The 288,358-nt window shown below is 39.4% G+C and overlaps 5 protein-coding genes across 11 annotated transcripts; 3 read left to right on the forward strand and 2 right to left on the reverse strand.

Annotated features, from left to right (window-relative positions):
* Positions 1–3,598: 3,598 nt before the first annotated feature.
* FGD4 (FYVE, RhoGEF and PH domain containing 4) lies at positions 3,599–62,233 on the forward strand. 2 transcript variants are annotated; one of them, XM_051627310.1, is made up of 18 exons: positions 3,599–3,729; positions 18,050–18,214; positions 25,376–25,556; positions 28,495–28,981; positions 37,574–37,663; positions 39,580–39,725; positions 44,292–44,448; positions 45,577–45,715; positions 46,677–46,735; positions 47,696–47,842; positions 49,297–49,469; positions 52,015–52,045; positions 52,216–52,311; positions 52,743–52,868; positions 54,190–54,330; positions 55,904–56,044; positions 56,227–56,404; positions 58,528–62,233. In XM_051627310.1, exons 1-18 carry the CDS (start codon positions 3,714–3,716, stop codon positions 58,554–58,556), a joined length of 2,502 nt encoding a protein of 833 aa, XP_051483270.1. In that variant the 5' UTR covers positions 3,599–3,713; the 3' UTR covers positions 58,557–62,233. The 2 variants fall into 2 exon arrangements, with proteins under 2 accessions (XP_051483270.1, XP_051483259.1); XM_051627299.1 differs by having other exon boundaries at positions 56,227–62,233.
* Positions 62,234–70,826: 8,593 nt separating this feature from the next.
* Positions 70,827–114,294, forward strand: DNM1L (dynamin 1 like). 5 transcript variants are annotated; one of them, XM_051609000.1, is made up of 20 exons: positions 70,827–71,066; positions 81,757–81,904; positions 87,847–87,885; positions 89,074–89,120; positions 90,212–90,283; positions 90,834–90,920; positions 91,712–91,874; positions 93,795–93,915; positions 94,526–94,657; positions 94,954–95,160; positions 96,277–96,397; positions 98,427–98,582; positions 98,692–98,781; positions 99,759–99,851; positions 101,387–101,443; positions 102,601–102,678; positions 105,058–105,228; positions 105,866–105,975; positions 108,409–108,568; positions 110,387–114,294. In XM_051609000.1, the coding sequence occupies exons 1-20, from the start codon at positions 70,965–70,967 to the stop codon at positions 110,441–110,443; spliced, it is 2,211 nt and encodes a 736-aa protein (XP_051464960.1). In that variant the 5' UTR covers positions 70,827–70,964; the 3' UTR covers positions 110,444–114,294. The 5 variants fall into 5 exon arrangements, with proteins under 5 accessions (XP_051464960.1, XP_051464961.1, XP_051464964.1 ...); XM_051609001.1 differs by lacking the exon at positions 87,847–87,885 and having other exon boundaries at positions 70,839–71,066; XM_051609003.1 differs by lacking the exon at positions 102,601–102,678 and having other exon boundaries at positions 70,846–71,066.
* On the reverse strand, positions 106,578–121,158 carry YARS2 (tyrosyl-tRNA synthetase 2). 2 transcript variants are annotated; one of them, XR_007888454.1, is made up of 6 exons: positions 120,336–121,158; positions 119,166–119,333; positions 117,934–118,089; positions 117,439–117,609; positions 116,396–116,979; positions 106,578–107,056 (listed from the first exon to the last, which is right to left on the reverse strand). XR_007888454.1 is itself a non-coding variant. In XM_051609006.1 (5 exons), exons 1-5 carry the CDS (start codon positions 121,133–121,135, stop codon positions 116,820–116,822), a joined length of 1,455 nt encoding a protein of 484 aa, XP_051464966.1. In that variant the 5' UTR covers positions 121,136–121,158; the 3' UTR covers positions 114,924–116,819. The 2 variants fall into 2 exon arrangements, 1 of the variants encoding a protein (XP_051464966.1); XM_051609006.1 differs by lacking the exon at positions 106,578–107,056 and having other exon boundaries at positions 114,924–116,979.
* A 3,290-nt stretch (positions 121,159–124,448) lies between these two features.
* LOC127384554 (cytidine and dCMP deaminase domain-containing protein 1-like) lies at positions 124,449–150,291 on the forward strand. Its single transcript, XM_051619189.1, has 14 exons — positions 124,449–124,535; positions 131,500–131,686; positions 132,125–132,369; positions 137,577–137,624; positions 138,306–138,336; positions 138,843–138,872; positions 140,546–140,634; positions 141,707–141,893; positions 142,837–143,265; positions 144,856–144,902; positions 145,814–146,281; positions 147,133–147,253; positions 149,248–149,278; positions 149,892–150,291. Exons 1-11 carry the CDS (start codon positions 124,449–124,451, stop codon positions 145,937–145,939), a joined length of 1,506 nt encoding a protein of 501 aa, XP_051475149.1. The 3' UTR covers positions 145,940–146,281; positions 147,133–147,253; positions 149,248–149,278; positions 149,892–150,291.
* Positions 150,292–188,896: 38,605 nt separating this feature from the next.
* PKP2 (plakophilin 2) lies at positions 188,897–233,312 on the reverse strand. The gene is made up of 13 exons (XM_051608236.1): positions 233,084–233,312; positions 225,596–225,708; positions 222,463–223,157; positions 216,592–216,730; positions 212,739–212,946; positions 207,799–207,976; positions 199,266–199,383; positions 197,647–197,808; positions 196,624–196,797; positions 195,884–196,037; positions 193,479–193,668; positions 192,403–192,490; positions 188,897–190,841 (listed from the first exon to the last, which is right to left on the reverse strand). Exons 1-13 carry the CDS (start codon positions 233,295–233,297, stop codon positions 190,773–190,775), a joined length of 2,502 nt encoding a protein of 833 aa, XP_051464196.1. The 5' UTR covers positions 233,298–233,312; the 3' UTR covers positions 188,897–190,772.
* Between the last annotated feature and the right edge of the window lie 55,046 nt (positions 233,313–288,358).

The following is a 288,358-nucleotide window of genomic DNA, read 5'->3' on the forward strand; positions in this document are numbered from 1 at the left end:
GTGAAATACTGGTGTGTACAGGAGAGTGGAGAGGGATAGTGTTATAGTGTAATAATAATAGTGTGATTTAACCACACCCATTTTATGGTAGCCCTGTGAAAGGTGCTTATTAAGTTGTTGTGGTTTTACATCTCCCTTGGACTCAGTGAGATATCTAAAGATCATCTCTCACAGGGAACAAAAGTTGGGGGATGCTTTCAGTGTAGAGCACTAACACATTGAAGTTCAGAAGTATCTGTGCTGCGTTCTGTGCTAGGTCAACACATGGGTTACAATCTTTTGAATGGGACAAAAGTTCCTCTCCACCACCAGAATGAGAAAGTTGGTATCGTGTCCTGATGCAGCATCCTCAGCAAACCTCTGCAAACACTTGGTGCCTGAAGCGAGCCTGCAGTAAGGGGGAGCCAGCTGAAGACACCCCGACTGAACACTGGGCTGTGATTCACTGTCACATGAGCTGATTTGGTTTTGGGGGTGTGTCAGTGTGGCATGCTGGCCATGTAGCTCTGTAATACTCATTTCAGCTAACAGTTTCCTAACAGTACTCATGTGACTTCCTTCTCAACTCCAGCTTCATCACATTAAGAATATTCAAATGAGTCAGGAACATTATTTCAGTCTCCTTATCTTCAAAATAAAGTACTGAGTGAAAGTTTGTGACGTTGAGTTTGAAAAGTGCTTGGAAAACAAAGTAAGTGCTGTATTTTTTTTGCAAGATGCTTGTAAAACCCTTTTTTTTTTTTTTGTTGGAGTGATGAAGTCATACATAAGCCAGTAAATTTGATCTGAGGTAACATGGTTTCATTGAACTAGTCTGCAGTGCAAGTTTCTGGACTAAAAAACATCCTGGGTTTAGTTTGACTAGTTATGCCAAATTTCATCAACTACTTGTTTTTGTAGTATGATTTTAATTACCCACTAATGAGAATATTTTATTTAACTCGTTGTTCTCCGTGCCTCTTCATCTGCTTTTTAGAGAAATTTAGTAAAACTAACTTTATTTTTTAATTAACTGTTAAGTTCACATTCGTGGCCTGGTGATGGGTAAGGCATAGGTGCACCTCTTGCTACCTTTTCAACTATTACTTGCTAATAAAACTGCAGTTTGTACTTTGCATGTGTCTTTGAATAAACAGAGTTGGGTATAAAACTCATGTGACACCTGGGGAATAGGCTGATGAGATGTCCCCACTGTATCGGTTTTAACGTCTCCCAAATCCCCTTATCTGCCAACTAATCAAATAAAGATAAACCAATTTGTTACCTTTCTTTAAAAAGGAGGAGTTAAACGTGTGTATTGAAGTTGGGTTTGGAGACTCCTTTGCACCAGCATTAATGTTGCTCCTTCTGGAAATAACGTAACATCCGCAGTTTCCTTCATGTGTGTAAAATTCCTTCTCTCTCTTGGAGTGATGGCCAAGCTACAGTTAATCTCCATGGACTATTGGGAGCCAGAATGTTTCTTGCGACCAAGGGTGGGCCTTCTGGGGCTGGTCGGAGCTCTGACCTCCTGCCTGTTCTTTGCCTCCTCCCCTGTGACAGGGACAGAGGGAGCGCAGAGTCTGGCAGCTCAGATGTCATCCCGCCCACACGGGTCATGTTACAAAGCTTGTAACAGTTATATCCGTATCCCCAAAAGTGAGACTTGGTTTCCAGTCCTGCTCCTGCTTTTCCTTGTGTGACCCCTTTTCTTCTCTTTGCTTACAATGGTCAGTAACTAGCATTTCTGTAGCTGCTTATCTGAACTGTTTCTTGTGTTATTTTACAGCTATTTTTCATACGGTTTTCCTGCTTACTGTGTTGCTTGTGTGAAAATTGGAAACTTCATTGCTGAGCCCATCTGATTTTAAAATCTGTCACGTACTTGTATGACAGGTATTATCAGTGGTTTTACTGGGTTGGGAAGAGTGCACCAGACTGAAGAAAGGCTGACAAAGCCTCATTGGCAGGTGGACAAACTAGGCTGGTGGGGAAATGGATTTGTTTCAAATATGAGAAACTGAGCTGAAAATGTATCATCTCTGCAAAAGCTTATCTGGAGAGAGGTGTTTTGTTGTTTTTTGTAGATGTACATCATGTGGAAGCTTGAGCAAGAGGGCAAGCTTTGAACTCCTGGAGGTAAACTTCAAAATGTAACCTATGCACTGGAATTCTCTTAGTCTGGTTATGAAACTCAGCCACTGTTATTTTTTGTTCTAATGATATGTTGATGAACTGGGTGAATAAAATTTGTGTGTCTTTAAGGAGCCTCAGATTACTTGCTGGGAGTATTGAGGATGAGGAAATGAAACTTCCTAGCCCAGCATTTTAAAAATAAATGCTCACAACAAAATAAGATCAACTCCTGCAAATCTTGGTCAAAATGCTTAAAATGGGTTCCTTTGAGTTTTCAAATCCATATGCATGGAACTTGCATCTGCTCATCTGAAGAAGAAAAAAATCACCAACTGTTGAAATAACTGGGGGAAAACAGTTGTTTTTTACTGTTTTTGTCAATGCCCCCTCTGTTCAACATCTGTAATAGAAAGGAAATAATTAGCTGGCATATTCCAGAGGGCTATATCCTCAGTGAAAAACAGATATTCATAACAATGGATTGTTTTGCAAGTAACTCTTGCTACTTGTCCTTCAGAGCAGCTCTGTAGTGCTGTGCTTCTACACAGTCTTGAATGTGAGGACTACAAGCAGCTGGAGGTGGAAGGGGCTGTAGGGAGCTGTGGTTTGGACCAACGTGATGTTGTAGATGACCTCAGCTGCAGCGAATGACAAGCTGGCTGCTACATTCTGATTCATATTATCCGAATTGGCGAGGCTGGATTTAAATCCCGATTTCTTTCTCTTGCTGGGATGAAAGCGTGCCAGCCAGGGATCACATGGTGTGAGAGCTGTGAACAATAGAAGAAAGTTACTTGCAGTAACTTCCCTTTTCAGTTAATCCTTTCGCTTTTTAAAAAAGTGCATTTTCACAGCTCAGAATTTACTCTTATTTCTTTGTATTCTAACCTGGAGCACACTATCTTATTTATGTCATTTGAAAATAGTTTAAAAATTATTCTAGTGAATTGTAGTCTGTGCTGAGAAGGTTAATGTTTTCATCACAGTTCTTTAATGTAGACTTCTTTGATCACTGCTCCTATATCTTGTGTCTTGTATATACTTCATTCTAGGCATAAATGTAAATACACATTATGCAATAAAAAAGATTATTAGAAAGGAGCATTGTGAAGTATAAAGGGAGAACAAAGTACCAACAAGGGAAATGTACTAAATTGTCCCTTAACCTTGATAATGCTTGAATTTCAAAGAGCAATGCAATAATAGTGACAAAATGTTTGTAGTAGCTGAGGCATTAGACAAAACAACTTACGGTAGTCCCTCCTGCTCCTCCTTTCTCCAGCACTCTGTAGGTTACATAAGCTGATTTCTTTGTTTTTCCTCTTTAATGGTGAACAGACTTCACTCTTTTCTCTAAGCCGACGGGTTAGCATGCTTACGTTTTTCCTCTCAAAACAGGCTGGGTTTCAAAGAGGAGGAGCATAATGTAATTGAAAGACTCGGCATGTAAACTGTCGGCATATACTGAACATCTGGTGACAATTCCTTGCTGGCAACGTAGAGGTCTCGTAAATAGGATATATGTGAGCCTGTCCTAGGGTTATTACCTTTGAAAAAACAATTCCTCGTGCAGTGGTACTGGATTATATTTATAAACAATGTCTTCTGAACCAGGTAAGACTGAATGAGATGTTTCTGTCAAGCCTTCATCTCTTCAAGACTTGGGCTGTATTTGTGTCCAGAGACACAAAGAGTTAAACTTTCCAGTTTGAAGAAAACAAACCGGTGAACATCCAGCTGCCTTGTGATGCAATACAGCTGGAATGCTCTGGTGGCTTTTTCTTCCTATTCTCAGTAAATGAGCTTGCAGTCTCTTGAACGGCTTGCCTGATACATTTGTCACATTGAGAACTCTGCTAATTTTGGTTCATTTTCCTGCTGCTTTCACCAGCTTGGGACTTTCCTAAAAGCAAATTAGTTCTGTGATGTTTATAAGTTATTTCTGTTCCTGACTGATTTGCCAGATTCATCGAGCTCAGTTTATAGCTGCAAGGTTTCTGTAGGACACTTCTATAAATCAGCATTGGCTCTAAGAATTATTTCTCTCATTGTTTTAGGAAGTAGGTGTACAATTCTGACTTATGCTCAGCTTTTTGGATATAAAGTTGCAATAATCAATTTAACTAATACTTTTCATTTAATGTGCAGAACTGGCTTCCAGAATTAAGTACTGTTTTCCTTTATTGCACCATCCAGAGAAAGGCTTGGATTTTTTCCATTTCAAATATGCTTGTAACTGAATTTTAATACTACTATTGAAAATACTGCTTTGCTTGTAATTGAGTGTATATTTCAGTTCTGAGAAAAGTTCAGCTTAGAGTAAGTTAAATTAAAAGGCTTACCCAACCTTAAGAACTTAGTATCAGACAGTAAAGTTTCTGAATGAAGTTTTCCACAGAGAGATAGAAGAAGCAGATGTGTGGAAGGTTTGGGTTAAGAATGCCAGTGTGCCTCTGGAAAGCCCTCTGAGACTAAATAGAGAGGAGACAGTCACTGGCTTGCGAGATTTGCTATAGAAGCTTGAAGCAGATGTGTGCAAATAGCTCTACCCCAGCTTTCCTGATTTCAGTCCTTGTGGGCATCTGATTTTTCTTGGGTACCAAGAATACTTGTTTCAAAATAATTCTGCTGGTTTCTTGTTTGTTTTATGATAGTGTTTGAAATTGCCCTTTTTTCCTCTAGCTTTTGATAGTAATTTTTTTGTATCTTGAGCAGAAGCTACATGGGGATGTAGGAGACATTTTCCCTGACTGATCTAGCTCTCAAGAGCAGTTTTCTAGGATCTGTAATGCATATTCTTTTCCTGTAAATGTAACATTAAACCCTTACAGATTTTCAGGAAACTCAATGTAGTGCTGTAACTACTATTTTTGGTATTGCAACTCAGCTTCCCTCTTGCCCTTTGGCTTACTCCACATTGTTTCAGTTTGCAGAAGCCTACAGCATACTTATATACAACAGTGGCAGTCTGAATGTCAAATATATCGGTGAAGCTGTGGCCTTTGATTTTTTTGAAAGATCAGATATCTGAAGTAACAAATACATTTGTATGTGCTTCAAGGTGGCAGAGGTTATATACTATCATGGCATTTTTCAGGCAGTGTATTTCCCAGACTCTATTTAGAAATTCTATGGAAGCAGTTAATATAGGAACTATGGTGCAAATACCTGGCTTGAAGGGTGAGGAGCAGTGAGCTTCTGCCAGCCTGTGGAATACCATATAGGTACTTCCTAACATCACCTTCTCACTATGGTGTCAGGAGACCTATGGGTATAGACACTACACACAGAAAAGGTAACAGCAGGTAGTTCCAGTGGGGGGTGGGTTTGAAATCAAGTGCACAAATGTCCCTTGATACTTCTAAAGCACATCTGAAAAAAGTGCTGAGTCACTTGCTGAGGCACTGGCTGCCTCCAGTCCGAGATGGAAAGAAATCCTTCCAATACTGACTGCTGGGGCTGGGTGAGAGTGGGACAGCACAGCTAAAGGGACGGTGCCTATAGGAAGGTAGAAATTCACATGGCAGTTTATTCATTGGTATCACACGTGCAGTTGGGGGTGTGTTCAGGTGCCTGAGCCAAAGCAGTTTTTCCAAGTACTAAAGGCCAATAACCAATACAGGAAATATGTAGAATGTACCTTTTCTTTGATGTTTTTGAAATCTGGAACTTTATAGCAATTTTTATTTATTTATTTATTAAATTGTAGTATTTGCTCTAGGGTGAAAGCATCACTGAAAAACTGATTTAAAGCAATGTCATTTTGAAACATTCAATGATACTGTGACCCACAAGTAAACAGAGACTTGTTTTCATTAGTACCATCTCTATGCTTTGTTTTGTGTCTGCAGCACTCTGAGTTTTATGTTAATCTTTTATGTGTAGGTGCTATATAAATGGAGACAGACAGTCTAATGGTTTATGTCAATGCTTGAAAACTCAGTGAATTTGTTGAGTGTTTACTAAAAATTCAAAACAGCTGTGGAATGCTCCTCTTCTTCATCTCTTCCCCCTGTTCCGTGGGTTTATAGTTATTACATGACACAAGGATTAAATTCTTTAACGTTAAAAGTTTGAAAATTCAGCTCCTGGGTATTCCTTACTGTTTGAGAGGCAAAGCTTGACCTTGAGAAGGGCAGGTAGTTAAGAAACACAATCTTTCCTTTAGATTGTCACCAGATATTTAGCATATTGTTACTGCTCTTGCTTACTTGTGAAACAGCCCTTACAATCATACCCTGTTAGTAAAAAGAAAAGGAAGAGGGGACAGCAAATGGGTTAGGTGGAGAGGGACTGGAATATTGCCAGACCTTGTATTATAAAATAAATTAAATGTTTAGCCTTACATATTATTATAATTTAATATTTAATAGTTTTTAAATAGTTTTTATTTACTCTTTGTTTTGGAAAGCTTTCTTCCCTAACATGCAAGCCATCAGCTTTTTTTAATGAATATTTTGATACTCTTTCTTCTGATACCAAAAACTGAAGCTCTAAGGAAAACAGTAAAGACTGCAATGTAGCTGTCAGCAACATTTTGTGGAGCTGCAGTTGTGTGAACAGCTCAAGTGATCCTGTGGGCAGTTGCTGCCAGAAGGCTGCCCAGTCCCTCCCTGGGACTTTCCCAGACTTTTGGTCTCACCCACGAGCCAGTTCAGCTCACTCACACAGCACAAAACTCCTGTGATAAAACCAGTGTCCCCTTGCCAGCTGGCTGCAGGAGTTGCAAGGGCCTAGAGAGAAACCCAATGAGTGTCAGAGCTGGTAAGAAGTGAGCAGTGGGAGCTATGGGGATGAGAAGGATGGAGGGGATAAGACTTTCTCTTTTTGGCCTGGGGCGGCCTCGCTCTGTCTGGGGTAGCTGCTGTTTGAGTTTGAGCTGCCTTTTTTGATCTACCCTGGGGCCTTCAAACGTTTTATTTTTTAAATGCATCCTTCAGATGTGTTGGACAAAACTTGAGCTGTTACAAAACTGTTTCTCTTCCTGAAATGTTGTTGGGTTTAGTTTATTTTTACATTACATTACTTTTCTTAAAAAAAGCATTTCTGGTCCATTTGCACACTCAAAAAATATTCATATGACTACTAAGGTTTTTGGAAAAATATGTTAAATATTCAAGTCTGCATAAAAATTATATTAATTCTCCAATTGAAGTTTTATGAAATGACACTTTAAATTAATCATACAGTTATGGGGGGGTCTGAAAATGGGGGTGTGAAAAAGAAAGGCGAGAATACTAAATATTAGGGTATTCCAAATTTGTATCTCTCATTGTTGTATCTCATAGCATAAAATGTAAAGCTGCTTCAATGTGGATAACATTCAAGAGTCCAATGTACTGATGTGCAGGTCTGTTAGTCCTGAATGAATTCTGTATACAGCGTGAACAGTGGTCATCTCTGGCAATTTAGAGCTAAGGGATTTTATCCCTGTTTGGATTCCAGGCAACTTGTATTTGACTTCCTTCCATAAGGATGATTTTGAACTGATGAGTTAGTGTGAAACAGTAATGTCTCTTTGTTCCTTATGGACAAGTGACAGTATAAAAACTGGCATAGTTATGGTAGGCTGTAAAAAGACTGGACAAGGAGGTCCTTTCTCAATAACTTCACAGAAAGGCCTTAATTGTACTTAAATCAGGCTTTTTGTGGATATTCTTCCTCTCTTATTTTTTTCCAACCAGGTCAAAAGCAGGAAGAACTTGAATTCTTGTGAAGTGTCCAGCTTTGGGTTCTTTATATTTCTGGTTTGGTGCAGTGAGCATTCCCAGGGAGCTGCTTGTTTTTCTGTGTTTCGTAGATGATGGTGGTTAATTGCTTGGCAGGGAGACTGAAGTGCTTGGGGAGCCTGACAGCAGGGCTGCCTGCCCCTGGCTTGGGGGAGGAAAGACATTTGCCACTGAGCAGCTGAAGTGCCCCACAGCTGCACCCCTGGGGCTGCTGTAAGGGGTGAATGACTGCTTGCTCATCTCCACCCCCACTTTCTTCTTTACAAATTAATAATTTTATATTTAATTGTAATCTTTCCCTTGGAGCCTGTTGTGACATTATTGTGCAGTTAAAACCCTGCAGCCTGTTCTTTAATTAGGGCATATTACTTTAAATCTCAAGCCACATGTTTTTATAGGGGTTTTTTTGTGTTTGTTTTTTTTTCCTTCCCTACTCTTTGCTCCAACCCCATTGAGATGTGATTCAACAGAATTAACATTATCTAGTGGCTACTTCCTTCTGGAAAGTGGTGTCTTGTCTTCCTTTCCCCATCACTGGATTTGCAGCTTTGCCTGAGCTCCAGTGCATCTAAGGTGAACGAATGCATGAAACTGGCTGTTTGTCTTTTTTTGGTGAGGTTACGTTTCTGATGGCTTAACTTTCCCATACTGCATCCTGGGGCTACATGCATGCCAGCACTGATGCATAGAAAGTGGTGTGAGAAGGCAGCCAGGAGAGGGGGAGAGGAGTGGGTGAAACAACTGTGTTTATGACAGCTGGCTGCTGGATGGGCTTCAGGTTGTCAGATGCTGGCTGGACACACAAATGGCCTCAGCAGTTGGATGTGGGGAAGCAGTTTCCATCTAGCAGTGATAATTTTATAGAATAGTTAATTTCTGTTTGGATCTCTGTTCTGCATTTTAAATGTATTATGTTATGTATTTATATCTTTAAATTACTTGAATGCTACCAGTGTTTATATACAATGTTTATACAACTTGTGCTGAGATCTAAAATAATAGATCAGTTACATTTTCAGCCTTGTGTAATTAGGTTATTTTTTCCCCCTTTTAGTCTGTGGGCGTTATTTTCATTTGATTTTTGGGTTTCTTAGCATCCTGTTTCTAAAAAGGCTTTCTCTTAGCAGTCCTTCTATCAACCGATGTAGCTGCTTTCATGTCTCAAAGCATATGTATATTTTCTAAAATATCTCAAGTTGAGATGGATGTGAATAACTGCACAGACAACTTTGCACAGTAGAAGATGAAAATGTCAGTGACTGACTTGTTAGAGAAGCCCTCTGCAGTGGTGTATACTGAGCAAGATGGGGAAATTTGTAGTTATATCAAATTTACCAATGTTGCTTTGAAAGCCTGTTAGTATTTGTCTAAAAATCTAAACACAGTCGTTTCATAATGGCTTATCAATAATAGAAGGGGAGATCTTATGGTCTGAGTTATCACTGCACTTGTATTTTACATATGTGTTAATGTGTCATCTTGAATCATTCCAGTGGTTTATATGAAGTAGAATTGGCCGCATTTTTTTCTTCACGTGACCCAGTGGAGCAGGTGCTTTCCTTAATGTGAAGTTAGATTGTGCTGCCCAGCATGTTGTCATGCTGGTTGTCTTATCTAGGATAACAAGAAGAAAATAATCTTAAGGCTTGAGAAATAAAGCAAAAGAAACACAAAGGGTTTGGTTCCGCAGCCCTTGCTTGGAAAGGTGATTCTTTGATGATCAGTGAGTCTGCTTATATAAATGGGATGTCTTATTTATTAAATAGGGGCACAGAATGCTTAGAAAATTATTATAGCTCTCTGTGCAAAATATGCTGATGTCAATTGAAAACTTAGTGGGAAAAAAAAAATAGTGTTAAATAAAATAGTTGTTGAGGGGACGTTGCTTGCCTCACACAGCTCAGTTCAGAAAACTAGAATGTAAAAATAGTTTGTGGAAACCTTAGTGGAGGTGTGTTCTGTTCATCATCAAAATGGCTATTAATGCAGTAGGAGCTCAAGAAAGCCACACAGCTTCACTCAACCCCTTCCTTTGTCAAATGCGTAGGAAGCTGTAAAGAGCTATAAAGGGGTGTGGAGGGCAGGAAGTGACCCTCAGATACAAGGCTCACCATTTTTGCCATGGTCGTGATGGGGAAGAGGTTAAAATATGTAGTAAGAACACTCTCATGTCTTGGTGAAATGATTTTGACCTGAAAATTGCCATAGTGTGTTATGGCACTGGCAAAAGGCTGTGCTGACAAGGAGGGAGGAACTACCTGAAGTTACCTGGTGTGAACTGAGACAGTAATAGTTGGGTGGCTGACTTTGGTTATGGGATCAACCTGCCCTGCCTCATCCCAAGGCGATGAAGCTGTTGCTACTTACTGTACCCATTTTCTTTCTTGGTGTTTATTTTTGTGGTAACCTTGTGGTTCTTAACTATATAAGCTCATGGTGCAGGACTGGTAGGGTCAAGAACTATAGTCAACCTTCCGTCTTGTAGATGGACTTACAGAAAAGAAAGAAAAAATATTGTCCAAAGCTGCTGAAAATTATTCTGACATTATTTTATTAAAAAAAAGCTATGAAAATTCTCTAGAAGTGAAAGAACACTAATGCATATTTTCTTTTTAGATTTTGGGCTTGATAATATGTGAAAAGACTAAAGTGAAAGCAAAGGTTTCTGGGAATGTTATGTAACAGAGGCAGCAAGTATGTGAAAGAGCAGTCATTGGTTCTCATAAACTGAATTTCTCATGCTTGGAGCTCTCCGTTCAATATCATGGCTTTCTGGAGCGTGGCTTGAATGTATCTTGTCTCTGTTCATATAAGAAACACCCATTATTCTTTAAATGGTTGATGAACGACCACTATCAGCAAAAGCCATTGTCCCAGTGTGCATGAGTGTAAATGACTTGTAAGAACCTTAGTGTAGGAGATGCTGTGCTTTTGGCAGAGAACCTCAGTCATAAGCTGCTACTTTCAAACCACAAGCTGCCCATTGGCAGCCTATCCTAAATCAGTGACTTCCAGTCAAGGGAGATGCCAGCCTGTTTTAGCCGCTGCACTGGGCGGTTGTGCCTGCTCCCTCTAGCAGCCCTGCTCTCCTGTGGTGGGGGAGCAGCAGTGGCAGGTTTCTGGAGCTCCAGCAGGAGCAGCCACAAGGGCCAATGGCTTGCTGCCTCCCTTCCCTATGGTGGGGGAAGATGCAGGAGAAGGAAACCACAGCAGCAATGGCTGGGAGTAAGACTGTCACACATTACCTCCATGACTTGCAGCCTCCGCAACCTGACTCTGTAATTCCATCCCAACAGTCACCACTAAAGCCCCAGCTTGTCTAAGCCTAATGTGCCTCAGCATTGATTTGGCCACTGGGAGCCTCCAAAACCTGGGTGATTAGAGAGCAGTGGCACTGTTGGACTGTAGACAGCAGTATGAAAGCAGTGGTCTAGCAAGGGAAAGGTGACTGCAGGGGGACTTGTTCTCAGAAGGCTCAAAACTGTACCTTTTAAATACAGTTTTAAAAAGGTGTTTGCTGTTTCTTTTTTCTGTTTTATTTTACACAATTAGTTAACATTCTTAGTATATACCGCTTGGTCTTCTATCAAATTAACTTTGATTTTAAAGTCTCCACATATTTAAGGTTTGGGTTTTGTTTTTTACTTGCTTTGCATTCCCTTCCCTCACATTGCACATCCATATTCCAGAATGTGCTCTCTCTGTTGAGGAATGTACCATAATCTATGCATGTTGCATGGAGAAACCATAATTACTTCTAAGGAAATAGTTTTGGGTTTTTTTTTCACTCGGTCTGGGAAAAAGTCATTTGAAGTCTTGTACAGTCTCTTATGTTTTATGCGAACAGCTCCAGCAGTGCATGTTATATTATTGTGCTAATCCAAAATCTAGACAAATGTTGAAAGAGAATCCCATTAATTGTTGCCTTATTCATTTTACTAAAACTCCCAGCAGATGCATGGGTCTGCATGCATGGAAATGGCTGTTAGATCAGAGCCAAAAGAACAAAGATCGCAGCCAGACAGTACAACAGTCCAAGGCACACTGGGTCTGCCTGCTGTAGCCAGTGTTGGCAGGGCATCTGTAGGGATGTGAAATTCACTATTCTATCCTTTGCTTTGCATGGTGTGCAATATACTGAGACTGAGATCAGAAGATTATTGAAGTTTAATCTGATTTTGTTACTATTTCAATGCTTCCTGTTGAAGTTTGGACTTTTTAATCTTGCCGCAGGTAACCTATTGAAATCTGGTGGCATCTATAGCTGGTATTTTGGCCAACTGTAGATGTCTAGTAGCAGCTACTCTAAGCTCTATTTCAGTCTAAAAATAAAAGTTATTGTGGGAAGAATGCATGATTTCTTCCAACCAAAACAGCTGTAGAGCTTGACAAAACATAGGAGGGGCAACACTGAATGCCTGAGTCTTGGGAATGCCCACAAACCAAACCAGTGCAGTAATGTCTCATCTTAACCAAGCAGGTATAGGTACATACCTACTTTTAACTCGGTTCTCCCACTGATGTTCTGTGTAACCCACCTTAGTTTATTAGAAATGAAATTATTTCAAATGTCAAAGTTGTTTTTCTTCTGAGACTATCTTTTGTGTGTTGTGCACAGCTAAACTTCCTGAAGTTTGTTTCGGTTCTCCTTCTGTATTACTGCTCTTTGTGTTGTGTTTAAGTGGTTCACATACTTAGTCTTAGGAATACCACAATTTGGAAACCTCTGCTCTGTGTTTCTATGTAAGGTAGCAGATCTACCAAGAAGTTGAGTATTTTCTAGTTCTCAGCAAGTGCTTGGCCTGCCAGTTTTAAATTAAATTATTTCATTTGTTTAGCTTCACCATCAAATGTTGTGAGTGCATTCATAGAGGTTATTGAATTAAAAGAGTAGTATCAGTACACTAATTGCTGTCTACAGTTCTTACCCACCATATTTACTTGAAGATTTATTTACTCCATTCAATAAATGGTACAAAAGGGAGGATAATACTTGTTTAGTTGTCCTAGGAATGTTCCTATGCAGTGAGAAATAAGAGCCTTACATGCTTTACATCTTCATTATTCCCAGAAAATCATCTACCTACCTATGCTAAACTTAGAATAATTTTGCCTATGACTGTAAAATACTTTTGCAAGAAAAAACCCTCCATTTTGCTGGTGTATGTACCTGAACTAATCCTTTAATAGAACCTGGTCCTTTCTAAACCTTCTGATATTTGCCTTTTATTTTTTGACCAGCACATTCTTGCAGAAAGGAAACTATTTTTTTTCAGTGAGACAGCTCTCCTGAATTCAGCAGAAGTTATTTTTTTCTCTTTTTACATCATTGGGTTATCAACTGTTTGCAGCTTTCAGCAGTGGCTCACCACAGTTAAGGTTAGCCTGATGTGTAACCTTTAGAGCTCATCTGCACAGACCAGAATTTCAGTGTGAAGTTCTTGTACTGTTTTCCAGCTACAAAGCTTTCACAACTCTATCACCATTGGGGGACGATAAGACAGATCAAACCACAAATGTGTAATTAACTTGAGATGATAGCATTTAATATAATTTGTATAAAGTTAGATTAATTTTTCCTGAGAGAAACTTGGATCTCCGGTCTTCCTGCTCTCTTTGTCCATATTTCTGATTTTCAGATAGTTCAGGCTTAGTCCAGTTATTCTTAAAATCTGTTTGAGTATGCATCAGTAGTATAAGCTATTTAGCAACATTTTGGTTCCTCTCACAGAAAACGACAAACCTGTGAAGGGTAGGTACCAAGTTACTAGAAACTTAGTTTTGAGGGAGGTTTGGACACAACTGTGGGCAAAATCCATGACCTAATTTACTAGATTTCCTGCTCAGACCTCAATAAATCTGTTGTTTTAACTGTCTGGGCAAGAGGCCACTTTCTGCCTTCTTGTTTGTGCTCAGGAACCTGCTCACACTTGTCCTGGCCTTGCTACAGCTCCTGTAGGATTTGATGAGTAAGAGGAGTGTCAGTGCTACTTAATGCTCTTCTGAACTGTTCAGGAGATTGTATGACTTGGCTACTGTGGCTAAGCCAATGCTTTGGTCCATAGACAATTAGCTGAACCTCTGTATGTGTCCAGTAATGTGTAGGAAGGCTGAAGCTTTGCATTGATCTTGCATGAAAAGATCCAGTAGTAGAACATCAGGACCACAACCATTATGGCAACCGTTCTTGGGACTTAACACACTAGATATACATAGCCGTGTTATTTTTAAGACAAGTAATTTTCAAACTTCAGTTTTGCCTCCTGGCAGTCATGGAATCATAGAATAGTTTGGTTTGGAAGGGACCTTAAAGAGCATCTAGTTCCAACCCCCCTACATGGGCAGGGATAACTTGCACTAGACCAGGTTACTCAAAGTCCTGTCCAACCTGGCCTCCAGCACCTCCAGGTAAGGGGCATCCACAACTGCTCTGGGTAAACTGTTCCAATGTCTCACCATCCTCATAGTGAAGAATTTCTTCCTAATGTCTAATCTAAATCTACCCTCCTCTAGTTTAAAGCCATTCCCCCTTGTCCTATCATTACATACCGCTTGCAGAAAGTCCCTCCCAGCTTTCCTGTAGGCCGCCTTCAGATACTGGAAGGCCCCTAGGAGGTCTCCTGGACTCTTCTCCAGGCTGAACAACCCCAACTCTCTCAGCCTGTCTTCATAGGTTAGAGGTGCTCCAGCCATCTGATTATCTTTGTTCTCTGGACTCGCTTCAAGAGCTCCATGTCCTTCTTGTGCTGGTGACGCCAGAACTGGACACAGTACTTCTTTTTCCATAGGCTTTGGTTATGTCCAGAATTGCTCCATTTCTTCCATTCAGAATGTGTGATGAAGAATGAGATCTCAATGATAGTAAAAATTAAGACAGTGCTGGAACAATACAGATGTGCTATGTGCTCTATGTGGGAATTCAAATGAATATAACAGAAGACCTAATGTTGTTGAGATTGTCTTCCTTAAGCTTATGGAACTGCTGATGGAGGACCTATCCAATACTAAAACATTAGTTTAACCTTTTGTGAATATAAATAAGCACATTTTTTCATGTTACTGGCATTTCAAGCTGGCTGATTATATTTGTCTAAATGTTGATGGCTCCAAGTTACTTCTATACTGAATGCTCTGAAAAAGTATATAAGGCATTGCCTAGCTTCAAACATTCTTGCAGATGCAAGCATGTTTGCAAGCATTCCAGCTTCTCGTTTCCTTGCAGATGATAAGCAAAATAATTAAGTACTTATCCAATTAACAGTGTTTATTTCTCTGTTCTGTTAGTTATTACCTCCTCTTTCTTGCTTACATTCTTGCTTGCCCCTGTTTCTATTTTTTTGAAATCTTTCCCCAGCCATCTCTCATTTTCAATGTATTTGGGCATCCCTGATTTTAAGAGGTGGTATTAATCATGTACTAGTGAATGCAGTAACTGGCTGGTAGTATTTTGTTGTGCATTGCATTTCTGACTGCAAGTAAAATTTCTTAGTTATAGGAAGAGCAGTGGTATGCAAGCGTTTCTTTAATCAGGTCAGAAATAACCATAATGGGAATCTACTTGAGTGCAGTGAAAGCTGCAGGTTTCTGCAGCATGTCTGACTTTTTGCATTTATAAAGGGATTTTAAGTTGTACTTACAGGGCAGCAACTGTATTTCTAAAAGGTTTACTGTGTTACTGCTTACTTAAATGGACAGAATTGAGCAGCTCTGCCAAAATACGAGCTGCTGATTGTGGAACAAGTATTTGGTGTTTTTGTGTGCTGAAAACAACGTATAAAATTTTACTCCAGCTTTCACCTGGATCGTTTCTGCTGCTCATCTCACTGTATGGTTGAACAAGTGCTGGTGCTGGCATAGGGGAAGGTGCAAATGGTGACAAGGATGGGGGAGGAATGGCAGACCACAGAGCTGCCCTGTTCTCAGCAGCAGCTCTGCATTGGCCTTGGCTTAAAGTGATTGTGAATGGTAACCTTAAACAGGAATAGGTGCCTTGATAAAGTTTTGTGTGTAAAATAGTTCCTATTCTCAACCTGGTGGTATCTTGTTTTTTTTAGGAAATCCTTTTAATAAATAAGGTACCATTGTGGTGGAAATTTCCAGTCTTGGCCTGAGCAGTTAACTGCAGCAATGCCCCTTCCTGAGATGCAGTGGAGGAACTGGAGATTTGGAAGCATATTAGCTGTCAAATCTGCAGGCAAGAGAGTTTTCAGAAGGCTCTAAAACTTCACACTTTCACCCTCATTTCAAAGTTTAAAGAGTGCTCTGGATATAGATTTATAAATTATGTGCGGTTGCCAAAATGACTTGTGCATCGTACTGATCCTGCAGGAGTTACTCTTTCTTAAATTTGTTTCTGAACTGGAGGTTCCCCAATTGGAGTGTAAACTGCTGCAGTACAGTATGGGATTCTGAAGGAGAAATTCAGCCTGTTGGCTCTTTGATAGAGACAAGGAAGACTTGCTGGTACGACCCCCTGTACCATCGCCTTGTTCCAAGAGCTTTCAGTACTCCTACCTCCATAGGATAGGTGGAAACGGCACTTGAGGTGCCTTCTTGGCATTGAGGAACGATGTGGGACAGAGCTCCCACTGCTGCAGTATAAGGCAAGTTTTTGTGTATGGAGCAAGACCCAAGGAAACAGAGCTGAGGAATTTCTGACTACCATCACAAATGCCTGAGAAGCTTCCACATGTGGTGGGTCTCAATTATCTGCAGCGTTCTGCGACCAGCCACCTTTATGATCTAAGGATATCTCTTGCTAATTGAATGAAATGGAAGAGTGAAAGATGCCATGTTGCAACCATGTTGTGTCCTGCATGTGTTGTGATTCAAGTACTGGCTTTTTGGTAGGGTGAGTTATTGATCTTGGAATGGATCCCTGCGAGTCTCCATGTTTGTAGAGGCAGTTTCTTGCTGTATGGCTACTTCAGTATTAAAATGGAAAAAGAAAGCTTCTAAGAAATAAAGCATGAATACTTGAAAATATTATTGGAATCCACAAGACCTTGAAGAGTCTTTAAACTGTGTTGAGCAATGGCTATGGCGTCTCTTTCCACTGATGGTCTAAGAGCAGGCTTGGCTGTAGCCAGGAATGCCTTGTTATGAATTAGATCAGAGAATCAAGACCCTGCAGGCCAGTTGCTGTTCAAAAGACATGAGAAGATTGCCTTAGGAAATGGTTGACTGGGTTTTGGATTTGCTTTTTTGGAAACATGCAAACAAGCCCCCACTCTTGTTTGCATTTCTACTAGTACAAGCAAGCAAAGGTAAAATCATGGCAATTAATAACAATAAATTTGAGTGTTCAAACTCTACCCTAATACTTTTCTAAAAGGGAAAATAATTATGATGACACTGCAATAAATGATACATGGGTTTTCCTCCTTTCCCACGTTCCTTCCCACAAAAAAAAGTTGTATTTTTTTTAGGTTCAAAGATGAATGAATATTGATCTAAGTGAGATGTTGAGGTCTAAAATAGTATTTCAAGGTTTTTATTGTGTTTAAAAAGCAATTACTTCTGCACCCCAAAACAAAAGCCCACAGTTTAGGCTTGTGTGGGCATATTCTAATAAGTGCTTTTCTTAAAGTTTCCATTGTTTGGATATGTTTTGCTTTATTTTTTTTTTCCAGCTTTCTTACAAATAGTAGCATATTGATCCTCTTAATAAGAATAAATTGTGTTCTGCTAGGAAGAAAAGTAATAGCAGTGTCAACTGGTCTGTGCTTTGCTCTTTTTTTAAATACTTACAATAGGAGCCTTTTCCTACAAAAAAGTTGCAATATGTTTACCTAATTTTTGGATGCCACCTTCCATAATAAAAGAAACATTTTTAATTTGTAGCATTTTGTGAACACTTTGAATACAGAAATAGCATGGCTGAATAAAAATGCTTTTTTCTCTAGTTCTATTCAAGAATCCCATTGACAATTCAGATGTGAAAAAGTCAGGTAGACAAAAGCCTAGGCAAGTAATGGTAGAAATCTTTTGTTACATCCAGCTCTTCATGGTTTAAGCAACATAATAAACTTCAGTGGAAGGTGAAGCTTGTTTTTAAGATGAAGTTCTCTTCAGAGGAAAGACACATATTCTATTTTTCTGTATAGGGAAGTGTTCTCATGAAACAAGTATGTTTATGATCATTCTACCTTATATAATTAATCCTGTTTCTAACTCTTGGTTATTTGTACCTATTTATTTTTCAGGCAGCAGCATCTGTCCAAAGTCCTTAATATTGTCTAGATCTTGCCCAGCAAGTGCCACAACCAGGCTAGTTGAGCAGAATGTACACAATGAAGCAGCTCAGGGAATAAATGGAAGTGTGCCAGTCAAACAGTCCCCGCGTTCAGCTTCAAATCCAAAGCCACAAGGTAAGTTGTCTCCAGTATTTTGGTTATAGAAGTTTTCCATCATCTCAGACCTTAAGAGAGATAGAGTACCTTGAAATAACAGGGAAAAAAAAGTATTGGGGTGAAAGCTTGTTACTGAAATACAGGTGTTCTGTAAATGCTTTATGAATCTGTAATTTCTGATAATATTTTGCTGAAAGAGATTGTCAGAAGGAATGTTGGACTTACTAATATGTTAAAAAGTGCAGATATACCTATGTGCTTGTATCTTAAGTGTCTGGTAGTTTGCTGTGCACTTTCTGCCAGGCAGCAAGTGATAAATTCATTCTCTGCCCAAGAAGTATCTGGTAGGTAGAGGCAGGAGAACACATGTAAGCACCTTGCTTGTATTGAACTATTGTCTGGATTATTTTTCAAAAGGATTACTGTATTTGAGCTGGAAGACTGTGGTACTACTTTTTAATTAGATGGGAGGGTTTGGCAGGCTGGCTTCAAGGTGGAAGTGGAGGGGAAAATATTCTGGGCCTTTGAGGTTCTAGCTGAGCTCGAGAGGAGGCTTCCTGCAGGAGCGTGCATAAGGAGATGAGAACTTCATGTTTGTGCAGTAAGAGCTGACCAATACTGTCTGCAGAGTAGAAGTGGGTTTCCCTTCTTCCTGTGCAGAAACTGTATCTTTACTTTTAGAAGCTAAATAGGTTTCTAGCCTGCATGTTGACTTAATATATTTAAACCTCAAACTACTTTTTCTTGTGGTCTTCTCAGTAATACTGATGTTGATCACAACAAAGAGTCAATCTGTTCTGGAAATACTGTATTCAAAGCGAATCTGGACTGATGTATTTTAGGAATCTAATACAATAGGTACTTCATTCACCACAAGAGTTAGAAAAACAGTGTCTTTAGAAGTCTGATATCATGATCCAGCTCAGGGAGTTGGATTCTGAGACACAGTGCTGATATGACAGAACCCGGAATTACTTATAGAAAACTAGATCACATCTAAATCACATATTAAAACTAGAACCACAGAGAGTCGTCATGTTTAACATGTTGAACATTAAACAATCTGTATATCAATTAGTGGGAAAAATGCATCTTGAAGAATTTTGCATCTGTCCTGAGTTCATCTTAGAGTTAAGGAGGGAGGAAATGTATTGGGGTGTGAAGAAAGCTTTGTTCACTTAGGGGGATTTAAGAGCGAAATAAAGCTGTGTTTTTTGTATTGTTTGCTTTTATAGAACTTTTGCCAGTATTGTTCACTAAACTAAGATGTTTTTATCAGACATATGTAAACATTACTTATCTGAGTAGTCTTTCTGCACCAATTTCTAGATCTCTGAAACGTGTTCTCTGAAGCTAAGTTAACAAGAGAACATGTGTTCTTCCTAAGAAAAATATTTTAGGAATTTGTTAATTGATAAACAGAAATGGGCAATCAATAAAAAGATGTTCAGCCTTTCAAAAACAAAGGCAGTGCAATTATTATAAATTTTAGCTGTTAGACAAATTAGGAGTTGGCTATTACTGGACCCCATTCATTCAAGTATTTACGCAGCTGTTGTTGCTCTTTCCTAGCCATGACTTCTGTATGTGTCAAAATTGTTTTCTCCAAAATGTGGCATAGCCAGAAGTAGTGCTGTAGTCTAAGAAATGCAGCTGTGTAGATTATATTCAATAATACTGTTGTAAGCAGTGTTTTGTGCCTGCATTGTTCATGGGTCTGTGTCTTTCTCCATTTGCTTCTACTAAATATATGCATCATATTCAAGTGTTTTTTATTAAAGTGGCCTTTTTATTTAATTGAAGCAAAACAAAGTAGAATGAATGGGAGTCAAAATGGTACAAGGAAACTAAGCAGCTCTAGTTTATTGGTTTAAAATGTGATTGCTAGTTTTTAACTTATTTTTTTTTAATATATTTTTTTACAGCTTTTAATGCACAGGTACAGAAACATTTTTGGTTTATCAGAGCAAGAAATGTTATCCCAAATTGTTGTTCTAGCCATGCAAATACGAAGTGTCCTTTCATAGTGAAAGGAAATGTCAGACATGAATTGCAATGCCAGTGTATTTGGTTATTAATGAACTAACTGCAAAATTACTTTCATCTAATGTAAAAAAATGTATATAATTAAAAGGAGAGATAGAACAATGAGTTTGACATTACAAGTGAGGTACTTATTTTTAGTAAACTTAGCTTTAATAGATGAAATAGAGCTTTAGTATAGAGAAAAATGTCCAAAATCTTGCAAAATCCTGGACTCTGAGCCTATTTTGTCTGTACTTGGTCTCTGAGAAGTAGTTTAAATATTTGGAGAAAGATCACACAGGGTAACTAGATCAAGTGAATACAGTTCTGCTCCAAATCCAATATAAAATTCTTTCCTTCTGTTTTCATTTTTTCCCCCTGGCATTTCAAGGAGAAAATAAACTAGCTGTCTGATACACTGATAATACAGAAGCAACTTTTGTTCCCCAAGAATTCTTCCATCAACAATTTAGCAAGTCCTATGTCAGATTGAGTACAGTTTGATCCATGAAAGTCATTGCAAATTTGGAACAAAGCTTGAAACTGAAGGCTGTTGAGGAAGCTGAGCAAAGAAATTAGGACTGTGGAGAAAAGCAGTCACAGTCTGTACCAGCTGTGAAATGCAGTGCCCTGCCTTTACATCAGTGCTCTGCATTTGCTGATGAAGTGGAGTAATCCAGACTGGAGGGAGGTAGTGGAAACAGCAAAATACACTACTGAATTTCAGGGCAAATGGGATGCACTTGTAATGAAACAAAGTGTTAGATAAATTGAAATTTGCTTTACCTACAAATATTTGGGCAACGATCTGAACCTAATAGTAGCAGGATGCATGTAGACTGACGTGCACAAATTGACCAGGTTTTTCTAGTTTCTGCTATTCCCTGCTCTTTGAACCTCTCGCATGGGCTCTTTATGATGCCCAGTTACTAAATACTGGGCAATGAAAAACTTTTGTCTGTACCAGGCATTATCATTGTAGGATGGAAAATATGTTGAAATGTCAACACTTCTTCAAAGCAGTTAAGTGTCTTGTCAGTTCTAGAATGTGCATCAGTTGCTCATTTAAATTTTTCTAATGAGTGCTTGGGAATACTTGTGAATCTCCTGCTGAGGCTGAAGAGGCATTTTTGTTTGGGTTGGTGATGATTTTCCACTCTGGAAGGTGGCCTGATTTGTGCTACTGTGAAATGGTATGGACACAAAGTATTCAACACTTCAGCAGTGAGTTTCAGCTGACTGTCTACTGTGTAGCATCCATCCTGTCCTCCTTGCTTATACAATTATAATATAGTCTGTAGTTTTGAAGGTGTTCATTGACCTGGACCAAGAAAAGATTTAAGACCTCTTAAAGGTCTGGAATGTACACTGTACATACCTGGCAAATGAAACTTCTATAATTAAAGGTGAATTGAACTAAAATTGGGACCTGTTTCTAGCTAGGCTTCTCCAATCTCAGTTGCGCTTTAGAAACACGTAGAATGTTGCTTAATCAACAGAACTGCTAAGTCGCAAACATTATCTTCAGAAAGAAGACAAATGAGAGAACAAATCACACCTGCTAATTATTGATGATCTTAATATGTTATTGGAAGAGACTTGTTCTCATATGGTTTAAAAATCTGGAAATGCACATCCTAAAGAGATTATTTTTTCCCTTCCTCTGCTAAGTCTAGGTTACTAGTTATTTTGTACTGTTCTTGTGAGTGTAAATCTTTGGTATCTATTCAGCTGTGCTCATTTGATCTTGCTGAATGTGATGGAGCATGCGAGGAGGTGGTGAAGGATTGATCAGTCAGGAGAGCTGTAGTTGCTTACCACAGGAAACTTTAACTGTGTATTTTTATTAAATGAAAATGTCACAGCATTTTTAACCAGCAGGAGTAAAATGTATAGAGGAAGACCGCAAGAGATGAGATAAATGACCTTTGCTAATATGCTTTGGAGTCAGGAAAGGTGGTTGCACATTTTAAGCTATTTGAAGCTTTACCTCCCATTTTGTTGTGTATGTGTACAAAGTTGAATGCACAAATAGGCACTGCAGCTTAAATCTTGGTTGGATATTTTAGATAGGGATACACAGCAGCAGCTACCTGAGTAGACTGAGATGTTTTCTTCAGGCAGAATATTCAGTTCATATCTCCTAATGAGCTCCAAATTCTACAATATAGAGATGGGTATTTGTAGACTCGAACAGAGGTCTGTATTATGCAGGGTATTACAATGGGCCAGTCTGTTTTCCTTTTTCTTTTTTTCTTTAAGATCCTTGCTCTGTGCACATTGAAAAATAATCTGATTAAAACAAAACACTTCAGAAGTACATGGAGGGGAGAATTAATGGAATTTGTTGTCCCTAATCCCTGTTAACAAGGCTGACCTTACAGGAAGGTTTGCAATTGTGGGGTTTTTTTTTGTGGTTTTTTTTTTTACACTACTGATTATTTTATTTTCATTGATCTTGTGACATTCCTTTTCCCATTGCTCTATGTCTGAAGCCTACAGTAGCTACAGCAGCAGCTGTAGGCGAAGTGCTGTCTTTTTTAGATGGTAGTAGGGAGTAAAGAAATATCTTGCACTAGTGAATTGGCATTGCTGCTTGATTTGTGTCTCTTCTCTGAAGATGTTATAAGGTTTTTCAATATATTGTGATTTTCCAGTTTGACCAAAGGTTCCTTGTGCTTGCCTTACTGAAATGTTGCTATGCTGGGTTCCTGCAGGGTTTTTAAAATTCCTTTTCCTTCACACTAATAGCTGCAAAACTGTGCAACACCTTTACAGAATGTCCTAGAATTTGATTTTTGTCCCTAGTGGATCCAGTATAAAAATAGCTTCCAACTAATTCCTTCTGCTTTATCAGTAGAAATTAATTCCCTGAAGATTAGTAGCTTTAATATATCCTTGTGAGGATATTAACATTTTATGAGATGTACAAAAGAGCTGTATGGGTCCATTAAATAGAAGAATTCACAAGACTCTGAGTTATACAAAATCCATTGCAGGAGAAAGAAGTGTTTCTACAAACCAGCATAGTGCTGGTCAGTAAATCCACCCAGTGTCCCCTTTCCTTTCCATCTTCTGCCCAAGGAGATGGCAGTGCCCACGCTCAATTATGTGTCCTGCTTTTTCCCAGCACGCTTGTCTCGATTGTCTCAGCTGTCCCATCTCCTTTGTCAGCACAGCAAGTTATTCAGCACTTGGACAATTATCTGATGCTCGTTGGCCTAATTCTGCCAGACTTTCTCCCTGCTCCCTGAGAAGAGGGAATGGAGGGAAAGCTGCTCTTCTGTACTGCAGCTGCTGCTGAGAAATTCTGTGTGGCTTCTCAGGACGGGCTTTGGTTACCACACATGTGTAACAATCAGTTACACAATTTAATATTCAGTTTGTTTCAGGATTGCATTGTAACTATTTGAAAGTTGCAGTGTTCTAAGTCATCCTTTCTGCTCTGCATCCTTCCCCAAAGCTGCTTTTTTGCTTGTATTAATAACTATAAAATAAAGCTTGAAAAAGCCAAAGATACACACATATGCACACTAAAAGAATCTGATTTACAGTTATTTTCTTTCTTTCTCCCTCTGATTATTTAATTTGACGGTATTTGTAGTTGATATGAAGTCTAAAGCTTTTTGTGGTACATTTATTTCTTCATAAAGTCCCTCACAGTACTTTTCAGACTACACTGATCACTACAATCCCACTTAAGTGCCCTTAGGTTATTGGAAGCACAGATAATATTCCTATAAATTTAATGTAAGGTAGAGATAGCAAGTCACCCTTAATCAAGTATTCCTTCAAGTTTATCATTATCTGTGATGGTGCATTTGCAATAATTTTTTCAACAACACTTTCAAATGTTAGCAGATGGGATTTAAGCTAATTGCTGTGGTGGCAGGTTTTCCAGGGTCAGTTAGTAAGCTATTCTGGAGCCAGTGATGAGAGGAACACGGCTTTTTCACATCTCTCTGTTGTGTATCCCTGTACTAGTGCTTAATTTTTCTACCATGAGAGTTGCACGTGATTCCTAATTCCTATTCCTGTCCTCTTTCTATTCATGTTTTGTCCCTGGCAGGTCTTTGTAGTTAGCAGAGGGCTGTTGCCTGTGGCACTCTGGATCATGGTGCCTGTGGAGCAGCGGCCAAGACCCTGCGTCCACCAGTCCCTCTAGCAGGGCATTGCCTACTCCTGCTGAGTTATGGCTGCATTTTATAAAAGGGCAAATAGAGTCTTTATTTTTCCCTTACATGTGAAATGCTTTCACTTGTCCACACAGTATGTTTTGGGAGTGTGTGTGTGAATGAATGCAGTCATGTTCTTGGGAATTAAGGATCTTTCCATTAAGTCTTTTTGATAGAGCTGGAGGTGCATTGCTCTGATAGTGGAACACATTCAGGCCCCATCTGTCAAGTGCTTTTGCTGCTCACAAATGCAGCAGTGTAGCTGTTTAAAGGGGTAAAAATTAACTTAAAAGATCCCCAGCACTTGTGACTTTAGTTACTTCATGTGTCACTTTGTCTTTTGTGTTCTTGCCACTGCTGTCAACAGTGGCTGTTCATTAATAATCTAAGTAGAAGGACTTACAGTAGACATGGGGGAAAAACAAGAAGAAAAAAAATGTTTTCAGGAGGTCAGGTTTTGAGCAGTATAAACAGACAAAGGTTTAGTGCATGAAGGAAGCTCAAAGATGAAGACAAATACATTTTCCACTGACTATTATTATTGAGGTTCTGAGGGAGAAGGTGAAGAATTAGAGCACCAACATTTTGGGCCAGCAATTTCAGTCTCTCTCCTGAGCTGCACAGACAGATAGATCTTTTATTATGCTTAATTCTTTTTCATTATAAAACCTGCATTTTTGGAGGCCACCTGTGTGCTTACTACAAAACACTATGAAAAACAAAAAACTAATTTTCTACCTTGTTAAAGTAGTATATGGTTTGGCTTTTGTACAAGAAATAGAACAAGATACATGATACTAGACAGTGCATAAAAAAGCCACATGAAGTCTCTGTATTCATAAAGCAACTTTAAGGGTAAGTAAAGCCAAGTGCATCTTTTCTTCATCATCACTGTAGTAAGTTCTTATGCATAAATCTCATGTATGTTCTAGCACTTTAAAGAAACAGTTAATGAATGATTGATTATTGTTGTTTGCAGTGCCTCCAAAGCCAATTCATCTGCAGAAGGTGTCACCTGTCACATACCAAACCCCTAGGCATAAAGCTTTATCAAATCAGAAACCAAGAATGGAGGAAGAGACACCCACCCCTGTTTCTGGTGTCTCAAAGGAGAAGTCCAGCAAAGTGTCAGATCTCATCAATCGATTTGAGGGAGGCAGGTATGTAATAGAATTTGAATAGGTTTTTGACTTTGTTGTGTGTGGATTGTAGGAACTTGAACCTGCGAGGAATAATGTTGGTACCACACTAGTGTTCGAACTGATCCCTGCCAGAGGAGCTCATGGCAAAATGGCATTCCTTTTGAAATGGTGCAAGCCAATTGTTTATTTGGCCTGTACAATGTGTACTTTTTCATAAGGTGCTAAGTCTTAATTTTTCTTAAAAAAAGACCCCAACCAAACAATACAAACCTGTTGAATTTTTAAGACGTACTGAAGAATGTCAGCCATTGGAAGTAAGGGCTGATTTTAGAATTAAACATTGGTGCTACTCTTAAATTCTTTGGTTCTTGCAGAAAAAATACTTAATTTTGCAAGCAAAGAGAAAACCCTGAAATCCTGATTTTCCTTTTATACCAACTTAACTCTTCAGAGCACTCAGATGAAGAGGTTGAACAGTACAAGTGATATGACAAACATTCGCTAAACTGCTTTGTAGTACTTGGTGATTTTGGTGAAATATCATAATGTTTTTGAGTTTTGATACTACAGGAAACATTTGGAGCTTGAAGAAATATGAGGCACAGTGGACTCTGCTTTTATAAAATAGTGTTATTTGTGCATCTACAACTAGATGTACGTGACAAGCATTATAAGTTCTGAAAGCAGAAATTCAGAACATACATTCTGCTCTGTATAAAGGGATTGACCTTCCAGAAAGCCCATGAGAGAGGAGCAGTTCAAGAAACAGTCTAGTGATCAGTGACAGTTGAGCTTTGCAAGTTTTAGGATGTGCTTTCTTGTGTTTCCTTGAGATACTGATGTCCTGAAGAGATTCCCCCTGCAGGGATGGAATGAATGCATGAGGTACGACAGAGCATGTCCTTCTGAAGAGCCAGGGTATTAAGACTTCATGGAAAGATTTCCCCCTTCAACATAGGGGAAATTGAGTCCTTTGTACAGAAGCAGCTAAGCATGGCAAAAGTACATTTCTCTAGTGGATCAGAAATAATTTCAGAGCTTCATCTGCAGGAAACTTCTGTCATTAGGCAGGGGCTTAATTGCACTGCTTTCATGACAGCTGCCAAAAGATGGGAAAAAGAAATTACTGCAGCACTGGAAATCCTGTGAATTCTTAAGCTGAGGTCTGCAGTCTAAGTTTATTTCACAGTCTTCCTCCGAAATGGCATCCAAGCCCTTTTAACAGTCTAGTAACCTTAGTAAAACTATTTTATCCTTTCTGAAAGGAAACTCCTGAGGTTCATTGTGCTCTACACCTGTAAGCCCTACATTTTCCTCCTAGATATGCCTGCTGCTAGTTTGTACAGAAACTCTTTCAATGTTATGCAATTAAAGGAAGCTATAAAGAAAGCAATGAAAGCTTGCTTATTTGCAGACTTTTGACAATCATGATATTTTGGGGACTACAGGAAGCCAAGTTGCTTTTTGGCCCACATCATTCATTAAATACACCCAATACTATCTGTCCAATGATTAAACTCTCCTCAGCTTTATGATCTCTGCTTATGTGACACTTTCATAATTAGTATGCCAAATTCTGGAATATTCTCCTGTGGCTATGGATCAGTTCCCATTTTTTTAGAAGTTCTCAGCTCACAGATACATCTTCCATGAAGGGGAATTTCACGTGTAATTATTGGTCTTCAAATAATGAAGTAACATGTTAATGAACTGCAAACTGTGATTGTTAATTATTGTTATTAATTGTTAATTATTACGTATTTTCATTAGTCTGTACAGGTCACAAACATGCACAAATGGTAAAAAATTAATTAAATCTCTTTGCTGTGTGCATGCAATTGAAAAACATAAATTCTATCTTTACACAACTGAAGAAAAACTGATTTAAAGTTTTTTGTTATGTGATGGGAAAAGATGAAGCCAGTGTAAGATATTTTTGAGCTCTGTATACAAAAGTGCATAATATATTCACAATATTTGTGAAAACTAAGGAGTAAACATGCGGTTTATAAGCAGTCTTCATCTTTCCAGAAGATTAGTGGTCCATACTAGGAATAGCACGTTAGAAAGCAGTCATGGTATCATTTTGCAGGTTGAATATGGCTTGTTAAATGTACTTCAGACAAAAATGCACAGGTTTTATTTTGGTCCAAATATTTTTATTTTTTTTTTAACTATAATGAATCCAAGCACTTTTCCAGAGTAGGCTACTAATTTACATTAAAATTAATTTACATAAAATTAAAAATCTCAAAAATAAAACAGAGAAAGAGATAGAAATGGTGAAAGTTATGAACAAGGAATAGCATATGTTTAAAGCAGAGATAAAATATGGTGGGAAAAAAAACAAACAACCCTTCGGAAAAGATGCAGCATGACAAAAGGACACTGCTAAATAAGGAAACTAGAGGAAGATATGAACTAAGAAACTAAAGCTTTTCCTGTAATATGCTGAACTAAGGAAAGGGATGCTAAATATTCTTGGACATTTTTCATGCATTTTGTGTAATTAGACGGCAGTTAGGGAATAGGCTACTTGTTAGTTTAAGCATTGCTTGGGACTTGGGAGATCCCGAGTCTTTCTCCATGTCCCCCAATAATTTTCTGGGACACCTTGGGCAAGTTGATTCATGTATCAGTGTCCTTATCTATTACTGTAGCTGGTCATACTGCCTTTCATTTTACAAATGAGATTCAAGAGATATGAGGATGTACTGAATCAATATGGATGGCACTCTGGTTTTCCACTAAAAAATACGTTTGTGTGTGTTTCAATGGAATAATGCAGTTCAAGTCCTGATGTCCCAAACTTCATTGTACTAACACAATAAAAAATTGTTTGGGAGGAACTGGTTGTATGATACAACTCTCCTACTCCCCCTAAAAAGGATTTTCTATAACACCATATTTAACTTTTCTCTCATCTATGTTTCTTCTTCTGTTTGGTTTTTTTTAGCACGTTAAATCCAAATGATTTGAAGAAAGATTCCTCTGTTCTCCACATTTCTAAATCTCAAGGAAGATATGGATCAACACCATCACCTCAGCCAAAACTCCCCTCCCAGCACCCACTACAAAAACAGGGAAACAGTAATACTGACGACACTCAGGTTGCACAGCTACACACAGCCAACGGAGTAGTAGCACAAGACCAGACAGAAGATGAGGACAGGAGATTACCTGATCATGACTCTGCTGTGTCCACCAAGGTTCCAGATAATGCCATCAACAGCAGCTTGATAAATGGGGAAAGTGAAAGTACTTCCAGAGAGTCATTGCAAAGTGTGACTGCCTGTGATGAACAGATGCTTAACAGCTGCTACAGGACTCCAAGCAGTCATAAACTGCTCCCATCTGAAAATGAAACTCTAGAAATCAATACTAATATGAAGGAAGGACCAACTGAGGAAATCAGTAAGCAAGATCAACCTGTAGAAATGAAGGTAAAAAGAGAAATTGTTTTGTTCTTTCTATATTATTACTTTCTGTATTTTCTTTAGGGTTTTATTTACAAAAATAAGTTCCCTATTTCCTCCCTTTTTTTTTTCCCCATTAAGTATCTGAGGGTTAAAAGAAGGTGAAACTGAAATACAGGTACATGTTTAGCACTAAGCTTCAGCTGCGCCAGACTACAAGGGACCGATGTTAGCGGTGTATATAAAATAAAATTCCACATGTAGTAAACTGCAGTGACAGGTCTTCAGGCAAAAGGGTTGTGTGAATCCTTAACTTAGATGTAGTTGTCAAGTCAAAGCTGGAAAGGCAGTGGCAGTCTGCTAGCTATCAGATAGACACAAGGTTCAGAGTATACGAAATATATGCCTTGTAAGAAAGGGGGACTTACACCATGAACAATTTGAGTTTCCTTGTAAGAGAGGTTTTAAATCATTAAGGGAAATAAGTGGATGGAAGAAAACCTGTCTTGGGAAATTAATTGCTGAAATATTGTTCATATTTCCACTTCTTAAAGTTTGATTAGGCAGTTTGCCTTCTCATGCTGAAGCATTGGTGGCCAGTGAACATTATTAACAGTTCTGGTCCAGCCGTGCCATGTGCAAGTCATGGCAGAGGGGGCTGTGCTGGACCATCTCAACGTCCCTCTTCACCTCATAGCCAAACATCTGAGTGCCAATAAAGCTCATTACTGCTGGCAGGAGTACACCTGCACCAGTTAATTACAGATTTCTCCAAGCCCTTGGATTTGGTTAGCTACGGATCCTGTATGTACTAACCTGAGAGTAAGTTTTGTATGTAGGAAAGATGGGTCTCAAATTCTCATGTATTATAGGATAAAGCATCCTCTGTAATGACAAGAAGGCTCTGGCTTGTGTGGATTTTATTGTTTGTTTTGGGGGTGTTGTGGTTCAACCCCAGCTGGCAACTGGTTCATTCACTCTGCCCTGGTGTGGTGGGAAAGAGAATCAGAAGAGTGAAATTCAGAAAACTTGTGGTGGCGATAAAGACAGTTTAACAGGTAAAGCAAAAGCATGCCAGTAAAGCAAAACAATAGGTTTGTTCACTTCTTCCCATGGGCAGGCAAGTGTTCAGCCATCCCCAGGAAAGCAGGGCTCCATCACGGGTAACGGTTACTTGGGAAGACAAACACCATCACTTTGAACATGCTCCCCTTTCTATGATGAACATGAGGTCATATGGTGTGGAATACCCCTTGGGTCAGTTGGGGTAGGCTGTCCCTGCTGTGTCACCTCCTAGGTTCTTCTGCACCCACAGCCTCTGCAGGTTGGGGTGGTGTGAGGAGCAGAGAAGTCCTTGACTCTGTGTAAGCACTGCTCAGCAATAACTAAAATAACTCTGCATTATCAACACTGTTTTCAGCACAACTCCAAAACAAAGCCCCATACTAGCTATTGTGATGAAAATTGATTCTATCCCAGCCAAAACCAGCACTGGCGTTTGTTTTTGGCAGTAATGATTGAACATTATGATTCCCATCTAAACATAAGCCTGGTGAGGGTCCAAGGCACCTGTAACCTGCCACACCTCTCATTATGTTTCTGTCTCCTGTTCAGCACTGCCTGCTTCCCCGCTTTGTGCCAATAAAGTGCAGAATGCTCCCAGGGCAATGATGTTAATCTTGAATCCAAGTCACACAGTGAGGAGCTGGCAGCATTTTCAGGAAAAAGCAGAAATGGGAGCCAGTCCTGTTGTAAAGTTCAGGAAGGACCTGGGCAAATGCTAATGTCAGCAATCTCCTCAAAGTGTGCCTAGTTCACCAACATGTGCCCGATATTGACCAGGAGTCAAATGGTGAGGTGTAACATGACTGTTACTAGATGTATTGTTTGTTGGTGCTTGAAGGGTAAAAATGGAAACAAACCAAAGCCATGCACAGTCACCCTTGAGTCAGCATCAGTGGAGAACTGAATCTATAAAAGTGAACTGGGTCACAGCAGCACTTCCTGGGATACCAGCTCGCTTGTGATAAAAGGACATCCCCTTTAGTCTAGTGAGATTAAGAAGCACATCTACCACCGACTGATCTAAGGGCTGTACTTTGCAAAATCAAGCACTGATTTAGTTTGGATTAAAGCAGCCTACAGATTGAAATTAGCACCGTCAAGCTCTAAGTAGTTGCTGCCCATGCTCATCTGGAGTAGGGGGGCGGGTGGTGAGAAACAGGAAACGACTGGTAGGGCTCTAAGCTGTTACTGTGTCCAAGCAGTGGAAAGAAGCAAGAGCATTTAGGCAGTCTGTGATTTTGCAAAGCACCCACTTAGTACAGAATCTTAAAACTGGGATGCAGTCCAGTTGAAGTTGCACGGACTAACAGGACTCTACTGCCCTTTTAAATTAAGCAATTGTAGGTACAATTGAGTAAAAGCAACAGGAGCAGATGCAGCAGATGCATGTGAGTCATAGACAAGCTTTAAATTATGCATCTGATATATATATATTTTGATAATGGTGCAAAGTGTCGTCTTTGTGACCTGCATGCCATATATCCTAATTCAGGGAAGAGAAGGAAGTGGTGCTGTTCCATTGTAAAAGTGTATCTGTAAAGCAGAAATAAATGCTGGAAAGGATGACTTGAATTGGGGAACGGTGCAAAATCAAAGGAAAATAATTGCTTTTTGAACTTGGAGAAGAAACCTTATTTTGAAATAATGTTGCTTTTACATTATTTTTCTGTTCCTCATAGCTGCATATCTGACTAAAGTCAGATTCTTGCAGGTTCTGGAAAAGTTTAGACAAAGCTTATTAAATTTTGCAGTGTTCTGGAACATTTTCCCCAAATGACCAGAACAGACTATACTTTATTTCTCTTATTTACTGTATGAGTTTGAAAGTCACAAACGGCAAGTATTACAAACAAAAATAAAATTTAAAGTGACAAGTTTCCTGCCTTGCAGCAGAAGCACCTTCTGTCAGAAAATTTGGTTTGCCTAAAATGCGGAGGCTGAATAGTACAAGAACATCCCAATCAATTAACTGCCTGAGTAACATCTTGTGAGAAATCTGTTGCTCGAGCTAACCGAAGACAAGAAGACAAATGCTTTGGTATTTGTTGTGATACTGCTAGGAAACAGGCATATAGACTGCATGTGTGCATGCCACGGATGGTGAAGTTGTGCAACTTTATTGAAGTGCTTGCTCAAGCACCCTCTTTAATGGCAGTGTCAAGGGCTCTGATGTTTCAGATGTCAAACCTGCTGGAGATAATGCATTTCTAAATGTAAGGTGAAATTCTGATTTACATAGGGCAGAACTTGGTTGTTTAATTAACTTGCTGCCAAGAAATATTTTACTTTTGCAACGCTTGAGAGGTTCTGCTGGCTTCTTCTTGGTTCTATGTTTTTTTGGTCTTTTTTTAGCAACATTAATTAATTAAAAAAGCTGTATATCTTTAGCACCCAATGTAAATGTGTGAATCTGCTTGAGAAGAATCACTTATTTAGGGATGCCAGTATCTTTATTGCTTTTCTTGGTTGCTGTGCAAGAAACTTGCCCATCATTTGTGCAGTGGACTGTTGTGTAGAGTCAGCATGCCAGAAGATGATGGTAGCATTCAGGATTTTCATTGCAGGTCTTGCAAATTTTAGTGCATTCATTACAGAAACTGAGAAGTCAAGAGATTAAAGGAAATCATAAATTCTCCTGGAAATTTTCATTTATATTCCCAATACTGAGGGTAAAAAGCTTTGGATGATGAAGCAGCCATGTCATGAATGGTTTTAGAAAGGAAAACCCCGGTCTCTTACTTTAGACCAAATTCAGCATTACAAGCAAACACATGTTCACACTCTAAATTTTTTTACCCTGTCTCTGTGGCTTAATACATTATTGCAAAGCCCTTGGGCCAAAGCCTACACCTAAACCAAAGTAATTAATATACAGCATCACTATCATGTTGGTAGGTGCAGTTTTATTGAAGGAAGAATGGTTCCTGTTTGGTTTCGGTAATAAGTTATGGCTATATTGGGATTTAGTTGTATGTGAAGTCTGTTTGAAACTAGTGTAATTTTTGCAAATGCAGGACAATCAAAAAACAATGTTAGGGAATATTAACACAGAAGCAAAGAATTCATACACTCAGTAGCATTTTTCACACCTCATCATAACTTTAGACTTCAAGAACATTTTAGGTAAAAATTACTTGTTTTAATTGCTTAAGCATCCATAGTAATGCAATTATTCTAAGGATTTGCAAGTTGGTACTAAAGAATGTATAAGTAAGCCCAGGTGAAATACTTACTGTAATATAGAGAAATTTGCAGTCCTTCCTTTGCCAAATATTTGGATAGAATGGAAAGTAAGGTCTGACCAAGATTTTTAATTTTTTTAATACCTTAGCTAATAAATTATTCAACCAAAGAACAATCTGTTTTAGGTCATTAGAAATGATCGTAACTGTCTGAAGTTACTTTTGTATCTTGTATTTGCTAAGCAATAAGTTTGCTTCTTGTTTATATACCCATGTTTAGCATATGCACTATTTCACGGAAAGAAATAAAAAGTTAGAATATTTGGAATAGCTAGGCACCTTGTAAAATTTTATATGCTTATAGTTTAAAGATGTGTAACTAAATTTTTCTGAAAAGTAAATTTTTAAAGATTACTTTGTGCAATAGTAGAACCAAGAATTTGGTATAGCTGTAGTCACAGAAGGAACAGCAATGTATGATTCAACTTTTGCCTTTTATTTGGAAAAGAGTTAGAGGCTCATTCTTTGAAATTGCTTAAGTGCTTAAAAAAGCTGCCTAAACATTTTAATGTGGTTGCATTCTGCTCAGGAACATAATGTTGCCTCAGTCTTCTGATATTTCATTGTCAATGGAAATCCTGTATCTCTCCTGTGAGCTTTCTCTATATATCACACCAATCATTCCAGATTATTTTAATATACTGAGTTGCCATGCATTACAGATTGTCAAGAGGTTTGACAAGTTCCCTGATACATTGAGAAGTGTGCTTGAAGTGACAGAGTATGTCCAGGTATACCTTGCAGTAAATTTTTGTCTCACTATTTTTTGTTAACTGCCATGAACCCAACATTGATACTAATTTACTAAAAAAATGAAGACATTGTAGGAGGGAGATACAAAACTTTTCCAGAAAAAATATGTCCATATCTTCCTTTCTATTATCTTATTATTCTTCCATGAAGACAGATGTGTGAATTTATGGTTATGTTCCGTGGAAATAAAACTTAACTTGAAACTTAAAAAAGAATAAAAATTCCCTTTTACTGTGAATGATTAGATTTGATAGAGTAGTTCTTTGGGGAAGCATTTAAGTTATCAGAATTTTAATTCTAGCTTCATGTTTTCTGTAGTTTTTTTAAGTTTCTGCTTTTAAGAATTTTCCTCCATTACCTCTACAAGGATTTTCAGGGCTGTTTTGTTGAACAGCTCTAATAACAAATGACTCCATGTCATTCTCACTGTCACAAACATCATTCAGGATTTATTTTTAAATTATGTTGTAAGAGTTGCTTCCTGCTACTTGGAATAGCCAAATTGGACTCTGCAGAAGCATTTCAAGGTCTGCCTGTACTGAGCCCATAGCTTTGGCACTTCCTGTGTGCCCACTGCAGGGAGTGGTGGGTGGGCAGCTGGGGGTAAAGGTGCAGCACAGTCTGGTGTGTGCTGCTGCAGTGCTGGGGTGGCTGCAAATGAGTTTCCTGAAAGCAGGAAATGGAAGCAGGTGCTGGTGAGTCTGCACCTCAAATAAAGTGTTCAGTTTCATGCCCCTAACTATAAGGACATTGAGTTGCTGAAGCACATCCAAAGAAGGGCAACAAAGTTGGTGAAGGGTCTAGAGCACAAGTCATTTGAGGATCATCTAAGGGAACTGGGTTTGTTTAGCCTGGAGAAAGAGGCTGAGGGGACACCTTGTTGCTCTCTACAACTATCTGAAAGGATGGTATAGCAAGGTGGGCGTTGGTCTCTTTTCCCAAGTAACAAGTCATAGAACAAAAGGAAACGGCCTCAAGTTGCTGCAGGGGAGGTTTCGTTAGTATATTAGGAAAAAAATGTTCATTAAAAAGGTTTTCAGGTGCTGGAATAAGCTGCCCAGGGAGGTGGTTGAGTCACCATCCCTGGAGGTATTTAAAAGGTGTGGTGACATGGTGCTTAGGGATATTTTTTAGGGGTGGATTTGGCAGTGTTAGGTTAACAGTTGGACTTGGTCATCTTAAAAGTTCTTTTCCAACCACAATTATTCTATATACACACATCTACACCAGCTGCTGCACTGGCTTTGCACAATGGTGAGTCTTTCCACCAAATGTTCCTTGCTGTGTAGCATGCTGCTGCCAGCATGCATGTGTCCACCCATGTATCTGGTCCCACTTCACCCCATGTGCTCAGGATAAATGGCTGCCACTTCCATCAATAAAAGCTCTACAGGAGATGTATACCACTACTAGCAAAATAGCCTGTGGCCTGTTGTCTCCAACAGGAAGGAAGCTGGAGTGAGTGACCTCATGGACACAAGGTGCTTTTCTTGGACACAAGGATAGGATACTAGATAAGACACTGAAGTGGTGAATGAATAGGGAGGAGGATGGAACTAGTAGCAGAAAACACAGCTGGGACTTCACATAACATGTGGGCAAATACTGTGGTGGTGAGCTAGGAAAATGAGGACTTCCCTAACAGAAAAGTAGCAATACAATTTTGCATTATACTTGCACTAATCTGACAGTGTAGGTGGGCGTTCTTATGCTGGAATAAGAGCACACCACTGTGATTAAAATACAACTCGTCTGTGCTGTGCATTTTTTCCCATGTAGAAGATTCCTATCTTGGGTAATGTGATTCACGTAGGGAAGAGACTGAGGCTTAACATATATGAATATGTATGAGGTTGATACTGAGAGAATTGGGAAGCTGGGATTGGAGTAGAGTGGGAGAGTTAAAGGAGCCTCAGGAGTGATGATTAAATGCTTTTTTTCAATTGCTTATTTAGTGTGATATTTTCAAGTCTGCTATGCATGCTTTTCCCACTCTTAATTAGTTCAGATAATCAGTAATCTTCCGAAAATTGGTTCTGTAGCAGTGTTTCAGGGAGAACATGGGGGTTTGAGGAGAGAGAGAAAATAAAATTGCCAAGAAACAAGTAGCATCCACAGTTTTGTACTTCAAATACATATGTGAGATCCCTTGTAAATGGCTGCACCAAGAAGCACGCTGTAGCTGTAACAGCTAATCCGCCAGCTCCCTGCCATGTCTCTTGACAGCATTTAAAATGCTGTTCTGGAGGTGACTCTGGTTGCTATGCTGATTTAAACAGATTTAATGAACACCTTTGAAGTCACTAGTGAAAACCTGTATTTAGGGAGGAGGCTTGCCATGTAGCAGAGTCACTGTTAACGCTGCAGATTAGAATTGAAATGTGTTCAAGTTTGGAATACTTAGTGAGTCTTGAAAAGGGGGAAAAAAGCAACTGAAGTCCTTTAAGTGAAAAAACTGTGCTTCAGTATTCGGTATTCTGCAAGCCATCTTTATAAATGTACTTGCAAATGTTTATTGTACTCTTGTGGAAAGTAGCGTGCACTTTGAAATCAGAAATAATTCTTTCAAGCTTTCCTCTTTATTTTGTTATGAAGTCTTTCTATGGTTTGCCTAGAAAATTACTGCTTTCCCAAAAGCACCATGATAGGACTGCCATTTACTTAGGAAAGGCTCAGGTGTCATTAGATGGGAACATTTTTCAGCACTAGCACTAAGTCTGGAAGAAAAACCTTGTAATGGAACTGTCATTTTGTTGAATCTGACAGTTGTGAGCATGAGTTATTTCCTTAATGTGTTAATATTTTAGAAGGCTGTGTTTCATTGTTTGTTTTCAAGTAACTTCTCATAGCAACTCATTATTTTATGTACTAATGTATTTAATTTAATATTGAAATTGGAATGAGCATTTTAAGTTACCCCTCCACAGGAGAATGAAAAATATAGTTTGCAGAATGAAAGACTTTAAAGTGAAAACATGTCTTAAGATTTAAAAGTGACTTCCATAAAGACCTAGCAAACGAGCTAACTGCAGTCAACAATTACTCACCAATGAGTGTATGGATGAACATAAAACATTTTGTACAGTATTTTTTAATAAGTTTGTCATGCAAAGAACATGGAGTTCAAATAATTTTTGAAACGGGGGCGAACACCAACTAATTCCATCTGTTCCCTCTTATTCTGCAAGTAATTCCTTTCCAGCTCTGAAAGGTCAGTGGTACTTGGTTACCAGGATGTGAGCTGATCTGTTAAAGAGGGAGTTGGTGCTCTGGCAGAGATCCCCGTACAAACTGAGAAATACTAAATGTTTTAGGCCATGAGTTTTACTCAGAATGCCATTTGATTTTTATCCTCCTCTGACTTTTGTATTTGTTCATTAGACTGCTGGAAAGTTTGTATTTTTCAAAATCTGGTGTCTATTACTGAATGTGAATCTTGGATTTCAGTTGGTTTTTTGGACTGCAATCATATGTCTTTCCAAGTTTTTTTAGTATTAGGTTATGTTTTCTTTAGTTTTTCTTTAGTATCTTAAGATATCCTATTCTTACTTTCTCCCAGGAGACAGACGACCAGAAACGTCACAAAATTGCCAGTGAACTTCTGCAAACAGAAAAAGCCTACGTTAGCCGACTTGACCTCCTAGATGGGGTAGATTTTTCTTGAATTTGTTTTTCTTGCCTTGCCTTGAATTCACTTGGGTGACTATACATAAGTCTGTATATAAATTACATGAGAGGTGGTATGTTTTTCACATTTTGCTGACTGTTTCAGTCAGTCATTTGCTTTTGTCACACAACTTTCTGTTTAAAGAACCCTGTGTTTAAAAATATTGGAATTTTGTGGATATTAATGCAATAGACTCTGTGAGCACAGGTGCCCCCATAAACACTGGTAGTGCAAACCTCACAGGGGCAGCTAATCCAAGAAAGGGGATGGATAATGTTGTGTTCACTCATTTCCATGATACAGACAAGAAGGATATTATTTCCTAATACTGAAACCACCACCCCACTAGAAAATTACTAAATCTTTCAAATATGAGCCAGCTGAAAATAATTTTTCTTTAATGCCAAAGAACCTAGGATGATGCCCATTCTAAACTGTATTTTCCCTATTTTCCTGCTAAATGTTTGGACTAAGCCCTATTGAAGTGAACACAAATTACTCTTTTTGCAGGGAAAGGGTTGAATTCTTGTGCTCTGTAGGATCCAACTGAGTTTTCTTAAATGTGAAAGTCCCATTTTACCTGGATACCTATAGCTAGACATTGCCATGACACTTTCTTGGACATTGCTGCTTAAATTTCTCAGGTCTAATCTGTAAGTCTTGAGAAAGAGCTGATGAAAGGTAAAAAGTGTCAACTGGTGCATTAATTGTTCAGGCTGCTTGGGAATCTAAGTAATTGTCCTCATGAAAGTGGATTTACACATTGGCATGGATATATTGTGTGTTAAAAAATAAAGTACCAGGGTGGGGGGAACCAAACAAGCACCACCTTTGATGTAGAGAAGTTTAAACAAAAATTATGGAAAATGTTTACTTCAATCATAGGTTTTTCTGATGGGTAAGGTACAATTATTTTCCTTGATTTAACCCACAAGTGCATTACTCTTATGCCTGTTTTCCAAATATTAACTGGGCGGAGTTCTGAAAAACCAGTTTCAAGTGCAGCTGCTCAACTGGTACTAATGAGAGGAAAGCAGCAGACTGGGAAGGGACTGTTCTCTTTCTAAACTAGATTAAAGTTATATAATCTTCAAAGAAGTTTCTCAAAATTAACTAACTGTCCTCTTGGGGATGCAGCAAAGTCAGCATGTCTTAAAGTGTATGTGAAAGTGTACAGTTTTTTTCCCTTTTAAGACATGCTATCTCAGGTGGGATTACCACAGCTCCTGTCTTCAGACTCTTCTTTCCCAGACTTCTGAAGCCCTTTCTAGGGAGATGCACACTGTTGAAGCATAAGAGAGGAGGACAGAGGGACCATGGCTCCCCATAAGCATTCTTTCTGTGATGTGCACACCAACAGCTGCACGCATTTTGTGGCTGCATGACTACAATAGAGTCCAGCCAGAACTGGGACCCTTTTGTGCTTTAAATGGAATGCAGAGACTGTTAATCGTCTGCCAATTACTTTGATTTCAAAAGGACAAGGGGGTACAGCATGCAAGGAGCATGGTTGGGCTAATGGTGATCAGACATCATGCTAACTGAAAAAAAGCTGGAGTGGAATGGAAAATATGACAGGAAGACAGGGAAAGCTGAGATGATCTAGCTGTTAAAACAGACAGGATGCCTGGAGCTGATCCAAAATGGCACTACTTCAGTTTGGCTTTCCTTGTGTCTGCTCTGCCTGCAGTGCTTTCCTGGCTCAGGAAAAAAAAAGTGGGGTGTAAGGGGAGGAGAAGCTTTTAACTTCTGGTGAGAGAAGGACAACAGATGAGTTTGTTATTGCCTGTCCATACTATTGAAACATGAATCTTACCCCACTTGAAGGAGGGGGAGGGATAGGTCTTTAATAATTTATTAAAGATATTAGGCTCATGGGCTTGTATTTTGTATTGCAGGTGTTTTACTCCAGACTCCTCGAGGAAGCCAACAGAGGTTCATTTCCAGCTGAAGTGGTTAACAAAATCTTCTCTAATATTTCATCAATAAATGCCTTCCACAGTAAATTCTTACTTCCAGAACTTGAGAAAAGAATGCAAGAGTGGTAAGAGATGATCAACTGGTTAATATACTACTAAAACCATATCTGTAGAAACTCTGTCACAGCATTGAGGTGGGGAAGGTACCTTCATAATTAAATGCTCCAGGCTCAGCAAGTACTTTGTGTGGGAGAACATCTGCTCTTCCGCTCTTCATTGGGATCTGACTCAGCAGAGGATTTGCATCATTTGCTCAAAATAAAGGACACGTATCTCACTGAAGCCAGTGAGATTGTTCATGATTAAATGCCTCACTGAATTTGGGCTTCAGACTGAAATTTGTGTGGTACCTGAGATAAATAACGTGCGTGTGTTTTGTGTTATCCTTGAGACACAGTAACCTTTGCCATTATTTCCGTAGTAAGGTGGGATACATTCTTGTTTATTCACTGTTTTCTTTTCTGTTTGGAAGAAAACGAAATATATGTCAGGTGTATTTTGGAGCCATTTTCCCCCCAGCTTTCTTGACCTCTATTTGAAGCAATCAAGGATAGCTGAGGTGTAAATATACTCTGTAATGCTCATGTAAAGATAATGTAGTATCTTTAGTCCACCTTGGTGTATGCCACTCTGGAGATATGAAAGTATAGTCATGTATTTTTCACCTCTTTTATGCAGTTGTTAAATAAGAAAAGTCCCAAACCATTCCTGCTTCCCTTCCTTATTTGGGAAAAGGGGTCACCCCCTTAAAAAAAATAATTAAAAAAATTACAAATATTGTTCCATCCAGTTGTTTGACTTCAGCACCTGTTTAGCTCCTGCATATCATGTTATGTAGAGTTTATTATGCGGAATTCAAGTATTTGTTTGTGTATCATTTCCAGTTACTCTTTCATGTAACACCTTAATTGTAAAAAAAACTCACTATAAATCGAGAATTTTTTTGACATATGTGAAAATCTCAGACCACACAGAGGTGCATTAGACCACAGCTATATATCTCCTGACCCTGCAAGTTGATTCCCCTTTAAAATGATGATTGTTTAAAATAGAATAGTTACCCTACAGAAACACATGGTAGTTCAATGTAGTCTATAATGCAAGAAAATAACGCATAAGCAGCATGAAGTACAGGAAAGTTTACACCTTATGTTCCTTGCAGAATGACTGTGTAGGGTAAACCCACCCTTTTCTTCTAATCAATGGAAAAAATCTGGTAAGAAGGAGGAATATCTGGATTAAAATAGTGCATACTCATGGGATGTGGACTTTAACTTATGTAATGATGTTTCAAAAAGCAGCTTACACTACATTATGTCAGGGCTGTATGTATTTTACATGAAATTTGTGATGTGCTCTTAAAATTTTGCTCTAGACACTTTATAGAGCACAGAAAATGGGTTGCAGTACCTTCCATATTTGTAAAATATTAAATTACACACTAATAATATGTGTATAATTACATAGTTTCAAAGTGTATTTTAAGATGAGCTTTGACTCGTTAGTGCAAAACTAATCAATTGCATCATAAGGCTATTCTTTCCCACATTCCTTGGAAAGAACCTCTATGCTGTACCTGACACAGCCTATTTAAATGTCTTTGAAACATTATGCTTTTGAGAGGAGTCAGAAGGAAGGGTGCAGCTGAAGAGAAAAATTTCTGATCACTACTGAAAGAAAAATCTGGGATATTTTTCTCTCCCCATCACCAGTGTGAAACAACAGGTAGAGTTTACTTTCCTCAGCAGTTCCCATAATTAGACATGGAAAATACTTAAGTATGTTCTATCAGTAGGTTTATGCACTTCTGTTGTTCTAAAACTAGCTGGATAAGAATTTTTTACACTTTCCCTGAGTTGTTTTGAAAACTTAAAGCAAAAATGCTTTTTTTTTTTTTTTTTTTTTTTCCAAACTGGGAAAGCTGATCAGAAGCAGATTCTTCTTTCTTAGAAGGAAAGTCAGTGTGAATCTCAGTTTACTGGGTAGAAATGAAATTGTCTGGTAGTTGCATTTTGAGTAAGTTGAGCAACAGCTGGAGCTGAATCTCTGTTTTACAACATAAGTTTTGAAAACACTGGAAGCAGCCTTGTTGTAATTTATTTCCTGTGAAAAGAGCATAAGAAAGCATAGCATTGATCCTACATCAAACAAAACACCTATCTAACTCTGTCTCTTGTACCCAACAAATAGCAAATACCTGGGGAAGAATATAGGAACACAGTGTGATAGCCTTGGGGGGAGAAAGGGTGGTGGTGAAAAAATTATTTCACTCCCTCAACACAAACTTTTGGCATCTGTGGCAGTTACAGACAAGTACAGAGTAGACCTGCTCCTATGATTTGTTTTGCTTTGAGATCTCAATTTTCAATTTTGTTGAATGCCTGTTAGCTTGTACAGTGGGAGAGAAAGTAGTTGTGTTGTAGTTGCCGTCATTGTGCTCTGATTTTACATACCTTCGCTTAGTCTTCTTGTAGCCATGACAGTTTCAAATGAGATGCTAGAAATAATGATTAGTAAGTCAGCTATTTCATGTTTGAGTTTTTAGAATGCAAATGGGAATGCCATCGAGGTCTGATAACACAGAAATACAACGTGTTTCTGTACCTACATTACAATGTGAAGTCCACATAACGATGCTTTGTTTTTTTAGCGATAGTGCCGTGCTGATTTGGGTCCATGGTAATAGTTCTCTTTCTGATTTGTCTATCCAAGAGAACAGTAACTGTCCTGGACCTGATGGCATCTAGTACAACTTCATATTTTGGCTCATGGTGTGTAGTGTTTGAATATGAGATGAACTAATTATCTATAGTTTTAAGTCCATCAAGGAAGGATGCTGCTCTCAGCAGGTTCTGCTTTCTGTGACTTCATCTGCCCTTCCTAGTTTTCAAGAGCTCTTTGTGCCCTGTGGACCTTGGCTTTCTTACCTGAAGTGATGATGAACTTGTGTTTTTACAGCCTCACTCTTTGGACATAAAAGGGCCTTCCATGAAAAACAGTTGTGAAATTTGTCTTCAGAGACAATGACATTGCAGTGTATCCAAGGAGCAGGCATAGCAAACTGTTCCTAGTTCCTGCTTTATTAAAGTTTTAACATTTTCTTTTAATGTCTGTCTGGTAATAGTTTGGAAAAGTTAAATAGAAGTATTCTTTTTTGTCCCAGTTTCTTTAGATAAAAAGGGCTGCCACCGTCTTTTCTACTTACAGGTTTTTTGATTGCAAAATATAATAATTACTTATCTGTTAAATTTATCAGAAAACTTCAATGTCTGTTTTGTTTGTTTGTTTGTTTGTTTTCAGGTGACCTTTATAAACAGATCGATGTTTTCTTCAGTTCTGATGGAACTGGCATGATTTGTATTTTATTTTCAATGCTGCTACATTAAAGGGACAACTCAGGGAAACAGCATTCAGTGAATCAAAGGAATGTTTTTGGTTTAAATTGCTGGCTTGCCTTTGAAAGTGTGTCTTGTGGTTGGAAAAATATGTGAAGCTAATTAAGGGTGTAGAGCCCTGGTGCCTTCAGAGTCCAACTTCCCACCCTGTCTTGTCCCCTTCTCTAGTTGCCAGGCCCAACAATAACCAGGTTGTAGACAGGTACCTTCTGTCTCCTCCTGAGAGAGCTGGACCAGCCTTTGTCAGTCTTGGCAATATTTGTTATTCTAGAAATAGCTTTTCCTTTCTGCACAGCTTTTCTCTTGAAGAAGTGGTGTGTTAGAGCAGACTGCTGAAGTAACTGTGGTATAACACTATCACATTGATTTCTGGATCTGTCCTTGAAAATGAGAACAATCAGCCATTGGAATAATCTCCTTAGGGAAGTGATGGATTCTCTTAACACTGCACACTTTAAAGATTTGCTGGCAAGAGTCTTGTCTACACCAGGATTTTGCCAGGGAAGGTTGGACCAGATGATCCTTGAGATCCCTTTCAACCTGATATTCTATGATTCTAGGATTGATTCTATGAGATGTGAAATGTGTTTCGTAGTGTATTTCTTGGAGATGCACATGTGCCATTCTCTTTTCTCTGTGTGCATCCAGGGTGTAGCTGACTCTCTGACTCTCCATCAGTTTCTTTACTATTCTGTTTTATTTGAAGATACTATCAGTAATTGTGAAAGATGTGGGCAAATTCTCACAAAAGACTGGAATCCAAGGGATTCTCTGCACTTCATATGTTTTCTTAGATAAATAATGATTTTAAGAAGTTGTAAATGCATGTATTTATTTAAGGCAGAGAAGGGAAGCTTTGCAGTATGGATTTAATCCTCAAATAAAACCACAGGTTAGATATTTAGGGCATAAAGTATGGTCAAAAGAAGATAGATAATACAGTTTTAAGGAATTGCAAATAAAATAGGCCATGTTTTGTAAATAAAGCCTTTCAAGTTTTTAATTGTAGACAGCTTTTCTTTCTGTAGAGCTCTACATAAACTAAAATGCTTATACATGATCAAAGAGGATACAATCTTTCCATATGAACTCAGGCCAGTTTTAATGGTTATGTTGAAACTGTGTGAGGTGAGCCCAAACAGAAGGATTCTCTGAAACACTTGACTCTGTTTTATAGCCTTGTGTGACTTTTCTTCTTTCCTGTTTGCCCTGAGATTCCACCCTCTTACTTTGCAGGACCACCACCCCCAGAATTGGAGATATTCTGCAAAAGTTAGCTCCTTTCCTCAAGATGTATGGAGAGTATGTGAAGAATTTTGATAACGCAATGGAATTGGTGAAAACGTGGACCGAACGGTCACCTCAATTCAAATTCATTATTCAAGACATTCAGGTAATGGGGGGAGTAATGTAGATCTCAAAGTACTATAAGCATATATAGACATATGTAGCTTTGCAGGTGGAAAAAAAGGATTAAAGAGAAAATTAAATACCAAATCCCTTAGAATGAAGGGTTGTTGATTTTGTCTGATTCACACACAATTCTGTTTAACCTCCCTCTCCCTTCACATGTTCACAAGTACCCACATAAATCCATCCTTTCCAGCGCAACATAGAGGACCAAATAAAAAGGCTGAAATGTAATAAGTACAGAAAAATACTACATTTTGTCATAGATACCAAAAGTAAACACTGTTTCTCAGTGCAACTGCAGATCCTTGCACTGAATCCGTAAGTACTCTGTTGGCTCACACCAGTGCTGTTACACAGAGCACTGCACTTTGGAAGTAAGTGATCCTAAATCCTGAGCCACAAAGGGTAAAGAAAGCTTAACAGTTAAGCAATTCACCGTTCTTTTCAAAGGTGCTTTTAATACCCTCTAGTGCTCCCTGTAGGTTTCTCTCTGAAGTAGCAGGTGGGTGTCTTTCTACTGCAGACTGAGCAGCTAGAAGAAGGATAAGGTATTTCTGCTTAAATGGTACTGCTCGGTAGGGTCTTCTGATTCTAATCCAAGGAAGACAACTGTGTGTATTTTAATGAATTTTTAAAATTACATCTAAGATTATGCCAGTGCACAGGCATCTTAGAACTCTTCTGAGCAGAGTTACATTATGACTGAAACCTGAAACATTCCCTTCTCAGATAAATGGGCTACACAGTTCATGACCACTTATTAGAAAACAATTTTAACAGTTGTTCTTACGAATTCAGTTCTAATTATTTTTTTCTGAGTTACTGCAAAACTAAGATAAAGTATACTGGAGTCTGGAAGGTAGTTTGTTTTTCTTTTTCTAGGGCATTTGTGAATTCAACTGGATGGTTAGAAAACTCTTTTTACAATCATTTTTAGGAAAGAATTTCCAATTATTTGGTTCCATAAAGTAGTCCAGCTTTCTTTCAGAAGGTCTATCATGTATATTTCAAAATACATTATTTATGTTTGCTCAATCATAACTTTTATTTTACTATTTCCTAATAACATTTTTGCCTACTACATTGAAATATGTTTACAATTTTTTAGAAGGAAAAAGTATGTGGAAATTTGACATTGCAACATCACATGCTAGAACCTGTGCAACGCATTCCACGCTACGAGATGCTTCTAAAGGACTACCTAAGGAAATTGCCTCAGGATTCTCTAGACTGGAAAGATGCTGAAAGTAAATATCTTCTAGCCATTAAAAGAGCTGTAGTAAGATGTTAGTAAGAAGATACTGTAAATGAAAGATATTTTCAGGAAAAATAAATAGAACAAGCAAAGCCCCTCTGAAAAGAATGACACTTTCTTCAGTGGAATTGTAGGATTCTTTGAAAAAAGTATCTGTTTGAATAGTGTATGAAGTTAATATAAAAACTGTAAAGCCTTTAGTATTCTCCTGGAGCACATAACTTTTGCTTTAGTTTTGGAATAGCACATGGGTTTTTATTTGTTTGCTTTGTGGATGATCAGGGGTTGCGGCGTGTTTTCTTTGTGGGTTTTTTTGTTTGTTTGTTTGTGTTGGCATTTTGATTTGCTTTATGCACACTTGGAATATATGTCTTTTATTTGTAAAAAAGTGGAGTTAGACACATCATGGTATTTTTAAGCTCCTGTAGGAAAAAAAAAAACCCACACCAGCCCATTTTGAAATTTATTCCCCTCTGTATTTACACAAGAACAGTTCAAGTGTTCTTGTGTAAATCCAGTTCCATGGATTGTTCAGATAATTTATTTTTTTAAAATATTTCATTGTTACTATCATTACTGTAAATATTTGTAGTATGAGCTGTTTCAGCTAAAAAACATAGTTTGACATTTTGGACTACTTTGAGAAAAGAAGAGAGAGAATCATGACTGTTCATGTCACAGAAAATGTGATTAAGTGCTGAAGCTGTAAAGTAATCAGCAATAATGCTCTCATGATCCTTCCAGATTATTATTTATTTTTGTTAGCTGACTTTCTTATGCTTTCCACTTTACCTTTGTTACTTTTTACTCATAATTTAAGAAATATATTGTAGCTTGTAGTTTATATAAAAAAAATACAGTTTTGTAGAGTAAACTTTTTTTTTTTTCCTATGTAATATATTAATATGTAGAAATGCAGCTCTTTGATTTTACTTTATTTTTATTCTCTCTAGAATCCCTGGAAATTATATCCACCGCAGCAAGTCACTCAAATAGTGCAATAAGAAAAATGGTAAATTGTTCTGGTTTTCCTGTTCACTTTTTGAATAATGTTTGAGTATTTTGTGAACCTAGGAGTATGAATTGCAAATCTGCCCTAAAATGGCCAAAATGGGTTTCCTGTGTCCAAGTGATGGCTTCTTCTTAATGTATTTAAATAGCTCATGGGAATGATACACAAAATCTGGCATTGCACCTAATTCTCTCAAGTGGAAAATGGCACAGACTGGATATCTCCTGGCTCAAATAGCTGACACTGTGCCAGACTCTTAACCTTGTTTCATCTGGTTCTGACAGTGGGAAGATAATGTGTTTGTAAAGAGTAGTTACTGTTCCTCTACCCTAGGGGGCTGGCAGGATAGGTACTTCATTAAGTATGTGAGGTATTTTGGACATGAAATAATGTAGAGTCTATCATAGATACATAGAATGGTTTGAGTTGAAAGGAACCTTAGAGATCATCTAGTTCCAAACCTCCCTGCTTGGGCAGGGATACCTTCCGCTAGGTCAGGTTGCCCATCCAACCTGTCCTGAAACACTTCCAGGGATGGGGCTTCCACAACTTCTCTGGGCAACCTGCTCCAGTGTCTCACCACCCTCACACTAAATAGCTTCCTCCTAATGCCTAACCTACATCTCCCCTCTTCCAGTTTTGATCCATTAATTATGGATTAATTATTATTAAGTATGTATAATTATTAATTATACATATTTATGTTAATTATTATGTATAACTGCATTGTTAAAATTACCACGGAGAATAATATTTTGAAGAGTATTTGTTACTATATAAACTAACTTAATCAGTCTGTATGGGTGACCATACCTACTCTCAATATAAATACATATATATATATATATATATAAAAGCTAACACTCTCCAAACTTAGACAAACTCTCATCCTTTTACTTAAACATGCTTAAAGATCTGTGTTTTTAACTAATTTTTTATAACTGTATTTTCATTGTAAAGGAGAATCTAAAGAAATTGTTAGAAATATATGAGATGCTGGGAGAAGAGGAAGACATTGTGAACCCTTCAAATGAACTGATAAAAGAAGGACAGATCCTTAAACTCGCTGCTCGCAATACATCTGCTCAAGAACGGTATCTTTTCCTAGTAAGTATGGTGGCCTGTGTTTGCAGGAGTGGCTGTACACCTTTCTAAACTTAAAAGCACTACCAAAGAGAGAGAGAAGGAAATTCTCTCTAGATGATCTCAATGCCTTTCCACTAGTGATATCAGAGCATGAGAAAACCTTACACTGCTGACAGAAAGGCTTGCAAATGCCAGTTAGAACAGAATACGTGGGTTTAAATAAATGGAAACAGTGTCCAGTAACTCACTTTATGTAAGAGGTCGCTGATTTTAAATGCAGGTCCTAGAACATAAGAACTTGGACATTCTCATGAAGCTTAGTCCTGATGGATTGTGTATGTTGTGGTCCAGTAACTCTCATGGCCCTGTGGGAGCTTGTTATCAAGGCAGGTCATCCTCCTGTCAGATGCCTGTGTCCTGCCTTGGAACTGTCAAACTACAGTCGTGCTCCCTTATGACTCCCTTGGAAGAGGTTTGATGTAGTTCATTGCTTCCCATGCTTTAGAGATTGCTCATTCATTTTTTCGTATGAGCCTCTGACATTGCATGTCTTCTGATTAATAGAGACCAGTAACAGGTTGTTGAAAAACAATTCCTGCTTATCTGTGCTTCAAACAAAAGGAGAAATCACTGAACAGAAAGAATTGAAATGGGGCTAGACAGCTGATTAAAATTATGTGCGCCTCATATGAGAGGTGTAAAGTTCAAGTGTTCTGTATCTTGATACAGACTAGAGAATAGGCTAGACAGCATTTCTGTGAAATATGATTTAACTGAAGTGAGTTTCTCTTTTTAATAATTAATTGTGAGAGGAAAAAAGTGAGAAAATTGAACACTACAGATCTAGTAATGGTGCTTCTAAGTAGGGGCTTTAGACATTGAAAAATTATTTAAAGTTCAAGTTTTTAATAAAGGAATATATCTTTGTCCTGCTTTTGCATTATTTTATTCCTTGTGATATTGAGAGTTTCAGTGAATAAAAGCTGTAAGACAGAAATATTCTTCTGTCTTGGAGAAAAGACAAATAATGTCCTCAAATGATATTAGTTACAATTTCTACAAAACCAGTGTTTTTCATACAGGGTAAATATAAATGTGTACACTGAGGAAAAGAGTTCCTATTCTGCCATTTAGTTTTCTCAGAATTGAGGCAGAAGAATGTGGAGTTTTTTCTAGTGGAAGGTTTACAATGGTATGGAATATCAAGTCTGAGTATAGTTGGTAATAAATGCTATGAAGACTGCTGCCCACACAGAGCAGTTATTCTTAGATCCACTGTAGCTGTCCCTTAATCTGATTTCTAAACAAATAAGAAAAAGAAGTTGTCTTTCACGAGAGCTTTGGTCTTCTCGTATATCAACTAAGCAGGAAAGAACTTAGTCCAGCTTTGCAATATCATCTCAGATCTCTCTATCTGTGGTTTTCTTAACACAAAGCCATGTGCTTTTTGTTGTTTGTTTGTTTTTTTCGCCCAGTTTAACAATATGTTGCTCTACTGCGTCCCCAAATTCAGCTTGGTAGGATCAAAGTTCTCAGTTCGAACCAGAGTTGGCATAGATGGCATGAAGATTATAGAAACTCATAACGAAGAATATCCGCACACTTTTCAAGTGTCTGGAAAAGAGAGAACACTGGAGTTGCAGGCCAGGTAAGCGAAGTCTTTTTGTCTGATTTTTGGTGGATTAAGTATACACAGAAAGAGTGGACTTATAGATTTGGAGTAGAATGCAATGGGCTTCATCTTAATTTGAGTGTTTTGAAAATAGTCTAGGCTGCCAAAGCCATAAATTATCAATACAAGAATCTCTTGAAACAGGGGATGTGTCTACAATATATACTGAGTTGCCTTGCTTTGCAGAAGCACCTAAGAAAGCTGTGAATGGGCTGTGTGGAAAATTGAAAGCCCACATACCTGACTGGTACAAAGGCAATCAGTTTGACAGCGGTGTTTTGGGACACTGAGTGTTTTAAACTCTAAATAGTGCCGCTGGTACCTGAGCCACCTTGGCACAAATGGGTCTGTTCACCTTACGGCATGTCCACCCAACAAAATTCCCCAGCTTGGTGAGTTTACATCCACAGAACATCGTTTTCTACAGTGCTAGATGGGCACCTGCTTTCCTCCATTCCTCAGACCTGCTGTCAGTCTACTTATTTTCTTCCAGTCCCAGGTAGCAACCTCACCCTGAAAGGCGTGTACTCCTTTTAGTTCTAGCATCCTTCTCCTGCATTTGCACTCTTCTGACTGGTGATTTTCTGCTTTCCTTCTTAGTCCTCTTGTTGCTTTACCTTCCTGTTGCTGCGTTTTCCATACTCTAGACTAACCCTCCCCTGTCTAGGCTGCCCCACTTAAAGTAAAGTAGGGTGCTCCACCTCTCCTTTGGGACCTGTTCTATAACAGCATATAGAAATTTACCTACACTACCATTGAATTTGAAATGAAATATCTACTTTGAAAAATGACAGGAAAAACCTTTCCACTAAGGTGCAAGAATTCTGGGGCATGTTTTTAATTATCAATCACATCTACTACAAATTCCTGTGTGATGTCTTGCTCAGTATTTTGCAAGTTGTGATGCCATATAGCCATTTCAATGACAGATGGCATCCTGCTGTACTGTTTGAGAAGTATGTTGTAATTGGAAGAAAAATGATACAACAAAGTAAGCTTATTTTGTTAACTTCCCTGTATTACCAATAATTGAAAGTTTATTACATTAGTTTACTTTTAGGTGTAAGAAGAACATGCTTTTGTGTTCTGTGTTATGAACTTCTTTAGAATGTGTTGTCTGTACAAAATTGTGATGGAATAAGTACCACGCAAGATCATATTCAATTATATTAGAATACTCTTGATTGATGTATGAGTACTGTATGTACCCTATACCTTAAAGTCCTTAATTCATAAGCTTGTATTAACAGTGTTCTAATGTTATGCTACCCTTGGGGTTTTATTTACTAGTAGTCTTCTATGTTTTTTTCACAATACTATTTGAGTACATTTGGTTTTAAACAGCTGGTAGATTATTTCTTTGGGAGGTTGCTGACCTGGTGCAACATTTAATAGCTCAGCTTTCATTTTTTAATATAAGCAGGTAGGGAGAATTCTTTTGGCTGTTTAGACAGGTTTCCTCTGCCTTGTATTCAGATGGTAGGTGGGAAGGGGAAACACTTGTTGAGGATCATACTTGCTTAAAAGGTGTACTAATACTGAAAAAAATGTGAGGAGCCATTTTTATTGAGATGTTATAAAAGCTCTCTTCCACATGCTTCATGGAAATCCATAGAAAAATGAATTTTTGCATGGCTGATACTGTGTGACTACAGGGTTTTTTTCCACATCATTACCCATGGAGGAGGCCACTTTCAAAGAGCTTGTGATGTTACTTCTCATCGTTCTGACTTAGAGTTTGCAGACAAACTGTTTTCATTATTAGCACTAGTCAGTAGTTTTTAGTAATACTATTAGTTGTGATATAAGATGCTTTTACAAAGATTTGAATGTCAAAGTCCTGCTGGTATATTGCAAGGACAAGGCTTTCATACAAGATCTGAGTTGAATGTGCTTCTTCTCATCTCTGTCTTGTCTGTATATCTCATCTCTGCTTACTGCTAAGTCATCTGTATCTGCCCTAATGCATTAAAGAAAAACTTCTGCTGTTGGTTTATAATATTAAAAGATATTTTTCCTTTTGTTTAATTGGATACTCTTCTTGTTACTGTAGACAAATTTAAACAGCAGCAATAACAAAAGCATTTAGAAAATTACTTTTGTTGGTGAGGAAGATTTAAGAGATACACAGAAGAAATGTGTGTTAGTATGTGAACTTAGTAGTGCATGAAATGAGAGGAGGAATAAAAGACCTAAACTTTGCATTATCCTCTTTTCCTCTCCATCCTGTTCTCAAAAAACAAAACCAAACAAAAACATAACACAAAACGGAAAACAAAAGCATACTTCAGGCTTCACAAGTTTGCATCACTAAGCAGTAAATTCAAGTTAAAAGAAAAATGTAAAAGTAGTAATGGTATTTGCATTATTAGATTTTTTTATATATATATAAATGGCACAGTTAACAATTAGTATTGTTTAAACAATCACTTCAGAAGCTTGGCTTTTTCAAGAAGTTGTTGATAGTGAGATAATGTTTCCTTGACTTGTTTTGTACTAATGTATCAAATATTTATTTCAGTTCTGAACAAGATAAAGAAGAATGGATAAAGGTAAATTAATTTACATTCTTTATTTTCTAAACATTTCTTCACTAAAGTATTAAAAAAGTAGTATTACTGTTTTCTGGGTGAAGCTTCCCTCTGCTAATCAATAAGTTGTCAGAATGCAGAGTCCATTTCAAATGTAATATATTTGAGGAATTTCTCCATTGTTTCCTTAGGCACTTCAGAATACTATAGAAGCTTTTCAGCAGAGGAATGAAACTTTCAGAAATGCTATTGCTAAAGAATATGAAGACACGCCTGTTGAAGTTTCTGTAAGTTGCTGTTACTCCTTTGTAACCTTCTTAGTACCTACCTTTTCTTCAATAACTGGAAAAAGTTTGCAAGAAACTTGGTTTTCAAGGTCATGGTTCTTACAGCAAAAGGATCACAAAGCTCATCATTCTTAGAGCAGAGGGATTACAAAGTAGTCATCTTGTTGGTAATTGTTTTTCTTCATAATGACAGCTCTTATAAACAAGTCTCTTTTTTTCTTGAAATGCCTAACAGAGTACCCTTTCAGTGATGCATGATGCTTTTTGACTGGATTCTTTGTTATTTCTTGTATAGATCTCAAAATGCATCTTGAGCTGTGTTTTGCCATTTCCTTTCTAGAGGAAGAGAATAATTATTTTCTCTATTTAAAGTACTGTGAAACTTTTTATACTGGCTTTTTTTATTCTCCCATCTCCCTGCTGCCCTTCAGAATGCTGAGCTTGGGAAGAGAGCACCGAGGTGGATAAGAGACAACGAAGTAACCATGTGCATGAAATGCAAGGAGCCCTTTAATGCACTGACAAGGAGAAGGCACCACTGCAGAGCATGTGGGCATGTAAGTGCAAACCCCTTACTGGTGTAGCTGGTGAGCAGGCCTGGGGAATGGGTCTAAGCACCTAAAAGACTTTTCGTGGCTGCTTGTTTATGCATACCCTACCACAAAGGGTCCTCTGTCAGCTTTAGTTGGCATGGTAAATTTGGAAGTAATTTGGAGCGGTGCAAGATGTGCTTTTGTGTAAAATGTCCCAAGCCCCTGGACATACTCTGCTGTTACTCCTGAGTGGCCTCCACTTATCTCAAGTGTCAAGACCACGTGAAACTGGCACAAGCCAACATTATCCTGGGCAGCACGGGCTGCCTCCTCTTCCCATTCTGCTACCTTCTCTCTGCTCTTTGCAAGACCATGAAGCCCTGCAGTTAAAACCTTTCCATTGGGTTAACTAGGAGCAGTTTCCAGCTGAGTTCAGTGTGTAACTGTGTAAATATGTGGGAAGCATCAGGGAAGGAGAGAAGGTTAGGAAGATGAGACAGTATTATCTCTGCTTTCCATGTATAGGCACTACAGTAACTTATGGCACTTTAAAGTGATTATGAGACAATGGTGTGACTTGAGAGTTTTCAGAAAGTAATAAAAGATGAGCAAACATTTAATGCTTTTTCTTGCCGTCCAGCAGCTCTGCCTTTCTCCAGTAGGTGGTAGTGCAAGCCCAGGTTTAAATTTTGTTTTACAGGTTATCTTGTATGATTTCTTTCTAACGTTTTTACCTGGCATTGAAGGCTTATTGCATTCACAGCATGGCTTTTGTGCTTTGGAGGTCACTAGAGACGTTTTACAGAAGCTCTGAGTTACCAGTTGTCATTTGGGCTTTCCCCCTGATAGTTCTGTCTTAAAACTCCTCTATTGATCTTAAAATCACACCCTTCCTTTCCATCCCACCTTCCTCCAGCTTTTGTTTAGACTCCTAACTACTCTACTATATATTCTCTATTGTAGTTTTGTCACATCTCCTTGTACTTTAATTTAAAAACTGCAGTTTTTTTCCTACAGCATGGCTTGTGCTATAATCTGATTCTATTCCTGACTTTAACCTACAGATACAATTGAAAGCTTATTGTGATTTTTATACAAAATAAAAAGGTCCTACCAGATGAGCAATAAAAGGAACTTATAGTTAAAAAGCAGTGGCACAAATTTGGAAAATCATTCTTTTCATTAAAGTTATTGTTGGCATGTCATACAGCCATTGTGTTTCATGTTATGCATAATTAAACTATATATTACTGATTAGATAAAACAGTCTTTTAGATTAAATTGTTTTTATAAAGTGTTAGAAATACTCACATTTTATATGTACATTATCTTTTTTGTTTCTAAGGTGGTTTGCTGGAAATGTTCTGACTACAAGGCACATCTCGAATATGATGGCAATAAATTGAACAAAGTCTGTAAGGACTGCTATCATGTTATAACAGGTTGTACAGACAGTGAAGAAAAGAAGAGGAAAGGCATCTTGGAGGTATGTATTTTCAAAATACCATATGTGCACAGTTTCAAAGTGTTTTGGCTCATCGGTGAATGAAACACGGTAGCATTGTTATGGGACTGTTTTCTCTTTGAGAAATAAAAGGTGCATGGACTGAATCTATTCTAGCCAATGGATTTTGGTTTTCACCATTCATCTTTAACAATATTACTTGGTTTTGTTCAATTTGTTTTAAATTAGGAACTACGAACCTTAGAGCTTGTTTGCTTTTTTGCAGTTACATCAGCTAATGTGACAAAACATTACTTTTCCTGATAAATCATCAGTTTCCTTCTTCTGCACTTCAGCTGTTGTAGCAACAAAACCCACTGCTACTGCAATGATTCTTGAAAACATATACCCAAATTGAAAGAACTTGGGATGTAGGAAAACAAGGGAAAAATTTGGTATTCAGAGTCTGAGTAGTAAGATACTGTTTTGATCAGTGTATAAAACTATACTTTAAATTCATCAAGTTGCTCTCAGCTTTTGATATCTAAAAATTCAAGGTCTCAATCACACAATAAATACCCATGTTTATCTAATGAGCAGGGGGAGAAATAGGAATCTTACAATTGCAATTAAATTTACGTTTCTTAAATCCCCTTTATAAGCCCTTTTTAAATGCCTGAAATAAAGTAGGAGACTATCATCCTAACTTTTTCAAGACATATATTTATCTCGGGATGTAGTAGAGAAGGATTAACCCTTGAGCTGAATACCAACAGAAAAAAAAGGAAAAAATAAGATTAAAAAAAATATTCCATTTACAGTTCATAATCCATGTTAGCTTGACTACACGTCACTACATTTTCTTAAATGAGAGGGAGTGAGGTGCACAGGATTCACTAGCTTGCCTTATAGTCAAGAGACTGCTGTTTCTTGGCACGGTGGCTTTTGCAAGGTAGCTGAAAGTGCTATAGAATCTCTTAGAAATGTCCATGGTTGGCTACCATATTGCAGCATCCAGACAGCATCACTACTAGGAGAGGAAAAAAAATTGATGCAAGGAAATTTTAACACATAATTATTTTGTGTTCTTTCTGCTCTTCTCAGGATCACTGTTTAACCCAAATAGCATGTCACTCTGTCTTCAGATTTCAAGCAACCCATCTAATCTTTTCTCTAGGATTGGTGCTTGCATTTTTTTGTTATTCTTAGAAATGTGTTTGCATCTGATCCTGCCATAATATTTTGGCTGCCAAAACAGATTAGTTGTCATACTGGATAGTTAGTAGCTCTTGAATGCCTAACATGATGTTATTTTAAAAATCAGACATCGTTGTAGATACTAAGATACAAGTAAAGACCAGCTGTAGTGGCAAAGTGAGATTTAAAAAGAAGGAACACATTGCACATGTTGTGCTTGTATGTTTGTATCACACATATTGTCTCCATAAATTCAGTCCTTCATGATCTTAGTTGGGTGTTTGCTCAAGCTCTTTTGTAGATGCTCTGCAAGATTTTATATGAATGGTAATGTATTCCTGCATTTCTGTTCTGTGTTATTTTAGTCTTTATTTAAGGAAAGTTTCCTTTCCTTTTTATGCTTTTTACTACCTCCTAGATTGAATCTGCAGAAGTCTCTGGAAATAGTGTCATATGTAGCTTTCTTCAGTACACGGAAAAATCAAAGCCCTGGCAGAAAGCGTGGTGTGTTATACCTAAACAGGAAGCTCTTGTGCTGTACATGTATGGTGCTCCACAGGTATGTGCAGAGAAAATGGAAAAGATTTTGGTAAATATTGTTACTGATGTCTGAAGAAGAGAAGGCAAACAGCTTGGGAATGGAGGAAAAACCCAAGTGTTTTTACCAACTTGTATAGTAAAAGAGAGGTAGCCAGCAGATTAGTTGGCTGTTCTTAATCAGAAACTTCTCCTTTTTCCTAGGACGTTAAAGCTCTGGCTACAATTCCACTTCTGGGCTATACAGTAGATGACACTCCAAGAAGTGCTGACCTCCCACATAGCTTCAAACTGACCCAGTCTAAGTCTGTGCACAGCTTTGCTGCAGACAATGAGGAACTAAAACAGAAATGGCTAAAAGTTATCCATTTAGCTGTCAAAGGTGAGACACCAGAATGTCAAAATGAAGTGCCAGTGAATTTAGAAGAGCAACCTGAATCTTCTAAAACATCTGAATGATGAAGCTCAAGAACACAGGGCATTTTAAAAAGGTTTCAATTGAATTTGTGGTTAACTTTTGTGTTAACCTGTCCTTGCTCAGTAAAAAAAAAAAATAAATAAAAAAGAAAAAGAAACTTCCTACTACCATACACATCTTAGCACTTTATGTTTGGGAAAAATTCTGGTCTTTTTAGGGATCTTTTTCTTATATTTATGTTCTGCCAATGAAAGCAATGTACAGGTCCATTTCAGAGACTTTTTAAAAAATGTGAATGCTATAAACATACTTACTAACTTTACTGTACTACTTTTTTGTCGTGATGCAATTTTTTTTTTTTTTTCAAAATCCAGTTGCTCTTCAGTTAATGTTTGCGACTTTCAGTAAGAATGCAAATATTGAAGCTTCCTACTTACATGTTAGGACTTGCAACAGGATAAAAGATATACCTCCACATTGCCAAAATAGATCTGTAGCTAAATATGCAGGGACAGTTTGGTTTAATGTATGTAGTTTATAGATTGAATTCTATGGCTCTGTACATATGTTGTATTCACTTGTCTCTTTTTAATCAAAGCACTGCAAATTGTTTTCAGAGGTATATTGGCTTTTAAAGTTTAAATTTATCAAGGAAACAGTCTAATGATTTTCAATCTAGAAATGAATACCTAAAATATGAGAAAACAATATATAATATATGTACAGTATTGAAAATGTTCAAGATTTGATTTTTGCTTTGATTTCGTGATACTGGGTTCCTATCAGTGAATAATTTATTTAAAAAGCATGTTTTCTATTTGAAATTAAACACACTCCTAAATTTAAAATTACTGTTCAGTGATTTGTTTTAATAACTGGCAATGATATTTTTAAGCATTAAAAATAGCAGCAATTTGAGTGGTATGCAATGGACAAATACATCCCAGTTGTGCTTGAAAGAGTAGTCCCTTTTCTTCAATGTCCTGTCACTGTTAGTGCAGTAGTTTGTTGCGAAAATGCAGTATGTGGTTTGAGAAAAGCAACAGATTCTAGTAACCTTTCTGGGAACTTGTATTTTTGCTATTAAGGTTATTAGAACAAAGGACATTTTGAACTTAGATCTAATTTTTGCAGAAGATTTATTTATGCCACAGTCTTCAAGGATAATTGTCAAAGTGGAGCCAGCTTTATATGAACTCAGTATGAAGTATAAACCCCCAAATCTCAAGTTGCATTAACTGACTTTATTTGCATTCTGCATTGCTGGTGTTACAATATTAAGTCCCTTGTGAACTTCTGTTCCTGTTTAGTGTTTTTATACATAGAGGCACGTGACCTCCTTAAAATTTTTACTGTAACTTCCTTGGATGAAATATGACAAATTCAGAGGTAGCGGCTGACTATGAAGTAGATAATTTAAATCATTGCTATATTTCCTTTTCTCACCACTCAAAGGAAGGAAAATATTTAACTTCTGCAATCAACTTTTCATAAGAACATTGAGGAGTCTTACTTCTCAATATAACTGCATTCTGTATTTTAAATCATGTCAAGCTGAAGAGCTCAGGTTCAAGTCCAGTTTTGTTAGTAACAAAAGGGCAGATTTAAAGGGCTCCTTTTTATAATAGGATTTCCAGACAAAGTATCCACTGAACTACCATTCCCACTTTACTCTTTCTGCGACACTATGCGGGAAAAGAAACAATCTCATTTAGGACTTAACAAGGTATTGTTAAAGTAACCTCTGCTTTTAGTGTCAAGCACACGAGTACTCACTATCTATCATTCTTCAGTAAGAAGAATGTCATACATCTTAGTGGGCTGGATTTTGCTCTTGCCTGCACAATTCCAAACTCTACCATGGCCTTTATACTTAAAGCTTTACACTAGTGTTAGTAATTATCAGGACATGGCACTGTAGAGTACTAACTCTACAACTGACTTCATACATATCAGTTCTGAACCTTCCTTGGGTGCTCCATGTGTCCAGATTAACTTTAGTATTACTTTTATCTGATGCACAAGCTCTTCTGCAATTCCCTGAGAGATTTTAAGTGTCAGTTGTATTTATCTTTATTTATGGGCAGCTTTAGCACATTCTGATTCACATTGGTGAGTACCATCAAGTCTTCTCCTGGCTTTCCCTAACTAGTGCGTGTTGCCTTGTGTACGCCTTGGTGAGGGATGGGGGAGCAATTCAGGTAAGCAAAAAGAATTCTCCATGGCCAACTTCCTTTCATGGTCATCTCCTGAAAGTGGGTATCTTCTAAAAGAGTTAGAAGTGCAATTGTGGGTCATCTTAGCACATCCTAAAAACATTTTTCCCCATGTTCAGGTTGTTGAATGTAAGGGGAAAAGTTGCCTTAAAGGACCCCCCAGATAAGACAGACTATTCTGAAAGTAATGTAATGGTATAACTGTAATCGTGTAGTGCATTCAGTTTTCCAAGCTTCTGCAAACTTAACTCTGAGCCAAGCAGAAGACCTATTCCAGCTGAGTGACTGGAGAAATTACTAGAAGCAGCAATTTCTGAGCCCTGTTATTGTTATAGTGGTATTGAGTATCTGAAGCTGTTTGAATGATTTCAGTCTCTCCCAGATGAAATCCTGCATTTGGGCATAAACAATTTGAAGTTAGCATTGGAAGCTATTTATTTGGATGTTAGCCTCATGTTTGCTGTCAGCCATTTAAGTTTATATAGCATTTTATTTTATTTACCCTAATTAAGCCTATTTCAGGTTGTCATAATCAGTTGCTCTGTTAGAATTGTTCTGAGTCAGAATGTCTTGGCACTCAAATGTATGGATCTGTGTGTATTTTGTAGGAAAAGCATGTACCACCAATATTAAAGGAGATCAGAAGCTGGAGAAGTTGCTTCTAGGTTTAACCATGCTGTTTTATTCCATTCTCCACAGACAAGCCTCCCTTACAGCATCCAAAATTTTTTCTTTAACTTTAAATTGTAAATTATGGCCACAGAGGAACAAATGCAAAATTGTAACTGCTGTGGCTTAAGTGCCATGAACAAAGCAGTCAAATTAAAACCATCATTCCGACAAGGTATACGCTGTTCCCATTTGAGCTGTTCATTTTTTTTTAAGGCATTAAATATATTAGCACAAAGCTGTTTGTGTAAGGAATAAACTATAACTGAGCATTCATTCATAATACATGAATGTATGTGAATGGCTCTGCTGAATTATTTAAGCTTTGCAACTCTTGTGCTTGTTTCTCACTTCAAAACTGACCAGTCTTCTGTGCAATTTAAAGCAGATCAAGTTATTTTGTGCATTTTTACCTGTGTTCAACCAGAACAATGGCATAATTTTCTCATTATTACATTTGGAACATATTAATGTATTTTTCAAAATGATGTAGTATTTTTCTTCTGTCATGGAAAAATAGTTGTGTCATGACATCTGCATGTCTGCACCATTTTTTCAGATCCTTTAAAAATTGTTTTTTCGTAGCAGGTATTCCTGCTTGGTTGAAGAGCTGCTGTAAAATCTATAGCATCTAGTATTTTCAAATCCCTTTACATGGAGTAGTTTTGTTAATTACAAAATGTATTTAATTTTTATGTGCAAAATATTGAGAATACAAAATGTTCTTTTCTATTTTGAGTACAATATTAAACCACTTCAAATGCAGTTAATATATAGTGGAACCCTTTTATGCAAAAACATCTCAAAGTGCTTTATAAATAGCCTCAAATATTCTAAATCCTTTTCTTAGAAAAGAGGATTTTTGTTCTTATTTTTGAATTATGGATGAAGCCAAGGCACTGATTAAATGTAGAATAAATACACTACCACCTGAGGAAATTTTAGATGAGGTTATAGAAGCATGCTCTAAAGAGTTCCAAGTGCAGTCAAAAAAATAGTAATATATATATATATGTAAAAATAAGTGGGAAAGATGTGGAAACACTTGACAGGTTCTTTGAGTTTTGTTGTTGTTGGTTGTTTTGGTCTTTTATAAACCCACATCACCACGTAGCTGGTAGAAAAATAGGTCAGTTTTTCATTTCAAGACAAGATTAAATAAAATGAACAGAGGGCAATGGCCCCTTATAGTGAAGGAAAGGCTTTCAGGAAAGAAACATTCCATGTATAAATAATTCTAAGCAATAAAAAAGGAGCCTTCTCCATAAATCTATATAGAGATCTGGTGTAAACTAGTGTAGACCTGCTGAAGCTATTATGCCTTCAGTGATTTCAACTCATGTAGAATCTGCCTTACATTATACAAAGACATTGGTGAAAAATCAGGATTTCACCAGTTTGAGAGCTGCTGACTTACTATGTCTTATCTGGAAGCACAGTGTTCACTTGAACTTCAGGTAGGTTTCAACTGGAGATAACTGATGTAGGGGTGAATGTAAACAGCTGGAAATTAATATCCAAAAATAAATTATTGGAGAGGAGAAATATTTTTGTGGCAGAATTCACTGTCCTTAAGATAAATCCATTGGTGAAATGGGCATAATTCTTAGTTTGTGGTGTACTTACTTGAAATGTGAAATGAAATACATGGAGTTATATTTTTTTCTCCAGTCTGTGGCCCTGTTGGTATGAGGAATTGACCTAGCTGGTGCTGACTCTTTGGACTGTAGTGACGTATGTTCCTTGGATAGGAGTTTTAATCTGCTAGTCAGATTGTTTTCTAAATCCTTTTCCTTTACTAGAACAAAACATTAACTTAGTGATTGTATATGTGTGTGTATATATGCACACATCTGCATATGTATGTGTGTATATGTGTATATACGTGTATTTATATATTTGAGACTATTATTCAGATGACCTGTTTTCAAGCAGTATTGTACAATCAAAAATACACTGTGCTGCATTCAAAATATAATGTATATTAACTGTGTTTGGTTCAGTTTCAGAAGAAAAAAATGACAGAAGTAGATCTACTTCTGTGGCAGGTTTCCTATTTAAGCCTCATTTATTTTAAAAAATCCAAAAAGCCACACTGAATTCAGTAAGGCATTCAATCTGCTTCCTTTAATTCCTCATTATTAAATTTCTTCCCAGACTCAACCACGGCATTTTGCTTTCACCCTTCCTCTTCCTAGCACAAGTGAATGTAGAATGTGGATTTTCTCTACTAAAATCTTCAAGCAGATTTCTTTGAATAAAACATGTTTTCAGGCACTGCATTAACACCAGCCTGCTTCAGTTTGTAGGTCATCCTTGTAGATTCATTAACTATTGATAGTGAAAACGTTCAGAAAAGAGGGGAACTGTGTCAAAGCATTTTTGCATGTATCTGTCCTAGTATTTTGAAGAAAGAAGCCACATTTGTTGCATATAAGAAACAGTTTGCAATAGAAGTACTGGGGTTTTTTTTTATTAGCACGGTCTTTTCTGCAGCCCTCAAGGTGGATTAATACATTAATTTTAGTGGGAGCTAAATGTTTGATATCAGAATTATAGGCTGTTCATATAAATTCCCTTTCATCATGGAAACATTTCTGGTTTGAGAAAACACTTTTAAAAAAATACTAATATTTGGAAGAGGTGTAAATTTTGCAGTAAAGTGATGAATATTAAAAAGGTGAAATACAAATGCTGTTGTAAGTTGTGCAAATGTAAGTGGTCATTTTATGGTCAAGAAATATATGAATGTAAACATTTTGCAGATATTGTATATAGTTTCTGTAATATATGTATATTGGGTCATAAGGTGGGTGGAGAATTGTAAAAATTAAGCACTTTAATTCCTGTTGAGTACTTAAAAAGATGAGAAATTTGTATCCTGTAAAATAAAAGCATCATTAAATAAGTATTGCTGGTTGACTTTTTTTTGTTGTTTTAGTCCACCTACTGTTCACTTTGCTGATGAAATCTTTAAACTGCATTTCCAATTGTATGTGAGACTCCAAGGACCTACAGGCTTTGGAACACTGGTATCTAGTTTGCTGAAGTGCTGGATACTCAGAAGTACTGCTAAATTAGTAGAAGATACATAATGAATATGTAAAGGCTGTAGATAACACTGTGACATCTTAGGCTGGGAAGAGAATAGATGCAATCCTACACAGTTTAGATCCATATCTCTACAATGGGAATAATAAATGTTCTTTTGTGACCAGGACATGAAGAGAGTATTTTATAGACTTCTGAATTGTCACCCCCATGAAAACATGCAGAAAGAGAGGAAAGAGTCCAGTGCAGCACCATGGCTTTCTTACTATTACTCAAGCAGTGATCTGAACAAAAGGATGAAACAAAACATGGAGCAGCTGCTCAGCATACTCTCTTGTGCACTGAATGAAAGTGATGCTGCAAAGCAAAAATGATCAGCTCAGTAGCTGGATCAGATTCTAAACATACACAACTTTGATTCTTTAAATTCATTTGCTAGCTAAGCACACATTCAGTTGATGGAAGTGCCACTTAAGCTGCAGCTACTCCTCTTCTTAAGTGCCCTTTAACAGACAGAGCCATTTGCAGTAGCCTCCAGTTTCCATCATCTGTCCACAGGCAGCCTGATTTGATTGTATCTGATTTATTCTTGGTATATTTCTGTAGGTGGGCACAACATTACAGAAAAGACTTCCCCCAAAATATAGAAAGGAAAAACTACTGTATAACTTGTGAGTTCCTGTCTGGAAGGAGCTGTGTACAAGAATTTTGTTTAGTTTCTCCATTTTCTTCTCCTTGCAAATACAGTATACACATTTGAAGTAGTGATGAATCACGGAAAGTAGTGCTTCTCATCCTATTTACGTAATTTTTTCCACTAATTTTTTCTGATTTCCCCTCCCCCCCCCTCCCTGGTGATTAACTCTGTTCCAAAACCACTGTTTTCATCAGTGAACACAATGCAATGCCCTCTACATGGAGGCAAAAATAAAAGAACATAAAATGTGCTTTAATAAAAAACACAATTATAAAATTTGAACTGCCAGAAATTCCTAATTATAAAATTAAAACTACCGTAAATCCATAATCATAGCTCCTACTTAATTCCTTTTTATATCAGCAGGATTAATAAGCACTGATATTTGTACTCGGTAGCAAATTGCCCAGGAGCCCATCAGGTACAGGGTGGGTAAGGAAGTGGTAGGTGGTGTCTCCTCTGGCTCTCTGGAGGAGCCTGACTAATACTGCCTCGTTACCACAGAATTGTTCTTGGCATTGGATGGGCTTCCTGACATGAGAGAAATGGCATGCCTGCCTTTGGTAAATACAGCACTTGGAACTTGTTTGCTTTAATGAAGTCTCTTGGAGGGTCCTGTGGTGTCTCTAATGAATAAATGGAGGGGTCATTATGATTGTTGACCATTTTGTCTTGGAGCCTCTCACCCTCTGCCTCCTTGGTCCTATGCACTAGGCTGCTATGACAATATTAAGCCTCATCAGACCCTGTTGATGTGGTAAATTGGGATACACCTGGCTGAAGCTATTTGCTGGAGGTCTGCCCCATGTCTGTGTTGTTAGCTTTGGTTTCTATCTCAAAAACTTAATTCTCTGGTGTCATGAGCTGGATGTGCTACTTGCCCTCTATCACAAACTGTTTTATTTCTTTGTCTTATAGGAAATTTTTCAGAGTACCTTCCCTGATCTTAAGCCTTAAGTTTCCCAGTTGTTAGCTACATTCTCTGTAGTTGTTTGGTTTTTTCCTTATTTATTTATTTTTCAACTACTTCCTACCACTACTCAGAACTTACATAGCCTCCACCCATCAGGATCTTATAAAGAAAATTCAGTAAGTATTTCAACCACCAAATTTGAATATATTTTTGTTTTCTAAATTAAGGAAACCTCTGCTGCCAGATGCATCTTCTTACGGAACAGAGCCTTAGCTAAGAATCTAGGGTAAGACTTGGTGGGCTATGGATTTCTAGATGCCAAACCTTCTTTGCATTAGTTTTACTGAATACCATCCCACTTCACTTGAAGATTTCAGAGGTGCCTAGATTTCATTTTTGCATTTGCAATATTAAAATAGCTAATGTTTACAGAAATAGAAATTGTCTTGGGAGCAGAATCCAGGATTACCTCCTCTCCTTTCTTTGGCCTCTTAGAGCCTCATGTTCTCTTCTGTGCTCCTTCCTGCTACTCTATCAGAGCCAGGCAGCCATAGCACTCTTGCATGGGGAACATGTGGAGATGAATTCTCTCTTTGGTCCACTGCACACTGAATTGTATCTCTGACTTCATGAGCTTGTTTTCTAATGTAAGGCTGGATGTTTGTGCTCTTTTGAGCATGTTTTACATATTAAGCCACACTCATTTTTCCAAATTCTAGGTAAGGAACCCTGATTCCAGGAAATGGGGCTTGGACTCTGATTGCTACTGAACGGAGGGGCTTCCCACAATATGAAATGAAATTAATGACCTCATGATGGCAGAAGATGAGATTTAAACCATAATTCTGCTTAGACTTATTGCCTAGCTATGGAGAACTACCCTCTTTTCCTGTTCTTCCTTGCTTGGATGCTTCTTGGCTTGCAAAAGGGAATTCAAGGCTTTGGAACTCAGCATTTACAAAAGAACTACCTTACCTATGTTGCATTTTGGAATTTGATTTCAGACCAGCACTAAGCTGTTCCTATTAACTGAATGCTCTTTACTGGTTGAAGTGCATATTGTAGTTCTGTTTCACATTAGAAGACCTGTATCCGTGTGCTCCAAGACAACTCTATGATGCTGAGCAAAGCATGGTAGGTAAGACATCAAGTGTCCACTCTAAAACAGTAATTCTGACCTGATCTAAAAATCTTAAGATAGATGTATTTTAAGTATCCATTAGTCTTGCATGCAACCTGTGATGTTGTAAATTGCATATGCTTCAATGCTGTATTTCCAATTTAAACTTAAGATCATGCCAAAAGCAGCAGGCCCAAGAAAATGCATAATTAACATTAAAAATGCTCCTTTTGGCATACTATTCTATCTTAGAAAGACCACAGGAGATAGCCTTATGTAAAATATTAGATCCAGAAGTAGAAGATACAAGCTTAATTCCTCCTGAATACCAGCAAGTTTGCTGTCTGCTGCTTCCTACTTCCTTGGTTGGGGTAAGATTTTAGTTTTTATTTTCCAGTTTTATTGCCTCAGCTGCATGCTAACTTAAATGTGCATTTTGTTTTCCAATGAAGTTACTTTCTTGATAGCAGACGAGGTTATTGCCTGTATTTCCAAACTTGGTCCTTTAAAGTAAAAAGTCTTCACCTTCAAATTGGACTGCAAACTATTCCTTATGCAAGCAGCAACTATTTAATGTTTTCTGTCATTGCTCTTTGTTGGCATTGCTTTAAGAATATAACTCTCAGACTCCATGAGAAATTCCTCCAGTGGGTGTTTCCACATTTAAAATCACTCTTCAAGCTCTGTTAGGTAATAGGTTATTCATGAGATAGTTTGATTAAACTTTACACAAATTCTAGGGAGAAAAACCTTAGGTTTCACACCACTACCTGTTGATTCCTTGGATCAGTACCACTTGATATACAAAAGCAAAATACTTCTATCAAAAATACATAGTTACAATATCTACAATGATGTGGGGAAATACCAAGTGAAGATTTCTGCATTATCTACTCTAGATTGCATAATGAGGGTGAGAAACAGCTTATTTTTAATGTCTGTCCTTTGACTAATGAAGTCCTGTAGCAGATGTTGAGGTTGATTGTCGGTGAGCCCATTAAAATACACAAGGAAAACAGAAATCTGCTGGTTAGAAGTTAAGAGGTTACAGACTTGGTACTATACACTTGAACTTCACATCACCAGTCAAAGCTCAGCAGACAAATTCACTAATGCACCTCCACTGGAGAGGAAATTAACTGCTCAGCTGGGATAGATCTATCTAACTGTCCTGTTGCCACTGGAATGGTGAAACTTATTCACTGAAGCAACACAAAGCTATTGTGTTTGGTGTTCCAAGAAGTCTGACCACCCCAGCTGGGGGGAGGAGGTAGAAGGCACTGCTGAACAGCAGGTTCAGAATAATATAGAGACTATTTTCATCTCCAGCCACAGCTTTTACTTCTATTGGCCTTGTCAGAAATGCTGTTGTCTTACAAATGCAGAGTTCTTGGGCTTTGTTACTGATTGATGAACTTTGACTGCTGTGGTTGCCCTGTGGCTCTTACTCTCTGTGCCCTGCCCCTTCCTTAACTTGAAGCCTGCTTTCAGTTCTGCAAGCGTGCTTTATGAGAAGTTGTGTGACACCGCAAATATTCAATGAATTTAGCTACACAACTTCCCTGTGACTAGAGTGAGAGTATATAAATAAAGAACAGTCAGTTGCTTAGTCTGACACTTTGTTTGGAAAAGCTGCATCCCTGCCCTTGGATTATTTGGTTTTGTCAGAGACTGGGTTGACAGCACAGGTGATACGTAACTTTGGTTTGTATCAACATCATGACCTTCCCACAACCAGCCGAAGTGTGTAGGAGAGCTTGCTTTGCCAATTCAGCAGAATCCCTGGACTATGAATTTGAAACCTCTAATTTCTTCTAGAAGAAGAGCAAGGTTTAGAGCCAGTCAGCTGTGTAGAACATCCAAACGAACAGACATTTTGTCAAGGGATTTCAGGAATGTATTTATCTCAGCTTCTAGTGGAGTCTGCTGTGCAGATGTCTGGGGTAAGAGCTATGAAAAAGTGTTAAAGTTACATCTACAATGAGGTTGCTCTGGAGAATACAAAAACACCACTCAGTTTGACTTCACATGAAAATTGGGCTCTGCCAAACCAATATTTTTGCTCCATCACATGGTTCCAAAAGGTGACATTACCAAAGAATGATTTAGAGAAGTGCAAATGTATTGTTACATACTTTATACTTTTCAACATGATAATTAAATACTTCTTTCTCTACACAAATACAACGTGAAGGAAATACACTCTACTGAAGTCCTAGTTTGTGGTCTCCTTGTTTGGCATAAATGAATTAAGTGGCACATGACTTGTCCACTACAGTCAGTAGGTCCATATAAAGAGACTCCAGCAGTCTGAGCAAGAATGGAAGCAGATGATGATGCAAAACTAAAGAAAGTAATATCATGGAGAAGAAATCCTGGAAATTTTGTTTTCCTGACTTCAAACATAAAAACAAGGAGACTTACAAAGAAATTGGAAGATGACAAATTTAAAACTGACACCAAATTGATTTTTGCGCTATTCATAATTAGATAATGAAATTTACTCTCATAGGATGGAGCCAAGAATTTAGCGTGATGAGACAAAAAAGCTATTATATGGTAAATAAAACAATCTAGTTTCCAGTAACATAAAATGGAAGCAATATTGAACAGTCTACTTCAGCTCTTACAGCACTATAAACATTATCTTATGCACAGTTTTGGAATCAGAATTTTTATATTTTTATATTTATTTTTATATTTTTATATTTTTTTATATTTTCCCCAGAGGGCTGATGCTGAACAGTCTTAGAGATGAGATTCTGAGTTAGACTGGTATCAGGTCAGATTCCATGTGGCAGCTCCTGTTTCCTCATGTCAATTAGCTTGTGGTAAATAACCAGTCTGACTACTACTGCCTTTTATCAGATCTTTGAGTTTCTTGCTCACTACAATGTAAGTCTGCCATGGAAAGTTAAGAGTTAAAGCTACAGATTACAGTTGCTTGTTAAAACATTCCTTGCTGGGGCACACTCCTCAGCTCAGCTGAGGAAATTGCTGGATTTTGTTACATTGGTGCAGGACATGAAAGTTCAGAGGAGCAGCATTTCCAGCTCCTAAATTTTAGCCAGGAATATATGTGTTATACTTTACATTCTGATGGTTCCTCGTCGTAATTTTTTTTTTTTTTGTCCCTTCTTCTTCCATTCCTTCATTAATTCACATGATTCACCTGAGCTGTGCTTCTCCATTTTGGTATTGTGACCTTGACAGGCCTTTTGACATCTCTGCTGCACAGGCTAGGTTCTTTCAACTTGGTTCAGTAACTGAGATTTTCTCGTTGTGCTTCTTGAAATATTATACTGATAAAATTCCAAGAACTGGGACAGACTAAAGGGCAAGTACACACAGTGCTTTCGCATTATATTCTCCTAGCTTTTGACCACCGCCTGCTCAGAAACATCCAGAGCTAGATTTGGTTCCTACATAGCTATTTATTGACACTCAATACATTTATCTTCCTTAAACTTGTCCATGCACCATTTAAATTTTTTCTGTCTACAACATCCTTTGGCAAGGAGCTCAACAACCTGCCCAAGAGGGGCTTCTGTCTTTGCTTTGTTCTGGCTCCTTCTACCTTCATTAGATGCTCCCAAAACACTTGAGCTGGAAGGGAGAGTAAATAAAACTGATGCTTTTGGACCAACTCCAAGATGCTAATGATTACACAGAACTCTAATTCTCCCTACCCCTCACCATTACATTTGTAGAGTGAAGACTCCTAGCTTAAAGCTGTTCCACACCTTTCATCATCTTTGTTGTCCCTCTCTGACCCTTTTCCAGGCCTACATTCTTTCTGAGATGTCCCTGTTCTGGTCTAAATTAAAATATAAAACAAGTTGCATTTACTCCATTTCACAGCTGGTGTCCATGAGGCCATATGGCAAAATGAAAGTGGCAGAGGACAGAGTCACACAGATAAATAAACTGGTCTTATCTATCTACTTTAGGTACCAGCAGATTCTGTTCCTGTGTAACAGGGATGATTTGTTTGTTTGTTTCCTTCTTTCTTTTCCATATGAAACTCAGTGAAGGAGAGGAGATGAGGGTCCATGCTAGAAAAGGAACAGAAAACTCTTTAGAAAGACTATTTGCTGTGTCAGGAATACAATGCAGGGAACATTTACCCTGGAAGCAGGAGGGGCAGGTGCCAAATGGCATCCTGGTATTAATGATCTCTGAGAGCAATCAGCTCCACCACATCAAAAGCTAAGTGTGAAACTGCTGGATAATCATCCCTGTATGGCTATGACAAGGAACCCTCACCCAGAGGTCATGCAGGACCTTCTTAATAAATTTTTACATGTGTTAACTGCTTCTCTCTGTGCCCAATACCCTAATTTGCGAGTGTTTCAATCTGCTTAGCCAACTTTATTCTTTTATCACAAAATAGTAGTCCTCTGACAAGAAGTGTAAAATTTCTCCAGCAAGAATGAGAAACTCTGTTGTGAAGATAAATGAGTAAGAACATGTTGCCTCTGTATGTTCTTTCCTTCAAAATTTGAGGGTTTCAAGACATGAAGATGGGAAAAGACAAATTTGTATAGATTAAGAATATAAATTCTCATGCCATCCAGAAGCTGAACCTTTCAGAAGCATCTTTACCCTATTGGTTCACAAGAAAGGACAAAGCCAAAATTAATTTCAGTGCTAGCTTATTAATAATTTATCTTGCAGAAAATGCACTCAAGTGAAAGACATTTAAAGATCTGGCAGCTCACTTGTGCTCTCACATCACAAGTCATCCTCTGGTTTCACTCTTATCTTTTTTGTACACTACATCTGAGTATTATATCTCATGTAGTTTCCCACTTTCCAAACCATGACAGACACCTCATCCACTCTACTATTACACATCTGAGTTAGAATAATTTCAGATGCAGAGATTATCTGAGAGACTTGCAGCAAAACCAAAAATATCCACACAAAGAAGAAAGCAATAAAAACAGGCATTTTAAATGTGTCCGTTGTAACTCTCCATACGTGAACAGAAATAGGAGAATGTTCTTTTTGCTGCACTGCTTGTAGGAACAGCTCTTGTCCGGTTCTTTTCTCCCCTTGAAGAGATCTCCAGAATGCTTCCCCCCTGTCCCCAGCAGTTTTACTTCTCTGCTTTGTTGGCTTTGCGAGCCCACGTGCCGACGAGGTTCAGCAATTTTCATGGCTGCACTCAGGCAGAAGCGCTGCCACACCCGGTCAGGCAGCAGGTGTGCAGTGCAGGGGCCTACTTTTGCTTTTTCCCTGCTTTTCAAGCATTTTCAAAACAGTGCCTCGAAGAAGCACTGCCGCTCCCACGCTGCGTGCTGGAAACTACCTCACGCAATCACTCTGGGTGGTCACGAGGCCTGCCTGCCTCCCCCATACGGGCTGCCTGCGGCGACTCAACTCATGGGCTGCCACGGCTACTGGTGATCCCTAGAGGGGATCGGTTTTATCGTATGGAAAAGAGAATCACACCTGGGAACGGCTTGTAACACAAGACCACCGCGCCTAGGCTGCCTGATCTGCCAGCGCCTGCCTGATCTGCCAGCGCCTGCAGGCCTCGGGGCGCCCGCCCGGCACGCGGCGGGACGCGGCCGTTACCCGCCCTCAACGGCCGCCGCCCCAGGAGGCGCCCCCGCGCTCCGCCCCCGGGGCCCGCACTACAACTCCCATGATGCCCGGCGGCGGCGCAAGCGGCGGCCTTTGCGCCCGGCGGCCGCGCACAGCCTGCTGGGGGCCGTGCCGTGCGCGGGGGCTGGCGCCAATGGCGGCGGGCGGAGGGGGCGGCTGACGGGAGCTCGGACCCGTCGCGCCCATTCATCGCCAGCGCCTTCCCCGGCCCTCACCCGCCCGCCCTCCCCCTCCCCCCCGCCGCGATGGAGGCGTTGATCCCCGTGATTAACAAGCTGCAGGATGTCTTCAACACGGTGGGAGCCGACATCATCCAGCTGCCGCAGATCGTGGTGGTGGGCACGCAGGTGAGGCGAGGCGGGGCGGCGAGGCAAGGCGGGCCGGGCCGGGCCGGGCCGGGGGAGCGGTCGGCGCTGCCCCTCGCCGCTCTGAGGGCAAAGTCGAGGCGTTCACCGCGCCTCCGCTGCTGCTGACCCTCGGTTGCCTCCTCCAAGGGCACGGGGGGGCGCGGGCAGCTGAGGGCTGCCCGGACGGGCGAGACGCCCGCCCCGACCGTCCTCGGCTGCCCGCGTTTCCCCCCGTTCCCACCCCGGGTTTCTCTGCCTCCCCACCATTTGCGATGGGAGTACCTCTTCCACCGCCCTCGCTCCCCTTCGCGCCGCTCGGTAGCGGTTTGAACGGCCGAGGAGCTGTCGGGGGCCGCCCCGACTCTCCCGTGGCCCCGCGTCGGCCCCGCACGCCGGGAGGGGTGGGTGGCACCCCCGTCGCAGGGGACGGTTGCCGGCCCTGTGCTTCAGCGTGGCCGCCACGGCTTCCCTTCCCTGGCAGCCCTTCCCTGGCAGCCGCTCTGGGGTGGCGGCTGAATAAAAGGGATGTGGTAGCGGAACGGCATCTTGCAGGCGTGGGTCGTTTCCCCTCGCTGCGGGTTCTTCTGCCGGTTGAACCTCTTTTGTCTCGGCTGATGGTGGGGAGCGAAGGTGAGCGGCGAAGCCAGCCTTTCTTGGCTGTAGCAGTAACGGCGTGTGTGGGTCAGCCCGATAACGCTGCTGCTGGGCTCCGAGATAGCTCAGGCTCTTTCAGGTGTATTCAAATAGGATGCCGTTCTTCAGCAGAACTTGTGGCACATGTGTGACCAGAGCTGCAGCAGTTATCAAGAGTCAAAGTGAAACGTTCAACACAGCTAGATCTTGCAGTTTGTGTGATTCTACAAACTTCCAAGTTTCATCTGTATTTGACGCTTCATTTTCACTGTCCCTTACGAAAATAGAAGTTAATGAATCTTTCTTTTTGTGTGAAGTTAACAGTATTTATTGAATGTGTGACCTTACCTGACAATAGTGTGCCCACCCAAGACCAACTATGCAGTTAGGGTTTTCATTATTTGACTTAAACCACATGGGTTGTTTGTTTAAAGCTTGCCCATTGCTGAATAGGTTTGCTCAGAGCCAGCTATAGTATTGCACTGGTTGGGAGGCAATCAGCTGTAATTCCGTCTTACCAATATAAATCAGGTAGAATCATTGACACTATATTAGCCTCTTCATAAAGTACATCTAAAACACTTGAGTTGGGTGGGTGAGGCTTTGCAGTGGTAGGCTATATTAGGTACTTGCTATTTTTGTAGCTGACAGGAGTCCATCACTTTCTGAAGAGATTTAATCTCCTTCACATTAAAAATCATGCAAGCAAAGTGTTGGGTGGTTTTGTTTTTTAGATCTGCAACAGAAAGTGCAAGGCAGGGGTGTGGCATTTTTCTATGTAAAATTAATAACATCGTTTTTTCTGTTTCACTTTATTAAATTAATTGTAGTGGCACTTCTAAAATTATAATCCTTTTAAAAAGCTTTGTCCTAGTTAATTTTTAGAGTGTGCGGTAGGTGTGGAGAGTCAAGACAATATTGACATGGATTTGACTTCAACAGTCCACCCATGAGTGTTAATATCTATTCAGTGCTGTATTCAGTATATTGATAAAAACCCTTGAATTAGTATGATATTTCTTAGCATGTCAAAGCGAAGTCCTTTACAGTCTCCAGAAAAATACATAGCAAAACGTCTAGCAAGCCGCATCTTGTTTTTTTGTTTTGTTTTTAGTCAGGGTTGTTTGAAGTAGTAGTGGTCTTTGTTGACATGGTAATTCTGTAGATGTTTCTTTTATGCAATCAATCTTAAAATAATTTTTTTTATTCATTTGAAGTTAGTTCATTGTAGGCCGGATTTCTGGACATGTCTCAAATATAGCCTCAGAACTGATAGTTATACTGCTGATAGTTTGCTTCCATGTTTTCTTGAAATGTGCCTTGGAATAGTCTTGTTTCTTGAGATATTTTTGGTTAAGTGTTGTGTGGCCTTTAAGTTTGTTCAGAGAGTTGTGGTTTTGGTAGCCTAATGGCATATGCGGTCTTTACTCTTTCTTCTTTGAATAATATTCATAAGCAATTTGGAATTTTCTGTCTTACTTTTTTTCTTTATAGAAGACAAATGCTACCAGTTAAGATTTCTGTAATGCTCTGTTAATTTAATTATGCTTTTTTTCTTTTTTCCTTCTGGTTTGCCTGATGCATTTCTTGAATGACCTTTTAATGCATACAGGGAGAAAAATGGTCTTTAAGTAGTTTTTGCTTTTTATTTTTCTCATCTGTCTTTTGTATTACTGTGCTTTTATTGTTTTGTGCTTGTGTCTGTCTTAAGTTCTCATTTATTTCTACTTCTATACATCAAATAAGTTCTTTCTTTTCTAGAGAATGTAGAAATAGAAACAACTTATAACCCTTAATTTAACTTTAAATGTTTTCTGTTTCCCATGTCCCCTTTGTCCCTCCTCGATTTTATTTCCTACCATCCTGGTGTTCTGAGCAACTGAAGTCTCCTAATTTTTCCTCTTTCTGGATGAGTTTTGGTACTAATTACAAAATATTTGTGAATTTTACACTGCTAGATGGCTTCTTGCAACGTGTTGTTTCTGTGACTTGATCTTATGAGAACTCTTTCTCATTCTCCATGTAAATACTGTGTAAGTTATTTCTATATCCTAGTACAGGGTGTCAAGAAAATGAAGACTGCTGCTGATAGAACTTGGAGAACACCCTCAGACTGCCAACTTTTCCATCACTATTTCAGAGTTTTTTGCTATTCCCAGATAGGTGTTCTAAATTTTCCCCTATTCATTATTTCATTCCTGTTTTAGGAACTGTGTTACTGAAGGGCAAAATGAAAGTTCAGGCTGGGAATACTATATAAACAATGCTTGTTCAATAATACTGAAATACCCAACTTCCTGATGTGTTTTATACAAATGCTTCATGATCTGTACTTGTAAGGGATAACAAGGTGATATTGAAGTTCCTCAGCCAAACACTTTAGAACTATAATAAAAGGAAGCAAGGGGAAGAATTTTGGGTAGTTACGGTCTTTTGTATTTTAAGGGCACACAGATGCTGTCACAAATATGAAATGCCTACACTGCAAAAGTAGGCACGAATTTTAAAATGAATTTTTAGAAATACAACAAAATTTCTGCCTAGAGACTTTAAATCACTAATTCTTGGACTCTGTTTTATGTTTTTAGTAGTCATTGACCTAGTTATGTACCAGCTCTAGTGTCAGTTTTGAAGCAAAGTTCTTCCAATACTGACCTTATAAAAACAAGTTGTGGACTTACGAGGAAAGGCTGAGGGAGCTGGATCTGCTTAACTTGGAGAAAAGGAGACTGAGGGGTGACCTCATCAATGTTTACAAATACGTTAAGGGTGAGTGTCAGGATGATGGAGCCAAGCGTTTTTTAGTGATGACCAGTGATAGGACAAGGGGCAGTGGATGCAAACTGGAGCATAGGAGGTTCCATGTGAATATCAGGAAGAACTTTACTGTGAGAGTGACAGAGCACTGGAACAGGCTGCCCAGAGAGGTTGTGGAGTCTCCTTCACTGGAGACATTCAAAACCCGCCTGGATGCGTTCCTGTGTGATGTACTCTAGGTGACCCTGCTCTGGCAGGGGAGTTGGACTGGGTGATCTTTTGAGGTCCCTTCCAACCCCTAGGATTCTGTTATTCTGTGACTTTATTTGCCCTTGTGCAAACTACTGCTGGCTCTAGTAGAGACATCATGGTGAAATTGACCTAGCAACTAATGAAATTCACAATGAGATTTTTAAATCACCTTTGAGGTGTTCCTTTATATAGTACTTTTGCTCTTTTGGGACTTTAAATGAGCAGGTGTAGTTTACAGTATTTAACATAGTCTGTTCTTCTGGATTTTTCCATCCAAATGAGCTGTGATCTGCTCACAGATGAGCATTACTTTTTGTTTGGGTTTGTTTTTTTTTTCTGTTTGGAATAAGTATCATGTTTGGTATTTCAGCTCTAAACTAGTTTTTGTTGCCAAGTAGGAATGTTTCTTGATCTGAGATGACAAATAGCCTGAGCATTTGAATATGTGTAACTGTATATTCTGTTAGGCTGAACAGTGAGGACAGTAATTTGCCTGTTAGGAAGTTGACAGCAATGGGGAAACTAATATGGTCCTGGCTACTGCAATGAGGAGAAGAATCCAGTGGATTCTCTAGCAAACCATCTGGTTTAAGAGAGGTGTTGTGGTCTTAAACTTCTATGCTCAACATGCTCCGGAAAGATTCTATGACCTTTCTATGTCAGAGAAGGTCAAGGGAACAGAAATTTAAACCACTTCAGCTTATTAAGTTTATTCAATGTATCCTGCATTGTGTTGGCAAAAAGCCAATTTTAGGTGAAGGAAACTCCCAACTTGTAGCAAGCAACCAGGAAAACTCCATGCCAAGCTCAGCTCAGGGCTCTTTCCTGGGTTTTCAAGTAGATGCAAGAAGACATATCTACATTTGTAAAAGGAAATGTAAGTAGAGCAGACCTTCAGTGCTGGCTATGCTGGCTGGAGAGAGTTTGGTCTTTCTCCCAAAGGTTTTGCAAACTTACTAGTTTTTTTTGTTTTGATACCTGACATTCAGTGTGTCTGGGTTTGGGTGTAACTGTTTTCCTTTTTGCCATCCCTTCCTCCTTTCAAATCATATCCTGACTGTTCTGGTGCCTGTTGCAGACAAGCAGCAAAGTGAGGCTGACATTAATTAGTTATTTATGTTTGCTGAACATAAAATCTGTCACAGAGAAAATGCATTTACAACAGCCAGCAGTGCTTGCTCAAGTTGGGATCAGGCTATTAGCTCTTCTGCATCTTACTAGAATTTTAATTTTGTTTCAAATAGTGTCTCACAATATTCATCGGACCTGCTTATGACTTCAAAATTCTCTTTTGATTAGTAAATATGTTTTTAAATTTGTTGGCTGTTTAGAACCAGCCTAGCTTGGGGTGTCCCTGGCTCACATAGCAGAATGTTGCCACAATACCTATGCCAATCAAAACATCTTGTGGAACTTCTGAGTTGCACATGTGCTGGCCTTTTATTTCAGCATAATAAGTGTTTGTAAAACAAACAAAGAAAATAAAAATATTTAATTATAGCACACTGAATTCTCCCAGGATAGCTACAGCAAAGAACTTACCATCTATATGGGTAATTTTTCTGTGGATGAGATCCCAGCAAAAATGCATTATCTTGTATTTCCCAATAGTAGAATTACAATTTAGTAAACCACGTATGTGTTGCTAAGAGCATGATTTAGCCAGCAGGACTTTTATAATTCTTGTATGACATAAACTGCAAAATTGCCACCATTCTACCTTGGGTGTCAAAGTAGATGTGTTCCTTCACATCCTTCGATTCTTCAGGAATTATGTCCCACTGAGAAACCTTTCCTAGTTTGCAGTTCCTTACTGTCATTCTCAAATGCTTGTTATCATTGTGCCACTGAAGAAGACACAGGGAATACTAATATTACTGCCTCTTTACTTTCTTTTGCTGTCCAGCAGTAAATCTGTGTTGTGTTGCAGGAGTTCTTTGCAGTTTTTCCCTATTTGATCAGATAATCAAATGTATATCAGTTTCTGCTGTCTCATGCAATGAACAAAGTTTACACCCATTTCAACCAACTTTCTTGTTGGAAGTTCCCCAGTAGTTTATTGAACATGTTTCCTAAGAAGGGTTTTTTTCACAGATTTTTTTTTTTTACATTGGTATCACAAAGCAATTATGAAGTCTAAAGACAGACAGAAGGCAGCAGATTCTTGTAAGATGACTTGAAATCTGTTGCAGCTTATAAAAGTCCATTATAATTTTAATGAGAGTTGACATATGCAATAATCTGAGCAAGTGACTAAAAAAATCTCATGGTTCTTGTGCATCAGTGAGACTCTGTGTGAGTCTCGTTTATTGCCTTCTTGCTACATGGACTTCCTAAGAATAAGAGCAGACTTTGGCTTATTTACTGAACTAATTGATGGGATCCAGTGAGTAACAGGACAGTGAAGCTCAAGAGACCTGGCATTCTGTGAAGGACAGCCTCACTGTGGCACAGTACAGTAATCCATACAGATGCTGAGGAAAACAATTAGATGTGTAAGGAGAGCAGCGTGAAGGGAACTCATGACTGTCATGAGTGTCAATGCAGAAAACTTGTGCAGGAGGTAGAAGTGAGGACAAGTTCACTCAAGTGAACAAGTTGTGGAGTCTCCTTCTCTGGAGACATTCAAAACCCGCCTGGACGCCTTCCTGTGTGATGTACTCTAGGTGACCCTGCTCTGGCGGGGGGGTTGGACTAGATGATCTTTCGAGGTCCCTTCCAACCCCTGTGATTCTATGATTCTCTTCTATGATTCTATGATTCAAGGATGTAAAAATACTACCTCCATATGCAGAGACAGTATTAAGAAAGCCAGTATTCCACTAGAGTTGAAACTGGTAAGGGCCATCAAAGGCAACAGGAAGAACTTCCAGTAGTGCATCAGCAGTTAAGAAAAAAGAGAAAGAAAGAAAATAAAGGCTTGCTGCTGACTGCGACAGGTGATTTAGTGACAGTGAATATGGACAAGCCTGAGGGACTTGGTGGTTTCTTTCCCTTTGTCTTCTCCAGCAGGGCCTTCTAGGCTTTTGTACCTAGAGACAAAGCTCAAAGTGGAGGGTAAGTATCAATAGTGGAAGAGGATGGTGTCAGGGTTCTCTTGAATATGTAGAAGGTATCTTTGCATGCTTTTGGGTATAGAGCACAAGCCTTCTAAAATTAGAAATGCCAATTAGAACTTGGAAAAAGAATAAGAAAGCCAGTAAAGTAAAAGTTTGGGATGAATGTGAATGCTTGTTCATAGTGTTACTTCAGTGTTTCCAATACAAAGTCACTTCCAATTTGGCTTGTCAACAACCCTGAAGTGTTTTTGAAAGTAACGTATCTAGCTTTTAATGAGGCTGGGCAGTTACAGTGTCATGTACTGCTGACAGCTGCTTCTCAGTTCCTGAAAAATGTGATTAATAATACAGCAGGTTACAAACCAAATTTTCTCATAAAAATTAGTGTAATGGATAGGAACAAATGCCTTTTGGTACTTAAGAAGTGCATGCAGTTGAAATATGCAAGGACAAGTGAAGAAATGAAGTATAGCAAAGCAGAAGCAAGATCATTTGGACTGTTAAACAGTAGAGATGTTGGCTTTTTGGAGTTATTACAAATTTCAACTTTTTAATTTGTGAGAGTGAGTGCCCAAACACTTTTCTGTTATTCTGCCCTCCAGCCTTGATTGTTTTAGATTGATCTGAAGATGCTGAAGATGATGTTGATAATTATGAAAATGTAGCTGTTAAGGAGGCAGCGAGAAAGCTGATGAGCTTTATGTCATATATGCTGTCAGTGTGTATTGATACACAATATTTATGTTCATGTGTACATAATCTCTTCCTCTGTTAGTACTTATGGGAAAAAATGGTTTTACCATCCATCAAACTTGGGTGCCTATCTGTGAGACTGATGATAGTTAACAGAGCAGAATGTTAAACACTTAGCAATAGCAGTATTATACAATGGTTAAAAAAGCATCAGACAGCAAGATATTCCTTTAATTGCCTTTTTTTCTCAGAGCAATTTATATAAAGTTCCTTGAGATGTCATAGTTTATAGATACTTCAAATTAGGGTCAGGTATCAGGGTCGAGAGGAAGACCTGACTGATGTGCCACAAACAGTTAAAATTTGGTAATGCTTCTCTGGACCTGTCACGAAATGAGTTTGTGGATTTCAGTCTGTGCTTCAAATCATGATGAGTGTTCCAGTGAAATGGCAACACAAACATTATGCTGCTGCAGACTTATTCTGTGGTACCTTTGGTCACCAGTATTAGTCTCTGTCTGCATCTGTTGTATAAAGGACTGGCTAAACTGAATTTGTATTCTGAACAGACCCATATCCCTCATTTTGCTCCCACTGGCCAAATAAAGTCAGCTTTGTGTTTACTGCTTTCCTTACCATGTTCCCAGACAATTCCTAGTAATGGATGTGTATGGGGCCCAGATTAAGGAGTGCGTCATTTGATACTCTATTATGTTCCAAGAAGAGATTAGTTTAATAAGGGAATGTAATGCAATTGGAAACAAATTTCCTGATGTGTGGAGTAGTGTCTCATCTAATGTATGACTTCACATTTGCAAAGGATCCGGATTGTTCCTTCTGCATCCAAAGATAACTGTGAGAGTGGTATAGTTAGTTCCACACATTGTTTGTTGTGTGCCCGTCTTGGTTTTCTGCAAAACCTCCCTTTTGGAAGGATCAAACAATGAGCAGTAGTGTGCAGTAGCTTGTCCTGTAATTTATTTTTTTTTTTTTTTCTTGATGAGCTTCTTGGTAAGGACTTAAGCTGTTTATAACTATCCCTTCTCTACTTGGATTATATGTTCAGGAGAAGCCTCTTCATCTAAGTCTCACCTCCAGCCCTTTGAGACTGAGCTATCATTCTGTAAGAAGAGTTGCCATCTGCTCAAGAGATATTAAAAATATTTTTAATAAATAAAACCCTGCAGTTTTGTTATTTTTTTTTTCCCCCTGTGCAGCTGATGAACCTTTATCATGTCTCATCTTTTTGAGGAGGCATTCCACTTGTTGCAAATTAGGAAATTTGTTAAGAAGTGCTTTCTCAGTTGTCACACTGAAATTTATGGTTTTTCACATTCTGTGATAGCAGCAGTTCTTCAGAAGTGTGCTACAATGGGACCTCTCTCAGGGAGGCTTCCAGAACTAGTTTGTGCTTTGGCCAGATTGTTCTTCAGTTACTCTTTGGTAAGGTTTCAGTGCCTAATGTCCTGTCATAAGATTGTTGAATGGAAGATGCATTAAGTTGATTGGAAAACTTCAATTGAAGAAGAAAATTATTCATTACTTTCTGGGGAAGTCTTTTGAAGAAAAAAAATAAAAATCTTTAAAAGGCTCTATTTCTGTTGCCTGTGATCCTGTCCTTCTCCCTAGTCTTTTTAGACAGTTGACCTCACTACCGTCAAAGTTGACTTAGATTTTCTTTGAAAAATATATCCAGTGGGTTGTTGTTCACCTGTTGAGATGACAATGATGACATTGTTGATAAAAAGAGCATTTTTCTATGCCATAAAGCATTAGTTACTGAGTGAAGTGTTAGTAGAAAAGAAGGCTAACCCTATTTTAATAGGTTCTGATTCTCTCATGTAATATGTTCCTATCTTGTCTGATAGCACTAGTAGAAATATGCGATCTGATAGTGCTGTGTTACTTGGTCTCTGCTGATCTATTTTTCATTTTTAATAAAGTCACAAGAAATGTCACTAAATGTAAGATTTTGAAAAGATACTTGACACACTAATTTCTTATTATGCTAGGTTATGTACTCATTTTATGGTTTACTTCAAGTCTTAAATCTGTTCTTTCAGAACTGGCAAGCTGAATTAAAGTTGTGTAGCAGTAATGGACATTCTACCTGTCAGAAGTATCTGTTTGGTTGTTGTTTGATTGTAGGTGTTTTTTTGTTTTTTTAAGATAATTTTTTGGTAGTAGCGTTAATGTAGAAACATTTCCTTCCTGACACAATGATTGTCAGAGCAGGTTTTCTCATGGCATATCCATGTTGACTTCCCAGGTGCAGAAAACTGGAAGAATTTAATACAGTTCTATTAAAAAACCAAAATCTTATTGGTCAGATTTTCAAAATACTGTGCTAACATACCTGGGTCTATTGTTTAACACAGTAGTAGTCTTGAATCATTCTCAAAATCCACGTGTTCACAGCTGCTTATACGACCATGTAGCCCAATTCTGCATTTAATACAGAAGTGCTACTACAGGAGAATATTTTAAATGTAGACTGTCAAAGCAAATTTGTAGTTTCACAGCCTTTAAGTATTTCACAGCTTCTTAAAATTTGTCACTATGTAGATAGATACTTGTAATAATTCAATTTTAAATACTTATATATACACAGAATTGGAGATAGAAAATGTCTGTTTATATATTTAAAGCATAAAACAATATCTGCACTTATGAAGCTGAAATAATACATTATACTGAAAAAGCAAACTGGAAGAAATACAAGATTGTACAAGCTTAATGTACTCAAGTGTACAAAGTTAATAATTCTTTTGCATAATGCTCCTGTTAATATTAACGTGGCCAGCTCATGTTAATACTAACAGAAGGCTAAATTCCTTAGTCTACAGAGTGATGTGTTAGGCACTTCACAAGACATAGTAGGAAATTCTATGTTTTCTTCTGAATGTTATAAAGAAAATTTTTCTTTTTCCAGAAATGCATCTGAAGAGATGAAAATTTTGAGTAGAAAATATTAAACAGAATACTAATTTTTTTTCAGAACCTTAATATGTGTCTAATTTAGCCTTAAGAGAGAGAAAATGCATCTGTCTACTCAGCTTTTAAGTATCCCAAGCAGGTTTATACAGTTACTGGTTTATAGCAGAATTGTGTTATTTCGTGCCTATGCAGTGTGTTACCAGTGTTAGATGCAGTACAGCATGTATCAGATACTCTTTTGGGTGCTATATAGCAGAAGACAGAGCAGAACATTGTTTGCAGGAGTGATGAAGCTAAAACTAAAATGTTAAAGCATTTTTTTGTTTAAGAAAATAATGTAGCTGTATTCCAATTTTCAGAGCAGTGGAAAGAGTTCTGTGTTGGAAAGTCTTGTGGGGAGGGATCTGCTCCCACGAGGTACTGGAGTTGTCACACGGAGACCCCTTATTCTGCAGCTGGTGCATGTTTCCCCAGAGGATGGTCGGAAAACAGCTGGAGATGAAAATGGTAAGTGTGATTCAAGAGTATGTTTTGCATACTAGGAAAGAGACTTTTTAATATTTCTTGTTAATTTGACTGGAAAATCATTGTAAAATTAAAACCTGAGTGTGCTTTTTAAAATGTGCTTAGAAGAAAACAGTTGTTGTTGCATCTGTTCTGTCCATTTAGCAAATGTCACAAAGTCAAATCTTTTGAATATTCAAAATATTTTTAATGTTTTAAGCATTCCTGTTTGTTCTTAACAGGGCTAATAAAGTATTTCATGATAATGGTTGTCTAGACTGCAGATAACAATATCTTGTGTTTTTCTTCCCCTACTCATTTACTGTATTGATAAGGTCTAAATAAAGCAGAAGGAGGAGAAATGAAAACAAACTTGTAGTAGACAAATAAAACTTAGTAGTGACCTTCTGTAGCTTACAGATGCTGCCTTCCTGGGCTGCACTGAGATATTCCAAGCAAATAAAATAACACCACTTCAAATATTCTGAATCTGTCTAGTTTGAAGCTTGTGTCTTCTGTAGTGTTTTGTATGATCCTTCAGCAGATCAAGAAAGTAATCTGAGATGTCCTTTGGGAGTTTAAATGCTCATTCTATGCTAACTAGTGCTCTTGAACTTATGAAAGAGCAGCAGGGGCCTATTGACCTTCTGATTGTAAGGTAAATCTTAGCATTTTTTATGGGGACAGTAAAATATACACAGGATCTTGATGGCATGATCAACTCCGGGCTATAATTATTAATTCTCATTGTATTATAAGTTTTTGGAATTTATTTCTAGCAATAGTAAGTCAAGGCATTAGAAGTTCTTTACAGTGTTTGTTTTCATTTAATATTTATAGCCCTTGGTTTCTGAAGAATAGTTAATAATATGTGCAGTTTAAAAGGTTTAAGCTCCAATTTTCATTATGGCCCCAAGCCGAGAACACAGTTTGGGTTCAGGAAAATTGCAAACTTTTAGTTTGCAATCCAGGGTGTGCTAGATTGAGAGATTGTAGGACATTTCAGGTTGGAAATGATCTTGTGAGGTCTCTAGTCTGACCTCAAAAAAGGGCCATCTCTGAACTCAAGACCAGGTTGCTCAGGGCTTTATCCAGTTAAGTCTTGAAAACCTCCAAAGGTGAATAGTTCAGAGAGTCTCTGGACAACCTTTTAGAAGTTACACATTTGATCTCTTTAAATGTGGTTTTATGTTACTTGCATTTTGCAGTGTATAGTTTCTAATACTTTTCAGAATGTTTTGATTCTGAGTTCTATAGGATAAAATAGGATTTTGTCTTTCTCTGCAACTTCACAGATATAAAAGATGGTTTTGTAATTAGAATATTCTGAGTCAATGCAAAACCCTTCTGTTGTGTTTTGCATTTGATCTGGGACTTCATATTTTACATTTAAAATGGGATAATGATATAATTGCATAGGGATGTTTGGCTAAATATAAATTAATATTTATAAGTCTCATTTAGATCTTTGGGGAAAAAAAACAATCTGTAAGGTGGTCATGCTATAATCTTTTCTTGATGTTCCTTTGAGTGAGAAATGGGCTTGTTTGGTAAGAACAGACAAACCTTTACGATTTAAGAATTGCATTTAAAACACCTCTTTTTGTCTAAAATTCAGGCAAATTGCAGTCTAAATGTTTTTTTTTACTGATGTGGTTTAGCATATATAGATTGTGGTGTTACATCTGAGAAGGTGGGATCAAGTAGCTTGAAAAGAAAAAAAAGATGGCAATCTCTTATCGTGGCTGTGCTGTCTGACATTGTAGTAAGTCACTACGCTGTCAGAGGTCCTATTTCTGTTTCTCATGACATGGGTCGTGAGGTAAGGTTGAGTATGTGTTTGGAATTTCCCAGAGGAAAGTCTATCCATAGTCTTGCAGCAAACAATATTCTCCAGGTGACGGGTTTCTTTTTCACCAGTTGAATATTGGACAAGAGAATATCCGTGTCTTGGCATGCTGCTTTCTGAATGTGCTGATAATTAACTCTTTGTGTGCACCGATACTTTTATGCAACTGCCTCTTTGTTTTGTGTTCTCCGTTTTGTGATGTCACCTTTATCCATCCTAATGCTTGCTCTAGATCTGTACTAGTATTATGTAGAAATACATCCATTTAAAAATAGTACTAGTCTGTGGTTCTTAGAAGCTTGTCTTCTACCTCTGAGTGTTTGCATCCAGGAAGCTTCCCTGTTTTTTTAAAATGCATTTTGGATTTGTCTGGTATTTGTTTAAACATGGAGAATTACCTTGTCTTTATGACTGTGAAGGAAAGATTGTGCCTATCCAATAACTTGTGACATCTTTAGATGCATGTGAGCTACCAAAGAATATCAGTTCATATTAGTTTGGGGTTTTTGGTTGGTAGGTTTGGGTTTGTGGGTTTGTTGTTTGTTGTTTTTTTCTTGTGGTTTGTTTTTTTTTTTTAAGTTATTCTTTTTTTTTTATTTTATTAAAAAAAACCAAAACTCTTATTTGATTCTTGGGAGCACAATGGAAAAGATAGTTGGAAAGAATTGCAGCCAGACCTTTGAACTTCTGGTTTTCTAACATGCAACACTGAGGAACAGCAGAAATTATCTTTAAAGTCACTGAGTGATACGATTCCCTTGTACAGTCATCACTGCATTAAGTCAAGATAGGCAGGCAATAGCAGAGAATTGAATTTTCCATTAAATCTGAAGTGCTGTGTTTTCATGACATAATATTTCAGACTGATACATTCTACAGACGTGTGGTTTGGTATGGAGGAAATGTTCTCATCATATTTTTGCAGTTTATTGTTAGCCTCTAGTGATTCAGCACATACAGTGTGTTTGATGTGGTGGTACCACACTGTGGTTTTCTCTTATCAAATTGCAAGAGCAGGGGTGTCTATGAGAGAACTGTCCCTGGTCCTGTGAATTATTAAATTGACCTTGTAGCTAAGACATTTTCTGGTAGCTGGTCCATTTGTTAGGGAATGGAAAAGAAGGAACATGTGAATGGTCAATTACTAGACGTTTATAGATTCTTTTTTTTGTGGTCCAAGATAGGAAGCTGAACATTATTGAGATTCTGAATGACAGAATTGATATGGAACACAGGAATAATTAATACAGATTTGTTGCTTGCTATATCAACCCTGTTTTGTCAGCTCTTTGCTCTCTACTTAACATACAAATTTCTTGCCCCAGCTCTGAACCTGTGGGCTGCTTCTTTGTATGTAGCTTTGTAGAAGAAGAGGAAAAGAGCTTTCAGAAGAAAGAGCTTGCCATCTAGGTAGTGTCAAGGATGGAAAAAATAACACAACATACAGGAAGTTGTGCACATTTTTTTCACAACTTGGATTTTTTTTATTTAAAGAAAGAGAGCTAGGAAATGATGAGGTAATGGGAGGAAAAAAAGGTTTCCAATGGTAGTCCTCTGGGTCGAAGAACTGAAGTTAGAACTGAGAAGGAAACTCAAAAACTGGGAAAACAGGTAAAATTCTCAATGTGTTTGTTGCCATGCTGCAAGAAATCCCGTATGGTGGTAGCTTTTTATGACTCTGAAAAGCTTTGTAGCTCTGACATTGTGCATGAAGAACATTTCTACTGCTTTAGAAAAGAGGAAATGATACATGAATGGCTAGAGTCACTTAGCATTGTACTGCATTGAGCATTTTAAAGGAGCATTGCAGTTTAGGAGATAACAAGTAACAATTTGGTGGAGGGCAGATCAGAGAAAAATACTATGATTGTGTCTAGTTTTCTAGAATATTAATTAAAACTTTCAGGTCTTGCTCCAGGATGTGAAAAGCCAGAAAAGCAAACAGACTGTTGCTCTATTCAGAACATACTTTTTGAAAGGCAGGATGTTTGTTCTCAGTAGCCGCTGCTGTAATAATTTCTTAAAATCTGTAATACCTAATTTTTTAATTACCAAAATGTCGTTTCTACAGACTTTTATCTAGCATTGAATCTTGAATGCAATCAGGAGAATACCTCTCCTGAAAGTTTTGCCTGAAAAGCTTCCAGAAAGTAACATAACCAGCAGAAGACTGATTTACCTAGTGAAAGTAGTGATAAAAAAAAAAAAAGTTCTACATGTGAACCAGAGCATTGGGCTATTGAATGTAGGCTAATTAAAATACTTTTTCCTTGCCTTGAGCATCCTTGCATTATGAGTAATGCAGATATTTCCTCCTTTCCTAAAAAAAACCCTCTTTTGCATTAAATTAGAGCTATGGGGAAAATTTTCTCAAGTATTAAAGGTGTGTAAGTACAGACTTCCTCAGGGTGGAGCAGGAGTTTCCCTGCTATATAAAATGAAATTTCTAAAAGTTTATACTTCGACCAGATGAGATTTTTTTTCTGTACACTTCAGGAGTATTTATTCCTTAACTGTCTGGTTTCTTTCTTTTTTTACGTGCACCAAGGCTGAGGTTAAGACTAAGCCATTTATCATGGCTTCAATCTTCTCTTGTGTTATATTTAGCAAAGGAAACTTGAAGCTTGTAAAAGCTTAAAAAAAAAATTTGATTCTTTTTTGATCATTGATGTTAACAAGTTTAAACACAGTGGCTTTGACTTGAACGCACCTTTTTTTACATGTATTTTAAAAAGATAATAAAATGCACTGAAACAAAACATAAATTTATACATAGAACTAAGCCTAGTACCTAGCAGCAGATTCCTATGCCACCATAAAACCAGTAGTTTAAGACTAAACCAGTGTTCTAGGGAGACATGATCTTTGTAGGAGGGACATAACGGGAAAGTGTTTGGTCCATGGCTTTCAAATGTAATGGAGGCAGTGTCTTCCTGTATCTTTTTCTTCCTGGCTACATTCCTGTTTTTACTTTCTTAAATTCAGTTTTTAAGAGGATGAGCAATACGATTTTGAAGATATTGTAGTTCTTCCTGTATGTACATTTTGCTTTATTTCCTCTGAACTGTAAATAAACTAAACCTGCTTAATAACCTAGAATTAATGAGCCCTTTCCTTTTGCACTTATTTTGGAGACTGGTATGCAATTTTGCCTGTTTACCAACCAAGGCAAACAAAAGCTGCCTCCTAACAGTGGTTTCTTCATAGCTTATGTCCTGCAGAACAGTAAGGGTAAAGTAGTTTATTTTTTTTCCCAGTCCATTTAAGTTTGCATATTTCCAGGGATGGTCAAACTAACCCACCTGAGCAAGACATATAAATAACTCCTCAGATGTACTAGACTTTCCAAAGTGATGCATTGGTGGTTGCTGTGCTGCTTGGATTTTATGCCAAACAGGAATGTGCTGAAAATGTCTTCACCAATTTGTTTTGATTTTTGCATTTCTACGGTGTTTTACTGGCATCACAAAAATATAGAGTGTAAACTCATCAAACCTTCAAGAAAAAGTATTCTGTAATGGGTTTTCCATAAATATTTTGAGAAAATCAGAAATTGAGAAGGGTGATAGCTAATGATGTCTGTTCTTAAATCTGTCTCAGAACTGCCATAGTTGTTTGTTTTAAATTAGCATTAGAAAGATCTATGCCAACCTCAGATTTCCTTCCTGTACAGTAATATTCCTTTTAGTGACATGAAAAACATTTTCTTACAGTTTCTTGTTCTTGCCTTGAGTAAATAATGAGAAACATGTTGCCAAAGAAGTTCAGCTTTGCAGAACCTAATGGTGCTGTTTCTGTGCTCAGATATTGTGAGCTGTTGGAATCAGATGAACAGCAATAAAGCTATCATCAAGTAAACTTTGTTGTATAGAGTATCTGATTAATATGCATAATTTTTCAGTGTTTAGTTAAGATCTTACATCTGTGCATATTGTTAATATGTTACTCATTCTCATCAATTGTAGAATAGCATACACCTGTCTGCATGCATTTGTAATTTTTATAATACAGTCTGGTACAGAAAGTTAGTAAAATGCTATCTTAAATATGGTTAAATTTTTACACATCATTCAATGCTGTTTCTCTTTAACTGCAGACCCTGCTACATGGAAAAATCCAAGACACCTTTCTAAAGGTTGCCTTTATCCACTTGCTTTTTCTCCCTACGCATAAAGTGCATGCTTATGTACACTAACTGCATACATTTCATGCCACTTTATTGTTGATTACACTTTTCCTTTTACACTTGGCTACTGTGTTGATAGATTATTTTGCTGAGTCTTGTGATCTGGTTGATTTTTAGTTTTCCGACCTTATTGCATTAGAATGAGATGATTTTTTGCTTTTCTTTTGTTGCTGCTTCATAGAATTTCCTGCACTTTTAATTCCCAAATCCTTAAAAAAAATTTCTCTATTTATTGATATATTGAAATGCAACTTGAGCAGAAAAAAATGTTTTGAAAGATGACTTAATTGTTGGTAAGCAGTTTGTTTGCCAAATGGACAGATTTGTTGTAGACTATTCTTCTAGAACAGATTGCTGTATTTGGGAGCACATAGGAAATGACCACAAACTAAAAATTTCAAGTGGAAATTATTAGTGATTCTTGGAAACTTAGTTGTGGTAATGTATCTTGCAATGTCACTCAAACTGCTCCCTGCATTATGAAGCAGGAAAAACCTCCTTTGCTGTTTCTGGGACTGCTCTTCAGTAGCCCCCAGGTAATTCTGGACATTAGTGGGAGACTGACGGAGTTAAAGTGTTTGATCCTTAACAGATTTGGGAAGAGACAAGAGACATGTTCTCCTAAGACTTCACTGTTACGCAGAATTCTTACCTATTTTTTTTTTTTTTTGCTTGGTACTACAGGTTTTTCTAACTTTTTCTTTCAGCTGTGATTTGATCTCACTTGCATGGTAAAAGAAAATATGATAAAAGCTGTGTGGTTCTTTTTCAGATTTTTTTTTAAGCTGTTGTTAATAATTCTTTTGTTTTCTGTGGCAAGCTGATACTTAATGGACTTGGTAACTTCTAAAAATGGTGGACAGATGATTGACTCAGCCACAATTAAGAAGGTGGACCTTGTGTAAGAGAGACATTAAAAAGTAATGAGATGCTATGTTTAAATAAGCTGAATCATAAGCAGAATCTTTAATTTATCTGTATTGAGCTGTTTAACATAGAACAGTAGAAAGCAGACTAATTTTTCTATTGCTGCTTGAAAAACAGTGATAATCATGTAGTTTTCAACAACCAGGTTCTTGGAAAAATGTCATTGAAACATCTCCTTCCTCTTCCTCATGTCAATTCTTTGCTTTCCAGAGATAGATGCTGAAGAGTGGGGTAAATTTCTTCATACCAAAAATAAGGTACGTTTATTCTGATGATGGAGTTGCAGTGTCATAAATACGCTATCATATTTGTATCTAATTATGCATCTCTTCCCTTGACTTTCCCAAAAAGGAGATTATTCTACCTACTAGGCTATATGCAAGAGTATTGAAGATTTTCTGCTTTGCTTTTTATGAGTAGAAAACTTCTGGAAACTTTTTTTTTTTAATTTAAGATATAGACTTCCTGTTTGTGGTGGGGGTCATTGATTCTGACGAGTTATTTATCTTAATTCATGTGTTAATTAATTTTTCTTTTTTGTGCATTGGCAAAATTAAAATGGAAATTGCAAAGGCAAGGAAGATATAATCACAAACCATTTCAGTACATGTAAGAACTGGCTGCTTCTGAGATATATTAGAAAGCTATGAAGAGGAAGGAAGAGTAATGCTCATGAAGGGAGAGAAGCAGCAACTGAGATGACCGAGGGCTTCAACAAGAGAGTCAAAGTCATTCTCTGCTTGAAGACAGTAATCTTTTTGTTGGCAGATGAATTATTTGAATGTTCATTACTGACCTTCTAGGCAGTGCTAGAAATTGAAAGAAGTCTAGAGAGGAATACAGATAGAACCTGTGCAAGGGTAGCTCTGTGCTAAGTTATTTTGAATTGGTGGAAGGAGAATAGGTTTAACAGTAGTGGAAACATTTTGAAGTGAAACTGTCATTGTTCTTCATCCGCTTAGAGATGAGAAGGGATTCAGGCTACATGTTGTTTATTAGCTTCAAAGAATTGCAACTAGATTAAAAGTGGAATAAAGTGTTTGAAATTCTTTTTAGGTGAACACTATTTTATACCTTGTCTGATGGAGTTACAAGTGCTACTAACTGCCATCTCACAGTGTTAATCAACAGATGAAATACCAAGATTCTTATTTCTTTAATTTTTAGCACTGATGACTGCTTTTAAGCATTAGCTTACAGGCTAATAGAAATTCTTACTTTCTCTCACCTTCTATATACATAGTTAGTTTTTTCACTGTCTCTTGGAGAAGGTAGCATTATTTTTCAGTTAGGTGAATGTGTGCTGCCTAATTTTAAATAAAACATTTTTTATCCTTCCATACTTCAGATCTATACAGATTTTGATGAAATACGTCAGGAAATAGAAAACGAAACAGAGAGAATTTCAGGAAATAATAAGGTAAATGTTGCACTGTCCATCTTTGTCTTGCTGTAGATTCTCTTGCTGCTTAAACCTTTCTTAAACAGTTTTGGCAGCTAAAAGTGAAAAGCACTGAAGTATGATAAGGAAGAATGCAATAATGCAATTTTTTCACTGGGTTTTGGGATAAAGGACTTTAGGTTTCAGAAAACGCAGATAATTGTTGTTACTCTACTTCAAAGCTTCCATAATGATAGTGCAAGAAATAAACTGAGTTAAACTTTTTTTTGTTTTTCCACATACAAAGCTTTGTGTAATTATAAAATCAAGTGTTCTATTCTTGTGTATCTATGTAATTTCTGAAATATAAAAGCTTTTATCCATTATATTGAGAGGGAAACGGGCCTGCCTCCAAAGACCATGGAGTTGGTTGACATATGTGGCTGGCTTTTTTTTCATCACCAAGTAGTTGCAAGGTGTATGATGGAATATAGTTTTTCTCGTTTGAAACTATAGTTTTTGGCTTTCAAAGGGGTACATTTAAATAATCCAGTGCAGTGATTAATTTATGTTATTAACCTATTTCTAGGGGATCAGTCCAGAACCTATTCACCTTAAGATATTTTCTTCTAATGTTGTAAATCTGACTCTTGTGGATTTACCTGGAATGACAAAGGTAAGATGCAGAATGCTTCTCTTCTGACACATTGAGAGCAGTGTGTTTGGAATTACGGAGTGTATGTTCACTCTTTGGCATTATTCTGTATTCTTAGATAAACAGCTTTCCTCAGGTTAAGTAGCTGGTTAGACACATTTGAGATATCACCAACTTCTTGTGTAATATTTGGTGCTCTTCACTGTTTTAAGAGGTAGATCTATTTAAGTTCTTTCTCTTTCTATGTACAGCTGAAGGACTGGAAGCATTGTGTAGGCTTCATGTGCATTTCCATAGAAGAGGTAGCACTTTAAGTTTCAAAGTTGCACCTGCAGGTAGATAGGTAGTTTATAAGTTTGGAAGTGTTCTCTCCATTGCTTCTCCAGAAGTTGCTCTATGTATGTTGCGTAAGAAGTTGCAGGAAGTGAGAATACACTGGAAGAAATGTTTAGTTCCTCTTTGTTCAGGTTTTATCCTGAATAATTTTCTGTGGCATTAAGATGACCAGATTACTTCTTTCCATGCCTATGCACACATGCATACTCCACTGTGCCAGTTGTGCAGATGGTTCTTGGATGCCAGGTCTTCTAGACAAAAGTATCAAATAATTTAAATTGATTTGTATTTCTAAAAGAGTAGTTTTGACTTTGATGCTTTTCAAGATGTTCCGTTTCTTTTGTGTTTGTTCATGAAGGGGGAAGGACAGGGCTGGAAAACTATCCTGTGCTGTGGTATAGGGTATGAACTTCCAATGAGTGGTCTCGCACAAGCATAAATAGAAAATTTTGAACAGTTTTATTTTCTTTTCCTAGGTGCCTGTAGGTGATCAGCCTAAGGACATTGAACTTCAAATAAGAGAGCTAATCCTTCAGTTCATCAGCAACCCAAATTCAATCATTCTGGCAGTTACAGCTGCTAACACAGACATGGCCACTTCAGAAGCACTTAAAATTGCACGGGAGGTGGATCCAGATGGTAAGCAGCAAGAGAAACTGGATCTTGTAATTCAGCTTCTTTTTAAAATTAAATCCTAAAATAAAGCTGAACTTCGGGCAAAAAGTTGCAAGAAAAGCTAATGTCACTGAATTTCCTAGAAAACACAATTATTATATTTGCTTAAAGACTTCCTCCTGTAGTCTCTGCAACTCAGAGAATGCTGTGATGAACCAGTATCCAATAGATTTCTGACTTATGAACAGGCCAGATAACTGTTTTAGTAGTCATAGGAGTCCCTTCTAATTCCAGAGCAGCAAAATGGCATTATAGAGTCTTGGGAGGGGTTGAGATTTTTAGTAATTTATAGTGGTCTGTTAGGATGACATAATGCTTTATTGTTCAATGTTATCTCTTTTAGTAGAGAAAATATGCCATCCTGCAGCTAGTAATTGACTGTCCAGCCATTAGTTTGGTGACCTTTAGTAAGAACAAAATTAATATATACTGTCAGTATCCATTTTGGTGCCTTGTAGTTATGAGACAGACCTGACTGGTTTGATTTAATCTAAAAAGAGGTTTATCGTTTCATATTTACGTAATTATTTCGAAACAGATATGAAGCCTCTTGGTGCCTGCTCCTTGTTTATGGGAAGTCCTATCAGTAATAATTGGCAGTGTGTGATCTGGAAGCGTACACTTGGAAAATAAATATACTGAAATTAGACTAATATTTGGTGTCGATACGCTCTGCCCTCGAATTTTTCTTCCCATAAAGAGTAATGTTTCCTGATTGTTTTCAAATTTGCCTGCTTTGGTCTGTCTGTCTGAGCCTTTATGGGTTTCACAGACATATAACCTCGAGGGAGAACCTCTTTTCCTGGCAGGCTTCTGAGTCAAATTTTCCTGGTTCAAGGCAGCAGACCATTTTATTTTAATTTGCTCCTGTAAAAACGATCAGCTGTGACTTTTGGATGACTTCCCAAAATTCTAAAACTTAAAGATCCGTAGCGGCAGGTCATGTTGCAGATTCTGTAGGAATGAGAACTTGTATGAAATGAGAACTTGAAGTACTACAGTAGGTAAACTCTTTGCCTTGTGAAAGTTTCAGGACCTAAGAAACTACTGATTTTGCTGAGGTACTGGTTTATTTTCAGACTTGAAAAGTATGTTATGTGTTAAAGTTCTTGACATGTTCTTTTCAGACCCAGCATCCCAGAAGGTATTAAGGTCCCAGACAAATCCTGTGCATGTTAGCCTACCTGTTTAGATGTACAATATTTACATATTTAATGAATGTAGGTAACTTTTCCCTCCACGGTGTCCAATATGAAGCTTAGTTTTAATTCAGAAAACATTGTCACTTATTCAATAAGAATATATTTTACTAGCAAAATGAAATCACTAAGGCTTCTTCTGTAGGTGGATTTCAAGCTATTCAGTCCCTTGGGGCTTTCAGCTATGCATTTGCTCTCTGCTGGAATTTGGCCTGTTGCTTCCTAGAGCAGTTTCTCCAGTGGGTAGTGACAATCTGGTTGGAACTGTATTTTAAATACCATTACATCTGGTCCTACACATATGCTAGAAATAAGTTCAGTCCACTCATTCTTCTGAGTACCTTTACTCTTCTCCACAAGTGTTTAGTAACGTTTCTAACTTTATGTAGTATGCAGAAATGTTTGTTGTAATCAGTAATGACTGTAATTTCAGACTGCATGGTGCCTTGGTGCCTAAACCTTCTTCTTTAACCAGATCTGTGCGGGGAGCAGTCCCTGCCAAGTACTTTTTTATATTCGTGTTAATAAGGAGCTCCAGATAGACTAACACCATGTTCTTGCACTAGTCCTTGCTGCTTTGCAGTATTAAACTCCATGCAGTTGTCTGAAGAACTTTTTGAATTCCGAGCTTTAGCTACCCTGGTCAAGACAAAACATCCATGTGAGTGAATTTTCCTTTCGGTAGGTCGGAGAACCCTTGCTGTTATCACAAAGCTAGATCTCATGGATGCTGGCACTGATGCTATGGATGTGCTCATGGGAAGAGTGATTCCAGTCAAACTTGGCATCATTGGAGTAGTGAACAGGTCTGTCTGGGCACATAGATGCTGTTTTTAAAACCGTGTTAATATGAAGTAAGGCTTTCAACTTATTTTACCATGAATATGGTTTTAAGAGTAAGTGAGTTAATGTTGAAATAAACTTCTGAATAAGCAAGAAAGAAGCTTGTTGCTTACTTTTCTAGAGCCTATCTGTTCTTTGTCCACTCACTCAACTGCTAATTTAGAAAGGAATAGGGGCACTTCTAAAATAACTATAGTGTCACTTCTTTCTGCCATTGTTTTTTTAGCTTACGGGATGCTTCTGTTCACATTAGTACTGATCCAGTACAGATCTCATCTATCTTAGGGCTAACTGTGTATGTATAACTGTCACTTTTTTTTTTTTTTTTTGCATTAGCTGGGCCAAATCTCCATAGTATTCATAAAAGCACTGCTTAGCCTCTGTACAGATGCTACCCATACTGATTTGTTGAATACACTGCATGGAACAACAAATAAAACCCTTTATTGTCTAAGGAAGATGTTATGTGTGTCAAGCAAAATCCAGCTGTTAGACATCCTGTCCAGAAAAGTAGAAAACCAAATTGTTTTTACTTTACATCTATTAACAAGTGTTTAACTCTTTTAACTTCAGGAGTCAGTTAGATATTAACAATAAGAAGAGTGTAGCCGATTCCATTCGTGATGAGTATGGTTTTCTTCAAAAGAAGTATCCTTCCTTAGCCAATCGAAATGGAACCAAATATCTTGCCAGAACACTGAACAGGTATTACATATAACGTAAAATAAAATAAATGTGTCCTTTTAAAGATACTTTAAAATATAAATTGGTGTGTTGGAAATAAGTGTAAACATTTATTTTTACTTTTCCTTTCTCTTGTGGTGCTGTAGAGTGATACATTAAGGAAAACTGGTTGCAAATTCAGTTTCTGAATTGACTGTAATCATCCTGAGTAAATATTTTCCTTTGGTGATTATTTTCTGTTTCTTCTCTGTTTTGATAGAGATGATAAAGCTGAAACTTTTCTTCCCTTTTAATGAGGGACTGTTTTCTATTTTTAGACTTCTGATGCATCATATCAGGGATTGCTTGCCAGAACTGAAAACCAGAATCAATGTTTTAGCTGCTCAATACCAGTCTCTACTAAACAGCTATGGGGAACCTGTTGAGGATAAAAGTGCCACTTTATTGCAGCTTATTACCAAGTTTGCCACAGAATATTGTAACACTATTGAAGGAACAGCAAAGTACATAGAGACTTCAGAGCTGTAAGTACCAAATGGTTCTCTAGAATATTGAATGAGCAGTTAGAGCAGTGGCTCTTCCTGACTTTCATTTGCAGTAGTGCTACACTAGAGCATAACATACTCAAAAAGCATACAATTATAGGGGTTGGAAGGGACCTCTGAATCTCATCAAGTCCAACCCTCCTGCTGCAGCAGGAGCACTTAGGGCAGATCACACAGGAATGCATCCAGATGGGTCTTGAAAGTCTCCAGAGAAGGAGACTCCACAAACTCTCTGGGCAGCCTGTTCCAGTGCTCCATCACTCTCACAGTAAAGAAGTTTTTTCTCATGTTGAGGTGGAGCTTCCTGTGTTGTAGCTTGGCATCATTTCCCCTTGTCCTATCACAGGACACCACTGAAGAGAGACTGGCCCATTCTTGACATCCATCCTTCAGATATTTATAGACATTAATGAGGTCTCCTCTCAGTCTTTTTTTCTCAAGTCTAAACAGCCCCAGGTCTCTTAGCCTTTCCTCATAGGACAGGTGTTCCAGTCTCTTCTTAATCATTCCTGTAGCCCTCTGTTAGACTCTTTCTAGCATATCCCTGTCCCTCTTGAACTGGGGAGCCAAGAACTGGACACAATGCTCCTGATGTGGTCTTACTAGGGCAGAGTAGAAGAGAAGGAGAACCTCCTTTGACCTGCTGGCCACACTGTTCTTAATGCATCCCAGGATGCTATTGGTTCTCTTGGCCACAAGGGCACATTGCTGTCCCATGGATAACTTGTTGTCTAGCAAGACCCCAAGGTCCTTCTCCATGGGCCTGCTTTCTAGCAGGTCAACCCCTAATCTATATTGGTGCATGGTTTTTTTTTCTCCCCAGGTGCAGGACTCTATACTTACTCTTGCTGAACCTCATTAGGTTCATCTTTGCCCAGTTCTCCAGTCTGTCTATATCTTGCTGAATGGCTGCACAGCCTTCTGGTGTATCAGACAATCCTCCCAGCTTTGCATCATCAGCAAACTTGCTGAGGATACACTCTGCCCTTTCATCCAGGGGGGATGAGGGGATACGTTTGAATTCAAGTCACTGTAAAAAAATGCAATGACAGCTTTTTTCTTGTTTGTTACTTCAGTTACTATTTTGTTTTCCAGATGCGGTGGAGCCAGAATTTGTTACATTTTTCATGAGACCTTTGGAAGAACTTTAGAATCTGTTGACCCGCTGGGAGGCCTTAACACAATTGATATTCTCACTGCCATTAGAAATGCTACTGTGAGTGTTGTTCTGTACTTCTAAGTGTTGTTACAATATATTGGGTTCTGTGATCAATTTTTAACAAATTTGTTCTCCTTCAGTCTTGCAAACTAATTATCTCAGCTGAATGAGTTAACGTGAAGAGGCTAAATCCTGCCTTTGGTATTTTAACTGAAAAAACACAATATCCAAATGTGCAGCCATTTTAGAATGAGTTTAAGGTCAATGCTTACATCTCATTACTGTTAGTTACAGGCTGAAGTAAAGTTCAGGCCCAGCTTCGACAACCCTATACTGAAGCTATTACATATTATAGAAATTATGATAGAAGACTGCCTCTGCATTTATTTTGAATTAAGCACTTCTGAAGACTCAGTCTGAAGTGTATGGGCTAGGACATGCTCGGATATTGTTATTCTATATAAGGGACATAACTCTTCAGTGATTCCCTGTTTATGTGACAGGGCTTGTGAATATGGGAATTGGAGTTGCTAGGAATTAAGAGAGTAAGTTCACTCTTAAATTTTGCGGTATATAAAATCACAGAATGGTAGGGGTTGGAAAGGACCTCTGGAGGTCATTGAGTCCAACCCCCATGCCAGAGCAGGACGACCTAGGGCAGGTCACACAGAAATGCATCCAGACAGGTCTTGAAAATCTCTAGAGAAGGAGACTCCACAGCCTCTCTGGGCAGCTTGTTCCAATGCTCCTTGACTGTCAAATTAAAGAAGTTTTTCCTTATGTTGAGGTTGAACTTCCTGTGCTCTAGTATGCATCCATTGCCCCCTGTCCTATCACAGGACATGACTAAAAGAGATTGGCTCTTCCTTCTTGGCACCCATCCCTCAGATATTTGTTCACATTAATAAGATCCCCGCTCAGTCTTCTCTAGACTAAACAGCCCCAGGTCTCTTAGCCTTTCCTCATATGACAGATGTTCCAGTCCCTTAATCATCCTTCTACCCCTCCTTTGGACTCTCTCAAGTAAATCTCTGTCCCTCTTGAACTGGGGAGCCCAGAACTGGACACAGTACTCCAGATGTGGTCTCACTAGGGTAGAATAGAGGGGAAGGAGAACTTCCCTCCACCTCCTGGACACACTTTTCTTAATGCATCCCAGGATGCCACTGGCCTTATTTGCTGCAAGGGCACATTGCTGTCATGTGGATAACTTGTTGTCCACCAGGACTCCAAGCTCTTTTTCCATGGAGCTGCTTTCTAGCAGGTCAGCTCCTAATCTGTACTGTTAACTTCTTAGAGTTTGACTTTGAATGTCAAACATAGAAACATGCTTCTGCTCTGTTGGATGTGGAAACACAGATTTCTACATGCTCAGTTGCTCAAATTTGGAGGTATTCTATAGCAATGACCTGTGTGCATGTTCTTCTCCTTCTGTAAATGTAACATGTGAAACGGCATTTAATAACAGGAGACGTCTTGTTTTTGTGTGATATATCTCATCTTTGTGTTTCTAAAGCTCATTTTACTTTAAAAAAAAAAAAAAAGGAAATTTCATGTAGAAATGTGTTTCTCTATAGCACTGGTCTGTATGGTCATAAATAGAATTCTAAACGCTGTAAATCAATGACACTGTATTATGATTCTATTTAACAGAAAACCCACCTACTTTCCAGTAAGAATTGTATGCCCGAGACTGTGAAATAAAATGGTAACTCTTCTCTCTGAAGTTAGGAGAGAATATCTCTGCTTTTATAACAAATTTAATTTAAAGTTTGATCCACAAAGGTGAAAATAATTTTTTATAGTTGTATGCCTAGAGTGACATTAGTAGGTAGAAAGTTTTCAATATTCTATAAGGACACTGGTTAATAATTGTTTAACACAGTTTGTCTTAAAGGTAATAACTTCATATTTTATAGCTTTTAAATATTCTTGTAACATTTTACTTCTGAGACCTGTTCTGAGAGCTCTTTTGGGTGTGAGCACTGTGACCTGATTTATTCTGTACTTCATCAAATATTACTTCCTAGGAATGGATATTGTTTCAATACACAATTTAAGACCTTTTTGCCTTCTTTTGAACTAGGGTCCCCGTCCTGCCTTGTTTGTTCCTGAAGTTTCATTTGAATTGCTGGTAAAAAGGCAGATCAAACGTTTAGAAGAACCAAGCTTGCGCTGCGTGGAGCTGGTTCATGAAGAAATGCAGAGAATTATCCAGCATTGTAGCAATTACAGTACACAGGTAAAAATGCACAGTTTAGAATTAGGCTTGTAATTATTTGGCTTTTCCCCTCCCCCACTTCCCTAAATATTCTGGAAGTCTCATCAGTAAATGTTGGGTTTCTTTTTAGGAATTATTGAGGTTTCCTAAACTGCACGATGCCATAGTTGAAGTAGTAACCTGTCTTCTGCGTAGGAGACTTCCTGTCACAAATGAAATGGTAAACTTCCACCTATTATAATTCTGCTGGAAAAAGTGTGTTTTTCTGGAGTCTTTCTTGATGCTTCTCTTTGCACTGTAATGTCAGGAACCCCAACTATTGAAGGAATCTTAACTTGTATTTGTTAGATAGCTAGGTATTCAATATCTAGATAGTTTTAAATGTCTATATGAGAAGATAGTTACATAAAGAGTTAGGGGAAATCCTCTTCAGCTTATTGTCCCCCATGTTTTAATTTCCTAAGAAGACTTTTACTAAAATTTAGATTTAAAATTTTCTAGTCTTTCAGATGATGATTTACCTCTCTTGTAACACAAGCTGTGCATTTACTGTAGACTTTGGGATGCAATGATGAAAATGAAATTCTAGTCCATATTCTGTGTATTTTGGAGATAAAACCAGCATAAAAAGTTGGTTTTGCTTATATTGCTTTTTAGCTAGTGAGAACTAAAAATTCAACTTCTAGCTTTGAGTAAATATGATTTAATGTAAAAGTCTGCTTCAGGCTGCTTTTTTTGGGGGAAGCAAAGTGTTTCAGTTATTGACTTGGCATGTTTGATGTGAAAAGCAAAAGTTATTCAGTATGCTCACTATCCCCCATAGTGAGCCATCTTTCACCGTTTCACATGTGGCTTGTGGCTGTAGGTTGTCTATATAGCTCACTTCATTGCTACATAGCTTAAACTCATTAAGTTGCTGGACTTCGTTTATTCAGTGCTGGAGAGGCATTAGCTTGATGAAGCTAACAAGTTAAACTGGTGTAACATCCAAAATGGCTGAAGGTCTGATTGCACTGCAATGAATGAATGGATTCCCTTCTTGCCTTCTGCATCAGAACTTGATTGTCTTTGGGGTATTAAGAATGGTTTTTTGTATGGACTTATAGACTGTGCTTTTAAGCATAGTAGGTCATTGCTCTTTACTAGCATTACATTTACTCACTGAATTTTTGAACTGTGAATGATGATGTATTGCAGGTTCACAATCTAGTGGCCATTGAGTTAGCCTATATCAATACCAAACATCCAGACTTCGCTGATGCCTGTGGTTTAATGAATAACAACATAGAGGTAAGAAAATGCAGTCTCTTAAAAAGTCTTTTGACTCCTTTAAGTGAGGGCCTAAATAACTGGTAAAAGACCAAATGCTTTAATTGCTTTCATTGAAGCAGGGTTCTACATTTTGAAGTATAAAAATGTGATATATTGCAAATAAGCTGTATACTTTTATCTTATGATCTGTTGACTTGTTAGATTTATATTGCCTATTACATTCATGAACAGTGGTTGATATTTCACTAAAAACAATTCTGCTTGTATTTCTGTCTGGAAAATAAGGTGAGCACCTAGTTGAGTATTGGCTATTAAATACAATTTTTGAAAGAGAAACTTTTAAATAGATAGTTGTGAGATACTGTTTAATGCTGATGTAACTCCATTTTGTCTCTGACAATATATCAATATCTATGATGTTCCTGTCATTTCTGAAAGGATAATACAAGTGGTCTTTATCCAAATTCTAAATTGTGCTTCCTTCTGGCATTGTTTTTGTATCTGTTTTACCACGCTTCAGTCTCCCCAAGACAATTTTCTCCATCAGTCTCCCATAAGCCTTTTACCATTTCAGTGGTCTTTCTGTTTTTCAAACCCAGTTTTGATTGATAATACTTGTTGCTGTTATCATCCTGTAGTACCAGTTGCTCTACAACTGATGTATTCAATTCTTTCTTGCAATCTGATTTTGCTGCAGTACTTCCACCTGGCTAGGAGCTCGGTAATATTCTTGTGTTCCCCTGCTTATCCAATGCATTCTCTTTTATAGTAGTATTCTTTTCTTAAATGCTTATGTTATAATTTCTGCTCTTTAGTTCTAACCTTTTACTTCTATACATAAATTTTGTATTGACTGGGTATGCAGTTGAATTTGTCTTGGTAGACTGCTCTTGACTCTAGTTCAGAAACAACATGTGTGCAAACTGCTATGAGTACAACAACTAGGACTTCGCAAATTTGAACATAGGGATTATTGTATTATTGTATGTTACTTAAACTAGTTCTTTCCCAATGTTTTCTTGAACAGGACATTGAAATTTTTGAAGAAACAAAACATGTAAAACATCTTATCCTCATTCAGTGGACAATCAATTCTTAATTTTTAAGAAAAATCGGATCTTTGTTTGTCCTGATTGTTTCAAATTCTGTTTTGCTATAAAGTGAATTCTGCTGCCTCTTTCTTCCTTTTGGGCTAATCATAGTTAACCCTGCTGGCAACAGAATCAAATCCTTGTAGATTACTTTGAAGATTTAAAGTTTAATGAGGGTATCTATGCTGAGCCAAACTGTGTAGCTTTGATCTTGTTTTTTAAAGGCTCTGGTTTTGATTATGGAGTGTGTTGCAAAAAAAAATTATATAAAGAATTTACTTCTGATCAGGTAATCAGAGTAGTTTCATTCAAATAATTGAGGGTTTCATAGTATCATGGTATGAATACATAGTACTGGATAAGATGAAATTACTACTGTTTGTCTCTAAAATATAAGTAATCTGTAAAATGTATTGATACAGAGTAAAACATAATTGAGGTCTTGCTGGATTGTTTTTAAAGGAACAAAGGCGTAACAGGTTAGCCCGGGAATTGCCTTCTGCTGTGCCACGAGACAAGGTAAGTAAATGCTGATTTTTATTGGTTCATTTAAAATTTAATGCATTCTCCTTTGATTGAATCAAACCGATGGAAACTTTGATACGCTGCCCTAGTTAACAGTCTTGGGAGCTTCCAGGTGTTGACCTTTTTATTCCAGTTTTGTAAGATAGAAGTGGAATGGTAAGTTCTTCCAAAGATACAGTTTTTGGCAGGTTTTACAACTGATTTCTGAAGACTTACCTATAACTTTACATTAATATTACACTTAGTAGTTGAATGTCATCTGAGGTAAGGCTTAAAATGCTTGCAGATGTTAAAGATGGAGTCTGAACTTGCATTCTTAAATTTATGTCTGAGACACACTGATTTCCAAACATAACCAATATTCTGTGTGCCAACATAGTGACTTTTTAAGTCACTCTTAAAACTGCCATTTATTGCCATCTTGTTTTCTTTGGGACAAGATGATGGAGGTGCCACTTTCAGTTGATCATCATAATCCAGTAATGTATTCTGTCTCTGGAGCTTGCTTAGTTTTACCAGGTTTTGGGATTAGTTCAATGGCAAGTAAGTACATGGATGGAAGAACCAAGTGTTATGGAAAACACTCCCTAGCTGTAGAAATGACTAGTCTGACAATCAGCTGGAATTTTAGACAGGTATTTAGTATTATGTGAAATATTTATAATCCAAATATAAAGAATATAGTAAGCTCCTCACAGGTTGTAGCAACAGTTACTGCAGGTGATAGAAATAGATGCATTATGTTTGTTGGGACAAAAAGTGACACAGAGTCTCACAATGGATCTGATATTACTGCCTTTAATTAGTAGAAGGCAGCCAATGGATGAACTGAGAATTTAAGACAGCTATCTAGAGATTGCTTTCAGTGCTCTTTGATCCTTCCTTTTATTGACTTCATATTTATATAATGAGTGTAGGAGCTGAAATAGAGTTGAAGGCCAGATAAGCCAAAAGTATCAACTGTCTTGGAGATGCTTGGGGGTTTTTTTCCCTTCTGCTTATATTACTGTTTTGCTTCCAAATTTGAAATACTTTCTTTTCTTGATTTTTAAAGATGCTAGTAGGTAAAAGTGTGAAATTTGCTAGGCAGATTTGGTGGTCTTCAGTTGAATTATTTTTTTCCCCCTCCCTGCATTTTTTACCTTCCTTAGTCTACTAAAGCTCCAGGTGCATTGGCACCTGCTTCCCAGGAGACTGTTACTGCTGCTTCTGCTGAGGCTGATGGCAAGGTCTGTCTTGATTTTTCCTATAAGCACTGCATGTACGTTTCTGTTGTGGTGCACCGCAAATAACACAGAAAGCAGTTAGTATTTAGTGCTCTGTCACTGGCACAGTATTCCCTACAGTGCCGACTATTTGGCATTCCTGATTTTAGCACGTGCAGTGGCAGGTAAGGATGTGCCATTAGGTGGCAGAGTCACTGCTTTCTGTTTGAACTCTCGGTTGCATTACATTGTGGTGCAAGTCTGCAGCATAATTTGCCTCCAGCTGTAGTCAGTAGTTGTTTGGTGCAACAGTACTGTAATCAAAAGTGTTCAGCATGGTTGTTAAAATGCATGTTTTTAATGTGTTGACAGTTAAAAAGGAGGACAAAAGATAAGCTAAGTATGTGAGTTTCCTGCTTCCTGCAGGGAATCTTCATAGGCTCTGTACAAACTGAACCTCCTTTTTGTTGTTTCACATAATTGTTCAATCCCTCATTTACTTCCGTTTGTTAACTGTTCTGCAGTGGTTTCTCACACTACTGATGTGCTGTACCTCATATTAAAATAACAGCTCATTACTGTAATTTTTTGCTAATTGCTTTCACTTGGAGTCAGAAAAGCTGGGTAGTCACAAGTTTGTGTATCAGGAATACCAAGAGGACTTGGGCTTTCTGCTTCATTGCTTTCAGCTTCTAGTGCAAAGCTGCCATTTCTGCTGAACGAAGTAGTTGAAGTGAAAATCTAGTCAGTAGGAGAATTTTAACTATTATTTTAATCAGAGTTTTAGAGGTTCTGATATGCTTCAAACATTGAAAAGAAATTAAAAGCTACTGTGAGGATACTGTTATAACTTGTTAAGTAGCAGGAAGCTGCCCAACTTGGTTTAATTCGTGGTTTCCCACAAAACCTATTCTTTATTGCGTGCTACATACTCACCATGTTTTCCTGTGAAACAATGTAGCTTTGATTCTGGAACTATTTTGGAGATTGAGTAGCCTCCGCAGTAGAAGTGAATGAGAGTGGCATAGGAATTTTTGCCATTTTAAATAGTTCTTGCAATCAGAAATAATGTTGTGGAGCTTTCCTCATCAATTGTTCTGTTTTATTAGCAGAGATTGATTTGAATTCCTATAGTGTGTTTTTTTACAACACCTCTGAATAAGTGTGCAATTTTAATACTATTTCTGACATGCACAATTTAGGTGGCTTTCCTTAGGTGGCTAGTATGTAGCTGTTGGTATTCTTGCTGTGTTTTGTTTTTTACTCTTCCTTTATACTCAGAATCGGGCTGGAGTTGTTTTAATTGTAAACAAAATAGATAAATTTAGCTTATTTTCCCCTATATCTGAAACAAGGCATAAGTAGTAGTTCAGAGCCTTGAATATTTTTCAAACAGAAATTGATTTTGAAGCACAGTAGTAAATACAATAGACACCGAGCTTATGGAAAGGTACAAAGTAAAAATTACCACTGTTCCACGTTAAAAAATACAGTCTTTTTAAAAAATACTAATTTTACATGTGGTGGATATCACCAAGTAGTATTTCTTTTGTCCAGTGATTCCTAATGTTTAGTAGTTGGGTGTTACAGAATCATAGAAGCATTAAGGCTGGAAAAAACCTTCAAGATGATCAAGGCCAACTGTCAGGCCGACACCCCTGTGACCACTAAACCATATCTCAAAGCACCATGTCTACCCATTTTTTGAATGCCTCCAGGGACAGTGCCTCCACTACCTCCCTTCCATCCTTTTGTCAGGAGAACATTCTTTCTCTGAACTTCCCAGAAACTCTGATCTTCACTTCCAGAGGATGGAGATTTTTATTTTGTTACCAAAAAAAAAAACCTTCTGCAAATTGAGGTCTAGCAGCTCAAATATGTTCGTAGCTTTGCTACCTGGAAACATAAATGTGCATATTACTTAGCTGTTACTGTAAGAAACTTCAGATTCTATTTCAATAAAATACCAATTAATTTAAATTCAGGTTTTCAAAGAGCTGTGGTGACCTTCATACTTTCAGAATGATCCTGATAGTGTAGGTTGTATTGCTCCAAGTATGTATGGTAAAAGCCAAAGAATTTAGAAGACCGTTTCATATTTCAGAAATCATTTGTAGACCCTTAAAATGCTGGGGAACTTTTATGAGACATTTCACACCATTATTAGGAAGAATATGAGTTTTAGAAGCTTTTATTTTACTGGTATTTTGTGTAAGCTGTAAGCAGCAAAGGGATAACAAAGGTGGAGAACATGAAGAAGAGAATGAAGGGAATATACATACAAAAAATCTCATTTTTAGTAAGTCTTATCAATAGCCCAGTAACAGTAGATTTAATCAGATTCTGCTTTACAGTGCCAAAACTCTAACTCTCCAATGCTTCTTCATTGTGCTGTTTGTGCAGGCTGCTTCTGGAGTGGGAGATATGTCTCAGGAGTCTGGAACAGGCAACTGGAGAGGAATGCTGAAACCTTCTAAAGTGGAAGAGGTTTTGGCAGAGGAAAAATCCAAGCCAGCTGCAGCCCCCCTACCTGCTAGTCCTCAAAAAGGGCATGCTGTAAACCTATTAGATGTGGTGAGTTAAGAAAGACAATTACTACTTCTTTGAAGTTCAGGCTTAGAAAAGAAAACATCTGAATTCCAGGTCTTGTAACTTTACTACTAATATATGGTATCTTAGTAAATAATTGCCACTGTAGAGACATGGAGATCTACTTCGTCTCTTCTGCCTTCCTGCTTGCCCTGTCCCTTATCCTTCCCCATGCTGGTTTCAGCCTGTGAAAGTGAACTTCTTGTCTAGATTGCTCTTTCTTCAGAAGCAAATCTCAGCTCATGTCTCAGTAAAATAAATTCCTGCTCTTTTCTTATGAAGTTGGCATTTTTATATTACAAGAGAAGAGATTTAAGACAAAAACCACTTAAGTTAAAAAAGGTGGATATCCTTAAAGTGTTGAAGAGCTTAGTTCCTGAAGTGAGGTTTGTTGGTTTTTTTAAATGTAGTAATGGTGCCTTTTGAACGTTCTTTCACAAATCTGGATTTTGATGTATATCTCATTTTATTTTTGAAATATTAGAATTTGTTTCAAAGGTTACACTTATCAAACTATCAGACGAAAAGAGCAATAGTTTATTTTAGACTTCATAGTTAGAGTTTTATTTCCCTACACAAATGAGCAGAATTGGTAAACTGAGGTTTTTATTTTTTCACATAGCCTGTACCTGTTGCACGCAAACTTTCTGCCCGTGAGCAACGAGATTGTGAAGTGATTGAACGACTTATTAAATCTTACTTCCTTATTGTCAGGAAGAACATTCAGGACAGGTAAAACAAAGCTTCCTAGAAATGCTAAGCCATACAAATGTTGTGGTACCTCAAGAGTCATGTATACAATCATGTTATTTTATTATGCTATTATTTTTGTAAGCAGAAAGAAAATATTTTTGGAAGGCGCAGCAGCAATAAAACTTGACTCTTCACAGAATTAAGAAGGCTGAAGAAGCACTTGGTTTGAGTTCTGTATTATACTAAGTAAAAGGTTTAATTATTTAGGAGGTACCTGGTTTTCTAGAGGATACTGCAGTTCAGATGGATGATTTGCAGCAAATAACTCAAATGAACTCCTAGGTGCTGTGTAGCCCTGACAGTACTTACCTTTTCCATCCTGTAACTTCAAATGGGAAGGTAGAATAGGAACTACTGTGGCTAAGTTTTCCAGTACTTAGCTATAAGGATGGAAATAGCATGAAAGTAATGTTTCTGCTTTATGCAACTATGCTTTAAAATGGCCATTTTATTTTTTTATGAGTGATGTAAAACTTAACTTTGCATAAGTCTTTGTGGAAAGGCTAAACTTTATATATAATTTTTTTCTATGTAGCAAATTTTCAGAGAAATAGGGAAATGAAACCAGAGTTCAGAGCAGATTACTGAAATAATGTAATTTTTATTTTATCCAGTAAACTAATATTCTTCTCAGTATAATTTTTAGTATTCCATGGCAGGGAATTGCTTTGTTAATGTTAATTTTACTGCAGTGTTAATACTAGTAGTGTGTTACCTCCTTGTGTACTCTAAACAAACCCTTCACGTTCCTAGTAGTAAATATGCATATATAATGAAAAAGATAAATGCTATCTCAAGCATTTTATATATATTACATACTTCTCACCTAATTAAAAAATATTTGTAGGAAACAACCTCCCAAAGATGATACTTAGTCCATCCCATATCATACTTGCAGAACTAATTTGGGCTCTTACTTGGATGGTTTTGAATGGTATCTGTATCCACACAGGTTTGAAGCAGAGTTTTTGGGTTGCTGTCACTCTTAGCTGGGTGACTTCCAAAATATTCTAGACTTCTTTCTTAAGCTCTTCTTTTGGTAGAAATTGCAGCATATTGTCTGGAAAGGAGAATGTAAAGTGAATTACTTGAGTACTAATTGATCTAAATGATCTCACCATAATTTCCAAGAGTTTTTCCACAACTGGCTTAGTAAAGAACCATAAAGCAGCAGAATGTAGTGGGAAAATTCCCAGCCATATTTGGGAGTTTGATTCCAAAAGCTCAGACATGTTGATGGATCTTGGTTAATCTTGGATCTGGCTGTTTAGACTTGCATGGTCCTTGTCAAGTTAATTTTGCAGTGACAGGTGCAGCACTCTGGGAATGAGCAAAAACCTCCTGATCTACATTTATTTAAATTTAGGGCTATGGGCATGTGAGAAGAGTGATGTGGTCACTAATTAGTAAGTTAGTACTCATTATACTTCAACTCTCAGTGCACTATAGTTGCAAAAATACTGCTGCTAAGAATTGCACCAACAAGGCTGTCTAAACTAGCTTGTTTTATTTCTCGGCTAGGAAAAAACATCAGTATTTTTATTGTCAGTTACTGTCACTAATGAAATAACCTGAAGTGCACTAATTCAAGTTTTGATCCTGTGTGTATATCCCCAGATTTTGGTACTGAGTTAGTATGATGATTTGGTTTTGTTAGTACTCATTTAAATACTTTCACTATTTCAGAAGAGTGCTGCTACCCACTAAGTCCTAAAGAAAATCAGGTTCAGCCAGGTTCAATATTTGGAATTTTTTTCAGGAAGCTTAGTGGCATGGAAATCAGAGCTAAGACAGCAGTTTATTTCAGGTGTTTAGCTTCACATAGAGCTGAAAAATGTTGCTCTACACATTCTGTGGTGTCATTGTGATAGATTCTTCTTGATTCTTGTTGGTTACTACCTGCCTCTATTTGAGACATATTTTTCACATTTAAACTCCATTTGCAGTTTTAAATTGCCCTCTGGATACCAGAGATAATATGACCCAGTGTTCAAACAGTTATTCTGTTTTCAGTTAATCTCTAAGATTGCAAATATGAATTGTTTGTTTACCGCTTTCCCTTCTCATTCACACACTGAGACTGATTCCAAGGTTGAATACTTAGCTTTTTGTCACGCCTAGCACAGTGGAGGTGAGAAAAGTAATTTATTCTCATTTCATTTTTACACTATATATATTCACATCCTTTAAAAGGCAGGTACCCTATTTGGAAGACATTCATCACCTCTTAAATTGCACGAGATACTGCATTTACTTAAGACAGAGAGGTTTTTATTTATGGTTGTGGTAAATTCCTGGTACTTTGAGCCAAGGTGATGTGTAGCCATTTGCTCACACTGTGCATTCCTCAGTTTTGAACATACATGTTTCTGAATGATTCTTTCTAAAGAAGCAATCTTTATGTGCTTGCAGTGTGCCAAAGGCAGTGATGCATTTTCTGGTGAACCATGTGAAAGACACTCTGCAGAGCGAGCTGGTTGGCCAGCTGTATAAATCCCTCTTGTTGGATGACCTTCTGACAGAATCTGAGGACATGGCACAGCGCAGAAAAGAGGCAGCTGATATGCTAAAGGTATTCAAAAGATCAGGAGCTCAAAGGAGTGGTTAATTAATTTAAAACCATAGAAATGTGAGATTTTTGGAAGACTTGCCTTTCTTTTTTCTTAATTTTAGGAGTATGCCAGTATATTATTTCCCTCTGCTGGAGGAATTAAAAGCAGTGTGTGACCAGAAGGTGTTATGTAGCTTGAGTAGTTGGGAAGAGGTGACTTAAACTATACTTTGGGTGTAAAGCAGAGGCTCTAATGTGGTGTTCTTTTCAATTACATATTTGTCTTTAATAATGTGCTGTTACTTAACATTACAGTATTTTCACAGTTCTCTCTTGGAGGATTAAGCTTACAGTGTTTTAAGTGCCATTAAGTGCCTACTGGCTAATGACTGGTGTATCTAGACAGTACCCCATGTTAAAAGTGGGAATGTTGGGACTCATGATGACCTGTGCATACACCTGCATGACAGTGCATTTGTGACATGCCTGTGTTACAGAGCTCTGTCTGCATTGTTCAGTTACGGGGTGTATCAGAGTCTGCTATAGCTGCAGCAGAAATAGGCTGTTTTGGATTGACCTGCATAAAAAAGGGTTCTGCCAGTTCAGCTCACCAAAGAAAGTAGGAAGAGCTGCTTCTCTCATATGCAGTGTGGTCAGACAGTGTGCATTTGAGGTACCTGGATACCCTGACATACCACTTGTCCAAGACCACATTCAGCATGTTTAATCTTTGCTGTCATGTGATCAACATTTGAAGGAGGGCAACTGTCTATTAGAAATTTTTCAAAGTGTAAACTTTGTAGGGCCGAACTCATAGGTTTCTCCAAATTGGAGTAATACTTTAAATAATGTTAATATCAGTATTCCGAGCTTTTAAATTTGCAAAGTTTAGCAGTTTAGACTGAAGTGAATGCATCAGAATCGTAAAAGTGATATATCACTGGTGCCTGAAGCACCTCTGCTATGAAGACAGGCTGAGAGAGTTGGGGCTGTTCAGCCTAGAGAAGAGAAGGTTCAGGGGAGACCTTATAGCAGCCTTCCAGTACTTGAAAGGGGCCTACAGGAAAGCTGGGGAGGGGCTTTTCATCAGAGAAGATAGTGATAGGACAAGGAGTAATGGTTTTAAACTGAGAGAGAGAAGATTTAGGTTAGATATTAGGAAGAAATTCTTCACTATAAGGGTGGTGAGGAACTGGAATGAGTTGCCCAGGGAGGTTGTTGATGCCCCATCCCTGGAGGTTTTTAAGGCCAGGTTGGACAAGGTTTTGTGCAACCTGATCTACTGGTAGGGTTCCCTGCTCATGGCAGGGGGTTGGAACTTGATGATCTTTAAGGTCCGTTCCAACCTTAATGATTCTATGATTCTATGAAATAGGTACAGTTTCCCTTTTATTTTGAGGAGAGTTTAAAGCATTAAAACTGGTGAAAAAGTCTACCCTTCTTGAGAATTTACTTACAAATTGTTAAGACAAACATCAGTGTTATGAGGAACACTGTGTATGTAAAAGTTGCTCGAAACAATGACAGTGATCTCTCTTTGCTTCAAACTGGAACTTCTGTTCTCAATTTTGAATTCTTACCTCTCATTTAATTACACCTTTGCTAAGTTGTACCATTACCTTTTGCTTTGCAATATTTTCCACTTGCCTAACCTTTTGCAGATGGAAGGCTTCAGAATTGTTAGTCAATGTTGTTGCAGGTTGTTACCTCTCATTTCCTAATGAAAATCATTAGCTTTGATTTGTAACATCCTACTTCCTAGACTGCTGCTGTTACCTCTCTGAGAAATCTGTTAAGAAAAACAAAGTGACTCTGGCTTTTGTGTCCCCATGTGCACAGGCCCTGCAGCGAGCCAGTCAGATCATTGCAGAGATCCGTGAGACACATCTGTGGTGAAGACTGTGCCACCCACGCTATTTATATGCATTGGAGGTTACACTGACTTGACAATTGCTAGGCATGGTATACGGAGTAGAATTTTTATTTATGAACTCTTTCTGTGTACTGCAACTGTGTAAATCTGCTCTTGTAAAGACAGTTGGTTTGATTTGCAAACAAGCATATGCTGTATTTTGCAAAATAAGACATATTTAATCCATATAATAAATGGCTCTAGATGTTTCCTTACCAGCTTTCTGGTGCAAATTAAAGCAGACCAAGTCTACTGTCTCAGTGACAGCCTCATTTGAACTTTGGGAAAAAACATTAAAGTTCCAGTGCCTGACTTGCTAAACAGGTTGCCTGTGGTTAAGATGGACGGTGTAGTCACGTGGCATAGTTTTAAGCTGCTTTTACAATAGAAGTTTAAATACTGTGAAGAGAAGAGAGCACCGAGTATTTTCTTTCATGAATATATTGCATGCACTATGACAGACGGAGGTATCAATTTTATAGCACAGTAGAGATGTCTACCGTATTACTATGTGTGTGTATCCCTATTTTTTTCCCCAAATGTAAAACTGCAGACAAAACTTTGAACCTCATTTAGTGGAGTATCGTGTAGGAAGAATTAGCCTGGAGCTTGCGAACAATAACAGCCTACTAAAAAGTGGGTGTAGTTAACTCATGTGCACTGGAGCTTGTGTATAAATGTTGGGGGTTATAATCAGGTACAGGAACATCTTCCCCTTCCTCCACCCTGGGACCAAGCCCCTGGACCATCCAAGAGTAAACTTGTTCTGGCAGAACCGAAAAATAAAAATGGATTTCAAAACTGTTACAGGATAGTAAAGTGTTTCTTTTAAGAACAGATTAAGTTGGCCAGGGAGAAGGGGATCCCCACAACTTCTTCCAAGTTTTGGAATGTATGATGGTATGAAAGAAAGTCTGTGGGATTGGAATATTTATACCAGATTACAGATAGTTTTGAGGAAAATTTTACTGTGCTTGTAAGTAGTGCTTTTTTTTTTTTTTTTCTAAGGACAATCCTAAAATTAGGAAAATTTTGGTCAGAAAGTAAGTTGATGAGTTGTTTTCTTCTGATTATAATTCATACAGATAAATATCGATCACACTAGCCTTTAAAAAATAAACATTTTTATGTTTATGAATAAAACATTAGTTAAACTCCAGCTAGCACATTTGCATGTACTTTTCAAGCAGATTCACTTTTTTGTATAAAGTAAAAATGTTTATTACGGTGTTGCTCATATTTTATATCTTGACCACAACTTGCATGAAAAATAGGACACTACTGTTAACATCTACATCTTGCTTTTACAATATTGGGCCAATACAGTGAACTTTTTATTATATCCAGTTCCTTCCCCATTTCATCAGTTAATAGAAATTGAATTCTTTTTGTAAGCTGCTAAAGATTGAAAAGTTATAAACTGCAAAAACCTCAGTTTACAAGGTCTGTTTAAAAGTGTTTCTCATGGTGATTTTATTTTTGGCACCAATTTAAGCACAAGATGTTCAGTCTGACAGGTGCAACTTTTGTGTACTTTTATGCATCATCTGAAATAATTAATGCAGAATGCAGAACTAAATTATGTAGTTCTAAACAGCCTAAAATGTCATGATGTGTGCATTACATGTAATGAATACAAAGAAAGTAATTTTAACTTATTGCATAGTATCCAGGGATGGTAATTCTCAGATTTAAGAAGTGTGACTATAGTGAAGTGCAAGCCACTTCTAAAATGAATTTTTGTGAACAGCAAATGCTTTTAATAGCTCTGTCAATATGGTTACATTTCTGGTTGTAATTCACATGACACCTCTCTCCCTTTTACCTTTGACATGTAAGAATTATGTTTTCAACAAGTTAGAGCCGTCCATAACTGAACTGCTACCTAAGCTGTAACTCCCTAAGTTCACTCAACAATCTTTTGTGGAGAAGTATGTTGAATTGTGAAGTTTTGAAATGCTGCATAAAGCAAATGAATTCCATTTATTCAAGAAATTACTGCAAGTGGTAACTGGCTCTGTAATGTCATGTAAAGTTTCCACAGTGTTAATTTGTTTTTTGAAATGTTAAGACTTTAAGTTTCACAAAAAAAATCAGCTTGGTTATGTGTGAGTGCCAAGAAATGTGATTTTTAATACTTAATGCAAGACTTTAAAAATCCATGCTGTTAACAATCTGGTTATTAAATAAATAGATGACACACAAAATTATCCCAGAAGTAAAGTTTTGAACTGACTTGTAGTTCAGGTGCCAGAACTAACCTGCTCTTACAAGTTAGTAGTGTAACTACTTATATTTGCACAGCCTTACATGTTTGCACTTGCCCTTATGCAATTCTGCATTGTTGGTTCTTGTATAGTTGCATAAGTAACACTGTAGACAGACTGCTAGTGGTCATGAATGGTTTTTAAAACAGTTTGTTGTCTGGAATTGAACTAAAATAACCAAAATGCTAATATTACTGCTGCCATTAAAATAAATTAATGGGGAAGCTACTGAAAAAAGCTGAGAATGGGAAGGCAGCAACTGAAAAATTCCAAGATTAGACTGATGGTTTACAAGTGTCTTCTTGTTAACCTTAGTTTAAACTGGAAGTATTTTGGTCATCAATGCAGAAATTCCAACTAACAACTTGCTACCTAGTGACACACACAATCATGGGGGAGAAAAACCACTGTAGCTAAGTCTAGGTAAGTAAATGTTCAACATGAATACCAAATCTGTGTGTTGTACTACTGTAAATAAAACACAGTTATCCCTATGTGAACAGAGTTTGTCAATAAATTACTTGGGGTTTTTAGTAGTCAGTTTCAAATTTCACTTGGTGGAATAGATGGGTAGGTGGGCTGTCTGTGTGCTTCAAACTGTATTCTGAACTAAATGTAATAAAACTTACCTAAAACTTGCCTTTACCCTATGCTTTATGGAGGACTGACTTTGAAAGATGGTAGATTGGACATTCCAAACTTGAGTCCCTGCTTGAAAGATACAGCAGGGGAAACAACTTGCCAGTCTGTTGTGTCCCTGTTGGTAACTTGAGTTATCTCGAGCAGGTTTTTTTCCAGTTAAATCCTTTAGCTATGAGAGCAATTGCTAGCTAGTCTTTTCTGGAGATACTGAAGATCTCAAAGGCATCTGCTTTTTAACATGTTAACAGTTAAAATCTGTGCTTTGAGGTGAGCACTAGATGATTAATACTTCAAAATGTAAGAGAAAAACGTATCAGACAACCTGAATGTGGTTTTAGGCTTGGTGATGTGCTCCAGTAGGTCCTTTTTAGTTTACTTGCTGCATGCACCTTCAGCCTTTACCTCATCAGTGCTAGCAACTACAATGTTAAACTCTTAAGTCCTTGAGGTTTATTTCTGTCTCAGTGTGTTGGTGCTTTTTTTTAATATCTGGCCCAAATGATTACTTTTCTTGCACTTCCAAATCACACATTTGTAGAGATGTTAAATACTTTGTTACTACTTGTTTACACTGGAACAAGCTGTTTCTGATTACCTGACCATACCTATTTTAGGGTATATGAGAAACAAGACCAGGCTAAGAAAGAACACTTGGTTTTTTTGGACATCCTTGATTCACAGCCTCAGTGTTCAAATGTTCAGTTGCAATACCCTGTACAGTCATGAAAAGTAGTGCTTTAGTCCAGCTGGTTCTTTGGAAAGGGTCAGGGAAGAGTTTGGATTGCTAGGAGTTGGTCAGAAGGAAGCACAGACTAAATTTCTTGGCATTTATGGATCTTATTAAAATCTTGTATGCAAAGAATTTAATTCCCTATTTTATTTTGTATTTGTAAAAATAAATAAAAACCTTTGAATACTCGAACAAAGTGGGTACTAATGCTTTAAAAAAAAAAAAAGGCTGAAATTTGTGGATGTATGTGTATCTTCACCATTTGGAGATTAAGGAAAAAAGTAAGGAGGGAGACATGAAACATTACTTACTCTACTAGTTTATTTTCTGCAACTACAAAGTATCTGTCAAATCTGATCTGTTTTATGTGGAGGCCAACATGGGTGTGTACTGGTATGTTTGTTCCCAGGTGCATGTTTCTGTATTGCTTTAACATTTACGCCATTTATGGAACAATGCAACTATGTTAAGTGGATTAACATTACTTTTGTTTCCCACTTTATTTTTGTTTCCCTCTTTCAACCCTTCTCATATCAAAGCTGTGCTTTTTCCTCCTTATGCATTCTCTAGGATAGAGCTGATCATCACTGCAGCTTAAGGCAAAGTAACAAGCAACACAAAGTAGTCCTGAAAGCTAACAGGATCTTTAGAGCCTTTTTAAAGGTAGGAATGACTCAACTACTTTGTATTTTTCTTTATATAAGAGAGATTGAGAGATCTCATTATCAGGCAAGTAAGTGGGATCTAGAAACTGAAACTCCATGTGGTAAGCTACTGAAAGTGCTACCCTATTACAGTTGAATAATCTAAGGAAACTGTGATATGTAAGCAGCAAGCCACTATAATTTATTACTAATGAAACATTAACAGGCAAATCAAGCCAACATCAAGTTGATGAACATCAAATGAAATAAAAAAATCAAACCACCTACAGAAAAAAATTCCCCACACAACTATAAGATATCTAGATTCCTGAGTTTCCCCATTCTTCTTGTAGGCTGGGTAGTCTGAAAGCAGCTCTAATAACATGACTGACTTTAACAACCAAAGAGGTGGAGATGAGTTACCACACTCAGGCAGCCAAGTGGCCCCTTGTGGCTGCTGTGAGTGCAAAACTATTGTCCAGGAGTTTCATGGAATAGGAGATTATTCTCCTTGGCCCAAGAGTGAGGATTACCCTAAACAATGAAAACAGCACTGCATCCAAGCCCCAAAGTTACAGTAATCAATAAGCTCATAAAGGACTTCCTATGTATTTGCACTGGGACAGGGAGTATTCCTTAATAAACAAGTTCAGAGTCATCCAGCTACATTACTGTATTCCAAGTCACTGAATCAATTCTAAGTAATGCAGATATGGGCTTGTACTACAAATAATCTTGGTAACCACCTGGGTTTTGTTGTTCAGGTGACTTGGCTTTAAGTACTGTGGCACCTATACAATCCAATCCCAAACTGCATCATGGAAACAAACTTTACCAAGGTGGTGTACTCCATGCTTGGTTGATTCCAGCTGTAGTGGCAAGTAATAAAAATGGGTGGAGGTGTTTCAGAGCAATAAAGCAATCTACCTTTAAGTGTAGATGCTGCTATTCTACCAACTCAACATACATTTTCACTTTCCTGCTGTCTTTGCAAGAATGAGGAAGATATGATCCAAAATGTTGGCTAGGCTATCAGCAGTTAGATCATTTTCTGCTCTTTCATGAAGAAATGCAGCTTTTGCACATGGCCCTGACTGAAGGGTCTGAATTTTTTAATTGCAAAAGCACTATAGCTTCTGTCACGTTTCCTGGTCCAGATACCCTTGTGTTGCCTTTTCACCTTAAAAAAGCTTCCATGTACATGCTTCAAATCTTCTGATGTAATATACTACCTTGCAACTGACTAGAGAGCCCACAAAAGTAGGGCCAGAATATACCTTCAATAAAGACTCTAGATAGCACAGATGCAACCTTCTAGTTCACAGGACTGAAGAAGCATAATGAGTGTCACCCACATGTTAAGCCATGGTAAGCACACAGAAGGCACAAAAGGGATTAGTAAGGCTGATTCATAAGCTTTGAAAGACACTATTGAAAGATACTCTTTTACATTTCAAGAAGTGAATTTGCTCTGTATTATCACACAAAGGCTAGAAAGCATTTTTGCAACGTGGCCCAGTACATAACCAATAAGAAGCTTACATATTGGGGCTTAATCATTCAACTCATTTATTGTGAATCTCCTGTAGCTTCTTTCAAAGCAAACCTGTCCAGAAAAAAAAAAAAAGTTGGTTGTAGGTTGGTTGTCCTTACCCACTGATGCAGGTTTCTCTGTTAGCATGAAGTCAAACTGGACAGCAGTATGCATCCTCTGTAAGAAGTCCTGGTTTTGAGTCTGCTTTTGCTCATCTTGCTGTGCATTATGTTGTAAAGTACCTGGCTACTGTTCTGCAATGCAGAAGGTTGTTAAAGGAAGGGAAGAGCATCTCCATCTTTGGACTTCGAAATGAATTTCATCTTCTTATGCATATCCTCTTCTAAATGGTGCTTCAAATAAAGTAACGTTTCTAAAAATCTCTTCAGTGTTGTAACTTGGCTGCCTTTATTTGAACTCTGTTGGTATATTTAAGAATACACCTGTGAGCTGCGTAATAATGCACAGTGTAGAAACATCTTCAAGTACCTCTTCGAGCAACAGAGTCAAAAGGATATGTTGTTTTAGGGAGATGTTCTGTTGTCACAACTGCAGCCATTTTATGATGTAGTAATTTTTCTTTCCAATCCTAAGCAATGATACTCCATTCTTGAGAATATGCTGTCCGAGAATAAGAACAGTCTCAGGATTTGTTACTCGAATCCCATTTATTGAAACTCCACCATTTGTAATTTTCTGGTACCTTAAAAACAAACAAACAAACAAGAAAGACAACAAGTAGTAATTGTAAGAAGCAGCTATTTATTTCTGTTAAGAATTGAAAGTTCAGTTAGGGTTTTTTTGGTTGGATCCCTAATTGAGTAAGTTTTCATTCTCTTGCACTTTACTTTCAGTCCAGGTCAAGAGTGACTGAAATTAACCACCACTTCCATTCTTTCTGAGAGGTGTAAGAAAACTTGGGCTGTTGCCTTAGACTGTCCCTTCATCATGTGTAGATTTTAGAGCTAAGGTACATAAGACTGCACTATCCTACACTTCAAAATGGAATGAGGCTGCCTGCTCCCCTCCTCTTTAATGCTGGTATGTAGATTCTTAGCCTGTTTCTACTTGATTTGGTTGTCCTAATTGTTTAACTTCTGAAAGCATACCACTACAACCTGTTTACATGAGGTAATACTGAAGAGCACAGGTGATAACATACCCACTGGGTCCATCTGGAATGGCATTTGCTTTGCGACACAAGTCAAGAATACTCATTCCAGGTTCAAGCATCAATTCAGCTGAAGGAGCTTGTCTAAAAAGTTCCTGTAACTCCTCGTCAGACATAGCTTCGAGAGCTTCCAAGTTGCTGTAATAAAGGGCCTTGGTGCACCTGTGAGAAGAAAGATGATTCAAAATGCAGTGCAAGTCTCATCTTCAAACGAAGTGCTACTCAACTAATCAGATTTCCTTCCCCAGCTTCTTCTGAGGGTCCACACAGTAACAGAAGCATTTCAATTACACCCAATTTTTTTTACATAATCCACTGCAGTGCAATTTTTAAATATTCTTACTGTATTTTTAAGTCTACAGAATGACTGTATTTTTCTCTTTGAATAGCTGAGCAACAAACTAAGTGGAAATAGTCCCTGAAAAGCTATGGATAATTACCACTGAATAAATCTGAAAGAAAACTGCTCAACAAACCAAACTTCACCTCTTAGCAGATTCTAGCCCCTCTCTACCATGAACAAGCTTGGTTACTTCTGCAGCAAGTCGCTTCTGGGGGCCCCATTTCTCAGGTTCTCTAGCATGCATTTCCATGACGTGATCAATCTCCTCAAGAGGAAGGAAGGTGAAGAGTTTCAGGTATCTACAAGCAAGGAAAAGAGTATTTTGTCTCTATATCCATCCTTCCAGATTTCCTGCCTTTGTCATTGCAACTTCATTAACTACGTTAAAATGATTCTTAATCCATTTAAGAAATTGTTATTACAGATACTGTTCCAAACAACTCATTGCTTTTGCTCACATGCTTCAGTTTAACCAGGATGACTCACGTTATTTAATATCCCACTTAGGGTAATGTCTTCAGATACAAGATAGTGTCAAATGCTTTTATAAAGCTTTTATTTCCATCAACAACTTGGTTTCTCTTCAAGTATTTTTTTTACAGGATTTCAATTGTGTTATATTCTTAGTAGTTGCACAACATGCTGATGCAAAATGCCAGTGCCATTCTGTGGTCACAGAAATATGCTACACATTCTCAACAGGAACATTATTAGAATAATCAAAAATTAAAGGTGTGTCTAAGCATAGTTCATTTTAACAGGCTTGCAGCAGTATGATATTCAGTGTATTAAAAAGGTACCTGTACTGTTACAAAATCTGAACGCATGAGGCATTTTAATGTTAAGTACCCACACACTCTTCTTACCAGTCTGTAAAGTGTGGTGCAGAACTTAACTTTGAAATATCAGGACGTTATCCTTTGAGAGTGGTAACAAAGTTATGAGACAGGCCACAATATGAAAGGAAATTACCTGAGGTTTATGAAAACTGGGATTTGACAGTGATACTGGAGTTTAAAGAAAAGCAGATTGAAAAGAGAACATACAGCAGTTTATTAAGCTTAACATAATGCCCTGAATAAAGCTACGGTACTGTAAGTTTATACCTCATAAGATAAAGTCACCCCAGAATGCGCTGTGCTTTGCTTCTTTGTTCATCCACATTCTAATCTGATGATGCATGTACCACCATATGGAGACAGGCTCCTCTACCCTGTATACTTATGAACCAGTCGTGCATGTTTATTTTATGAACATGCAGTTTCCATTAATACAGCTGCCTACAAGGAACTCGTGTTGCACATATCCACACAAAACAGTTACGATCAGGTTCTATAAACAATGACAAAAAGCAAGACAAAGGAAAACTACTTACTTTTCAACTACGTTATCTTGTTGTCTGACAAAAAACTGATACAGCTCAAATGGAGAAGTTTTATCTCTGTTCAGCCAAACTGCATTGCCAGCAGTCTTTCCCAGTTTATCTCCCGTAGTGCTGGTAATAAGAGGTACAGTAATTCCAAACACATCTGTTCCTGTCATTCTGAGAAAGAAGAGTCACTGCATGTTAATGAAATTTTTTTTTTTAAAAAATTACAGCTTGGTAAAATTGAATGAAAATATAATCGTTCTGTAAACCCTGTCCTTGATTTATAGCATTTAAATAAGTCAGAATGGTGAGGGGCAAAAGATGCCAGAACACTTTTGTGAAGAGTGCTTTTGGGGGTTAAAAAACAGCCAACCTTGAACTTAAAAATGTTAAGTTTTTTTTGTGTGTAAAAAGTCTGCATACTTTAAATAAGTAGTTTCATGAGCAACAACACTAGCAAAGAGCATCCTGGTATATTTTGCCTGAAGTACTGCTGGAAGGTGCTTGTGTTGGTGGGACACCTGTAAGGCTTTTCTGTGCTGATTCTCTGAAGTCTTGTAATGGTCAAGCACATACTGAAGTAGAAGCCTTGCCACGTCCACACTGATTTGCTCACATACTTATGTGAATTTTCTAAGCCTCCTACCAAATTTGGTGGATAAGCAAAAGCTCACCACTGTGATGCTTTGTTATATTTCTAAGAAACGCAACGGCCTTTATCCAGATACCACAACCGCCTCTACTTTGGTGTGACTACACTGGAACGCATTCGCCAGCAGGAGACTTGTATCGATTTTGCCCCCCCGTTTCAGGACACCCGATGTCGGTTCTCGGGCAAAGGCTCACTGAAACAAGAACCCATCCCTTCCGTTAAAAACCTATTAATGTTTTGCGGCAAAGGCTTAAAGCCACGGCCGAAAGGCCTTTATGTGCCAGGCTCGTGGTCAGCACAATCACCTTCCCCTCCCCTATCCCGCAGTTTTGCCTAATGCCAGCTCTCCCACGGGTGACCCCAGCTCCCGCCGCGTTAGGCACCGCCGGCACCACGTCCCACGGCGTCAGGAACCCCACGCCCCGACCCCGAGCACCCCCGCCGCCGCCCGGGCGGGGCCCCGCGGGGCCGACCCACCCTCCGGCCCGCCCGGCCCGGCCCGGCCCGCCCCCGCCCCGCCGTACTTGGTGACGAGCTCGTAGCCAGACATGATGTTGCCCATCTGGTCGGCTCCCCCCACCTGGACGCGGCAGCCGTGGTGCTGGTGGAGGTGCAGGAAGTCGTAGGCCTGCAGCGCCGGGTACAGGAACTCGGCCAGGCTCATGCCCTCGGCGCTGCGCAGCCGGGCCTGGCAGCTCTGCCGGCTCAGCAGCGTGCCCATCCGCAGCCGCCCGCCCGCCCCGCCGAGGAACTCGAGCAGCGGCTGCCGGCCCAGCCAGCTGGCGTTGTCCAGCAGCAGGGCCCGGCCCAGCCTCCCGCCGCCCTCCCCGCCCCAGAACAGCTCCCGGTGGTTCCGGAACAGCCGCTCCAGCCCGCCCCGCAACCCCCGCGCGTGCGCCCGCACCCGCTCGGCCGGCGGCGGCTCCCGCGCGCGCTCCCGGCCGCTGGGGTCGCCCAGCCGCGCGGTGGCCCCGCCCACCACGGCGATGACGTCGTGCCCCGCGCGCTGGAAGTGGAGCAGCGCCATGAGCGGCAGCAGGTGCCCGACGTGCAGCGAGTCGGCCGAGGGGTCGAAGCCGCAGTAGGCGGCGAGGGGCGGGCGGCCCGGCTCCAGCAGCCCCGGCAGCTGCTCCTCCGCGCTCTGCTCCGGGAACACCTCCTGGAAGAGGCCGCGCTCGCACTGCGCCGCCAGCAGGCCTCCGGCGCCCCGGGCCCGCCGCGGCTGCTGGTGGGCTCGGCGCCGGAGCGGGAGCGGGAGCAGCGGGGCCCGGAGCAGGGCTCGGCGCAGGCCGCCGCACCGCCCGGCCAGCGCGGGCGCCGCCATCCTGCCTGCCGCGGGGCAGGCTGGGAGCGGGGCGGGGCGCCCGGTGACGGCGGGAAGGGGCGGGTTGTTGCTGCTACGTGCTCGGGGCCGAGGGGCTTTTGGTTGGGTTTGTCGTCGGAGAAGGATGGTTCGACACGCAAAGCGAGTCCCATCTTCACGCGGGGGGTTACTCAGCCCCTTCCCAAGCGGCTTCTGAGGGCCCGCAGAGTGACACAAGGACTTAGAGCACATCCCAAGATTTTTTTTATTGTTGGCCGCTGCGCTGCATTTTTTTATATAGTTACTGTATTTTTATTTCTTTTTTCTTTTTTTTTTTAATTATTTTTTATTCAGCAGCAAAGCAAGCCAACAGGATGCTGGGCTGCATCAACAAGGGCATCACCAGCAGAGATGAAGAAGTCACCATCCCGCTCTGCTCGGCATGTGTCAGGTCACACCTGGGATACTGTGTTCAGTTCTGATCTCTGCAGTACGAGAAAGATCCAGACAGACTGGAGAGGGTCCAGAGAAGGGCCACAAAGATGATCAAAGGACTGGGAAGCCATAGGAGGAAAGGCTGAGAAAACTGGGTTTGTTCAGACTTGAGAAAAGAAGGCTTAGGGGAGACCTTATCACTATGTTCCAGTACTTAAAGAGTGGCTACCAAGAAGTTGGAGAATCCCTTTTTACAAGGAGTCACATAGAAAAGAGGGGTAAAGGGTGCAAGTTACTCCTGAGGAGATCCTGACTGGGTCATTATGAAAAATCCATTTTTCAGTATGAGGACAGCTGGACACTGGAATAATCTGCCCAGGAAATAGTGGATTCCCCAACACTGGACGCTTTTAAGACTCAGTTTGGCAAGGAGTTGGGTCATCTCATCTAAACCATGTTCCTACCTTGAAAGGGTGGGCTAGATGATCCTTGAGTTCCCTTCCAATCTATCAGTCTATGATTAAGTCTACACAATTACTATATTTTTCTCTTTGAATAGCTGAGCAACAAACTAAGTGGAAATAGTACCTGAAAAGCTATGGATAATTACCACTGAATAAATCTGAAAGAAAACTGCTCAACAAATCAAACTTCACCTCTTAGCAGATTCTAGCCCCTCTCTATCATGAACAAGCTTGGTTACTTCTGCAGCAAGTCACTTCTGGGGGTCCCATTTCTCAGGTTCTCTAGCATGCATTTCCATGACGTGATTGATCTCCTCAAGAGGAAGGAAGGTGAAGAGTTTCAGGTATCTACAAGCAAGGAAAAGAGTATTTTGTCTCTATATCCATCCTTCCAGATTTCCTGCCTTTGTCATTCCAACTTCATTAACTACATTAAAATGATTCTTAATCCATTTAAGAAATTCTTATTACAGATACTGTTCCAAACAAGTCATTGCTTTTGCTCACATCCTTCGTTTTAACCAGGAAGACTCATATTATTTAATATCCCACTTAGGGTAATGTCTTCAGATACAAGATAGTGTCAAATGCTTTTATAAAGCTTGTATTTCCATCAGCAGCTTTTTTTCTCTTCAAATAGTTGCTTTACAGGGTTTATTGCACTTGCAATTGTGTGTCCTCTGTACACATAATTGAGTACACATAATTGAGGACAGAGACAGTAACATATGCCCTGGGCCTGCAGGAAGATTTCAGGCCAGCAGTAAAGCATCTGACCTGCATAATGTTATCAAAGCACGACTGCTTTGAATGGGGGCCTGTCTTAAATGCTTCTGTGTGAATGCACAGAGCATGGGGAATAAGCAGGAGGCATTGCAGATGTGTGTGTGCCTGCAGGGCTATGGTGCTGTTCGTATAGCTGAGACATGGTGAGATGACTCCTATGGCTGGAGTGTGGGGATGGTTGGGTATAAGCTCTTTAGGAAGGACAGGCACGGCAGAAGAGGAGGAGGTGTTGCCCTCTACATCAGTGACCAGCTGGAGTCTGTGGAGCTTCACCTGGGGGTGGAGGAGGAGCCGACTGAAACCTTAGGGATCATGGTTAAAGGGAAGACAGGGGTAGATGTCATAGTGGGGGTCTGCTACAGGTGACCAGACCAGGATGGCCAAGCAGATTAGGCCCTCTACAGGCAGATAGGAGCAGCCTTGCACTCACGGGCCCTCATGAGGGGTTTCAGCCACTCCGACATGTGCTGGAGGGACAACACAGCAAAGAACCAGTAATCCAGGAAGTTCCTGGAGTGCATTGAGGACAGCTGTCCTCCAAATGGTAGAAGAACGAAAATGAAAAGATGCTATCCTGGTCCTTGTTCTTACCGACAGAGATGGGCTGATTGGTGATGTAAAACTTAATGGGAGACTAGGATGTAGCAACCATGACATGGTTGAATTCAGGATCCTTAGGATGGCAAGGAAGGAGCAAAGCAAGCTCACTACCCTCAATTTCAAGAGAGCAGATTTTGGTCTTTTCAAGGATCTGCTTGGTAGGGTATCATGGGACAAAGCCCTGGAGGGGAGGGGAGCACAGAAAAGCTGGTCCATGTTCAGGAATCACTTCCTCCATGCCCAGCAGCTATGTGGCCCAATGAAGAGGAAGGCAGGCAGAGGAGTCAGGAAGCCTGAATGGATGAGCAAGGAGCTTCTAGACACAGTTAAATGTAAAAAGAAGGTATACAGAGAGTGGAAGCAGGGGGAGTACAGGCAAGTTGTCAGAGAAGCAAAGGAAGGCTAAAGCACAGATAGACTTGGACCTAGCCAGGGACAAGAAAAGTTTCTACAGGTATGTCAACGGTAAGGAAGATGAGGAAAAGTGTGGGCACACTTCAGAAGGAAACTGGAGACCTGGCCATGCAGGACATAAATAAGGCTGAGGTACTCAATGACTACTTTGCCTCAGTCTTTGCTGTCAAAGGTGCTGGTCACACCATCCAAGTTGGAGAAGGTGAAAGCATGGACTGTGAAAAGGAATATCTCCCCACTGTAGGAAAGAGTGGGTTCATGACCATCTGAAGGACCTGAAGGTGCACAAGTCCATGGGACCTGATGGGATTCATCCATGGCTCCTGAAGAAACTAGCTGACAAAGCTGCAAAGCCTCTGGCCATCATATTTGAAAAGTCTTGGCAGTCTGGAGAAGTTTTCACTGACTAGAAAAAAGGGAAACATAGCTCCCATTTTCAAGAAGGGAAAAAAGAAAGACCCAGGGACATATAAATCAGTCAGTCTCACCTCTGTGCCTGTCAATATCATGGAGCAAATCTTCCTGAAGTCTCTGCTAAGGCACGTGGAAAGCAAAGGGTGATTGGTGACAGCCAATACAGCTTCACCAAGGGCAAATCCCACCTGATTAATTTGGTGGCCTTCCATAATGGGGGCATGGCATCAATGGACAAAGAAAGGGTAACTGATGTCACCTACCTGGACCTGTGCAAAGCCTTCAGCACTGTCCCACATGACATCCCGGTATCAAAACTGAAACAGTATGGATCAAATCTGTACAGATTTGATGGATGGACCACTCATTGGGTAAGGAACTGGCTGGATGGTTGCACTCAGAGAGTGATGATCAATGGTTCAATGTCCAGTTGGAGACCTGTGATGAGTGGTGTTCCCCAAGGGTTGGTTCTGGGACCAATGCTGCTTAAGATCTTTGTTCGTGACATGGACAGTGGAATTGAGTGCACCCTCAGCAAGTTTGCTGATGACACCAAAGTGTGTGGTGAGGTCAACACACTGGAGGGAAGGCCTGCCATCCAGAGGGACCTTGACAGGCTTGAGAGGTGGGCTTGTGCAAACTGCATGAAGTTCAACAGGGCCAAGTGCAAAGTCCTGCACCTGGATCGGGGCAATCCCAAGCATAAATAGAGGCTGGGTGGAGAATGGATTGAAAACAATCTGGAGAGAAGAAGGACTTGGGAGTCATGGTAGATGAGAAACTCAACATGGGATGGCAATGTGTCCTGCAGCCCAGGACATGGTTGGCATTCTGGGCTGCACCAAAAGCAGCATGGCCAGCAGGTCAAGGGAGGTGATTCTGCCCCTTTACTCAGCTCTTGTGAGACCCTACCTGAAGTACTGCATCCAATTCTGGAGCCCCCAATATAAGAAGGACATGGAGCTCTCGGGGAAAGTCCAGAAGGGGGCCACAAAGATGATCAGGTGGCTGGAACACTTCTCCTACAAAGATAGGATGGGGCTGTTCAGCCAGGAGAAGAGTAGGCTCTGGGGAAACCTCATAGCAGCCTTCCAGTACTTGATGGGGCTACAGGAAAGCTGGGGAGGGACTTTTTTCAAGGGCTTGTAGTGAGAGGACAAGAGGTAATGGATCAAAACTTGAAGAGGGGAGATTTAGGGGTAGACATTAGGAGAAAATTCTTTAGTGTGAGGGTGGTGAGACACTGGAACAGGTCACCCAGGGAAACTGTGGATGCCCCATCCCTGGAAGTGTTCAAGGCCAGATTGGATGGTGTCTTAGAGCAACCTGATCTAGTGGGAGGTGCCCCTGCCCATGCAGGGGGGTTGGAACTAGGTGATCTTTAAGATTCCTTCCAAACCAAACCATTCTATGATTCTGTAATGATTATATGAACAAGCCTGGTTAGTTCTGCAGCAAGGTGGGGAGAGTGCTGTAGACCTGTTCCCTGGCTGGTGGTTGTCTGTTGGGATATTAAAGAAGATGCAGGCAGAAGTGTGGTGTGTTGACTCTTCCTTCAGTTTTCCCCAACCCAACATACTGGGACTCCAAGCTACTTTCAGGCTAAAATACTTGTGTTGGAGATAAAGCCTTCAGCTTTGAGTAGGGCATCTGGTAGATCTGGTACCAGACGCTCAAATTGGTAACATTGTGGCTTTAGAACTTACAAACTACAGAATTTGTAAACTTTATCAGCCTGACCCTGTTTAAAAGACTGTCTTGGTGGTATTTAATAGGATATTTGGTTCAGTGTCTTCACGTGTGTTTTACTTGCCCATGAACTTCCTTGTTCTTCCCAGCTGTGTTGTTAGTTGAAATAAATCACTTCTGCTGGCATGGCAGCACGGAAAGAGGACTTTACACAATCATTTGCCACTTTGAGGAACTGCCAATCCAGGAAAAACAACGTATTCATGGTGTTATTTTTCTAGCATTTTCCAGAACTGTTCACACCTCCTTTTGTCTGACTTTCTGCTTCAGTTTAACAAAACAAGGAGTCCACTTCTATTTAGTGAGAACAGTAAAAACTGCTGAAAAAAACATTGGAAATGACATATTTTTTGTATGTTTTGGTGCTTCCCCTAAAGCACTGTAGTAGTAGGAAGTCAGGAGTAGTTTAAAAAAAAAAGGAAAAAAGAAAAAGGTGTGAACTGTGTGTTCAAGTATGGAAAATGATAGTAAGTCTTTTAGAGAAATTATGTCATTTTTTTAACAAGCCCTTCCGATCCTGGACAGCCATGCTTTGTTTATTGATAGCATACAAAAATATTGGCAGACTATGTATTTTGGAGGTGAATGGACATCATAAAATAGGAGGTATTTAGATTGTCCCATTACTCATGAGTTCACACAGCCTGGAGAAGATGTTTCATTAGAGGTTTGAGCAGTGCTAAATAACAATACTGATACCATTCTTTCAATTTCTCAATTTAAGGTGGGGAGCAGTTGCATGGGTGTGGAGGTCATAGATCAATGTCTAGCTGTCCTGTTCAACTTCTCTAGTTCACCAAACTGATCCCCACATGGCATATAAACATTGTTAGGGTGGGTCCAAGGTGGCAGTCAAAGGTGGAACAGCATGTGTCTGACTCACAACAGAGAACGAAGATATAAAAGCATTAGTTTGTCACTTGACAGCTATTATCATTGAAGATTTCTTGCTGAAAGACCTGTAAGTGAAATACTTAATGGTTCTATCATATTGGGATGGATATAATGCAATAAAAACATATTTTGGTGGAAATAAGGAAAGAAGGGGGGAAAAAAGATTGGTGAGCTAATCCTAAAGTGAAGAGGTATCTGTCAGTAAGAAATACTATTGATGTTTTATAAGAAAAGGTGCTGTGAAGTACTTTGTCATTGGACTGGTAGCTGAATACTTTATGGGGATGGGACAAATTTGTTTTGATTTTCTGAAGACTTATTGTACTGGCACAAAATAAAGGGAATCAGCAATAAGAGATGTCAGCTTTTCCTTTAGGTCTTGTTCGTATGTATATGGAGTAAAGGATGTTGATTATTTCTAAACCATTAATAAAGACAAACAAGTTGAATGTTCGTGTGTATATATATATATATATATACAAACATATACATATGTATTCTCTTCACTACAGTGCTTTGTTTCAAAAGTAAATTAAAAGAAAGACTTTTTTTCCTTGGAAGATGAGTCCTTCTGGAGCTGAGGACACAAAGGATGGTTTGTATCTCTCTTCTCCGGTTAATCACCTCCACATAGTCAACTGAAACAGACACATTTCTTCAGCTTCAGGAAATAATAGAAAAACAAGGCATCTCAACTGAATTTTGGCTACTATTTTGTAGATAGAATAAGCAGCATGAGTTTAACCACATCCTAGAGCTTTGCTTTGAATATTAGTTTCTGTGGGGTTTATTAGAATTTTATTTGCATTATGATATTGCTTTATGGCCAATAAACAGCTCAGTGGTGCTTAGCAGTAAGTGGTACATTTCTTAGGCAACACCAGCACAAACTTCTTTCTGTTTCACCTTTCTTTTCTGACTGTTAATCTGTATGTGCAATATATTAAAAATTACTATAAATTTATTTGTTTTCCTTCACCCAAATGCTCTGCTTTCACTCCCCATATTACCAAAAGTTCAGCAACCAACAGTGTCTTTTCTGTAGCATGAACATATTTGAATTTGCCTACTAATTATGGCCTCCTTCTTTGGACCTGTTCAGAATATCTTCCATGGATACGCTTACAGAAGAGCGACTTGTATATGTTTCTAGCTCGTCATCTGGAGGATTCTCCAGAGTGTTGTGCTCCATCTGATGAGGTATGTAAGGAGTTGGCATTGCTGCTTGTTTTACTGAGAATTGTCCTTTAAAATATCTAGTGACATCCAACAAACAAAATATTTATAAAACTGTTGCACAATTGCCTGCTTTTGTGGGGGAGTGAAACTGCTGAGTTAGCTGGTCCATTCTAGTCTTATGTTTTAAAAGTTATTGGTAATAATCGATGCTGTTAAATTTTTCACTGTCATCTGGTAAACTTACATAAAAATACTGGATTTCTAAGTATAGATAAATATTCATTTGCTATTGCTATGTCATATCACTGAAGCATGCCAGCATGGCCGAACTGTTAACGAATCACACAATAAAATGGGAGGATATTGCCTTGGAAAAGTGGCACTGTCCTGTCTTTGCTTTCCCTACTTGAAAGATGGGGGTACAAATGATGTTCAGCCGACTACATAGAGAGATATTGTGAAGATTATTTTGTGTTTAGCTGTGGTTTTAAATAGTAAATCTTGTGAGGTGGTTGTTGGCCTCCCTCTGTCCTTCCTGTGGGTACTGAACCAGATTCAGTTCCTGTTTCTGATGATCCTGGTGAGGCATGTAGTTTCAGTCATGTGGCCAGAGCTGTCATTTCTTTTGGGAATGGCACGAATCAGGTGAAACCCAGGTAAAAGAATATTTGTATATTCAAATTTACAGCCTTTTCAGTAGCTCAAATGTTACTAGACAGAATGGATAGTCCTCCTTGGAGTTGTTATTAACTCAGGGAGCAAAATTCTTCACGTGAATGTCTCTGAAGACATTTTAATACTTCGTCTGTTTATATTGTGAGAGTAGAGTATATCACAGGTAGAAGCAAGCCCAGTATGCACCTCTGCCTTTTGTGTGCCAGACTTTTTCAGTGCTGTGAGTCTTTTGCAGATGCATCTCAACAGAGCTGTAGGCTGTGGACTCATTCACATAAGGGACAGTTTATGGATGCCATTTGGTAAACCAGAGAAAACAGAAAGCTTTCTCTGTGCTAAGCAGCAGTAACTTGTTGAGCAGAACTCCTTAGTCCTTTCTTTGCAGGGTGAGAGTAACAGACTTTGCAGTTCAAGCTTGTACATTGCTTTAATTATAGCTGAATCAATCCTTGAGACTGTAAGGGCCATTGTGCTTTTCTGAAAGAAATAACTGAAACTCCCACTTTGTAATTTATTTGTGTTCTCATTTCCACAGTTAGAATACACCTTAGCTTAATTTTAGTTGTGAATATTAAAAAAAAAATCTCCATCTCCACACACAGTTTTGCTTGTATAGGAAGCTTTTCCTACTCCAGGTTATGGTTGAGAATGTATGAGAATGGTTTGTAAAAATATGGATTGAATGCGACACAGTGATCAAGTTAGCAGATAATGGATAAAGTGACGGTTACACTTTTAAAAACTTTAAAAACTACTTCTGAAATATTACTTAATTTATGAACAGTTGATTTGATATGAGACCTAATCATAACTAACCACTTTGAATGTGAAACAGTGGAATCACAGAAATGAGCTGAAGTAATCTAATCCATTTTCTTTCAGTGAAGCAGGATTAAATCTGATTACATCACCCCACCGTTATCAGATACTTATGTAACCTGATTTTCAAACTTTGTTACAAGAGCAATTTCTCAAACTTCATACATCAAGCTTCAGTCTTTCTCCTAGAATTTTGTTGGTGTTTTTATTTTCTTTAAAACTCTGAGTTTCCTTCCCTGGATTCTCCAGTGTTATTGCCTTTTTCCTAGAGTAGGACCAAAACCTGATGCGAGACTCCTTCAGATTGAGTAACTACAGCTTTGTAATTCCTGGAAACATCTATTATATGAGGAGGTCAGCAGTAATATTGTGTTGGTCTGTTGAGCACTAGTTCACAATAGTCTTAAGACTCTTGTGGCCAGCAGATGTTTCTATTATTGTATTTGTCCAGTTTCTGTTTGCAAAGCAGGATCTTGCTTTGCTTGGTTCTAGTTTCATTTTGTTGGAGTGCAGCATTTTCTTTTTTCTTGTTTGCTCTTCCTTCCTGTTGTGTAATGTAACCATGCTTCCTTTGATTTTATTCCTAGAATTTCATATATACCCTTTTCTTTTTGCCTCTTTATCCCTTGCTAGTGGAAGTATCTGTATTTTTTCAGCAAATCAGTAAATTAGTTTTTCTCATACATGATTCTGTACTAATCCTTGATGTTCATTCTTCATATTGCCTTTACTTCCCTCCCCCCCCCCCCCCAATTCTGGCTTTGATTTTCAGACTACTAAAGATCTGTTGGTACAAGCAAAGTGGTCTTACGGTGTTACTGGCTTTTCTTTTATATCAGGGTATTTCAGTCCTGTTTCTCTTTTACTAAGTCAGATTCTTACAGTCCTTGGATTATTTTTCCAAGAGACTTCCTAACAGTTCCTTAAATTTGTCTTTCTGAAATCGTTATAACCATTCTGTTCTTAAAATATCCTTTCCTATGTATCACATCAACATTTTTATTGGAATTACTTTCCATTTTCAGATTATGGTTGTTTTTTCGGTGTTAGGATCAAATGTAAAATATCTGTTTTCTCATTCATTGCTGTAATAAAAATAGGCTACAGCATTTTTCCAGAGCTGCAGGTGTATCCTGAATGTATTACTTTTCTAGCTGATATCTCCAATAGTTATCAAATTACCTTTATCAGATGATGATTGCTTAAAGGAGTGGACATGTGTTCAGTGAGACACTTCTTGTAGAAGTTACTGAACTTCAGAACAGTTTAATCCATAGATGGTCACCTAGAATACATAATTCCAACTGCTTCTGTGACAGAGAAGACAAAATCCATCATCTAATTAAGAACTGAATAATCTGATCTAATTTTGAAGTTGGCCCTGCTTGGAGCAGGGAGGTGGATTAGGTAGCCTCCAGGGTTCCATTTCAAATCTTCACTACTCTTGTGATTCTGATTTGTTACCATGCAGCGCATCCACCAGTATAATTTACTTTATGAGCTATTGTAGCAGCAGTGAGCATTAGAATACCTGGCATTATGTGAATGTACGGAAGATTTGAAGAGCCTGGACATTCATTATTAACTTTAATACATTTTTTTTCCTATCATAGCTAATATAGTGTTTATAAAGAAGAAACTAATATTTCTGAGAGAGTTTTATAAATCTATAGTTTGATCTTTCTAACTGATTCCAGTTCTGGTTTCATGTGTCTCTTAATTGGAGCAGCACTGCATTTCTCAAGAACTAATGCACGGAAATGAGTTAATTAATACTAAATTTACATTAACTTTTCATAAAGAGAAGTTATGATCTAAAGATTGTGGGACTAAAGATCAGTTACATGTAATACAGTATCTCAAAACCTGTAGTGCGTTTTTTAACTTGTACAAAGCATGCATGCTTGCAAAATTAAATCTGCTGTGAAAAATAAGCGTTCTTTTATTTCTCTTCAGTTCAATAAAACCGGGATTGTAGTATGTGAATCAGACAAACTACAGAAAATAGTAGCTATGAGTTTCTCCAAATCTGGGTTGCATGCTGTGCAACAAATAATTCTGTATCTTCCCTCTTCTCTGCGTGGTTGCACTGTGTATTTGTCCCGGAAACCATGCACAACTTCTACCACATTCCTCATTCAAGGTATGTAATACATTTTTAATCAGTCTGTGTTAACTGCAGTTGTACGTGGATAACTTCATAAATGACCCCACTAAGCATCACGTCTAGAAAAATAATGTACATGACTCAGCTCAAGAAATTGCTCCTTAGTCGAGTAATCCTTTATGCTTCAGGTAGTCTCTTAGAACTGCTTGCTTGGGAAAGGATTGGCAAACTGCAGGAGGTCATTTATGAAAGTGAAGTAGCAGTTGTTGCAATATTTATATATTCAATTCAGATTCCACTGCAATGGGAATGGTTTAAGCTCTGTGGATGAATATATGGGCTTTGGACTCTGGTGTCCCCACAGAATTGCAATTCAAGAGGAAACTGGCCCACTGTTTTAAACAAAAAACATGTGAATTGAATGTCCTGCCTGACTGTATGACACTTTAAGTGACTTTCAGCATTTGTTTCTAGGCTCAGTTTCTTCAGTCTATTACTGGCCAGAAGATCCTGAAAAAAAGGGAGATGATTCAGTAGTTAAAGAAGATATTCAACAAGCTGACCATATGTTTCTTAGAAGTCATATAAGCAGTGGTGTGCTCTTACCTGTTACAAGCTTTGAAACTGTGAAAACGATTGCAAGAAAAATCAGTCGCAGAAAATCCCCACTGAACAGCAATTTTAAGTTGTCTGGTGATCAAACTGAAGACCTGTCACTGGTTAGCATACAGAGCTGCAAAGATACATGTGCCCAGCACATGCAAAATGCTTTGCGTTGCTATTATTATTTACTGGAATGTTCCCAACTTAAGATGAATGCACCTGAAGAAATTGTTCATCGACATGCACTGCAGCTTTGTTATTTTTTAGGAGCAAGATCTAGTAAGTTACGATGGGAGTATATAAACAATAGAAATAACACATAAAGACTAGAATCTGCTAGAGCGAAGAGTAATTATTTCACAACATATGTGGGGATCAGAGAAATTGGCACGCTTTGCTCACCTAAAGTGTTTTTCATTAATGCATTGACTACACTAATGTTGAATATTATTGTTTATAACGTTTGGTGCAACACTGAACATAAACCTAAAGCAGAAGATGGAAACTCATATTACAGAAATATAGAAAATAATATTTTACCACTTTGGGGGGAGGGAACAATATTTTTATTTTATATATTATTCTTTTTGTATATATACACACATATATATTTAATATATATCCACACAAACATATGTTTTTAAGTATGAAAAAAGTATGTTTTTTAAATGATGTGAAAATCTTTGTCTCTTCTAAAAGGTGATCCATATGAAGGTGTGGGGTGTACACTATACAGTGAGAATGGATATTTTGTGAGTAGATTGAATTCTCCAACACTTATAAAATTTCTATTCACTGCTCCAAGGAGTGTGGTTTATTTGACCTAATGTAGACCTCTGCAGCATAGATGCCTACTTCTGGCCCTGGCTCCTCCTTATAGTTGATAAAGGTATAGACTGTCATTCATCCCAATCCAGAGTCTGGAATAGGCCAGGTGGACCTGGTTTTCTCCTTTGAATATAAAGGGAGTCTATGGTGACTAGTTCAGGTGTAGACATGTAACGAAGTTAAGGGATGTGAATTTACTTCACGAACATATTTTTCCATAAATATGCTAATTGTAATGATAATATTTATAATATAACTTACAAAAATAATCCCTGACACTAGAAAGGAGTTTCTTGCAAAGGTAGAGAGACAAAAAAGATTGTGGTGAAATTAATGGGAAAAAAAATTACCTTACTGGATGCAAAGGCAAAAATACCTCTTGATTGTATTAAAAGCCATAGCCTGATGGGGTGGTAAGATGCTCATGGCAAACTTAAAGCTGATTAAAAGTCTGGTATAAATAGCTGTAAAACCTTAGAAGTTGTATGTGTCTAGAAATATGTAGACTGCTTATATTTATGTTCTGAAGCTGTATTAGTATATGGTAAAATGTCACTGAAGTTTGCAAGAGTCTGTTAGATTTTGATAATTTTATTTCATTTGGGTTTTTTTGGCAGTTTGGGGCAGGTTATAATGGATACCCTATTGGCACATTATATGCAAACTTGCCCATTGCTGGAAGAAGTTGCCGAAGGAATGGACCTTCAAAAGGGGAAGTTGTTCTCCATGCTGAAGCAAATGCTCTCCTCTTCAGGTTATTGTTGCAAATGTAGTAACAGAGTGACTTTACAGGCATTCCTTATGACAATAGATATGAATAGTGTGTAGTGTGAATAAGTGAGTGACTAGCCATGGATTTTCTCTTTAAACTTTCCATCTGTTCTTCACCTGTTAGTCCAGTTTCAAAGACTTAACATTTTACAGCTCTGAGCTTACAATCAACATGTTAATGTGAGTGTTTCCTCTCCTCCACCTCTGCAAAGTTGTAATAACACCTTGTATTCCTAAACTGTCAAAATAATCACCCAATCTCATTTTGATGAAGCTCTGAACAGGTTTTGTAAGACACGGTCTGCAGCATTCTACTTGACAATCTTTTTTGGTGGTCCTTAGGCTAGCAAGGGTAGTGTCAAGCTAGCCAGATCTGTTAGGTTTTTAGATGTCCATAGGTGGAGAATCATTAGTCTGTGAAAGCATATGGCTCAGAATGGTGGCACTTTTGCATACATAAAAGTAGAGGAAGCAAAAATGATCTGATATTTGAAGGGAAAATTGAAATGAAGTAAGAAACTTGGAGGAGGAGATAGCGAATAATCTAATTAGAAGTAATAGTCTTAAATTAAAATGCTAGATTTATTTTAAATAAATGTAGACATTGTGTTTTGTGTTAGCTTTGCAGAAAATTAATCAATTGTGCAAATACATTTATTTTTTCAGATCGAAGACCAAAATAGAAGAGACTGATGTTCTTTACTGCACCAAGCCTCCCTGTCCTGACTGTTGGAAACTTTTGAGCGAGTTGAAAATCAAGAAAATTCACTGTGTGAAAGACTTGTCCAAAAATAGTGAAGTATGCTTATGTAATATCATTTCTTTATTGTCATGATGTTATTATATGTTTGGGGGCAGGCGGTTCAGTTTATTTATCATTGACTTACAGACAAATTCATCAGACCTTACCCTTCTGTATAGGAGCCTATGAGGTGTTTCATTCTTCTCACCCATGTACAACTGGAATTTCATGGCTTTCTGTCTTGGAAATCTTTACACTCAGATGCTTCTGCAGTCAGGAAAGGAAAAAGTTATGTATTTTAAGATTTCACGTGAGGGAAGTCCAACCTAGTGTTGAGCTATATCTATATGGCAGAGCTACAGAGTGCTGTCTGATTTTGCATCTGAATGCTTAGTCTGTCTGTACCTGAACTTTTATGATGGTGAGACCTGGATATGTGTCTTGGTTGCTTGGAGGAAACCTGGGCGTAGATGCTGAGGGGAGCTGTGTTCATTAAGGCCTGCAATATGAAGGAGCGTCTCTGTCCTGCATTGCACACACTTCTAATCCCTCAGGATAAAAGCAGTAGCCTTCCTTCTGAGTCTCATATTTCCATATTTGAAGTGTCTGATGACCTTGGCTTTGCTTTTTGCAGGTCTGTGCCAAACAAGGTATTTTTGGCTCAATCACAAGATATAGCCCTCTGTTTAGTAGAAAGAAAAAGTATTTTCTGAGTTTGCAAAGTATTGTTCCTTTCAGGAAAGTTCCTTAAGTACTTAACAGGATGTACACAGATGTAATTTAAATACAATTATTTTTGTATGACTTTAGAAAAGTCCTTCTGAAGGAAAAGGTCTCAGTCTTGGTTCAGGCCAAAGTATCCTGTGAATGTCCATGTTCTAGATTAAATTCTTTCTCTATAAAGACAAATGTGAGCAAGGTATTCAAAGTCTTCTTTGCCTTGGTTTTTACTGCCAATATTTGCCCTCAGGAATCCCATCTCCCTGCGACCAGCAGGAAGATGTGGAGCAATAAAGGTTTAACCTCAGTAGAGTAGAATCTGGTTAGGGAATATTTAAAGAAGGTGTATGTATACAAGACCATGGGATCTGTCAAGAAAGTGACTGGGAGTAGTTAGCATGGATTTTGCCTGACTAACCTGACATCCTTTTATGATGAGTTGACCAGCATGGTGGATGAGTAGAAAGCAGTGGATGTTTTTCATCTTGACACTAACGAGACTTGCAACACTATCTCTAACAGCATCCTCATAGCCAAGCTAATGATGTGTGGACTAGATAAGTGGACAGTGAGGTGGATTGACAACCACCTGAGCTGCCAGACTCAGAGGGTTGTGATCAGCAGCATGAAGTCCAGCTTGAGTCTGGTCCCTAGCAGGATACCCCTGGGGTGAATGGTAGGACCAAAACTGTTTAATATTGTCATTAGTGAACTGGATAATGAGTAAGAGTGCCCACTTAGGAACTGTATAGATCATACAAAACTGAAAGGACTGGTTGGTACACCAGTTGGTTGATTTAGAGGGACCTTGACTGGTTGGAGAAATGGCAAAATAGGAATCTAATGAAGTTCAGCAAAGGGAAGTGCAAAGCCCATGCACCTGGGGAGGAATAACCCTATGCCCAGTACAGCCTGGGGCTGAATAACTGGAAAGCAGCTTTGCAGAAAAAGACTTGTAGGCCCCGGTGGGTAAGTTTACTAGGATACTTATTATCAAATACCATACTAAGCCCAAAATATCAATCATAATCTTTAGAGGATCTTACAGTCTTAATAATGAAGATTACTTAATGTTAAGTTTGCTAATAAAGACAGTGAATGAGTAATATTTCTCACCCTTGTCAGGCCACAGCTGGGTGTCCTTGGTCGGATTGCAATTCCTGAGTATCAGTCTCTCTGACAGACACCCCTAGCTAGAGGAGAGAAGGTCCAGAAACTTCCCAAGGAAAGTGTTCTGAGATCTCTCTGATCAAAAATGGGACCAAGCTTTTATAGAATAAAGTGGATTGACTGCTGTCATTTGACCATTAGCCATAACTCTGACATCTTTCATTAGAGAATAAAAGGGAAACAGTAGAAAAAACCATGCAGGCCCTGTTCTCACCAAGCAAACTCTGTTGTTTATCTGTCCATTATTACTTTTTCTCTGTTTCAGGCCTGGTTGTGGCTGGGCTGAGCTCTGTGCTCTTCAACACTGGAGAGCAGCTGGTGTTATGCACATCCACTTTGACCTCTGGTTATACCTTTCAAGGTTATTACCAGCTCAGAGTTTGCTAGGCTGTTTACTTTCTCATGGGAACCTTTCACTGCAGGCCAGGGCCTGCAAAAGGAGAGACAAAAAGCAGTTGAATCATAAAAGGGAACTGAGGCAGGCATATTGAGAGATGGAGTACCCTGCTACAGATGTGTCCTTGAGGCAAAGGTCAACTGCCTCCTGGGCTACTCAGCACTGGTGAGGCTGTGGTTGGATCATTGTGTCCAGTTCTGACCTCCCTGGTACAAGAGATGGACATATGAGACCAGTCCTGCTAACGGCCCTGAAGATGACTGAGCAATGTGAGCATTTCTTATATGAGGAGAGGCTGAGATACTTGGGACTGATCAGCCTAAAGAAGAGAAAGCTCAGGTGGGATCTTATCTCTGTGTATAAATGCCTGATGGGAGGGAGTAAAGTAGACAGTCTTTTCACAGGAGTGCCTGGTGAGAGGACAAGAAGTAATAGGCACAATTTGAAATGCAGGAAATTATACTAAGACATAACAAAAAACCTTTTTTGCTGTGAGAGTGATGAGCATTGGAACGTCTACAGGATGTAGAGCCGTCATCCTTGGAGATACTAAAAATCTGAGTGAACACAGCCCTAAGACCTCTGCTTTAGTTCACCCCGCCTTGACTAGAAACCTCCAGAGGTGGCTCCCAACCTCATGGATTCTGTGAGTGCCTGGTTTACTTTTTGCTAATAATTTTTGTTTTTTCTTTTAGGATAGAATATATTCAGACAATGAAGAGGATCCCATTTTCTATAAAGAGGTAGGTTTGTGTATTGAAGATTAGACTTAGAGTTGTATTACTAAAAAGTATTTTTGAACATTCTTTTAATAAGAGCATAGAATACTTTGCTTTGATATATGTCATCCTTCTTGTTTGCCTCACTTATTGTTGGGTTTTTTTCTGTTGTTTTTAAGAAGCATGTTTTCATTAGATGGAAAGTTCATTAAAATACATTGAATGCTCATGAGCCGTTTGATGATATGTAAATACGTATTAGCCTGAATGTACACTTCAGAACTTTTCACTCATTATTTTGAATTCCATCAATAGTTTCAGGAGGCAGTCATTCCTGGATGTCACAAAAAAATATTCAGCAGGTAGAAGGCATGTCAGAAGTGGAAGCAGATGGTGTAGAATAGTATTACTTTACTTCTCTGTGAAGTCTCTGAAGCAGTCTAAGTTGGAAAAAAAGCATACTGAGACATACAGGACTACTGATGAACTGGATAAATACTTAGGGGAGAGTAGGCTATGTAATTTATTTTTATCTTTCTCTGTAAAGCCAGAGTTTTAGAACTGAAATAGGCAAGAATGACTCTGAGGACCCACATGGTCCAAGGTTCTATTTGAGCAAACAATGTGTGGAAAGTACCACATAAATGTTCACTTATGCTTTCAATAAATTTATTTAGTTTTTGTTTGGTTGCTTTTTTTTTCCAGTGGGATCAGTCCAAGACTCAATTTATAGGAGGTATGGTTAAGATTAATTTTTTTTTTCTTTGATACTGTTCCATTTGATTTCTTTCGGTACTACTTGGTGTTTAAACTAAAAAGCACAGTATATTACTAAATATTTTTCTTTTAAACCCTTTTGCAGCACATAATAAATACGCCAAACTCTGGTTATAAATTGCATCTAATTACTGTAATTTTATTTGAGTTACCCTTGAAGTAGTTCTGCTCATTCCAACTTTACTTTGTGACTATACGTAACTGTCTGAACTCATCTGCAGATTTCACTTCTGCCACAATTCTGAATATGTACAAGACAGAAATGTTGCCTTTTAGTTCTGTAAATGGCCACACCCTGCAACCAGTTACAATTGAAAAGACAGAGGAATAACATTGCATGTTTATGGAGTTAATAGTTTCTGCTCTTTCTCTGAATAATTAATTTTTCAATTTGTCCAGATGACTAATCACCACCCTTCATGAAAGTTTTCTAATTTTAAGGCTTTTTTTGTTAATTTCTTCTAGCCTTAAATGGTTATATCCAAATCCTTGGAGGTACTGGGCTTGAATCTTCTCCCCATGTCACTGGCTTTATGATAATCTGTGTTATGCCAGTCAGGGAGTCAGAATACACAGAATAATGTCATTAATACAAAAAATTTTTTTTTCAACACTTTGAGAATACAAAAAATCTTGTATACTTCTTGCTTAGAACATTAAACTTAGAACATTAACATTTTGAAGTCTTAATGATTTGTAACCTGAAGCATCATTGACCATACTGGGGGAGAACAAAGATTTGAAATAAAATTAAGAATTGGAACAAAACTAAAATTGGAAACTCAAAAAAGTTCCTGACAACATCTTCATGGAGTGTGAAGATACAATAGAGAACTGAGTTGGGGAAAATTGTGTAACTGAAGAGGAGTAAGGGATAGTTTATTTTAAAATTTAGGAGAATGGTATGTATTTGCAGTAGAATGAAATCAAATTGATGGGAACAGTGAGAACCAAGATGATGACGTTCAAATAAGGAGGATGACAGGATGGTGAAAATGAACAAACAGGGACTCAGTATTGAAGATAAGAAGAGGCAGTCCTGAGTGTGAAGGCAAAAGGAGTAAGGAGACAGTGTGGGTATTGACTGTTCTGTATGTGAGAAAAGAATTATAGATTTGTGAAATTAAATGTGGAATTTAAAGTTAAAGTAACCCCAACAACAAGAAAAAACCCAACCCCCTTGTCACCACCACCACCACTGGGGAAGCATATTTATTTCTACACGAGATTCAGTTAACTTTTTTATAACTGGACAATTCCCTTTCACTTTAATATAGTTTCTTTTTGAATTAAAGTATTACACTTCAATGTTCTGACTGTCAGTCATTGTCCTAAACCAGCTGTGGCTTCTGAGATGCTGAGCTCACCGTGGATACTCTGTCAGTGTTGATAATAAGAAAATGAGTGCTGTTACACAGCTGCACTTCAAATACTCTCTTCTGTGAAATTCCTAATCAGAAATTTTTCTTTTCTGTCTTCCAGTAGCCAGTGATTCAGAAGACAATCAGGGAACAGAAGAAATTAATGATGAAGACAAAGTGAAATATGGTCAACTTGTCACTAGTCATCATAGTTTTTGTTTCCCTAATTTCATTTCCTTAAACAGAATTGAGTAAATGTGATTGTCCTGAAAGCAGTAAGGTGGATATTAGGCAGTACAGAGAGATGATACCCAAACTTCTGACACATCTCTCTGGCAGCATATTTGTCTTCATTTTAGTTTTATTTTAAGTAAAAGTAATTGTATACGTGGGTTTTTTTTTTTTTTCAGTCTTAACCAATGTTGTTGAAATCTTAACAGAAAATATAAAATAAAAGGGAAGGTTTTACACAATGATAGTTGAAGTATATACATTTTGAAGAAGAGTATGACATAGGGGAATAGATTGGCCATTAGGGCTTCTCTTCTCAGAAGTGTGGCAGGATCAATAGTCCAACCGAAGCGCATCCACACTGATGCATGCAATGGGCAACAAACAGGAGGAGCTGGAAGCCTCTGTGCAGCAGGAAAACTGATTTAGTTGTCATCACTAAAACATGGTGGGATGACTTACACAGATGGAGTGCTCAAATAGATAGCTACAAACTCTTCAGAAAGGATAGGCAAGGAAGGAGAGGATATTTCTCCAAGATTGATTTTATCTTTTCTTTCCATTGTTGCTTTCTAGGTTCTCCTATTCCTCATCTGATGAAAGAAGATGTGTGCATGTTCTTAGCACTACATATGGAAAATTTCCCAAGTGAACAAGAGAAACCTGTGAGTTAAGTCAATTCAAATATGTGTATTGTTATTAAGGCTAAAAAAGCTGTAGTACCCAATATGCTTTTGATTTAAAAATTACTGGCTGTGTGTTTGGGCAAACCAATCTCAATTTGGGGAATTTTTACTTAATTCTGTTTATTGCAAATAAATACAAACTTCCATTTGCTGAATTGGATATATATCAGAAATGGAACCATAAGGAGTTCAACAGCTTCCATCCATTTTTTCCACATTCATCTTAAGCCAGACACTTCTCCTTCCACCTTCCCAGTCTCAACTTCCCTTTTTTTCACCATAGGTTACTCCCAGTCAAGTCTCAATTCCTTCAATGAGGTGAAGGGTGGTGCAGGAGAGTGGGACTATGTGTGTGATGGTTTGTCTTCAGCTCCTCTATGTTTTTTCCCAGTTTTCCTCTGCACAACTGTGATTCCTGCTGACCTTGTCCTGGCAGGAGTTATATGCTGGCTGTGGTCCCTCAGGAGTGTCCCTGCCCCCATGTGGGCTTCTTGTGGGCCACAGTCTTGCAGTTGAGATTTTAATCTATTGTATGCTTAAACACTAATGATTTTTGATAAATTTATGCTGTTGTGTTTTTGAAGCTACATAGATGATGTTTGTTCCTGCTGTGAGTATCCTTTGAGTAGTGTTGGCATTTGTTTGAAACTGCACCCTGTCACTCCTTTCTCCTGTTTTGGTATTTGAATAGACCAGCTATTGGGATATTCATCTTCCTACTTGTTCCATGATTTTACAGAATTACAGACTTTTAAAACGTCTACCTCTTACCCCTTTCTGGACTCCAGTCAAAGTACTTGTGACATTGATCTAGAATGAAACAATTGAGTTGTGTGCTGTAGACACACCAGAAATGACTGAAAATCCCCAGGAATCAGCACATTTCTAGACTGCTTGATCCCTACCCTTTTGCAACAAATGCCATTCATTTTCAGTGGGAGCCTTTGCTTGCTATTACTTTACATATACATGATCTGGATGGACTCTCATTCACTGAATGGTTATAGATTCATTTGTGTATGTATGCATGCATTTGTATATGTATATGCAGGATTACAACACTGGAATTGTCATTTGTGAAGTGAGCAAGCCAAAAAGGATTATCGCCCTGGGCTGCTCCTCAAAGGACCTTCATGCTGTACCAAAAGTGCTGTTAAGGTTTCCTAACGCACTGAAAGGCTGTGAAGTTTACATGTCTCGGATGCCCTGCAATAAGTGTGCAACATTGCTGGTTCAGGGTAGGTATCAGAATGGAAATATCTCCTAGGCCAAGATTGCTCGTGACATCCTCACAGGCTGGAAAACTAGTCATGACAGGCATTTCTCTTCTTCTTAATTTTCTTCCATTCTGCTCACTGCATTTTCCCTCAGTTGGTTCTATATGAATCATTCAGTTCAGTATCAGAAGCTGATGTGGCTAAATATTTTACCAAATAGGCTGCTGTGATAATCAGAGAAATTTAAGATGTAATTCATAATGTCATTGTAGAAATCATTGATATTTACATGAATCATGAAGAGTGCAAGTCATTAAATGAAAACGGAGCCACCTGAGTTTGTAGGGATGTTTGTTAAATGAGAAAGAAAATTAAAGGAGTGGTCCCAAGGGATGTGAAATCCTGAAAAAGTGATGCATAGATATTTGACCTGATAAAATAAACAAAAAGCAAAGTAATTCTGTTTAAGCTATTTATCGGATGAAAAGTATACCTCAGGTATTAGTATTCAGAATAACAAGGGAAGTAGGTAGATTTTTTTGCAGACAAGTTCATGTATAATACTGCACAAATGATACTGTGCTACCTAAATATTGCATTTTTTATTTTTTAAGATGCCTAATTGATATGCATATTTTTCCTTTGCAATAATTTCAATAGCTTCTTGTTTCTTTTTAAAACAATCTTGTTGTTTTGGAAATTTTTACCATTTGGTAAATATAAGTAGAGAAAAAAGTTTAATCACCTGGAAAAAAGCAAAACCCTCATGATTTGTATATAAAGTTTCCCTTTTGACTGTGAAAATAATATGTTACTAAAAAATATTTATTTCTTATATTTATGATGCGAGGAAAATCTGCAGATGAATAAATATATACCATATCACTTTACATTTATTAATAGGGGGTGTGACCACTAGTGTATTTCATATTTGATATTAATCTTGCATATATCTTTTTTTCAGCACAAGTCTCACAAGTGTATTACTGGCCAGATTTGGACATCACAATGGATACAAATAACCCAAAGAATTATGATCCACTAGAACATGTTCATTCCATCTTTATAAACAGCTCCATTGCTGCAGCGGTGTATGTACCAACAATAGACAAGCAAAGACAGGTGCAAATACTTGGTTTTAATAGCAAAGTGTCTCAATTTTCATCTAATGGTGAAGAAGTTAAGTACAGGTATCTTAACTTGAAGCACCTGAAAGAAGGACGACTGAAGGAATACAAAAAAAATCTTGCTACAGCAAAGGAGTGTTTTCAAACTCTGACAAGTTGCAAAGATGAAAAAATAGTAATTTTAGAAGAGGAGGAATCTTGTGTAAATAATAATTCAAAATACACCCATGCCTTACAGCTCTGCGATTTATTAGCATCCAGAAGTGGTAAGTAAATTAATATTACTAGATTTAGCTCAGTAATTCATACAATGTAGAAAAATTCTGCATACTATATAGTCATATTCCTTGAGGTGCAATATCCTGAGAAAATCTTTAATTGATTCCATTGCATTCTGTTAGCTAATTCATTAAACTCTTCATATTTGCCAACTTTAGTATTGCAACTGTGTTATAACTGTGTTATAAAATGAATTCATGTTGTATCATTGTCTTACAAAACATATTCAGGATATCAGAGGCAGGCAATAGTAGTAACTGGGCAAAAAATCTCCTTAAGTAAAAAGAAAGTGTATTGTTACTACGAGCTGGAGATTTCTTTGCTGAAGGGACAGTTGCCCCAGCATGAGCCCCAGGGCTGGGTAAGACCCAAAGAAACACCGTGCAGAGATATTCAGCAGGGCTCTTTGTATACCACTAGGCAAACTGGTGGAAGAGGAGCAAAGTGCTTCTCCAGTCTTCCTGATCAGGTGGGAATTTCTAACTCCTTAGGCTGATGATAAGGGGCTCTGGTTGTTGCCAGTTTCTCCATGCTCTCAAATGGCAGGCGGTCAGTTGTGATACTGGTTTTTGTTGAGATTTCCTATTTTTTAATTAAGAAATTGCAAAACTGAAGGAGCATTGTGACGATAGGTAAAAAGAAAACAAATCCAAACATCATGTTCTGTTCCTTTTCCTCCTTGTCTGCCTGGCTGTGGTTGGTTACACCGAAGATAGTAAGTTGTGTTTTTTTGTTCAGTTGTTCCTGTGCAGCTTGAGAGTAAGCTTCACTCAGCAGCACAGCAGGAGTTTTCCACCATATCCCAAGTTCCTACTCCTATTTCCCAATGCTTTCCCTACTGTTAGCTAAATGCAGTTGGCTGCTTTACAGAATAGAAGGCATTGCAGGTTTTGACTACTTTTAATCATTTTAACAGTTGCTCATTGCTAACAAAATGGAGTCTTATGGTTCCCAGCCTTATCTCAGGACTCTTCATCAGTATCATGCCCACACCAGCTCCCCTGGGTCACCAGAAAGTGGAAAGCTTCTAGTTTTCCTTTCCCCATCTCACAAAAGACAGTTTTGGGGAGTTGTTTCTTCTTGCCAGGGGGAAGACGGAGGGAGGGAGAGAGATCCTGGGCAGGAGATGTCATTGCATGTACCTGTGCCCTGAGGAAGGCCTAACAGAACTTGCTGTTCAAGCAGAGAAAGCAGTTTTAAAACTCTTCCTGAGCTGCAGCAAATCAAGCACACTAGTTGCAGCAGTAAGGGAGGTCCATGGTTTGGGTACTTCAACACATGAGCTCTGGATAAGGCAATTGAGGTGGACTACAGGAGACAGACAGCTATGAGGACTGGAGGCAAGTGCGTTGATGAGCCTAACAGCTGGTTAGCCTTCTTGTCAGCAGTTTACCTGGTGCAATATTTTCTGGAGGCAGTCAAGCAAGGAACTGCAACTTTTGTCACAACAGGTGTGTCCTGCGTCTCTCTGGACGAGCATGCAAGAGTAAGAATGCCATACCTTGCAGCCAGCAGGTTTGTTTAACATCATAGTGTTGTATGAGTTTATAACTGATTTTATAACTGTTTATCCTCAGACAACATCAATGGAGTGGGGACGGTGATTTACAAGGAAGACAACATTGTAAGTAAATGTTTATGTGCTCTGGGAAATTGTGCTGCTCTTTTAAAAAAGTCTAGTTGTGATCTATTGTCATATGAAAATAATGCTTGTAAGATTGGAAAACATGACAATATTTTTAAAAGTCCATTTCTGCCCTACGAAATGCTCTTTAGATTTACTAGGCTACTGTTTATGCATGTAAATGAGGAAGTTAACTTGCATCATATAGGCTCTCCTAAAAAATGTGTTAGTGGAGTTGCAGTAATGAAGACAACTTTTTTTTTTCTTTTTTCTTTTTTCTTTTTTTTTTTCTTTTTTCTTTTTTCTTTTTTTTTTTTTTGTGAAAAAACCCACATGCTTGTATTCCCTAACTGTCCCAGAACATTAAGATTATGGATTATTTGATATCCAGTCAGCAGTTAGAAGAGGTGAAGTTCTGTATTTGCTATACTTTAAAGTAATGAGCTGATGTCCCTGATGACATTGTTACTATTACCACATTTAAATCCCATGCTTATTTTTATTTTATGTATTTCTCCAAAAAGGACATAACTAAGAAAATGTAGCTAACATTTTCCAAATCTTTTTGGTGACTTTGTGTTTAGCAGCTGCTTTTTTGTTTATTTTTTCTTCCTAATCAGCTTTTCCTGTGATGCATTTTATTTCATGTTCGTAGGAGAATGTATTTCTAGAAACAAAGACAAATTATCTTTTTTTGGAAAAAAATATTAATTTTCTGAAAGTTCACATATCATACAAATGTATGATGAGAATCCACAATTTTGAAATTTGCATAAACACTCCCAAAGAGCATCATATGAGGACTCTCACTGAAGTTATTAAAAGCTTTTAGGAGTTGGATTAGGCTGTAGATAACTGAAGGTCCCAGAACAACATTACTTTTTGTTTCTTTCTATGTTGTTTCTTTCTAGGTTGCTGTGGGCTACAGTGGCTATCCAAAAGGGGCAGTGAATAATTTATTTTGCAACAGGGACGATGTTGATTTTGACAAGCATGCAATTGTATGTGCAGAAGCTAATGCAATTATTATGAGGTAGGAACTCATTAATACCTTCATAGAATTAGGCAAAAGAAGGCTTGGTGTTGAGTCCTTCGTTAATGAATAAATAGCTCTTTGACTAATCTACCATAGGAGCTTCAAAATTGTAAAACAGAGAAGTAACATTACATAGCATGGAAAGGAATCAATCATAGAATCATAGAATTGTGGTTCGAGTTGGAAGAGACCTTAAAGGTCATCTAGTTCCAACCCCCCTGCAAGGGCAGGGACACCTTCCACTAGACCAAGTTGCACAAAGCCCTGTACAACCTCGCCTTGAACACGTTCAGGGAGGGGACATCCACAGCCTCTTTGGGCAAGCTGCCTCACCACCCTAACAGTAAGTAATTTTTTCCTAACTTCTCACCTAAATCTACCTTCTTCCAGTTTAAAACCATTACCCTTTGTCCTATCACTACAGACCCTGGCAAAAAGTCCCTCCACAAGAAATCAGTCTTATAAGGCACTGAGTGCAATTGTTTTTTAGAGAGATCAAGGTCCATGTGATCTTATATTCTAATACACCCAGCAAACTTATGTGACAGTCTCAGAGGTTCCTGCTAGTCCCCTGTCTCTGACCCCATGCAAGCCCAGTTCCTGTGGGCAGTCATGGGCAGGGGTCTTCACATGTGCTGAAGATGGGAGTAGCCAGTAGTAGAGCTGTTGCTTCTGTGTGGGCTCTGGTGTTACCTAGCCACTGGATCACAGCTGGGTGCTCAATTCGGACTGCCTCCATTGACATGTGCAAACTGAGTTTCATGAAGATTCACACCTTTGGGAAATTTCTCTGCAGACTGGCAGTGCTGGTGCAAATGCTTGTGCACATGTCCCTGGCTGATGGTCCCTCTTCTGCTTAGTGGGCAGTGTGCTGACTGAATGCTCTGTCATCTGCTGTCACATTCAGATGTTTATGGTTTGGTGATGAAATGATTCCTGCATAGGCAGTTCACAAACCGGAGTATCTGTCTTTACAGTGCTGAGTACACAAAGAGTAGGTAGATCCATTTCCTCAGCTGGCAAGCTCATGGTACACACTGCAACTATTTGCTTGTCATGGGTTGTATAACCCTTACTCACCTCCCTTGGCCAAAGGTAGAATAGAAAAGAGAAGAACCCATTCTAGATTCCAAGGTAAATAATTCCTCCTGTAAAGACCGCATTTGTAATTGTGACAATATTGCATTTTTTCAGTTCTGAGACAGACCTGCATGATGCTGAACTCATCACTACCTCTAAGCCCTGTGATGACTGTCTGAAACTGATCCGAGCAAAGAAAATAGCAAAAGTCATTTGGCCTGTGCGAGACAGAAATGTAAGTGATATTAGAGATGGTTAAAAGACGTGTCATGATTCAAAGTTTGCTGTTCCTCTGTCCCTTCCCTGAGGACATCTTCCTAAAAATCTTGTGCTGGGGAGCAATTGCACACTCTTCACCCTTTTAGGCTGGGCCTTCTTCTAGATTGCCAGTTTCTACCTTGTTTGCACTGTTGGAGGTAGACTGGGTGCCAAGGAAAGGATACATCTCATGGGGGTGTAGATGGTAGAGATGGCTGCTCCCACTCTGACAGGGAACGCTACAGGGATGAAAAGTAATGCTTGCAAGCTGTCCTTTTTCTCCTTCAGCAAGTGGGGAAGGTCCTGCCTACCAAGGCACCTAGCCTTTAGATGGAGCTTCATTGGGCCCACTCTACCATCCTGCTTACCAAGATAGGCTCTGCTCTACTGTCCACCTACATAGGGACATTTTGGCTGTAGCAGTTGCTCCCTCTTTATGAAGCCACATACTCTTTCTGAAGAGCTCATGCTTTGCTAAGGGAATGTGCATGGCTCCCTAGAAACCCAGGGTCTACACACTTGCCTGCCATGGCAACTGTTACCTTCCAGACAGTGGTAAGGACTTTATAAGCATTATTAAAATCCTTGTCATTCTGTCTTAGAAGTAATGAGTAGAGATGATAATACAACAGGGAGAACAATAGGAGAAAATACTGTACAGAATGACAAGAGTTTAGATTATTCACTATCCAAATAGTATGAACAAGAAGAGACTATCTAGCTGTTGCACATTAAACAAACAAACAAGCCATCGCCTTGTAAAGAGCCTGGTAATGTTCTCCTATGCACACTTTGTACACTCAGCTGAAGATGCTATTCTGTAGCACATTTAACTGTTAATAAAAGCAATGACTATGGGAAGTTGTTACTTGCTGTAGGTTCAGGTAAATGCCAAGTTGGAGTGGACTATTAGATCTCCTTGTGCTGGTAGGGGTCACTGACTTCAGATAATCCTTGCTCTTTTTCTCTCTTTGTTCATACTGTCTCTTCCCAAGTTAACTTCAAAAATTCACTCCAGTTTGCAACAGTATTGAACACATAGGCAATGACAAGTGTTTCCTGACTCGTCACCAAATCTAAGCTAAGAATAACATTTATTTGGCATATATATATATATATATAATATAAACTTTTCTTGAGGCTGGCTAGATCAGAAAAGGATTGAATGTAAAATACCCAGCATGACAGGTGTGTCATTGCAACAGAAGAAACCTTTTCTGTGTATTCACCCAAGACTGATGCTACCACCAAACAGGCAGTGCAAGGCAGGCAGTGTCACAGCTTGCACATTATTAATTTAGCAGAGGTTGAATTAATAATTTTCTAAAGCTGCAAAATTCTTACCAGTAACACAGGGTAGAGTCATGGTGGTCTGTGAGCCAAAAAGCATGAGAGCTTCTCCACAAAGTGGCATTCAACATTAAAACATGGAGATGTATTGCATTCAAGAACTTTATTTTCCGGTAAGAAAGTGATACTCTGTTTCAAGCAGTCAAACAGAGCTGCTGCAGGAAATCTAAGCTTGAATTTGTTTACATATCACTGGCAACAAACTGTGTCACAACTTTGATACTACATTAACACAGCTGTATTTGATAGAGTGCATTGGGACTACTACTGGTTTTGATTCTTGCAAAGAATTATCTCAGTGAATGTGTGCGCGCAGATCTCTGTAGAACTGAGACCATACAGTTCTATTGATATGAGATAGAATTAGCCAAGTTATTTTTCACTTTATCAAAATGTAGCTCAAGCTCACTAAAACAAATTGGGTTTAATTATCTTCACTTTTACAGGCCTTTTACACTGTTAATGTACATCCTAGATGATTTTGTTTCTTTTAAAAAAAGCCTGTCAGAGAATATAAAAATAGAAATATGAACAAAAAAATTATATGTTTTAAAAAGTCTTTCTTATGGTTTAATGGTGTTATAGGTTTGTCACTCACTGTGTGTTTTCTTCCCTTATTAGAAATCCAGAGGATCAACTGAAGATCCTGTAGGTAATGACATCCAAATAAAATAATAGCAAATATGAAAAGGACAAACCATATTAATTTTTTCTCTACAATTATGTTTGGCTCTGACAAATGACCATGTCAGAGGAAGAAACTAAACTAAGTGAGGTTATGACGTGCTAAATATTGAGACCAAAAAATGAGTATTTTGATTATGTAGGTGGTGAGGAAAGTTCTGCTGGAACAGGGACAGCTCACATCAAGTTGAAAGCAGAAAAGCTACAATGATTGCATAGAATCATAGAATATGCTGAGTTGGAAGGGACCCGTCAGGATCATCGAGTCCAACTCCTGTCCCTGTGTAGGGCACCTGAAGAATCACACTATGTGCCTGAGAGCATCATCCAAACATTTCTTGAACTCATGCAGACTTGGTGCTGTGACCACTTCCTTGGGGAGCTTGTTCCAATGCTCAACCACCCTCTGGGTGAAAAACCTTTTCCTGATATATTGCATCAAATGACTTCTTAGAAATCTCTGAGATAGTGTATCTTGCAATCATCCCTCCCTTCGCAATCCACTAATTAATTCAGTTACAGAGCTCATTTTTGCCAGTTATCCCTTATTCATGTTTCCTGTATTTCTGCTTCCATTTCAGAGGGGTGTTCTGTGGGTGCCTACAGGTGGTGAACCAGCGTAAAGCTCCAGAACATCAACATGTGCTTTAGGATCCAACACCCCGAGCCACTCCAGCATATTCAGTGGAACCTTGTGACTGCAGCTGCTGTATTTGTACTCATTCCCTTCCAGAAGCACATCTCATAGCGATCCCCCTGCCACCTCTTGCCTTGTAATCATTTCTGCTGTGCTCTACAGGGATTTGCTTCTGTCTGTGGCTTAGGGGTGGAAAACATTTGTTTCCTATGTACCTCTAAGGAATGGTCAGGCCTAACTGTGCAGTGTCTATGGCCATGAAGGCAGGTGTTACTTTCTGTGGTCCTCATTCCCCCTGCAGTTGCTCTTGGATTAGTCAGCGCATTTGAAGAAAGATTTTTCCTTTAGTGCAATTTTCCACCCTCCCTCACATTATTTTTTAATTTCATTTGCTCTTCTTATTTTTCAATATATCTATTTTCTTTTTATCCTGTCATCATTTTCAATTGAAAATTAACCAGTTCCCTCTTTCATTGGTCTCTCTCAGTCCAGGGGTACTGCTGCTTGTGTCTCCCCTTCCTTCTCTCCTTTTTCCTTGCAGCACTATATCACTTCATTGTTTCTTATTCATGGACCTGAATGGTCCTTTTTGTATGTCCTCTGATAGGTGATAGGTGCGTGCTTGTTCTTAATTTGTCTTTGTGCTACATTGATCATGTTTTAGACTTAAATTTGATTTCCATCCTTGAAACACCAGATTAATTAATGTGGAATATGCTTTCATATTTTTCCAGGCTAAATAATTTTGCTCTAAATGGGCCAAGGGACTTGCAGACTGTGGTGCTGACAGCTGCATTTGTCCTTGCTTTTAGATTCTCTCAACTGCAGCTTCAACACAGGGATTTTCTAGGATGACCCCAAACCCAGAATCAACTGTGAAAATCCTCTTGATTTTTAAAATATCAATGTGAGAATGCTATTAATTGTGGCCTGGTAGTTTATAGCAATTATTCCTTTTACACCGCCTCTTTAGAATAAGGACATTAAAGTGTTTTACATGGGATTAAATTGAAAAAACCCAGTAAGTTGCAGTTTTCAACCTGTGTCCTCTGACTGTGTTCCCTTTGGAGATGTTAAGAGCACAACATCACAAACAAAGTGGCAAGGCACAGGCCATGGTAGTACTTGGTGCTCAGGTTGAAGCACATGTTGCTAAGACTGGGCATGTATTTCCCTCACACATGGTACATACAAGTCTTGGAAAAACCTCTGTTCTTCCTGTCACCCTTTCCCTCTGTTATCTGGTATGAAAGCATGTGTGGGCTGCCTGCTTAGTATGGAAACTGAGAAGGCACCATCGGAAAGACGATTTTGATACAGGATAGCACAGTAGTGTGTGTGTGCATGTGTGCAGCAAGGTCTTGAGCACTGGTTGTAATTTCCAAGGATGTGCCACTCATTCTATGATGTAGGTATGACTAAGCCATGCTACAAGGATCCTGGAAGAGCACCTTTACAGAGCTAAATTCTATATGTAAAACCAGCATGATAGTACCATGAGTCCAGAATCTCTCCATTCTCCACAGTCATGCACAAGCTTAATTTTAAAAGAAGGTAGAGAAACTCTTAAAAAGTAAGTTGTGCATCTCACATTTTAACTGCAACAGCTTCCCCTGGGTAATGCATAAACCCATGCAATTATCAGAATCATAATCCCCACTTTAGTTGCATCCCACTCTAATGTGTTCAGTGCATGGCCACCACTCCTTGCAAAGATGGAGGAAGAACTTGTGTAGAAGTTTGCGAAGAATTCTAGGCTTCTGGAAGGAATAATTTTCTTCCAGCCAACATTGCTAGACTACATCTAACTCATTTCATAACAGTAGAACTTACCTACAAGAGGTGATGTTTGTACATGTCAGACATTGGCCTTTTTAATCACTGAATTATATATACTTTCATGTGTATGAATATAATGTATACTTTTTTAAAAAGCATCATACTATGTTAGTGACACTGGAATGAAAATAGTTACACAATATGTTATGCACCCAGTATATTTTTTTCCTCCAAGGCTTACAGGGTGGTATCATTTGCTAACAAAGGATTTGCTTGTGGCATTACTGAGAAAATTTCGGTTACTATTTCATCACCCTGCCATACTGTAACCATCAAATTATTTGTGCTAAGGACCATTCACTGTAAAGACTAAGCCAAAGCCTAGGGTGATCTCTCTTGGCTGTATTATGGAATACCAGTATTATAACGAGGGAAGGTAGGGGGACTTAATCCTACAAGAAGACAGACTAAGTCTGAGACAAAGAAATGTGTGGATACAGTTAAAGATCAGTAAGGTGCTTTGCCTTGTATCTGATCATCTTCCTATAAATCCAGAAACAATTTAGCTCAGCCTTGTAAGCAGATTATTTTTACTGGCATTTTGTAGCATCTGCACAAAACATAGGGAATGAACAGTAAAGGCTTAGCCTTCCATGTGGTAAGTGGCATAGCAACGAAGGGATAATTATTTTCATGACAATGTACTCGGATACATAATGTAGATTAGAACAAGAACTATCAAAAGCTAATAAGGAGTATAAGAGTACTGTTTTTCCCAGTTGAGTTTTTCCCAGTTTTTTCCAAGGTTGTTACCTTTACTCTGGCTTTCTAGTTTTGGATTGTTGATGGTGCTGACACTGAAGAGAAGGAGGAAGCCATTCTCTTTCACACCGTATAACGTGAAAGCTGAAGCTCCCTCTGCTTGCCAGTGCAGGTATATAAGGCTCTTGGTGGTTCGAAAGCAATTACTTGGAGAATTCAGAGCACTGCTATATGAAATCAAAGTAAATATAACAGGCTAGTATGAAAGGCCTCTGTGGAGAACAGTGAGAGCCCACCAGTTCTCTGGACAGTAATTGATGTCACTGACAGTAATAGACACCTCTCCACCTGTTTTCCTCATCATTGAGAGAAGGTCAGTTTCTCTGGGTCCATGGATTCTTTGCCTTTCCTTATTCTCAAGTAGATGTGGACATAATCAAATTCAACTACTACATTATTGTGGCATCTAATTATCAAAATAAGGTAACATATCCTGCAAACCACAATAGTCTCTCTATCAGTAGTGTCCCCCAGGTGTCAATACTCGGTCTGATGTTGTTCAACATATTCATCAATGACCTGGATGAGGGGACAGAGTGTATCCTCAGCAAGTTCGCTGATGATACCAAACTGGGAGGGGTGGCTGACACTCCAGGGGGCTGTGCTGCCATCCAGCATGACCTGGACAGGCTGGAGAGCTGGGCAGACTGGAACCTGATGAGATTCTACAAGGACAAGTGTAGGGTTATGAATGTGGTGAGGAAGAACCCCATGCATCAATAGAGGTTAAGGGTGGAGTTGCTGGAAAGCCGTTCTGAGGAGAAGGATCTGGGAGTCCTGGCAGATAGCAACTTATCCATGAGTCAGCAATGTGCTCTTGTCAAGAAGGCCAATGTAATTCTGGAGTGCATAAGGTACAGTGTGGCCAGTTGGTTGACAGAGGTCATTCCCCCCCTCTACTCTGCCCTGGTGAGGCCACATCTGGAATGCTGTGTCCAGTTCTGGGCTCCCCAGTTCAAGAGAGACAGGGAGCTACTGGAGAGAGTCTAGTGGAGGGCAACAAAGATGACTGGGGGACTGGAACACCTTCCTTACAAAGGAAGGCTGAGAGAGGTGGGACTCTTTAGCCTGGAGTTGAGAAGGCTGAAGGGAGACCTTATTAATACCTATAAGTATCTAAAGGGTGGGTGCAGGGAGGTTGGAGCCAGACTCTTTTCAGTAGTTCCCAGTGACAGGACAAGGGGCAATGGGCACAAGCTGGAACACAGGAAGCTCCCTTTCAATATGAGGAAAATCTTCTTAACTGTGAGGGTGACAGAGCAATGGAACAGGCTGCCCAGGGAGGTTGTGGAGTCTCCTTCTCTGGAGATATTCAAGGCCTGCCTGGATGCAGTCCTTAGTAATGTAGTCTGGGTGATCCAGCTTTAGCAGGAGAGTTGGACTAGGTGACCTCTAGAGGTCCCTTGCAGCTCTACCAATTCTGTGAGTCCGTGAACAGCATTTTAAACCACCCAGAGACCTTGGAAACTATTATAAGAATTTCCCAGAAGCTATTATTTTTGAAGCTAGTTATAGTGGCAACATTGTATTTTGTGTCCCACTAGCAGGAGTGGCAGGCTGAAGGAGGACTGCACAGCTGGCAAGTCACAACGGGGGTAGTTACTTTAGTTTTCACTTCATGCTTAAGTTGTCACCTAGTATTTAATTCATATTCTTCTTGCAGAGGCCAGTCTAATTCCATTGAAAAGTATCATCATTTGTTGTTACCAAATATAAAATTCTGCTTTGGTTTATGTCAGCATAGAGAAGGCTCCAATATATTTGCCTTCCAGTATCTGAAGGGGGCCTACAGAATAGTTAGGGAAGGACTTTTTACAAGAATGTGTAGTGATAGGATGAGGGGTAATGGTTTTAAGATGGAAGAGGGTAGATTTAGGTTAGAGATCAGGAGAAAATTCTTTAGTGTGAGGGTGGTGAGACACTGGAACAGGCTGCCTAGAGAAGCTGTGGAAGCTTTATCCCTGGAAGCATTCAAGTCCAGGTTGGCTGGGACTCAGAGCAACCTGGTCTAGTGGAAAGTGTCCCCGCCTATACAGGAGGGTTGGAGCTAGGTGATCTTTAAGGTCCCTTCCAACCCAAATCATTCTATGTGTCTATTATTCTCTGCTTTATTAGCTTGTTATACTTTACAAGGAATACCTTCTCTCCTTTCCTCCCGATAAAATGAAGTTATACGTGCATTAGCCACGAGGTGGCAATACAAGAGCTTGATATGATACATCTCGCTGGTGTTCGTAGCATTCACGCAGGTTAGGATTTGCAGTATTAGCTAAGTAAATATTTTTGCTGTCTTACTGCACAGTTTGACTATGCCAGCGTGTGATATGTGCTCCGTATTATCATAGCTGGGGGGCTGGAACTAGATGATCTTTAAGGTCCCTTCCAGCCTTAACAATTCTATGATTCCATGATTCTATTTGCATAATTGACTTCATGAAAAAGCCAAGGAAGATTAAGCTGATCTCCTGGATCAATAATTTTTGCCTTTTATGTTGCTAATCATTGTTATCTGTATTTAAGTGGCTCAGTAGTGAATGAGAGATGTTATGCTAGGAACTCAGCTGCTGTTAAAAGCAAAATAACTTAGTAAGAGGGATGTACCGGTGAACATACAACTGTCCTACTGTGAGTCCTCTCCTGCCTTTAAATCTTGACCTTCCTGAGGTACAAAAGGACCTTGGCATCTCGTATGTGTGGATTTCCTGAAGATCTGATTGCTTCAATCCCCTAAATACTGCTTCTGTCAAACAGTTTTTTGATTCACTGTTCAGCATGGCTGATCCTTGTAATCCTGCATTATCAGAGCATTCAACAGTGAATCAAAAGTGATGTCAGTTGGAAATAGTTAATTTCCAACCTTTATAATAATTTTTTGTAATGAAAAGTATGTGTGTCATTTGCAGGCATAGGGAAAGCAGTGATATCTCTGTCTTCCAAAGTTAATTTCAAGGACTAGTTCTCCACGCACCGGAATGGAGAAAGTATTTTAAGACATTTTCTATTTTGATGCTACTTCTTTCAGTAAAAGTGAAAAGCTGTAGCTTTTCACCCAGGAGGTGTGTTTGTTTGTTTGTTTTTCTAATACAAATAAGATAGACTAAAAAAACCTGTAGCATAAGAAACAGATTGTGGTGTTGGCAGATGTCTTACGTCACTCTATTCACCACATTATTTATGTGGACATGGGGAAATTATTATAGATGCTCATTTTATGTTATTTCACACAAAAGTGATAACAGCCTGCTGCTGTCTTCTCTTGAAATGGTACCAGTTCCCTTCTGAGCACTTTATGAGAAATCTTATTTTCATTAGGCAACACATTGTGAAGTCAGTGTGTTAGCATATGCGTCTTTCAAATACACACAAATGTGTGGCTTAGTAAATAAATAGCAATGTAAAGGAGAGGAACACAGTAAGAAGCCTTGAAAAGATAAATAATTTTTGAGATGTGAATGTCTATCAGAAGGATTTGAGAGGACACTCTGCCTGTGAGCTGGGTGTTCAGGCTGACAGACCTGCTGTGGCCATGCATGCTGAGACTGCCATGTATTTTGAATAACTTATAGCTACTTCTGCAAGCCCATTGATGGCCCATGACAGTTCAAACACCTTCCCAGGCCAGGGGTGCAGGCATACATGTGTCTTTGTCCTTTCAGAATTCAAGGTTCACAATTTCTAAGGCTTGCTGGCCTCTTCTCCCAAGTGAATAATGACAGGACCAGAGGAAATGGTCTGAAGTTGTGGCAGGGGAGGTTTAGATTGGGTATTAGGAAGAATTGCTTTACTGAAAGAGTGGTCAGGCACTGAAACAGCCTGCCCAGGGAGGTGGTGGAGTCACCATTCTTGGATGTAATCAGGAAATGTGTAGATGAGGAACTACAAGGCATGCTCTAGTGGCCAAGATTGTAGGATGTGTGTTTGTGGTTTTTTTTACGGTGTGTGGGGTTTTAGGGGGGGCATTTGTTTGTTCATTTGCTTTTTTTTTTTTTTTTTTTAATGGTTGGACTTGGTGATCTCAGAGGTTCTTTCCAACCATGGCTATTCTGTGATTCTGTGAAGGAAACAGTTGGCTGATCTGCCCTCTGCGCAACACTGACAGTTAACACAGTCGGGGACCTGTATTTGGCAGGAGCACGTATTTTGAAAGACACCTGGGCTGTGGTGTATCTCTAAGCCTACCTGTTAACATCAAGCTGCCTGCTTAGACAGTTGATAAACAAACTTTGTCTTCAAAGCTGATAACAGCAGATTTCATCTGGGGAAACATGCCTCAAGCCTCTTCTGTTTCTGGAGATCATTGACATGCACATGCTAGCTTTCGTGTTTCCATACTGCACAGCCTGCAACCACACAAAGCTCAGCCTGTGCTGCCGGCACGTTACATAAAATGAACTTGAAAAGGCTGGCTGGTGTTTGAAGAAATGAACGTGAGCTTTGGGACATGATGTTTGAGGAACTGGGTGGCTACTGCTTTTCTCTTACAGCTTTCTCTAACTACCTCTGCCAGCTCGTGGGTGGGGTGTTAGATATAAGCCCCAGTGGGAGAGATTTCTTGGAGATCACATATAATTGCAGAAGGCTAACTCAGCTCCGTGTCAGTCGTAATCAATAAGATAGTATTTCTAACCACCTAAGTCGTTCTGTAGTGTCAAATTAAGAAGATAATTTATCCATTTATCAATCCATGGTTTTTGGACATTACCCTGACAACTGTGACTGTCCAGAATAGCGTGTATGCCTGGGAGGGGAGAGTTTAAAAGGCAAGAGAGGAGCAGAAGACGACTTGTCTGAAAGTACAGTTACTAAGGAATGAGACTACACAGGATATACTTCAGAAAAATAAAAGCTATTCTTGGAAATACCTAGTGTTCTCAATTGTAAATTCTCCTCTGTGAATGAGCATTTTTATTGTATTTCTTCCTGTAGCAGCCAATTTTTTCCTCACTAAATTTCGGTGCTCACTAGCGTGGGTAGGATATGAAAAAGGCAGCAAAGAGGAAAGGATCAAGCATTCAGAAGCAGCCACAGAAAGCTTTAGTGAGATATTTCTGTTTGTCTTGCTGGGAACAACCCAGAAATATTTTTCTGGAATCTCAAAAATCATCCTGGACTGTACCAAGGTGTTTCAGTGGGGTTTGGGGCAATGGCAGTGAAGTGCTCTCCAGGATCTGTTCAGAGCAGCAAATTTCATTCAACTTATGTTCCTCCAGTCACCTATCTGTTCTGCATTTGTTGTGCTGAGCATCAGCTTTCAATGAAGCCAGTAGATACATTTTAATTGACCTTAAATAGCAACATATATATAAAAAAAAGTTCATGCTGAAACTTAGTTTGTGTTTATCTGATATCAGAAGATGTCATGCTGCTTTGACTCAACACATTAAAATATACAGTGATCTGGGGTGAGAATATCTTCTTTAAGATATAGTATAGATGATAAAATTTTCCTTACTCTCTCCAACCTCCCTTGCTTTTACATTTCAAAATGTCATTTTCAAACTCCAAGCAAACTAGGATTTTCAAACTGATTAAACTTTATCAGTAGCATGTCTCCATATTTCCATGAGACACTGGAACATTTTGCAGCACTTGGCATTTGTATGTAAATTGACTCTTACTAGATAGTTTGTATTTCTTGTGTGCATCTTGACATGGATGCAGAACAGTTGTTTTATCGCATATTTCTCTCTCTGATTTAAGGTATTCAGTATATATTTAAACCAAAGAGCAGGAATCTGGTGATCACTTAAGTGAGTGATGAAATATGATTTTCCTGATATAGACAACAGTGTCTCGTTCTAGGTTGGTCATTATTTTCCTTATACATTCTGTATATATGTGTGTGTATATATATATATAGTACATTAATAGCTGTCTTTGATGTTCAGAGATTATTAATTTGATGGGTTTGTGGTTTTGAAGCTAATCATTTACGTTCCTGCTCGACTCCCGGAAGGGGGATGTGCGGTCTTTCTTCCTGGGAATTGCTAGTCAATGTGCTCTGTTCAGACTACTCATACCCTGTGTATTGCTATGTGATAAGGGGAAATTACAGAGTGGGAACCTACCTGCAATCTTCTAGGCCTGTGGGACTTCCCCTAATGTTGCAAAATTCTCCATGTACATGATAAGGCAAGCTGCAAATACTGATGAAAGAAGGAGAAAAATGCTCATTTTTCGCAAGGGAAGGGAATTACCAGCTGGAACCCCTTATGAATCTACGTTAAGCCCAGTGCTGTTTGAAATACCTACAAACATAGAAAAGTAGGTGGTTAGTGAATGGCTGATGATGAGATGATATCAGCTCCCAAAGACATATCAGGATGCTCTAATCTAATAATGTTTAGAGATTTGCTGTGTAACAAGATGAATCTGGTCTGCTTGCCAGACATCGTGGAGAGATCAGAATGAGGGCTGAATGGAACTCAGGGGGAGGAGAAACCTTAAACTTAATATTTTTACTAGGTTTCTAAGAAAAAATATCTGCTTCAAAAGCAGGATCCACTGGAAAACCTTCTGTTACCACAAATATTTTCTTACAAGGCCCAGTTGCAAACAAGGAAAATAAAGATTGTCTGTGCCCAGATGCATTTATAGTTTAAATACAAAGTGAAACAGTATTTGCTACAAACAGACACAGAATATGAAGAAACAATGGGAAATTATGGACAGCCATAATCTAAATTGTAGCATCACAGGAAATATATTCGGGCTAATAAATGTGTGTCTTTGCAGTTTCATTTTTGTTTCGAGACACATGCCAGTGTTTTTGCAATAATAGGCCAAGAAGTAGATGAGTGTTTTGCACAATGCAGGGTTTTGTGGTGGGTTTTTTTGAGTACAAATAGAACGTCTAACTGCTCTTATCAGCTGAGGCTTAAGAAATCCTTTGAATTCCTGTTGCACATCTGTGTGTTTATGTCAGAAACCTCAAGTATGAGAAAACTGAAATAAGTGATTTTTTTTTGCCTGCCCTCCCAGTAAAATGAAGTTCTATGTAATTAACAGGTTTGCAGTAGCGTATAGGTATCCACCAGAAAAAAAAAATTACAACAGGTATTAACTGGGGACATGTAGAACCTCACCTTTGAGAGATCTAGGTACTATGTGGGAGGAAGGTGTGTGTCTATCATCAGACGAAATAGATAGGTTTGCTCTCTCCTGGAGATCTGCCCCTTTCTGCCTCAGAGCAAGTCACCAGCTGTCTCACTTTTACCTAAAAATACATTTCTCACCTAGGATGTTGGCTTGAGGCTGAAACTACTCAGATGAGGTATCAAAGAGATATTTGGTGAGTCTGGTAACACTGGGCTTGTGAATAAACCCAGGGGAAGTGCAGACGGTGTGTTGTGCTCTGCTTGTCTAGTGTGAGGTCAGGGAGCCTCCTGGTATGATGGAGGAGAGAAGCCTAGCCTTTCTCTTTTGGGTTAGGTGCAAAGACGAAATTGTGATATCTTTTGATGTTTCTAGATCCATAAGGGAAGACATGAATATGTTGTGAAGTTTCACTGGTAAAAGCATTGTGTAGCCAATGGACTTTTCTATGTCCAGGGCAGGCAGCATCTCAGCAGTAATTTGCAGAAATAAAATTCAGATGCATGTAAGTGGGTCTTAATTAAGACCCTTGACGTAAGAGTCAAGGCATCACACTAGGTAATTCTGTGTGTGCCTCCCACTTTTAGGAGCCCTTCCAGCCCCCGAAGGCACTCTCAGCCCTCACTGTCCTGCCCAGCCTCCCCACGGGCCTCCCTACCCTAACTGAGGTCCAGGGCGTGGTTTCAGCTCAGCCCACCCTTGCTGTATTACACTGGTGCCTCCGCTCAACCCTGTCTCCAGTCTCAGCTCTTTTTGCTCCTTATAGGATCCACTGGCTCACCCCTGGGTGGATCCAATGAGGCTGAGCCCCTTGATGAGTTCTGTTGATTGAGGAGTTGCCTTCAGCCCCCTGCTTGTCCTCTTCCTGGTACAGCTCCCCAAAGTGCTGGGCAGCCCGTATGGCATTACAGGGTATGGATGGGCAAGGCAGGTCCATCAGTGAAATGCAGGATGTTTAGGGATGCTGAGTGTCTCAGAAAGTTTTCTTTCCTGGGTTGCCTGAAAAGTGTCTAGCTTCTTTTGCAGCTGTTGGTGTGAACCCATTCCTAAATCTCACTCCTAGCCCTTGAGCTGCAGGGATTTCCCACCTCCCTGAAGCTCACCACAAGGTGAACTTCATTTTAGCTGGAGCTATTAATACTGCAAGGACACATCAACACTGTTATGTGATACTGGTAAACACTGATAGCCCAGAACCATAATGTTTTTACGATGCAGTGGGTTTTGCTGGCTGTGAGCTGCAGTGAGTGTCTGGGTGAAATGTCTGCTGGCCCAGAAGCCTTGTTTTAGCTGTGAAGTTATGATGTTGGCCAGACGAAGCCATCAGAGACTGAAAAGCAGCCATAAATACCAGCTTCTCCAAAGTGATTCAACCCATCAATGCTAGGAGTAAACTCCAGGAAGTGATGGCTGCTAAAGAGTCATAGAATCATTTTGGTTGGAAAAGACCTTTAAGTTAATCAAGTCCAACCATTAACCTATCACTGCCAATCCCACCACTTAACCATGTTCCTAAGCACCACGTTAGATCATCCTCATGCTTGTTCTCATGATCAGCTGAAAGTATGGCTGTGGTCCCACATGTTTCCAGAGCTGTAAAGTGATGTGTTTTAGGCCCTTATTTACCTTCCCTTTGCCAATCCAGCGTTATGCAGCAGTGGCAGGTTGGGATATGTCCATGGAAATCAAAACTCCTTAGTCGTGATTTGGGTACTGGAGACTTAGAAATTTTCTTAACCTGTTGGAACAGATCACGGCAGTGGACAATCCTCCTTATTATTTTGGGGCTCCAGTGACACAATAGCCAGGGCCTGTATATCCCTGTCTGCAATTGCTTTGTTATCCTTGCAAGTAGGAGAGTGACAGCCCCTCTGCACAATGTATACCTTAGCATTATGGACTACTAGACGTTATTCTTGGCCATGTACATTGCTTAACTTCAACGTTAAACAAGACAAGCTGTTTTGGAGCCCAGGATAAGTCCTGACTGCCAACTAGAAGGAAAGAAGTCCAGGAGCAGCTGTGTAAGCACTCTAATTTTTTGCATGCATGAACCTCAAATAACCCTGAGGAATTCATTATTCAATCTTTATCATGAGCACGTAAACAAATATGTTTTCTAAAAATAGCAGTTTCATTAACACTGGTAGGTAAAGGAGCCTCTTGGATGTTGTGGTTATGCACAACCAGTGGATAATTTTAAACATTTATTAGCAATAACCACCATTACTACATAACATTTTAGGTTATATCTGTACAGATATATACGAAAGTTTTATGTTTTTAAAAATTGTTTATAAAAGAAATATAAACATATATTTACATATACACAAATACAACCCTGTAGTCCTTTTAAAATATGCTGAAGCTCATGTGAAGAAGAAAGAGCAAAGCACAGGGAGATTAACCCCACTGTTGGAGACTTTGCCAGCTGGCTTAAACCAGTGCAGCTGGCTCTTTGCTAGAAAAGCTCAAACTCAAGAAGGAAGCATATGGAGGGTGGAAGCTAGGGCAGGTATCCTGGGAGGATTACAGAGAGGTTGTCCAAGCAACTAGGGATCAGGTTAGGAAAGCCAAATCCCTGCTAGAATTAAATCTTGCCAGGGATGTTATGAGCAATAAGAAATGCTTCTATAGGTATGTTGGGGAGAAAAGGACAATCAAGGAGAATGTAAGCCGCCTCCTGAAGGAAACAGGTGAGATTGTAACAAAGGATATTGAGAAGGCTGAGGTCTTCAATGAATTCTTTGCTTCAGTCTTCTCTGGCAAGTGCTTCAGCCTCAACACAAAGGCCACAATAGGTGAAATCAGGGACTAGGAGAGTGAATTACTCCCCACTGTAGGGGCAGAGCAGGTTTGTGAACATCTAAAGAACCTGAAGGTGCATTAATCTATGAGACCTGATGGGATTCACCCACGGGTCCTGAGGGAGCTGGTGGATGCGATTGCTAAGCCTCTGTCCATCAGATTTGAGAGGTCGTGGTGGTCTGGTGGCATTCCTGCTGATTGGAAAAAGGGGAACATGGCCTCTATTTTTAGAAAGGGGAAAAAGGAAGACCTAGGGAACTACAGGCCAATCAATCTCACCTCTGTGGCACTGGTCCCAATACTGACCCCCGAGGGACACCACTCGTCACCTGCTCCGTTTGGACATTTAACCATTGACCACAACTTTCTGGGTGTGGCCACCCAGCCAATTTCTTATCAGAGCGGTCCACCTGTCAAATCCATGTCTTGTCAGTTTGGAGACCAGGATGTCATGTGGGACAGTGTCAAATGCCCTGCACAAATCCAGGTAGATTATGTCAGTTGCTCTGCCACCATCTCTGTAGTCTTGCTGTAAAAGGCCACCAAACTGGTGAGGCATGACTTGCCCTTAGTGAAGCCATCTTGGCTGCCACTAATCACCTCTTTTTTTTCCATATGTCTTAGCACACTTTCCAGGAGGATACAGGCTGGTGGGTAGAATGGATTGTGAGCAGTCCTGAGGAGAAGGACTTGGGGTGGTAGTAGATGAGAAGCTCAACATGAGCCACTGGTGTGCACTGGAACCCAGAGGGCCAAGTGCATCCTGGGCTACATCAAAAGAAGTGTGGCCAGCAGGGCCAGGGAGGTGATTCTGCCCCTCTGCTCTGCTTTGGTGAGACCCCACCTGGAGTGCTGTGTACAGCTCTGGAGCCTTCATCACAAGAAAGATATAGACCTGTTGGAGAGGGTCCAGAGAAGGGCCATCAAGATGATCAAAGACCTGGAGCACTTCTGCTATGAAGACAGGTTAAAAAAATGGGTCTGTTCAGCCTAGAGAAGGCTCTAGGGTGACCTTATAGCCGACTTCCAGTACTTGAAAGGAGCCTACAGGAAAACTGGGGAGGGGCTTTTCATCAGAGAAGATAGTGACAGGAGAAGGGGTAATGGTTTTAAAATGAGAGAGGGGAGATTTAGGTTAGATATTAGGAAGAAATTCTTCACTATAAGGGTGGTGAGGAACTGGAATGGGCTGCCCAAGGGAGGTTGTTGATGCCCCATCCCTGAAGGTTTTTAAGGCCAGGTTGGATGAGTTTTTGTGCAACCTGGCCTAGTGGTAGGGTTCCCTGCTCATGGCAGAGGGGTTGGAACTAGATGATCCTTAAGGTCTCTTCCAACCTTAATGATTCTATGATTTTATGATTCTATGGTCTGTCTTTCAGAGAACTGGATTATGGTCTGCTGACATTTGTTTGGTCAAATACACTTGAGGGGAGTGGAAGAGCACAAGTAAGTTCAGAAGGCAACTTTGAAAAGAAACAACAAACCAAAACACCCACAAGTGTGGTGCGTGCACCCAGCACAGGCAGCTTTGGCAGCTGCTATGATGGTCCCTCAAGTGCTACTGAAAGCTTAGTAATCCAGATCCACTCTTAGTTGTCTCCAAAATATTTACTAGAGACTGTAAGTCCACCCTTTCACTTACTGTGACTAGCTGCTTTTGGTTCTTTGAAGCTCTCCATGCCATATTTCTGGTCACAATAGTCTATAAAAAGCCATCTGCTCTTGCTCTCTTTTCCCAACTACAAGAGATGGAGATGTTCAGAGCCATGTGCCCTCCATAAAGTCTTGTTTCAGCTGAAACTGAGGACAAGTCCTGGAAACAAACAAGGTCAGAGCTGGGGAATGGGAAGCGCATCAGGCCAGGTGGGGGAAAAACATCTGGGGAAAAGATTTCAAGAGAAAATTTCGTTACCTGAGAGACTGAAGAATGGTGGTCTTTGTCCAACGAGGTTTTCTTCAACCTTTTGTCACAATTGTATTTCCTTTGTGTGGCTACCTATGGTAAAAACATTGAAAACAGAAGGGAGATCTTTTTGTTCACTGTAGTCCCTTGATTGGCTGCCTAGAAAAGGTAATGTGTGTGTCTCAGGGTGAGGAAAGATTCCCCCTGCTTTCTTCTTGAGGCCAAATGTTGATTCAAATGACAGATAGCAAAGCCAAGTTAAAGAATACATCGATAAATGATCAGTGAAAAAAGGATTTAAATGCAGTCAGTCAAAAGCAAGTGGTAAATCCATTAAGTACAATCAGAATTATTAGACTACAAATTAGTTACAAAAGCTTCAGTGACACCCCAGCTCAAGATACAGTGCAGCAGCTCCTGGGACAAAGTACATACTTAGAGAGGTAGGCAGGCATTAGCCAACAATTGTGCCTGTTCCCGGTGTGCTACATGATATAGACATTTTATCACAGTGACATTTCTACTTCATTTATTTTATCTGGAGCAGAACAGTTATCATCTTTCACAGGCAGCACTTTTTTTCATAAGACTGCACTTAAACAGTTCAAAGCCTTTTTTTTCTCATTTGCATCCCGCTCTTTCCAGTTTACGAAAAGGCTTCTGCATCAGCATCATCCCCTCAGATTATTATTTTTGTTTCTTGCATCGTCCACAGTAGCATGGTTCTTGTATCTTGTAGCATTTACCTAAAGGGTCATGGCAGCTATGTGCATATACTGAGGGGAAAAAAAACCTGTCTTGCCAGTCAGCAGCACTTTGGGGTGGAAAATGACCTAAGGTATGGAGGGTTTTGCTAGAGCAATAAAGACATAATTTCCCCTGGCTATCCATAACATGCAAAAAGCAGCAGCAGTACAGATCCAGGACTCCTGGAGTGACCCCACACTTCTTGCAGGGACTCGGGATGATTGTAGCTGAAGCCATTGCTGCTGTTCAGCTGAGGCTCCCCAGGGCTTGCTGAAGGCTTCTGCCACCAAAGGGGTGCTTGGTGGTGCTGGGATTTGGCCACCCTAATCCTCCCCATCATGGTGTCACCCTGTCCCTGCTGAGAGGGTTGTGGTGGGCTCCAGTCTGCCCTTGTCATCTATTTGTCCTGTTGCTTCTGCCATCCCAGATGAGCAGTTGGGGCGTCAGAGGGGTGCTAGTTCAGGGCTGTGGTCCTGGGAGGGTGGGTGGCCGTCTCTGTCTTTGAAAATACCAGATGCTGCAGAAATAGAGGCTCAAGAGAAGTTTTTATGTTTTTTCCTTTTTTTTTCCACCTCCCCCCTCCAATAGTGGAGCTATACCAGGAATTAATTTAGTTTTGGCGTGTATAATTTCCACTGTGTTTATAGTGGGTTTCTTTTCTGCTAAGCAGCTTGATTTTTGTTTGGTTGTTTAATATTACCTGATCTGTTGCACTGTGATGGATGATTAATCTTTGCCAGTTGTGTTATTAAGCAGTTCCTAGGACGTATGAATTCAAAAGTCTGTACTTTCCATTCTCCCTCAATAGAAAGCCTGGGCACATATTGCATTTCATTTCTAATTACATACGTTAAGGTGAATTACATGCTATTACTCAAAACCAATTGTTCTTTGATGTAAGTTCAGCATATGAATGGCCGGTTATAATTACACCAAGTTGAAACAGAATTTAGTACTATTGTGCCTAGTCCAAAATAAGTCTCTGTGTTTTATAATAGAATCAAATCACCACTTTCCCATTGTTTCTCAATTCAATGTGGCAATTGTGAAAGAATTTTTTCCTTTGTAGATTTGAGCTAAAAATTCAAATGGTATGTGAGTGGCCGAGGCAGGGGAAAGGTGATCCTCGCTGGTTCACTGTCTCCAATTTTCATATTCCTTGCAAAGGCAGAAGCCAGTGGCTGAGTCACTGCACTGTTGCTTCAGTTCATAGCACTTTTGTGACCATGCTGAGTTCCCAATATATGTGCTGGTGTTCATCATAGGAAGATACCTCAGTGATGGCTTAGCTCCTCTGTAGAGTAACGTAAAACAGAATTGTATACAATTTGAGGTAAGGGGAGAAAGGGAGGACACACACTCTCTTTTCAGTAATTTAAAGATTCTGTGGATGTTCCTGGCGTTGTTTTGGTGATAAATACTGATCCTCTGCCATGCTGGAATGCAGAGACAGTGCTCTGCTGGAGCAAATCAAGCATCTGTCTTTTTGGCAAACATAGGACTTTTTAAATGAGAGGACTAAACACATTCCTGGTGTCATACCTTAACTTCAAAGGCTTTGGTTATTTTGGTTAATCTGTAGCTAGCACACATATTGTACTGGGTGGAATTTGTTATCAGTCACAGTCACAGGCAGCTCTGAGGCTGCATGGAGCCATGAGGCTGTTTGGCATTTGCAGTTCTGCTGTCAGGCTGCCTATTTTACAAGAGCGAGTGTGTGTCTGCTCCATTTTGGTTTTAATTATTGGTGGTAAATATGCTTCAGGAGTGAAATATGTTTTGTCAGGAGAAATCTGGAAGTGCTTTCTCAGGAGAAAAATAATTAGAAAGGTTAATGCAATCCACTCTGTAAAAGACTAAGTCATTTACTTGGAGATGTGAAGCAGATGCTTTGTTCACAAAACTATTAAATGAGCCCTAGGGGGGTCATATTACTGTTTCCCAAGTACAGCAAAAATGGCAAATTAAATATATATCAATGTTAAATATTGAAGATAAAGTCTGCTGTCAAATGTATACAGTGCTCTATGCAAATCACTGTCATTTTACCCTGTGTTTTTTTTCACACAAACCTTAGGAGAGCAAAAATTGGAATTGTAGGTTTTCTGTATTAGAACAATAGATCTCTTAGATCTCTTTGGACAGGCTGTGTAGGAATGTGATTTTAATAGGATGGCGCAATCAATACCAGAAGTCCTGACCTGCAAGTCAGTTCCTTGCAACAAGTGGAAACCAACTTTGGGAACAACTTCCTTTTGAGGTAAGCAGACAGAGCCAATGGGTTGCCCTTGACTAAGAAGGGCCTGCTTTTTTTTTTTTTTTTTTTTTTTTTTACACAGAGGTTTTCAGGTTGCATATGCACACAGCATTGTAAAGTGTCTCATCCTGCTCTCTTTGGACTTTTGAACTGCCTTTGCTGGGCCATGAGAAGCTGAAGAGTGTTGGGAGTCTGCCCCAACAGCAATCTCTCTCGTTTGATAATGCCAGGGCAGTGCACCAGCTTCTATCAAGTTTGCTCTGGCAGAGCAATAGTAACACTCACCTGACGCAAATCACATCCGTGACTCTCACTCAACAACTGCTTGTGCCTCCCTGGCTGAAATTCTGGCTGCAGTTCCAATGCGCAAACTTCCTTGCAGGTCATTATAACCCAGGTGTTTCAGCCAGCAGATGCAGAGGCTAACCCTTAGTGGAAAAAAAACAACCAAGAGAACACTTCAATTAAATATTTCAAAGCTCGAGAAATCTGTTGTTGGGTTCTGTATAGAAACAGACTTAATCTCCCATCAGTTTTAGAAACATTGGTTGGGTAGATCATATTTCCTCCTGTAATCCAGAAGGGAACAGCTTTTACAAGCTGTTTTGCACAAAAACCTTGTTCAGGTAGTGGTGGGAAGATGCCTTGAACCTGTTGTGACCTCACTTTCGGTGCTAATATGGGATGAATTGCTGGAGAGATGCACAACAATGAATAAAACAGGAAATCCTGAGTTCTGTGAAGTTCCTCCCTTTGAGGTTAGCAGTACCATCTGTCATTTCAGTTACAATAGGTTTGTTATTTCTGCAAACAATTTTTCACTACTGAAAGCACAGCCATCTCTCTGCTGGGATTAAGGAAGCAATTTGCAAGGAACAGAGGTAATTTTGGGGCTAAGATAAGAGAAGCTGTTTCTCAAGAAAGCACTTGAGAGGAATTAATTGTGCTCCATGTGTTTCTTGATAGTTACTTGAGTCAAAATCTCCTATGTTTTTTTCAGGCTGATGGGACAGCAATAGAAAACTTCTGCATTTTATTCCCTGGTTCTATATGCTCAAATTTATTACTTCCCCTTTGTCTGGCAAAATCCGAAGATCTATGATACAGGAAAAGGTACTTGGCATAAATACAGAAATACAGTTCAATCTGAGGCACAGGGAAAGCAACTGCAGAGGCAGACTTCTTAATGGAATGTGAGGCTTTAATTTTATCACTTCACTTCTTCCTAGGTCATCTTTCCAGGTGACCTCCATGAGTAATATTATTTAAGCACAATGAATGCATTCCCAGGTATGCTGGTGAAGGGCCCAGCTTCAAGCTGTCCTCTTACAGTTGTGAAACACTAATAAGGCAGTTGCCCAACAACCTTCCACTGTTTCCTGTTTGCATATATATATATTTTAAAAGCATTCCTGGCATCTGAAATGTGATATATTTATCTTTTGTCTATCCAGCTGAAGCCATTACAGGACTTGTGCTAAGTAGTGATGCCCTTCCCAGCAACTCTGTTTGGCTCCCCCTTTCCACACCTTGAGCCCAAGTGAACTTGCCTCAGCTTGGGGAAGAGAAACCCTCCAGGAGCACATTGCAACAGCAGCAGTTCTGGCCCCAACAATTTTTTCCCATTCCGACCAAATCTGAAGTGCTCAATACCATCAGAAAGGACTATCAGACTGTCACAGAGGATTTTCACCCATCAAAGGTGCTGTTTAATGGAAAGGTGTAAGAATTTTTGTTAAAGTGCTTTTACCCCATTAGGATGAATGTATTTTTTCCTTTTATTTTTTAATAATAGTTTTCACAGTTGGAACAGGGTACTTGCATATGAAACTGCAGACAACAGTTCTTGACTTTTGGTCATTAAACACTGATTTTCTTGTCATAGTTCCTTTTGTTTTACTTGGATGCCTTCTTATCAGAATCAGAGGCCCTATGAGATCCCAAAAGAATAGTTTTACTTTATTATGTGGTGACATGTCAGGTTTTATTTTCTAAATATGTTTAAAATTACATCCACACCCTAAATGCCTTTAATAATTTGATTCTGTTATGTCAAGGCTACTAACCTTGATGTCAAAATGCTCTTGCATTCAGCTCATAGTCAATAAAACTGCCTTATGTGGCTATTCAAGGAAGGGTGGAGTTAGTGGTACTGTTTTAACCAAAGGATTTAATGAGAAGAAAGCTGTCAACTCTGGAAATTTGCTATTAATCAGCACAGGAATTCTGGTTAATTACTCCTGGCAAATTCCTCCCGGCAGTATTATGAGAAAGGCTCACTGGAACAGGACCTGGACTGCCCCGTCCCTCCTGCCAGCACTCTGGAAGCATTTAGTCCTGTTTTGTTACCTTGGGCCTAAGTATTTGTAGCACCATCTGTGAAAGAGGGATTAGCTGGTCCTGTCATGCTGCACTGTGCAGGGACACACTGGAATGTGCTCTGTGGGCTTCTACTGTGTGTGAGCCACAGAGGCTTAACTGGGCCCTCCAAACCCTTTGGTGTGTTATCTCTGAGGTCACCAAGGACTTCTGTGCAACTCTATCCTTTTTTTTGTGTGTGTGTGTTCCACTTCCCTTTTCTTTTGGTAGTACAAAAAAAAAAAACAAAACACCAAAAAACCTAACTAGAAGTAAGAGAATATTTTATTTAGTCCAAGATATAACTTTTTTTTTTTTTCCCCCAAATGAGGTTTGTTGTTTTTTTTCTTGTAAATCTGAATTGAAACCTTTTTCAGGGTTTCTGAAATGGTGGTTTCTTATTTAGATTTGGGTTTTATGAGAAATCACCATGCAAATGGGTTTATATTACTTGGTGTCCATTCTGCAGTGGCAACGTGGGGGTGCATGCTCAGGAAGTAGAGAAAATTATGCAGGGTTGAGCTGAGCTGGGGGTACAGAACAGCTCGTGCTAAATCTGGTGGTTAGGAGCAAAAGGGCACCACTCTTCAAACTCCAGCTGGCATGCTGAGGAGGGGATGCTGCTGCCCAGGACGGCTGGAGGTGCTTCTTTTGTCAACCCCCATGACCACCTCTGTCACGTGCAGTGTTGGTCTGCGGGCAATCCTGCACCTCAGGAGAGCAGAGCAGCCCTTGAAGCTGTGCCTCCCATGCAACAGGAGTCCTGGGGAGTCAGGGTGCAGCAGAGCAGGAGGCCTTGCTGTGGTCCTCTGTCCTCAGCTGTTGTTGCTGCTGTTGCCATGTTGCCAAGGCAGCAACAGGCGCAAGATTCCCAGTGGCGAGACTGGATCCTTTAATTAAAAACTCCACTAAAAATTATTACCCATCCTGATAAGCCCTCAGCCTCCCCGGTGTGGCAGTGGAGACAGTGCCAGGTGAGTCACCCCACACGCCCTGGTGGCCCTTCCTAGGTGGATGGAGGCCAACGCCTTCCCCTTGCTGCTCTGCTGGGCTGGCTTCCAGCAAGCCCAATGGGTCAGTCCCAGAAACAATGAAGGACTGTGTTGGCCATGAACTGGGGTGGCAGGAGGAGGCAATGCTCTCCTCTTGCCCTGGGGGATTTCCTTTACGGCTGGGAATTCATAGGGATGCCTTGATTTCTCATACCTAAGCTATGGTTGCTGTGAAGCACAGGGGAGACTTTCAGTGGAAACTGTGTGTGAGAAACTGGAGTAATCACATTTAAAACAAAACTGGGGTGGGTGTGGCTTTCCCATCTAGACTTCAACTGATCAGCTGTAAATGAAATAGCTCCAACAGCCTATAATCAGATAACACTTGCCAAGTGCCAATACGCTGTGCTTCACAGTGCTTAATCCCAGCTATAGACAAAGGATGCAGGGGAGCAAAACCACGCAAGGTAACTCCTGGTGCATCTGGCACAGAGCTGACATCTAAATATGACCCCACCCCGAGCTCTTAACTCCTCTGCACTCAGGCAGCTGTGGGTCCAGGAGTGCACCCTTCGGAGCAGTGGCACTTGGAGACCTGCATCCCCTATTCCCATCCCACATCTGGAATGACTGAAGTCTGCACAGCTGGGGCAGGCTCCCCTTGGGTGTTTTTTCTGTTTTCTTCTTCTAACGTTAGTCCAAGACAACTGAAGGGACACCAGGGAAGTGTGGTAGCACTAATGAGTGATATTTTGGGCACCAGAATTGCAGATTTTGTCCTGACCAGCAGATGTAGCTGGAGGAAAAACACAGCCTGTTACACAACCCTTTCTTTTAATAAAAGTCCAAATATTGGTTGCTTTTTCTCCACAGAAATTATCCTAGTGAGTCCTGGCAGTAGCTCATGAGGTCCCTCCTTGACAAAGTCAGCTTTTGACTTTGGGCACCTCCACTTTGCTCAAGCTTCATAATACTCACTTAAGTCCTTCCCTAAATTCTGTTGGCTCTTGTGGGATGACTGCTCTGACCAGGGACTACCAGTGCATGGCCCACCTGTGGCTAAGGTACTGTACCCTCCTAGGGATTGGATGGTGCAGCTTTCTACTGTGCAAGTCCTCAATTAACGCTAAAGGAGGAGCATGCTGTGGCAAATGGTTCAGAATCAAGGTTTTAAATTACCTGGTAATACTCAAACAGCTTATGTTTGTAGGTTGCACATAATACATGCTACTGCAGCTCTTCCAAGATTAATGAAATAATGGGCTATGATATGTATCTTTATGGCTTGTTTAGTGGTTGTGTTCCTGACTCAGCGGGCAATTTAAGATAATGCTTCCTGAAATTAATTTCTTTTGGGGCAATTAACATAATCCAGGATCATGAAACAATGCGCAACAAGGTTTCTGGTTTTTCTCATCTCCCTAAGGAGGAATTACAGGTCTGGGACCTGAGTCAAATCGCTTCAAGCCAGAGGAGACTTGAAAAGGATGACCCCTCTTGTCCTCTAAAGGAAAGAGGAAGGAAGAAGCCCTTTTCAAACTCTAACATATAAGGTTATGACCCACTTTCTCTGCTCACCACATGAATGGAGCATGATGGCATGGCATGAAAGGCATGTATGCAAACACTGAAATATTATTTTCCTGGAGCACTTGTCATCCTGTCAGCTAATTCTCCATTTCATGGAACTTGGCTTACTCTGTCATTTCTTGAAAGCCCTGACCTGCAGGTGTGGCACCACAAACTGACCAGTGAGGAGACTGGCTGGAGACCTGTGATGGGACTCAGGGACTTAACTGAAAAGCCCTTATAAATCAATTCCATGATATAAGAACAAGAAAGAGGATAGCGAAGAGATCCAGTTACTGCCAGTGTGGTTTTGATTTCTTCTGAGGATGGCAGTAAGAGTCTTCTTCCTCTGATGAATAAGTCATCTGTTGGGTCATGCATGTCAGAGCCATAGCTGAGGTTGGAGACATGCCAGATTGAACTGTGCTGGTGCATCTGCAGGCAGAGCCTCAGCCTGCCCCTGGACATGCATGCCTGCCCTGGTCTAATGCCTCACATGCCTGACACCCAGGCGAGCTGTCTGGAGAGATACACAGGCTCAAAGGAACCACAGCAAAGAAGGTGAAAAACAGAGGGGGAGGTGTCAAGTAAATGTCAGAATTGATGCCAGAGAAGGCAAAGTATAGTCATGAGGGAGGAAATAGCAATGATTTCAGTTGCTTTAAACTATTCCAGAACCACACTCTGAACCAGCAATGACACCCAGATCAAAACACAGGATTTCCCTGTCCTGTATGATGCTGTTGTGGCTCCCTGTCTTTACTTTGTTGTCCACAGTAAATACACTTCAACCAGGCCTCAGGCTTCTAAGTGCTCCATAAAACTGTGGAATGATCATGTGCTGACTAACCTCCCTAAGGAAGCATTGCAAATACCTGCAATTTACAACCAGTTGAAAATTAGTCAGCAACTGGATCAGACTGGAGAGGCATTCTTTACAAAGAGAGTCAAAGTACAATTAACCAATGGTTCACAGTACCCTGAGGCAAGCTCTCTTTTGTTTCATCCCTTTGTTTTTTCTCTTTCAGTTCAATTCAAAGACAATTAAATCTCACCTTAAATCATAGCACATCTTTCTGCTTGATGTCAGTCTTCTCTTGTTGAGCTTGTGTGAAGATACTGTGATGATGGCAAATCAAGGCGTCTACTTGCTTTACCTTCGCTCCAGCTTAACTTCAATGGGAGAAGCATTTTTCAATTTTGAGTGACAGAAGCCATCCATTGTGAGATCACATAGTGAATCCTTACCAGGCAGCGTATTAAACTCTCACTCTCTGCCCTCATTTACTGTAGGAAAGGAGTTTCATATGTCATACCAGAGAAAAGGTAGGTGTGCCTAGTCTATAAATTCCTGGCCTGCCTTTTACCCTCTCCAATGATAAGCCTCATGCTTACTGTCCTTTGGGCCTTTTGAGCCTTGCCACTTGTGCTGGAAATAATTGATTATCACTAGAGATTATTTCAGTTTAAGTATTCTAATAGTCATTTTACTAGACTTTATCGACTGCAATATGTATTTTATTAGATTAGTGATTAACTTGTTTTTCATCCAATCTGTCTTTTTTTCATCTTTCTCCTTTATCTTAGCAGGATTTTGCAGGTAGCTCAAGGTTCCTCTAAGAGCACTGCCCTATCTAAGTGAAAAGATGAAAATGAGCTTGGGCATTTGATTTGGTCAGTTCTGATACTGTACTGAGACTAACAAGGAAGCAGTCAGGCCACTTAAATTAATACAGTGCAAACTTCTTAGATAGCTATATATCTGGATATTCTGCAGGCCTTGCTGGAGTAATTTGCTTAATTTGTCCCTTTCATTTAGAACTGGAAGAGAATATGCAGCACAGGTGAAATAAAGTATGAGGGATTATTTTATTAGCATAAACACCAAGGTCAGCATTCCCTGTGAAAGGAAACATATTATCCTAAGAAGAAATCTGAGCAGATCTCAGCTTATTTCTGCAGAGTTGTAAAACTGCTGGTTATTTTAATTAAACTGTCTTCTTCCATTCTAGCTAAGCTAGAAATGTAGTTTTCTTGAATGTTAAGATGTTTTTAGTGTTGTCATTAAAGGAGCTACATTTGTGGAAATCCCTAATTGCTCTGAGCCTGAACTGGGAGCAGTTTGCAGTCAGCATCTCCAGACAGTTCTTAGAAAAACAGTTTGATCCTGCTCTCCCTGGCCAGGCAGACCTGTCTGGCCATGTGTTCCCAGGGGAGAGGAACACAATGGCTGCACTGGTGGGTTCTCACCCTTGCAGGTAGTGAAATGCCACACTGATGGTTCAGTGACAGCTCCGGATACAGATTTCTGTACTGAGGCTGTCTATAAAAACAGTGCTGCTCTTAGGCAACCTCCCCTACAAACACACACACGTGTGAGCACACACGTACAAACGCACGCCTCATGGGGAAACTGTAGTTAACTTTCTGGAGAGACAGAGGGTTGCTCGGACACGCTGACACATCACTGGTGCAGCCAACATAAATTTTTTTCCCTCTGGAAATGTTCAAAACTGGCCTGGATGAGCAGTAGCTTCTTCAACATTCCACATGTTAAAATACTCCATTTTCTTCCACAGCTTTTCTGATTTTGGCAGAGAAACATTTAGGAAGGCTGTGCTTTTGTGTATGATTAGTATTATCATGATGAGGAAGATATTCTGAAACATAAAGGGTTTGTTTCTAACAAGAAGCTCCTTGCCCAAACTGGGCTAGAAAAAACAGCTGTTCTAGTTCACCTGAGCTGCGTAAGCTTCTAATTCTCCTTTGCAATGTATGTTAGAAACAGGGCCTTGTTGTTTTGCCACATTTGTACTTTTTTAGGCGCCAGGTGAATTTGTGGACGTGGTATGTAGATGAGTACCTGCTGCTCTTGTCCATGCAGAATGCATTTAAAAGTGATATTTTACATTCTCACTTTTCTACAGGTATTTTTTGGCATGGGACTTCACTTTGTGGTTGTAAATGCACTGCAGACATGTTTCAACGGCAACAGACAAACTGCAGCAGAACCTTCTATCTAAACTTGGCAGCTAAGTGCCTCCTTCCAGGATTGTGGGGATATGTTGCCAAAGTATGTTCTCTTTGGCATTTATCTGCGCATCTGGCCCTCTCTTGGCACGGGCTGGGCCTGTGCAGTGTGAAATGAAGTTACAACGTCAGCATAATGGAGAAATGCAACAAAGTAAAGCCTCTAGCCAAATGAAACTTGTAATTGGTCTGTCACTTTCAAGTGAGAGAATGGCTCAGGCAGGTTCAGCATTGTGCCCGAGTTGCAGAACTGCCATAATTATCCTATGTGGTTTTTAAGACTGCTGAGAAAAAGAAAGTGAGCTACATTTGAGAACTGCAGCCTCCTACCAATATGCAGCTGACATCTAAGCATTTCAGCTAGCTGACTTGTTCATGAGGAGTAAGGCAGGGTCAAAGTTGCCAGCACAGGTTGAGTTACTTATAAAGTACTGCAAATTCTTGTGGATACAGACACTAGACTGCCATTAAAATTGTATTCTAATTTAAAGATTAAACTCTTCCTCTCTGTTTAATGCAGAGCATGTTCTGGAAACATAAAAGGACAGACTTAAAAACGTAATTTTACTCCTGATCCTTCCTAACTTTCAATGCTGGACTTTTCCCCCAGTCCTGAGGACATTATTTTTATAAGCCATGTACATAAATTTGCATAGACACTCCCACCCCCCTATATAGAGAAAGACATTAGAATTCAGTGTGCTTGAATAGATTTAACACCTTCCTAAAAGCAACCTAGGTGATATGAAAGCTCGTTGCAAAAGGGTGCCCTTGAGCTAACATACTGCATGAGGAAGCTCTTACAAACAAATGTGTGGGAGGTGCAGAATATATTTAATCTACATCTGTCAGAAGTAATAAATCTAAAATAAGGTTTATAGTTATTTGACCAGTTATTTGGCCAACAAACTCCTGAACCTGCTGTGCTTGTAGCAGACCAGAATGAAGATACTGCTGCTTAGAGCATTGATGCTCTTTGATATCAAGCTTGTTTAATAGGTATCAAAAATAATTTATGAGGAAAGAGCAAAAGAAGGCACTTTATCTGAAGCAGGTACTTTCAATTCATGTCAATATATACATAAAAAAATCTGTGTTTCTCTTGCAAGTGTCTTCTCATATTCAGTGCTCAAAGTCAAATCACGGAAATAGAAATCAGTGAGGTTATGGTCCATCTGAACTGTAAAAAAAGTGGTGCTAAATGACAGATTTATCAATATCCTTGGGGTCTTGCTGATCCCCTGAAAAATGTCTCCAGACCTTTGGTCACACAGGTGAGTTATGCACACCTTCTCTATTTCTTTCAGCAAGGAGGGGAAGGTGATGTGTATCTTCACATCCATGTGTTCTTTATGTTCATGTGGGTTCCAGTGTCCACTGCTGCTACAGGACATCAGTAGAGAGCAACTCCCTTCCAGAGAGACATATCTACCAAAATCAAAGAGGATTATTAGCACACATACACACAAAATAAAGGCAAAAAAGCGCAGGTTTTTAAGTTACTACATGGTCATATAACTGTGCACTTTTTAATGAAAAGATTTGATTGATACTGCTATTACTGCCTCCAACTCCACAGGGATAAGGGAACATTGCCAGGGATGGCAATTGTTTTGTTTCTGAACTGTTACACTGTTCTGAAACACTGAGCTGCTATGGATATTCCCATTACACTAGAGAACACTTTTGGTAGTATCTTTGGCCTTTGTTTAATTATTTTTTTTTAATGTGACATGCAGCCCTGTACATTAATTTCACATGCATGTGGCCTCCTAGCAAAACTCACTATAGTCTTTTTAACAAACTTTTCAAAGGATTAAACAGCAAACTGCCATATCAGGACTTTACTGAGGAAGCTGAATGGATTGTTGTCACTGGAGAATAACCTGAGGTGAAGATTTTAGGGTAGAATGGAGCTGTGGCTTTTGGGATGGTAAAGGTGAAGTTAACTCACCTGCTGCTCTTCTAGATGATGCCAGGCAAGACTGGTTATTTTGAAGAGCACCAAGTTCATAACAGATTTTACTGATACCGAGAGCCATTGATCTGACAGGTAAGCAACAATAAATAATTCCCTCTAGGTGCAGGAATCCTGTAAACTCTTCAAGAACAGGTAAAACTTGTTGGTCTTTTCTTGAAGTACATTCTGAACCATAACATTTTTACAGAGAATAAGATTTGAACTCAGTGTTCATGTTGTTATTTTCTCTGTACTTTTGTGTATGCAGAGGCTTAGGTATGCAGTACAAAAGGGTAGCTCTGTCCCCAGGTGGCATTATATGATTTTTTTTCTTAAAGTGCCTACATGATTTAGGAATAAAAATCCCAATTTTTCTGTGCAACTCATGATAGCAACTAGGCTTCTTAAACACTTACCTACATTTACTCACTTACCTTGTATGTGGACTCTCTGCTTGGGCTCTGCAAGCTAGCAGGCATCTCAGTTTTGTGAGGTGAAAATTAAGCCCTCTATTAGTAATTATTGATAACTAGTTAATATATTTTCACAGAATTATAACTGAGGCTGGTCAATACAGAGGAATTTCTGAGACTTTTTTTAGCAGTTATTCCTTAACTTTTACATCAACTAAGAAAGAAACACAGGATTTATTTTGTGAACAACCTCCCTCCAACTTCATTACTACTGTTAGAAGAGCAGATCAGTGTGGTATTCTGCCTTGGAAGCATAACAAGTAAATTATTCCAGTATGAAGTCCTTTCATACGATTTCTTAAAACTGGGCTGTTCACTCCTGAGCTGTGATATCTGTTTCTTTGACTTTGTTCATCATTTACCAAGTGGTAGATGCAGTACAAATTTTACCCATCTATTAACCGCTACCCACAAGCCCAGGTCTTACCATTTCCCTTACCTAAGTAGGAATTAGGTTTCTAAATGTTGTAAAATATACACTCATTCTGCATGGGCACTTCTTTAAGCCATTGCTTGTTTATGCCTAGGTTCCCAGATGCGCTAGCATCTCTAACTCACAGTGGTTGTAAAAAAGAAGCAGAATAAAACTGATCTCTAAATTATCATGGTAATTACAAAAGAAGCTCCAAAACTTCAAAGGAAGAAGAGTTCTAGAGTACATTATTATCCTTCTCCCCTTTCCTCCCTGATTTTAATCTCTATCCATAAAAAAAAAAAAAAAGAGAAACCAAACAATGAAAAGAATGCAAGCCTATAAGCCAAAGTTGTATCTATACAACCAAGTGCTTTAACTAATGGTAACCTCTAATATATTTACCTACTGAACATGGTAATCGACATTAATATGGTAACTGTAATGAGAAAAACAAGTGCTGCATTATGCAAAGATTTGCATTGAGGGCTCAAAGTTTGAATCCATCTGGAAACCACCTATTGATTAGCTGGTGAAAACAGCTAACGAACAAGGCTACATTTCCTCTTTATCTGAGGCATTTTCCACAATTGACTGAGCTGCTCATTCATCAGCGAGGCAAGACTCCAAGTCCGTTAAGAGACAGGACTAGTTCTTGATGTGGGTCACACATATAAGCTCCTGATTAGCAAGTGGATTAAAGGAATTTCTAAAGCTGGCTCGGTCTGACTGATGGTGACTATTACAGCTGTAATATGAGAGTTATACTGAAAGGAAGAGACAAAAGGATAAAAGTACTGTAAAGGAAGCTGTCATCATTGTAAAAAATCAAAGCTCAAGCAAAAGTACAGTAGATTCTGAAAACAGATATGGAGAAGCTCTCTGTAGTAATGGTTTTGACTAATTTCAGTGAAGTCTGTAAGTTACTGTTGGTTTTGGTTTTTTTCTCAACATGTGTTCTTCCTTTCAGGTAGGGGTCATATGAAACTTCATGGAGGTAGAACTGTTGGCTTGTGAAGTACAGAAGCATTCAAAAACTGTGGAAAAACTACTTGCTTTCTGGTGAAGCTACGGTTGTGCTAGGTAATAAGAAAAGGATTTTCTTTATGCTACTAGGAGGTCAGAACATCCTGTTCTAGTGTCATTGGCCAAACCAAGGTAATGCTAATCTAAGCTGGAACAAATGTTACTCTGGTCTGCTTCTTACAGATAAGCAGGGACACATGGAATTTGAATCCCCAACTAGTGGATGAGATCGCCTTCAACTGGAAAATATTTCCTAGTCTTCAGCTAAAGTTGGCTCAAAGAATTTCCCTTTCTACCCCCATGGACTAAAACTGCTTTGATTATTCTTTCACTTTATGCCAAGAAGCTTTTAAAATCCTGTAGAAATCATATGATACTAAAGGGGAGGAAACACAGAAACACCATTGAAATGCCATCTGCTGTCAGCAACTGTCCTGATTGCACTCAAGATGTCACCATTTGCACTGTGCACAGAATAGGATATACCGAGTTACCATGCTGGTTTTTTCTAGTTAAGTTTTCAAAAGTGTCAAGGATGGAGCATCTCTGACCTCCCTGGGTAACCACTTCTAGCATGGCATCTCTGTCCTGGTAAGAAATCTTTTCTTAATGCCCAACTTGAATCTCCCAAACCTCAGCATGATGCTGTTGCCCTGTTGCCCCTGGCTTTACCACCTCTCACTGCCACCTATCGCTGCTTTGGTTCTGTCATCTCTGGGGCTTATTGTCAAGTACTTTGTAGGTTGCTTAGCCTCCTCTGCACCAGGCCAAATATGCCCATGTCCTTCAATGTCTTCTTACAGCTTATATGCTCTAGGTTTCTCACTGCCATGGTAACCCCCTGCTGGATCCTCTCCTCCTCTTGGCATCCCTCTTCCCAAACTGTGACGGTTAAAGTCACAGCACTGCAGTGCAGTGTCACTCCCTGCCAAACAGGAATAACAACTTCCCTTGGTCTGATGGCCATGCTTCTCCTAACATAGACCATTACACCGTTTCCCCAATTCACTAAGTATCTGTGTTCTTGGTTCAAATTTCACTAGGTTTCCACTGTAAATCCCAGGCCTTTGCAGCAGGTCACCTGCTCTGCTGGTAAATCCCAGCTGGCACCGGTGGCCTTTGAGTAATTATCTTGCATGTGTATGAAGTTCCAGTGAGCTAAGTTGCATCTCCTGATATATCCCCTTCCAGTGAAACAGCAGGTTGGAAAGCTATCCCGAGAGCTTCTAAAACCTCTTACCATTGACAATGAGCTATCCCTTTATTTTTAGGGGTATCCCTTACACGACCCATGTTCTTACATTGTCTCTCTTCCCCCTCTGGAGGATTCAGTCCTTTGTATATAGAGGTACTGCAAAAGACCAGTGTGTGTGTTTGTGTGTGCACATGGGACTTTCCTGCACTGTTACAATCTTAACCCTCCCCACCTGAGGAGTGCTTGAAGACCCATGGGCAGCTATTGTATTAACACAACTACTGTTGTAATGAAGAAGGACCCAAACAGGTGTATCTCACTTTGTTTTGGCAAGAAAATTCTCGAGCCACATTTGCAACATCCTTTGGTTTAGGAACCTCCCTTCCCTCCACCCTTTTCTGACTTTTCTGTGTCTGGGAATATATTTTGTGTTATATGGAGGTGATCAATATGTCACTCTGACTTCACTGCTAAATTTACAGGAGGTTGAACTGACTTTTGGTGTATGAGCATAGATGGGACTGCTGGATTGTTTGTTCTCAAGTTGTCAGCGACATGTCACTTTCAGAGATTGTCGACTAATCAAAACAAAAATTATTTGTACTTTGTAGCATGTTTGCAGCTTTTAGCAAACGTTTTGTACAACGAAGTTCCCAAAAAACCACATTAATTGACTTATTTTGAAGTGGGGTGGGGAAGAATAATATTTTGCTTAGTTTAGGAGGAGAGTTATTTTTGTGGCCCAGAAAGAGAAAAAATGTTGGGAAGATCTTCAAACAAATGACAGAATCACGGAATTGTCAGGGTTGGAAGGGACCTCCGAAGATCATCTAGTCCAACTTTCCTGCTAAAGCAGGATGGCCCAGAGCACATTACTCAGTACAGTATCCAGGTGGGTCTTGAATATCTCCCTTGTCCCTTGGGGGACACCACAGGTTACTGGCCTCCATCTTTACTCTGCACCACTCATCGTAACCCTTTGAGTTCTATCACACAGCCAGCTCTCAACCCATCTCACTGTCCACTCATCTACCCACACTCCCTGAGTTTCCTAATGAGAATATTATGGGAGGCAGCGTCAAAAACCTTGCTGAAGTCAAGGTAGATGATATGTGCTACTCTCTCCTCATCCAGCCAGCCTTTTCTCCTTGCCTTCATCTTCTTACCTGGAAAAAGCTATTGTTAAATACAATGAAGGTAAAAATTGAACTGTTCCCCTCTGATATGATGTCTCTGCTTAACGGACAGCAGTACAAGTCAGTGTAAACTGTGAGTTATTCAATGTCCTTTTTGTGAAGACAGCAAGTAATGCTGGGGCTTCACTTGCAGCCAGAGCTAAACATCCTGGGTACTGCCTGGGGTGAAGACAGGAATCCTTGCCAGTGATGCTGTTAGCAGTCAGGAGAGTGTCTTGCCCAAACCACAGGGTCATGAACATTTAACAAGAATTTAATGTTTCACTGGAATTTTGTTAAAAGATTTCTCTGGCTTGAGATGTTACACTGATTTTTAATTAACTTTTTTTTTAGCTGTGTCTCTCCAGAGAAAACAAATCTGGCCAGGGCCCTGCAACTAGACTGCAGAGTGGAAACAGTAACAGAGTAAAACATACACCTGCTGCAGGTGGTTGGTGTAAACCTGTGAGAGATTAGGGACTAATGTCCAGGGCCACACCTTATTTACCTTTGTTTTCTTTCCTGGATGGAAATCAACTAACTGCTGTTTGCTGACTTTAATGGCGAAGCTGAGAGCAGACAGGCACTTTCCCAGGCTTTTGCCAACTGCACTTAACATGACTGAGAGGTGTTGTTAAGTGCACGTTTCCCAAGGCATGAGTGCCCATGGGACAGAGCAGCCATTGCCTCTGAGCTGCTCAGAGCCCTCTCAGAGCCATGTTGTGCCCAACCCAGATTTGTTCAAACAATCCTTGCCAAAGCATCCATCCCACAGGCCATGTGTCTGCTCCTCCCCGTGGGTGTCCCCCCTGCATGGTGTCCTGCCCTGCACTGGTGCAGTGGGCGCCAGGGGCAAGCCAGCCTGACCTGCAGCAGCTGGCTAGCTGGGATCATCACTTCTGCTGTGGCACCAGGAAAAAAGGTGCCAATTCACAATGATACACAGATGAGTAGAGCCTTGCAGGGCTCAGGGAAAGGCCAGGGGTGGTTGCCATCAGCCAGGCAGCATCCTGGCCCTGTGGGGAAAGTGGGCATACATTGTGACAGAGCAGCCACCACGTACCTGCCATTTTGTCCTCCAGATTTGCATGTGAATCAGTAGATGTTCCTTCAAAGCTGCTTTAGTGCTGTGCTGCGGTGGATCAGGCTGGGGGTGCTGGGCTTTTTGAGTCAGATCAGCAGTATTTGAAAGCACTTTTCCATCAAAAAATACATAAAAGGCAACAGCGGAGCCCAGCTTTTAAATCTACATATAAACACCTTCTTAGGTCAAGCCACCTCAGGCTCTCATGCTTTTTCTATTTCTTTTTTTTTCTTCTTTTTGTAATGCCAATTTAAAAAACCTACACCTGTAGCCACTGCAGTAGATACATGAGACTGGCTGTAAAACTCGGGTCCATGTCTTTCAGATGCACTAAATACTTATTTTATAGGTAAGCATATTAAAGATTAAGAAATTTGTTGTACCCTATTTGCTGTCCAAACAAACCTTGGCAATGTCCACTCCAGCTTCTTGATTGCTCCACTTGCAATTTGGGAAGGGAGCTGTTTGCAAGTCTGTCACAGTTTGCAGTGTCTCCTGAGATGAGTCCGCTGAAGGACCTCTGACCAAGCATCCATATGGTCTTCCTTTCTGCCAAGCAAATTTTAGAGCTTCTGAAATTTCTTTCTTTTCCACACTGCTTGCTTGGCCTTTCTCTCTTTCACAGTTTAACCACCTCATACTTTTTTTTTTGCCAGCTTCTGCTGCCTGACCCTGGCAACACTTCTCTCCAGAGGTTTGGCACCCCTCCCCTCTCACCAGAGAGAAGCCAGATCCCTTCTGTCTTCCCCACTCTCCAGCTTTCCTCCCCCTTCCTTGATGAACTGCTCTGGCACTCACATCTCTTTCAAACGCCTCTGCTCCAGTCTTTCACAACAGAAGACAGTTTTTCCTCCACCTCTTTGTGATTTAAGCTCTGCAAAAACTTTTGCAATAACACCTGCAGGAGCATTACTGCTATCCAAAACATCAGCTACTGACTTCCAGGTTTTAAGTATTTTCAGGTTGAGTAGTAGCATCATAAACAACCCCCCCGCCCCCAACACTAAACAAAAAGACTACAACAGTGCTGCTTGCAAATATTTCTTTGTAGATTCTCTTTTTCACCAGCATGTAATATCATCAGGCCTGGGTTTCTTATCACAGCCTACCTTTATTTTTAAAACTTTAATAATTGTCTGCATGATTTAAAAACAAAAATACAATTCTATTAAAAAATATTATTTCAAGGCTATATGTATCATAATTTTAGAGCAGCTTTTCTCCTATCATCATGAAAGAAACTTCTTAAGGATCCTTAATTTAACAGTCAGAAAAACAGCTTAAAATTCCTGTAATCCAAGATTTCATTTTAAGCACAAAGCAGGAGCTGGATAGCACACCTAATCCCACGTGCTAGGAAACAGAGCTGGCAGCCCACATGGCTGCCCTGTCTCTCTTCAGGGATAAAGGTTGTCTTTGAAAGCCTCCATTGTTCTCTCCACAACATCCTGCAAACGCCAAGGTAACCCTAGCACAAACACGCTGTACAGTCTGCCCCAACTATGCTGCCAAGCAACATTTTTATAACAAAGGGGGATATTTCTTCTTTACATTTATTTCCTCACTTTTAGTTAACAGCTTTTCTTTTTCCTATAAAGTCATTTTAAATCTCAGCTGCAGATGACTCATTCTGTATTCCCCATCCAAGGCTCTCCAGCCTCAAAAAGTTTAAAAGGTTTAAACTCATGCACAATTCTTAATTGGGCTACGCCCAACATCCAGTGTTTTGAGTTACACTCAAGTGTGCTCATATATCCTGAGGCACTGTGTGTTTTCCAGGCAGAGTTCAACACTGATGCTACAACATTACTGAGTTATTTTGTTGTTATTCCAAGCCAAACACAGCTATTCTGGCTGGGGCCCATTATGTTATGACCTTCATGGGCTTCATAAAGTTTTTTCAAATTTCTGAAAGGTATTACCCTCTTAGACAGCAGTTAAAAAAGCCCCTTTCACTCTCAATAATTTTTCTGTGTTCACCTAGTGGCTCAGGCTTGGCTACCTCAATGTCTGGTGAATACACTGTAAGACTTATTTTTGAGGGTAAAACAATGCTCTTAAATTTCTCTTGAAATGAGGGAGACCCAAAATCTCGTATTTGAGGAGCTCCCAGATGTCTAAATACATTTGAGGTAGTCATGGTGTCCTTCTGAGCCCCAGAAACCAAGAGCGAGCTGGAAACTTTTGAGGCCAGCGCCTTTCAGGTGTGAGTGTACTCAGCACTGGTGAGGCCTCACCTCGAGTACTGTGTCCGGTTCTGGGCCTCTTACTTCAAGAAAGATGGGGTGGGTCCAGAGGAGAGCAATGAGGCTGGTGAAGGGACTACAGGGAAAGTCTTATAGGGATAGGCTGAGGGAGCTGGGGTTGTTTAGCCTGGATGAGACTCAGGGGAGACCTTATAACTCTCTACAACTACCTGAAGAGAGGTTGTAGTCAGGTGGGGGCTGAGCTCCTCTCCCAGGTAACTAGTGACAGGACGAGAGGGCATGGCCTGAAGCTGTGCCAGAGGAGGTTTAGGTTGTATATCAGGAAGTACTTCCTCATGGAGAGGGTGATTAGACATTGGAATGGACTGCCCAGGGAAGTGGTGGAGTCACCATCCCTGGAGGTGTTTAAGGACAGACTGGATGTGGCACTTAGTGCCATGGTCTAACACCACCATGTGGTGGTGTTATCATAGGTTACACTTGATGATCTCAGAGGTCTTTTCCAGCCTCAATAATTCTGTGATGCTGTGATTCTGTGATGAGACTTTGGCTCATAGTCATGCAGCTGATTACAGCTTAGAGACTGCAAAATGCAGGCATAGGTAAGAGAGGGCCTTGTGCAATTTCAGAGGGAATTATGTCATCATAGTGGAAAAAAGAGTCAAATGACGAGCACTGTATTTGGAGCTGGTGTCCTCCCCTGCTCCTTTTCATGGTCAGTGTTACCTGCCCTGTGACCAAGGGCATGTGCATGTGCAGAAAAGGCCCTGATACCTTGGGGGGATTTGCAGTATTGGCTCTAAACTGCAGCTGCTAAGGATGTGTAAAACAAATGCCTGCTTCCTCTTTTTCCTGTGGATATTTAGACTGGTCTGAGAGGTCACAAAGAATAATGGGATACAAATAAGGGAATGGGAGCTTAGGCTGAATAATGGAAAACATTGTAACAAATGTTACACTCCTAAACTTGAATTATTCACAGTTACACTGCATGCAGCACTGGAAGATACAGCTGAAGAAAGGATGCAAGCTGATTCTGAGCTGACAATACCTCTACTGTGTGTAATAAAATGTTTTTGGCTCTGATCATGTAAAATAAAACAGGCTTTTTTCCTCATCATATGCAAACCTATTAAAATATCCAAAGCATGACTGCAGAGAACAGCAAAACCCTGCTCAGTGCACATTATCTGTTATAACCCCCTTTTTGTCTTTGCTACATTTGAGCAAATCTCCCTGCTGGGTTTTCAGCGGGCTGATGTTGTGCAGCATCTAAAACAATACGCTAGGAGTAGATCCACATTATTGCATTAACACTTGATTCAAGCCTTGTCCCTGATGCTCTGTGATGTTGAGCTCAAACACGCATTTTCTCCAGTCTCATTTCTGCCCATTTCCAGACCTTTGTCTCATACCAGATGATGCCTTAAGGTCATGTTATCTTCCCCAAGGGCTTGGGTCTAGAGTGTGAGCCAGGAATGCAAACAGGTTTTAATCAGTAGCAGTTGAAGTAAAATAATGGAAGACCAGCTTCTGGTGTTGTAATATATTACAAAACATCAGTCTTATCACTTTGCATAGTTCGTGTGTGATTCACACTGTGACTGGTCCTGGTGGACAGGAGGATGACCATGTGCCCTTGTAGGCCAATGACATCCTGGGGTGTATTAGAAAGGGTGTGGTTAGTAGGTCAAGGGAGGTTCTTCTCCCCCTCTATTCTGCATTGGTGAGGACGCATCTAGAGTATTGCGTCCAGTTCTGGGCCCCTCAGTTCAAGAAGGACAGGGAACTGCTTGAAAGAGTCCAGTGCAGAGCCACAAAAGTGATTAAGGGAGTGGAACATCCCCTTATGAGGAAAGGCTGAGGGAGCTGGGTCTCTTTAGCTTGGAGGAGACCGAGGGGTGACCTCATCAATGTTTATAAATACGTTAAGGGCGAGTGTCAGGAGGATGGAGCCAGGCTTTTTTCAGTGATGTCCAGTGATAGGACAAGGGGCAATGGGTGCAAACTGGAACACAGGAGGTTCCACATAAACATCAGAAAAAAACTTTGCTTTACTGTGAGAGTGACAGAGCTCTGGAACAGGCTGCCCAGAGAGGTTGTGGAGTCTCCTTCTCTGGAGACATTCAAAACCCGCCTGGACACGTCCCTGTGTAAACCTAGGTGATCGTGCTCTGGCAGGGGGTTGGACTAGATGATCTTTCAAGGTCCCTTCCAACCCCTAAGATTCTGTGTGATTCTGTGACTGAGATCACTAGGCTATCTCAGGAACCCCCTGACCGCATGAGGGCTGTGAAGTGGTACTGTTGGGCTTTTTGGTCCTGAATCCTAAAGGCAGGAAAATGTAACACTTCTGGCAAGTGGGAGCCCAGGGGCTAAATACGGTAACAAGCAAAGGGACAGCTGGAGATCCATTCCCTAAGCTTCAATGAGTCATGTTTGAGGACACACTGCCAGGCTAAGCAGCAGCTGATGAAAGGGCTAGGATTGTACGATGGCTCATGATGGTGCCAGTCCATCTCACCTGCCATTTTGTATGTGCCCAGAAGGGAGTACTAAACCTTTCTGAATACGTAGCATGTTCCTACTCAAAAAACAAATGGAAAAATAAAAAATGCACAAAAAAAGCCAAGTATCCTAAACCCTGTATCCATGCACAATATAATGCAATATTTTATATAGTTTAATTCTATTTATCAAGAGAGAGGGAGAAGAAACAGCCCTAATAATGAGAAGCGATGACAGTAGAAAAAAGGTAGGAGCTTGAAATGAGGAAGGAAATTACTAATTCTCTGGCAATTAATTAATGTCTATATTCTGTAGTATCTACTACAACATTATCCATGCAATTAAGAGTTTCTAATAAAACAATTCAGTAAAAGGTGGTTGTACTGACTTGTTGCTAAGACACTATCTCAAGATAGCAGGACCTAGAGACAGTTAAACACTTTCTGAATATGACTTACTACATTTAAATTCAAGGTCTCAAATCTCCTCTCTGGAAAAGGGCAAGTGTGGGGGTTGTATTTCCCAAGTTGGCTGTGGTGAGGATGATTCTAATTGTGTTTGAGATCTCCAGTGGTGATATGGCCCATGGTAAAGTTTATTGGCAAAAACAAATTAAAGAGGGGGGTGAATACTGAGGTTTCCAGGTGCTCTGATAGGTCAGTAATACTGGACAAAAAGAGCTGTGGCAGATTTTTAAAGTAAAAATAAATGATTTGCAAGAGCACTCTGATGTCAATAGGAGCATTACATACCTTGCCTTCAGTAACACTCGCCTGCTGTAGAAAAGTTCAAGTCTCTCTACCTAGATTTGATTTAAAAAATTATTTTCCCTTTTAAAGGAAGGACTAAGACTTGAAAATATGTTTTCTGCAGCCCAGCAAGTAGGTTCACTAATAACAACAAAAAGCAAAGACAGGTTTTTTGCATTAGAGAGAACACTTTATTATTTCTCTGACTAACATTCTTTGCTTTCTTTGGAGCCCTGCTGAAATGTTTTTGATTGCGTACAAGTGGGAGATCAGTTGTAATAAGGCGTGTCATTGTTTCTCATCCCTGTTATAGCTTTCAGTTGTTGCCAGGTCTGATATTCTTCTTTATGACTTCTGAACACTGCTTTGATTTTAAAGGGACACTATCAAGAAAAATGACCTTAGAAGTTTACAACCCTTTCTTAAGGACATCTTACTGGGATTTAGATTATACTAAGTAAGACAGCTGAATATGCCCAGCATTCACCTTTTTTTTTTTTAAATAGCATATGAATTTCACAGAGCTAAACCAGTGCCTGAGTATTTCTAAGAGCTCCTTTCCTGATCTTTAGACTGCAGTTCTAAATTCCTGTGCTACTCTGTATTTAGGTACACTCTTTGTATATTAATTTTGCCCACCACGAAGTTTTGGGCAGTAAAAGTAGACTTGTGCACATTTCCTGCTGTTTATTCATCTGTGGCATACACCGAATTCCTTGAGTTAACAAGTTAGAAGTAAAAGTTACATTTTAATTGTCTGTTTTCTGTCATATTTTTTTAAAAAAATTTAAAAAACAATTTCCTCAACATGCGGTGCTTTAAGTTCGCTTCCCTTGTGTTGTTTTTGGACCTGGAGTATTTTGAAAATGACCTCTTAAAAAACAACAGTATTTTGAAAACCTCCTACTGGAATGCATTTGAGTTATTCAAAACAAATGCAGAGGATGAATAGACTATGAAAATGATCTCTGATGAGAAAGCAGTGTTGTTTGCTTAAATCTTTCAGGATATGTTCTGTTCTGCATGGGCATGTGGAACTTCCTGGGAACTCCATGAGAACTATGTGTATCTACCAGCAGAATTTCGCTCCTCGAGATCCAGAAATATGTTTAGACACAGTGCAATGTCAAAATCTACTGGTTGTAAATGTCTGGTAGGAGCTAGACCTTTGGCCAGGAGTGTTGAAGTGAAGAGGCCTGATGATCTCTTCTGTGAGGTCCCTACTTGAAGGATTATGCATCTCTTTCTGTACAAGAACAGCTGTAATAGCTCCTGTGCCAGCAGTTCAGGGTGGGGGTACAGCATGGGCTCCATTTGTGCCGGAAGGCTTAAGAGTACACGTACCAAAATCCCTGTTGCCATAAATGTAGCGTGGCTCCACTGGTTTCAGCAGCTGATGCCACATCATGTCAGCTGATAGTCCAATCCACAGAGCTTTCCACATTTATATATGAATGTTTTATTGTTTAATGGACAATTTAACTACTCGTTTGTTGAGATAAATCTCACTTACTAAAGGTATTAGGTGGGATTTTTCAGGGCTTCTTCTCCCTCTCTGAGTATCATACAATGGGAAGAGCCTTTAGGTGCTTAGGAATTTTTCTCCTGTTACCTATTCCCACATGTGCAGAACACAGTCCCTCAGTTATCACATTGCATGTAATTGCTGTAGGGAGCTGGATGATTTAAAGTAAGAGAACTCTAAGCAGAATCAGAGGAATTCCTTAAGCAACACAGAGTCTAACCAGAATCCTGTGTGTGCCTGTCTATTACTTCAAAAATAAAGACTCCATTCCCTTTACTATATATAGATTATCAACAGAACCAGTTTAAAAATGCAATTTTCTTAAAACAATCACTGAATCACCAGCAAATAACTCTTCTACCAATTAGCAAAGAATGATGGGTCTTAGTTCAGCCCAAAGTGTCTGACACATAGTGGTTCCAGATAAAATCTTTTCTGGACACAGTTACAAATTCCAGCAGCCATGTGAGGGAGGATGAAAGGAGCAAGGGATGGTAAGACCTATGTAAAATCAGTTTTAGTGCTGTTGCTGATGAAATCTCAAAGGAAAGAGGCTTAAGAACCAGTGAGCACAGGAACACAAGCAATACAAAACCAATAATTTTAACTTCATTGGTGATTTTATAATGCAGGTAGTGAAACAGTTTCTTGTGTATAGTCACAGAGTCTTGAGATATTCTTATTTAGCATGTGGGAAGAAACAAAAGGGTGAAAAATTACTATGTCTTGAGCAGTGCACTTGATGCTTATCCACTGTAGAAAACTATCTGTATAAAAGAGTCTGAAAAGAATTTGCTGCTGATCAGCATTTTAAACCTCTCTGTATAAATGCCTGTTATACTTAAGGCAGCCATCTGAAGCTCTGACTTTCAGGTCAACCTGGATGAAATTTCACTTCAGACATCCTGAAGAATCCATCTTTGGTTATTCTTGTATTGATATAAGCTTCTTAAACTGATACATACGGTGGCAACAAGGTAATTAGGATTAAAAAATAAACCAGCTATCCTCTGGTCACTCAAGTCCTATATGAAATCAGCCTCTTTCTTCCGAGATACTTGCTGGTTCATGATGGCAACACCAACCATGTGGAGATAGTTACATTAATTGATGTATGATCTCATTTTTCTTCAGTGCTCTTATGCTCTGATTCAATCTTTCAGTGAGTTATAGGCTTTTGTGGTCCGGGTATTGATGAAATCTGCCTTCTTAAAGTCAGCCTTTGGAATGAAAGAAACAGAATAATTAATTAATCTTCATGCTAGTTCTGCAAGGGAAGGGTGGGTTCAGCTGCCTAAAAGCCAGGAATGGAGCTATGGTGGGGCCTGGGCAGAGTCCTTTACAGTCAACAGAGCCAGAACAGGCATCTCCCAGAAGTGACTCCATTCAGTCTAAGATAGGTGAGATGAATCACTGCAGTTGCTTAACACTCTCCAATGACTGTATGGGGAGCCTATTCTTCTAGCTCAGCTCTACAGATTCCTAACTCTTAGGTAACTACTGTCAGCCGAGATTAACCCTATCTGAACAAAGAGTAGAGGGCAATGACAAAATGACTCAGAATTTTATCAGTCTCGTTTGATCAAGTGATTTCTGTTGCTCATTAAACTGGCTTATCAAAAATGTCTAGGCATTAGGTAGCCTGCAGCTTTCAGTGCTACATATTTCAGTGATATCTCTAGGGGACCCGATTAGCACAGGAACAGTAATCAGCTTTTTGAAAACTCAGATCCAACAAATGTATCTTAAAGGCATACACAAAGTACCAGTGACTTCAGAAAATTCATGCCATCAAGGATATTGCTGTACAGTAAAGTCAGGAATGTAGTTCCAAAAAAACCAGAGACAACAAAATCCAATTAAAGTTTATACGGGTACAGCACTCTTATTCTTGAACACAGAGTTCTGGTTTGTAGGTCAGCATACTGCTGAGTGATGGAAGACTGTTCAAGGATACTACACTAAGTAACTTTTTCAAATTTCAACTAAAAATCTACAAGAAGAAACAACCTGATTAATAAATGCTAAAGACTATAGCTTGAAAAATCAATTAGTTTCTGATTATAAGGTATTTTGGGTGACAGGAATTCTGAATGGCAAGATAACAAGGAATGAAACCAGTTTGAAATGCAGGCTGAGGGTAGATAGGTTGAAGTCAACCCAGCTGTGTGTTGAAAAGCAGTCATAGAGCTTCAAAAAGAAAGAAAGAAACTGGTTTGTTGGCAACTTCATGCTGGTCATTTTTTTGTTGATTTTGACTGTGGCAGTAAATGTTTGCCAACACCTTTCCCAGGCCCTACCTTTTTGTCTGAATGTAACTAACACCTGGGCTCACAGACCGTACAAACAACAGGGAGAACAAACTGCTCTGATTTTGAAGCAGCCAGCTGCCTCACCCTGCCTTGGTTTTTGCTGGCACCTCAGGCCTTCTGTGTCAGGTTGGTTCAGTCACTTGGTGGATGGACACCTACTGTGCATCACTTCTCAGCATTTGAGACTTCTGGCAAACAGCCACAATGTTTTTCATAAACTTTGCTAGTGGATATAAAGCCACAGAAGGAAAGAATATGAACACAGATAAGCAAAATTAAAGGGCACACATTCATTACTTGTGCAGGACTATATACAATTAATAGAAACACCAAATTCATACACTACTCGAAATCCTGTCATGGGCTGGTTTTTAACAATGCAGAAGTGCCAAGGGCCCCAGAGAACAAACAAGAGGGTTTTAAATCTGAAATGACAGATTACAAATCTTTGCTCTAACCCAGATCTTACCTTTTTGTACACACTGTGGAGATCAGTATGTGACCACAAGGAGTAGAGGAGGACTGAGGCCGCCCGACTAGCTTTGCTGAACATACTACTGCAATTTTGTGAAAAGAATGATAAAACATGTTTAAATTCCCACTTCCTAATCACAATGCGTGTGCAGACGTCAGCAAACGTAACCTTGTAGCATTCATTCTGTTTATCTTTCATTCTAATTACTGTTTTATTGCTCTTCAGGTATTCTAGCACATTTCATGCAGCCCTGACTACTGAAACAAATGAAAAATGCCTTCTTGCTTCAAGTATTCTTCAAAATTAGGGAGAAATTAAGTACTTTACAGCCTTCATCTGAGAGCAGCTAACATACTGTTCATATTCAGTTTAGGGAAATACAACATTCAACATAACAGGCATTCAGAAAGATCTTTCCAGCAGGTAAAATCTCTGGTTAATTAAATAAGATTTAAACTACATAGAGCCTCATGAAGCCTTCTTTATGAAGCGGAATTTCCTCTTCTGTTTAGTAAAATGAGAGAAAGGCTAACAGAATTAATTCATATTCACAAAGCATTAATTTTTCTATTTTGAATAAACATTGGTTGCATATGATTACATATTAAATAAATGATTAAAAGAAACTCAACATCTGTTATCTGAAATGCTCCTTTAAAATATTTTTTAGGTACAGTTCTATCTGCTTTATAAAATGTATCTCTGCACTTTTCTGATAAAAATCAGGGCTGTGTTAGAAACTTTTTTGGGACAGGTCAGCCACTTCATATATCAGAATATATGTTGTGCCATTATCTTCTGAGAAGTTATTTAAAATGCTGGAACATGGCAAATGTAGCTGTGGATGGAACAGTTGCTACTAGAGATTTTTCTGTATGGAACAGTTGTTATTAGATTTTTCTGTATTTCCCAGTATGTGCAATTCTATTCACATCACAATCACTTATTTAAGCTGTGCTGTAACTCAAGATGCAATATTTTTTCATCCTAAGTGGAAGAGGTTCCAGTTTTGTTGTTTTTTTTTTCCCCAGGGAAAGAAGGGAGAGGGGAAGGCTTCTCAACCATCTTACCTGTCATTCATGCTGATGGTAATAATCTTTGGTAGGCCATCGGCACTCAGGAGAAGTCGTGCATTGTGTGAATTGCTCTGTGTCAAATTGTACAAGGTGTAGCAGATGGATGCTGTGGTTTCACAGACAATATCAGACCCTGGGGCAGACTCGGGAAGTATCGAGACCAAATCAGGCAAAACTTCTCTAGCTACAAGTTGGAAGAGAGACAAGCAATTCCATTACCAACAGGTGCAGATTTATCTAGGGGTCCTACAAGACCTTATTGCTCCCATTAGCAGCTACCAGGGTGCTGTGTGTCCCATGACAGAGTCAAGGTTTCAAACCTGCATTACAATCCCACATTTTAGGTTAAGCTGTGTCTGCACTGAATCTGACATGATGTATTTTGCCTCCTACACAAAATATGAATACCTTGTGTACTGCAGGGATGTCAGCAGTCATGTGCTAGCAGCAGGCTGCCACTTGCTGAGGAACCCTATGTGTTCTACAGGTATAGTGACACACAGCAAACTGAGAAAGGGTGACTGCAGCACAACTGTTAGTGTGGCACTTGTCAGTCATCAGCTGTAAAGGGATGCAAACTCTCAGCCTTCTGAACCTGTGTGTCAGCTATTTATTTAAGAAGAACATCATATTCTGAAGTCCACTCTTACTCAAGAAACACTCATCACTTTAACCACACTGGATTTGACCCTATCAGCCACCTGAACAGCAGCTGAGTCCTACTTTACGCTGTGAGATCTGTGCCATGGGGACCAGAGCTAACGGAGCAAATTATAAGAATCGGCAAGAGCTCAGAGCCAGATGCTCCCACTGGAAGAACTAGAACTGGGCAGTAGTTTGGGGCTATTTGGGGCCATTCTCCTCTCCCTACCTGTGTTCCACTTAGATGAAGTGCTTTGCTCTCTGTGAGTTCCATTCATTCCTCCAGATGGGTGTGTGATAAGGTTCATGAATATTGAGACTACACTACATCCAATTAAAAAAAAGGACCTTTAAAACAGAATGAACCACCTGCTATGCTAAGTATCTCTGATAGTCCATTCTTTCTTCCATTGGCAAACCAAGGCAGGCAATTTTCAGAATGTACACTTGGAGTATCTTGAAAACGCCCGCTCAGAACAAATGTTATTTTTTCAAGTAAGAAAGAAATTTTCTGCTGTTTTCCAATCATTTTAGAGATGTTTTCTATTACATTGATCTCAATTTGGTATCAAGGGTTATTTTTGCTTGATAAATAAACTTTTGTCTAGGAAAGAGTATGCTCTTTTAAATGTTTTCCTTTGGCCAAAATTATTGGGACAATTTGACCTGAATTCACTACGTTTTCAGTAAATAAAAAATAATACCTTTTCATGAAGAAAATTCCCCCAGTTCTCTCTATCATGAGTAAAACAAGAAAATGACAGTGAATGTGGAAGATGATACATCTTTCTCCAAAACTTCATGGTATACTGTCTTCCCCACATTTATTCATAAATCGTTTTTCCTGCTGAAATTGCAGCTTCTCCTCAGTTGCCTTCCTACTCTTTCTGGGGGATTCACAATTTGTAATTTTTAACACCATATGGATTATCTCTTTGAAATCAGGCCAAAAAACATGTTACAATATTTTCATTAATAAGGAATGTCCTCTGGGGATTAAACAGTGCCCAAGAGACTGTCCTGCAGAATTCTGGAGACTAAGCTGTCCCATGTATGCCTATAATTTCCCCTTCCCCCTTTGATGGGAACACAGAAAAGGAAAAAAAAAAAAGTGAATTCATTTTATCACGAGGAAAAAATTTCAAATATACATTGAACTGAAAAGAGAACACTCAGAATAGAAATGGCTTCTGATGTGAAAATAATTATAACATTTAAGAAATTGGGTTCTCTAAAAAGACTGAAATATTTTCTCTGTAGCATCTTCTAGCTTCCATTCTCAAAAAACTTATGCAGGAAAACTGTGAGCTGTAAGCTTCCAAAGCTTTATGTCTATCAGAAGAAAACATGATCTTTGCTAGAAGAATTAGAGATGTTCTATGTTTTTTCACAAAGGATTCCACAGCTGTGGTAGCACAGAGCTTGGCACTAACCTTCCTTTACCCTACTTTAAGTAGAAGAAAAACTCCCTCCCCAAATCAGTGCAGATTTTACTTCCATTATATATTTTTTGAAAGTAATACTAATAGAAGTATCTGATGAGGAATACACAACTTAGAGAAAACTTGAGGTTAGAGCCTTTTTTTAGGCAAAACTCCTTTATTTTCAACAGTGTATAAAGTCTGCAAGTATCTGACCTAAAAATCTACTACACTCTCCTACCAGGTTTTTTCATGTTTCTTTTTCTGCAGAAGGAAACTTCCAGGTAAAGAGAGCAGGGAAAGAAAGCCCAACAGACAATGTTAGTCTTTGCTCACCTATATCACTTTGCAGAGAGGTGTTGCGAGACAAGTTCCTGAGCAGTGAGACTGCTGTCTTCTTTACTGTTGGATGGCTCACATGCAGCATATTTCGAATACTTGGAAGGCCATTTGCCTTCTGAACAACAGTCCGGGCCACCGCAAACGGCATCTGTTATAAGGCACGTGTCATTCCCATGAAAGTACAGCCACTTAAAAAACCACAACGGCTTCTCTACATCAATATAAGAACGTTTAAAATACTTTAAATCCAGAGCTACCTACGAGCTGCACAGAAAATGAAGGTGATCTAGAAGAAATTTTGAGCCCTCTTTCTCTCACGTGCACTTTGGCCAGTTCCTCAGGCAGAGGTCCTTAGTTTCTTTACCACAATAGGGATCTGTAGTTGTGTCAGTGCCTTCTTCTGCCTACAGGACTGACTGCGTTCCACAAAACCCCTTTCTGGGCCTTTTAACATCTACTCATCCCTCATGGTGCAACAAATTAGCAAACTGGTGTGGAGGTGTACATAGAGTGACAAAAAGCAGTACTCTTATTTGCCAAGAAAGAAATAGCTGCACTGCTGGTGAATGACTTTCCTTTCAATGTCCCTTGATTTCCTTGATTGCGCCTGTGAGCCAGTGACCTGACACTGCTTACTTGAGCTCAGTGCAGAGAACATGTTGCACTGCAGCTCTAAACTCTATACATTCACATTAAGAACTAAAAGACAAGAAAAAGAAACAAAGCTGACTTACTGGTCCAGTGCCAGCTGTGAGGTTTTGAAGAGCTCCAAGGGATGCTTCTTGGGTATAATTTCTGGTACTCTTTGCTATTAAGGAGATATATATCCTAATCAGTGTGGAATGCCAGAGTGATTCAATACCTCTGGGACTGCTCTTTTCCTCAGGAAGCGGGGTGTCCTGCTGCTTCTAAACATGTAAACAGATCAAACCTTTAGAAATCATGACTTTATATGAGATAATGCATCACAAGCTACAGTAGCCATTTTGTAACTTTCTATGACCAGCTCATTTGCAGATTGTCAAGTTGCAAACTCAAATGACAACGTGTAAAATTTCAATATTTAACAAGAGTGGCCACTCCATCCAAAAAGAGGATATAGGTATGGGGGAAGCTGCTTCTCATCTCTCAGCAACTGACACTAGGGCTCAAGGTTAATGAGAAACAGAAACGGCCAGCTAGAGTTGTACTGGAGATGGAACAGAGAAGGCAGAATACACTCCAGCAAAACCAATAGATGAGGAAGGGTCATTAATCCTTTTCTTTCACTTTCACCCTCTGTCATACCTGTTTTCCCTCCAACAATTCCCAGTTGTCAGAATACATGTGATCTGTACCACATGGCATCAGAAGAAGAGGACCTAGGATAGCTCAAAGGCCAGCAAGTCATGGAAATGGCAAGTCGCCTTGTGCTGATTTCACTGGGGAAAGAACCACAAAATCCACTTGCTGGTAGGGCACTTGCAAAATTGCCATACATGGAACAGATGCCACTTAGATCCATCAGAGGGGATGAAACTGAGTGGCAGTATTCCTCAACCAATGTAACAGTGAATTCCTAAGTAATTTTTATCATCAGCAGCTGAACAAGATAATGTGTTTTAGGAAAGGCCACCCGTAAATTTGCATTTTGGTGGCAAGTAAATGTCATACAACCCTATACATCAATAACAGACTGTTAATTAGATCAGAGCCTTAGTCTCCAGAAGTTGCTACAACTGATTAACAAATGAGTTGTTAGTAAACATGTGCTTTACCTCTTTTACTTTTCTGCTCCGTGTTCCAAAACAGCCTGGTGTTTTATCATTGCTAGAAATATTTCTTCTTTGCATATATATGCTCTGGACATAGCTCTCAGGGAGCTCTGTCTCTAGCTGGTAGGAAAGATTGTGAAGAATGCACACACAGTTTTCTGTGGCCTAAAATAACAAAAGAATACAAATCTTGAAAGCTTTGGCATGCATTGAAAGGACATGTACAGGCATGGGAAGAGCTTTCAGTTCTGGATCTTCAACAACCAACTGCAGAGCTTCTAATAGCTTACAGAGAGCCAGTTCTCCCTGCCAGTGATTCACAAGGCTGCATATACACTGATAGATTAAACATGCTGTGGGATGCTCCTGAACACTGCAGCCAACTGGCACACAGGGTTTGCATTCAGAGCAGGGTACATGCCTGTTGGAAATGGTCCTGGGACATTAAAACTCCTGAATTTTGCTTGGGAATTGTTTGGGCAAGTGCTATTTGGCAAAGACCAGAAGTGTTCCAAGGAATGTTTAGGAGCTTAAGACTAAAGGTGATCACGTACACGTCTTGCTGTGGCATCAGCAAAAGGGAAGTTTGGTGTATTTCCTAGGAGGAAGCACTTTTCTGAGGTAGAATGCTTTTTAAAATCAGTTGTGCCTTTCTGGGCATGCTTAAGGTCAGGTCTACATTTTCTGAATTATGAGTTTAGTGGCAAATACTTTTATTACTAGTTCCTCCTTTTTTGAAAGCAAAAAATAATGAGTGGTTTTAAGACAAAATGCAGCAGGGCACAAGTGTAACATGCTGGTTTCTCCCTGAAGCTAATGGCACTGAATACAGAGAGATGGAGAAGCTCCAGTAATTAATCCTAGCTATAAATGTGCAGTAATTACCACTACACAGCACAAGTTATAGCAGGTAGGCCAGAAGTGCCCCACAGGCTGAGGCTAACCTTCTCATAAGTGATGGCCCATCTTCTAACCCAGCTAAAACACAGGCATCTAGTCTAAGCAGTGCTCAGGGTTCATCTGCAGTCAGTGGTGGGAGGAACAGAATGACAGGCACTGGCTCCTTGAGGTGTCCATATCCTTGTATTTACTGGCTTAGGAAGCAAGTAAAACTTCTAAAAAACCTAGGAAAATTAATGTAATTCTAAATCACTCAAGTTCCTTAATTACACTGCTACCCAAAGGGATTTAGATTCTTCATTTCCTATGTGGTATATAGGACCGAATATACAGGAGAGTAACCAGATTTTTTTTTTTAATCTTCTACCTAGCCAGCTCTCTGATACAACTAAAAGGTAATACATGACTCTTCAGGTGTTTTGGTAACTCTGAAAGCTGTGACTTTATGTTACTTTTTTAAAAAAGGCAGAAGTTTCTAGGTCTCTCTGGTGATTCTGGAAATGCTTTTCGAACACTAAGGTATGTTATTACTTTAGACTGCAGGACAAAAATACTTAAAAAAGTTTCCTACTGGACTTTGATCTTTGATGACAGTTCTAAAACCCCTGGCAATAAGGATAAATCTGGCTATTACATTACAACTGTTTTGGAACATTGAATTTCTAAACAAAAAAAAGTTCTCTATCACAATTTTTCCGAGGACCTTTCATCTCAAAGAATACCTTGTCATTAGGTTCGTGGTCTGCAATAGTTCCTTGAATATAATACACAAGAGAATCAATCAAGCCGTCGCATTCTCTCATCTTTTTCCTTCCTTCTGGGCCAGCTGAGCTCATGTTTCTGTGCAGGAAGGAATATGTTGGTGAGAAGACATTTAGTCACAGATATTTGCTTCAGATCCTCTGACAAACTTTTCCAGCTAAATCTGAAAGATACTGAAGTTAAGGTTGACTGCTTCCTTACTTCAGAGCTGTAAAATAATCTGAGCCTCTGCTAAGCAAAACTTTCACTTCAGTGCACTCCCAAACAAAAAGAAAGAATCAAGAAAAACAACTATTGTGTTTGGATGGATAAAGTAAGACCTGACTCAAATCTTCATCTTGAAGTTGAATCAAGTCTTTCTAAACAGTCAAACAAACTAGAGGTTTTTTCCATTGTTCTATTTTTAGTTCTATTTTTAATATTTAGGACAGTAGCTATGTCAAGGTGTCAGAGGAAAAATGCCTGTAAAAATTTCTATGCACACAAATGTCCTTTAGTGCTTACCTATACACAGCCAGTTCTTAATCCCAGATGACCCATGAATGGACACATGTTCTGAGAGTTCGAGCAACATTTTTACATAGTTACATAAAGATAACTGATGTCAGGGTTAAGGGGCCTAATTTTCGTGCCAATACACGGGCTGGTGGAAATGCTCTGAAGGGTGCTAGTGGGCAAGTGGGGATGCTAACACAGCTGAGCTGGGAGGTCTGAGCAGGAGTGTGGTCCCACACCTGGTGAGAAGATGAGGGGCTGAATCATGAAGTGGCTGCCACTTGCCATTACTGCCAGACCAGCAGAGTGAGACAAGGAAGAGGAATAAACACACCAAGCTCAGCTGGTTCCCAGCTTCCCAGAGCTGTTGGCACCTAAGCAGGAAAAGGCTGAAGCTGCTAGAAGCTGCTCAGAGAACAAAACACCAGATGCCTCTGCATATACCTTCTGCTGTTCCACCCCAGCAGCTCAGACATTGCCCTGCATGCTTTCTGCATCCTCCAGACCCAAAGTAAGCCACTGTTTGCCTGGCTTTCTGGTAACATTTTCTGCACTTTGTGGTAACAAAATGAATTATGAAAGTGATTTAAAAGCTCTTGAAAAGCCAAACACACACTTGCTGCTGGAAGTTTGGCTCTAAGTAAGATACTGATTTCCAGGGAAGTAACAACACTTCCAATTTTGGGGTGTAATTATTTTTATAACTGAACAAACTCTGAATTATGGAGTGCTGGAATTCTAAACCTAGGCCTCATTATTTTGGACTCCCGCAGCTCTGCTGGCCAAAAGGCTGCACACAGTATCACATTCCAGCTTCTTTGTTTGAAATAACATTAATTACAACCCAATGTTAGCATCCATCACAAAGAGAGAAGGTCAAGTTTCTTTAGATAGTTTCAGGGTGTTTACTTCGCATGCTTACTTTACCCACTGAAAATTACAATGGTTTAAAGTGTTATTAATGACAAAGCCAATGAGGTACAGCTTTAAGCTTCCCTGTGGCTTATGTTTGTAAAACGAATGTCGCATTTTTTACACTGTCAATGAGGTTGTTTTCTTTTTTTGGCTCTGGGAAGTATATATTCAGATTAAATACTAACACATTGTAATTATACTTTTACTTTAGGTCACGCTGTTAACCATATACCTTATTATGAGTTAATTTATTTTATAATGAATTATATGTTACATAATCAATATCCAGATTCCTCAATATCTCCTCCTACAGACACCACCCCTTTGGAATTTAATTTTACCTAGATTTGTCACAATCAAGGCATGTCACCCTTTCATATGTTTATGGTTATGCTGACAGAAATGTACTCGTTACAGGCCTTCTAGCACATAGCAAAAATAGTTTCTGAGGCACACAGACTAAAAATACTACTAAAAGATAAGTGTGGAATTTTCCTCACCAAAGACACTTCAGCTGATCCAGTAGGTTATTCTAAAAGTCCCCAACCTTTTTGGTGACTACGATCATGCTTAATGACTGCACAAGGACAGGCCATCACCTGGCTTTGCTCTCTAGCATGACAATGGTGGGGCACATAGCTTTGTAGCTCAGGAGGCAGAGAAGAGCCTGAATCAGAGGCACTGTCCTATTCTGCAAAGGAAATTAGCATTGAACTCTGTTTTCATTAAGAAGCTGATTCTCAACTGCTCATCCAGTTAGAAATACTGGTGTGTGTCTGTGTGCACATCTGTACAAATATGGCCACTCCATTCCTTACCTTTCCCTGGTTCCTTATCACCATAATGTGGACTGGGAAAGGAAGAGCTTGTCTCCCACTCACCCAATTACAGTTGTAACCACCTTACACTGAATAGGGTCAGATTTGGTTTGAAGGCAGGGAAGAGCATTTCAGGCAAAACCTCAGTGGACAGTTTGCTAATTGAAGCTTGAGAAATTCCAGGAAATAAAAATATAAGATTGGGAAAAGAGAAATGTTTCTGAGAAGAGTAAATAAATAAATAATAATTTTGAAACAATAGCAAGATTTTGCTTAGAAAATTGCAAAACTGACTTCATCTTGGCTTCCTAAAATCTGAACTTCCTGACAACTGGAACGCCTCTCTCTGAAATCAGAAGTTAGATTATATTGTAATGGAGCTCTTGGAGGCCTTGAAATACTCATTGCTTTGGCAATGGCCTTGGTCAGGCTGGACCAGTATTGTGGCTGCTAGCAACCCCCATGGTAAGACTTCAGGGCTACCTAGAAATCTTCAAGTTTGCTGTGCAAGTTTGTTTTATTTGCATTTCATCAGAAGTACACCAAGACAAATACATCTGTGGAAAAAGGATCAGCTGCAGTCAAGATAAAAGACTCTTCTCATAGAAACACTATTCTGCTACACTGTTCCTGGTGCAGCATGGGGAGAAGGCAGCCTTAGGGAGACATTGCTTCTGGTAGGGATGCTCTCTCTTGAACGACTCAGAACCTATGTTTTGGCATCACCTAACTATTAAAAATCACAGACTTCTGGCATTGTTAAATGTGATAATCCAGGTGACGTGTCCAAACTATACCACATGCTAATGTGAATGCACTGTATCTATCTATGTGCCCCATTCATCTCACCCCGTATTTGCTGCTTCTGTTCTCTCTTGCATATACAAGTGGTGTAACTCTACCTGTAACCAAAACAGCTGTTTGCCCATGTTCCTGGGGTGTTTGTGGAGCATCAGTTAATTCCCTACTGTGAATTTTTTTTTTTTATCCAGAGATGTGAGGTAAATACTAAGAAATGTAATCTAATAAAATCAAGTATGATTTTGAAAGGAAGCAGAAAGATAATCTGTTAGATTGCAAATGGCACCAAATGAAAGGGATACTCCCTTTAAGCCAGCACTGAGCACTGGCCAGCTATGTTGGAAAAGGTTTTTGTACTCCTGTGAATGATCCACACAACTGATAAGAAGAGGGCTCTTGCTCCTGGGACTCATTCTTTTACACCTGGTAATTTGACTTTAACTTAATTACGTTATAACAATTTCCAGAAGTAGTTCAGGAAATTCTATTCCCTTCATGCCTTATACAATTCAAAAATGCAACAGGGAGGGAAAGGTATCTGAAAATCTACTTAGTAACTGCAGAGGCCAAGCTGCAAGCTGCTTGCTGGAAATACCAAAATTCCTTTCAGGAATTGGGGGAGCAGATAAACTGAAGAGGAGGCCAGAGAAGATAAGAATGGATGGATGGAAATAAACTTAAAGGAATGGCAAAGCTCTGCAAGAGGCCTTAGTTCAAAGACTTGTTATCATCAGTCATTTGTTTTACGTTCTAAGAAGCTTCCAGTATGAAACCGAGCTGCCAGTACACTTCACAAACACAGTGAGAGCTTTGGCTTCACTTCTCTTCAAAGCAATTGGAAGTAGATGGTTACACAGCCTCCTGGTGTGAAATGCAATGATACTGCTTCCTCCATCTACAGCTTTCCACTGTCCTTGTGGATCACTCTGTAATTCACAAAGAGCTTAAAAGAGAGATGGGACAGACAAAGCATGAGGACAGACTTATTGGAGGAAGAAGCTAAGTACCTTGAAGATTTCTACCCATTTGTATTGGAATGGGAGACAAAACTATTACATGTAGGACTTTCAGAAAAAAAAAACAAAAAAAAATGACTTTACCTTTAAAATCCAATAAGATTTCCCTGCAGAAGTCTGCAATACTCCTCTAGATAGCTTAATACACCAGTTTTTACCTGTTCAGCTTGTTGTCAGGCCACCAGTGAATTTTTTTTATTTGGCTTACTCTGTTCAGGGGACAGTGCTTTTTACCATATTTGAGGACTAAACACCATCATTACTTAATTTAACTGCTAATGCAGACTTGTGTGGTGTACATAGCTTCTTTTTATCCTTTTTATTATATTCAACTTTGTGACCTGCGATTTCTGTAAAACTGTGTTAGAAACAAAGCCGTAAGATGAATTACAGAGCTAGAGGATGGGATTAAGAAATCTTTCTAACATCAGACTTCCTTATCTCTGACTGCAAACACTGGAGCAGGCAGCCAAGATTCAGGACTCCAAAATATTTCTGGCAATAATTGATTAGCAGAACTGAGAGTGACCTGGTCATTCACTCATTCCAGTGTTAGTATCTCCAATATTATCTGCTAGATGTGGATTCACTCCTCTTGAAATTCTGTCAAAGCAGACGAAGAGAGCTTTAATTTCTTAGCTGGTAACTGTGTGTGGCACAACGCATACACCCATGTCAGAAGATAACATCACATTTGGACTCTGGGTGTGCCTTTCAGTCAGTAAGTGCATGTGATTTTTGAAAAAAAGATTTGGCTTTCTCTTATAACTAAGTACTATACCATGCATAATGTATTGCACTTCAAAGTACTATTTTTACCCTGTAATAGAAGCTGCAGGCTATAGACTTTATCAACATGAACAACATGTTAGTATTACAAAAGGAAAGACTAATTAGAGATTTATATTCTGGCGAATATTTATACGCCTTAAACATCTTCATTAGCAACATCATTCCCTCAGTACACAGTTTTTTGCTTTGTGATTTGCTCTTTTACTTTTGTTTGTAAATTAATACACCAGGAAGGAATACTTCTAGTTACCTGATTTGAAGGTGTGTTAATTTCTAATAAAGAGATGCAAACTGATTAATCTTAAAAATCTCAGATATTTGGTCTGTACAAATATGGCAAGCCTCATTAAAAACTGTTCTCTCCTCGAAAGCATACTGGCAAACCTGCAAATCAACCTCACCAGTGAATTTTCAAGCCCTTCATGTTCTAATTATAATTTTCAGTGTTCAAGCTCCTAAAAATTAGAAGGACTAGAATGTGGACATCATATTTTTTAAATAGGCCATGTGTGCTTGAGCATCTAGATAAGAGAAGTTTGAGAGACTTTTCATTAAGGCTGCAGAGCTAACTGCGGCCCCACCCACTGACTTTCTGTAGGGTGAGGTATGTTCAGAATCTCCTTTCATTTAATTTAAGACAACTTGGCTTCTGTTATGCCTGATTTGTCACACATCAATTCCTGTCAAGTTGCAGCAATAAGCTCAGAAAGAGTGATACCATGCTAGAACTGAGAATGATCCTGTGCCCCCACTGGCTGGCTCATGGGGAAGAGACAGTTCCAGAGACCAAAAGCGGGAGAGGAGCAGGTCATGCCACCCCAGAGTGGCACAGCTAATGACCAGACTGGTTTATGTACAAACACAGCTAGGGCTAATTAATATGAGAAAGACAACCTGCTTCATTTCATAGGCATCACGACTAGCATTCACCTAGAGAGATTTCATTATGGGTAGGTTAATGTTTCCCTGTATTTGCTTTTGAGCTATCAGAGTAAATAGAAGTTAATTATTATTTAGAGATGAAGTTAATTAGTAGTTCATGGGCTGACAGGAATTCCTGCAGAAGAAGGTACTTTATTGTTAAATATTTTGTATAGCTAAAAATTCATTTGTCTTCTGAAACCACATTAGTCAGATATGGAGTTGTTTGTACAGTAAAAATTCATACAATACAGACAACTACTCTGCTATAGGACATGTTAGCAAATCAGGGATGTGTAAGGCAAAGCCGGGCTGCTTCCCAGCCTCTAAATTTCAAACTTAATTCCTTGTACTTTACTAAGAAGAGTTTAAAACTCAGGCCATGACTTCACACTCATGCATTATCCATTAATTGTTTCAAACTATGTCCTTTCATGCATTTTAGAAAGTGTAAACAAAAGACATACATCTCTGATACTCGTATTTATATTTATTGAATGTGCAATGGCTTCGAACTCACAAAGGACCACAACTTTACTGACTGTTATTTTTAAAGGTGATTTTATGAAATATGTGATTTTTATAATTCAGTCAGTTAGGGGTGTATTTACTGAGGCCTTTGGTGTTTCTCTGTAGCAGCTGTCACTGTGTTCATGAAGCTATTAGCAGACTACAATAGTAAATACACATCTGTACATCTATTCATTCACCCCATGGCTGCAGCCTGGCCTCAGTTTACTTGAACTTGTGCAAAAGGTTGGACAGGGCTTAGTGTGGTCTAAAAAAAGACTTTTTCCTAATTTAGGTAAAGTTATTTTCCAACCAGTTTAGCTATAGATGATGATATATGAAAGTAAGTATCTTCGGCAGCAGCTGAAAACTGAACACTTCTCTGTGCTTCTAGGTACCATGTCCCCTTTCCTCTATTTAGATGAGAAGTAACTATGGCTCGAGATTAACTCTATGTATTTATCCAAAGGGTCCTTGGAGATGCTATTGAATGTACCTACTAGTCGTGGTTTATATGCGGCATAGGAAAAAAGAGTGACTTGGCCACTGCTGAGCATGTTCTGGTTACTACCTAAAGGCCTGCTCCCATGCCTGGTAAAGCTGGTATGACTCAGCAGGTATTACACCAGGTGAGCAGAACTTACCCAGCACAAATAGCAGAGAACACTGTGGTCCATTAACATCTAGTATCGCTGTAGAGGAAAATGATTTTTCAGGCTCTGGAAATAAAATTCCAGGTACACAAGCACTTCACTTGTCCCACTGATGGTCCTATGACACCAGAACCAACCCTTCAAGTTTGTCAGTCTTTCAGTAGCCCAAATGTTACTTACAGGGCTATACAATAGTAAAGTGTAAAGAGAAGCCGGGAGAGAAAGCTGCCAAGTTTGTGGTTCATATGGGAAATGTTAACACTCCTAGGCATCTGACCCGGAGACTGCTCATCACAATGAGTTATCCACTGTAAACAGCATTACCACTGCTTGAACAAAACATAAATGACAAAAGATTCTGTTGAGTCTACCCTGAAACAGTGATTCCTATTACTGCCTATAACTGTGTTTTGCTCCAGCACAACTAAATTGTGTTTCAGAGAAATAAACCTTACAGCTTTACCTGCTATAGAGGTCTAGGACTCTTCATGGGGTTTTGTACTGTTATTTCCAACACATACAATCACACATCCATTCTGCCAGTCCAAATTATAGACACATACTCAAGCTATGTGTAAGAGTTTTAATTATTTTGAGTTTGTAGACTAGGCATATTTTTATGTGACTCCAGTGGGAAGACACTTATCATATTTCATAAACTTTAGAAACTATAATGAAGCAGGTATTGTTTATGGAAAAAGTATTAACAAAGTGGTTATAAATTATTATATGGGTCAAAGAACTTCACATCCTATGAAAGCGTCACTCTTGCATTAGTGCCAGCCCAACACATACCTTTATACCTCAGCTTTAAAACTCACCATGCTATACATCCTCTAGAGAACTGGTCACCCCAATGGGTGCACAAGACAGTCCATTGGGGTGTGGGAAGAAAATGTTTTTGCACCATTAATGAAAAAAATATTTAAAAAATGTAGAATAGTTTCTTTAATCTTTATATGATTCTTTTTAATTTCTGGCTTTATGTATATAATTTATAAATAAATATATACTCAGGGAGTGTTCTCCAAAGTTTTACTGATAGGGGTGTATGATCAAAAGTTTGAAGAACACTGCACTAGAGTCTTAAAATAACTTTAAAAGGTTCATATGGGTTTAAAGTTTCTTTTAAGTTTCTGTTAGCATATCTCCAGTGCTAATTTGTAATACCATCCCTACAATCATTTTTAAAAGTTTTTATTACTATCATCATCAAGCAGGGGCTAATACTATACATTATACCAACAACTGTTACTCAGTGAAGGATATCTTTGACTTTGCTACAATGCACTGCAAACAGACCTCTGATTACTATCTTCTGTTATGGATATACTCAGTCTGTGGAGCACCCATCAGATGAATATATAGGAGCATTTCAAAGAAAGCTGTTTTCATGGTACTTCATGCAGTTATTCTTCTAGCCCGATACACAGAAAGCATTTCAAACTATGATCTGTACGCAAAATATTCTCTTGGAGGCAAAGAAAATTTCTAAGAAATTTCAAAGAAAATAAGCCTGTAGGCCTACTTATCATCACTGTTGTTCTAGCTGGCTGTATACTGAGTGCTCACCTCAAGCATCCTGTGGCATTGTAGAAGATATCAGGGTCAGGTAAAACACTTGACTTTGGGTAATCTCGATCTGGCCAGCCCGAGTAAGGGATGAGAACAGCTTCAGTCAGCGTTGGCAGGGCTTCTCTAATCAGCAGGTGCTTCAGTTGGTCATTGGAAGACAAATTCCACAACAAACCTGCAATACCCAAATTAACATGAGAGTGGCAAAAGACTCCCCCACAGTCTGAAAGACTTAATCTCAATCTCCAAGCTAATGAGTGAAAGCACCTGCCTGGCACTTGATATCCTGAAGAGAAGCAGAAGGGAGTGATAAGGGTTCAACAGCCCTGACTTGTGGACATGGAAATGGGGCAAAAGAAGGGGCACAATTATCCACATAATTAAAGTTAGATCTCTATATAGTTAGTCTAATGCCTGACTGAGAAGTGCAACTTTCCATGGCTCTGCGTGTTCATTGCCCATCTGCAGCAATCATCTTCTCCATTACCAAAGTAATACAAGCTAAACAGAGCCAACCACACCAACATCAGTGACCATTCTCCACACTTTCAGAGAGGAATATGCCGCTTCTGGATGCCTGGCAGGACTAGCTGCACTTCCAAGTACCAAGTAAAAACCAGTGAGCGGGAGAATAAACTTTCATGCGAAGGGGGTGAGTTTAAAATCTTTGGAAATCTGCTAGAAGACAGACAATGGCCATTACCAAGTTTCTCTAACACTTGATAGCAAAATTACTCATAGAAGAGAAAGCTGTGAAACACTGGTTAGCCGTTACAATCCAGACATGATTCACTAAACAAATCAATAACAAGGCTACACACTTTGTCTACTCACAATCTCCAAACACCAAAACAAATCTCAAATATAGACCTGTATAATTGATTCACTTTGCTTCTGTTCTATTCCAATAATTCTTTTTAAAGTATTCCTCCCCTGGAAAAAGACACGTATTTCTGCTTTTCACTACAAAGGCATTCATTGTTTCCCCAGCTTGCAGCTGCTACTCTACGTTTCACAGACCTCTTCCTCCAAACACTGGCAGAGTATTAGTGAATGTTTCTTTTGTATCTCCTTTCACTTTGAATTTAATTTCAGCTATTGTGGGCAACAGTAAAATTAAAGCAAAAGCCAGCCAGAAGCAGCCCATTCCTTCTTCTGGAATCAGCTCTTCAGCCTCTGAGTTGGGGAATGAAAGGAAGAATGTACTTTCCTGAAGGATAAGTAAGCCTCATAGGAAACCAGACAGGCATTGGTAAGGGAAGCAGGTTAAGACAGAATGGCACAAATGCAAGGGCACAAGGATAGAATATATATTGAAATAAACAAGCCAATTTTGAATTATAGACAGATACCTAGACTAGAACTGTCAGAACAGAATTTGAGATGTTGCTCACACTGTAGATTTTCCAACAGAAATCCTACCTTTACCCACAGGCACTGTCTCAGTGAGGTCAGAAAGATTTTCTCAGTGGCATCCTGGGTGTGGATGAATTTGTTCACATTAGAAAACGTCTTCAGGAGTGGGCTCCTTCCTTGCAGCTATGCTATAATGTATTAATAGGGGCATGGTTTTCCGTTAGATGGTTATTTGGGAAAATGGGTGGTTTTTCCTGTTAAATTTATGTTGCTTTCAATGACAGTTCTGTTTGTGCTGTAATCTTCGCTGCAGGCGAAATTTTCTTGGCTCCTGCATTGTCTCCCAGTGACATCCCCTCTTACTATTCAGGAGTAATATCATTCCTTTCCTAAGAGATTTGCAAGTTTTTTTGTACGTCAGAGGAAGGAGGGAGATTTTGGTTCCTTTTCTTGTATCAATTATTTTACAAATCTACTGATTTCAGTCGATGTGACCTTGAGGAGGTCTCATTCCCCCTAAGAAGGTGTAACAGAAGCACAGAAATTGTACAGAGAAACTGGGCAGCCATTTTCTACACAGAGTCATTAGGTGAACTGATCCACAGCAGCTTTCAAACCAGTGTCATAAGCACAAAGCCACAATGGTGGGGGCACTGGTTTGGTGCTTTTTGTGTGCTCTCCTGGGATGCACAGCCACAGGATGCAGCACTTGCTATAATCTGCATTTATCTCCATACACTTTCACTGGTTTCAGTCTTTTTGTAGGACAATGCAAGACACACTGCATGACTATGCTTAGGCTACATTCTTCAGCCTAGGTTCTGCAGAAAATACAGGCCATCAAGATATTCTTTGAGAATATATCATATGGCTTAATATCAGGCAAGCATTTGTATGTGTTAACACTACTGGTACTAATAAGCCAGTGACCTTAAAGATAAGCTTCTAAGGCTGAGATGTACTTATCTCATGTGCACAAATATGAGATCACATTTCTGACAGCTAATGAAGTAAAGTATGAGAAATCTTCTGAGTTTCAGAGTTTTAACTTCCTTCTCTCCAACAACTTCCTTATCTTTGTGTATTTTTGTCAGATCAACTGCTTTGGTACTATGCTTCTTGCACATGAGTAGAAACAAAAAGCTGTCCTCTGCTGAGCTTAGATATCTTTATTAATGAGTATCACATGGTTTCAATCGTTGGTGAGGAGTTTTTCACCAGAGTTCAGAGTGGTATTATCAGGTACCAGGGTTATTCTACTAATCTCTTATCATATCGCACATTTGGAATTTTCTAATTTACAGTCAAAGTAAGCAAGTAATAAGTACTATGTGAAAAGACAAATGGGCTTCTCTGGCTGCAAGGTTAATATTAAGTTAATATTCTCATAGCAATTCATTCAAACAGGCTTCCCTTTGCCCTGTAGGCTCCTTGCAGCTTCACGAGGAGATGGAAGAATTACTTGAGTGATGGCAAAAAGTATTCCCTGGTGCCATTTTCACCAGTGTTATTTCCTCCTGACTGTGCATTTGGTCTTGCACAGAGCAAGAAATACTTCTTTCTTGCTATATCATTAAAGCCATCCCTTGCAACTGATAGGTATGAAAGTATATAAAAATATTTTGCTTTATGCAAACTACAACATCCTGTTGAATATTATTTAAATATTTTGTTGGTGTCTTATAAGTTTCAGGAGTAAATATTCATGTTCAACAACAGCAGTAATCACAGAAAGAAGGTGCCCCTTCATCCATTTTCACACTGGTAGAGGGGAAGACAGTATTATTCACAATAGCTGTATGTTTTTTCCTCACAAACAGTCACAGCTCTTGTCAAAAATTATGAAATTGCTGGCAAGAAAAAAAGCCTTAGCTTCCAGGCCACAGTACCACCATTTTCACTGCTTCCTTCATTGGTGTGTAATAGCACTGAGAGACACACACAATAAAAAAAGTCACCAAGTGACCCAATTCTGCATCTGATGAATGTGAAAAAAACTTTAAAACATTTTAATTTGCAGAGCTGTAGAACTGAGGCAAAAAAGCCAACAATGCAAAGCTTTTTTCTCCAGCTTAGGGAGCACAGTATTTCAAATACTTAAAAGAATGCAGAATTACAGAGGGTCTCAACACGCCCTTGCTTCAAGGCAGGGCTGCTTGACACCTTCTGTAACTTTTAAAGCACTGCTATTTTAATAGCTTGTGTTCCTGGTATCTTTAAAGATCCCTTGAAATAAATTGCTATTTATTCACTCATAACATCTTCTTCCATTTGTAAAATACAAGCCTGCTCTTCCTTTGCAATGCTAACTAGAATGAATATGGGTCACAAGCATTTGACTTCCTAGAGATAGACTATGGTCAAATTGGGAGTGCAGGGATGAAGTGGTGAGAGTTTCGTAACTGACTTCTGCAAAGTGAACAGGGCAGGAGCCACAGGTTTCTTTGTGAGCAATGGTGGACATTTCCTCCCACCATTCCTTCTGCTACATTGATGTACAATAAGAATTGTAATATGGGGTTTCTGATCAAAATTGCAATGGGCTCTACTCCTTTTTAACAGCTCTTCTTCAAGAACGGTGGAACTAAAAGGATGAGAACATAAGTCCTGCAAAGACTGAATCCAGAATGCAGGTCACTCCCTTGACGGTGTCATACCATCTTTACAGACAAACGGATGTCTTGCAGGAATTGTCTCCCTTGCACACAGAAAGCAAACACACTGTTTTGAGTTTTCTGCTTGTCACAGATCTCAGAAGACAGACTCTGAGGTATACACAGACAGGAGTGAGACAGCTCACAACAGAAATTTGGGGCAATAGGGTTTGCGGAAAGTAGAACAACCACTTACTACCCACAGCACCTGGCAGTTTGGGGGGACAGTTTTCAACAAGGAGTTCCCAGTAAGAACCACGAGCATAGTGTCAAAAGATGAGGGCTGAGCTGCTGCATAAATAGCAGGCATTAATTATGGCCCCAGACACCTCTGGGATTGCTGCTATCACTGCTTATCAAAATGGTTCTACAGAATTTGCTTTTTCAAGCCTAACCTTTTTTTTTTTTTTTTTAATATCTGGGACTTTAAGCTTCCTGCAAATGAGCAGACATTAAGAAAAATTCCTCACTGTAAGGGTGGTGAGACACTGGAACAGGTTGTGGGAAATCCCACAGGGAAACTGTGGATGCCCACTTCCTGGAATTGTTCAAGGCCAGGTTGAATGGGCCTTTGAGCAACCTGGTATAGTGGGAAGTGTCCCTGTCTGGGGAGGGAACTCCTGGCAGGGGAGTTGGAACTAGGTGATCTTCAAAGTTCCTTCCAACCCAAACCATACTATAATTCTATGATTTCTGAAGAAGCTTTAAGAGAGGAAGTTGCAGGTCCTAGTCTCTTCTTACTGTCTTAAACACCGGTCATGAGTAAAGACCTTGGAATTTCACCCTGAGGGAAGAGCTTAGAATAGGTGACAATGTTATTGCATTTAGTCACTTAAACATTGTCGTAAGTAAACAATCATGCACCTCTCAGGGACAGCTTGTGAATTACTTAAAGCACTTCATGCTTGTCTGCACAGAAAACAGTACCTGTTATTTGCTTTTTAGTCTCTATATCCTTGGTGTGGCGGAGCAGGCGGAGCAAGAGTGGGATCCCTTTCTGCTCTGACACTTCCAGTTTGTTGTCATTATCCTCATATACCAAGTTTCTCAGAGCACCACATGCTGCCCGCTGAATGTCCTCGTTCTGAACATCAAGAAGCTGTAAAAGTCTGGAGATACCACCAAGTGAGAAAACCTGTGAGGAAAACAAAGTACAGCTGAGAATAGTTAGATTCTGTAAATTACAAACTCTATCCTCTCTGCCAGCAAACCATTAATTAGTCATAAGGACATGTAAATTTGCTCCTATTTGAAAGACTTGAAACATAGCTCATTAATCATTTGGACATGACTGCTAACTTCTGAGTGTTCATATGAATCATAGTTAAAATCCACAACTAAGGGAGGCATCATATTTTAATAATTAATGTAAGAGAATGAAACTAAATCTCTTCCAGCTTTGCTGAAGATTTGTACTGACAAGATGTTTAATTGTTCTGTATTTTCACTTCCATGTTGGTGAAATGGATATTTGAGACTTAAATCTGTAACATTTATAAACTGCTTTGAGATTTCCACATGTAAAATGTTCCTGATGTCCCACGTTTGTGTTTTGTTTTGTTTGTTTTTTTTTCTCAGCAGCCAGCCTGATGGAAAGACAGTATTTTTCTCCATTAACTTCTGTGTATGTGTTGAAAGTGTTTTCAATAAGAATACTTTATATTTAGTACTTCTTATCAGTGACATACTGAGAAAAAAAACAGTCCACTAGTAAACTTCAAAATGTAGACCATTAAACATTGTAAGCTAGTTAACTACTGAACCACCCATATTTGAAAAAGACTACTTTTCAGTGCCTAATTCTTTAGAAAATGAGGTTTTGGCCTGAATGAACGAAGAATAAGAAGATATTATTTTACAGCAGCTGTATGGAAACAAAGTTTCCAAGTTCTACATGTTGTGGCAAATGATGAACCCCATATAAACTGTGATGTGGCATAAGCAAGCCTTGGCTCATCTAGGAGTGAGTTTACTACAGAAAATACCTTACATTCATGTACCATTGAGGGCAGTTTGCTTCAGCATCTCAAAATGTGATACGGTTTTGTGGACAAACTCATCCTTGTGTAGAATCAACAGTATGTGAAAGACTTAGATATCTGATACAACTGTTTTGAGTAGTCCCAGAGTTCAATGATGAAAAGAATTCAATACAACCAACAGGTGTTGGCAAGACAAAGAAATAAAATGTAAGAAAGCCTTTTGCCCTTCATGCCACAGCAAACTACACTACTTATCTGCCTTTCCTCTGATTCTGTTGTACAAAAGGCACAGTTTCGTGCTGTTGCACTGCTGACCTGATTCCTCCTGATTTAACAATCATCTAGATGCTAACAGAATGAAATATAGAAATACGTATTTTGAAGTGGAGCATAGAACATGCTGAAGGCTCACTGACCTATTTTATTACAGTAGATAAAGTCATTTTGACACCAATACTTTAGCTGGTTAGTTCTAAAAAAAAATTATGCAGACTTCCTGTTGATAATTTTAAGGGATTTATAGTTCTTGTAAAAGAAGTGGTATTATTTTAACCTAATGTGCAGATAATTTACAAGATCTATTGATTGGTCTGTCTGAATTGTCATCAGGAGACAAAATTCACCAAAATACTGTAAGACCACAGTTGTCTTTCTTCATAAGAATAAGAATAGCCACTAGACCTATCTATCAAGTATCTGGGGACAAAGCATTGGGAGACACAGAAAAGGATTGCAGGTTGAAAGGCTAAAAAGGGGAAACAGGACAGTGCCAACGTGAACAAGCCTGATGGGCACCAAACAGAAAAACTCAGCCAAGATATGTGGGATAGACAGGAAAACAGAAGGCGGCTTCAGGCTGACTGCTCCAATTTTGAACTCTTCTATTCATCCACTTGTATTTCAGGGAAGCTGCCTGAAAGAGGTCTGAGTAATAAATAACCTTCAAACATTCAGTTCTGAAGCTTTGTCCTCAGGCTGAAGTTAAAGCTGCAAATAGAGAGAAGTTTAAGGTCTTGCACCTGGGAACACATAATCCAGAAAGTGCAGTTCAGACTGGGATCCATCTGGCTGGAGAGCAGCCCTGCTGAAAGAGACCTGGGGGTCTTTGTAGATAACAGGCTCAACATGAGTGAACAGTGTGCTGCAGCAGCAAAGAAAGCCAATGGGATGCTTGGCTGCATCAACAAGGGCATCACCAGCAGAGATAAAGAAGTCACCATCCCACTATATCTAGCACTTGTCAGACCACACCTGGAGTATAGTGTTCAGTTTTGGTCCCCGCTCTACAAAAAGGACGTGGACAGGCTGGAGAGGGTTCAGAGAAGGACCACAAGGATGGTCAGAGGACTGGAGGGCCTGCCATATGAGGAGAGGCTGAGAAAACTGGGTTTGTTCAGCCATGAGAAAAGAAGGCTCTGGGGAGACTTCAATACTATGTGCCAGTACTTAAAGGGTGGCTACCAAGAAGATGGAGACTCCCTATTTACGAGGAGTCACATGGAAAAAACAAGGGGTAATGGGCACAAGTTGCTCCTGGGGAGATTCCAGTTGGACACATGAGGTAAATTTTTCACCATGAGGACAGTCAAACATTGGAATAGTCTCTCCAGGGAAGTGGTAGATTCTTCCACATTGGACAGTTTTAAGTCTCAGCTTGACAGGGTGCTGAGCCATCTCATACAAACTATAGTAGTACCTAGAAAGGTTGGACCAGATGATCCCTGAGGTCCCTTCCAACCTGGCATTCTATGATTCTATTAATTTTACTGGTGTTCTGTTTTTCCAAAACAGGCTTTGTGAAGCAACTTAAAACTACCAAAAGACTGAGTGATATTTGGCTGTCACTGAGCTGGACTGCATACATTAATTTGGAGTTAAGGCTGAGATTACGTATGAATAATTCCGAGCAAATGACAGAACAAAGCGGGTGTAAGAATGTTTTTTAAAATGACTGAAGTTAACAACCACCTTATACATTACTGTACAGAAATGTTCAACAAGAGAGCCATAATTGTGCTCAATAGTGAAATTTAAAGAAAAGGAAGAAGGGAATATTTTTAATATACCTTTTTCTGTTGCAAGACACTTAACAAGCTTGCTTAATCCAAACAATGTATTAATGCATTTCTGCAGTCCCAACAAGCCCTTACTAGTTTGGCTAATCTAAACAATATATTAGCACATTCATGCAGTCCTAGCAAACCCTGAAGCTTCTATAAATTTGCACTGTACTCCCAAATACTATATTTCTGGGATATTTCTGTATTAATGAGAGACAGGATCAATTATACTGACAAAAAGTCCAGATTCTATGACTTACTCATAGAGGCTAAAAGAACTACGTTCATTTAGCCTGGAAAAGAGGAGACTAAATGAGTATACACTTAATAGCCATAACACATATGAAAAAAAAAACCAACATTACAAAAGGGAAAGAAAATACACATTTTGTCCATATCCATCAAGATAGGACAGAAACTAATCAACTTAGTTTTGTAAAAGGGAGATGTAACCTTAGGGGTAACTGGTTAGAGAAGTAAAGCTCTTTGCCTACAGGAGGTTGTAGGATCCTAATTGATGTGACTTTTCAAAAGTTGATACCTGTAATTACAGACAGTTTGGGTGAATTCTTGATGTCCCTTCTTACCCTACACTTCCATGTTTCCTATCACAAAACCCTGAAGACCAAAAACTCAACATCAGTATCCTACAAGGATTTTTTCATGTTGGCACACAGTGCCATACAGTATAGAAAGTTATTTGCCCTGTCTTATTGTAGCTCACATAAAAATACTTACTTTTCTTCTGGCATCTGCTTTCTGGAAGCACTCATGCTGTATGAAAGTCACTGCAGCAAGAATCCTAGGTGTGGACTGTGTATTTTCACTCTTCAGTATGCTCACTGCACGCTCCAGAGTCATCTCCCCTTCTGGGCTCCTTAAAAGTACAGGCAGAGGAAATATAGTGAAGTGTGACTGCAGAAAAATCATCATTTAGTCTGTGAAATTCCTTGTAATATCAAGTTTTTTGTATTTTTCAAGTAACTTCAGATTTTCTTAGAAAAATATTTCCTTTCCAGTAGCTGAAAATACTATAAAAGCTTTAAGAGACACTAATACTCTGTCTGGGGGAGAGACAATCATAAATGGAAGTGCTGCCACAATGAGAGGCTCTGGACAAAGCAAGTCATGCTTCAAATTATAAAAACACAACGGAAACAACAGTGGATGAAGATCCAAACAGGGCCATAATGAAATTAGAATGTCTTTTACTAAACATGAAGATACTTTTATGTTTTTCTCAGTAATGTGATGATTGCTTTTTAATATTTGTTTTCATGCCTTTCTTCAGTTTTTCAGTTCCCAGACTACCTATAAGCAGCACTCAGTACCTGCTTTTTTCAAGCTTATAGAAGTTGTTCTAAATTGAAATAGATGGGCAAAGCCTTTTTTCCAGACAAAATAGAAGTACCACTCAGTTAAATCAAATATTGACATCGCCTGTGGCAGGATTAAAAAGATGCGTGGCCACTTTCCTCCCAACTTCCAGCATGTTTGCTTGAATTATAATTGTGTTAGACAAGCATGTAAAAAACTGGAAAGAGAGGTCACCAGACACTTTTTCCCCCCCCCAGTAAATGGAACATAAAACAATTAATGGCACAATCAGGTGCATTAACTTTGGGGCAGGTGGTTATGTTCCTTGGCCTTTTTGTTTAGTTTTTGTTTCAAATACTCTCCACCTAAAGAGAAATGGTCAGACAGGGATGAGTGGGCAGTCTATGAACCACAGTGAAACATGTAGTCATTGGTAAGAACTCCTTACTTTAGGGCTACCAGAATCAGAATGGTTGACTTGATAATCATCTCAGCAAGTGCATCTAAAAGTAGAATTTTTGACACAATTACCTTTTACATTAAAATAGGTGCCTGGGAAATAAATTTGCTTACATTGGAATTTGTTTTTGGTTTTGGTTTTTTTTTCCTTAAGCAGAAATATGAAATAATAAACAATGTTCTGAAAAGTGAAATACAGAATGTTTTGATACTCAAAAAGTATTCCTAAAGCATCTGTTCATGAACTGCACCAGGCAGAATTCACTCAGTTCTTCAGCTCTGAGACTGTCCCAATAATGAACTGGATGGAGTTAAAAAGCCTGGAAGTCCAGGCTTGCCCAGAATAGGCAGTGGAGGTGCAAGGTAGACAGGCAGATTTCTCACAGATAATCTTGCTATAAATGTGTTGAAATTTGACTCTCTCCCCCCAAATATGTATAACGAACTCATGAGAGTTCATGAGTCTTATGAGCTCTGAGACAAAAACGGATCTTGGTGAAATTTTTCTTGCCAGCTATACTGTAAATCAACATCTGCTGCTTGCTTTTGCTAAGAGAATTAATATGGCTGCAAGGATGACAAAAAAATTAAAAACAATTTTGATGCATCTGTTGGAAATGAAATTATACTCCTATACCCTAAGGTTTCCACCTGCCTTTATACTTCCCCTTGGTATAAATCATGTTATGTATCATCTTCTCCCCTCCTCTGAGTTACATGTTTTGAGCAAATATGCTGAATCTATAGGTGCTGAGGCATCCTTGTGCAAGACAAAGATGAAATGAAGGGGATAGGGTGTTGAGTATGTCAATGGAGAGGTTAAATCAAAGTGAAATTAGATAGAACTATGGTTAGTATCTCTTGTGCCTTGGTTTCTGGCCTGACAATGCTTATAGCTTCAAGATTTTCAGAGTTTACCTCAGCCCACATTTAAAACAAACTTGTTACTAAGTTACTCTAAGTTGCATGGCAGATGTACTGATCAGAAACTTGCTTAAAGATTGAGAACAGTGAGTAATAGAAAAAAGCAAGATCGTATTTCTTTTTCTTACTCTCTTCTAAGCGGAACAGAAAAACAGGCTTTTCAAGCTTTGGTTTTAGTCAGGTTTCTGAAATCAACAAGGATTTTGTGACCATTTAATATATGTACACACGTGAGCATGCCTACTTGCCTGTTAGTCACTGCAGTTATCTTTGGAGCCCTTTTCATTTACCTTCCACAGAGTGGCAGACATCTCCAGTGTATTGAGTTCTGGATTAACAGCAGAGAAGGACTCTATCCATGCACTTTCCACAGTCAAGACTGCTGCATGCATTGGTCCCTCATGGGATATCAGAGAATCTATGTGGGAACTCAGCCTCAGGATGCCAAGGATGACCAGAGCAGTAAAGGTCCATCAGCAGCGACTGCCAGGCTGAGAAAAATGCATCTACAGCCAGAGACCAAATTTCTAAGTGCTGCGTGTGCATTGTGCTAAGTGCTAGACCTGCACTGAGACTGAGAGCAGCACACCATTCACCAGAGTTATCCTTTCATGGCTCATATACCTTCATGTGCAGTAGCTAAAATCTTTCTTTCCTGCTGTGCACTGCCATACTAGGATTTCTCCTTATTGGGCAAAAAGAACATTGACTAAAGTTTTATCTGACAATAATAAAGGATCCAATATAACCTTTGACTCCCAATGGTATTCATGAAGTTGCAGCACCCTAGCAGTTGTCAAAAGAGAATTGGATGCAATGATTCCATCCTACCCTCAAAACACTTAAAAGCAGACTTAATAGCCATGTGGCTGATTAGCATGTGTAATGACAACAAGCGAATGGGCATTGGGGCAATGGTTGTTAAAACAATGACTTGATAAGTTCTGACTTCATCTTCATTTCCAGAATGTAAAATTTTTGAGATATAATACACTGAGTTGTCTAATCATTTTGTGACAGCTCTCAGCACATTTAGAGGTCAGATTCTGTAAGCAGCTGTTTCTCATACAGCTTCAGGCTGAATCCCTCTCTTTCTTAAGCCCTTCATATGAGGATGCTTTTAAGTGCTTCACTTTATCAGAACATACAAAGATAACATTTCTACATTCTGATTTTTCTACTTTGATTTCACAGCATGAGCTAACTCTTCTACAGAAAGACTGAAAATGCTTTTCAAATACTATGCACATTTATTCCACTTATCTTTAACCTTACACAACTATTTTACAGCCTCTTAATTTATCTTGGAAAGAGGCAAATTGTGATTTACATAAGAAAGTAGAATTTTCTGGAAAAATCAAATTATTCCAAAAACAGGCTTATCTTCTCTTCCCCCCAGCTCCACCATGGAGCAACAGCTAAGGGAGCAATAAATCAGATAATGCAACCTTAAAATCAACAAGAATGGGAAATGACAAGAAATGTGAAAGTCTCTAATGACTTCTTAAACAGAGAAGTCTTGTCAGAAGAAACTATTGTACTGCAGATGGCATGAAAGGCTTAAGTGAAATATCTCTGATTTGACAGCAATCTATACCCCAAAGCAAAATGTCCTCTCTTATGTTTTAAAACTTAATTCCACATAAAACTGTGCAGTAGATGTGGATGAATCAGAATGTAAAACAATCAAAATACAACTTCTGCATCAGGCCCTTCTAGAGAAACGAATTACAAGGGCAGTTAATAAATCTGTATTTTAAATGTCTGAAAACAGTAGTAATGTATGTGGATATCATACATCTTAGTACATGAGCATATATAACACATACTGACTTCAGTCAGTTAAAATTGCTGCAGTTTCTTCCTCATAATTTAAAACTCTAGTGGTGCAAATCTCTTGTGGAATTGTATTTTACATGTTGCTTTTCACCATCTTCTTCACAAATGTATTGCACAGAGACTTTTTAAAAACTTTGGGTAGAATAACAAGCCTCTCACTCCCCCAAAAACCTAGCTATGAAACTAAAGCAGAAGATAGGATCTTTGAAAATCTAAACAAGATACATAGAAGGTAAATTAGTCAGAAGTACTACGATAAATGAATTTTGTAAACATCTGCAAAAGGAACTTTAGAAGCTTTCAGAGCACCTCTAATTATATTCCCCTGTATTTTCCAGCAAAAGCTCAGTGTATGTAAAAACTGGCATTTAAGAAATTAAGCTGTCAAAACGATTTTCACTAGGTCACAAATCTTCCACCTGGAGCTCAGCATGGTCTTAAGCAAGCCACTTGCACAATGACTGAAGAACCCATATTTACATCTGCAGTTATGTAAAACACTTTGGTTGATATGCAGACAAGCAGACTGCAGTGTCTGCACCTGCAGAAGAACCGAAATTGCTTCTAGACAAAATTAAATATCAAAATTGCTTGTTGTGGTTCAGAAGCGGACTCAAAAATATGCTTAACGTTAAGTAAATTATTAAGTCAGTGGAATATATGCCTGTTTGTAAATTGTCTTCCTGAGAAACGAAGTCCTCCCAGCTGCCTATTTTCAACATCACTACTTCAAAATCTTTAGTTGCTGAGAGCTCTCAACTCTCATTTTTTCTGGATGTACTTAAAGACTGAATATTTGAGAGTCACATAATTAATATCAGATCTCTTAACTCCTGCCTCATCCAGAGGTGAAAATTTTGATCCAGATCATATATGGGCACAAGACCATATATGTTTGTAAATCTAGTCATAATGCACAACATGTAGTTGAGGACAGAAAATACAGGATCTGCACATAGCAGTGACATCAGATGATGCCTCATCTCACACAGCAGCAAATGTAGAAAAAGAAGAAAGATGGCCTTCAGAAATATGAACTTAAGAGCTACACAGTTACTGAAAAAGAGAGAGTTCTTAGTAACATGGTTATAATTTACTTACTATGATTAACTTACATAAGAAACTTTGGAATCCTACTGAATTAGGAAACAACAACAGAAACCACAGTAAACAGTGCAAGTAACCGTACCCTGTTTACCAAGTGTTTTGTTCTGTCCATTGAACCTTAAGAGATCTCAAAACATTCAGAGTTCTACTAAAATGAAAAAAAAATACACTCCTGAAGGCAATTTCAGAACCAATAGATTTTCTCTTTTGAAAATGAGCCCATTTCAGACAGTCCAAAATCTTTTCTGGAATGGAATTTCAGGGGGAAAATAAACAATTTTAAAAAAACAACCCAAATGCTTCTAAGATTTTAAACAATTTTCCTGAAGTCTGGAATTCAAATTAAGATAGTGTCCTCAGAGCAGGCAGGATCTCATGGTAGTGAGAAGCTCTGGGGTCCTCAGATTCAGAGCAGTTTATACTTGTTCTAGGGATGGATTGGTGCCATAGAGCTATGAGAAATTTCTGCCTGAGGTGTATAAAACCTAAAAATTTTCCTTGAAACCATGAAGAATTTTTAACTAGAAATTGTCAATCTGTCAAAAACTGCTGATTTCTGACCTATTTTTGTGAGAATCAGAACTGAAATCATCCAGTCTTATGAGCAAACAAAATTGCCAATGCATTATTGTGCATTGAGACTTAGGTTTTAAATTATTCAGTGACTAATTCGTGTCTCCTTACCAAAATGATCTGCTCTTGGCAAAAGGAGGTCCCAAACCTGAGCAGGAGGGGTGGATCCTGCAGTATGAACATGCACATACAGGTTTTCTTCCTTACCTCTGTTGCACTGGAAATGGATCTTTAAAAGCAAATCTACTTTCTGCATTCTCTCCACTGACAATTCTTACACTGTGCTGGCTGCTGAACCACAAGCCGTCAGTTTACTTTCTTTTTTAAAACACAGAGGTTCCTTTCAGCTGAGACACCCTTGAACCAAAACAGGTCCTGCATTGTGCTTACCCTAGCTGAGATCCATTGACGGTGACTTGTTCACTCTGCAGGAAACCATTCCTTCCTGCTGCTGCCATAGCAGCTGTCAAAGCCATCCTCTTCCCATCTGTTTCTGCGGCAACGCTGGCTATTGAAGCTGGCTGGGAAGCTTCCCTCCTATTCTGTGTGCTCCTGAAAGTAGTCTGGTACCAGCTGGACCTCAAAGATTGCCGGTTCTGAGACCCCAAATGGGACACAATTGGCGATCTCACTTGTCCCATTGCATTGCCTGAGGTCAGGAAGTTCTCCTTTTCCAAAAGGTTGGTCATACTGCGACTGTTGCCTGCTTGATGGTACAGAGGTACAGCGGGGCTGGGGTAGACACCATCAAAGACAGTATCATTAATAGCCCCCATGTGGGACTGTCTCTTAAAAGAACGTCCCCTGTTCACTGAATCACGAAGAGTGTAACCAACAATCTCAGACCGAGCGTATCTTGGTGGGACAGTCCCGCTGGATCTCCTGCTATCTCCGTATCTCATGGAGAATCCAGTTGAAATCCCTCCGTCATAGTGAAAATCATTGGACACATATGCCAGTCTTTCAGGACCTTGTTGGGGTGAAACCTCTAGTCTCTTCAGAGGCTGTCTTTGAGCTCTCTCTTCCATTGTTCTGTAAGTAATCCTTGTCCCCCAGCCATTTGTATAAGAAGATGGTGAGGCCACCTGTTCAAGGGTGCATAGAAGAACAGGAATCACCGTAAGATCACAGCATTTAGGATTAATAGCAAAGAATCAAACCAAAAAAGTAAAGATAAAAATTTGGAGGTCTGCTATCAGAATCAGAAAACAAAAGGTGAGTATCACCAAAACTGTGTATGAAATGGGATTCTGCAACACTTCTTTGTGCCTGCCTCATGAAGGTAATAAGTGGTAGTCTAAACATCAGGAGACAAAGTCTAAGCATCTAGTCTTCTGTTATTAACTCAAAATAGGTGTGCACAGTTTGTTTATTAATGGAGATTTTAGCTTCAGTTTGAAACTCCTTGGGGATCAACACCCACATCTGCTATTTAAATAAAATTCAAGACTGTCCAACAGACAGAAGAAAATCAGTCAGGTGTTAAAGTAATATACTAAAGTGTCTTCATACTGCTATTAACCTTATTGATAGAAGGTTATTTAGCCCTCCACTCTGTGGCAGGATCTTCCTTGTTAGTCTAACCTCTTAAAAATGAAGATTACATGACATTTGAAGGAAATCAAAATGACCATTTGACCATCTGAATGGTTTCCCTAATTCTACAGTTGCAATTTAAGATTATTTTTCCTTTCCTGCCCCCAGCAGGCATGGACAGCAATGGATTACCATCTTGTTTTATAATTTTCTTTTCTAAACTCAACAAACCCACTTCCCTTCAACCTTTCTTTGTAGGCTCTGTCTTCAAGATTCTTACTGTTTAGGTGCCATTTGGAGTCTCTCCAGTTTTCCTACCTTTTTCTTATGCTCTAAATTGGCCATTATACTCTCTTCAAGACCCTCCAGAATTAAATCAACTTGGGAAGACTATCTGGCCTTGAAATAGAGGAGCCATGGCCTGGGTTTGTTTTTTTTTTTAATCAGTAAGCATAGTGGCACCCAGCCATAAATCAAAGCCCCACATATTCTACTTCCATGTTGTAATAAAGTTTTGTAATATTAAAGGCATTTTTTAAGGAAAACTGAGATGCTTACACAAGTTTTTAACTGAAGGGAGAATGCTTAGCAGATAGTGGCCAGACTGAAATCCCTTCACTTCCCTGTTGAGGAGTTACTGAGCGTGATAATTGACTCACAAACGGAGTAAAGGTCTGTTTATTCTACAGAAGCTATGCAGGATATCTTTGTCTTTCGTTTGGGAATAAGGAAATTAATGCTTTTGTGAAATAGTAGACCTTGTGACTTTTTCTGGTTTTCTCTCACTCTTTGGTGTTTTTTGTTTGTTGTGGGTTTTTTTTCCACCCTTGCCTGGAAAACTAGTATTTTCTCCTGGTTCCTATATCACCTCCAGTTTTCCTCTTGATGCTGTCTTCTAGAAAGAAGAGATTTACAACAAATATTATGGACTGGATGGTAGATGAGAACAGAGGATAGGAGGGCATAAAAGGCAATGTATTTAAGTGAATGGTTCTAACTCTATCCACAGAGAGCAGAAGCTGCTTCATTAACTGGCCAGAAACGGAGCTATTTCCTTTAATGAGAACAAGCCATTCTTGTGTAATCTAAAATTAAGAAAGAATTGCCCCCTATGTATACAGCTATTTATTAAACAAATATTTCTGTTCCCAAGTTGAATTGGTTTCAGTTTACTAATGCTGATCATGCAGCAGTGTTGCTGTTGAACTATGTGTTGATTTTGAAGTCACCCCATCAAATAGGTTATGAGCTATGTCACAAACCCTGCAGAAAACCAATTATTTATCTTAGCATTGAGGCCATAAACCCAGGAAAAGCTGATCCAAAAACCAAGTGAATTTATTATTAGACAGACTAGAAACACCATTATATTGAAACGACAGAACTGCTGAAATTCTTGCAAAGCTAAAACTGGTTACCACAGGATTATTTTGAATAATAAGGAACACTCATAGCTGTGAAATCAATGCAATCTGCTTTCCTGTAGTTTTGGATGCTTAATTCCCTAACCTCTTTCATCACATTTCTAGCTCCTACCTATATCATTTGTTACCCTGCAGGATCACTCGATTTCCTCTAGCAACCTCCAACTGTTTGGCTGGGTGAGCAGCAGCACAGCCCCCCACTGCTTTGACTGACCTGCTACCTGGTGAGACTGGTACAGATCTGACTTGTCATGGCCTTTGCCTTGGTAAGGTGTTAATATGGTTTTCCATTTTCTGCCCTGACATCAATTCTTGCAAAACCAACAGGATAGCAAAAGCTTGTCTGTACAATGAAGCTGAATTCAGCTACTGCAGAAGTCACTGGAAGGGGGGAAAACATTAGAGATCTCAGTTGTAAAAACCTCATTTTCTAGAAATCAGGCTTTAACAAGCAAGCAAGCAAACTCTGAAACACCATCTATGTGCTATCATTTGTGATAACAAAATTCATAAACTATGTATGTGATTATATTTATCTCTATGTGTTGTCTTCTTTTCCTCACCTGGTTTGACTGATAATACGAGAAACCATAGGGACTTCTTGGTGCAAAATCATTTTCAGTAATCCCCATGTTATAGACACGCTCTGGAACACTGGATGCACGGTGCAAACTGCCTGTAACCAAAGATTAATATTAACAATACTTTAACAAAACAAGATATTACTATAAAGTACGATTTACATTCCTAGCGAAATGTCCCAGTCTGCACTGCCATTAATGTAAATAAGCTGAAAATCACAGAATCATAGAATGGTTTGGGTTGGAAGGGACCTTATACCTCATCTAGTTCCAAGCCCCCTGCCATGGACAGGGACACCTCCCACTAGACCAGGTTGCTCAAGGCCCCATCCAACTTGCCCTTAAGCATCGATGGAAAGATGTTTGTATTTGCTGAATCACATTCCAAACATGGCTAACCAAAGCTTTCTAAGGATACAAACAATTTTTTCAGTTTCCTAATTATTTTACTTAAAACATACTTTTAACTTTTATAAGTCTTGCTGTTCATGTAACTATTTAATAAGAAAAGTTTTATCAAAGTAAGCTGGTGTTTTATATATCCCATATAAATGACAGATGATTGCATACTGAGAAACAGTATCACTGAACAGCTACTAAGAACACTTACTTTCTACTGTAACCACGTTGAATATATATACACAATTTACATTAGAAGCTGACTATATCCACAGCACACAAAAAATCAAAATATTGTAGTTGCAGATGAGAAAGATGGGTTGATGTGCATACCTTTGCTACTGTGCACCCTAGACATGTAATTTCCACTATGTACCACTTTAAAAAATAGCATACACTGAGTATAGACTGTGTATTTCATATCTGTCTACCTCAACTGCTGACATTTCTTCTCCCTTAAGGGCTAATTTAATGATAAGATATCAGGGCAAGTAATGCTTCACTAATCTTCTCCAAGAACATGAAGAGTCCACAAACAAATTCTATGGCTTACAGTGGGATGTGGCAAACAATGTTGTTAGGTAGGGTCATTTAATGACACTTCAAATCTGCAACTGAAAGGTTTGCTAATACTACAAATAATATAGAAGATCCACAGTGTATCTGCTCTGGTTCTTTCTTTCCCCTGACCCAGTTCAGAAAATAGAGCAGTGCACCTCCATGGGAATTCAGGTGTCAGAACATGTAGCCAAGTAAGTGCCTGATGGGATTTCTGAAGCACCTACTGTATGCATACGAAGTAGCTGACACTCTAAATTCCCACAGTTAAGACTCCAGGCTTCATTAGGGATTCCTGATTAATATTCCTAGGAACTTCAATAGGCCCGGTTCTTAGATCCTTAGTGATCCTTAGTGTCCATAGTTAAGAAAGGGCTTGACAAAGAAGGAAGTAAACAAGAGACTCACGTAACTAGGATAATTTAGGGATGTTTCTCACTAGCACATAGTTACTTGGGTAACTCCAAATTTGAATATAATGTAACACAACATAACAATATGATGATATTACAATATAATGTATAAAATATAATACAACACAATAGCAGACTGCAATAAATTGAGGCCTAGGTTCAGTCATACTTTGCAGTTACTTTGCTCCTTTAGCTATACTGTACAATTCTTTCATTCTGGCCATGTGAGACAGATTTAAAAATGCATTAGGTGATTTATTAAGACACATTCATGGTAACTTTTGTGTCATGAGAGTGGAATGATGCAGTTTGGTCAAACTCATGATTTGGATTGTAATAATTCCTTTGCGACATTACGAGGTTATCATAGCCCTGGGGTTACCCAAGTACATGAGAAAGCAGTAACAGGAGACTATTGTTTTAAACTGCAAAAAAATCTTGCCAAGGTAAACCAAAATGCAGAATCTACAAATTCATATAAACCTCTTATTTGTGTGATATAATTCCCGTATCTATGAAGTATTTCAGATGCACAATAAGACTTAGCCTACCTCTTGTGCCTGGTTTTTAAAGATTCACTTCATTCATTGCTGCATATTAAAGTACTTCCATATAATAAGTCTTTAAATACATATACATCTCTGTTTCTTTAGTTAGTGGTTTTTGTCCAGTGTACTTTACTTAGTGAAAAATTATGGCCAGTTATTCATCCACTGAGGGCAGAAAGATCCTTTGAACAAGTAATCTGTGTGTGTTTTAGGTAACTCTCAACTCCCCATCTTCTCTGAACAAATAATTTAAAAAAAGAGGATAAATTAAAAATATCAAGGCTGTCCATTAATTAGTTGCGGATACACTACATATTTAACAATTCCCTCTTTGCAAAAGTATAATACAGTCAATGAGAAATTGTAGCACTCAGTTATCTTTAAGCAGTCCTCTTTAACCTTCACTGTCAGTAACTTATCTGTCAGTAAACATTTTTTTCTTTCAGAGATAAACAGTATATTTTAGCTTATGGAATTTTACTTCACATTTACGGTATCTCTTGCTTGCTCTTACCACATCAGTAAGTTATTTTGCTAGCATTTTACCTGTAGATTTATTAGGCAGACATAAAATGTATGTCTCTTTACTGTGTGCTGTTTATGTGTGCCAAAAGCCAATTTGTTAAAGGAAAAAGTGGTAAGTGAAATGTTGTGTCTTGCCATCAGTTACGAGATGCAGAAAAGGTGATTTGACCAAAACTTGTCTCTGTCAGAGAGACTTCCTTCAGCTTATTTTCACCATACAACAAAAACCTGTGTGTTTTTTCCCATCTCTCAGACTTGCTCAGTATTACATACAATCAGAAATCATCAGGCAGTCTTAATACACTCGGTGCACTGGTTTGAAAAAAAAAAAAAAAGAGAGAAAAAAAGCTATTTAAAAAAAAAAAAGTATTATGGGTTCATTTACTGTTAGGATTAATATTTTCTAACTGTGATACAGTGTTTCAAGTCACACAGAAACTCTCTTCAGAAAATGTGCACATGATTCAGTTACTCATCCATATGGGATGAGTCCTATTTGAGCAGCCATAGGACCAGCAGCCAGTCAAGAATAGGGTGGATTTGCTACAGGCCCTGCTTCATGTCTGTCAACCTATGAGGGTATTTTGGAAAACTCAGGCATCTCAGACAGCACCAGACACCCATGTGTGGGCAATTGAGTGGAACCGTTTATCACAGTCTCCCCTCTTCCCTGTTGGTATTAACTAAAGCAGCTCAGGAACGCTTTGGATGGGGCCAGTGCATGAGGAAAATTAAACCTCTGCACTCTTCTCCACTCCTAAAATAAAAGCTCTACAGAAACCATTTGATATCACAATAGTTACGACAAAATTTTGAGATCTGACAAAATAATTGCGCTATCAGGAGGCAGATTGTACTCAGAACTGAAGAAAAAATCTCATCCATCTTCACAGAGGCTCTTTTTGAGCCCCGTTTGTTCCCCTGAACGTGACAGGTCCAGCAACTCCAAAAGTCTTGAAGTTCCACCCCAGCAATCGCTTTCCTATGGCTTCAGACAAATCAATCTCCTATTTGTTTAGCTTTCAAAAATGACAATGACAAGAGGCATCTCTAAGATATACAACATATGAAAAAGACAATTATCCTCCATTAAGGAGTCAGGTGGATCAAACTCCCCTTAAATCATATCATGCTAACTGCTGAGTCTTTTTCAGTGCATTTGTATCTGATCCTTGAAAGACAAATTTTGGCTTTAAATCCCCCACTGCAAGCCCCACTGTAGCTTTCCCCTGTACACAAGAGTCTATTAAGGACTGTGATATTTTAATGAATTCTGAGTGCCCACCTTGCTCAGGGCAGGTGGGTGATTTTATCCTCAACAGAGAATCCTGAGTGTTCCTTTCTTACGCTTCACCACTCACAACAGACTGAGATGGTGACATTTAAGAATGGCATATCAAGAATTTCACTGAATCACTTCATCTAGAGATAAAAGAGCCTTATTTTTGATAATGCTGCTTCATCACTCTATCAGCACATGCCTGGTCCCCAAGGAGTTTTTCTAACATTTTTTACTTTGTGCTGATCAGTGCATTTACACAAGTGCTCAGATTTAAGAAAAAGATTTCTTCCATCTCAAGATGCAGAGGCCAGGAATTTAATGAAACTGACAAAAAGTGGAAGTCCCCAACATGGAATTTTTTCTACTTCCTTTTCCCACAAAGATACAAACAGAAAATCACTACGAAGCAGTTAAAATGGTCAGAATTCTGCAAAACAGATGGCTAAGGATAAAAAACATCCCCGAATCCCTAAAACCAATTTTAACAAAAAATACTACTAAACATTTTAGAAATTAAGAAATGTGAGGAATAAATTAGGCCCTCTTGTATCTGATCCTTTTGATTTGGAAATCAAGTAAGTTTTAATTCTGTTTTTATAAACACACTGTGTTTATAAAACTCCATGTTAGAGAAAGAATCACTACACAAACAGCAGTTCATCAGTCTGTTTGGTTTTGTATGATACATTACTCAATTCTGCCCTCACTTTTTACAATGGAACTGATGAGAATGTACAGGATGCACAAGGAAGTTGACTTTAGTCCAGGGGTTATATTAAAGTAACATAAACACCACAAATGAATTTTAAAAGCCAATCAAAATCTAAATGGAACAAGATCAGAGTCAACTGAACTCATAAACAGAATAAAGCTGTTTAATGGACTCCCAAAGCATACATAAAATAACAAGTACTGCTGCATCATACAAGGGATGAAAAACACCATTGAGGTATATGATTCTGAAGGCCACTTTTCTTTGATAAGGCTGAACTATCTACCATTCCAAATCCACCTTTAAATAGCATTCAGAAATTTGATACAGCTGCTTTAGTTGTTCAGATTTTTTTCAGTACAGCATAATCTTTAATTTATAAAGGTTCAGCAACTGACAAACTGGAAAAGTTACAGCTGTTCTTAAACTACCACTTGAAAAACTATTAACAGCATTTGACAACATCTTGAAAGGAGCTGGAGCAGTACATGACTTCAGCTGGTGGAAACCTCATATCTGAGGTTCCTGAATTTCTATTATGAAAAAGAAGATGCATTCAAAAAGAGGGGAACAGGGCATAAACTAGCAAACATTGTGGGCATAAGAGGCAAAAATATGTATTTCCATTTAAAGGCAATGCTGAAGGCTAAGCAAACTCCTTTAATTCAGAACTCTAAGGAGAAATTATGCTGACACAATACTTCTTGCAGCTTCAAAGCTTCCAGTACAGGCAGTGGAAAATGGGTGTGCACAGATGGTACCGGGTAAGACCTTTACTGATTTTTCATACCCAGTGGATATAGGCTTGGCTAATTTTAGGCATGTGTGTGAATACTCTGCTTAGGTATGTGTTAAGTACCTTGTTGAACAGAGTCTGAAACAGGCCTACAGATAGGACAGCTACATTACAGGGTCTTGCTTCTGCTCCTTCTAAATCTTTGTATTGTCTTCCCCACAACTGCAAACAATACAGGACCCTTGGTGAATGTATCTAGAGAACTGTTGTAACCCAGAGAAAGTGGGGTTTTTTTGCATGTAAAATAGTGCCTATTTTTAAAAAGTAGCTTACATATAAAAACTCAAATGTTTCTCAAAGCACAGTCAAATTTTGAGGAAGTCTATGAAGAAAGCACATTGGGGTACCCAGAGAATCACAGAATGGTTTGGGTTGGAAAGGATCTTAAATATGACCTAGTTCCAACATGTATATATATATGTGTATTTTTCAAGAAATTCAACATGTTAAATACATTATAGGCATTTGAGTCACATTATAGATATTTGATAGTTACATGCATATAGCAGACCTGCATATATTACATATATATATTACATATGTATAAATACATGGAACACACTCCCATTCAATTTATTTTTTTTTAGTTTTGCAGCAGGACTAAAAAATACCGGGTGAGTTGGACACAAGATTACATTTGAAAGAAAGTTCATTTTATGCATGAACAATACATGTAACAGACATGACACTTCCCACTCCTGATACTGAATCTTAAAAGTTTTGGTGTCTCAGAAATACAAAGAGCTCAAAATACTTGATCTTTAGAAAAACAAAGTAAGCCAATACAACTATGCTCGAACCCATCAGGTCTGTAAATACATTCCAGAGAAGCTGAGTTAGAAGGATAGAAACTTTGTCTTCATTGTGTTTTATACCTGGTTTAGAGACATGATCTCAGGTTCATGACACAATCTCATTTACTGTTTTGCTTAAAGTTTTTTCCAGGCTCTCTTTCGAGAGAAAAAGAAATCAAGTTACTCTAAAAGTGTTTAGAAATCTTACTTAAATGAGAGCAACCAAGCTCAGGACTTGCATATGTAGCTGCACACTTCGCAGCTGTGTGTATCTGTTTATGTGATTTGTGTATCTCAGTTTCCTGAGCAGAGCATGTCCCTGTCTGCATTGTATGCATTTTTGTCATGAGTTGTTTTTTAGACAGAAGCCAGATGAAGTACAAGGAAACATTCCTCTGCCTGACAAGACAGACGAGTGAAGTTACAAACTGAAAGACTGTTGGTTAACAGCTTTTTGCAAAAGGAAGGTGACAGCTTCTTTAATGACAACTGAGCACCAGGGTGTTTAACCTGTAAGACAGACATATCTTCCTATTTAAAAACATCATTAAAGTTTTAGTGGTAAGGATTTTTGAGGTTTGTGGGGTTTTTGTTTGTTTGTTTGTTTTACTTTAAGAAGAACACCTCTTCCCCAGTAATAGTTCTGCACCCCTGAGGCAGCTTGCCTTGAACCCTCAGCACTCCCGACAGAGTGACCCTGCGGGTGCCCGATGCCGCCCTCGGATCCCGGTTGGAGCAAAAGGCACGACAGTGCGGACCTTAAGGGCAGATCGGGCCTTCTGAAGCAGGGATCCCTTTGAATCCCTTTGAAATCCTTTGAAGCAGGGATTGATCGATGATTCAATTCGTATAACGTACGTCAAAGGGCAGGGCAGATAACGCCTGCTAGCTTTATCTTTCCATGTTTCCCATTCACTCCTTTCCTAGAATTACTCTTCTAAACCTGCTTTCAGTCGTTTGTGGGTTTTTTTTTTACTTCCAGACGAAACAAGCGAAAACATTCCCTACGTTTCTTCCCATTTTAGCTCGCGAACAGGGCCAGCGGGTCCAGCCAAGGTGCTGCAATACGCACAGCAAGCCCTTGCTGGACTAGGAGAACTTCGGTTCAGTTCTCCTCCCCCCAGGCAGCGGGGGACCGGGGCAGCCGCCGCCTCTCACCCGAGTTACGGGAGGCAGCAACTTCTGACCCACTTGGGTGGGAAAAAAAGAACGGGAACAGGCGACAGAGCCACGATTTCGTGACAAACCCGCTAAAGGTCGATGGCCGGTACCGCGGCTGCCCCGAGCAGCCCGCACCTCCCAGGGCCGGAGAAGCGGCGGAGAGGGCTGCGGCCGCCCGGGGCCAAGCTTGGGGCTCATCCGTGCCCGGAGCCCTCCCCGTGCTCCCGCCGCCGCCGCCAGACAGCTCCGCGGGGCCGGGGCCGGGGCCGGGCGGGCACTCACCGTTGTGCAGCGAGCCCCGTCTCTTCCTGGCCAGCGTCTGCTGGACCTGCCGCTGGATCCGCAGCGCCTTCTCCTCCCCGGCCTGGCCGCCCGAGAGCCGGAGCCCGGCGTCGGAGGGCAGCGCCAGGCTGGAGCTGTCCAGCTCCCCCAGGATCTGCTGGCCCAGCACGGTGCGGATGTAGCCCTGCTCGGCGCCGGGGCCGCGGCCAGCCATGGGCACAGCTGGGGGCTGCTCCCGGGCGACAACCTGTTGCGCCGCCGCCGGCTCCAGAGCGCCGGGCTGAGCCGCCGAGCGATGGAACGGGACAGGCCGCGCCCAGCACCGCCCTGGGCTCCGTCCCGCCTGCCGCCCAGGTGCCAGGCACGGCCCGCACCTCCGCCCCGCTCCGCCCGCCGCGGCCTGCCGGGTCAGGGCAGGGCAGGGCAGGGGCGGGGCGCGCCGTCTGTTCCCACTCCCTTTCCCTTTCCCCGTTCCCTCCCCGCTCTCACCGTCCCCCTCCCCTTCCGCCGGGGTGAAGGGCTCGGATCACAGCCCTGTCCGGCCCAGCCCAGCCCAGCCCTCGCCAGCGGGGCGCGGCCGCCGCCGGCGCCTCCCGCAGCCTTCCCCTCGGGGCGGCTGCCCGGCCGGGGCGGGAGCTGCCGCGGGGAGCGGTGCCGCCCGTCCGCACACCCCAACGCGTTTGGAACGTACGGATATGTGCTGCCTTTGTGCTTTTTCTCTCATAGATCCTTTGCATTATGTTACCTATCGCCTGTACTCGGCACTGGTGAGGCCGCATCTCGAGTGCCGTGCTCAGTTTTGGGCCCCTCGCTACAAGAAGGACATGGAGGTGCTGGAGCGTGTCCAAAGAAGGGCTAAAGAAGCTGGTGAAGGGAAGGAACCGGGGCTGTGCAGGCTGGAGAAAAGGAGGGTGATGGGAAACATCGCTCGCTACAACTACCTGGAAGGAGGTTGTAGCGAGGTGGGATTGATATCCCAAGGAAGTGATAGAACAAGAGGAAATGGCCCCAAGTTGTTCCAGAGGAGGTTTAGATTGGATATCAGGAAAGATTTCATCACCAGTAGGGTTGTCAGGCTCTGGAACAGGCTGCCCAGGGAAGTGGTGGAGCCACGGTCTGTGGAGGTATTTAACAAGACATGTAGATGTGCTGCTTAGGGACATGTGTTAGTGGTGGATTTGGCAGTGCTAGGTATACAGATGGACTTGATGATCTTAAGGGTCTTTTCCAACCAAAATGATTCTATGATTTTTCCATATTTTAGATACTTATATATTTCTCACATAGCTGCATTTTGTGCACATTTATATGTAAGTTGCAACCTAAAATATAAATGAGAAACTGCTTGTAGTGCAGTTGTCCCTGCTGAGAAGGTCAAACTTTCAGATAGGATTGTCTTAAGGGGCTGTAGGGTTGCTGGTTTGGGAGGTTTTCCTGCTCTCTGGGTTTTTCCAGGCTGCCTTGAAGATTTGCAGAGATTAATAGAAGCTGCCTGCTCTCCCTTTCCTTGTAAAGAGGTGGTGTGGGAATTGTGTGGTTAAAGGCTGAAAAAAAACCCTGCAACTGGCTCTGCTCCTGCAAAGTTCTGTGCCTGCCTGTGCAGCCCTCAGTGACTTCTTACACACTGAAATCCAACTCAGTGAACATGAGTCAGAGGAAGGGTGAAGCTCTTACATTTATCTTAGAACACAGCTTGCAGTTACTGTTTAAATAGACACTCTACTTATGGTGGGTTGAAAGGAGGAGAAAAGAAGGAATATACAGTGTACTTGGGACAGGAAATTGCAGGCTTTAGGAAAAGAAGTAGGTGATCCAGCATGTCACAATTAAAAAAAAAAAAATCCCCACCAAACTAGGTATTTAAATGGAAAATCTGATGTTTCTTAAAAGCAAATAAAAAGTAATGTGGCTTTTAACTTCATGTGTTGCTATTTCAGGGATGTGCTGGAACTCAAAATGAGCTGGTGTAACTTGTTTTTTACCAGAACTGAAGACAGCAATTAGGGTGCAGGGTGGCTGGGGAGAAACTGGGTCAATTCTTGTCTTAGGGTATACCATGATGTAAGAAACTGGGACACTTTCTTTGTTCTCAGAAAATTCAGGATGGAGTGGAGGAACTGGCTCCATGCTGAGAAGTCCAGAATCCTTTTGCCCCTGATTTACTCTTTGTCTCTCTTCTATTATTTTTTTTTGCTAAGAGGGGGAGGGAGCTCTGGACTTTTTCATCACTTGGTCTGGCTATTGTCATCCCCTTTTGTTCTAACGTGGCATATCACAGGAGAGGTCGGTTAACAGCTGCTTAAGATATGTGAAAATAGTTTCACTGGTTAAGTGAAATGGAGTGACACACTCCTTCCTTAAAAATGGGGAATGGTTATGTATGGGAGCAGAAAGGTTGGAGATAATCTGTGAGGTACTGGCTGGGAAAGAGGAGCAGGAATTTTTGGGGAGGATGTAGCTGGAGGTATGTGGCAGAACTATGATGGCAGAGGAAAAATGTAACAAAAAAGTGCAAGGGTAAAGAAAGAAAGACTGGGCAGGATAAGGCAGGAAAAACAATGGGGAAGACACATCACGGCTAGGAAGGAATGTAAGCTATGTTAGAAACTATGTTAGGCCCTTTTGCTGCCATACAGACAGTCACAAAAGCATTTCAAGTAAACAATAGATAGTACATTCTCTGCACATATGAGCAAGGACTGCTGAGGAGATTAGCAAATAGTTGAAAAAATGTGAACCATTTCCTCCCCTCCTCCTTTTCTGTGCCCTCTTCTCTGTTTCTGAACTCTAGCACAAACATGAATTGTGGATAGTTTTAATAGTTGAAACTGATTTCATTTCACACATAAAATACACCCAAAATGGGTTCAGGATTTTGAAAACACTCTTGCAGTGTGTGCCCTCAGGTGCCTCTGACACCATTTACAAGTCCTTGGCACACTGTCATTGCCTCCACTGGAAGAAATATGAAGTTTTTACAGACTTCATCTTGCAAGTATATACATTTCTTTGTGCATGCGAGATCCATGGCAAAAATAAATGACAGTTTGGTTTGGGCTTTAAAATCTTTAATGAGATTTCTGAGATAGATTTCTGTCCTTGTAATAGGAATGCTGACTGGAAAGTCTGGGGGTCTGAGGGAGGGGAGAAAGCATTTTGCTTGCACAGCAATTCAGACAATGCTTAGCCAAGATCTGAAGTAGAAATGAATTAAGGCTTTTTCTGAACTGAATAAATTAAGAAAATATCATGTAATTGATTGCCCCATTGATAGCATTTCCTTGAAGTTGATTTATGTTGGATTAACACCTCTTCTTTACTGAATTGTGAAAAAAACCCAACCATCCCTCAGTCTTTTGAGGTGGAAATACTTTATTAGTGCAATGTGTAGATTCAAAGTAACATAGCAGGGATTATGCCTGAATGGATTGTAACTTCTGATGAATGATTGCTCATTAGATTTTTGAAAAATAGATTTAATTATTATCCATATAGTGACTAAGGGATGAGAAATCACATAGAAAACCATTTGCTTTTTGTCCAGCTTCTGATTGAGTCAAGCAGATCAGAAAATCAGATATTTCATTATAAGACTTATTTCTTACTCTGACCAGATGTGCTTGGCCAAAGCCATATAACCTTTCTCCATCAGAAATGATATTTATAGTAAAATTGTGGTAGTTGATCCTTCTACTCTTCTTCCCCTGCCCCCCTCTGTGCATCAGGACTTCGGGAACAAGCTGAGTTTGTACCCTGCAAATTGATTATTTTCAGCTTCAGGAACCTTAAAGGAAACAGGTGTAAATATGAACATTGAGGTTTTCACTTTAAATGTGAAACAGATGGACAACAAAGGCCTTATCTTAAACACACATAACATTATTCCTGTATGTGTCTCTAGGACGAGGTGAAAAATGAAGGGCCGTTCACACAGGGCTATTCCCACCCCCCCCCATTTTTTTTCTTTTTTTGGTCTTGGATCCCATAGATGAAGGTGTTAGATGGAAGTGCAGGAATAGCCGGACTGTTTCTAAATCTGTCCTCTTCCTGCTGTTTTCATTTGGTCACCTGGCCGAGGGAAAGGGAACCGAGTCCTCCCCGTCGGGGGAAGCCCTGGCAGGAGCGAGAGGCCACACTGCCACCGCGTGTTCCCTGTCTGCAACCGCACCACCAGCCTGCTCCCTGGCCCTGCTCCGAGGAAGACAAACCTTGCAAAGCCGGCTTGGGGAATACTCAGGGAAGAGTTAACTCCATGCTTAAAAATCTCAGATTGGTATTTTATTGTAATTTTCTTTGTTACAGAAGATAGAACTGAAGTTCAATCCATCTGTCTTTTGCACCATTAACTTGCATCCTGTACTGTCTTGCAATCACATATCCGTAATTTTCATCCCAGAGTCATTTTTGGAAGCAGAGAATCAAAAGATCATCTGTTTTGTCCTGTAGGATATTTTAAGGTAAAGACTTTTTTCAGAGCCACCTAGGGGAAAAGTGCTACCTTTGCTTTGGTAAAATGAGCGTGATAGCAGTTCTCTGCCTGACAAAGATGTGGCAATAAAAGCAATGAGAACTGTGACTGGGACTCTACCTGACCTAGACAGAGTTCAAGGGAGTGGCAAGTTGCCTGAGGAAAGAAAGCAAGCACAAAGAAGTTTATAGTGATCCTCTTTGGAACATCACAAACCTTCATTCATTCTGACAGGTGTGTGTGCAGCTGCTGGTTTTGGAAATCAATGACCTGCCTTGAAAAATGCCATATCAAAACTGCTATGTCCCAAGATTGCCAAGGGCTACAGGAATTCAGGATGGTCCTGATGCTGTAGATAACAATGGCTCCTCAGGCTTTTTTGTTGTGTACTAGGACAGGACTAACTTGCATCCTGGCCTGGGTGATAAAGCGGTGTTCATTTAATCAGTCTTGTCTGTTTCTTTCTGCAGCTGGAGATGTTTGTTACCTAGTCCAACAACACCATGGGGGCAGCTGATGTTGGCTGATGTTGTGGCCTCCAGGTAAAATCTCCATGTGAGCTAGTCCCAAGCCACAAACTGCTGAACAGTTTTAAATGCTGTTACTGGCATTCTGAGCTTGATCTGATGGGAATAGGATGCTACTGCTGGTGATCTGCTAGAAATCTATGTTGGTAAGCATTCCACCAGGGGTTATTTTCAGATGCTATGCCCAGCACAAATTGCGAAGTTAGATCATACTATGTACGATACATGAAGTTGATAGAGAAGTCTCCAAGAGGTGGGTGTGTGGCTGCCCTTGTGTACGATGACATCTGTCCTTCTTTGTGATGCTGTAAAAAGGTTTTGACACAGTGGATGAGACAGCAGGAAGGAGGGAGCTGAGGTAAGTTTTAACAGGACTGACTAAGAATCACCTCTGTGGAGATGCCCCAGTGGGGTCCAGGCTGGTTTAATTTGTCCATGGGCTCCTCTTTGCACTGTGGGTAGGGGAGATCCTGCTTGCACAGCTCCTCTGGAAAATAATTTTCAGTGAGCAAGAGTGGAGGAGACAGAGTTAGTCTGTCTAATCTCTCTGTCCATCTCCCTACAAATCTCCTGTGTTCTTAGTGGCATGCTGTGAACTGGAGGAGGGGAAGTTTTGGGGGAAGGTGGTAAAGCCTATTCTGTCCCAGCCAGTCAATATCTTGTGGCTAACTTTTTCTCATTTTCTTGACTGCTCTCTTCTTACCGTTTGCCACAACTGGCTCAAGGCTTCACTAGCAAAGCAGCAAAACTGAGCAGCAGGGAAGCATGGGCAATGCTGCATTGGAGCTTTGGTGAAGCCTGTCTGTGTACTGTGCTGTTTGCCACCTGAGTACCTGCTGCCCTAGGCAGTGGCCTGTGCCTAAGGCTTCATCTCCTGTCCTCATGTCTTTTCTTCCCAGGTCCCTGTGCTCTGCTTTATCCTATAATTTCTATTCTCTCTTCTTTTATAATCAAGTTTATTTCTTTAGTAATCAAGTGTAATAGTTTAAAAGTGTGATTGTTTTTTCATTTTAGGTGCAGAGAAGCACGTAACCAGTTACTGATCAGTCAATTCTTGAGTCATCTGGACATTGGGGAGATAGCCAGGAAAGATCTAGGAAGACATATTCAAATGGTCTTATCAGATGCTATGCTAAAAAGAGTAGCAATGTAATGTGACTTGTTTGGAATGAGAGGAATGAAGCAGAGCTAATTTCAGTAAGCTGCTATCAAAGAATAAGCAACACGCTTATTCAGTTGTCTCAGGCCGTGGTTGGTTTTCCATGCATTCGTATTTTGGTGACTATAGTAAAAAAAACCAAACATGTTCTATATGTAGGTGGAGGTGTGAATGCTGTTAAACATTTGACACAGGAGCACAATGCCTGTGTTTATTCGAGTTATTATTGCACATGGTATCATCTAGAGGCTCTGAATTTTATCAGGGCCCTCTTTTGATAGGGGCTGCATATGAGAGTTATTTGTGTTTGTCTTGTGGTACAAGTAAACAATACATCCAAATGACCGATATATCTTCCCTACATACAAGTCAGGGATGGAGAATTAAGTGTTATTCTCAAGAAGTGTAGTAACCCAGAAAAGCATTTTTTATTTTTTGACTCCTAATTTTGAGATGTAGGAGATGTGGTTATTGAGGACATAGTAGACCAACATTTAAAAACTTTTTTTTTTTTTTTGCTGTTACTAGAAATGTTTTTACTGATTGTATTTCCCCATCAAAGCGTATTTTGAGATAAAATAACATTTTGTGGGTTTATTTTTTTTAATTCAGAGTGAACGGTACCTCTCTCCCAGACAAAAATAAAATTATTAGCTTTGTCAAAATCTCCTATTTTCTTCTCCTTTTGTATTAAGTGAAGTTATAGAAAACAGATATAAAGGATCCCCAGGAGGACATCTACTAACTTTCTGCTGTAAAGGATTAACTATATCTAAAATATCAGAGATATCTACCTAATTGACTTTAATATGTTACTTAATGCATGATGGGAGTCTGTTGCTATATGATACTGCTTTTTCACAGCCAGAGGATGCACACATGAAAGACCTGATATAAAAGGCTCTCATCTGCATAATGCCAGATTAATGCATCCAAACCAGTCACCATAAAAACATGACAGAATGCACTCAGACATACAGGAGATTAAGTTGGAAGAAAACCAAAGTGTACATGCATATTCATTATGGGTTGGATCCTTAACTCTTATTTTGCAGCTTTGTCCATGAAACAGTCACTGAGCTGGCTCGCCTGTTTCCTTGGGAAAGGAAAAATCTCAAATAGGCTCCACTTGCCAGAATAGTTTATAAGCAATCTGTGTGTAAAACCAGCAGGTCCAGCCGGACAGCAAGAATTGCTGTCAAGAGCTGCTCTATGAACACAGTGATTTCCCAATTGACTTTTTTTTTTTTTTTAGTTCTTTTTTTTTCCCCCCAGCTATGGGTATAAGACAAAGAAGCTGATATTCTAGACACTCACAGCACAGTTTAGGGAGTGATGTAAAACCAGAAAAATGTCTGTCCTGGATCTCACCAAAGATCTAGGGAGCCTACCATACTGTCATGGTGGCCAACAATGGATGCCTCTCATGAAAACAGCACAAAGGTGGAATAATACTTCCTTGGCATACTTCTGCAGCTTATAGCACTGTGCAGCTCAGGGGTATCTTTAATCAGAGACATGATATTGCATATAATCATGGAATGGCTTGGGTTGGAAAGGACCTTAAAGATCATTTAATTCCAACCCCCCTGCCATGGACAGGGACACCTCCCACTAGACCAGGTTGCTGAAAGCCCCATCCAACTTGCCCAAACTCTCTTCCTCCTAGTCAGTGAGGGGGCATCCACAACTTCTTTGGACAACCTGTTAGAGTCTCCCACCACCCTCACAATAAATAATTTCTTCCTAATATCTAATCTAAATCTACTCTCTTCCAGTTTGAAATTGTTCCCCCTTGTCCTATTGCTACAAGCCCTTGTAAAAAGCCCCTCCCCAGCTTTCCTGTAGTCCCTTCAGCTACTGGAAGGCTGCTATTAGGTCACCCCTTCTCTTTTCCAGGCTGAACAATCCCAACTCTCTCAGTCTGTCTTCATAGGAGAGGTGCTCCAGCCATACCCAACCTGTATTTGTGCTTGGGATTGCCTTGAGCCATATGCAGGACCTTGCACTTGACCTTCTTGAACTTCATGAAGTTGTCATGGGTCTGCCTCTCAGGTCTGTCAAGGTCCTACTAGATGGCCTCTTTTCCCTCCAGCATGTCGACCACACCACAGTTTATTGTTGTCAGCAAACTTGCTGTGGGTGCACTCAAGTGCCACTGTCCATGTCTCTGACAAAGGTGTTGCATAGCACATGTCCCAGTATTGACCCTTGAGGAATGCCACTCATCATTTGTCTCTATCTGGACATCAAGCTGTTGACCAATACTTTTTGTGCGTGACCATCCAGCCAATTTCTTATCGACTGACCAGTGCATCCATCAAGTCCATGTCTTTCCAATTGACAGACCACGATGCCATGTGAAACAGTGTCAAATGCTTTGCCCAAGTCCGGTAGATGACGTGAGCTTCTCTTCCCTTACTTACCAATGCTATAACCCCATCTTAGAAGGTCGCCAAATTTGTCAGGCAGGATTTTTCCTTGTTGAGGCCAAGTTGGCTGTCACCCATCACTTCCTTATTTTTCATATGCCTTAGCAGAGTTTCCAGGAGGATCTGCTCCATGATCTTGCTGGGCACAAATGTGAAACTGACTGACCTGCATTTCCCTGGGTCTTCTTTCTTTCCCTTTTTGAACATGGGGGTTATGTTTCCCCTTTTTCAGGCAGTGCGAACTTCAACAGAATTCCATGATTTCCCAAATCTTGTGGATAGTGGCTCAGCAACTTCCTCTACCAGTTCCCTCAAAACATGCGGATGTGTTTTATCAGGTCACAGAATCACAAAATCACATAATCACAGAATTGTCATGGTTGGAAAAGACCTCTAAGATCACTGTGTCCATCAACCCTCACTGCTCCAAAATAATAATAATAAAAATAATTTTAAAAAAATGCCCACCAGAACATGTCCTGAAGTGCCTCATCTACATGGGTTTTTAATACCTCCAGGGTTCCATGGTCTTGTGTACTTTCAGATTCCTTAGATGGTCTGGAACCTGATCTACCCCTACCATGGGTTGTTCTTCATTCTTCCAGTCCCTGCCTTTGCCTTTTGTGACTTGAGCAGTGTGGCTTGGGCCCTTGCCAGTGAAGACTAAGGCAAAAAGTCATTGAGCACCTCAGCCTTTTCCATATGTCACATGACTAGGTCTTCTGTTTCCTTCCAGACAGCGCTCACATTTTCCCTAATCTTCCTTTTATTACTGATATACCTGTAGAAGCTTTTCTTGTTGCCCTTGATATCCCTGGCCAGATTTAATGCTATCTGGGCTTTAGGTTTCCTAACCTGATCCCTGACTGCTCAGACATCTTTGTATTCCTCTCAGGCTGCCTATCCTTGCTTTCACCCTCTGTAGGCTACTTTTTGTGTTTGAGTTTTTCCAAGGAGCTTCTTGTTTATCTGTGCAGGCCTCCTGATGTTTTTGCCTGACTTCCTCTTTTTTTGGAATGCATCACTCTTAAGCTTGGAGGAGGTGATCCTTGAACATTGACCAGATTTCTTGGGCTCCTTTTCTCTTCAGGGCTTTGTCCCATGATAATCTACCAAGCAGGTACTTGAAGAGGCTAAAGTCTGTTCTCCTGAAATCCAGGGTAGTGAGTTTGCTCTGTGTCTTCCTCTTTGTGTTTAATTGTCTTTCATGCTTTTGGCCCCGTGAATTCGAAGAAGGTATTTTTTCTCATCACTTTTTGCCCTTTTGTAATGGTTTATACAGCTTAATTATAGGATATGAGAAGATTTATTTGCTTTTGTGTATGCTAGATAATAATTTCACTTGATGTCATCAATTTGGTATTATGAAAAAAGAGGACAGGAGTTTCTTATTCATTCACTCTGTGCTACCGATTATACACATTATTATCACGATGTTCCTCTGCAATTGATTTTCTAGGCTGAAAAGTCCTAACCTTTAAATCACTATCTGCATGCAAATTGTTTCAGACTGTAGATTGTCTTTATAAGCCTTCACTTTTCTAGCTCAGCTCCACCATTTTTAAGATGGGAAGCCAGAATTGCACGTACTATTTAAGGTGCTGAGACACTTTGGATTTATGAAGTGATATATTAATTACTTCCTGTTTTCTTCCCTACTCTGCACCTAGGAATTCCTTTATGTTCAGTTAGCTTTTTTTTTTTTTTTTTTTTTTTTTTACTGCTTTTAAGCTGATGTTTTGAAGTCAAACATTAGTGGAGAGGATTCTTTTTGGCCTTCACGCTTCCTGCAAAGTTGTTGAATATGAACACATTTTAGTTACTATTACAGAGTTACTCCTTGATAGTAATGTTATGACACAAGCCAAGAATACCAGTGGGAAGAAAGTAAAAGCTGGACTCTCCCCCTTGAGTTGCTTGGCTAGCTTGTATGGGAAGCATTCATGTGCAGAGTCTAAAAATACCCCAGCGTGACATTTAAGTCTTCAGAAGAGTAATTAAATTCTTCTTGTATTATTATGCTGTTTCCAGTCCTGGCAGAGCTTCTGAATCTGATTTTCCCCTAGCTTTTCACTGTTGTTAACTGTCCTTGTCTTGACCTGATTGGTGGTAATATATATACTTTGCCTTGAGAGTTGCTTTCACGTATTTTTTTTCTGACACTTCTTTATGAGATCTGAGATTTGCAATTGTACATCCAACCACTGCTGTGGTTTTTCTGGTCTCAGAATACACACCAGCTTTAACAAGGAGGGTCAAGTTTGTAAACACACAGAAACACATAGCAAGAGCCATAGGCTAAAAGGAGCTAAACCAAAATACACAAGAGAAACACAGTCCTTATCTGTAGAGAGTAAACAATGGAAGAGATCCAAAGTTGAATTGCTTGCTTTGTTCCAAAGACTGCAAAATGTTTTGCATGTATTCATGAACTAGACTTGACAAAATCACCAAAACATAGTATTTGGCAACTGGTTCCCTGCCTACAGCCATCTGCAAAATGAAATGAAGCTTTTTCTACAAACATGCTCTAGCTGTGGCTTGATCAATATACTCAAGCACTTCTCTGTCCTCCCTATCCTTTGCTCCTTTGTTGCATAAAACATTTATGGATATTTATCAGTACCACAGCATCTGCCGTCTGTTAATCCAGGTGCCAGAAAAAGTTCTTTGTGCCAGTAGACTCTGCCTTGCTATGTGCTATGTCCCTGAAGTTAAGTATCATTTTAATATTAACAGGAGGCTTGAATATTGTTGCTTCCTTTGCCAGTTTGTGGAAACTTAGATAAATTATATAAATGTATGCACTCCTGTTTTGGTCTCTGTAGTATCCTATTTCATTTTTAGCTTAATGCAAGTTGTACCTATAGGAATTTCCTTCTCTCCTACACTTTAGATGACTCTGATATACTGTGCAAGCAGCCTCTGGATTCCACTCCTCTTTGTCAACTCCAGACAATAGCTCCAAATGGGATATAGGAGCTTGGTAAAGCATTTCCTAAGAATTTGAAGTAATCCAGCCAAATATCTCCCTGACATGAAGCCACTGGCAGTAATGGAGATACAGCAAGAATGAATATTGCCTTGGTGTCCACTGAATCTGTTTTATTTGGTTTTGGCAACACAGATACAATTTTTTTTTTTTTTTTTTTTTTTTTAAATTACTTGATTAGTCTCTCCATAATCTAAATCCAGGCTGCTATTCTTATTCAAGCTGTAATTTTTCTGACATTGATGAAACTTAATTGATCCCTAGACATGCTGTTGATGAGAACTTATTTCCCATTGCTGCAAAAAAGCCCATATCTCAATAGACAATTTAAACTGGAATATTCAGCTGAAGAGCACTTTAGGCAGACGAGGACATTTTTTGCCTAGATCTTGGCTGGAGGAAGACACTGCATAAAGTTAAGCAGTGCCTACCAGTTCCTGGGAATGCAGTGGCCAGTAATATAACTGGAAAGATCACTGGAGGCAACTCCTGCTACTGTCAGGTCTCCTGTCAGCCTCTCTAAAAGCCCTGCTGAAAGTTTTCCTTGCTAGACCTGCAATATTGTGCAGCCAAAACCTGGAATTTCTTTCCCAAACTGACTTTTTTTAACATGGAAAGGACACCAAAGTTTTCCAGTTATTAAATCAATCTTTCATTTAGAATATAAAATAATAAATCAAGGCATGACAATTAATTAAGATGTTTTTATAGTTAAACTAGATGAAATACAGTAAATCTCCTTCCTGCCCATTCTGATCCTTTCAGGTCTGGTTGTTTCTCCTTTTCTGTCATCTATCCTTGAACAAAGCCATACAACCTCTACTGGTTTGCTAGGGAAACATCTGTCTCAGGATACTGTTTCATGTCACCTCTCACATGGGTTGCCACTGAAATGGTAGTTCCAACTTCTTCCCTTGCATGCTCAATTAAATGCTTCTGCTTTTCCCTTTGTGTTAGGTGTAGCAGTAGCTTGGCCACAGGGTAAGAAGGCTTCCCTCCCTGCTGCTGAGAAACCAGAAGTTTCTTTGTTGTTGGATCAGTTTTCTGGGAGACTGGCAGGTGAAGCAGCAGGATCAAATCTTCTGGGAGTAGCAGGTTGGCAACTTGAAATTGCACAGCTATGGGTCTGCTCCTCTGTGCAGACTGTCCCTCACTTCTCTTGGGAGTCTTTCAGTCCCTGTTGCTGCTTCACACCTCTTTCTCCTTTCTCCCTCTCTCCAAAGAGTTCCATATAACTCAGAGTGCAGTAGCCCAGACGAGATGGACCTTGCTCTCTCGCAAGATCCCAAGCATAAGGGATTGCACAGTATTGGAAGAAAATTAAGTAGTTTCATACAATATGTATAGGCATACACATATGTAAAATGAATACATGCAATTCCATACATTTTAGATGAAAAAGAAGATGAAAATTAGTATCTGTCTGTCTGAAAATGCAGACAGTTGGAAAACATGCATGAGTTACTTGCCATTAGCTTTTCTTTCTCTGCTGGCATCCATCATAATTCCCTCCTGCCCCAAGTAATTTAGCTCCTCTGTTCTCGGTCATAGGGAGATATTTGAAAAAAGGCTTTGGCTTCACAGGATATGTTCTTTATTCCACAGCTCTGAAACCAGATCTTGGCAATATTTCAGATCAAGAAAGTTGAATAACATTTATATAGATCTCTGGTGCTATATCATCTTTCTAGGATTGTTTTTTTCTCTGCTTCCTACCCCGCCCCATTGTGCAAGCTGCTCTGAGCTTTTTGAACTTCTGGCCTTCCATCCAGGGGAATTCACTGGAGAGTAAGAAACTCTGAATTTCTTGTCTACTCATAGCTGTGGAATGGGACTGCAAATAGTTTTCCAGAGATGTGGAGCTTTTAATCAATTGCAATTCCACATGGAAAAAAGACCAAAGAACAAAGAATTTGTGAGGTGAAGAGCATAGATTTTTCCATATGTTGATTGCATCTTGGGCCAAGGAATGTATGTTTTATCCAAACCAGCATACAAGTTTAATCCTTTTTTATTAACATATTCTCAAAAGTGAAGCAGTGTAGAGCTCATTGTTTTATCTTCTCATGGTTTTCAGTTTGCACTAGGGGTGGGGGACAAACATGTCTTGGGTTGCTGCCTGACATCCTGATGTCCTGATCATCTGATAGGGAATTTAGCCACAGACAGTATGGCTTTCCGCTGAAAGCATAGCTGTGAGGAGAGGGAGTGAAAAGGTGGGGCTTCTATGCATTTCATCCTTGTATGAGCTGGGATTTGGCCAGGGCACAGTCTATGTCCATCTCACAAACACTCTGGACTACATCAGTTCAGAAATAACCATAAGTCAGTCCAGCAGATGGGACAGTGAAAAGCTCTGTGGCAACTACCATCTTGCCAGTTAGAAAACTGAAACAATAGAAATCTCTAGGAAATCTTGCACTTCACTTTGTCTAAAGTCATAGAGGTCTCAAATCCTGAGCTCCAGCCCAGGACTTCAACCTTTCTGCCAGCAGTTAGTTTGTTCTAATTATGAATTTCTGTTGTTCTTTGAGCTCTTTCTCTTGTATTTATCACCAAATGACTCCTTATCTTGTAGAAATAATGCTGTTCAGCCAGGTAAGAGAATCTTTATCACTATTTCTGGGTCTTCCAGAAAAAGAAGTACTTTAGAAGATAAAGAGTATCTTCTATTTTATAACAGATAAATGTATATACTATTACAGGCTTCAGTGTGAAATAAATGTGATTAACAAAAAGAATCTATGCATCAAACACTGACTGTTTTGCTTAAGCACCACTCCAATTATCAAATTGAAGATCTTGTCTGTTCTCTTTTTCAAAAGAGGTTCATAATTGCTGGCATTATTTCTTGGTGATTACTGTATATGGAAGAGAAGTGTGACTGCACTTGTCAGCTACTTTTCCTACATGCTGATATTCCTTTTCAGAAATTATACAACCTCGTAGCCTACTGAGAGGTAAATGAAAAAGCACTGAGATTAATTCCCTGAATTGAATCTACAATTGAAGTTACAATTGCTCAAAGTATTGTTTATTTTCCTTTTTCAAACTTAGAAAAGGCTACTTAAAGTATGACTAATGATGCTTTTGATGGAGTTATAAGGAAATGTGCTCATATAATACTTGACTTCAAAATTGTATGGAAACACTTCAGTTGAGTTCTGTGAGACTCCCTATGCTCTTTGGTTCATTATTTTTCTTTATATGCTAATTAAAGACCCTATTCTCCTTTCCCACTTATATATATTTCCACTTAAGCATTTGAAGCTGCATTGCTATAATACTGTTTTCAAAAGGAACAGCTGCAAAATGCAAGTGAAAACTGAATACCTGGTGAAACTTCTGCTGATGACAAGGTAGACTTCTGCTGGAGGGACACCAGCAGAAGCAGTCAGCAGGCATGGCAAACATGGCAGAAAGAGAAGAAACAACTCATGGCCAGCACTGTTTATTCTTTATATCAACAGCAGCTGTCATGGTCTTGATCAGATAGAGGAGAACCAGAATGAGAAGAGAGGGTTGAAAGACATCGGCAAGAGATCATTCGATAGGAATTTATTACTTTGTTGTGAGGTCTGTGTTTCCTGACATCTGAAGTCCAGCTGAAGTAAATGGAGGAGGAGTTGCAGGGCCACCAGAATAAAAGTAAGAGCCAAGGTAAGTGCAAGGGATAGCTTTCAAATTACTGGATGGAATTCACATGGAAATAGCTGATTGGAACAAGAAAAAGTTCTGTATATTTAGGGATACCTTAGGAGATGACTACTGAGAACTAAAGACAAGACCTATCGAGCCAGTCCTCGGAATGGAAGAAGAAAAAATACAGCATCATTGGCACTATCATGGGTAGCCAAGGTTCATGGGATTTCACAGTTCGATATGTTCTTGAAGGGGACAATTTTACTTTGATGTCCTCTTTTTAGCTGAGAAGCATGTCAGCTTCTTGACTTCAAACAGGCAGTGTTAGGCAGGGCCAAAAGATCACGAGGTAAGAAGAGGAGCTATGGCTTATCTTGAGCAAGATGGAATCTGCTTCCAGTATATAGACAAGGAAAGAGTGTTAGTTTTTCTTCTCATCAACAGGAAGTAAGGTAGGAAAGAAAGAATAATAAAAAGATGGGAAGCAGTGTTAGCTGTTATTCACCCTGAAAAGAGAGCCTTCATATACTGTAGAATAATGGCAAGAAAATGTTTCAACTTGGGGTTGAGCCAATCTGCTCCTGACTTTGAATTGTGCCTCTGAGTTGCTAGTACCTCTCTGATGAAAAAAAAAAAAAAAGGTTGGAAATATAGGCAAGTTACATGTTACAAAGAGCATAATAATGAAACTATAAATATACTAAACTGTTGTAATAAACTTAAATCTGAAAATGTAGAATAAGTTTCTGAAAGCAGAAATATGTTGGATTATCATAAAATATCTCATTAAAAATGTGTATACTTTATTTTTAGTTTTCTACTTCTATAGTGGTTTGTTTTTTAATATGACAAATAATAAAGAAAAATGACAATTTCTGGTTGGTCACACAGGCCAGTAAAAGTTTTAAGGAAGTTGCTTTATATAAGAAAGAATGAAGGGTGGGTTGATGCTATCATACTATAAACTGAAATGCAGCTTTATAAAGTACTGATGAATTTGCATGTTTCATACCCACCATATTCTCCAGAAACAGAGTTACATTGTGGGATCTTCTCACCCGTTGAGACCAAATTGGTACAGACACAATTTCCAATGGAATTGCAGGTTCACCTGGTCCCTGTTCACTTCAGGGGGTTGGACTAGATGACCTTTAAAGGCCCCTTCCAACCAAAACCATCCCATGAGCCTGTGATTCAATGATACATACTATGGGGTTGAGTCCTGAAGAATATATAGATTGTAGCATCCTTTCAATATGGCATGGAAGAAAAAATAAACAATTACTCTTAGAAATATTATAAGCCATCTAGGAGTCTACAGCTCCAGAGAAAGGGATTTTTGCATAAGGAAAACACTTCAGAAGCAGGGATAAAATATTATGACTATTAAGCAACGACTGGGTAGTGCAACCTGGAGGCCACTGGAGGTGGAAAGATTGCTACATGACTTATTTTGAACATCAGTGCTGTTTTTTTTGTTTGGTTGTTTTTTCTGTTTGGTTGTATTGTTCGGTTGGTTGGTTTTGGTTTTGTGTGGGGTTTTTTTACTTGTTTGTATGTTTGTTTTTAATTGAAGTAGCAGTGACAAGGCATGGCTGAAATAAGTCATTTCTTGCATATCTATCAGAATGATGGATTGAACGATGTGAGCTTTAACTTTGACCATCAGAGTTTTTAGCTTTAAATTTAGGCTCTATGAGATGCATCTGATATGAGGTAATCATGAATGGTTTAAAAATCTCTCACAAAGGTAAATGGGTTCCCCAGAGAAAAATGAAGGGGTCACTTTGGTCATTCATCTATCAGAGATGCTCCAGTTCACAGAAATAACCTGTAATTTGCTGGAGGGAAGCTAAATTGGGAAGACTCATTGGTACATTTCCAGATTGAAAGGTTCCATCTTGCTTGAAATACTGATGGGAGATATGGAAAAACTCAATTCAAATAACTGAATAAATCCTTAAAAATAATCCTCATGTAGGCTTCTATTTGATGCAAGCACTATAAAAATATACAGAAATTAGCAACATTATATTTACCAAGTGACTGCTGGTGTTACAGTGCTGCAGGCTAGCTAAAGTGATAGTGAGGCAGAGAAGTGGGGGTCAGCCTTTGTTCTTTCTTTAAGTCAGTTTAGGTTATGAGTCATTGAAGTAAAAATAAAACTATAGTCCTTAAAATCGAAGGAACTGCTCCATTATTGTCAAGCACATTTAAGGAGAATTAGGCTAAGCTGTTGCATAGAGATTTCAAATCTGCAGTAGTGTGTTCTACACACAGTTCTTCCTCATGACTTTCTGGTCTCCTGCTCTTTGTTCTTCCTGTGCTGCCACACAGTGCCTGCATGATTTTCCTCACTCTTTTGGGGCTTTATGAAACATGAGCTTTCTCCCCTGGGAGCTGTTGCCTAGCTTTTATCATAGAATCATAGAATCATAGAATCATAGGGGTTGGAAGGGACCTCGAAAGATCATCTAGTCCAACCCCCCTGCCAGAGCAGGGTCACCTAGAGCACATCACACAGGAAGGCGTCCAGGCGGGTTTTGAATGTCTCCAGTGAAGGAGACTCCACAACCTCTCTGGGCAGCCTGTTCCAGTGCTCTGTCACTCTTACAGTAAAAAAATTTTTTCTGATATTCACCTTAAACCTCCTACGCTCCAATTTGTATCCATTACTCCTTGTCCTATCACTGGTCATCACTGAAAAAAGCTTAACTCCATCTTCTTGACACTCACCCTTTACGTATTTGTAAACATTGATGAGGTCACCCCTCAGTCTCCTTTTCTCCAAACTAAAGAGACCCAGCTCCCTCAGCCTTTCCTCATAAAGGAGTTGTTCCACTCCCTTAATCATCTTTGTGGCTCTGCGCTGGACTCTTTCAAGCACTCTCCTGTCCTTCTTGAACTGAGGGGCCCAGAACTGGACACAATACTCCAGATGCGGCCTCACCAATGCAGAATAGAGGGGGAGGAGAACCTCTCTTGACCTACTAACCACACCCTTTCTAATACACCCCAGGATGCCATTGGCCTTCTTAGCCACAAGGGCACATTGCTGGCTCATGGTCATCCTCCTGTCTACCAGGACCCCCAGATCCCTTTCACCCACACTGCTCTCCAGCAGGTCAGTCCCCAACCTGTACTGGTGCATGACATTTTTCTTCCCCAAATGCAAAACTCTACACTTGCCCTTGTTAAACTTCATCAGGTTTTTCCCCGCCCAAGTCTCCAGCCTGTCTAAGTCTCTCTGAATGGCAGCACAGCCTTCTGGTGTGTCAGCCACTCCTCCCAGCTTGGTGTCATCAGCAAACTTGCTGAGGGTACATTCTGTACCCTCATCCAGGTCGTTGATGAAGATGTTGAACAACACCGGTCCCAGTACCGACCCCTGAGGGACTCCACTAGTCACAGGCCTCCAACTAGATTCTGCCCCATTGACTACAACTCTCTGACTTCTTCCTTTCAACCAGTTCTTGATCCACCTCACTGCCTGATCATCAAACCCATACTTGATCAACTTATCTACAAGGATGCTGTGGGAGACGGTGTCAAATGCTTTACTGAAATCAAGATAGACCACATCCATCGCTCTACCATCATCTATCCACCTAGTAATTTCCTCATAGAAGGCTATGAGGTTAGTCAAACATGACTTACCCTTGGTAAGACCATGTTGACTGCTCTTGATGACCCCCATCTCCTTGATATGTCTAGAGATAGTGCCAAGGACAAGTTGTTCCATCACCTTTCCAGGGATGGAGGTGAGGCTGACCGGTCTATAGTTACCCGGGTCCTCCTTCTTGCCCTTCTTGTAGACTGGAGTGACATTTGCTATCCTCCAGTCCTCAGGCACCTCTCCTGTTACCCATGACTTACCGAAGATGATGGAGAGTGGACTAGCAATGACCTCCGCCAGCTCCCTCAGCACCCTTGGATGCATTTCATCCGGACCCATCGATTTACGGATGTCCAGATTACGCAACTGATCCCTAACCCAATCCTCATCTACCTGGGCAAACTCCTCCTTTATCTTGACTTCTACTGGGGCTATATGAAACTGGGGCTCATGGGGAAGGCCTGCAGGAGTAAAGACAGAGGCAAAGAAGGCATTCAGCACCTCTGCCTTATTTAAATCCTCTGTCACCAGGGCACCCACCTCATTCAGCAGTGGGCCTATATTGCCTCTGGTATTAGTTTTGTTGGCTATGTAATTGAAAAAGCCCTTTCTATTGTCCTTAACCCAACTTGCAAGGTTAAGTTCCAAGGAGGCCTTAGCTTTCCTAGTTGCCTCCCTACATTCTCTGACAACAGTCCTATATTCCTCCCAAGTAACCAGCCCCTCCTTCCATGATCTATAGAATTTCCTTTTCCATTTGAGTTTGCCCAGCAGTTCCTTTTTTAACCACGCTGGTCTCCTAGCTCCCTTACTAGATTTTCTACCCATTGGGACACACTGATCCTGTGCTTGCAAGAAGTGGTCCTTGAATGTTGTCCAGTTATCTTGAGCCCCTTTACCTTCCAGCACTCTGTCCCATGGGACTTGCCTTAACAATTGATTGAGGAGGCCGAAGTTTGCTCTGTGGAAGTCCAGGGTTCTGGTCCTGCTGGGTATTCTGTTCCTCCCACACAGGATCCTGAACTCCACCATCTCGTGGTCACTGCAGCCAAGGCTGCCGTTGACCACCACTGCTTCAACAAGGCCCTCCTTGTTGGTGAGCACAAGATCCAGCAGGGCTCCTCTTCTGGTCGGCTTATCCACCATTTGCATTAAGAAGTTGTCATCAATGCACTGGAGGAACCTCCTAGACTGTGAAAGGCTGGCTGTGTAAGTCTTCCAGCAGATATCGGGGTAGTTGAAATCTCCCATGAGGACCAAGGACTGTAATTGTGAGGCTGCTTTCAGCTGCCTGTAGAAAGCCTCATCAACTTCCTCATCTTGATCAGGAGGTCTGTAGTAGACCCCCACAACTGTATCACCCATACCACCCTGCCCTTTAATTCTTACCCACAGACTTTCAACTTGCCCCTCATCAGCCCCTGCACAAAACTCGATACATTCTAGCTGCTCTCTCACATAAAGAGCAACTCCACCACCTCGCTTCACCGACTGATCTTTCCTAAAAAGCACATAGCCATCCATGGCCACATTCCAGTCGTGTGAGCTGGAATCAGATTTTACTTTCCTTCAGTCTATACAAAGTCTACAACAGGATGGCATTCCCAGAAAAGCAGTGTAGGAAAGCAAGTTCTGCAGCCTATTGAGCCTTTAATTTTCTGCTTTGTGTGTACAATGTACGTCACAAGAACATGGCATAGTTTGCTTGTGACTATTCCATCTTTGCAGGTCTGTACTAAGCCACAAGACTAGGATGCAGCAATTTTGGTGGTTTTATTTTGTAAGGGGAAGACTGGAAGTGATGGGAAGCTTCAAAGGGAGTAGAAGAGTGACTGAGACTGTGAGGAACGACTGGTTGGGTTTGTTAGTGTTTATTAGCTGAAGGAAAAGAAGCAACAGGTGACCAGTCATGCCGAGTGAAAAGATGTGAGAGCAGCACTAAGGCCAGTCTAGATGGCTCAGCTGAGAGGGAAAAAGAGATGAGCAGGGTGGAAATGCAGAGGGAGGGGAGGAGGAGACAACTGGCTCTGTGAATACAAGATACTTGTGAGCTTCTGGTGTTTGTTTCTTTCTGACTTTGCTACTGAGGACTAATTGCTGAAATAAGGTAAGAGTGCACACAGTCTTTGGGAATTAGTACTTGGCATAAAAGTTTTCAAATCACTGACAGATCATAGAATCACAGAATCATTAAGGTTAAAAAACAACTCTAAGACCATCAAGTCCAACCATTAACCCAACACCACCATGCCAAATAAACCATGTCCTGAAGTGCCATGTCTACGTGTTATTTGAACACCTGCAGGGATGGTGACTGCACCACTTCCCTAGGCAGCCTGTTCTAATGCTAGACCACTCTTTCAGTAAAGAAATTTATCCTAATATTCAAACTAAGCCTCCCCTGGCGCAACTTGAGGCCATTTCCTCTCATCGTATTGCTGACTACTTGGAAGAAGAGACCAACCCCCACCTCACTACACCCTCCTTTCAGGTAGTTGTAGAGAGCCTCCTCTTCTTCAGAGTAAGCAAACCCAGTTCCTTCAGCTGCTCCTCTTAAGACTTGTGCTCCAGAGCCTTCACCAGATTTGTTGCCTTTCTCTGAACTTGCTCCAGCACCTTGATGTCTTTCTGGTGGTGAGAGTCCCAGAACTGCACACAGTACTCAAGGTGCAGCCTCACCAGTGCTGAGCACAGGCAGACAATCACTTCCTTAGTCCTACTGGCCACACTATTTCTGATACAAGCCAGGATGCTGTTGGCCTTCTTGGCCACATGGGCACACTGCTGGCTCACATTCAGCTGGGTGTCTATCAATTCCCCTGTTCCTTTTCCTCTGGGTAGCTTTCCAGCCACTCTTCCTCAAGCCTGTCGTGTTGTCTAGAGTTGTTGTGACCTGAGTGTAGGACCCGACACAGTGCAGTACGTACAGTTCTAACCTGGCCAACACAAATCTGGTAATAAATAACTTACAGGAAAATTTGCAATGGGAAAGGTCAGAGTAAACAATCAAGAGCAGAGGTACTTTTCAACTGTAAGAGGCAAGAGAGCAAACAGTGGAAAGAGAAACAGCACAGGCAGTAAATGTCTATTCAAAAATTCTGCAAAATGACTAATCTGTTGTTTAAATGCCTGTTTATATTATAGGAAACCTAGCTTTTGATCAGTGTGTGCAACTGAAGGAACCTTATATGAACCTGACTGCATTAAGCTGAATTTTCAAAATTACTCAAATAAAGGATCGTCCAATCTCAGCAATAAACTCCAGCTTCTTTAGGACATTAAGACTTTAATGATGTGACATCAGTCTTAGGAGTACATTTTTATTTCTCAAATAAAATTGAGGAGAATGAAAAGAAACTACAATATGAGGGAACTGGAACTGAAGAATTAAAATGTATTTGCCAAAAAAATAAGTATGAACATTCTTCTTGTATTTTCCATGTCACCTGGAGGTGACCCTGGAGGTAACCCATGAATCCCCATGGAACTGTTCTCAGTGTCTACCTTGACTATCAACGAGTATAAATCACAAAACTGATAACTGACCTGTAGTATTTCTTTGTAATCTCCAACATTTTTTGAGAATTAACTGCAAAATGGAGATGCAATGCACATGTGAGAAATCTTGAAGAAACTCTTTTGAAACAGTATGCATAAAAATTGCAATATTGTACATAGCATTTACTAGGAGCAGTGTTAAAAGGAGATAATATTTTTTCATTCTTTCTGCCTTAATGCATGGCAACATCTTTCTTGAAACAACCCTTTTGTTGTACTCTTCTACATAGTTCTGGTTTGGCTGGATAGTAATATTAGCTGAACCAGCCACTCTTCTGTTGTCAGTTATGCTTTAATATTTTGATTTATAATGCTTTAGACTATGTTCTGGCTGATGCCTGCTTTAGTTGATTTTTCAGTTGTGTAATCCACAGTAACATCAGGACTGTGTAGGAATGTTAATACATTTTTCAAATAAAGAGTGAGGACAGGGTACTTTAATTACTTGACAATGGAGAAGTTATCAGCATATTTAATTTCTGAAGATTCATAGGGCTTAAAACATTGATTACTTAGGACTTTCTTTTGACAGCAAAGGATTGTTTGCTTGTTCTTCCAACAAAATGCCCTATAATTTTGAATGATGGATTAATCCTATAGTTTTTAGAAGACAGCAAGAGAAATAAGTTGAAATATGTTACCTCTCTTTCCAATTAATTTTGCTGGTAAAGGCATAGAAAGATGGCTCTGTACTGAAAACCAATAAGAAATTACTGCAGCCCACCTTTTTTTTTTTTTTTTTTTTTTAACAGCTGCTTGGATTATTAACAGTGGTGCATACTCTGTCAAAGCTTTTATGCTTGTAAAACAGGGACTGTTTTTTTGTACCAGTGCTCAGTCACATATCTAAGTGATGAGCATAAAGAAACCTGATAAGGCAGAAAACCAGATATCTTATAACATTAGGCTCTTCCTTCCATATACATTCTTGTTTTTGGTGAAATTAACTCTGACTTTCATTTCCTGTGTTAACTTAGGTCTTTCTGAAGGCAATCTTTGCATTTTTTGTTGTTTTAGTTTCTTGTCCTAGATGTTTCAAACCTATGCAAGAAAATTTCTGTTGATAAAGCTAAATTGTGCTGTATTAAAAAACCCACCAAAGCACAAGGCTGATTGAAATGCCAGTTTCAACTCATGCTCAAAGATTATTAAACTATCATCTGACAATCACAGATACACTGATTGCCCTACAGTTGACAAATAAAAAGGCAATTTACAAGTATTATATGTGGGATGTACAAACCAATATCAATTCGTATGTTGCCTAATTATAATTTTAATTGTGTTCAGAATTATTTAATTAACTTCGCCAAGTAAGAAGAGGTGAAGCGTACAATCCAAATTCAAGCCAATGAAAAATCTTAATTGCTGTAACAGACTTTGGCTCATACATGTACTGGTATGGTTGTCAACAAAACTGTAGTTACAAAATGAAAGATTAAAATTAGAAGGAGGTCAAAAGAGGATCCTGCAGGAGTCTGTGGGTACGGGGAGATGATATTAAGATTGCCAGGTGGATAACTGATGTCACTAAACTTGCAAATGCTTATGTCAAAATTACAATTCAACATGTGTCATATAGAAGAAAAACCAACATACTCCTAAGCAAAGGAAAACAGCTTTTCAGGTGAATACTGGTGTCTGTAGCGAACATGGTACAAAAAGTGGTCTGCAAGAAGTGGTACAGGGTCCTAGATCATGATCCCTCTGTACAGCCCTTTTAGTCTTCTCTTTTTTCTATTAAAGGATTGAGATGTTTAAGATTGTCACGTGCTATCCAAGGGTATGGTGAAAAAAGATACACAGTTTTATCTTGTGTCACAGAAAAGGTGATATAGATATTTCTGAGGTCCAAAAGTTGGTCTCAGCTCTTCTACCATAGGTTTCCTGAAAAAAATACTACAGAAGCTGCATCTCATATCTGGTGTAAAACAAGAAGATGGCCAAGGCTGAGGAAAGGCCTTTTACTTTTGTTACAAAATCATGTAGAAACATAGAATGGTTTGGATTGGAAGAGACCTTAACAATCATCTCGTTCCAACCCCTTGCCATGGGCAGGGACGTCTTCAACTAGACCAAGTTACTGAAAGCCTCATCCAACCTGGCCTTGAACACTTCCAGGAATGGGATATCCATAGCTTATCTAGGCAACCTGTTCCACTGTCTATATAATGTCTTCCCAGAGCCTTCACTTCTCAGTTCAATTTTCTCAGTTGAGAAAGAACACCAAATTGAAGAACCTCCCAGCTGTATACGGCAATCTCCATTATGTAAAGCTTTTCTGGCCCCTGTGCCCCTTTCCTGGTGCCAAAGGTTATTACCTGGGGGCAGTCCGAGTTTGTTACTTTAATATAAAGAATGTTTTTGCAAAGTGTGCAACGCTGTGTGCCTTTGCCACATTGCTTACTCAAATGAGCTCTAATGTCATTGTAAAGTCACCTTAGGTCAGGCCACAGGTGGAAGCATTGCCTGTACATAAATACACCCATGCAAGCCATTTTCCTCTGTGAGCACCTTCCAGTACTGTGATGCAATCAGCTGAGAGATCTTCCTTCTGTCAAGGACTGAAGCAGGTATTTCTGCTGCCCCATGGACATCTCAAACCAGCACTACCAAGCATGCAGGGTGAGGATGCCCCACTCTTGATATTCCCACCTGGAGGAGCGTGGTGTGAGGGTGATGAGCCCAGGGATAATTTTTCCCTTGCCTTATATTATTCTGCATCTTGTTGATGGATCAGGTAGTTACTTGTGGTCTTAACAGTAGATCACTTTCAGAAAATAAAATCCTTAGTGAAATTAAGAACAGAAGTAGTTCAGGAATATGCCAAAAGACCATGTTCATATTGACTTGGCACAAAGCAAAGGAAAGCTTGATAAAATGAAAGGGGAAACGTCTGTCCAGTCTGTACTTCATTTGCTTACAAATGAGTGCTAGACAAGTTTGCAAATGGCACATTTGAATTCCAGGGAGATTTGTTCAGCTCTGTTTTTCTTACTCAGATGAGGAAATGAGGAAAAGTGCACTAGTATTAGCTAGTACATTGAGGCAACATGAAGCTGGATTTATTTTGTCGATGAAGTTGTCCATTTTGAATTTTTCTGATTACAACAGTGACATAATTAAGTGCTTTCAATATCAGGACCTCTGCTTTATCACAGAAATGGTATGGCAGATGGAACTGAAGTGTAGGATAGTCCAACATTACAATTTTACCATCTGCCTTAACCTAGGTTTAGAGGATTTTGGATCCAAAGAAAGTATTATAAATAAAGCTGTGACAGTCCATTGCATTTTTGGTGTCTGCTGAGGCTGAGAATAAAGGTCACTTACAATAATTTGTAAAAATTATCCTGGTCAATTAAAAACTGGCTTCATGGCTTCATCTTATCTCACACAAACAGCCTCATGCAACAGAGCAATAAATTCCAGTCCCTGAGAGGCCAGTACTGGGATTTGAACCAGTATTTAAAATTCCTTAAATTGTCTGGCTTAGTTTTGATTTCCCCCTTTTCCTGCCTTTTGGAAGTCATGACAACTTGGACGACACATGAATGAACAGGTATCCAACTCCTGAGTCAGCATATATCTGGTCTTGTGCAAAGAATTTTGACACTGTCCCACATGACATCCATGTCTCTAAATTGGAGAAAAATCATATTGATGGTTACACTACTCGGTAGGTAAAGAATTGTCTGGATGGTTGCACTCAAAGGGTTTTGGTCAATAGTTCAATGTCCAAGCAGAGACCAGTGGGAAGTGGTTTTCCTCAGGGGTTGGTAGTGGGAACAGTTTTAAGCTGAAAGCGGGTAGATTTAGATTAGACATTTGGAAGGAATTTTTTACTGCAAGGGTGGTGGTAGACACTGGGACAAGTTGCCAAGGGAACTTGTGCATGTCCCCTCCCTGGAAATGGTCAAGGCCAAGTTGGATGGAGCTTTGACCAATCTGGTCTAGAGGAAGGTGTCTTTGTCCATGGCAGGGGGGTTGGTACTAGGTGATCTTTAATGTCTCTTCTAACCCAAACCATTTTATGTTTCGATGAACTGGGCAGCGAAGAGTGGAAAATGTCTGTGTGTCACCCACCCTGCTTTGAGCAGATCTGAGGCTCTGGAAGCCATGACACAGAGGCAAAGAGCAACCACCCTGCTCCAGCCCCAAATGCAGTAAAATCCTCCCCACCAATGACCCTGTGAAGAGTCTCTGATACAGACCCTGATGCTTCCACTTCTGTCACTCAGTGGTATCTCAGTGGCACCCACTGAAATAATACTGTGAGAATACTGCCTGAAGTTGTGGGGCTCCCATCCTTGGAGATATGCAAAACCTGGCTTGATACAGCCCTGAGCAACCTCCTCTAGCTGTTTTCTGAGCAAGGCATTGGACTAGGTGATCTCCTATGGTCCCTTCCAACATCAGCTATTTTGTGAGTCCGTGATTCTGACAGTCCAGGTATCTGGATCTCCAAATCAAATTTGAAAATGCAATTGAAGTAATATTGTCTAATCTCAGGATATAATTTGCCCACAATTTAATTTCTGACCCACTTGTTCATAGCATGGGCAAATACATATAGTAATTATAGCGGAAAAATGTTATGTCTGTAACAAAATCATATACCAACAAACACTCTTCTTCTTGCACAAACGCAATTAAATATATATTTTTAAAGAGAAAATAGATGAATGTAAGTACCTAATAGCAGAAAAGAAGTGTTATCATGTGATTTTGATGCAATGCCATTCTTTATTATGTTTATTAAGATTTGTTTACTAAACTGGTCTACCTATTTTCTTCTTACCTAATTAAAGTTAATTACAAGAGGAGTAATTAAGCTTGCAGTCAGACCTGCTACACTAATCAGATTATTTACTTGAGCTCTAATTCTACAGCTGCATCTGATTTTACAGTATTGGATTTTAATATGTGGATGCTCATCTTCTTTCTTGTATAGTTTTTAAAATGAAATTACTCATGTTGTGTGTAATTACTGAGACTTTTGAGAGCCATTTTGATCAAGAGTGAGATAATTTGCCACTTTACCATGGCAAGATGGAATTTAAGCTGAGGAACCAGCTGTGTTGTAAATACACACTTAGCTTATGTTACTGTCCTTTCTTTGGATAGTATTGGAATAATAATTTTTAAACATATAAACCACTGGATTATGCTAGGCACAGGATATAAGCATATGGATAACAGGATATAAGCATATGGAAAATAATGGGTGGGTTCAGTATATTTCATGTAATTTAATATACTTCATATATTTCACTAATACAACTGGGTTTTTATGTCTGTTTATAAAAGTGTATTATATATGTCATTAAAAATGCTAACTGTTGGAAAACATAATTTGATTTGCCTAAATGAAACAGATGCAGCAATTTATCTAGAAAATAAAAGTAGGTGTCTCTACCTTAGTAAAATATAAATTTTTATCTTACAATCGGAGGTGATATATAGAAAGTAAAAGCTTTAAAGAACTGTAAAAAAATCGGCTAATATACACATCAACATTGATATTAGGATACTAGGAAGAATTTCTTCTGAAAGAGTGGTCAAGCACTGGAACAGCCTGCCCAGGGAAGTGGTGGAGTCACGATCCTTGGAGGTATTCAAGAAACGTGTAGATGTAGCACTTCAGGGCATGCTCTAGTGGCTGAGGTTTTAGGGTTTTTTTGTTTTGTTTTGTTTTTGTTTTTGGTTTTTTTTCAGTTGGTGTTTTCTGGTGGAGTGTGTGTGGTTGGATGTGTTGGTTAGGGTTTTTTTTGTGTTGATGACTGGACTCTGTCATCTCAAAGGTCTTTTCCAACCATGACAATTCTGTGATTCTGGGACCTGCAATATGAGACTGACATCAAAGTTGATGTCTGAGTGGATGGAGTTGTGTTTTTCAAAATCGTTCTGGTGAAAAGAACAATGTACCTGTTGGATCAGCTGACCGGGAGCTACAGCACAGCAATTCCCAGGGGAAGAACAGAGCTCAGGCGGCTGTTCCTTCCCCACACGTTTCTCATTGATTCTAGTTAGGAGACAAAGCATACACTATGATTACTTTATTAAGAAGTAATGCAATAACTTAAAGAACAAATTGGCCAGTGTCTACTGTGCACCAGTGATGAAATTAATGGAACATGGCCAGTGAGAACAGAAAGTGAACTTTATTATCCGAGGGGCATTGCCTCTATAAATCAACATCTGAATAGGACTAACCTATTCAGAAACAACAGCTGGCCTGAGAATGAAAGCAAATAATCAAAATTCAAAAGTGAGATCCAGTGTAGTGTATTTGTTTCAAATTACAAAAACATTTCTTTATGAGATCTTTGTAACTTAAACAGCTGTTGTCTAGAATTATTTATAAATTATATTCCTGCAAGCCCAACAGATATGGATACTAAAATTAAAAAGGAGTGTTTTACTTATCCTCATTGTGGTAGCTCCTATAATCTAGGATAAAATACACAGCAGTTTGCTCATGGAAGTTGAAATAGGTCCTTAAAAACTGAAGCAATGCAATGGATGTACCATATTGTTTACTTGGATTTTTGGGTATATTTTAATATCTAGGTAATGTTGTAATGCAACATAAAAAAACCTAATGAGACAAATCAAGAACTCAGACAAATATTTCTCCTTGATTGAATTTTCTAACTATCTTATGCAACCAGAACACACCCTAGGCTCTTTAAAAATGTGATGTGCAACACAAAATGGAGCATTTGAAACATAGCAATGATATTGTATACATGCCATTCATTAAAAAGAACCCAAAAGCAAAATGTAATCAAAATTTCAGAATTCTTTAAAAATGTCTTTAATGATATTGAATCAACACAATTTTATTTTCTTTGATTAATGTCCTACTGCCCTAAGAATGCTCCAAGCATTTTTAAAACATGTGAGGATAAAAGGAGAAAATAATCCCAAAACTATGTTAAGTATGCATTTTGATCCATAGAATTTAGAAAATAAGATAAAAGGTATTTAATACAATACTTTAAATATATACCTAAGAACTACGACTTATTTGATATTTAAGTGAGAGACTCATATTCCATTCCCTGGGAAGAAATAGGAAAACATTAACTAAAGTCAGCATCATCCGTTTTTGTTTAATGATAAGAAACATTGCCATCATGGGAGCTTTCTGACTGATTCTTCTATAGCTATTTGGCTTCATAATTGTTGAATTGTGCCTTTCTTAAATGTGAAATATTCTGAACTGGAAATTCCTGCATCATTCTGTTGTTTTTCATGAGTTTCTTCAGATCTTCTTGACTTTATCTTAGAAAATTTGGAAACAGCATCCTTTAGTAAGGTTTCTAGACAATAATTTTAAATAAAGGGAGAAATTTCAGCTCCACAGAAATAAATTCAGCAAGGAATTCTGCTGAGATTTTGCTGAGAATTTAATGCCCAGATTTTTTTAATCTCAAAGATTTTGATAAAAGCTTTTTGTCTAACTATTGTATTTCTTGATTGCATCAAAACTATAACTGATTTGTAAGTAAATAAAGCATGGCTTATTTCTGTGGATGATTTTTCATGTGAAACGTTCTGGAGAGCTCACATTCCACAGGAGGGAGCCTCTCTCCCACTGAGCTTGGAGCAGGACATAGGTAAGAACCTTTTCCTATTTCGAAATCTGTATAGAAAAGTGCCCTGTGGGGAAAGTTGGAGCATGTTGGAAGAACATCTGAAAAAGGGAGGGAGAGGAAAAAAACCTTCCTTCATGATTATAAATGGAACTTTGGCATAAACAAAATTTGTGCCATTGAAATATTTGAGATATTTATAACAAAACACTGAAGTAATTTTCAAAGACACCATCCAAATTTTAATCTTCCTGTTAATTTTGCACTAAAAACTGTTTGTTTGGGATGTTTTTTCCCATTAACTAATAGTCTGATCATTAGTTGAAATAAATATAAAATACATATTTTCAGAAAGAAGAAGCTCTTTTGGAACCCTGCAAAGCAGAAGGGACTTCAAAATTCTTCCAGTGGCTTTTATAGACTAATTTTTAAATTCATTAGCCAGCCTGACTGAAAAGGTAGATTTTTAGCTGTACACATTATTATAGTACTGTCTGAGCTCAGCATTATACAAGCACACAAGATGTATTTGTTATTCTGGTGGAGATTGTGACAGCTCTGGAAAGCTCACGTGCATTTGGAGGGATGAACCTAGATGGACTTCTTGTCCTGCAGGCTGTTCTGAAGCAGGAAATTAAACTTACAAAGGAGGGAGCTTAACTAGTTAGGGCACTCGGGAAACAGGGAGAAGATTTAATTTAATCTTAATAAAGACAGGTGGCAGCAGCTTCCCTACCAAAATACAAGCTGTGCTCAGTTCTTCCCACAGGACAGGACACTAGACTTGTAAGGACTCGTTCTGGAACACCCAACTCAGGCACTTCATTTCCGGGGCAGGAACATTTATTTGAACATTCTCTAATGCTCTGCATTTCCTTTGTCAACAAACCTCTGGAGATGTTTTGATGCAGCGAATTACCCTTTGGGAGCATTTCAAGACTCTGAGGGACCTGCAGGTTTTTAGGAGTGTATTGAACTGCTGTTGTCCCCAAGAGATTTCCCTGATTTTATTTTTATTTATTTATTTATTTATTTTTTTACACATTACAGCTCCAGGGACCTACTATCCACTTGCAGGTGATCCCAGCACAGCCACCCATGGAGCATGGTAGATACGATTTATATAACTGGTACCAACCTGCATGAATTCTTGGATGTGTAAGAAGATATTTTTGAAAGAAACAGCAATCTCTGATTGTGCGAGGTTTTGCTGATCAGAAATGCAAGCTCATGAACACCAGCACTAACCACACTGGCCAAATGCATGATGTATACATCTTCTGCAATGCTAGACAGTTCAAGTACAGCCAACAAATAACATCTTTCCTCCAGATGACAGAAACATCAGTGTCATTAGGCTAATCCTAACATTGAGGGATGCTACACATTCCCTGCTGTCCCAAGCCCCATATTTTACCAGAATAATGATGAATTATTGGATGACCTATCTGGATACTGTTTCTGGCAGGTAGCAGTGGCATAATGTTCTGTTGAGCTAACTGCAAAATGTCCTCCCTTAAGGTATTGACTTGATGTCAGACCAAATACAGTCTGGATCATCACATCTCGCTGAACCTTCCTGAAACTCCAAGGAGCCATCAGAGACCTGATCCACATAGACCAGGTGTAACAATATGGAGATCAACCAGGCCATGTTTTTGTAACCTGAAACAGGTACAGCCCGTGGGCTCAGCTTAAGTGAAGAAAGAGTGGTCTGGAAGACACCTGTTCCTGTAAAACATGAGGGCTGTGTCTGTCTTGTCAGTATGCCTAAATACTTGTGCCAGCATGGCCACAAATGTCTTCCTCAGCTGTGTAAGGTACTGCCTTGCCTGCCCCATTTCTTAGTAATCCAGTCTGCTCTGCTCTTCCGTCTGCTGAAACTTTTACTGCCAGCACCACCAAAACAGACTGAGACTGATGCCAAAACCATTCCCAAAGGAGTCCTTTTTCTAGCCGCATTTTTTGCACAGTTACAGCCAGTGTTTCTGTGGCATGGCCTGTCTTAACCTGAGATCCTGTACTTGCTAGAATTGTGTTCCTCAAGAAACTCTTCCCAGTTCCAGGTGCAATACTGTGCAACTCTGTTCCCACCTGGAGCACTGAAGGACTCTAGGTGTTCCCACAGAAAGAAAAAGACAACTTTCTCAGGATTTCTTATCACATGCAGACACTATGCAATGCAAAAGCAGTCTACATGGCTAAAGACATCTGCATCTCAATATCTCAGACTGCTTTGATGTGAATATCTTGTAATCTAGAATTTTGTAGGTTTATTGTATGTGAAATCTTACAGAGGGATAATGAAATCTGCTCACTTTTTTTTTTGTAATCTGGGTATTTTCAGTACTAAGTGAATCCTCACAGTAGCAGAAGTGCTGGCCAAAATGCAAAGGGTAAATTTTTTCACACGATGGGGCAGCAAAAAACATTTGGAAGAGTAAATCCTTATTATTGCTATTGTTAATAATATAAATATTAATAATATAATTACAGCAACAATTATTATTCTAATAACAAACATAACACAAACAATAGTAGGACTTTGGAAAATACTTGCTTCCTGTTTCTTTGAAAGGATATTTCACAGGAAAAAATGAATTAAAAAGAAACTGTCTCTCAGAATCTATGAACAGGCTGAAGAATGCTTTTTGTGATGATAATCCTATCATAACTTTAACTCTTGCAGACTGATAATACTTAATGTTTCATGCTTTCCACAGTTCCAGACAGCTGTGGACTTTAAGAGCTCACAGTTCTTTTCCTGTTACAATGCACTAATATCAAAGAATCCTTAAAGAGATTACTCAAAATGTTTCACTGGAAAACAAAGCCCTAAAAGGGAGAAAATCTAATACCTGATGAACGATAATTGAAGTGTCACATTATTTTGTGACCATTTAAAAAAAAAACAAACCAATAAACTTTAGGATATGTAAACCATTTAAGACAAACCAGTAAACAAGCACCAGATCCAAAATAATCTGAATTGTTCAAAATATTTTGGCTGAATGGTATGGTGGGCTGTGGAGACACTGTTCTGTGTGGCAGTACACAAAACCTCAGATTGGAATCTGTGGGACAGAGACAAGGGTGGAGCCAGGACAGGCCAAAAACTGGAGACTATGAAGATGCTTATGAGTTATCCTTAGAAGGGCCCCGGTTAATACATAAATACAGACTGAAGTCCACTTCTGTACTAACAAAGGCAACGTGATTGTTCCCAGAGCTAGCTTGGACATCCTCAGCTCTGAGCATGAAGGAAATGGGAGCACCACAGCTTTCCTCTGTCTCACTCTGACATGGTTAGCTGATTTTTATGCATATCTGTGCTATGGGTTTGAGCTGAAATACCTGTTGTGTAAGAGCCTGTGAGTTGCTGTGGAGCTCACAGCTACTTTCTTCCATTACCTACAGAATACTGAGTGGATGGCTTTTGTCTCCAGGGCACTCGGATTTTCCCAAGAATGACAGATCCCCACCTTAAAAAGGAACATTCTGGTAAAAAAACTGTCTGAGAATCTTTGTCCTCTGGATTTTTATTGTACGTTATCTCTCCATCAGGGATGGGGAGAAAGCAGTTCAGAGAGGTTAAGTGCCCTGGCAGAGATTATAAGGCAGGTCAGTGTTGTAATGTGGATGATCATGCACATTCCTGTAAACTGTTAAGGTTGAAGTAAGTATCTCACAAGTCTTTTAAAGATTTTATAAGGTATTTCAGAAATCATCTAAATATTTAAAGTGAAAGAGATGCTGCTGAATATTTTATGAGATATTTTTCAATTGCAGCAATAAAAATTTAATATTTCCCCTCCCCCCCCGGAACCACTGACACAATATTTGTTTCACAGAAATCTTAGGATCCACTTAGTAATGTGGGGAACAGAATATAACATACAAGGAAGGCAGCAACCAAAGACTGATTCTTGTTCGAAATTTCCCAGGAGTGCCATGTGTAAAAAAAGGATTTTAACCCTTTATATTTTTGCATGTTACAGCCAGTCAGAAATTTAACAGCATATGCTTAAAATATATATATATTAGACAATAATATCCGAACACACACTAAGGCCTGCCTTTTTTATCATTCCATTGTTTTGTTTTCACTCTTTAAAGATTGGATCAAGCCAAAATATTCTAGCCAAGTGATCCAGTCTTCTTTGGTTGAAAGTAATGGTGAAAGATACACCAAAATAGCAGCTCTTTTTCTTTAGGGGAAAATATAATGGACAAAGTTTTGCAGTATACAAATACCTCTGATTAAGTAATATCTTTCTCTACCTCCATTTAATATCATCGACTATTCCTGCTCTCTTCTCCTTACCTCTTCAGCTTCATTCTGCAAAATAGCTTCCCACACTTCCTTATTAGTAAAGACTGAGCAAATCTTTTATTTTCTTGCCTTAGCTCAAATTTGTGATATTTATAGCAAACTAAGAAGTTGAATGAGACAGTTTGGTTTATAGTCTTACATTTGCTGTTAATAGGCCTGTGCCATATATTATCCCTTAATTTGTTTTCTAATGTTTTCCATAACATTAGGAGAGACCCTAAAATGAGTTAATGAGAAAAAGTCAAGGCACCAATCAGCAGCGCTCTTGAAAGGGACAGATTTATTGCAAACACCAACAGGGTCTACTTGAAACAGAAATACTTAAGGGCCCAATTTATGTGTCAAACACAAACCATTTCCATGTATTTTAACAGATCATTAGGAAAACTGAGTTGTTATGCTTTTAAAAATGAAAGAGAATGACTGCTATCGAAACGGAAATCATTATATCTTGGTTTCAACTGAAATAAATTATGTTAATAACAGATTCATGGGCTGGCTGCATTCATCAGTCAGATGAATCAACAACATGAACTTCTGTAATATATAGGTTGTTTTGAAAGTATGAATGGCCAATGTGGGAAAAAAAACCACGGTTATTTAGAGACCTGAAACAAATTTTATTAGAAGCTGTGTAAAGAACAAAGCAATGAAGCCAGCTACTATAAGAAACTTCTTTCTGTTGCTATGTTGATATGATTTTTTAAACATAAAAATGTCTTAACAACTGTAGAGATCACCTAAATTTGTTTGATTACAATGTAATTGGTTCCAAAATGATAACAAAGCAAAAACACTGTCCTCAAACTTCCTATTTTATTTAATGGAATCATACTAACATACTGATTAGCCTGATAAAATTATTAATTTTATTTTTGAAATAAAAGTATTCTCTTGCAGAAGTTGTTTGTAAAACAGAGGCTTAAGCACATGCAGGTTCTGATTTTTTGTTCTATTTTATAACAATAACAGTAATTGAAATTTCAGCTTTAGTTCATTTACTATATAGCTAAACATAAGTAAAATTCAGTCCCTGTGTTGTCACCAAACTTGTTTCTCAAAAGCTAAATACACCTGGAATGATAAAAATAAAACCAAAATCTAGCACAAATCAGAAGTTGTTATTAAAGGAATATCAACTTGCTGCTCTGAAGTACAAACCTGTCTCTGATTAACAATGTTTTAGTTATTGCTGGGCAGTGCTGACACACTGTCAAGGCCTTTTCTGCTCCTCATACTATCCAACCAGATGGGGGGCACAAGAACTGAGTGGTACTTAGCTGTCTTCTGGGGTTGAACCATGGCAGAGAGCACTGATTTAACTGCATTGAAATACAGAAGATGTTCTAGAGGTTTTGAAGCTGATGCCAAATTCTAAGGGCAGTAAAGGAGATAAGTGGCTCATTATAGTCAATTTGATGCAGTGTCAGTGAAAAGGAATGGAATGGCCTCATAACAAATATCAAGCAAAAGTAGTATAATTAAGGTTGATCTATATGAATTTACAAACAATTGATCTCATGTGACTCAATTACCTTTGTATCTTTTATGATGACTTATTTTACAGTCGTAATTGTATTTGCATTCTGTACCTAGGCTTTGGCAGGGTTGTTTGGCCTTGTTAAACGAAGGAATGTGAATAATACAAAACCAGTACATATCAAGTGATTGGCCAGGTCAGAGATACCAAACTGTAACTGTAAATGGAGAATGTTCTCTCAGGGGCAACTGCAGTAAGTCCTTGGAATGATATGTTTTAGAAGGAAATCTGAAAACATTGTTGCTTTATTCTTTGGCAATTAAAGATTCTAAGGAGTCTTTTAAAAATAAATCAGGCAAGTCTCCAATACAAAGCAATTTCAGCCACTTCATAATCTGAATCCATTCAAACAACATAGTCATACATAAAGCCACATGTTCTGATAGTAAGGCAGTAGGTTGCATTTACAGAAGAAGCATTAAAGGCTAAAATGCTATCTAGATGTCCAGTTTCCTCAGCTAGAACTCCTTTAATAGAGAACCACTGATGATCTGTTCAAAACATTTTTGGTTTTCTTCACAGTTTGGCTGAGTACTGACAGCAATGACGTGCTTCACAGTGCTACCTGTGGACCTCGACATTTCTAGAGTGCTATTATGAGCACTATGTGAATGGAATGGAGATTTGTGCTCTAATAATGATTTCTAAAAACAGACTGTTTGGCTCTGTCCCATTATCTATCTCGCAGTAGGAGAAAGCCTTTGGGGATCTCAGACTCTTGTTTCAGCTTAAATAGAAGTAAAATACATGTGGGTGGGTGTGAAGAACCCGTAATGTGTAAGCCACTTAATAGGAATACACTGATTCATGAGGAAGGAAATATTTTAGTAGCTGTGATTTATTGCCTATTTTAGATACTTATATATCTGGTGCAGACGTTAACTAGATGTACTCATTAAATACCTTTGTTTCAAAAGGGAGCAGCCCAGGGCTGTGTACCGAGTATTTATGGATTCAGTAACTGCACACACAAATCACCTATCTCTGCTGAATCTAGATTTAACCCTTTTAACATTTATCTTGCTTGCTCACTCAGATTCAACCCATGCAAGGGACCCTAGGAGAATATATTGGAGCCCTCTGTATTTATGGTTGCAGGAAGTTGTTCACCCGGAGCAAAATGTAGGCGTGTGGCCTACGGGGCAGTGTCCACTCCAGTGGGAGTTCTGGACATTTTAAGGTGCCTAAGACTCCGAAAATGATCAGGTGTTTGCCCAACTCTGACATTTGTGGGTGCCTGTGTTTCTGCTTACATCCCTCCTGATAAAACAGCTTCCTTGGCCAGAACGGTTGTGGTGGGAAACTTAGTATCTACCATATGAACTGATCCCCAAGAGTGACTTTACGATCACAATCACTGAAAAGAAATAGATACTTCCACTCATTCTCAGGTACATGTCTCAGATAAGGCACTTAATTCATAGAACTGTAGAATCATAGAATGGCAGGGGTTGGAAAGGACCTCTGGAGATCATCGAGTCCAACCGCTCCGCCAGAGCAGGATCATCAAGGGCAGGTCACACAAAAACGTGTCCAGATGGGTCATTACTGGGATCTTCCTGTTTCTCTTTGCTGGATATAAAGGACATAAATAAAAATGAAGACATGAGCCTTGTAGATGGCTGAAGTTAGCAAGATGAAACCTACACTGGGTGGCAATTTCCTAACACAGCACAACCAGCATCCAGATGCACTGAAGAGTCACTGTCCAGACCTCTGAAGGTGCAGGCTGCCCGGTATGTTGACATACGGGGCTTCTTACAGGCTGACTGTAGCTGCTTAGAAAATAGTAACAGAAAGAAAATAATAACTATGGCATCTATGACAGTTAAGAGGACCTGCTACATTGAAAGACCTTATTGTGTGCTCAGTTTTAAACAGATGAATAATTAGATTGCTCTTCAGCAATGTACGGAAGCACATGTTCAGCAGTGACATCAGCATTGGCTGATGTACTTTAAGACAATTTGCATGAAGTTAGGTAAGTGGCTTAAGTACTTTGCTAAATCCTGGCCACAAGGCAAAAGACAATTCCCACTTTACATAGTGTGCTGCTAATAGCTTTTCTGGTCTCTTTAATGGAGTTCTAAGGGCACAAAAGACAATTATATAAAAAAAATTAGAAAAACAAAACACAACAACAACAAAACAACATACAACAAAAAAAACCAAAACCAAAACCAAAACCGAAGCAGCTAGTGCTGCAGTAATATATCTTCCCATGATGGAATTCTTGTAAAAGGGGAACTAATATGTTTACCCACTTCCAGGAAAAGAGATCTCAGAACAAAACAAAAACTACACAAAAACTCCACAAATTCCTAGATTACAATTTTGTTTGGTCACTATGCAGAACTAGGTAAGTAGCTTAAAGCTGGATAAAGTAAGGCACTGTCACAACCATTTTTTGAATGGTAGTATAGTTACAGAAGATCTGTTATTAAAAGGCAAGTAAAGAATAAAGAGCTCGTTAAATAGGTGAGTCTCTTTTATCTCTTGTCTCATTACCAGTAGGTTAACCATTCATCATAAGCTGAAGAAGAGACACTGACCTTGCAGAAGGCCATGGGGAGTTTGCCATTGATTACAACAGTACCACAGCATAAAGTTGTACCTCGTAAGTAATTCTGAGCAAAAAAATGACAAGAGGATTAATGACAAACTCTATCAGAGACTGAGTAGTTTTCTTTCTTATTCTACACAAATACTAGTTTAGTTAATGTATCTTTTGTTAGAAAAGAAGGAGACATAAGTTTTAACTAACTGAAAATGTAGATTACTCTGTTTTATTATAAAGAGGTTTTTTTTAACCCTCTTAATATTACCATTGATATTAACATTGAAGGGGTACAATAAGCATACATTTATAAATAAGGTCATAAAAGGTGTACCTGAGCTAAACTGCGTTTTCTCTCTATGTAGGAAAATACAGTAAACGCTATTAAAACTAGGCAATGTCAGCATACATAGAACAAAAAACACTGGTCTGTACAGAGTACACACCAACAAGCTTGTGTAAAACAATTTTAAACTATCCTGACCATGTTTATTGAAATGTAACGGTAGGTGTGTTCATCCTTGTTCTTGCCTTAAGTATCTGTTTTTAAATGACTTTCAGCACTGGATCAATTTTTTTCTAGTGGCATGGTAAAGCTGGGCAGCAGTCTCAATACTTCCAGCAGCTTGTCCTCTTGGGCAGCCAGGTCAGCTGCTGGTCACTGAAGCTTTTCTTATCTTTCCTTTTCCTGCAGTCCCCTGTGCCCGTGCCCACTGCAGATATTGAGCAAAACCTTGGCCTCATGCCACTACCAGGGAAAGGAAAATACACATGGTAAGCTAGTGAGAGGTTAAATTACTGCCAAAGCAAAATCCAGAATTCTTTTTCAAAGCTTGTCATTAGGGCTTATTTTTGTGTTCTCCATACAGAAAATAAATCTTTGGAATAACCAAACAGTTGTTTCCCTAATGTAACAGATGGGAGCAAGCATATGTCTGTTCTTAATTTCTTTCTGATCCAACTTGCTCTTCCCTTTAAAAGCCCACCCTATACAGTCAAGTAACATGAATGGCTTGTTAGCCCATTTGCGATTGTTTCTGTCACTGCTTCTAATATCATGTGACAGTGTCCTGTTAGAGCTTAACTAGCCTATGTATGCACAATTTCACTATTAGTGAGGAATATAAAACTAGGGATCCCAAAAGGTGGTTATATGATTGCATCATTTGCTTACTATCTGCTGTATGGTTTTCAGTAAAGCTGTTTTTTGACATTACAGTCAATGGTCTTCATGGTGAAGACATAATTGTTGTTGGTCCCCCTGTTATAGTTGTACAGGCACCAGAGCATGAAATAACTTTTGAAGGAGTTTGGGAACGCCCCAGAGGAGCTGCTCTTTCTCTAGTCACGTCTTAAAACTGCTCAAACTAGAATCTCCAGGGCTCTGTGTCTCAATGTAAAGCTGACTCATCCCTTTTTACAGCATTCTAAAGATCTTTCCAGCCTTAAAAAATCTTGTTTGGTACAGTAACACTAAATGATACTCAGTCCCATGCCTTGAACCAACATTTGTTTTGGAAAGTTTATCTGGAGGTTAGATGTTGTCATGAGGCAGTTTCTAAAAGCTGTTCAGGGGTTGCAGTGCTAGAAATAGTCTGGATGAAGCTGGATTCATGGGCTGAGTGCAGGTGAGACATTCAAAGTCACAATATACCGAAAATGATCATCAGAGTTTTGTTTGTACATAAAGTAGTGTGTCCATTAAGGCAATCTGACTTTCCAGTCTTGTAGATGTAATCTTCAATTCTAGATCATATTTTAAATGTCAGCTGAGTTTTACTGGGATTCTGGAAAAGTTTAATCTTACTCTTTTATCACTGAGAACACATTGCTAGTGATTTAGGGAACAATTAGCTTCCAAGAATTGCTTTGGCCATATTCAGTCAGCCTAAATTTCACTTCAGCCTCTAAGTCTAGAGTTTCTGACAGACTGGATCTTGAAAGCTCCTAATTCAATGCTTTTCACCCTGTGAATTGCTCTGTCTACTTATGTAGGTGGCCTTTAGAATATTCCCCTTTCTTCTTTCAAAGCAGAAAGAGTGAGAGGAAAATGTGGTCTCTACAATCAGCTGTTTCTTGTAATCTGTGCATCCACCATGAATATTTGTGTCCATGTAGTGATACAAAGGATTCGATTGTAGATCTTCAAAGAAAGTTTCTCCAAGGCTACCAAGAGGCCTAAGACAGACTGAGACAGATGAAAGCAATAGGGGAAAAAAAAAGAAAAAAGGAAAAAAAGGCTTTTTGTTCTAGACCTACAGAAATTACCAAGAAAAGGTGGTAACAGTTAGTTTCTCAGAGTCTGGTATGGGGTGAAATCAGTTTCTGCTATAATACACCTCTCCCAAAGCAACATTTCTAGGGAATTTTGACCTACCACAGCTGATAAGTGATGTAGAGTTGGTTTGGAAGTCACTGCTCTGGGACGTTTTTGTGCATGAAGGGGACAGAGGCAGCATTGGCTACACTGGGTGGCTTTACTTTGGTGTGGCTCACACAGACATTGTCCATTCCTGGAAACAGAAGCAGAATTTCACAGTAGTAGCAAGATACCTAAAAATGAAAAGATTTTATTTATGTTAGGAAGCATGGTATAGACAGGATTTCAGTTTCTCAGATGATTTGCACCAAGCAAAGTAAATTATGTAACAAACAAAATTTCTTATCAGTACTGAAAATCATGTGGGCAGCCACTTACTCCTAATTTTCTAAGATTTTTCAGACTAGCTTTTGCTAGTAATGGTGGGAGGTTTTTTGTTTGTTGGGGTATTTTAAAGAAAATTTTCTCTTGCATAGATAAGTCTGGAAAAAAACACAAGGAGGCAGGCTGCAAGAAGTCAGATGAGGAGAAGCAGAAGGTGGCTGACTCATCTACCAGAGTTTGTCCTTAGATAACCTCCAAAATGCTTCTAGTTTTCTAGGGAAAGGACCATGAAGATGTGATTGCTCAGTAAGAGGAAGGTATTTTAAATCCCAGACAAAATATTTTGTAACATATTTGAAAATATCTGAAAAATGAAAAAAGGATATTTTAATATAAAAATTGTTTTGTTCACTTCTGACCCAGTTGCAAAGTTAAATATACACCTGCAAAACTTCATTCAAGGGAGAAAGTCACCAGCTTCATTACAAGAGGTCTTGCACTGCTCTTTTCTTAATTTCTTAGTAGCAAAAAAAGCAGCTTTGGAAAAATATGAATTGGCATGTCAAATTGCAGTATGGGGTAAGACCTTCAAGCTGTGCTAATGTGTGGGAGACCCATGTTCAGAAATGACACTTTGCTTGAAGGACATACTGTCTTTGTCTAAGTTGTGACATAGGCAGTAGACCACAGACCTGGAAAGTTGCTGGGTGTGTGTTTAACAGTCCTTCCACCTTTTTCCCATGACCTGGTTTAAATGCCAAAGGAAACCAGGTGGAACTGGAGCTATGTAACTTCTTTGGGCATCACTCTTTCCCAGTCAGCTGGAATACGATGTAGGAAGAAGGGCAGCAAATTATGTTTTTTCTTACTTCATGGGAAACAGTCTAGGTAAGCTTGTACTAGAAGGAACAATTATTCTGATCTCTTACGGACTATGGAGGATGACAGAATAGACAGGATTTTAATTTGAGAACATAGCATATCACTGAGAAAATACGCTTTAGCAGGTACTTGGAAAGAAATAGAGATTTCATGGTGAATGTTTCTTGCTTCTGCTTCCTTTTTGTGGTCAGATTACAGAACTTCATTTTCTATTAACTACATTCAGTACAAGTGCCTAATTGAAGACCTGGCTGTAACAAACTGTAACAAATCTGAGAAGCTGAGAATGCACATTTCTTCCTTATATCTAGGAAAGGAAGAAACTAAAAGCCAAAAAAAAAAAAAAAAAAAAAAAAAAAAAAAGAAATACAGGGAAACTGCAAACAAGTTTAAAATAAAAGTAAGTACTGATTTCCAAATCTATGGAGGGAGAAGGATTTGATTCAACAGGTACCTCTGTGTGTACAAATATTATACCACCATGGTTTAAAGCATTAATTGATCCAGAACTGAAGGCCTGCAAAGTTAAATATCACTTTTATAGGGATTTTAATCTGCCCAATAAGCAGAATTAATGAGTGGTTTAGAGCCTGGGAGTCAAGTCTATTGCCAAAGCACTGTGGATAGGACTTGCATGTAAAAGGTACTTTTCATAGTCACTAGTTCCACTGGCAGTGAACTCCTCCCACTTTTAATTCCTCTGTTTAACACTGGTCAAGTAAAGTGTAATTTAGAAGTCAACACATACAGTACACAAGGATCTAATTAGTGAAGAGATGGCAAAAGTACCAGGACTGTACATTCTTAAATAATTAACTTCTTGTGTACACTTAATGCTGAGCTGTGTACCAAAGGAATTTTAATACCAACTTCTGCCCAATTATGAGTGATTTCAACCACAGTTTACCACGGGCCCACTGTCTTCAGTGTGTATCACATGTGTTACATGCTACTCACTCTTGCTGTCTGCTTGCAATTACCTTTAATTGTTTGGGATCACTGAAGTAATATATTTAATGGGAATCATGGTTAGTTGGTTGTTATACTGCAGTAGGATAAACTACTCCAAAGGAAGAATTATTTTAATTTTATTTTTTTTATTTTTAATTTTTTTTTCCCTGGGCAAGCAAGGAAAGCATAGATTTAAAATCCACTGAGGTTGGATTGATTCCATTGATTCCATTGTGTGCTGGATTAAAAGAACTGTGGAAGTCATGCACCCAACTTGGGAGCTTTTGCAAATCTGCCCACATCTTTAAATGTCAGATACTGTCCTAAGTGTGGTCAGCAATGAACTGGCCAAAATAACATGGGAAAGACATCAAGTACCAAATCTCAGTTCCCTTGTATTGCAGGCTAGTGCTTTAACAACCTCTTCTTTAATACATGCCGATTTGACATAGCCAGGAGTTCAAGATAGATAGATATTTATAAGTTATGAAGATATAGATTTATATATTTATATTTATAAATTTATATTTATAAAAAAATATATATATTTAAGTCTTGATTTAATCAGTCCTCGCTGTTGTTGGACGTGAGATACATTGGAGTTTTGTTGTGATCAAAGCATCATTATATAATGTAATTTTTCAGATACCAAAGGTTTGCATTGCCTTGGTAACAGGTAGCTCTCAGTTGCTTTCAGTCAATTAAATGACTTCTTAATTTTCAGTTGGTTTGCATGGTTGGGTTGCTGCCAATAGTATGATTCAAGATCTGCTTTGTGACTCCAGAGCTGAATGTGAAAGTAGTTCATATCACTAAAAATAAGTCTGCAAAAGGACACCCTATGTATGCCTCTGATTAAATAACTTGAGGCCACTTTCCCTTTAGTTGTAATCAGCACAATGTGAAATTTATTGCTGGGTGGTGATAAGGAAAGAGATGCTGCTGAATATTCTCTAGAAATTCTTTATGTTCTTTGTCTGGAATGCGAGTTTGTCTGGGGATATATTAGAAGGGATCTTGCACATGTTTTCTTTTTGAATTTCAACAGTAAAACCAAATTCTATACCTGCTAGATCTGCATAATTCTGTGAGAAAAAAAGAAATAGCCAAAAGTTAACATGCAACAAAACAGTGACTATGAGGCTGGCTAGTTTGCCTCTAGTAGGTTTGCACTGTCCAAATGATCCTGAGCATCAAGGCAATGAGTTTTCTCAGAAGCCTTTGGTACTGGTTAAGGGGACAAATGAGCTTTGTGCTCAGCTCTGGAAGTTAATGAACAGATATAGTGGCTGCTCTGCTGTGAGCAGGGCATGTTTGCTCTACGTACAGGTGTGGGCCTATGGAAGTTGTGGTTATAAACCAACTGTTGTAACCTGACCTTGGCGAGCTCATTTAGTTAAATTAGTTTCCCTGCTGTCATACTCTTGCCAGTGGAGTGCTGTATGTCAATCCCAACAAACCCTGTCTACTAGAAATGATCTGCTGTGAGGATCATGTGTACAGTTCCTCATGGTAAGATGTTGTGGGTAAGCAGTTTAGGGCAGAAAGCAGTGAACGTGCAAACTGGGCATGGGAATGCAATGCTCCATACTGCCTCTTCTGGGAGAGTGGTTGACCCAAAACTGGTAATGCTGAGAAGCAAGCAGCAACATTGTCTTGTTTAAAAAGATGATTTGTAGGATTAATGACCAGGGGACTCCTGAGACATTTTTGAGAAAAAGAGACAGGTTGGATTGTAACAGAAGCTTGACAATTTGTAGCAAGGGGGACAGGCCTGGGTGTGAGAAGTGGTACCAAATCACCATTGAAACCAGGTTTGGCACTGCCAGAAGTTGCCCCAGCAGCACCGTGATGTCTGTCTGCACCTGATGGAGCATCCTCCCTGTTGAAGGCTGCAAGTAGCCTGCACCCAGCTGCTGGTGTGGTGTGCAGCAGGTAGGGACCCACACTTGAAGCATGCATATGTGACCTTGTGGAGGGTTTTCTTGCAGGAGTGAAGATGAGTGGGTTGTAGGGAGCAGCTTGGGTGCCTGTAAAGCTTGAGCACCCACACTCGCAGTAAACAGCATGAGTGCCCATAACCACATATCCTGGGAGGGAGGCTGGGGACCATATGAGTGCTTAACTGTGTGAATATTGTGTGTGTATGTGCATGATTTTATAATTTTTTGAGATTAATTCTAGGAGATTGTTTAAAAAATATAAGTTGTTTACTGACATTATCAGTGTCCAGTATTGTGGTTTATCTGTTGTACAGCTGATATTAATATTGAATGTATAAATTACTCAGTGCTGGTAATTTTTTGTGTTCTCAATATGTAAAAACTCTTTCATTTAATCACGTGAGTGGAACAGTTTATTCCTTCTTAAGGAATCTAATCTTCTACACTCACCTGCTAAGTATGAAGATTCAGAAATAAAATAGAAATAGAAAATAGAAATTGGTCTAAGATAAATACAAACTGAATTCCAGGGAAAACTCTTCTTGTAAGATTCAGTTAACAAAATGCCCCAAGAACAAGGTGAAAAAAAAAAACTAAGGCAGAAACCGTGGCATTCTGTACAACAATGATAAAAAAAAAATCACTATCTTATTTCACATTTATAACATAAGTGACTAATAGATTAAAATCCAGTCCTAAATTTGGGATACAGATCTCTCTCCCTTCCCACAAGAATGCCTGAATGACTAATTAATAATAAAAGATAAAACAGAACAGAATCCTAGATTTAAATGAATAATTTCTGTTTGAGTAAGACTATAGACTCTACACTATAATTGTTATACAATGTTTGCACAACTTTAAAAGTTACACATATTCAAATTATTTTGTTGGCATTTAAAGAAATTTCTCAGATTTCTTTTTAAAATTAATTCCAATTCCTCTCTGATAAAGCAATTAGGGAAAATTTAAATTATATTAGATCTATTTAATATGTAACCGTCACAGCTCCTCGTTAAGTTAAATATTTATGTACTATACCTTTTAAATTCATTGGAAGGCAGTGTATGGGAGAATTTCTTACCTTCTCTTCCTGAAGTATGGCTTTAGATATACTGTAACTATTTCATTGTGTTCAGAACAATAAAATATGCTTTGTTTTCTTTAAAAAATGCTTTGTGAGCTGAAGTGCTGGAAATGGTCATAAAACACAAAGGGTTGTTTGTAGTAAGGCTTCTACTTTTATTTGCAGGAGATCTTATCTCAGCACAGAGATAAAACTTGTATTACTAATCTGCCTTAAACATTTGCCTTAGGACGCTCTATTGCCTTTTATGATTTAGAATTAATTATGTTTGGTCCAGGGGCCAGACTTTGAGAGATACTTAGGTACCAGAACTGGATTTATATCCAGTAGGTTTCACAAAAGTACCTAATTACTTCACTTTCCTAAAGTTCTGTGAGTTCTTTAAAAATCCTAGTGGATAATTCTCTGCAGCTTTAAAGATGGAGATAGTAATAAGTATAGTAGAAAATTCAAATACTATTTCTGCAATGTATAACCTATAATTTAACTTCAGTTGGCTCCATTCAATTTTGTATGCTATAGCCTTGTACAAAAAAATACACAGAATAAAGAATATTTTGATAACAAGTGTCATAGAACTGGAAGGAATAATTTATTACCTAAATTATCTTAAAATAGATGAATCCATAAAATGACATTCAAGTTTTGTTTTTTTAATTTATACACTTTTGCTTGCACCTCAGAGATATGTACACACTGCTGTCCCAATTTGACAAAGCTCTTAAGCACATGTTTAACTTTCAGGAAGCTCTTTGAGATATAAGTGCATGCATTAATTATAGGATTAGTGGATAAAACCCTTCAGAAGTAAACTTACAGCACAATCAGCTGAATCAGGAATTAAAGCCAGACCAACTTTAAATGATTAAATAGCAACTCTGCTCTCCTGTATCTTTCCCAAATGCTGCCCCTGTAAAGGTGCTCAGGACAAAAGCACCTCATCAGCATCTCTGTGTTGGGTCACTGAAATGATTCCACGGGGCTCTGGACACATCTGCATCACACTTGGGATAACACATCCTTGACCTTGTAATTTATCCCTTATGACATAACTGACAATGTGCTTCTCACTTGTGTCTTCCTTTGTCCTGAGTACTCAGATGAATTACCCAGCTGGGCCTGGGACACTGCCTGAGATACCCTGCATATTTAAACTGATAAGAAAAGCTCAAGGAGAAGGAAAGATAAACCTAGGGGACCTTGGTGTGCCCTAGAGGCTGTTTTATCCCCAACTCTGACAAGCCACAGGCACTTTCTATTTCTTTGAAGTGTATAACAGAGGAAGAGTCTCCCTAATCCTCAAGGAGACTGCCAGACCTGGCCTTATTAGGAATGTCTACCATCATCTCCCTGCTAAGCAACCTCTTTCTTAGAGGATTTATACCTAAGTCAGGCCTGGAATAATACTGCTCAAACCCACTAAATACCAGCTGGCTAGAAATTAATTACTTTCTGTGCTTTCGCATCCATGTTTCAAGATGGGGAGAGGATCTGACCTCACAAGGACTTTTCTCAAGGCACTGAAAGAAGGGGCAAGTCAAATGTTACACGGATTACCCATAGCATTTGGCCAGCTGAATGGGACCAAGGTGCCACGTGTCAAAGCAAGGCCAAACCTGATTGATCCCAAGGGACCTTGAACTCATGACTGAGGCATCAGGATGGATCACGTCAGTGCCATTCTTCTTGGCAACAACAGGGTGGGGACTGGCCCTGGCTCTCACTGTGACACTGTATATGGTCTTTCCTAATCAGAGTCCTGGCTGGCACTTATCTGTGGGGAGACCACCTCCGAGCTGACTCTGCTGTGTCGTTAAACATGAGGAGAGCACGAGGGACATCTGGTGCTGGGGGTGTTTGGGCTGCCTTTTGGGACATTCTGGGAGACTGAGGCAGCTGAAAGCAGTGGTTCAGGTCTTCTGGAGCACCTGAGATTGTCCATAAAGAGTATCCTAAGGATCCCCTCTTCATGGACTTCTCCATTGGTTTCCCAGCTCAGATGCTTTTCTTGTACACTGGACTTGCTCCTGAGACAGTACAGAAAGAATTGGTGACTTGAAGGCAATACTACACATGCTGTAGGATCCTGGACCACTTACAGCCATTCTGCATTCTGTCTCATCTAATTTGCCCATGCATTTTTTAAGGTAACAAGTCAGCAAAGAACCTGCAAGACATGCTGGAAAGGACTAAACCTGTGGGATGTGACTTGCTGGAACTGATATCCTGTCATCAGTGACCGTGTGATACCTGGAGAGAGCAGCACTTCTGAAGTGGTCCTTTGCTTTTCATAGATTAATAGGAAAAAAATCCCAACTTTCAGTCCTTACACACTAATCCATTTAGCATTCATTTACACTGCCATAATAGACGTGTTGTCAGCCAGAAGCTGGGATCTAGAGGGTTTAATTCTGTATAGAAAAGGGAATGTTTGGTGGAGTCAAGTGTTGTGTGCAGCTCTGCACTTCTACAAAGAGTAGACACAGTTCTTCTTTCTGTCATGTTCAGACAAAGCAAAACTTAACATGCTTACAGTTTCAAGGTTTTGCCAACAATTTGTTTAAAAAGTTTTTCCTTTTATTTTGCTTTTGAGTGCAGCTCATGCTTTCTTGTTTCCTCTCTTCTGTTCCCATTAGCTCTCATGCTGACTGGCACATACAGGGAAATCTCTCTACTCAGATCAACCCTTCATGGGTCTCTATTTTGGATTTTGGTTGTTACTGTGTCAGCTAATTAGAGTGGGCTCAGCCCTCTGTGAAAAGTTTTATAGTAGAAACAAAGCAGATTTCAAAAGGAGAAAAGTGATCAAGGAGGGTTAGGAGAAGGAAGGGGATGCTCCGTCACCTGCAGCCGCCCCACTCTGATGCTTAATTGCCCTGTTTTGAACTGCCTCTGAGGCTTCTTGGTTTAGAAAAGGAACTTACATTTTTTCTTCTTTTTAACAGTCAAAAGTAAGATTTGCTGTTACACTTACCAGTTCCAGTGCTGTTTATCTCAAGCTGTAAAGCTACCTCATATTGTATAAGAACATTTTTTTTTTCTTCATCACTGTTTTTTCTTTTGTTCTCATCTCTGGATAATCAGCTGCTTCTTATGTAACATGCACTGTAATGAAAATACATGACAGAGGCTGCTGCAAGCAACAGGTCATGAACCCTTTGGACCTCTCATCTTGCACTTACCAGTCAAGAAGAATTTTGTTAAATGATGTGCATTTGTTCATTCTCCTTTCAATTAGAAAAAACAGGTAAGGTAATTTGGTACCTAGCAAATGTGGCAGCTGCAGGCAGTAATCATAGCTCCAGCACCTGCTCCCATGGCAACAGATGTGTTTACATTCACAAAAGTACCCAATATGTTCCTCCTTCTACACAGAAAAGAAAGGGTTTAGAGCTACAATGCAAGAGAGGGATTTACAAGGATAAATGTTTAAGCAAATGATTGGAAGAAACAGTGTTTGTTCTTTGGAGTGAAAAATTAGAGGATAATGAGTTCTTATCAGACAACAATTAAGCATCCTCCCCTCCTGAACACAGCCTGCCATAGGCAGCTCTCAGAAGCAGATCTCATCCCCTTTAGACTAAACTCCCCTAGAGAAAGAGGAGGCAGGAAGGATTCCAGAAGTTACTGCTCCAGCACTGTTTCTGTAGATGTGGCACAACTGCAACTTTAAAGGCACCATGCTTACAGAATACTTCTCAAGGACTACATTTTTAGAAGTTACAAAGGAGTTCTTTGAAGATACTGTGGAAAAAGTGTCATTGCTACCAGCTTTGCATGAGAGGTTGTACTAGGGTTGAGATATGTCTGCTGCATCTACTCATGTGTTACCGAGTGGAAGGGGGGGAGGGTGGATATTTGTGTCCTGAGCTATGGGCATACAGGGAAATTACAAGACCTATTACCTTTCATTGCCTTCCCAAGGACTCAGCATCTTCTGCGTGTCCTGCAATAGATGCAAAGCAGCCAATACATAAGTACTGCTTTCTTCTTCCTGCCCATGTACACTCTAAATTTAAACAGAAGAGTGATCTGATCCTGCTGGGAACTTAGGGTAAAGGTATGTCTGATCATATGAGCAGATTAGGAAAAACAAGCAGAAAACAAGCACAGCTTAAGTTGCAGGAAAACTGGTCAGATGTAACAGGGTTGACCTTGCTTAAATTCTCGGGTGGAAAATGTGGGCATAAGAGAGTCTTAAGCTCTAGAAATATTTCTGTCAGATACTTTAAAAAATGACAATCTGAATGAGGGTCTCATGAAAAAAAGAAACAAGTATTAAGAAATACCAGTCCTGTATTTATTAGACTGTTCATTCTAGGAACTGTTCACCCTAATGAACTCTTGTGCCACTGGACTGTGTCTCTTGGTGGATGCAAAGCAGATTCCACTCATTAGAGTAACAGACCTTGAACAAATAATTTATAAACACGTCGTTATCAACAAACATCTGGACAGACACCATAAGCAGTTGAGACACTTTCAGTATTCCTTAATGAGCTGTGAATTCTCAAAGGAAACAGTGAAACAGTGCAACTTCAGTTGAATATGTCTTCTCCTCATTACCATTGTTCAAGCTTGGAGAATTGTGTATTTGATAGCTGGACTAAATTTGGCAGTTCTGAACCAGGACAGCTGACTGAGCTAAAGCTCATGGTCTGCTTATGGATATAAGTTATCCCAAAGCTATAGGAGTTGCAGGCCTGTTAGGATTTCAAAGTCCTGCATCCTCACCTGATAAAGGAGGAAGAATTGATATGTCCTAGCCATGTATCTACCTAGTGGCAAGATTATTAGGAAAGGTGCTAAAATGTCTCAGTTTAAGACTGATTTATGATGTAAGCCCTGGTATTGCAGTAAGATCCCCTCTACTCATATGTAGATTCAGTTATGCCTGTGGGTCTGTGCTGGGGCATTGGGCTCTATCTGCAGAGATTTAATAGCCAGATTAGGTTTTAAATTTTCTGATTTATGTCTTCAGAGAAGAAGTTCTACTATGGCCAAACAGATGGAGTACTTCAATAGGATGAAGCACATCAGGATTTTACAGGTGACTTGGTGCATGCTTTTTTGTTTCTCTGTCTCTTTCTCAGTTTCCCCGTATGTGAAGCACCACTATATGTGTGGTCAGTATTGTGTAAGAAAACTACATATGCTGTAAAAGTGTTTGACTTTTCCCCCCAAATCATCTATAATTTTGAGATTATAATGATAAAAATTAAGCTCCTTTTTAGATTTAATTTCTACTATCAGAGGTACTTTGCTTCAACCCTTTAGAAGAGGTGTGACAGACGTGGTTTAGTGATTGCTCATAAAACATCAGTTAAATGGAAGTAACATTAAACAAAAAATTTAGTTTTGCTACATGTAAAGGTAATAGAAGATGTCCATGTAGCTAACAAAAGATTTCCTTTATGTTTTAATCACTGTAAAAAGATTGTTCTGGTGCAGTTTTTTACAGAAACATTCACTTTAATCAGGTTCAGTTATTTTTGCTCACTTGAAATACACTACTTCAGTGCAGTTTCAGTTGAAATAATATCTAACTGTGCAAAGAAGTACAGTAGGGTTTTATGTTATCAATCTGTTACCTTATTTAGGCAAAGACTTAAGAGAAGCCAAAACCAAATTCTTACTATTCCCTGATAGAGAGTGGACATCAGAGTGGTTTGAAAAAAGGCTCTAGAAATTACATTCTGACAGAATATTTTGCTCTAACAGAATTTAAACTTTTTGCAAATGGGATGGTTTTATCAGGTTCATTTGGAACAGAAAAAAATGTGATAATTTGAAAAGGGAGGAGGACAACTGGCTTCTAAAAAGTCTTCTTCCAACATTTTCTAGATAAAAAATGTATATTATTCCTTTATAATTTCTAAAGCAAATAATCAAAGTTTGAAAAAGCCAATAATGGCAAATGTTGCTTGAAAATTCATTTGCTGGTTTTGAACCAATAGTATGTCCCATTTTAAAATGTTCTGTGAAAAAGGCTTGTGCCCACATGACTTCTGCTTATTCTTAAATTCTTTGGCCACTTACGGTAGTGTAATATGGGCCACAGATATAAAGGGTAGTGGAGCCTTTTTCTTTTAGCTATTCTTTTAGAGACAATTTTTATACAAGCTACCAAAATTTGAGAGAAGATTTTTGGAAGCAATCAGTCCTGTAAGTGGCATGAGAAGATGCTCTTTGTGTACCTATATTTGAGGAGTACAGTGTCTGTGAGACTAGAAGTCCAAGCTACTTCTGAAACATGCTGAACAACATACACTGAAGCTTCCACAAGATGATAAACTGAAACACAAAACAGATGACTGAAAAAAATAAAGAAATGTTTCAAGTGCAGCTCTTTCATCAGAACTTACTTCACTTCTTGAAATTCAAACTGGATTTCTGTGACTTTTCAGGATCTTCTTTTTCATGATATGTATCATTTGTAAATCTTTGTCAGCACAGAACACCATTGTGGGAGAAGAACCCCAGAAAAAAAATCAAAAGCATAAACCCAGTGTCTCTTGCAGAAGTGTCTTCCCAATCACATGAACCTAGCCTCTTCCCTTCCAGTCCTAGTTAAGTTACTCTAAGCATTTTGAATCAAATGGGATATTTGTGTCATTCCTGAGTCAGATTAGCAATACAGACAGCTCAACGATTGGTGCTTATGTAATTATGCAATAATTGAAGCATGCATCATTATCATGTGATATTAGCGCTCAGTATAATACTAGTCAACATCTTTCTAACAATTTAAAAATTCAACAAGGTATAGCTACTAAGAAAGCAATATAATTTCACTTCTCTGATTCTGCTCAATATTCTCATAAACAAGTTTGTGCTTTAAAAAAAGAAGAGGGAAGGGGCAGAAACTCCAAATGTGGCCAGCACTGAGGTAAGGGAACCAGCCTGATGCTCTGTCCTTCCCTCTGCCCGTGGGGCTGACAGCTGTGGAGGGCAGTGGGACTGGATGGATGTCCTTTCGTGCAGAGGGCACCCTTGGATGCTGAAATCCCCTCCCAGCCCTGATGTGCTCAGGCAGGTGAAAGGATGTGGTTCTTTAAGATAACTAGAAAATAAATAATAATAATAAAAAAATAATTACTTGCTCTTCCTTCAGAAGCTGCAGCTCGAGCATTTAGTTATGCTTGTGTGAGATTCAGAGGTCTTATCAATAGTTTAGCAATATTATTGTAGGAAGGCTAATGGATTTCAAAATTTAATTAAGAACCGTATTTAATTTGTGGTTTTTTTAATCATCACTTCAAAAAACCCAAACAAAAACCCTAAACAAGTTATCCATCAAATATGTTCCTATTGAAAGTGGCATTTGCCCTATGCCTGTAAAAGACAAAGGACTTTGCAATTCTGAGCTGTGTCTTTCTCAGTCGCTGCTGGAAATGACCTTTCCAAAGCCTTGAGTCTCTGTTGCATCCTGGAGTTTTCTTCTGTTTCTTGCCTTTGAAAGGTTGTTCCCCCTCAGGATAAGTCAGTATACATCTCAGCTGTGGTCATAAACCTGTGTGCCTGTTTCATAGCTCCCATTTTGACCTTTCCTTGTAAGGTTGCCCTGGATCTGTGTACTGTAAGACCTCCATAAGCTTCAGGAGACCAGAAGTGTATGGAAAATGTTGTTTAGAGAAATAGGAAGAGATGGCCAGAACTTAGTAGCTGTGTTGGGCAGCTCCATCTCTGGTGAAGGGCCTCAGCAGACCCCAGGATGCAGCTAGTTTCTCTGCGATACCCCCTGTACACACTGCCTGGGGACCTCCAGCAGCAGCAACTCCTCAGAGCACTTCTAGTTAAGTCTTTTTGTCACTTGTCCAGTGACTGGGAATTTGTTATGGAAAATCTACTCTTTCTCATGGCTCTGAACGTGAGGTAAGGCAATATTGTCCCAGCCCATAACTTTTCCAGTAATTGCCCCAAACTAGTCAGTGGAGGAGAAGGGGGGATGCCTGCACAGTCACTGAGGGGTGTTTGTGCCTGGTAGCAGCTGAGTAACAGGGCACACAAATAAACTGTGAAGATCTAGCTTTGAGGATCCCCATCACTCAGCAAATTTGGACCATAGCTGTGGTGTCAGGTTGATGGCTCCTGAGGGCTAGGACACAAAGCTGCATATTTTCCTGCCTGGGGCAGTCCTTTTGCTGTGCAGGGGGCTCAGGCAGCATCTTGCTCATCAGCAGGTAGCATGGCCTCTGGTTATGACTATGCATGTAGCAATAGTGCTGGCAATGCCACCAGAAGACTGTGCATGCTCTGCTGATGAGTTCCCAAAGGTGATCATTGGATAATGGGCTGCAGAAGGTGGGAATAAGGGGCAGAGGCATGCCTTCCATTATATTGCTTTATGGAATATCTGCCAGTGGAGCTGGTTCACCAGTGCTCACTCCGGGGAGAATATAGAACTCTCCCCAGGGGAGCTCTCATTGCTTTCTACAACTACCTGAAAGGAGGCTGTAGTGAGATGGGGGTTGGTCTCTCCTCCTAAGTAATCAGTGATGGAACAAGAGGAAACATCATCAAGTTGTGTCAGGGGAGGTTTAGATTGAATATCAGGAAAAGTTCATTCACTGAAAGTTTTATCAAGCCCTGGAACGTGCTGTCCAAGGAAGTGGTTGAATAAATTAATTACGCACACAAGCACTGTGGTCTCTGCTTCACACCATGTGGTAGAAAGATTAAAAAGAGATTGAGATAGTGTCCTGAGCACACAAAGGGAACAACTCAGCTCTCCAGAGGAGATAAAAATCACCTGAAATGTGGTAAACAATCTGTGGGCCATAGGTGCTAGGAAAAAGTTTCATTTCTAACAACTGAATAGTTTCAGTCAACCTGGATCAGTGGAAGACAGAATTTTTAATACAGGAATCTGAGGAATTCTGAACATTCTACTAAACAGGAATGTACATCAGGTAGAGAAAAGAGAGTGAAGTTAAATAAGAATTTCTGATTGATCTAAGGCAGAAAATGTATGATGGAGTTAACATAATTGACATTAAAACCAAGAGCACTCAAAGGAAAATCAGAAAATCCAACAAAAAAAGCAGGCAAAACAAGTGGTACAGCACTAATGTAAGAAGAAAAGCCACAGAAACCTCATGCATGTGGAAAAGCAGAGAGAATTTAATCACTTTTCAAGAGTATGCAAATGCCATAATGCAGTGTTAAGATGCACATCTTTCTTGAAATCACAGCCCCCCATGTTTTTAAAGGGACCTTTCCAGGAAAACTAGTATGTGTTTGGCTTGAATGTATCCTTTTATTATTCTCAATATACAACTCAGTTATAAAGCATCCATTTACTTCACTATATATTTCTTTAAAAAAACCTGTTCATAAAATC

This window comes from Apus apus, chromosome 1 (assembly GCF_020740795.1).
Source record: "Apus apus isolate bApuApu2 chromosome 1, bApuApu2.pri.cur, whole genome shotgun sequence".
NCBI lineage: Eukaryota > Metazoa > Chordata > Aves > Apodiformes > Apodidae > Apus > Apus apus.

Coding starts and splice junctions, on each gene's coding strand:
- LOC127384554 (XM_051619189.1), top strand. CDS start 124,449: ATGGCATCAATGGACAAAGAAAGGGTAACTGATGTCACCTACCTGGAC. Junction 132,370..137,576: donor AAACTGAAGACCTGTCACTG/GTTAGCATACAG, acceptor TTTTTCTTTTAG/GATAGAATATATTCAGACAA. Junction 138,873..140,545: donor TTATATCCAAATCCTTGGAG/GTACTGGGCTTG, acceptor GTTGCTTTCTAG/GTTCTCCTATTCCTCATCTG.
- FGD4 (XM_051627299.1), top strand. Junction 49,470..52,014: donor ACACTGGAGTTGCAGGCCAG/GTAAGCGAAGTC, acceptor TATTTATTTCAG/TTCTGAACAAGATAAAGAAG. Junction 52,869..54,189: donor ACTGCAGAGCATGTGGGCAT/GTAAGTGCAAAC, acceptor TTTGTTTCTAAG/GTGGTTTGCTGGAAATGTTC.
- DNM1L (XM_051609000.1), top strand. CDS start 70,965: ATGGAGGCGTTGATCCCCGTGATTAACAAGCTGCAGGATGTCTTCAAC. Junction 96,398..98,426: donor CTGCCATTAGAAATGCTACT/GTGAGTGTTGTT, acceptor CTTTTGAACTAG/GGTCCCCGTCCTGCCTTGTT. Junction 101,444..102,600: donor CTGCTGTGCCACGAGACAAG/GTAAGTAAATGC, acceptor TACCTTCCTTAG/TCTACTAAAGCTCCAGGTGC.
- PKP2 (XM_051608236.1), bottom strand. CDS start 233,297: ATGGCTGGCCGCGGCCCCGGCGCCGAGCAGGGCTACATCCGCACCGTG. Junction 199,384..207,798: donor AATGCCACAGGATGCTTGAG/GTGAGCACTCAG, acceptor CTTCCTGCACAG/AAACATGAGCTCAGCTGGCC. Junction 197,809..199,265: donor ACCACGAACCTAATGACAAG/GTATTCTTTGAG, acceptor TTGTTATTTTAG/GCCACAGAAAACTGTGTGTG.
- YARS2 (XM_051609006.1), bottom strand. CDS start 121,135: ATGGCGGCGCCCGCGCTGGCCGGGCGGTGCGGCGGCCTGCGCCGAGCC. Junction 117,610..117,933: donor GGGCTAGAATCTGCTAAGAG/GTGAAGTTTGGT, acceptor TTCTTCTCACAG/GTGCACCAAGGCCCTTTATT. Junction 116,980..117,438: donor ATTCCAGATGGACCCAGTGG/GTATGTTATCAC, acceptor TTTGTTTTTAAG/GTACCAGAAAATTACAAATG.